At 36.2% G+C, this 288,358-nt stretch overlaps 2 protein-coding genes across 3 annotated transcripts; one reads left to right on the forward strand and one right to left on the reverse strand.

The window, feature by feature from the left end:
* Positions 1 to 1,077: 1,077 nt before the first annotated feature.
* Positions 1,078 to 242,545, reverse strand: LOC134741654 (hemicentin-2-like). 2 transcript variants are annotated; one of them, XM_063674513.1, is made up of 18 exons: positions 242,372 to 242,545; positions 219,980 to 220,067; positions 153,666 to 153,836; positions 92,231 to 92,393; positions 69,912 to 70,108; positions 53,563 to 53,673; positions 49,545 to 49,751; positions 35,297 to 35,451; positions 32,023 to 32,167; positions 29,563 to 29,693; positions 27,946 to 28,105; positions 19,351 to 19,502; positions 18,734 to 18,950; positions 15,583 to 15,798; positions 15,343 to 15,483; positions 8,998 to 9,102; positions 2,438 to 2,598; positions 1,078 to 1,577 (listed from the first exon to the last, which is right to left on the reverse strand). In XM_063674513.1, exons 3-18 carry the CDS (start codon positions 153,739 to 153,741, stop codon positions 1,458 to 1,460), a joined length of 2,457 nt encoding a protein of 818 aa, XP_063530583.1. In that variant the 5' UTR covers positions 153,742 to 153,836; positions 219,980 to 220,067; positions 242,372 to 242,545; the 3' UTR covers positions 1,078 to 1,457. The 2 variants fall into 2 exon arrangements, with proteins under 2 accessions (XP_063530583.1, XP_063530584.1); XM_063674514.1 differs by lacking the exon at positions 219,980 to 220,067.
* On the forward strand, positions 218,581 to 218,964 carry LOC134741771 (uncharacterized). Its single transcript, XM_063674666.1, has one exon. It carries the CDS (start codon positions 218,581 to 218,583, stop codon positions 218,962 to 218,964), a length of 384 nt encoding a protein of 127 aa, XP_063530736.1.
* Positions 242,546 to 288,358: the final 45,813 nt, after the last annotated feature.

Raw genomic sequence — 288,358 nt, forward strand, 5'->3', positions numbered from 1 at the left:
AAATCGACATAAACATAATAAATAAGATATTATTAACAAAATTTAATAATTTTAAATTACAAATTTAACTACACAAATAAACATTTAAAATATTTCATCTAAATATTAGCGGTAAAATTGTTTACCCAAACACGCGTAGGATTTTTTAAAATTGCTATGGAGGCAAAGTTGAAGATGTTGCTATACGTCACCCTTAAGGCGTTGAGGGAAGGGATGGGAAAATTCACACACCTCTGGTAGGCCTCCGTGGCTCAGTTGGCAGAAGCGATTGGACCGGTGTTCTAATGGTCGCAGGTTTTAGTCCTGCCGGAGGTGTACATTTTTCCATTTTTCCTTTAATTTAAAAATTTAAAGTTAAAAATGTTTCATTTTGTAATTCGGTTTAGTTGGATTTATTGTGCGTTGTTGATTTTCTTAATTAATGTGAGTTCCGACTAAAATACCGACGAAAAAAATTAAATTAATATTAATTGAAAGCGTAGGAGTTGGATTTTACAACGTAAGCAGAATTAACTGATGCCGCCAAGTCAAAGGCGAAATATATGGTTACTTATGGCAATTTTTTTTTTAAATGCCCATAGTATATATATCAGAAACAGTTTTTGTGGCATATTAAAAAAAAACTAAAAGTAACTATAATATTGTCAACACTGTGGGAATTATGCTCCATGCTTAAGGCAACAATGTGCCTATGTAAAACATATTATAATATCAATATGAAATACTGTAAACTTCGTTATGTGGCGAAAACGAAAGTCATACGGATATAAGGCGAAAAAATCTGATACATAAAAATATTAGTTAGTTATATTTTGTTTACTTTATTGTGTTATTGTGTTTATTGTGTTATACGTGTTAGTTGTATTTTGTTTTATTGTGTTACTTTTAGTTTTTCTAGAAATTAAATTGATTTCGTGGAGTTTTATTTATTTATTTCATTGCATGTTTAAGAAAAGCACGATACATACCTCGGCGTGAAAAGGGGTTGCCGGCCTCATAACTATACGGCCTCACTACGTTCGGCCGTCTATTCTATTCGGCCGGCAACCCCTTACTTCAAGGCCTCTATTTTGTTTTAAAATTATATTTTAAACTAAATGCAACAGCATCAGTATTAAGTTTATATCTACTACGGTTTTGATATTTTTTTAATTATTCACGCTTATTAGTGCGAGCCAAATGCATTGCAGACCAACATCAAGGTCGTATCACAACAATAACAAAACTAGTTAACATTTCAAACTTAGAATCGGCCTCGAGGATAGTCTTCAATGTAACTTCGATTCCTTATGCTTTGCCTAAACGAAACCTGCTTTAGAATAGGTTCAACATAGAATAGAGGTAGGTTTGCCTTTTTCCCCAAAATAATTATAAAACGCTTGTATAAATTCGTGTTCTTTTGTTTATCCATTCGAATTTTCTGAGCGCTCTCTGTCCACTTTGTCAAGTTATACCGACTAGACGCAGCTCTCCCGCGTGTTCGCCAGCAGAGGAGTCCTTGTGGTGACGACCTCTCTCCGTCTTGACAGAGTGCCGCTTGTTACGCTGCGGCGATCGTCTGCTAAGGTCCCAATACTCTGCGACAAAAAAAACACCTATTATGTTCATTTTAACTTACTTTACACTAGCGAATCATATACTTTGTTAACATGGGATTGTTTTTGTTTATCATGCTTTCTTAATAATAATTCTTAAAATTTCTCGTTGAACCATTTTCGAATCACTCCGATTTAACTTTTTGTCAAAAAAGGTGATTTAGTAAAATAAAATGTAATATTTAGGTAACTAATCCTTTCGGCTATAGACATGAAGCGACATTCAAAGGTAAAAAAAATGTTATTGATAATTATGTTACAGGTAGCTTGCAGCGCATCACGCTTTGCTGGCAATGCATTAGTTTAAAGAATTGACATACATTTGTAAAATCAAAATATTCAAATCGGCCGTGTGTGAAGTGGCAAAAATCCAGTGCATGAACCAAGCAGTGGTTCGCAATGTCGATTTCGGGTAAATTCAACAAATTCAATTCAATAAAAAAAATAGAAATTAAAGATGGCGGCTAGTTATTACAATTTCGACTACGGATTTATGTTGCAGGGCCTTTCAGATCCTGAGACACCAATTTTCATCATGATTACAGCAAAAATAAAGAAATTATAGATGGCAGCCATTTTTTACAACCTTCCAGCTGCTGATCCATCACCCCTTGACATGTACTGCTCGTATTAAAACTTAAAAATATAATGCCCTCAACAACACGTTTACCTAATTTCATTTAAATTAGAACAAATTTACTAAACGTATCGGGGAAAAAACTTCGAAATGCCGGGACGTGGCCCTATCCTAGCTAAACTTGCAGTTGAATGTAAGAACTTCGCTTCGCTTGCTCGTTCGACTACACTAAGTTATAAGGTTTTGGTTTGGTTTTCTTTCTTACCTGAACATCTGACGCGGGAGTGTTTGGCGTGTGTGGAGTGTTAGATCGCATGTCCTGGTGGATGCTGTGCGCGCTTCGAGAGGAGCCCACAGGTGGCGACATGACAGCTCCATAGGGCGGAGGCTCGGGTGGCCGTTCCAAATCACGGGCGCAATTGAAATCTGTATACATAAGATAACAATTAAAAAGTAATAAATACATCGTTGCCTTAAACATGGAGTATAATTAACAGGTATTCATTTAATATTTTCGCCGGAACTCATATTAAATAACACAATAAACAACGCACAATAAATCCAATAAATTAGAATTACAGAATGGAAAATGTTCAACTTTACCTCCAAAACGATTAAAAAAAACCTACGCGTGTTTGAGTAGACATTTTTAACGCTAATGTTTAAATGAAATATTTTAAATCTGTATTTGTAGTTAAATTTGCAATTCAATATCATTGGAATTTGTCAATAATGTTTTATTTATATTTTTTTTTTGTAAATTCTATACAAATAAAATTGCAAAATATATCGAATATCGTTTATTGTTTTTTTATTAGGCGTATTGGCAGAATGAGATTATGAACCAAAAAGCAAATAGTGGTTATAGATTTTTTTATGGCTGAATGCCGTGATGCTGTGTCACAAATATATGTCAAATGGAAATTAAAAACGAGCCACTTCCCGGCCTAGGCCTGCAACTTTGTATGAAATTTCATTACAGACCTCTCGCCTAGCCGCGCTTGAGACGCGATACTTCCCAGCCTAATATGAAGAACATAATATCAATATTTCATTGCATATTGTTTGAGAAAATACAGTCACTAGTATGTCATCTGATCCTTATGATATAATAAAATTATTATGTCATGTTTGACTCCTGCGCATTTTCAGACAGGAGCCTCACTAACGGGTCTACCCGAACCTGATTATGTAAATGAACCTGTTCACCGCCTTTCCTTTTGGAAGCAATGCCAGCAAATCCAACATAATTTCTTTAAACAATGGTCTAAACAGTATTTAACTTTGCTACAGAATCGTCCCAAATGGAAGGGTGAACAGCCAAACTTGACGGTAGGTTCATTGGTCTTGTTAAGGTCAGACAATATAGCACCCTTAAGGTGGCCAATGGGTCGAATAGTAGGCGTTTATCCAGGGAGAGACAATAAAGTCCGAGCCCTTGATGTAAAAACGTCAAACGGCTACATAATGTGTACCAGCGTTATGAAAGTATGCCCTCTTCCTATAGAGTAGCAATATGTATTAGATTTAAGTATTTTAGTTACTTTCTCATTTCCATTCGAAATGGTTTTTTTTGGGGGCGGGGCGCTTGGATTCTAATACAAGCAATTAGTTAAGTATTGTAATATTCACCTAAGTAAGACTTAAATTTAGATATAAATAAGATACCTATAAAAAAATAGATAGCTGTAAAAAAATTACAAATGTTTCTTAGTATAAAAATGTAATTACTACAAGCCTTTTGCGCTGGCCGCAGCTTATGTACCATACAAGGCACATAACAATACCTATATGTAGAAATGAAACATTTTGGTTGTATTGTATATGGCAACCCCGCAGCTGCTAACCCAGCTCGGGCCTCTTTCTCGTTTAACATGTAACCTATAAGTACATTGTATTTGAAAGTGCTAGAAATAAAGTATATTCAAACAGTGGTCTTAGTATTATATGTATAGGTAGATAAGTCGTTTATGTAATAGGTAATACCTATCGATGCGACCTATGACCTAGTAACAATTTGGTAAAAACGATAACTTAATAAAAATATTAAGCTCCTGCCCGCGACTTTTTCTGCGTGGGATGATGATTGGTAAAATCAATAATTAGTTAATTAGTTCCTCCTCAGGCCTCAAATTATTTCCATACCAAATTTCATCTAAATCTGTTTAGTGTTTTAAGCGTGAATAGGTTACATACAGAGAGTTACTTTGGAATTTACAATATTAGGGATAAATATACCATCATACACGACACACCATCAACGAATGCACAAAACTGTCTGAACCTTCGAAATGCGCTTTGAAAAACCACCGGACCACAAAACTGGAGATGAGCAGTGCCCAGCGACAAAAGTGTCCAAATAAGAAATTAAAATAATATAGACTATGAGAGGGCACCTAACTGAACACGCCTCACTTACTTATCTCTAGAAAAAAAAACGGCCAAGTGCGAGTCGGACTCGCTCACGAAGGGTTCCGTACCATTATGCAAAACGGCAAAAAATCACGTTTGTTGTATGGGAGCCCCACTTAAATATATATTTTATTCTGTTTTTAGTATTTGTTTTTATAGCGGCAACAGAAATACATCATCTGTCACTATCACGGTTCATGAGATACAGCCTGGTAACATTAAGTTTTAGACTAGAATACTTAGTACTCTTAGTAGTAACACATTTTAGGTCAACATTCACGTTAATAGGTAATGAGATAAAATTAGGAATTTATGAACTACATCACTACATCAGTATTGAATAACTCATCCTAGCTATAAAAGCAACCTCTTAACAAATATTGCGTTTTTGCTTAAAGATAAGTTAGGCCTAGTTCATATAGAATTGGTACGAACTTAAAAATTTATATTTTTTTAAGCAAACGATATAATAAAGTTATGAATGGTGAATTTTAAATAGTATTTAGCTTTCAAATATGTATAAATAAATAAATAAATAAATACCTAAATCTCTGTTATGTAAATAATTACGAGCTGTTTTCATAATGGACCCCATCATATTCTGCACAACACTTTTGTCGACATTCTTGGCGTGTTAATCCCATGTAGATCGCAACGAATTGATATCCTGGACAATTTGACTAGTCATGTTATATTTTTTTGCGAACTTGTCAAGTTTCACGAACATATTTTTCGGGTACATTTTCTCTACTATCGGCCATATAAAACTTCGAACCGAGTAGTTGATTAAAATCGAGTTTTACATACGTCTCGTCGTCCAACAACAAGCAACCTTCGAATTTTGTCAAAACTAGGTCGCACAATAGTCGAGCTCGTGTTTTAGCTTGTTGATTCTATTTAACGATCTTATTTTGAATGTTTAATTGCTCGATAGCAATTAATAGCCACCTCTGAGGCGAATCATCTTTACAGTACTACGACATTCTATGAATTATCGTGATAAATCGTAACCAGGCAGTCCTGGATTTTGTTTGACTGACCTTAGGACTTTTTTTCCAAAATCTTATTACTTACCTCCGATCAGTTTGTATCTTCCTGTTGGCGGATAGAGCCTCCTTGCAACGTTTTATCACCCTACAAACACTAGTTTTTAGCATCTTAAGCGACTTTGCTGTCTTCGTCCCGGACCGATAAGAATTTGTGAGGTATTATTTGTGCACGATCAATCTCTTTTTCTCAATTTCCATGGTCGAAAACTTTAAAATGCATAAAACCCATGCGAGCAAAATTAATATTTTCACCATGAATACTTTGAAGGTGTATGTAAGTTCAATCACCAGAACTGTAATTGTCAATTTTTTTCCCGCCATGAAAAAAAAAAAACAACTAATTATGTGCTAATTCTATATGAACTAGGCTTTACATTACTACTACAGAGGCCGTAAAGTAAGGGGTTGCCGGACAAATAGAATAGAACCGGATAGTTATGAGGCCGACAACCCCTTTTCACGCCGAGGTATGTATAGTGCTTTTCTCAAACATCCAATGAAATAATAATATAAACATGATGATGATTGTTTCATGTCGTAATGTGATAGGTTATTCAGTGCGTGGAGTATCGAGGAGGAACAAAAATTTGATTATTTTGCGCCACGACGCACGGTTTAGGAGATACAGCCCTATAAAGATTTTTTTTTGTTTTTTTTTTCAAATATAAATTAAGGGTCACCTAAAAGGGGAACGAAATAGTATATTGTTTGACTAGGGTATAAAACAATCCATCTTAGGCGAGGTGTGAATATAGCTACCCGAGCCGGAACGGCGAGAGTCGATAGGCACAGCGAGGTTAAAATGGGTTTTATTACCGAATTATACACTCTACTTTTCACTTTGAATAAAAAAACAACAGGTAGGTACTTATTTTATATTTTACGAAATATTAGAAGTACAATTGGTACAATTTTGAATATGTAGAGCTATGTTTTTCCCGGGTAGATTAATTGTATTCTGAGTCAATTGGGGAGGTGAAAGAGTTATTCCGGGCAGATTTATTGAATTCTGATTCGATTCGGGAGTAAATGTAGGCGAAATCAAAAATATGTATACATATTTTTCCTAGGGACTAAAATCCGATTTTGCCCCGGTTTGCAGGTCTAATATGAAGCACTTTTAGAGCATGAGAAGTGAAAATTTTATTATTTTTGCGCTACGACGCATGGTTTAGGAGATACTGTCCTATATTTTTTTTACTAAGACTCCGCTGTCCGTCTGTCTGTCTGTCTATCTGTCTATCTGTCTGTCTGTCCGTCTGTCCGTCTGTCTGTCACGAGGTTGTATCTCATGAATCGTGATAGCTAGACAGTTAAACTTTTCACAGATGATGTATTTATGTTGCCGCTATAACAACAAATACTGAAAACAGAATAAAATAAATATTTAAGTGGGGATTTATTGTCGTTTTTTTGCATAATGGTACGGAACCTTTCGTGCGCGATTCCGACCCGCACTTGGCCGGTTTTTATGTATACTTTTCTAAACCACGTTTGTACATTAGTATTTAAGTACTTAAGCGTACCTATTATGATTATTTTAATTTTTGGATATTTTTCAATGAAATATTTTTAATACAGTTGCTCAAAAAGTGCTACTTTAAGTAGCTGTTTAGCGTGCGGAAAGTTGGTTTTCGCGAACTAGTGCTTTTACTTTTTCAATTTTTTTCAATTTATACTTGTTTCAATTCATAACTACTTATAATTGATGACTGTTAATATTAGTTTACTTTAAACGTCGTAACAAAAACCTACTGTTAATGCAAGAATACGAAAAATATACATTTTTCATATTTTATTAATTATCTCTTCATCATTATAACACGTTTATTTTTTAATATTGATATTGAAAAACCGTTCTTAATAAGTTGCCTGAATGGAACGGAATAGCTATGGAGGGTAGAGGTAGGAATAGCTGCCGAAACGCCTGTCAAAGATTACTGCAAGTATGTTTTAAGATTCCAAAGGCAACATTCGATATTGTTTTTTTAATACAGTTGCTCAAAAAGTGCTACTTTTCGTGGCTGTTTAGCATGCGGAAAGTTGGTTTTCGCAAACTAGTGCTTTTTACTTTTCCAATTTTTTTTTTAATTTTTACTTTCATGACTACTTATTGATGAGTGTTAATATTAGTTTCCTTTAAACGTCGTAATCAACATAAAGACCTACTGTTAATGTAAGAATACGAAAAATATGCATATTTCATATTTTATTACTTACCTTTTCATCATTATAAGTATTATAGCACGTTTATTATTTAATGTTGAAAAACCGTTTTTAATAAGTTGTCTGAATGGAACGGAACGCCTGTCAAAGAAGAGGCGTATTTTCTTACTGCAAGAATGTTTTAAGTTTCCAAAGGCAACATTCGATATTGTTTTTATAAATATACGATACACAAATAATCGTAAATAACGATATTTAGGTAATAATAGTACAATGTTTTAATATTTACAATTGTTTCTGTCTTATAGAACATGCATTTGAAAAAAAAACTTTCATTGAAGTGGGTTCAATAATAATAACTAAATCTATTCTAGTCGAATAAAAGCTAGAAAAATAATGTAATATCAATGTCAATGATGTCAGTGTCACAGAATTAATAATATAAAAGTTTCGAATTCCATTCCTTACTTGTTGCTTTCTTATTTTTTCGCAACTGTATTAAAAAACGTCGTTCGATACACGTGCGGATATGTCATTCTTCATTCGTCCCTCGGTACTCGTGAAGTAATGACATACTTTCCGCACTAGCATCGAAATGTACTATTATTGCTTACTTGTTGTTTTTCTTATTTTTTCGCAACTGTATTAAAAAACTTCGTTTGATACACGTGCGGAAAGTATGTCATTACTTCACGAGTACCGAGATATCTTGCCACGAGCCGTAGGCAAGAAACGTACTATTATATTTATCTTTAAAGCTAAATAACCTAAACTAAAGTACCTACTTCCAAAGGTCCTTATAAAATGTAATTTGGCGATTACCTAGGAAATTATGTAAACCAGAAACATTAAAAAACATACCATGCATATTTTTTATATTTCCGGCATCGTAAGGATTAAAAAAAGGGAATATAACATTTTTGTTTGAAATACATTTAGGCTGTTCCATTGGTTCCACCACTGTTTGTTTTATAGAAGTTCGTTAGATATAGGGTGGGCCAGTGATAAATTCTCTTTTCGTTCTCGACCTCTTACTAAAAGAGAATTTATCACTGGCCCACTCTATATAACAAATATAATAATAATAATGCTTGACGTTTCTGCGCGCATGCTTGCAAATGCCGCCATATTACATATGTAATTTATTTCTATCAAAATATAAAAAACTAGGTTAGAAACGATTCCAATAATCACGTACCTTTCCCTAGGGGTATTACGTCCGGATTTTTGTCATCGGGCTGAATAGGCGTATGGTTGTTGCTCTGAATTGATCCAATGTAAGCCTTCACCGTTTGAATTGGAGCTGAAAAAAAAACAATTAATTATCTTTGCTTTCTCTTGGACTTTAATGGTCTGCTTATTGTACTAAAAAGATGGTCGTATTTAACTCGCGCCCTAAGGATTCGGTACCTTCACACGGTATCATTACACTATTTTTAATGTTTCGTTATTTACTTATTTCGGGTGCGGCAAAGTTCATATAAATTTGCAAATTCCATTATTGAAACTCCGAAAATGTATCTCATACAATTTCACATTCTAATGATCATTATACTCATTGGAAATTCGAATTTATTATATTCATAATGTCATTCTACATAAATATCTCTATTAATAAAATGTATGCATATATTATTATTATTTCTCGACATATTGTTTTTGACCCTCACAGAACCGAAATCCTGCGACCCTCACAGTGAGCGAGCGTAGCGAGCTAACAAGACCTTCCGGGGCAGATCCGACTCGGATAGGTTAGGTTAGAAGACTAAGGCACAGCTTTGCTCCCGCTTTAGTCCTCGAGGTTATTTTTTTTACAACCTAATAAAGAAATTCATACAAATAACATTATAGGCACAGATACTCGTACATTCTCAGTGATAACATTATGATTAAAAAAAAACGGAATAGGTATCGTTATGAATAATGTAGGTAGTGTACAAATAGCTATTAAAAATATATATAAGAAACAATTTTCGGAGAAATATGATTATGACTATACTTTCGACTTCAAACGGGCCCCGAACGGCTTATCCTTTGTCTATTGTTAAGTAAAACGGCGCGTGCCTACCTGTTTAAAAAAATAGTTGGTTCGCTTTAACCGGTTACTGAATTACGACTCTATGGTAATTAGAGTAAGATACAAAATTAACTAATGGAAAAATATAATGCCAGGCTGTGTGTGATCTCTACGGTTATTGAGTGCCGGCGAGTCGAACGCTAAAGAACCAGTTTAAAATGTGTCATCGATAGCGTAACAAAGGCGCGTTATAGAAGAGCACACCTACACTGGTTTTTTGAGCGTTGGACTAGCCTGCGCTCAGGTGCCAATTACAAGACTCTTTTTTGCAGGTAGTGGCACGTTCTTAACAAAAGACAAAGGATTAGCCGTTCGGGGCCCCTTTGAAATCGAAAGACTATACAAAGCGGTATTATTTGAAATATTCGAATAATAAATTGTATATGAGCCAATGTGGACCTTATTTTTCAGGACCCTTTCAGCACGAGAAAAAAAAATCTTAGGTCTTTAAATACATTTGCCTTTTATAATGCGTTTAAGCCATAAAGAAAGAAATAATATACAAAAAAATCCTCCCCCTTAAAAACCTAGTCAAACCAGCACGATCGTATCATTTCGTCAAGATCTCTACAAAATTAAGTAAGTAAATACACTTGATTGCACCACAAAAGAAAAATTCCAAAACAGTTTTAGTTTGTAGTGTAATAAAGGTAGCAACAGGCGGTCTTTCTAGGCGATCTCTTCCAGACAACCTTAGGTTAGCAGGATTTAAAGAACAGAAAACTAAAAAAAAACAGGTAGTGCACGAATAAATTACAGGAACAAGAAGACCACACATACATATACAATTAAATAAATACGTACCAATAGGTACAACCAATTAGTTAAATATATATCAGATACATATATATATATATATTGAAATATCTATGACCCGGGCATTGAGGTGTCACAGAACTGTTGTGAGCAAAGCCACACTTACTATTATAATTTAAATTTAAAAATGCTCAAAAATATGAATTATACCTACGGCTAGATGAGCATGTGAACAGGGTCGAGGTTCAGGCCACTTTGGAGTAGAGACTTCAATCCAGTATTTTAAAAGAGGACGCCCTGGACTGAAGTTTCCAGCAAACGCATGACAGGTTCCAAATGAAAATACAAGATACTTAAAAATATATACTGTATTCACACGATTAGCAAATGTACGAAATTTTTATACAGATTACACTATCCAATTTAAGATAAGCTTAGGGTTCTAGTGTATCTAATACCTGTTACTGGTGACAACCAGCGTTACCAACATAAAATAATAATTAATTTCTTACAGGAGTAGACATGAGCGAGGTTGGAAACCATTAACTAGGTAGATATCGCCTTCTTTACATTAGCATTAACCTACTTTATAAGGTTGGTTAAATATAATAATACTAAGAGGTCATCTCGCTCGGTCACCGGACATCTGGGAGTACGCTGCTACAACGCCTACAACGTCCCCGAATGGTATAAAATTTAAAGTTATAAATAGTACGTTTTAGTACAGGGAGTGGGACCGCTCCCATCAAACCCAACTACTAATGTATGGTACTTAAACGTAACTTGAAACACTATTCTTCCTAGATCTTGTAGTGTCTCCAGGATATGAGCCTAGAACTTGCCACCATGCTCAAGGCTTGTAACGGGATGTGTTACTCCCGCCAAGACTAGAAAGTCTAGAAAGTCCAGAAAGTCCAGAAAGTCCATGAAGTCCAGAAAGTCCAGAAAGTCCAAGAAACCCTGAGAACAAAATTCTCAGTCAAAAACTAATTTATTTCAATTGGGTTTTAATTTTATTTATTTGAAATTCACTTCTCAAGGCAAAATGCTTAACCAAAAGGTGTGTGTATGTGTCTAGTTGTACTTACGGGTTTATTTCCCCGGTTTCTATCGAAGCGCCGGGAACACGTGCTTCTCCCCCTCGGCTCCGATCGGCATTTTCGAGACGGGCAGCTGAAATCGTTTACGACAACGTAATTAGACACTTGTTAAACAAAACTGAATGTTCCCTCGTCCACATCGATAATGATTTCATAAGAATACATACCACATGTACGACGAGATCACAAATATGAATCCCCGATTGCTACAACGGGGGTGGGCGATTAAATCCCTTGTTTTACGATTCACGCTGTAACAAGAATACATTTTATCACTATACGCACTAATCACACAAAAAGAAAAATAACTGACTTTAGATTTCTTCAGACAAGACTACATACCTCCGCCATTTTGGAAGAACGCACCGACCTTCAAAGTCAAGATGCTTCCAATGCACCAATTGAACAGCAAATGGATGGGAAAATTTGGAAAAATGCAAGTGCATTCCGACTGACAGATTTCTGAGTGAACGACATCGAATGACGTATGCCCGCGGAACACACTCGTTCTTACCAAATGAATTTACTAACAAAACCAGAAACTTCAACAATTCCAAACATGGAAATAATTATATATTTAGAAAGCCCAAAAATATGGACAACATTTCCAAATAGAAATTTTACAAATGTAATGATTATGTTACTTTACCAACGAGAGTGGCTTCCATACTCCATCGACCGCCATCTTGAAATACAGATACAAACGTACATGTCACTTGGCATTGCTGCTGTCAAGTCGACAAACTCCAAATGTAGTTTGTTTATATGTTCCCAAATTTTGTGTTTTTGACCAAAACTACTAGTGAAAAGGAAATAGTTCAGTAACAAATATAAGTGCCGTCGGACAAACGGAGTGTCCGGGCTATAATTCTTTGCCAGAACGAGAAATGTGCGCAGGAGTCCAAATGTTGAGTTGTATGATTTAGCTTACCGTTAAGGTAAGTTTTATGTTCGAAATATAGCTAAACGCAAGTGAAAAAGGTTTTTAAATGAATAGTATGGGTCTTAGCCCAGAAGTATTTACCATATAACTAAGATAAATAGATATACATTACTAAGTTTTCGTCACATAAACATCCGACAAATTCTCCTACCAAATATCTACCGACTGAGCGATTAACTCCAATTAAAACACTTGGAGCAGACTGCAGTGTTACAATATATATATAGAAATACATACATACATACGTACATACATAATACATAAAAATATATAATATATACACAGCGGCACACTAAGGAAGAGACAAGTAATTGATTCTTCAGAAGGTTTTAAAGCTATGAAGAGTTTTAGCACACCTAATGTCTAACGGTAGACTGTTCCACAGGCGAACAGCTCAAAACGTAAGTAATGCAGGTGACTCATATTTAAACATTTAAACATAAAGTTTTTCACATGTTTTACACGAAACAAGTCAAATAAGGTGCGTGGTTATTGTTTGATGATGAAACCGATTGAGGTGAGTCTAGAATTAGCTCATAAAAATTTGGATTAATCCTAATACTAATACCTATGCTAATTTCAGCTGAACGGCGTCATTTTGACTGGCCATAGAACAACGCACTTTGGGACATATTTTTTATGAAATTTTTGAGAAAAACAATTATTATTATTATCCCATTTATATGCGCTAGCAACTGATATGTTTGAAGTTGGTGCCACGCCCGATAGTTACAATACCGGTCAATAAAACCCCTAAACAACTAAGTTTGGCTTGGCATCGTCTTGGCAAATATCAGTTACTAGCGCATATTAAAAGGCATTTCATCTTATCCTTAGTCAGGTAGGTACATATGATTCCTTTTTTTTTTCGTTTTTATAAGCATATATTGAATACGAAACGTATCGTATGTACGATAGAAGACCTATGTATGGAGTTACTCATATAAAGGAGAAGTAACGACTATTGCTTTATTAGAAGAGATGTACCTATTTATTAGGTATTTTTTGTTAGATTTGTTATTTCATTTTCTAGTTATTGAATCCAGAAATAAATACGGCAATATTTATTTTGTTACCACGATTGACAAATACATTCTCACACCTCGATGTGTGCCAAAACGTGCTATGTATTATTTAGCAAAATGTAAATTCATTGCAACACTTAGATTTCGTAGGTGTACACGTCGTCTAGTATGGATCGAGTGGATTGACAAGTCAATGTTATAAACTATTAATATACACTAGCGCGGCATAAAATGTATCATATTGCTGTTTTTATGCAGGCATTCATTAGAAAATTCGTGAAAAACTATAAATATTAAATGTTTTATTTGAAACACTCAAAAGCGAATCTTACCAACAATAAAACGTAGCTGGATCGCTTTTTCACCCTCGTTAGCGTCTAGTTTGAAAATTAAATAGAATCATTATTCATTACTCATTATCAACATACACTACTAAGTAATTATTTTAAAAATGTTGATTGAATTGATCTTTTCATACGCTCCTATATTGTAAATTTCATCGAAATTGCTAGAGCCGTTTTTGAGAAATTACCAAAAAAATATGCAAATGTATGTGAAATAATATGATAGATTATTTTCCGCTACTGTACATCAGTTTCCGCATAAAGTAATGGCAATATTTTGCCTAGTATTCCTCTGGCAACAAAATTATACATTTTTCCACACTCACTTTAACGTACGTCAGTCGTTCCCAAGCGGGATAGCTGAAAACTAAATAAAACTGTCGTAAGCATGTGACGAAACATCTGCAATTTCAGTAGAAATGCAGTGGGGCATAAATCACATTTTGTAATGCAGTGAAGGCAGAACAGGTGCTCAAAAATGCCAGCCACGCGACGAATCTGCACCTATTCCCGCTCATGCTCTAAACCGAAGTAATTTAGAATTGCTTGGTTTGATAATCATATTTTTTCATTTCTCATGCTCTGAAAGAGGCTCATTGTTGTTCTAAAAGGTGTGCAGAAAATGATACGTGTCAGCACTAGGGCATTTTACGTTCGAAGTACGATTTTTTTTAATTATTTACGATAAGCAATGAAATTTTGAGTTTAAATGGATTTGTTATACAATTTTCATTCTGATATTTGACTCCCCATTCCATAAATAACGATACTTTTGCCTAAATTGTTTATTGAAATTACCCTCAAGAAATACTGTAAAATTTATACTTAGTCATGTTTTTAAAAAAACACATGCATTTTACTTTCCTCGTATTCGAAATGAAAAGTAGAGTGTTTAACTTGGGTGAAAGGCATCATTTCAGTCTCGGACTACAAAATACCTCGGCAGAAATGAGTGCCTTTCATCCCTTGGTTAATAATCTACTAATTACAGTGGAGTCGGCTTTTATCGATTTTTGTCAGAACATTGGTCGTAGTCAAGATGGTTATCGTATATGGACAAACGCCAATCGAAAAGCAAAAGTATAATAAAGGTGACAGATGCAAGGTGATCATACAGCCGTGAACTATATACATGAGTTAGTGATAACAAGGTCCTACAGCATAATATTATATTTTTGCGGAATAAAACATTCCTACATTCATTTTTTGGCAGCAACGCAAAAGCTAACACATGAATATTTTTTTTTCTTTGTGTTCGCCTTTGTTACTTTGTGAAAAAATTAATATTCATTCCATACCTTCATACTGCATGGGTCGATGATGCCTCCTCCTCGCAAGCAGGGCTATGACGGCGACTACAACCAGAGTCCCCACTGTCCCCGCTACAATTCCTAAAGCCCAACCCGCTTCCATACTGCTGCTGTTTATGGTTTTTGCTTCTGTTGTAGACAAAAATAATCATCAATTTAAACGTTTTAATTATTTCAGTTTACTTTATAGGTTTTATTTCAACAATTTTTTTTTAAAGTAAACCTCACCAGTATGTAATGCTAGCCGAGATAATGTTAGCACCCTTAGCGTCATCGTTTCCGATCTCCCTCTAGCGTTACTTGCGTAGAAAACTAGTTTCACGGCTTTCCCAGAGCCCAGATTTCGCAGCTTCCACACCGGAGAAATAGCAGAAGCGTTCGTCAACAGCGTGCCGTGCTCCCATGCCTCGACGAAGTACAGTGTATGCAGACCACCATCGTAACCTGAATAAAAATAATTTGAGAATAATTTGAACCATATAAGGTATGACATTATAGTTTTTTTTAATAAGTATAACACTTTTTTAATATTGCAGTTTCTTATTATCCGATTAATTATCGTTTATCATTCATCGATATTGATTTGGCACTTGCACATGGCGTTGCTATTCTTCATACTCACTATGTACAGTAAGCTGCAGAGATAAGTGAGCTTCCCTGGTACAATATAACGTCGCGTGAGAATACGTTTTTGCCATACGCCACTTATATTGGTTTGCAGGAGAGCTAAAAGGAGCAAAAACTTTCCATATTTAGGAAATATTAAACTTATTTATCATTTAGGCACATATGTTTAATATTTATTATATAGTACTATACAAATATTTTTAATATAGTGGTAATTATGAAATAAAAGCATTTTTATTAGTGTCATATCCGTTTTGAATTAGTATAATTGTGTTAAACGTACAATTTAGACATGACACAGTTTTGGATATGTCACAATTTTTGCGATAATTTTCCGTTAAGATAGTGTAATTATCCTATAGTAAAATGCGGATATGGCACATTTTTGAAATATATATTTTTTTTAAACCGATTAGTGTCAATTATAGCATATTTTATGTTATTTTAGGAATTATTAAAAAACTATTTTGCTCATAAATGGATATGGCAGAAACGTGTTCTCAGACAACGACAAATGAAAAGTGTACCTAAATCTAAATAAGCTTTCAACTAAAACTGTCTTTTGGTTGTCCAACTTCATTAAATATGAGATACAATAAAATGTGCTGAAAGCAAATCAAAACTAAATACGTCTAATTTTATAATATAAATACTTATAATTATATTTCAATTAGATATCATTGGTTGAATTCAATCGAATAGCTTTAGTTATCAGACCGCAACGTGTCAGAGCAAGCTTAGTGTAGATATATAAATAAATATTTGGGGATAATCTTACATATATCGACATATCCCCAAACTAGGTGACGATATACAATTATACATTAGTACATTAATTTACCATAGAGAAATAAGGTATGCTTATTTTTGATAAATAAAGTTTCATTTGTAGAAATGAGTAATAGGCAAATTCGAATTGGATAAATTAATTCGAGTCGAGCTGACATGGGTAAGATCTTCATTCTTCAGAAGAGATGTGTTAGAATGATAACAAATTCTGATCAAATAGAGTCGTGCCGACCTCTTGTCAAGAAACTCCAAATACTAATTCTACCGTCAATGTACGAGTACATCCTTGAATCATGCAAATTTGTTAGGAAACATACAGAGTTCTTTACTCCGACAGCACCAAAAATCAAAAGAAACAATAGAAACTTAAATAAATTTTAATTACCCCTCTCAAAACTAAAAATAGTCTCATCGAGCCCTCACTATATGCTAATTAAAATTAATTTTTAATTATTAAGTATTTAGTAGGGAAACACATCCATAACATATTATATAGCAGCAAAAAAAACATCCATAGAATTCCTGTTTTAGACCAACAATGGACTGCCGACTTTTCTACTACCCTAGTTTGTTTATATAGGTAATTATGATAGACCTGAGAAAATTTTGATCAATTGGCCAATTTATTTGTAAAAAAAATTCGTGTTTTCTGGTTTTTTACAAATTACGTTGATCGACCTTAACGCCACCAGATAAGACCTCGTGATATTTTATTAACAAATGGTATTCATTGTACACTAGGCCTTAGAAAATCGCGCAACAGAGCGAAGCAATGCAATGTGTTTTGCATTACTAACTTTTCAATTGAGTTTCCCGCAATTCACATTTCAGTTAAATTGGATCGTTGTTGATTTGTTTGGCTTCCATTCCTCTGTTTGTACTCTTGTTAGCTCTTCACGACTAAACTATGTTACTGATTTTATGATGTGAAGGTATGAATAAAGAACAAGCCCTGAAGGTGGGCAAGGGCTATTTACACCCGACAGCGCGACGAAATGGAGCATGTGGTCGCGATATAGTATGTTTGCTGTTTCGGTGCTCTCTAGTTAGACACCAACGCTTTGACGGATTTTGATGATTCTTATGTCAATCGATTTGTCTTAATTGTCTGAATGTCACTAATGACATGACTTTAAAAATAAACATTATGGTGACAATATTACGTTATATTTTGAAAAATAAAAAAAATGCAAATCGACGAACTATGTCGAGTGGGGTATCCTTTTATAGGAATTTGAAAATAATTTTTAGATTTATGTGATAAATTTAATTTTTAATTACCATGTAGGATAAGTATATGTATTATTTCGCTGCCGGGTTCTCTTTCTTTTTTAAAGGCCCAATGAACGGAGTCACGGATACTGTACAGCACATATTTTTACCTTGTGACCTTTATAAATATTTTTCGCACTTTGTAGGGTTCAGACCGTTTCAGAGGGGGGGCTCTAATAATTAATTTACTGTAATGTTGGATTATCAAGTTTGATTTTGAAAGTGATATAAATAAAATATTTAAATATATACTGTTGATAATATTCACGGTTTTCCTTAAAAAGTGCGAAATTACGAAGTAATGAAAGTAAATTGGTTTACATCGCACACATCATTATTTGCCATTTCTAAATAAGGCTATGTTTTGATTTTCTCACTTATGCCATATCTTGAGACACGTGGAGAAACGCAATATCCAGGAGTCCGCTTCCGATTTTAATTTCTTGTTATGAAACTGGATAACACGTATCGTAATTTTGTCTGTATTTGCTAACTTTCGTACAAAATTCCAGTTGCTAGTCAAAACCCATCTAAGTCAAAAATTAAGCCATGGGTGTAATTATGAAATGATTTTTATGTCAGCACATCACGGTTTTTATGTATAACGATTTTTATGCCAGTAAACAAAACCATTTTTAAAATTACTATCATCTAGGCAAGTGTGATAAAAATTATCTTCTTAATAACTTACCCGCCATGCATCGCAGCTCAACTGAATCTTCCGTTACATTCAAGGAAGAACAATTGAAAGGTGGCTCGGGCCGCACTGCTGGCAGTAGCGTGTATCGACAGGGTTCTATCTGCTGACCAGCTAAGTTTGTAGCTCTGCATGATAAAGATCCGTAGTCCCCTTCCGCAGTAGGTGTATACGTAAGAATCGATTGGCCGTTCTTTGTCGTGAATTTTACCTGAAGTAGCAAATATTTAGAGTTTTTAAAGGATCTGCTTTAACTTGATTAAAACAAGCGGTAGAAGTAAGTAAATAACAAAGCTTTAGCAACGTGTACCTAAATTATGAATTTATGATAATTATTTATTTAACTTTTTTTATAAGTATATCGTACATGTATTTTTTTGTAAGTTGCTAAAGTTGCAATTATTACTACAGCCGCCTCGATTTATCATCAGCTAACAAGCTTTAACCGAATACAAAAATGTTGATTAGAGTGAATAAATAATTAAGATTTAAATATTATAAGTATAGTTTGTACGGCGGCGTCGGGGTAAAAAGAAATAAAACTACATAGGGTTACTTTAGGATAATTCTCAATGCTGGAGGCTAATACTGTAGCTATAACATTAACATACCGACTCCAGCTCCACAGTCCCCATGGAGTTGTTGAGCGTCCATTGGAAGTTGTTCGGTGCCGGGTAAGCGTCCACTTCGCAAGTCACCCTGGCCGCTTCATGCAGTGCTGCACCAACGATTGCCGGCGCTTTCTTCTTACACACGGGCTTATCTACAATAAATAAAAAATACGTGATTTTGTGTACCCTAGTAAAGTTAAATATGGCAATGTCATCATGGCGATATGCTTTTACCCGTCGAGGTAAATTTTAAATTTGAATTAAAAAAAATATGACATATTTATTTTATTCTTCTGTAAAAACAATATTTTCTCAATTAAATGGACAATTTATAAACAATGGAATAATAATATAACTACACGAATGTAATTAAAAATAATAATTTATTAAAAACAATAATTTTAGAACACTATAAAACTATTCTTAAATGCATGCTAGTTTGAAAGAAATACTCGTATATAATGTAAGGGAAGAAAAAACTACAACAAAATACTGCAAGTTATGTAAGATTTGGAATAATAAATACTTTTTTATTTTATTATGTGTCAAGTGTGTGTGTATTAGTGTACAAATTATGTTTCGACAATTTTTTATCTGATTTTGACTTGATCGAAAACGGTTCGGCAATTTTTTATAAGCCACTAGCTGCTGCACGCGACTTGTCCCCACTACTTATTTTGTTACACCTTTATGCTGATAAAATAATTCCGGGTTTGTAATTTTATCTCAACTACAATGGGGTGCTCAACCACATTGAAAATTTTAATGTCGTATGAAACCTAAAAAAGAAATGATTTTGCTGATTTTTAAATAAAAATAATTAAATAAGTAATTGTTTTCACACTGTTTGAACGTGTGATTTATAAATACTCGTAACGTGGTAGAAAAAAAAACTTTTTTATGTTTTTTTTTAAATTTTACTTTTAAAGTGAAAAAGATAAATGGGTGAAGATTTAAAAAATATATAAAACATACTTATATGTTTTTCTACTTTATAACTTACTAGCGACCCGCCCCGGCTTCGCACAAGTGCAATGCTAATGTATTATACATCAGCATCACTATCTATTAAAAAAACCGCATCAAAATCCGTTCCGTAGTTTTAAAGATCTAAGCATACATAGGGACAGACAGACAGCAGGAAGCGGCTTTGTTTTATACTATGTATAAATAAAAATATAAATAAAAAAGCCTTTTATTCCTTGCTTGCACTTAAGATTACAGCTTTCATGTTAGTTATTTAAGTATTACTATTTTCTAATGTTAGTATATTTTTTCTTATTTTTGTTCTAACTTCTATATACAATTTTTACTTTATAAAAATAATGCTTCATACTCTAAAAGTGTTTGTGTATATACATTAGTTATTGTTTTAATAATATGGTTCTGTTGCAAGAACCCCTGTTTGGGTATAGGCCTCCTCCAAAATTATATTTAGGCCCTTGAGAATGTCAACAAAAAAAGAGATATCAGCGTTTTAATAGCCATAATTAAGTTTTTCGAAGTTGAGATAGGTAACCATGACAATGTAACAGTGGTTATATTCCGACTCAGTCTAAAGACATAAATAGCAATGCACATTGCACTATTACATCTTAATAGCACACCACTAAAAACAAAAATCATAATACCTTAGGTGCTTAAATCTACCTACAGCTAGAGAAAGAATGATTTATTATTTCAGTAAAGTAATACATGAGTTTCCTTGGAGCTTACAGGTTTCTGCTTTAAATCTACTGAAAGCAGCACACTAAGTGTGCAAAACTTTGCATGCCATCAGTGTTTGCAGTTTTATCAGTCCGATCACTATAAGATTGTCCCCCAAAGTATGCAAGTGTCACGACATCAAATATAGCTTGTAATATCTTATGAATACAAATCACATTACAAATTGGTACACGTTACAACAGAGACTATACAGTAAATGTATTTGTCAATTTTACTACAAAGCAATTCCGTCGTATTGACAATCGGTGTGTCTCAAATGTAGGTATTGTTATTATTTGCAAGTCATGCGGTTAGAATACATGTGAATTCAATTTGCTTGCAATGGCGTGTGAAGCCGTGAACTGTCTGTATGACAGCACGTGAGGGATTTAGTGGAAAAATTAATTTAGAGATTCCTATCACCTCTTGTAAAGGTAATACTGAAAGGTAAGTTCATTGTTTTTGATACAAGTAGCAGGGATCGGAACCGGTTTTTTGCAAAAACTTCGAAATAACCATATACTTAGAATTATTCTATACTTCAAATGCAGGACTCAGTTGTGTTTTCAGGTAACGACTTCGTATTATTAGATTGCCCAATTAGAAATGAAATAGTTTACAAAGAACTACTTAATTAGTACAAGTACAAGTAACTATTTAATTAGGGTGACGAAAGAACTATTTTATTTTGTTCAATAACGCTTATATTAAGAGGCCGGTGTCGATTTTAGTCACAAAAATGTAAAATTGATAGATTTAGTCGGTGAAATTGTACACCTTTTGTTACCTAATTGAAATAAAAAGTACTGGTTTCTATTAGCACGTCTTTTTATCTTGCCTTTTGTCAGATCATTTTTTTGAAAACAGACTCACAGCCTCACTAAATTAGTAATGATTTTTTTTCTGATGGACTTTTAGGTAAACGCGCGTAAAGCACTGATTTTGTAGCTCTTATTTGTAAATTTCGTAGAGTTTGGACTGCTAAAAATGGTAAATTTGTATTACACATATTCTGTACTTGACCTTTATCAGATTACATTTTTGTTATTGACTTAGAATTCGGGGAAATGAAAGTTAAACGAATTCAATTTTCTCCAGAAATTACTTCAAAACAAGTGACAATTTCTCTGAATATCGACTTAATTTTAAAGTAATTTTGATACTTAAACAATCTACAACATTTGCTGAAACTATTCTTATACATCAATTTGTATAATTTACCACTAGAATTTTTTGATGATTTTTTAAAAACTGCCCCTTCTCTTCATATATTACCGGTGACGCACGCTCGCGACCTCATTATTAAAAGGCAAGATGAGAAGACGTGCTAATAGAAACCAATACTTGTTATTTAGATATTACGCAACAAAACGTGTATAATTTAAACGACTAAATCTATCAATTTTAAATTTTTGCTCCAAAATCGACACCGGCCTCTTGATAGTTTATTGAAAGCGTTTCAAATAAGGAGTGGTGCCTTGCGTTAAATAAGAGTTGGTTAGTTTGTTATATGTTACTTACTGACGTAATGTTCTTGTTAAATTCAAGAGTCTGTCCTTGAAAGCCTACTGAGTACTTAATATTTTTGATTTTGACAATTTTCCCTACTATTTAAAGATTTATGTTACGGCGAAAGTAAGAAAAGTTTTAGCAGACTAAATTTGCATCAAAATGAGTCTCATTTAGTCTACATAGACGTTACAAGTCATAAGACACATGCTGCCAAAGTTATGAAGTTGGTTTTTTCAATGCCAATTGTGTTGTAGATCTGGTATCCAGAACCGACTTTTAACATTTTGTTAGTCATGATACTCATGATACTAATAGGCCTCTAAAACACAACTTTCTGGGTAATGACATCATCAATTCAAATGCATATCTCCTTATTAAAAATAATATACAAAGTGCACCCAAACAGTTGATTGCGTATACACTTACATAATTATGTGATATTAAATGAAAGCTGATTAAATATTATATGACAATACAATAATCTGGTACCCAGTGTAGTCGGTAATAATTAAGCGTATGTTTAAGAATTAAATGTTCAGCCGTAACTTATTCCTGTATCATTAATCAACGTAAATTTTCAGTTTTGTTCCAGTTTTTACTTGGAACTCAATGCGGCACCTAAAGGTGCTGATTTAAAGTACTAAAATTTTACACTAAAAAAACTTCCTGAAACAACACATTTTTGTTAGATATAAATTGATGGTGCTTATTAAATTATTTGTTGGAGTGCTCTGAAATTACCTACTGAAGGTATTATAAACGTTGTAGAACAGAGGTGATAAAATATAATTTCCCTTGGGTCGTTAAATACTGTTTCTCACAGTTTCAGTGGACTTCGCCTTAAATATTTATCGTAATATTGTACTGTTGGGAGCTGCCTTTAATAAATATGGCTTAAAATTTGCGCTTTATTCATTGCTGTTGATATTGATAACGGGGTTGGAATGATTTTTTTTTGCCGTGAAATATTGCTATAAATATTTTAATATGCCTTTCAAAATATGCGCTTTCATGTTCATATTGATTTAATATTCATGCAAAATGTTAACGATAATATAAACTTGAAATTTTCGCACTCAATATTAAAATTCAATCAATAACTGAACAGGACCGGGATCAGTGGCGAACTGTCGTGTGGGAGGCCAAGACACACTTTGGGTCGCTGCGCCAGAGGAGTAAGTAAGTAATAACTGAACAGAAATGTTTGCACATTTTGTACTTTTCTTCAAGCCGTTCTGATACAAAAACAAACATTCCTAAATGAAATTATACCTGCCTAATTAATTGTGCCTTTTTATTTGATTCAATCAAAATCAAAAATATTTATTTATATAAATATTTATTTTTTACTTATTTGATTTATATGACGGAAATTTTAATTTAATTTAATTTATATTAATTTAATTTTAATAATTTTAATGTACCTATATATTGTTATTTTAATAGTGCTCGTGATTTAAATGTAATGTGGATCTTGTTATCTGCAATAAAGAATAGCATAAACAAAAAACAATATACTAATACGACTATGTAATATGTATCTACTTTAAGAACAAATTAAATTATTTTCTATGAAAAATATTTTTCCCCTCACTAGCTCGGAAAGCCGTCTTTTATCCTTTAAAACAAGCGGGGAAAAACGCATTTTATCCACTAGTGGGGAAAGTAATTTGACCCTGGATGGAGCGTGTTTAAGTAGCTTAACAGATAACAAAACGTAAAACTCTCATAATAATGGTTCGTTCGATATTAATTATCATTAAATAAATGGTTTGAGAATCTAATAAAAAATACCAGATTTAGCCTTATTTAATGATTTTAAGTCATAAACCTTAAAATTCCATAATAAACGTTTTTTTTTTAAATAATTATGTTAAATATAATTCTGAACGCACAAGTTAAGTCGATGCAATTTCAAAACGCATCATTGACATTTCATACGTCAGAAATGTCAACATTGTCAACAAAAATTTTACTTAATGACTTCTCACGTACAGAATTTCCAGAGTTTTTTGTTATAATATCGTAAAAAAATGAGTGATTCCAGTTGACGAAGATGATCTAACGCCTGTGGATGTTGCACTTTCCTCGCTATAGTGAGGGGAAAAGTTTTGTGTTACACACGGGTGCAAATGTATTTTACTTCTCGTGTGTTAAAACACTCGCGGGTAAAATACAACTTTGCACCCTTGTATAACAAATAACTATTAATTTGTGTTTTTTTTTTTCAAGTAGACACACTACTATTTATTTCAGTTTATGTATCTACTTGTGAATACTTCTGGTGTTTTATTAAAATTCTAACTTTTTCATCTGAAAGCATCAAGTATTTACTATTATTAAACATAAGTACTTACGTACTTCTGATTCCGTATATACATAATATATCAAGTGCATTATTCGTATGAAGCATAAACCAGACGTTTTCATGCACTTTCGGAGCTAGTTCGTGCACAAAACTTGTGAAATCGATCACAGGATTCGGCATCTGGAGCCAGAACTTCTCAATGGGGCGAAGTTAGCCTAGTTTAGTTCTGTGGCCAACTTTTCTGCAAACTTTTTTTAGGATCTAAGTGAGTTTAATTTTGTTTCAGTTGAAAGGCTGTTCATTAAACTAGTACTTAACTCGTACTTAGGCTCTTTAAACATTTTTTAAACAATTAAGGAGTCAATGTAGCCTGGGTCTTTAACGGAAACACACTATTAAACGGACGGACAAAGTGCGAAAATAATATATTAATATTTATTATAAATAACAATGTATTTAAAAAATAAAAGACATGAACGTAGAGAGAAAATGTTTGTTTTCGTTTCAATGCTACAGTGTTTAGGTTATCGTTGGATATTTAAAAAAATTGGGTATATTTTATTTTATAATTTTTTAATAAATAGGCAGCCACAATAACTACAGTAATGTCATTGTTGAGTAACATTGTCATTGTAGAAGACACGTATATGTGCTTGTTTAAGTTATTTTTTATTTAACTGGTTGACCTTGTGAGCCGACCACATTTTCTGGCAGTTTGTTACAAATCCTACCTACTCGGTTGCTAAGGAAGTGTCTGCAGGGGATACTGCGGCATGTCTGGCTTTCTAGTTTCAAGTGAGATGGGTGTTGTTATTGCACTTGAACTTATCTAACCGTAAATTAGAATGTGTATTCACACAATATTATTCCTTCATAAAAATTCATATGAAATTCTGTATGAAATAATCATACAATAATTTGTTTTTAGCAATTTTATTGTAGCTTTTATTACAAAAATATACAAAACTGCAATTTGGAACAGAAATAGTGATATAAAAGAGGTGGCGAGGGTTTGACTTGTTTCCACACCTATTTGATTCTAATTGTAAAAGATGACTACATGTCAAACTTTATGTTTTCTACCAGATATGACCATGTGAGACAGTATGTGATTTTTTTAATTTAAAATATTTTTTTACTAATCTTTTATGATTATTATGTGGAGTTAAAATGTTTATTAATTGTGCACGTAGTACCTGTTACGTAGCAAAAAAAATGAATGCTATAGTTATTGGACACTCCATATTTAATTGGCCACTCTTAACAATAAGATTTCTAAAAACTGTAATAGATGTCATATATTAAAGAAAAAGTGAACACAAATCAAAAATATTTAATAAAATAATTTTATTTGTTCCCACACTTGTTAATAAGACTTCTATCACAGGGCGGACACGCCATACATCAAAAATTATTTGCGTTTCTATGTGTGAATGTGAACGGCATGTCTGTAGTGTCTGTACACGCGTCATGCGTCATTGTGTAAGTTGCTTAAAAACAGTACTGAGCGTTCGCCAAAAGCTCGTCAATTTGTTGTCGCGGGGCGAGGTAATTCGAATCGGGGCGGGGCGGTGCGTGACCGTTCTGTATGATAATACTATCTGGGGGCACAGCAGTGCCCCCGCCAAGTCGAGCAAAACAAAGAGGCACGGCCGTACCATCCTTTTCTCGAAGCCATTCAGGCCATTTTTGACGTCCTGTAATTTTGAGCTGGCTAAAGCTAGAACCCTGAATTTTCAGTGACATAAAGGGCATAATATGGCTTAAATATATGCCCAAGAACATTCAATTTGAACTTGTAGTTTAAGAATTATTGCACGTCAAAGTTCCTTAGTTTTTAGAGTTTTGAATGATTCACGGTTAGTTTCACTAGACTTATATTGACCGGGATATAGACCATACAGAGATAATACAAAAGGTAATCACGGTCTATATCCCGGTCAATATAAGTCTAGTGTTCCTTAGTTTTGTCACTGACATCACTCACTCACTCACGATCATCATAATTCTTAGGTACTTTTCACAGACCCACGCACATACCAGATACGGTTTTAACTCCCCTGGCACTGACTAACATAACCGACTTGGTTTCACATTACATCTCAAAACTTTTTTGTATTAGAAGAATTGCGTTGCGAGACTTGCATCTTTTTACATAATAATGTTTTTGATGGGATTACTTGAAGGGTACACGGAAAGAACATGTCTGGCCACTTTTTACGGAAAATGAGATTTTCATCTCAAAATGTAGAGCTCTTTATGGACTATAGTTCTATCTTTGATACCACTGTATAATATATGTAACACGACTTTTTTTTAGTTAAAAAAGACCTAGTCACGGAAAATGTTACTAAAGTGACTAGACATGTTCTTTCCGTGAACCCTTCACTTATTCTGTGCTTCTATTGCCTTGTTTCTATCTGGTTTGTACCAAGTGGCCAATTACTATGGAGGGGCCAATAACTATAGCAGTCACCCTTAGCGCCACTTGCACTAACCCAGGCTTAACCAGTTAAACCGTTAACCCATTGTCAAATTGTACTGGTAACCATGGTAACTCCAGGTTTAACTGGTTAACCCCGAGATGGTGCAAGTGGTGCTAAGTGTAATATAGTTTCGGATGAATAATATAATTTGTACCTTTTACATCTTTACGTACCATAGTTTGCCTGAACTAAAATGCAGCCAAATTATCAAAATATGCGCGACATATTATACACAATAGAGAATACATTCGCAGCAGAATACGCAGAATATATGTGGCTTTCCATCACAGAAGGGTCTTTATGCTCCAAGTGCAATAAGGACTTTTTTATCTGAAATTCCAACAGAAATTCTGATAGAATGATTGCTTCTCTTGATGGAAAGCCACAATTATCCATATCTTGGTAACAACAATAAAAACGCATATTATTTTTCTTTTCGTTTAGCTTGTTTTAACCGTTTTATCGTAAATATCATCATAATAAAACAAGAGTAGATACTTGAAGATGTTGTGCTGTACATTTTCATTATACGTACCTTAAGAGGCAAATTGTGCAGTTGCCTTAAGATAATTTGCTACTTACATATGACCTGCAAGGTAACAGGCGCAGAGCGTCCGTCGCCTTCGACGTTGGATGCGGTGCACACATATTTGCCGGCGTTTTCTCTTGAGACCCCCTGTAGAGCGAGGTGGGCCTGACCAGCTATCACGCCTGCTCGCTGGTTATGCGTCATAATTTGACCCTAAAATTGAAATTGTGATTTTACTTTTTGACTTACAATAAACAACGGCTTCTCATTCTAAATTTGGTTACTTTTTAGGGTTACATAACCAAAATGAACACAGAAATCAGTTTGATTTGTTATGTTATGTCCCTTGTAGTTTCGTCATGTTCGTCTGTCCGTATGTCAGACCCATTTTTCTCAACACTGTAAGGTATATTGAAATTTGGGACAAAGGTGTATTGCTACTTAATTGCTACTTAATTCAGAGGATAAAATAAAATACACATGGGGGACTCCAATAGGTACGTATAACATAAGTAAATAATTCGGTAAAAATCAACGTATAATTTTTAAACCGGGCGTACAATTGAGAAAAAAATACTCCACAAACATTAATTTGAATATGATAATGTTGATAAATTATTGAGTTTTTTTTATTTTTCTTATTAAAAACACGTTTGGCTTTTGTACTTTGTAAAAGATGTACGGAATCCTCAATCACGCCGTGCGTGGTTCGACACGCACTTGTAAGATTTTTTTATGATGAAGGAAAGTTACCCAACTGTCCGGCTCCGATTTGATTAATTTTTATATATGTTATTATAGAGCAGTCTAAAATAACAGACACGTATTTTTAACTACCCAAACTCAACCTATTGGGAGAAATTGTCCTCCAAAGTATTGAAAAGTGACCAAACCCTCTAACTTCTGTAGAAAGTTATGTTCAAGCAAATTGCTAGATAATTACTGGTTTGATTATTATGTTGGAGAACATGATAAAGTAATGGACACGTGTTTCGTTATTTGGGCTCAAACTCATATTCTACAAAAAAAAACCAGTTCAGTTTCATACTTTTCATCGTTTAACGCACTTTCTTAGGTTATCTTAATAGTTTTTGGTTTTTATGCTTTTGTTCTATTCTCATATTTAGATAATATATTTAAAAAGTTTTTTCTCATAATACGTGTGTCGTATTCGAGAAACGTGTAAACAAATTTCTTAGAATTTTGTAAGGCTCCAAGCGCCTACTCGTTACTTCCCGTTTTTTATCCGGTTCTGGTTTTTCGATTTTATGATATAGATGATAAGAGCAATAATATATTGCTAAGACATATTTATTTTACTTTTGAGAATCGTTTTTGCGAACGACCTTAGTTAGGCTGGTAAAATTAAGTAAAATAAAATTTTTATAACAAAACTTCCGTGAGACACAGATATTAAGTATATTAATCCCGCGCCGAGTCATCGGGCGCAGAGGGCTACCGCATCATGGTCGCGTACTAGCTATTAGCTAATTCTTGCGGCCCACAGTCTGCGCCGGTCCGTCATCGTCAACGCAAGCTCTTGATGACACTCGTCGGTACGGAGTGAAACATGTCGAGCGTTTTTCGACTCAAAATACGTGAGTGACCCGTTATTAATATATTTAATAAGTAAAATAAAAAATTTAAATGCTAAAGTCATTTTTACTTACATTATGTTCCCACACAACTTTGTACGCTTGTGGATGTGCTCGTACGCTGCAGTCAAAGTATACATCGTCTCCCTCCTCTATGTCATTAGGGTTCAGTTTGGAGCCCAATTGTAGGGACACGATAGGTATATCTATTGACAGAAACATTGTAAATAATAGCGGTTATATAAATCAGTACAACATTTTTAATTTCTGATTTTGTAACATAACTATAAACATACTAACAGACTTCTTCTCAAATTACGTATGCTTTGACACTTCAATTTATAGATTATATTTATGTACTCAATATAGACGTCTGGTAACTAAATTGTGAACTTTCAAATAAAGAGAAAATTGGAAAATATATCGCCAGTACGCCAGTAGGCAGACGAGATTTTAACTTGTGGCTCTCGGTAACCGGTTAGTTTCGGTACGAAATAATATACATACAATTTTGCATGGAGATATTTACCTAAATACAAACATTGTAAGTTATTGTGATTTATGTGCTCGTTAAAATATTACTACATACAGCCTACGAGGAACACAAAAAATTCTCGTGTGCTCAATGTGAATACGCCATATTTTAAACAAAACTATTTCAAACCACTTACTTCGTCGCCAAATTGTCTAACCTTATAACAAATTGTATAGTACATAATAAACCGTATAATACTATGGTTTACATCACGCAACATTTAGGTTGCAAATTGGGAACGTAGTTTCTACGAGTATAAGTACGTATTCTAACGTGGCGTAAGGACGACGCCCTTTCATAACCAACGGACCAGTGTAGGCCGAGCACATGATTGACGCGACAGTATCTCGCCGCTAGATAAACTACCCGTCTTTTACTAACTGTATGAATTAAAGGGGGACGGGTAGTCTATGTCGCGGCGAGATACTCTCGCACCAATCATGTGCTAGCCGGGCAGGGACATATTCAGAATTTGTGAGTTTTCGATTATGATTTCATGTTTTCCCTAAGTAAGTACTTAGGAAACAATCCTCTTAACTGAGCTCACGACTAATTACCACAAAACAAGTCATGAAAGTATTACAGAACACTCGTACGTGAGTATTGTATTGCTTAACCTTTTTTTTAATAATAATAATGATTTTGTTTGTAATATAAATTTTGCATACATATTTTTGCCAACTTTTATGAATTATTACCAATTCATCATACTAGCGGTCCATAAAATGATCGGACTATACAATACAACATATTTAAAATGAAGAGTATCTTTGTAACGTCAACAAAAAAAAAAAAAACTACTAGACAATGTTGGCACTCTCAGTAATTTTGCACGTAAATCATTGTTTGTTCTAAATATAGTAACTCCTTGACCAAAACAAGTTTTCTCATTTTTGTATAATTTCTTAATCAGATATCGTAACATTCGCAGATTGTGATTTTATTTTTATCACATGCGACGTTAATGCTAAATACTTAAATAAGAATAAATACTTAAATAAATAAATATTATGGGACAATCTTACACAAATCGAACTAGTCTCACAGTAAGCTCAGTAAGGCTTGTGTTGTGGGTACTTAAGAGGAGTCTAACGCAATATTATATTTGCGAGAACTGCTGACTTCAACCAATGAGTGACGAATTGAATGTCAGGCATTGGCGGCAGTAAAGCGGCGGCGAACGTGTTTAAAGCTTCAAATTTTCAAATTTAAGAGATAATACATTAGAAACGCATTTAAAAATTCTTTAAGCAAGTATAGCACAGAAAGCGCTATTATTTAATTGTCATTGGTCTTTATCATAGTTTCACTTTTAATTTTTGCTTACTGTGCCTCGTCAAAATGGAAGTCCTCAGTTTTTCCCCTCCTAAGCTTGGTAGGCAACAATGAACCAGACTAAATTACGTAAGTCGTTTTTGATATGTTGTCACTTGTCAGCAATGTTGAAACGTATTTTTAATTCTCTCTCATTACTTATGTTCTGTCCCTCATGGGCGCACGCGTGCAGCAACTCTAACTTGCTTTTAGCTGATATACTTTAATAATTTAAATATACACGGTTGATACGATACGTGTGGTCATTATTATAGTTAAACATACATAATATATAATCGACCAAGCTAAGCGAAGCGAAGCGAAACATTAAATTTAGCAAATACCTGTCCTATCAGCTAGTGACACATTTGTGCATTTCGAAGATTTTTTGGTAAGATATAGTTCACAAATATTTTTTAAACTTGAGTATTATCGATCGAAGCCCAGTTTTTATATCTCTTTGGGAGATAGACCGCTTTATTATTACGGCACTACGTTATTCAATTCGCCAACCAAAGAACTAACATTCTAAAAGTGCGTTTTTATTTTGTAATGCCACGTTTTACTGTATAGTGTTTCTATTGTAAATTGAAAGGTCAGAGTTCGGGGCAAACTACAATACAAGTATATTAAACTTGCTTGTAGGGGCTATGTAGGTAAATATTGTAATAAAAGGTATGACTTACAATGCAAATTAAGCGACTTTGTTGTTTCAATTGTGACGTGTTCCAAGGTGGCGTGAGTAGCCCGGCAGGTCAGTACTCGACCGTCGTGCTCCATTCGCGGAGTCCAGCGCAGGAATGAAACTGTCTCGTTTCCGCTCTCAGAGTTCTGCAACAAAAAAATTAAGTCCTTATAGGGTTCCGTACTTAGTCAACTAGGAACGCAGCTTAGCTCAATGCTCATTAGTGCTTGAAAGCTTTATATGTCCCTGCAATTTAGCAGGGGCATATAAATTAATCAAGCCGACAAAAAGGTAAAATACAAACTAGAAAAAATCACGGCATACTCCTTATACTCAGTGGGTTTTTTTAGGGCTCCGTACCCAAAGGGTAAAAACGGGACCCTATTACTAAGACTCCGCTGTCCGTCTGTCCGTCCATCTGTCCGTCTGTCCGTCTGTCTGTCTGTCACCAGGCTGTATCTCGTGATCTGTGATAGCTAGACAGCTGAAATTTTCACAGATGATGTATTTCGGTTGCCGCTATAACAACAAATACTAAAAACAGAATAAAATAGAGATTTAAGTGGGGCTCCCATACAACAAACGTGATTTTTGACCGAAGTTAAACAACGTCGGGCGGGGTCAGTACATGGATGGGTGACCGTTTTTATAGTTAATGGTACGGAACCCTTCATGTGTGAGTCCGACTCGCACTTGGCCGGTTTTTTTTCCACTACAACCCTAAGGTGTGGGCCGTAGGATGTCATTGGATAGGTATTTCAAAGTGATTAGATATACAACCATGTTTTGATCAAGTATGATAAGAAATTATGATAAAACTTGTGAAAGTAAATCTCAATAAAATCTTTCTATGAAAACTAAAGCGAAAATGATCGGTTACCGTTTTTGAGTTTTTGCATTCTTTTTTTCTTGGTAAAAACACATACAAGTGCTGTGATGAGACTCCCTTTTGCTTTTTATGCACATAATATTAACTAACAGCCTCAGTTCAAAGCTGTCTATTGTTACTAACCTACGGAACGGAACGCTACTGAACATGGCCTGACATGCTCTTGGCAGGTTTTTTTTTCTTTAGGCCTCGATAAAATGTATCATCATTTATTTTCCTAGAAAATCGGACAAGTGCGAGTCGGACTCGCCCACCGAGGGTTCCGTACAAATTTGTAGGTACATATTATAAATAGTTGAGGAATTTATGATTAATTAAAATGGTAAAGTTTGTATAAAGTAACAGACCGTCGAGTCAGAAAATAAAGTTAGTTTCGCATTTAGGTATAATAGTAGTACGGATAATTATAATACTTCGAAAAATAAACCAACTTAGTTTAAATGAATAAAATCTTATCATTTAGAGTTTTGAATGATTCACGGTTAGTTTCACTAGACTTATATTGACCGGGATATAGACCGTGATTACCTTTTGTATTATTTGTGAGCTCCCGATATTTCGACGCAGTTACATGCATCATGTTCACGGGTGACTGAAGATAGCGGGTGGGTGTCAAAGTTGTGTCAGAGCGCTGTCTACACAACTTTGACACCCACCCGCTATCTTCAGTCACCCGTGAACATGATGCATGTAACTGCGTCGAAATATCGGGAGCTCACAAATAATACAAAAGGTAATCACGGTCTATATCCCGGTCAATATAAGTCTAGTGAAATCTTATCATAATAAAGATTATAACGTAATATCCTGTAATAGATCTTTTTTCCAGTTGTATCCTCATTGCTGAGGGTCGTGATTACCACAGACGCTTAACACCACTTTCTTTCAGGCACTCCTATCCAGCGCCATTTGCAGGCAAGCCTGGGCCTTGGGTCCTGCATATGCCTCTACTGTGTTTATCCACCGGATAGGCGCTCTTCCTCTACTTCTCTTCCGTTCTAAGTGACCGATCATTATCAACACCTCCAGACTAGATAGTCTGGAGGTGTTAGTATGGTACGCGAAGATTCGAGTCTAGTCACGTGTCCGAAGAATCGAAGTAGTGTAATAGATCACGATCTATAAAATAGCAACCCAAAAATTACAGTAACCCACATTCGATATAAAAACCGGCCAAGTGCGAGTCGGACTCGCGTTCCATGGGTTCCCGTAAAAACCCGTAGGGGTCGGATCAAAAACTAAGTAATTAAGTCCGACTCACGCTTGACTGCAATTTCTAATAGGTTTTCCTGTAATCTACCTATATAGGTAAAGATCTATTTTGTGTATTTTTTCAAAATTTTAGACCCAGTAGTTTCGGAGATAAAGAGGGGGAATGGTCATTTTTTGCCTATTTTCTTGAATAACTTCTAAATTGTTTATCCTAAAATTATAAAAAAAATATTTGAGGTTTTCACAATGAGCTCTTTCATCTGATATGTAACACGATATAGTTTGAAAAACTTTATTTTTTAATTTTCTCATTTACCCCCCAAAAGTGGCCCCCATGTTTAAAATTCATTTGTTTACGTTACATATCCGTCTTTGGGTCACAAACTTACATATGTATACCAAATTTCAACTTAATTGGTCCAGTAGTTTCGGAGAAAATAGGCTGTGACAAACGGACAGACAGGCAGACAGACGCACGAGTGATCCTATAAGGGTTCCGTTTTTTCCTTTTGAGGTACGGAACCCTAAAAAGTACAGAAAACTTCAAATAAAGTTCCATAGGTACCAGTTTTTAGGGTTCCGTAGTCAACTAGAAACCCTTATAGTTTCGCCATGTCCGTCTGTCCGTCCGTCCGCGGCTTTGCTCCGTGATCGTAAGTGCTACAAAGCTGCAATTTGGCATGGATACATAAATTATGCATGGCGACAGAACTGTAAAATAAGATATACCAAAAAAAATTGAGGATACCTCCCATACAAAATGCTTTTTTTTTTTGCTTTCACCCAACGGCGTGAGGTAAGGGGTCTTTCAAAACAAATGGGGTTCCCCAACAAGCATTTTTTGATAATGTGAATATTTTCGGAAATAATCGCCCGAAAAGAAACAAGATATGCCTGTCCCCCCCTAACTTTTGAACAAAAAAATCGTAAGACAAAAGCTTAATAAATAATTTGAAAGAAAACTATAATGAAAAATAATGGGTCTAGCGGTTTTAGAGTTTTTGCAAAAAGTCTTTTCTTCTTAGCAAAAATATGTAGAAGGCGCTGCGAAAATGAACATGATACTTACTGATAGCTCCCGTTTAGCATATTTTGACAGAATGGTAACTACGGAACCCTACACTAAACATGGCCCGACATGCTCTTGGCCGATTTTTATTCCTAAATAAATTACCTTCTGTGGCCCATCAGCATTCATTTGTTTCCCTTCGAGCCACCAGGTGATTATGGCAGGCGGTCTCGCCCCCACCGCTCGACAGGCCAGTTCAGCTTCTTGGCCCACAGATAACGGCTGTTCTCTGGCTAGGATTTCCACTAACAGTGGTCTCACTGTAAAAAAAGAAACTTAATTAAACAAGAACCACTGTCACTTAGTGGTGGAAAGTCTTCTCGCTTTAACCGAAGCGAAGAGAATCGATATAGGTCGAGTATAAAATGGGGGTTTAATTGTTTATGTTTATGATAGATGAATGGTATCTCAGTAGGTACTTACCTACTGAGATATTACAAATTTAAACGTATATTATGATATTTCAATTCTGTACTAAATAAATATTTAAAATACGCTGCGGTTTACAGTGCCTTTTCCAGTACGGTAGGTATACTGTATGGTACGTTCGCCTATTAGCCCAGTAAAGACACGGTTGCGCAATAGATTAAATTATAATACCCAGGTAGGTAATTATTAACGTCATTCTAATTTGTGCCAAAGGTTCTAATTTGTCCTTTGGCAGAATTAATCTTTGTGTCAAATATGTATTTAAGAAGTGGAGCTACCCAGATTTTTGATGCAGGTGGAGGGGGTGGAGGGTTTTCAGCGTCGGCGACGTCTGAGGTTAGTAATTGTTTAAGTTTAGGTTCTTAGTTAAGTTTGGTATCAGTTTCAACTAAATTAAAAACGTAGACGTAGATTTTATCCAAATGGGCTCAGCGGTTATTGATTAACCATACAAATGTCCACCTCCCTGTTTACACCCTATTTTATCATATGTTCTTCCCGGGACTCAAACTATCTGTGTACCAAATTTGATCTAAGTAGGTTCAGCAGGTTATTATTTTGACTAAAAATGATGGCGGAAAAATCGTTTCGGCTTAGCACTAACGAACGAAATGCGGAAGCTTCTTGTATAGTGGGTTTCTAAATAAAGAAAACCTACTGAATAAAAGCTTTCACACTAGGTATTATTGTCTTGTAGTTTCATGAGATCTACACGTCCATTAATATTGTTTAAAAAAGTTAATCTCAATAAAGCATTTTTTCCCCAATAAAATTAATCTTTAAAAATAAGTAAAACCGACTTCAAAAGGAATAAAATAAAATATTATCTCGTTTTATATGCGCTAGCAAACTGATACGTTTGAAGTCGATGCCAAGCCAAATCTTAAAAGCGTCAAGTTGCCGTCAAACCGAATGCCAACCCTGGTATAGTTTGATAAGAACAAAAGAACCAGTATTGTAACTATTTAGCTTGGCACCGACTTTAAACGTATCAGTTTGCTAGCGCATATAAAACGAGATAATATTTTATTTTATTCGTTTTGATGTCGGTTTTACTTCTTTTTATAGACTAATTTAATTTTTCCATTTTTAGTTTTTCTTCATCTGTCTGGCCAAACTGTCATGTCACTTAACCTTTCTGCACTTCGGGTAAGTTTCAAGTTTCAAGGTCTGGATCTGAAGCCATCAAGATTTTATTGGACCTCATGGAACCCATCATCAGAAACACCTTAACACAAATGATCCTTCAGAACTTACTTGTGCTTAGCAAATATAACGTACTGTTTCGGATGGAAGTGCTTGGTTTGTTGATGAAAATACTAAAACCGATATATGTATGCCTATAAGATTTGAGGAGTTCCTTGGATTCCTAATTGTTCCCTTCATCAAAACTGGGTTTTTACAAAAACGGGACCAACTAGGGACTATATATTCAACCAAAAAATTAATTTTTCAAATCGGTTCATAAATGACGGAGTTCTGAAGTAACATACATACAAAAAAATAAAACTACGGTCGAATTTATAACCTCCGTTTTTTTAAGTCGGTTAGTAAAAATAGTAAATGAACGCAGACACATTGTGGAAATAAAGCCAGCTTTTAATAATACCTACTCTCAAAGTAAAATTCTAACATTTTAGCTTAAAAGCTTATTCTGAGCATAATGGGTGGTGTTATGTATTATAATGGAAAATAATTTCCTATCTGCCAGCGACGAATGGTGTTGCTGAGAGGACAATGCGCGCAAATAAAAACTAATGGTCGCTCCGACCGCGAACTTACCAACACAAAAGAATTTTGTAACAGCCACGAGCTGTCATATCAGAGGTAAGCCCTGCCGCACACGGGGAAGTATGATCTATGTTAATCGCTCGGTTTTTCGTGGACTCAGTTTTGCAATAACAGTGAATGAGCGGTTGTCGGCAGGTTAAGCGGGTTTTATGAAACTTTCCCCCATTCCGCGGGAACGTGGAACTGGGTGAAACTATTTTTCGTGTACGTGAAATTGCGGAGGTTTTACGCAAAGATACTCAGTTTATTTGCCTTCGTAGTGCATTTAGCCGTTTGGATTGTACATACTTGCCACGAAGTGTTAGTGGAGTGATTATTATAATATTTTTAACCGACTTCACAAAAGGAGGTTATCAATTCGACCGTATTTTTATTTTTATTTTGTATGTATGTTACCTCATAACTCCGTTATTTCTGAACCGATTTGGATAATTATTTTTTGTTTGATGTATATTTAAGTAATCGAATTTACGCAATACACGGTCGTCGTGAACGCTGCTCGCACTATTAGTACTTGAGAAAGGAGACCTAGGCTCTCCGAAACATGTCGCGCGAGTGACTAAAACAAGTGAGTCTAAACCGTAAAATGATTTAATTATATTTAAGTAGTCCCTAGTGGATCCCGTTTTTAGTCAAAACCCAGTTTTGATGATGGGATCCATGAGGAATGCATTAATCTCCTCAAATCTTGTATATACATATACGATTTTAGTATTTTCATCAACAAACCAAGCATTTTTATCCAAAACAGTGCCATTTGATGAAGTGGATCTGCTCATGATGACCAGAACGTCGGGTCTCTTTAACAACGCATATTTCACTTTATGTAATAAAATATCATCACGTTTTATATGCGCTATTAGCAAGTTCTGCGTTTGAAGTCGGTGCTAAGCCAAATAGTGACAATGCTAACCAGCTTTCTTTCTCATCGAATCACACACCAGGGTTGGCATTCTAGTTGACGGCGTGTTGACACTTTTAATATTTGGCTTGGCACCAACTTCAAACGTATCAGTTGCTAGCGCATATAAAACGGGATGATATTTTATTTTATCCTTTTTTAAGTCGGTTTAACTTTTTTTAAAGGTTAATTTTCTTAAATAAGGTTTTTTTTTCAAGGATATTTATTGGTGAAAGAACTGTATATGACCAAAGTCCAAATTAAGCACACACACACATTCGGTGGAGCTCTTTTTTTAAATATGTTTTATTTCAGTTTCGGTTTAGTGATCTCTAATATTTTACTATAACTTATAATTTATTGGTAATTTATTTGTCATCTTAATTTCAAGAGAAATGAGGTACTTGAGCCGCACGGTTTATCACGTGGCAAAAGACCTGGAGCCCGATTCTGATTTGGCTTTTAGGAAACAACAAGTTTGCGGTGTTTGCGGTTGAGACCCTTGAATAAAATACCCTTCGATAAGAATTAAATACTCTACGAGTCCACAGGTGTCCGCAGATCTGGCTCATTCGGCTGCCGTAAGCGGATTCCAAGCCTTTTTTTTGTAAATTTTTTCACATTTTTCGATTCTGAAAATTAAAGCTATTGATTCTCATGAACATGTTTTTGTAAACCTCTTATTTTTTTACTTTGAAAAGGCGCATCACCAGCAATATAATGATTCACAGTTACCTTAGTTTATTCCTTCCATTTTGTTAGGTACTAACTACATCCAAACTCATAACTCACAAGAAGCACATATTAGATGACGTAGTGGCACGTCAGGTTTGTCACCGCTTATAATGTCTTGCGCGGTTAGTTAGACAAATGTCCTAATATCAGGGATATGACACACTGCTGTGTGCCTGCGCTGTGTACCTGTGTGGGAATGGTATTAATGGTTCCGTAGACCAAATTAAATGCTGTTGAATGCTCCACGTCGTTCTAAAAAAATACCGTAATGCCGCTTATACTAATGGAGGCAGGGAAATAGCGGCGTGTGTGTATGAGTATGTAGCTAACAGTAGTGGTTTAAATCAGTTTATTCTAAAAATGACTTTTTTATTTAGTTCTAATAAGTTCACTCTATTCGTTCAGTTTGTTTCCATCTGGCGTCAGCCCTAATTTCCAAACAGTTCTAATCAGCTCATTCTGTAATATCCAATAGGCGTGGAATCACATGAAGGGGCGACGACGCCACCGCCACAGCGACTACAACATCACAATTATGTATGAACAACATTGACAGCAACCTTTGAAGTTGAAGTTTGACCTGACCACTGCCCGCAGAATGCATCCAGTGTGGCAAATCCTTAACTTCCTAAAGATGACTGTGTTACACCGACTCAGCTGTCATGCACGAGAGGCAAAATAATAGATGTATAAAAAGGTACTTCAGTATTTCCATTCTAGCATAGGACACAATTTTTGAAAACGGCTTATATTTTAGGTAATTATATAAATTATACGCTTCCATTTACACAAAGGGGCTCGGATTATAATCTGATCCCATAAAACTAAGGTCTCTAATGTTTGTCTGGAAGAGATCCCTTTCTAGCGATTAGGCCGCCTGTTGTTTAACCTCTTCTTTTCATATTTGTATTATTATCTGTAATGAGGTGTGTAAATGAGGTATGGCACTACGAATTATTGCTGGATCTAAACACATATCGGTCACTCATCGCAATATGTTTATAGACCAAAAAATATCTACTATTACGGCATTGTTTTAATATCGAATATGTGTGTATATCTATGTCAATCAAAATAACTATAGAAAAGCTGAAGAAACCCGTAATTTTAATCTCAGAAATAAATGAAAATTTAAGGCCTAGTGTCCCCTCTGGGTTGGAAGGTCAGATGGCAGTCGCTTTTGTAAAAACTAGTGCCCACGTCAATTCTTGGGGTTGGTTGCCAAGCAGACCCCAGGCTCCCATGAGCCGTGGCAAAATACTGGGACAAAGCGAGAAAGATGATGATGGCATTCAATTTTTTCAAATTTTTTATTCAAATTTCAGGATCAATATTACAAACAAATACTCACGCGATTACAATTAAGAATATTGACCAGGTTCGATCCCCGGTTATGTATGAAAGTTTAAAAAAAAGTTTAAATGTCTCTAAAATCGACGCCATGGTTCCTAAGAACAGATTTCGCTATCTCTCATAGTTTCTGACTTCTCCCTACTGACCCATTTGGATTGATCAACCTGTATACCTATATAATTAAATAAATTTCCAACCTCACCTACGTTTAAGTTTTTAAGGTTTAAAGACATTTATTCTCATAAAGATAATACATCACTGACATGAGAACATATTTAGAAAATACAATATTTACATTTATTTTCGTTGTCGCAACATAACAAAAATAATATGCATATTTTACTAGGTATAACTGAATTATATAAGTTACATACATAACTACACATTCAACTCGTTTTGCAGTGTTATATTATAGGTGTGTTTTCAATGACATGTTTAGCAAGTTGCTTTATAGTACATATGGTGCTACTTTCTCATACTAGTGCGTAAAAGAGCACTTTTCGTGCATATGTTGAAAGTTTAAAGGGCCATATATGTACTGTAAAACGTTGTACGATACATGTGCGAATAGGTAATTCGCAACTCGTGTCGATTTTAAAACACTCCCTGCGGTCGTGTTTTAATTTATCGCCACTCGTTTCGAATTTCCTCTTTTCCGCACTTGTATCGTAAATAACTATTTTAAACGAGTTGAACGTGTCGAGATGTTTAATATATGTGGGTAGGTTGTTGTACATGCGCGCACCCTCAAAAGTGATCATGGATTTACCGTAGTTAGTACGAATCTTCGGCAAGATAAGAAAACTAGCGCGGCGGCTATGCCGATTACAGAGGTTGGGAACATTTTTTCTGTTTTTAAACGACAAGTTCGTGTGTATTTTTTTATTTAAAGTTTTACGTATAAAAATGCAACTGTTGTAGATTAATAGTTGTTTAATACTCATTAATTTTGTTTCAGCGTTTTTTTTTTGTAGGTGTTAGGTAGTGATAATTAAACAGCATTTTAATTAATTTATTCTGTAGAATTTGTAGTTCAGCTAATCTTATCTTTGCACCACTGCCCCAAATTTCAATAAGATATAGCAGGTGTGGTTTTACAAGAGCATTGTAGATAGTAACTTTTTGGTTTTTGGGTATATACTTAATAGTGTTATGAAGAGAACCTCGCAGGGTTACCAGTTTCTTTTTTATGTGATCTATATGAAAGTTCCAGGTTAGTTGTGTATCCATGTAAAGGCCGAGATATTTTTCATGAGTTTTTTGTTTTAAGGAGATGTCATTAATAAATGCAACAAACAATACACCAATAACAATAGTTAGAGGCGCGTGTGTAGGAATGGGTTTGTTTTTGGCATTAAAGATTAAATAGCAAGTTTTGGAAACATTTATAGTCAACAAATTACATTGCAGCCATCCGAAAAGGATATCTAGATCATGTTGAGCTCTAGCAATTATATCATGTATAGATGAACCAGAGTAGAACCCTTTCCCTGTACCTTTCCCTGCAGCCGTCTCAGTGCCGGCCATATGATCGATACGGATCGATACGATATCGGACGTGTGTCTTTGTGAATTTGGTGAGTAAAAAACTGTCGTCGGTGGTCTCAGCGACCTTGCCTAGGTGGTTATATACTATATCTCGCTGGTCTCTGAGACCTTGCCTAGGAGGTTACGTTTATTTTTATGGGCTTGTAGTTTTTAATATTTTAACGCATTTTATGTTTTTTCTTTGTAAAATTGTTATGCCTGCACTCCACTAATAGGGGATGGAGGGTAAAAGTTACAAATTTCTTATTTTTTATGATCTTTGTATAGAAATCATATAGGCTTCATACCAAATATTTTATCTCTCTAGGACATCGGGAAGTGCCCTGGGCACATTAGTTCTGTATAAGTATTTAGAACTGCACCCCCTTTATAGCGGAGTGCAGTTTTAGGATAGCAAGCCGGGGAGAGGGGAGGGGGGAGGGTTACGGTACAGCGTTTTATGTAAACCGTAGGCTCATCAGGATATCGAGAAGTGTCCTAGTTTTACTTGTAATATATTCAGAACTCTACCCCCTGTTTTAGAGGTGGGAGGGTGAAAGTTACAGATTTATTAGTTTTACTGTTCTATGTAGGTATCTAAAACATAGACTACATGGGAAAGTTCAGCTTTCTAGGACAGATATAATAAAGTATTGAATAAAATGTGTAAGTATTGTATTTATTGGCGGTGCATTGGCTGCCGCGAAAACTGGCTATTTGAATAGCTTGCAATTTTATAATAATAATACGTTTTTATATAAAAATTATAGCTGATTAGCTAGACTGATTATTGTTTTTTAAGATTTATTAATAAAAAAATATATCATGCAAATAATATTTTGTGATCCCTTGTTCCAAAGGATTTACAATGATTTTTTTGTTAAAAGTAAGAAAAATGTTATATGTTAAGTTCAAACTATATGTTATTGATTAATGTTGTATCGGTATTTGTTAATAAATGCCTTCAACCAATAGATATGTAAATATTATTTAATTGTCCCTCTAACATAATTCTTATAAATATTTTAGACCCATTTCAAATAGTGGTCTACCAGACCTTTCGTAGGTGGTTATGCTATAGAAATCGGACGTAGGTAGTTAAGGGTTAAATTTGTGGTGACATGTTCTAAAATAGTTTTTTTTTGGGATCCCTCTCTTGTACAGTATTTTTGATTTATTTTATTGAGAATCTTATGACCCGATCCCCTTGAGTTGATTATATTGTTTCGTTTTTTTTCCTTTGTTAATAGATCCATGTTAAAATCACCAAACACAATTGCTCTATTTCTGTGTTCCAATTGTGCCCCATATACTTCAAGAAAATTGGCAAACGTTTCCCATGTATGACCAATATAGCACCTATGTATATTGCTATATATCTAAACATCATCTGTGTAATATATATGTAGGTACCTAGAGTTAGACCAAGACAAGTCTGCAACGATTTTGATAGCATCCAGTGCATGTGTTATTTATACGTCATAATTTCATACAAGTTTGACGTTTAAAATAACACTTGCTTGCATTATCTTGGTCTAACTCTAAGTATGTATGTCATTGTATGTGAGTGTTATGGTTATATTTACAATCCATTAGTTGAGTGCACATCCGCTAGGGGTAGCACCAGTGGGCCTACCGCGAACCACGTTCGACATGTTGCCTCCCTGTCACACGTACGTACGAATTTACAAGTGCGACAGAGAGGCAACACGTCGAACGTGGTTCGCGGTAGGCCCTCAGTTGTGTCGTGACGTGAAATCACCAAGAATTACTTATCATCGGTTTACGAAACGCCCAATTTAATTGGCTGCAACTACAGATCACAGTACATTTTATTGTATAAAATTACTAGTACCTATTTTAAAGTATCATGGAGATTATTACTTACGCAATATTGTGTACTTACGTAAGTAATAATCTCCTGTCACACAATTATACCTAAGTACTTAAATTAAATTCTAACTAATAGTGATTTTCTCTCAATAAAACCTTAAATTACAACCTAAAACCTACTTATATACTTTATTTTCTAAAAGATCAATGTACGTTTAACGGATCTGGAGGGTTGACGCAGGAACGATTCTATGGTAGTAATTTTTGGTTGCGTTGGCCTTGCAATGTTCTTAGAAAATCCATTACCCGCCCAAAAGCCGCCTTGTAGTTAGCAACAGTTATTTCCTATTTATATAGCGTAAACCTCCTGTAGACCTGTGACACATAGAATGTTATGGTATTGGCTTTTTCACGGATGGTTTCTTTATTTATATAGAAACAAAAATAAAGACATAGTAGTTAAGTCTTGTTACGCAATGAGGACGGTCGCAAGTCATAATATTATTTATGGGCAAGTCATAACTCGTATGTCTAAATAGGCGGAGGCAAAGGCCGGCACGTATTACTAACCCCCGGGGTCGTAACATTTAGCCTCCTAACTCAAGGTCTCATTACAATGTCGAAGAAAATTGAATTTATTATAACTTTCAGTCTTTATTTATTTGGACTAGGTATAATTATATTTATTATTCTACCTATATATTAAAACTTCCCTAGCTCGAACGCAGATTAAATATTTGATGAAGAATTTACTTTCGTAGGCCTAAGTTTTCATAATAGTACCTACCTACCTACCTATGTTCTAATAGTATATAATTAAAAGTATGTAGGTACATATATACATGTCTAGGTAAAACATTTAGTTATCGTAAAATGTGCCTACTTTGCTATCCATTGGGTAATTGTGGTCCAACAGTTTTATATTAGGTAATTGTTACGACATGATAGTAGTGATCTTGTTGTTGTTGTCCTATGGCACCCCAGAGGTGCAAAGGGCATTCACAAGCTTGCGCCACGCCTTCCTATCTTCAGCGACCCCTCTGGCCTCGCTCCAGCTGAATCCGAACGCTCGTAGCTCACTCATGACGGACCGCTGCCAGGCCTATTGGAACTCTCCGCGCGAGCTCGGATTTATACCTACGAATCGCGTCCCCTTCACGGTACCAAGCCAGTTGGTTGCCACCGCGGGCTCGAATACGCCAGAGATCATACGAAAGAAATGTCTTCGCAACGAAAAAAAAGGTCAGCTTGCAGTGTGAGTAGATGCAGGAATACCAAAACAATAGTTATTTGTGCAACAAGAGAGGAAAGTTGGTTATTTTGCGAGTGTTTATTTTGAGTCTCGAGAAAGTGAAAGATTCTATAATTCAATCACGAGCGAAGCGAGTGATTCTAAGTTAAAAAACTTGAGCGTAGCGAGGGACTCAAAAACACGAGATGTAAAAATAACTTTGCTCTCGTGTTGCACACATAATTTTTCACCTCAGTAGTGAGAATATATTAAAGGTTAAAATGTATTTCGAATTACACAGATACAGAGAAAAAAAAATGTAATAAAAGTATAAAGTGAGGCAGTTGATGGCCTTCACTAAATTAAACAGCTACTTTGTTTCACTCCCTGGAGTGACGAAAGTAGGCTTGTTCGAGCTGCTGAGGTGAAAATAATATATTATCGTTTTTTACTCATCCGACAAATGAGGAAAAGTAAGTAGACATAGTCAATATGCGTACTTACACCTACTGTTATCTGGGGGCACGGTAGTGCCCCCGCCAAGTCGAGCAAAACAAAGAGGCACGGCCGTACCATCCTTTTCTCGAAGCCACTCAGGCCATTTTCAGCGTTCTGTAATTTTGTCATAAATAGTTTAAGCTAGAACCCTGAATTTTCAGTAACGTATAGAGCATAACATGATTTAGATATATTCTCAATAAAATGTAATTTTAACATGTAGTTAAAAAAATTTGCATGTCAAAGTTCCTTAGTTTTGTCACTGACACACTCACGCACGATCATCATAATTCGAAGGTACTTCTAGCAGACCCACAAGCTCCAACTTTGAAACGTTATTAGTTTTTAGCGTATTTACCCAATAAAAACTTAAAAATACTGCAATATCAGTCACATTTTAAAGATTTAATAACTGCACAAGTAAGTTTGTAATCCCATATAAATATATGCGATAACAATGTTACGTTTGCAGTTCCTACAATTAGTAGGTTAAGTATGAGGTACGTTACGTTGTACGATGTGCGTATGAATGAAGATGTGTATAAGTAATTATGATATGTGTATACATAGTATAAGTATGGTATGGGTATGAGTACACGAAAAGAAGGACTGCCTACAAAAAGAGATGAGATAATATCCTATCAAAAACATTACATGTAAAAAGATGCAAGTTTCGCAACGCAATTCTTCTACTACAAAAAAGTTTTGAGATGTAATGTGAAACCAAGTCGGTATTTTAGTCAGTGCTAGGGGGTGTTAAAATCGTATCAATATTAGATATTATCTTTATTTTTTAATACATACAATGACTTGGCAATCGCACACACTGCTGTACTCGTACCGTAATTACCGTACTCGTAAATATGTTTAATGCTCAAACTGCATGTGATTATTTTTATTATAATACGTCGGTGGCAAACAAGCATACGGCCCGCCTGAAGTTAAGCAGTCTCCATAGCCTATGTACGCCTGCAACTCCAGAGGATTTACATTCGCGTATACGTGCGCGTGTGTGTGTGTGTGTGTGCGTGTGCGTGATTAGCGCTAGTTATGTTCAATTAGAATTATTTTTAATAGTTGACGATGATTCTTATGTCATTATGCAGCCGTGCGAATACCAAGTCATTTTATGTATTTAAAAATAAAGATATCTAATATTGTTACGATTTTAACACCCCCTGGCACTGACTAAAATACCGACTTGGTTTCACATTACATCACAAAACTTTTTTGTAGTAGAAGAATTGCGTTGCGAGACTTGCATCTTTTTACATGTAATGTTTTTGATTGGATTATTTTTACGATAGTTACAAGCTACGTAGGTAATATTAAATTGTTTTAAAGATGTAGGTAATGTTTTTTTATGACACATTTATAGTTAGATATCTACCTAAGATACCCAAGTATTTGAAAGAAGCGTCGGCAACCCTAGCGTTGTGCCGGTGCGCGCGGTGCGGGGAGCGGCGCGCTGAAGGTCACTCCATTGTAATGTTGCGTAGGTATCAAAACGGTAGGTATTTGCGTTCTCTTTGAGACATAAATATCTGTTCGTTAGAACTATTATATAATCAGTGCCGCTGCCAAGAGTGTACAGGGCGCCCGTGGCCACGGCTTCCGTCCGCCGGTTTCCAACCGAAAGCGATGGTTGCGTTATTCGTTTTCGGCAAGGTACAGTTGTGTGCAATATAATAGCAGTCAATAAGAAGATATATAATTTTTAAGAAAAAAAAACCGACTTCAATGGGGGATGCCGCTGAAAGTTTACTTTGTTGATGGTGCACTCTTAGATTCCAGACAATGAAATGAAATATACAGCATATTTTGCGTAATTATCCTAATCCATCTTTTGACTAATTTTGCCTAATTGCCTAATTATTATAATATTGCCTAATAATGTAGAAAAGGAGGTAAAACCACCCACTTTTCTAGTAGCATTTCGTTTTTGTAAGGGTCGCAGTTCTAACCTAACCTAACCTAACCTAACCTACTTTTCTGATAGCATTTCGTTTCTGTAAGGGTCACAGTTCTAACCTAACCTAACCCACTTTTCTAGTAGCATTTCCGGGTCCGGGTCTGGGTCCGGATCCGAGTCAAGTTTGGGTCAGAGTTCGGTCCGGGTCCGGATCCGAGTTGGGGTCCATGTCCAGACCCGGGTCCGGTTCCGAACCCGGGTCCAAGTTTGGGTCTGGGTCCACAAGGAAGAGAACAAATCGCCAAACGTGAACTATGTGTCATTGAAGAGTTCCATTCTGATCATCATCAGCAGTTCCACTTAATCAAATGTCACTTTTTTAAATGTAAGTGCTTGATTTGTTGATGAAAATACTAAAATCGCTATATGTAAGCCTTTAACATTTGAGGAGTTCCCTCGATTCCTCATGGATCCCATCATCAGAACTGCGTTTTGACAAAAACGAGACCAATCTGTATGTATATACTTACAAACAAAAAAAGAATTTTCAAAATCGGTCCAGAAATGACGGAGTTATGGAGTAACAAACAGTAAAAACAAAAAAAAACAAAAAAAAAACACAACCGAATTGATAACCTCCTCCTTTTGAAATCTTGAAGTCGGTTAAAAATTACCTTTTCTCTTAAGACGATCATCGTCTCAGAGTGTACTAGTAGTCCATAATTCGGATTCTGTTATTGATTTTTGACCGACTACTTGGTTTGTCATGGGCGTGCGTCATCATTTAGAGCCTCAAGCAAACAAACAAAACCAAGTAGGTATTTGATCAAAAATCAACAACAAAGTGAATGATGGACACTAAGAACACTGCTACGAAGATCGTCTTATAGAAAGGTTTATTTTTTCTGGATGACATGGGTTTAGATGTAAAAAAATAATAGACAAGATACTAAATTAATATTATAGTACACAACTGTATTTCTTTCATAGGTTTCTACATGTTTATAAGAATTTCCGCGAGTCAGTAAAAAAGTCGTTTTTTTTTTTTTACTTCCAATATTATTTAAGTAGGGGAAGGTTACTATCAGTGGACCGGCGCTTTGAATGGACCATCTAAATATTTTAAAACCTATGCTAGACAGAGATAGACAAGGTCAAGGTACAAAGCACAGAACTGTGGTACAAAGTGTCCTTAGTGATCCAATGAGGGCTAACGCGTATGAATTCGCCGCTAGGGGCGCTAGTGTAGATGGTGGTCTTTTCCATAGTTCGAAATGTCAAATGTCACTTGTCACTTCAATGACTGACAGCTGTTCTTTAGTCTTTTGGACCACCATCAACAGAGGCGCCAACTGGTGAGCAAAAAACGATAGCCCTCATTAAGCGGCCCCACCGCTTCCAGTCGCGCCAGCGCTACTCGCGCCGCGCGTATCGGCGACGAGTGACGTGAGCAAGCGTGTTTCGAGCGTTGGCGATGTACGCGAAAGAGAAACGCAAATAAGTGTCATTATATTTGCATTTGTTTGAGTGTATTGACGTATGATGGTAAGATATCTTTAATCATTAAATTTATTATACCTATAGTTTCTGGCCAGTTATTTTTGTTATTTTTATTTTTTTGTTATTTGATACCTAGTTGCTATCAATGTACCACATGTATAGGTATGTCCTATCATCGGATTGGTCCAATCATGGCAACTTTTTTTTCAGTATGTGAGTGCTTTTTTTCAGTTGTGTATGAGTATTGTGCCCTGTGTGAGTATTTATCAATTTCAGTAAATAAATAATTATTCTTGTACCACTTTGTCATGGCAACAAGCGCTGGACTCACTGGTTGACGTAAAGGCAATGATCCATTCGGCATACAGCCAAGATTTAAATTAGTGTAAACAATATTTAATCATCTATTAAATCATTATTGATACTTAACTTTTTAATTATAAACAAAACAAATAAAGTAATAAACATCAGTTTTTTAAAGTAAAACTCATTTATAGCTTGATTTTAAATAAATGTTTGACTTATTTTGACTTAGTGACACTATTAAATTTTTTTTTCTGTAGGGAAATTTCTCCCGCTTGACAAAAGTGTAATGAAAAAGTTAATACCTTACAGGTAGACGAGACTACTATGTTTTACTCACAGTATAGCTGTATTTGCACGTTAACCCTCAACGGAGGCACCAGCAGTGTGTTATCCGCAGTGCAGGTATACACAGCTTCTAAGTAATCCCTGGTGAGCCGGGGGATCTTCAGTTCAAGTGTGCTGACCCCAGAACCATCTTCCAAGGGTTCCAAGGTGTGAATGGGCTTGTCATCTCGCCACCATCGTAGGCGCGGCATCGGTTTACCTGTGGAAAATTAAACTTTACTGTGTTATAATAACGCTGGCACTGAAACTACGAGTATGTTATAATTTTTAAAATAATTAACAAAAAAAAGGCAATAGACCATAAAGTAACTTAATCGAGTGTCACCAATTAACTTACTGTCGAACACACAATGATACTTAAAATACGTGAATAATCTATGAATGTAATATTGAAATTTGAGTTGTAAACCTGTATTTAAAATAAATACTGGTTTTGCCTCAAAACGATTAATAATGATAATGAAAATTTCTACAATTACTAGTTTATAGTCAGTTATTTAAAAAAACATCAAATAACCATTAAATTTAGATCTCTGGTTAAATTGCAATGACTTAAAACTTAGGCTTAGGTCATTGCAAATGAGCTGATTTGAATAATTCATCGTCAAGGAAATTTCAAGGAAATCGGTCGAATTAAAAAAACATGATGTAAAAGTAGCTGGCAACTTGATGGATGATTGAATAAAGCCCTCGATTTTTCCAGGATCCCATCATCAGATCCGGGCATGATGAAAATATGAACAATTGTTAAATAAATACACCTTTAAAATGAAAAAACCACGAACGCTGTAATTTAGGGTTCGTAACGTCGGGATGTATTATAATTCAATATACGCGATATAATCCGTTTTCATAGTTCTATTTCATGAGTAAGTATCGCGGTAACTAAAGACAATATTAATATATATATATATATATTTATATAATACAGACGACTGAATAGAACTTTCTATTACTACAATTAAATATATTTGAGAAAAGGCAGTAAAGTTACTATGTATACTTTACTTTCTGACACTTTTTCGAAAACAATATAATCACCCAATTATAATCCATATATACACACTACAATTAAGTGTAAAAACACGTTTTGTTTAATAAGAAAACCCATTTTCATGCACTTTTGTGTTATACATTTATCATGATAGTACAAAAATTAACGACCGAATATTAATATAATGCTGATGCAAAAGGTTCTTTAATTACACAAATTTGTTAAGTCGAAATTTCCCACTGTATCGTTGTTATTAATGCAGGTAAATATCTTGTCTAGCATCGAATCGGAGAAGGTGCACATGAAAAATTGGGTAATTTCTCACATTTCTCACGAGGACCCCTTTTGTAGCGTTATTTTTCACAACTGACCTGGTTTAAGGATGACATTTTCTTACATTTCAGAAATAAATGGATTAAGTCCGGAGTAGGTCTACTCCTAGGTACTATTTATGGCCTATGATTTGTGTTAACATTACATAATGATAATCGAATGAGCAAGCGAAGCAAAGTTCTTACATTTAACTTGGAACACACGGCTGGCTAGAGGCAGGTCCCAGCATTTCGATGTTTTTAAACTGAACTATCAGAGGATAGTTTATTACGCAATAACTTAAGTAAATTTGTTCTAATTTAAATTAAATTAGGAAAAGTGTAGCTGATTAAATTATGGGCAGGCTTGATCAAGGGGTTATTGAAGCTAAAAAAACCTAGAAGGCCCAAATAATTTATTTTTTAAAAGCTAATTGTGGGGCTTTGCTATACTGGTCCACTTCTTTGCAAGAAAGTAAGCGTGGCCATAATGTAGGTACATAGGTAGGGTAGGTATCCTGTTGTCGTCTGGTTTATTGTGGTGGGTGCACGGAAAACTGGGCGTTTAGGACGCATGTAAAATATTAGTAGGTATCAAGTATCGCTGGTCTGATTGAGTTGGAAATCAAGACCTGAGAGTCAGTACGGTAGTTTATGGCGAATGCGAGTTTTCAGTTCGGGGCAAACCACTTGTAATAAAACAGTAAAAACAAACACTTTATAGTATGTAGTGTATAGTGTGTGTAGTGTGTGTGGTGTATGTAGTTGTCTGTTTTTTGCGAATATAAATTACTTTTTTTTATCAAGGTTGCTCATAAGTTTTAATGAACGGTTTTAAAACCGTAGCCAAAAGCGAATACGTGAAAAGTCTTGAGCGCATTATAAATATTCAATGTATGTACGATTTAGGCTCTCCGGTCTTGTGCCTATTTAGGTATTAAGGTAACTGCAGGTATTAACGACCCCTTTAAGGCAATTTTCGAATCGACCATAGTTTTTAAGCATACAGGATGCCCTCAAATATACTTTTCCATTTTTATATGTTAATATTATTATGTTTATAAAAGGTAATTACTAAGTTACCTGTACCTAAATAAAGGATTATGATGTAAAAAATATTTTTTAAAGTTACTGAGTCGATTGTTGCTATTGCCGACCCATAATAATGGCTGTGAAGTTATTAACGATTTTTAAGCAGCTATTACCGATCGTGATAAGAAAAGGTATGTGCCCAGCAGTGAGACGTATATACCTAAGCTGATGTGGTGACAGTTTCCATAGTGGATTAATTTGAAAATTTCTACCATTTTTATAGGGAGATTGAAATTATCTATTTCCAATATGAATGATAATTTTCCAGAATTTTCTAGGAACTTTCACGCTTTGCTTAGTTTGGAGCGATTTATCTGGGTCAGTTTGAGTGTGTGTAGTTATAATAATAGCTTCCTGTCATGTCACAAAAGTAAGTATGATATGAAATTACCTATATATCTATGATCGGTAATAGCTTCTTATGGTTGCTGTTACCGATTTCTAGGATCGGTGATAAAATATGTAAGTACGAACATAAAATGCATTACCGACTCATAAAAAATATATTATTTTTATTTAATTGACCTGGTAACTACAAACCAGTTTGTAATTATGTAACATAAAAAAATATAAGCATATGTACGCAGTTTCAAGTAATAAAAAGTTTCACATGAATGTTGTACTACACAACATCGGTACTCCAAAAATATCATATTTGTGGGTAATTTTACAACGCTAAAATCTGAAAACTAGATCATAATGTGTATGTCGGTAATAGATTTTTGAAAAGACGAATTGTTTGAGTTTAAACGGGTTCATAAAAATACATGTGTTGGTATGTTATAATAATATAAACGAATGAAAAACTAAACATTACGTTGTGGCCGTTACCGACTTACGGGTCGCTGATAGCTGCTGCAACCAAAAGCGGTGAAGCTATCACCGTCCTATTTTAATTTAAAGTTTTATGGTTTTAAAAGTCTTTTTTTAGATAAATTGTGATGTAAAAATAAGAATTTACAATTGAATGAATACATTTATCTTGTTTTTTATAAGGTTTTAGTTTTATTTTAATTTAAGATTAGTTATTGTATTTTAAATGTAATTTGTATGTGATGCAATTGTTATTGTGGAAATTAAATATTATGAAATAAATAAATGGCATTTAGCAATAAAAAAGTAAAGTAGAGTAGTCAATTATTTTAATAAATGTCTTAAACAGAAAAGACGTTCTTAGTTGAAAGTATAAGCGCAAGTATGACAAACCCTGCGTCCACGCCACTCGAGTCGTGTTTTGCATATTTTATCTTTTTTTCGAACTACCACTCAAAATAACGTTAAACTACCCCATACCCAAGGAACAAATGCTTGTGAAAGTTTATCTACCTACCGCTGAAATGGTTCTGGCAATGAAAACATATCTAATTACTTAAATAGATCGGTAATACCTGCAGATTTTCGATGGGTCTTTGATAGCTGCGTTTATCTTACTTTCAATCGGCAAGTCAAAATTAACGTTGCCACGTTCTGAGAGTGGAATAACTACAATAATTACTGACTGAACTGACTGAACTTGAAACCGCGACAAAATCCATGACTTTTTTTTGCACGCATGTGGTTTCTACTGTCAACAATAAAGAATATACCAATTATTATGTTATTTCTAGTTTTACCTCCACTTACAACACAGGTGAGCTTGACACTGGTATCTTCTACGTATGGACCAGCTACGCCGCTCACTTCTTTATCTAGTTCGTCGAATATTTTCGGTTTTTCTGGTAATTCTGCGAACAAATACAACGGTTAAGAAATACTCGCGAAGAAACAATTACTTACATACTTTTACTTAGCTAAGTATTATTATAATTATAATAATAATACTTAGCTTTACTCCGTTGTATTTTTATTTTTAAATACCTATATTAACAATAACAATATATTATTATTCACAACGGCGGGACTTAATCGCGTAAAATGTGCTTTAAATTTACCTCCGACGTTTCGAGGACGGCGTTGTCCTAAAGTTGACATCAGTATCTTCTAGGCGCGCGAGTTTTTAGAACTACCCGTACTTGGTCTTGTTTATTGACTTGAACGTTTTGCGCACTAAAGGTGACTGTCCAATTGTAACTGCCGCTGCACTGCAGTTGCGACGTTACGCGGTGTCGTGTAACAGCACGACTGCGGCTGTTGCGGCGTGCAGTCGCGACAGCGTTCGTTGATGGCTTGTCAATGTCAAGTCATATAATGTCATACGTACAAATAAAATACTAATTTACTTTTGTATTTTTTACGTGAAGAAGCGAGTGACGATAATGCTACATGCTACATGAAAAAGAAGACCAGTTTGCCTTTCTACAATAGTCAGAGTCCGACGAAGGCAGCTACGCAATATTAATAAAAAATCTGATATTTAATGGTGATCCTTTATTCAGATAATATTGCCGATTAAATGAAAAGCAATTCAACATTGAATGAGACTTAATAATTGACGAAATACAATCAAATTACTCAAATAAAATTAATGCAGAGGAAAAATTATTCTTAACATTAAGGTAAGTTCACAATGTGAAATTTTCTTCCCCATCCTCTTGCCTAAATGCGTGACCACCGCACACAGCAATCCGACGGAAACGGGACTCATGGAGTTCGTGATATATACGGGGGGAGTGCGCACTTGATCCACCTGCATCACGTATAGGTACTCGGCCGTCAGAAACGTGCGGCTGGATTTAGAAGTCTGTAATAAACGTCCCCTCAAAACCATGCCAGGTAGGCTCTTTTAGCAGGCCTTTTATTGATTTCTGCAAAGTGATTCGTGGGTTCTGGAGATGACGATGCGACACGTAAGAATAAAATTATCCAATGGTGGGCAGGCAGTCGTTCGGTGTTAGCAAAATATTACAGATTTATCTTTCTAAGTATCAATATTAAGCCAATTTTAATTTCCTTAGGTACCAAACAGTGAAGTATGATGAATAAAATAATTTGTAATTTACACTTCATATTGTCCAGTTGCAGGTGTGAATGGGCGACGGCACTCTATGATATGACCGCACCATCCATATAAAACTCCTATACTATTCGCTTCTCTCGTGGTTCAATTTTGTATCGTTTCGTATGTTTGGATATCAATATGTTACCATGAGGTATTAAATAACATCTTTGCCCCTTGTAATAAAAATAAATGATTGCTTCTTTTATTTAGCTCAGGAATGGCTTTGCAATGACAAAATGAGAAATTGTCACCATAAACGACATTATATAATATGATATATTACAATACAATTACAGTTGCCAGGAATATTCGGCAACTATTCGGTATTTGGCCACTTTGCCGGATATTCGGTATTCTATTTGCCTCTCTATCGCTCGTGCCCTGTCGAGCTTATAGCTATCCTCGCAAAACTACGAAAAAATAAAAGAACAGTTTATTTAATGAATCTATAAATAATATCGTATTATTTGAATCCCTAAATCAATAATCTCAAAATACGCTAAATTTGTGAAAGCTGATTCCACAAATCTGCCTTAAGTTATATACCTTAGTTTTATTGGATGTATATAATGTACAAATTTCTAGAGAAGGCGGAGAATGTAAAGTTATAGCAAGAATAGTGCCTGGGCGTGGGCATAGATTTAATAATAAACTATACAATTATTTTCTGGATCAACAAGAGTAGAACCTAAATCAACTTCAACTGAATGCTACTAAACAAAGCCCTCAATGTCAACCTTACGTGCAGAACATGTTGAACATATAATGTATACACTTTTTTGGGAAACAGGTTTTTCGTAAATTAATAAAAAAGTAAAAAATAAGACATGTTTTATTTTTCACAACTCTTTATTAACTTTAGTTTTGTCCGCCATGATCGTGATATCAGCAGCTTGAGCCTTGAACTGCAACTTGTAGGTACCTGGAAATTAGAAATTATCTTTTCAGTTTCATGTTGTATTTTGAATATAACTATGTATTTTTGTATGTATATGATTTATTGCTTGCAAGTTACATATATGTATGTCTGTTTGTTGAATTTAACTTCAAATCAGTAAAACGGAGCTAGTAGCGGACAAGCTGTGTTAAACGGTTTGTCTTTAGATATTCTGGCCACATCATCACAGAAAATAAATAGGTAATAGTGACCCGACCACCAAAATGGACTTTTAAATATTCGTAGTAAAATAATATTAATTTTATACTTACATCGACGTGATCCTCACAGCAATATTGTGTGTAACACTTGAAGTATTCCATTCCACATTTACTTCACGACAACACCGTCTTTCACGTAGGTCTTCGCGGACTATAATTTTTGTAAATCATTCCCACAAGTGGAAACAAGGTTTTTGATATATTAAGCAATCAAAATCTACTGTTTAGGTATTAAAAATTATAAATCAAATCGTAAGAAACTAGCGGTTTAACTGATTTTTTTTATTATGACAATTGATGACAATGACATCTTTGACAATTACGTGAGTGACGGATTTATTTACTATGGTTCGATAACTTTTACTATACGATGACATTATTATATTCAGCCTCGCGAGAAGGTCAAAGGTTTGTTGAAATATCTTGAATCCTCGATTATTATATCGCAGCAAATGTCGGAAACTGTTTAAAAACCTAATATCTCGAAATGGTTTTCGAAATAGAACATTAAAAAAAAATTAACAATCCTAATTAGAGATTGGATTTTGCAAGTAGTGAGTGAGAAGTGCGACTGTGTGCACGTTTTCCCCCGCAAAAAATGGCAGAACGATTTGTACGGTAAGATATCGCTTGGGCTCCTCCCTTCCGACGTGTCGGAAGCCGGTGTTGCTCGAAGGGTTTGCCAGACTATAGTTAACTTCCGAATTTGACACTCTCTTTTTCGGACCTATCATTCTAGTTTCCTAACTGGCTCTGTGATACTCGTATGGCTCAATATAGATTAGCAAAAAAGTTTACAGTAGTACTACAGTCGCCATCAGATATGTCGGAGCGACCGAGGTGCTAAATATATCTGAACATGCACTCTAGCGCCTTGACAATAAAGGCGTGTTCAGATATCTGTGAGCTCCTTGGCCGCCCCGATATATCTGCGATATATGGCGACGTTACCATCGGGGTTGTTTATCCGTGGGTGTAATAACTCCTTAGAACGTAGTGGTTATATCCTCTTTGCTTAAAACTACTAATATCTGTGATCAAAGACAATTCAGTGCAGGTGACAGATTTGACGTGCGGTCTGCAGCCGCAGTTGCAATAATACACCAAATACGCAAAAATGGCCATGCTACGTGCAGTCGGTCTCGTCATTCATTTTACTATGGAAATTGACAATAACACCGACGTGTCGGAGCAGTAGTGCAGCTGCGGTCGGGAAAACGTTAAAATCACCATATTACGTGCAGTCGATATCGTCATTCATTTTACTATGGAAATTGACAATAACACCGACGCGTTTGGGCCGCCGCAGTAGTGTCGGAGCAGCAGTGCAGCTGCGGTTGGAAACGGACAGTCACCTTAAGGATGTCACCTGATCGACACACAACACTTACGATATTCGATTTTTCAACTTGCGATATTTGTTTTCGCTTACATTTACTAATTACTGAGTTCCATGTGGACGAGATCTTAAAACCTTCGTCTCGATTGAAATTTCTATGTTTTTTTTATTTCAACGGCTTCACGGATTTTTCTGCTATAAAACCCACGATCTATAGAAAGTATTCTAGGGTTGTGAAGCTCAATCCAGTGGTTTGGCCCTGACTCTAGTAAATGCTCAGCAACGGTAGACTTGTACATCTGACGATTCCTCGACAGCTTCGATATGCTCCTCAATTATTTCCGCTAATGGTACGTTTCGTTTCCCCGGTGTAGGAACTACCACAACTGCAATCGATCTTATAAATGCCAGATGACTGGAACGGGATATCGTCCTTCGGCGACCTTAGGTTTCCTGCAATTTTGGATAAAGGGGTGTATAACTTCGATTCCAGCCCCGGGCACTGGAGGCCTTGGTTGGTATTTTTTTCCTCTGTATATGATATTTATTTCGTTTATAGTTTAAATATTAGTGTGACTAATTGTAAAAAACACAAATTAAAAATAATTTCATAAGAAAGTACTTAAGTAATGAAATTTGTTATTAGAGTAACCAATTTATTCTTAGTTATTATAAAAGAAATACCAGACTCAGGTATTCGCAAATTCCTTTAAATCTTCGTGGTTAATTCTCGGGTATACACGGCTGCGCAATAACAGAACAAAGTATAACATTTTTTTTTATAAAAATGTGATGACGTCACAAGACAACTAACTTTTGCAAACATATTTTTTGGCGAATCTGAAATAAATTTTACCTGTAACTAAGATACACACTTTTTTAAAATTTTTTTAAGTGTGAGCCGGACTCCAACCGAGGTTTCTGTACAAATTTGACTTATATTTTTTTATACAAATGTTTCGCAGATTTGTACCTGTAAGGTCAACCGGGGTGAATGCGTTACTGTTTTTTTACTCTCTTTTAATCCCATATTATGAAAAAAATTGAAGAGTATTGAAATATTCTTTTGCTGTGTGCTTTCTACGTCTCTTTGCCAAGATAATTCGTAAAATTTTTCGTTACGCTGTAATTAAAATATACAGGGTGTTTTGCACATGGTTGGACAAATGAAAACAGCGAAGAGATGAGATCATATGCTACTTCCCCTATAAAACTGGCATGGCTTAGGATTTTTTTTTTGTATTTAAAAAATAATGCCAAAATTCATCACAAACCTAAGTAACATATCAAAATACGGATAAAACCATCAAATTGTTGTATTGGTCTTATCTTGACTGTTGTTTAGTTGTATTAAAGTTAACGTTTGGTGTACATTATTGTAAACAAAAAACGTACGACCCTTTAATGTTTGTGAAAGAGGTAAAAAAATAATCTAACATTCAACTTTGAATTGTATTAAAAAAAATCTGAAAGAGATCGAGAAGTTCTAATTCCAGGAAAACATCCCCAGTTTATGCCCTTTTCAACGATATGTTACATGCATACATTTTTATTCAATGACTAGATTTATTTGCTAATATTGTCTGTCCGAACATACGCAAAAACCCGAAATTACCTATTAAAGTAAATCAATTTTATTTTCCGTTGACCCAAAGCAGGCATATTTTTTTTTTCACTCTAGGCCAGATTTATATGCCAAAATTTTTCCTTTAATATAAAATTTGGAGTATCGCTCGCAGACGTATCTGCATGTTAAAAAATTGATTTCAGATTTATATGGCTAAGTAAGTATATGGCCCCACCTCTTCGATGTTTTCATTTGTCCAACCATGTCCCGAACACCATGTATAGATGTTTTTTATAAACTGAAATTTGGACGCCTTTGGCCCAGTTGGGCAAATTGCGTCTTTTTAAAATAATTTATAAACAATTACGATAAGACTTTTCAAACCTCATGAAACGTGTTTATACTCTAATACATATTTTAGAATATTATTAATCAACACAAGGGGCAAAAAAAGCAATTAAGTAAGAACATAAAGTAGAAATTAGAATAATTTGGTTACCCAAATTATTCTAATTTCTAATTTGTAGACGCATTTATCCAAACCTAATTTTCAGATGTAAACTTTTTAGGCGATTATAAAACTGATAAAAAATGTAATAGGTTTTATTTTAGTGCGGGCGAAAGTGTTTCTGGTAAAAAAAACTGGAAAATGCATTCCTTGTATTGCAAAGCTTGGCAAGCAAGAAGAATGTTCCGTTCCATAGAAAAGCTAGTATTAGAAAATTTTATATAGACATAGGCTGAATTTTAACTTCGCAAGCTTGTCTACTGACGAAAATGTCTTGAATAGCTGCTAAAACTACGTATCAAGTATACTGGTAAAACTACGTATTTAGTAAAAAGGTTGTTGACCACTGACATTGGGGCAAATGCGTTACATAGACGAGTTGAGATACAGCATTATTGACGTATTTTGCCAAGTTAAAATAATATCCTACAAGAATTTGAAATGGATTTTTTTCAAAAAAAAAGGAGTATTATTAATACAAATTGTGGTTCACATGTCTCAGTTAATTAATATTGAGCACATTTATTACTAAATATTACCAAATATCTAAATAAAAACAAGGATGTAAACGGATTTTGTTGACTTACCTCATACACAGTGTAGGTCTGTGGTGAAACTAATCCTCAAAATAGCCAACTATTTGTATACGATTACTTGTTACTCGTACTTGTTGTCCTCTGGTGTAGTAACTAATGTTGTTTAAAAAATAACTCGAATAGACGCAATAATCTCATAGTGGCAAATAACCCGGCTGACCTTACTTGTAGTATGAGAGTGTCAAAATATGAGTTTTTTTGCAGCATAAACGGCCGTATCTTTTTTTACGTTATCATAGAAGTTTCATTTTTTCGCAGCTTTAAGGGACTATAGACCAGAGCGAATGGTTTTAGTTTCCACACGTTCCCAAGATAAAGGGTCTTGACATACAGACAGACGGACGGATAACAACATGATCCTATAAGGAGTATAAGGGTTCCGTTAATTCCTTTTGAGGTACGGAACCATAAAAAGACAGACTACCAAAACACTGAAAATGCCTCTTAATGAACTATCTCTATAGGTACACGTAAACTCGTGGACTTTGGTGTCACGCACCGGGAGGCTTATTGTGATTGCTGTTTCACAATCGATGATTATTCCGTAAACCTTTATTTACTTTGACCAAATCAAACGTAATTTAAACGTATACACACACACACATAAAACATACTATAAACATGAATAAGGAATCCTTGTATATGTATAACTCAATTGTCACTAGCTCGTCTTATCAGTATCTCATAGATACTTACTTGATATTTTGTTTGCTTGTTGGCTTTGTTGTACACAAAATCGGAGAAGCTACTGTCACAAGGGAGAAAAATTATATAATATTTACGCCATCGCATGGGCGTATTCGTTCAAGAGAACGAATCGAAGGATTCTATTTTAGAATAGATTATAACTGCGACCAATTGGCAGAATTGAATTGGCGACAAAAAACAAACAGTTACGAGAAATTGAGGTTCGATTAGGTTAGAATTATCGCCCAACGGTGCATATACCGGGTGTTTCCTGTAACAAGAGCATTAAATTAAACTGTAGGCTTTACTCCTCAAACTGACCAACATTTGTTCAGCAACTTTTAAAAATAACTTGTGTTTTGATTTTTATTACACTTTAAAGTTTATTCTAAGACGCAATGTATTGCAAAATTTGTTATGTTTAAAGGGTGACTAGCAACGTCAAACACACAGATGGCAGCGTACATTGAAAATAATATTTAATTAGTATGAAAAAAGCATAATCTAAAAATTTTATATTTTTAAAAAATTGCTGAACAAATGTTCGTCAGTTTGAGGCGTACAGCCTCCAGTTTAATTTATTGCTCCTGTTACAGGAAACACTCGGTATTATCAGGTCTAGTATCTCTTTGTTGATTTTAATGTATATTGTATATATTATATATATATTTATTACAAACCCATGTTACAAACCAAGTAACTAGTCTTACCCACAGTTAAAGAATCCTTGTGAATTTATATAATAAATGTTCGGCACGCACGGCGCCCCTCCATAATTGAGTTACCCTACATTAAACTTTTTCTGCGGGCCGTATATTGGCTAAAATAAAAAGGCTTCTAGCCGTCCCCGACGCAAATTACTACGGTCCCGGGAAAAATCTTATCATCGTTATTGTGATTTTTTGAAATGTTGCACGATTTGAGACGGTAACAACGTTTATGTAAAGTTTGCACGCGGTTTTTGGATAAGGGTTCATATTTTTTCTTGTAGAAGGTATCAGTTTGAATTTTATTAAAATAATAATAACAATATGTAGGTAATTAAATATGTTTCTATCAACGAATAAAATAGATTAACTTTATTCCATTTTTATATTGACCCGTTTATCTCACAAGGATCATTAAATTATATGACATTAATTATGAGATATCTATATTGATATTGTTTTTCCTTGATAGGTATTATTTAACGTATATTAGTTAATTGTTCGATTAGTAATGCTGGTTTTTAAATTGTGTATGGCTTGAGTAGACTCATGCATTCTACCCTATCTCACGTATGGTAGTCAAACATGGTCACTCACAGGAGATATCATCAAACGAATTCAAGTATGTCAACGGTCAATGAAGAGAAGTGTCCTTAACATAAAGTTATCAAACAGAGTTAGAATCACAGAGATTAGAGAAAGAACAAAATTTATAGATGCGGCGATACATATACTGAAACAAAAATACAATTGGGCAGGGCACATAGCGAGGATGAAAAATAACAGATGGACAAAAACAGCAACAAATTGGAATTGGTAAGAGAAAAAAAGGTGAACCAAAAACAAGATGGGAAAAAGACCTAATAGAAACAATAGGAAAAAACTGGAAAGAAATGGCAACAGACAGACAAAAATGAAAAAAAATGTTGGACAAATACTTAAATATAATAGAAAAAGGCGATTCGGAAGAGGCCTAGGTCAAAAAGACCTTACGAACATGCATATGGAAGAAACATACAATAAATATTAATAATTGTTACATAAAATAACAACAGTTCGTATAATAAAGGCTTTAATAATAATAATAATGGCTTGACATTTGTATAATCAATTCAATGTTATTTACCTACTTGACGATCATAATATAAAACAATTGGCAATTATAATTTACATTTATGAAATAAATAAATCTAAGTCAATAGATTTTGATTTTCCAATAAGATAATAGTAGGTAATGGATATGTGTAACAAAACTGTTTACATTTACTTATTTTTTTATTATTTTCGGTACCGTGATTCAGTAGATCGGCCGTTACAACAATTAACAACAACCTGAACTCGTGTTCACGTCTAATTTAGTTCGATCCCTAGTTAATTTAATAATTCAGCCCATTATTTTAGTTTCGAAATCCATTTCCCGCAAACGTGAAATATCGCTCAAAATTTAATATGTTGCGTTTTTACCAAAACCTAGAGTACCGTGAAACAATTCATTATTTCAGAAAATTATAAATTTACCCGTTAAAAAATAGCTATTTATGCAACAAGTGCAGAAATCATCTTTACGCACGTGTATCGTACAATGTTTTACTATGCATTGTGCGAGTAAATAAAAAAACATATCATGGTAAATAAGTTTAATTATTAAGAGGAGTGTTTTAAATCGACACGAGTTGCAAATTACCTATTCGCACGTGTATCGTACAACGTTTTACAGTACATAGTTATGGCCCTTTAAACTTTCGACATATGCACGAAAAGTGCTCTTTTCCGCACTAGTGCGAGAAAGTAGCACCATATGTACTGCAAAAAAAAAATTGAAAACAAAAAGCACTAGTGCGGAAAAGCACTACTTTCCGCATGATATGGCTCCGTAGGAAACGCACATTTCGACATGCATTGCAAAATATATAAACGGATGTCAGCAATCGTATCGTAGTGTTCGACTTTCAAACCGAGGGTCGCGAAGGTACCAATGAATTCTTATTTCAAGTTTCTATTTTCTCATTTTATAAAATAAAAAAAACGAATGATTAAATAATATGGTTTTATTTAACCAGAAATATTGTAACTATATTTTCATAAAGTGTTGATCAATATATCACAATTAACAAAGTTGTTTGGAAAATTGGAAAAACGTGTGACTTTATTATCAAATCTGAAACCGCCATCTTATTGTACTAATGCATCTCTTATTTAAAGTTTTGCAAAAATATCCTGCTTCTGGGTGTCGGCCGCATATCGGCGTAGAAATTATTTTCATAAATTACGGCACGGTTGAATGTAGAGGCTTAACTTCATTAAAATTTTGATAGTCATAGCCCGGTGACCCTGTATCAGATTGAATAGAAATGACATTATGCATGGGCGGATAAATTACTAATTGATATACAGTGTGGAAAGAATGAATGGGCCCTGGAGGGAAAGTGCCTTAAAACCTTAAGTTAGCTCATTTTGCTCAAAGGAAACATTCTTTTATTTTTTTAAAGAAACAAAACTGCATTCAAAGATTTTTTTAAATTCGCTTGTTTCACCACGGAATCGAACGGACTAAAAATTAAAATAAAAACGATATTTTATTCTACTATTCGATACGGTTAATGTTAATGATAACATTTCTCCATACATTAGGCCTTACACTCGTCTGTCGTACAAAATATCCATAAAATCGAATATTTAGTATTCAAGAATATTTTTAAACAAAATTGAAAAAAAAAAACTTTGAGTGCGGTTTTGTTTATTTTCAAAAATAAAAGAATGTTCCCTTTAAGCAAAATTAGCTAACTTAATGTTTTGAGGTACTTTCCCTCCAGGGCCCATTCATTATTTTCCACACTGTATAATTAATCTAGTTAATCAGATTTATGATAAAATTGGACAGCAAATTTGCTCCATGATATATCCTCAAATTAAATTTTAGGTAAAGTAATATATTTAGTGATTATTTTAGTATATTTGCCAGCTATTTCTTTGTTTATTTTTTATTGCCATGTTATTGAAAAGGTTCCGTAATTAGAATCATATGACTTGCAAAAGCAAATATTTTTTACAAAAGTTTTAAGTAAGCATGTTTGCAAGCGAATGCATCACATAATAATACTTATGTGATGCATTCGCTTGCAAACTTGCTTACTTAAAACGTCATATTATGACGACGAACTGTTTGTGATTATCTTAGTCGACAGTCAGTCAGTCGACATTTTTTCCTCATTCCCACATTCTTACCAATTCGTTTATCACACTGATATCGCACGTGGCTCCGGTATGCGAGTAAGCGTGACAGCGCTATGTGCGTATATAGCGATCTGCTCGCACACAGGAGCGGCATTTTTGAATACATTTTTAAATACACAACCAATGTGAAGACCGTCTAGCGGTAGCACTGCTGGATTACCCGTTTTATACAGATTACTTGTTTTAAGCCCACCTTTTGTAAATGCTCTTAAACTAATTATGTCGCTATAATGAAAGTAAGTTTAATTTTTCGATTTGCTATTCTATCAGCTTTCTCAGTCGAATCGCTTTCTCGTAAATGGTAGTTTCTCTTTTTCCTTCTTGACCACCGATGAAAAAGAGGGGTGTTAAGTATATGTTTAACGCCCATGTCTGTCTGTCTGTCTCTCGGTCTGTGGCAAAGCGAGTTTCCGTGCGGAGCTTCTTAGCTATGTTTCATCGATCTAGCAGTTTGAAGGGTATCCAGCTTCGAAAATGATAAATGCCTTATTTTTGGCATAAGATGGATTTTTTGGCATACATGGTAAGGGTTTATTTAAACTTTTTATTGCATAGTTATTAGCTTTGTAAATAACATGTTTCTCTTTTTCCGTCTTACTCATATTTATAACAAACTACATAACAATGAAACCTACGACACTGCACTACACAAGTTTAACCATTCAAAGGATAACATGGTTTTATAGGGAACATTAAACTGAAAAGAGTTATTATGCCAATAAAGTTGAAATTGGCTAAAAGCCAAAATGCAGAATGTGGATACTGTCAAATGAATAGGGACATTTATTTCGGATCGCGGCCGAGTAGGCACCTTTTTACGTGCAGTGTTTCTGCTGACCAAATTAGGGATTGGACTGTACTTGTTATAAAGAGCTCTTACCAATTAATTTAAGAATTTGATGGCGTCAAATAAAAACGCAGCATAATCTAGTAGTTTGATATCTTTTCGTAGGTACCTACACAAAACAGCTATTCGGGAGAATCGTACGCGGAGCCAAAACCAACACGTAGATTCCCTTTCAAGAAATTAATGAAACTTAAGGGGTATTATTTTGATTTTGATATATGTGTTTGTTGAAAGATCAGGGTCAAAAACAGCGATCGTTACACAAAGTAGCAAATTTACATATACACGCCGCGAGCAGCATAAGCATACTCATACCTCAGTAGATTTAAGTATATAGACTTTTTTAGGGGACCAATAACAGAAATAGTTTTAGAATCTCAACAATTCTTATATGTTCTTATGGGTAGTTTCTTGGGAAAAATAATATTATGAGCAACATGTTGAGATGAGGCCATTTCGTGGCACTTTAATCTTATTCTATGTTTTCTTTTATTTTATGTAATGTCTCGTTTGTTTGTGCTTACGAATAAAATTTTATTTTATTCTATTATATTATTAGTCTGTCAAAAATATTAGACACCTTTTTTTTCTTTTGTGGAATAAACTAAAAACTTGCAAACATAATAAAGATTTTAAGACTTTCTATATTTTTCGCTACTAACTTATATCCATCTTTGTCTATAATTAGGGTTCTAAAATAGTTTCGTTGCTGCTGGCGGTGAATACCTAACTGTAGTAAGATTTTATGCACTTCAAATTTTACAGGTAGGGTCGCACCAAGCCAACTGCACAGATTTTTCAATAACAAAGATTCAAATTTCTATGAAACTACTAGTATGAGGTTTATATGAAGTTAACACTGCCACGCTTTGTTTTGTGAAAGTCAGTGCAGAGTTAGCTTACTTTGACAGACTACTTATATTATCACAACAAACCTGTTAGTTTATTAAAAAAACCGGCCAAGTGCGAGTCGGAGTCGCGCACGAAGGGTTCCGTACCATCACGGAAAAAACCGGCCAAGTGCGAGTTCGACTCGCGTTCCAAGGGTTCCGTACATTAATTTAAACAAGGTATTTTTTATGTGAAATGTAAGTGAAATGTCTTTAAAAAACCCGTAGAGGTCGGATAAAAAACTAAGTAATTAAGTCCGACTTTGACCGACACATTTGACTACACATTTCTAATAGGTTTTCCTGTGATCTATAGGTAAAGAACTATTTTGTGATTTTTTTCAAAATTTTAGACCCAGTAGTTTCGGAGATAAAGGGGGGAATGGTCATTTTTTGTATATTTTCTTGAATAACTTCTAAACTGTTCATCCTAAAATTATAAAATAAATATATTTGAGATTCCCACGATGAGCTCTTTCATTTCATATGTAATACGATATAGTTTGACAAATTTTATTTTTTAATTTTCTCATTTACCCCCCAAAAGTGGTCCCCATGATTAAATTTTATTTGTTTACGTTACATGTCTATCTTTGGGTCACAAACTTACATAAATATGTATACCAAATTTCAACTTAATTGGTCCAGTAGTTTCGGAGAAAATAGGCTGTGACAGACGGGCAGACAGACAGACAGGCAGACAGACAGACAGACGCACGAGTGATCCTATAAGGGTTCCGTTTTTTCCTTTTGAAGTACGGAACCCTAAAAACAACAAAAAAATCACGTTTGTTGTATGGGAGCCCCATTTAAATATTTATATTATTCTGTTTTTAGTATTTGTTGTTATAGCGGCAACAGAAATACATCATCTGTGAAAATTTCAACTGTCTAGCTATCACGGTTCATGAGATACAGCCTGGTGACAGATGGACAGACGGACAGACGGACAGACGGACAGCGGAGTCTTAGTAATAGGGTCCCGTTTTCACCCTTTGGGTACGGAACCCTAAAAACTACAAGCCGTCTACAGTCATCGACAAATAATTGATACGATCATGATACAATCATTAAATTATAAGTATTCATGGAAACTAGCTATAACAAGATTCAAATCATTTCAATATCCACAAATTGCTGACTACATTATTCAAGTGCCGTTCTGAGTGCAATGGAAGTTTGCATTCAGATGCGAATTCGAAATTGTTGCCTATAAATTTTATATGAAATGGGACTTGATGCCAGGTACGGTGCAATAATTTCTCTACGTTACAACTATTACTTAACGGAGGCTGATTCGAGTTAGAAGGTTAAAATTTAATTTTAAACTGCAAATTCCTACTGAAATACCTAAAATTTTGCCAACTTGATTAACAGAAACGTTTATTTATGTTCACGAAACCCCATCAGGAAATGGAATTATGTAAATGATAAACATACGGAAGACAAAGAAAATCAGTAGCTCTACTGATTTAGCGTTCTGACTGCGGCAGTAATGCGGCAACAAAATTCACTCATTTTATTAAAAATACTGACAGTGGCCGCGCCCGCGTCAACGCAATAGTTCTAATAGAGCTGCAGTTGCGATCCGAATACCAGCTTAACACTGATGCAGTCGTCATCACTACAAAAGCATCACTGTTGCAATGTTACTCGAAGAACCCTTGAGGCCTACTTGTTAGAGAATAAATTATTGAACTGCTACAGCGCAGCGTTGACGCAGATTGTGTCAGTATTAATTTATTTCATTAATTGCTTAGATTTAATCATGAGGGAAAAATATTGTCAGAACATTTAATTAGCGAACACAAGCAGTTTATGGTCTGTGGTCGGTATTATTTCTTCATATCCCTTGAAATATATATCATTCAATGTTAGTTGTGTGAATTTTGGGAGCGTAAAATTGTATTTACAGTGTGTAAATTCAATACGGGAATCTTTAAACTGTGGATAGCATTGGACCGTTTGGACCTAATAAGAAGTATATAGAGATAAATTTAGCATAGAAATACGATTAAAAGATTAACCATACAAAATAATTCGACTCGCGATTACACATTTACTAAAAAAAGCTCGTATCTTGTAATGTCATGTCATGTTATGTTATGTCTATTTTGCTAGTTTAGCATGCAAATATACACTTAACTAAATACCTATCTAACTTCTACTCAATATTATCTAACTTGAAAAACAGGTCATTTGTAGTGTAAAACATCTTAGTTTTTTAGGCCAGGAAATAAATGCCCAAAAAAGGTATAGAGGGAAATGCTTGGAACACAATTTTTGACTTCGTAGCTTTGATTGGACTAGTTAGGAAGTGAACATATCAAAAATCCCCGGCCATAACCCTGGTGCTGGGGGGGAGAGGGGGGTTTGAAGGTTCCATTTTTCGGTTTTTTGATTATATCTCGGAAACTATGCGTCTGAGCGACTTGGCCACTTATACAAAATGAAAGAGATTTAATTTGTTACAAGAATTCAGTCAAGTTTTTCGATATCTTGTATAGTTTTTGAGATATCCGCTCTTAAAGGTTTATTTAGGGCTCTCATTTTTATCTTGATTATCTACCGGGTTTGGGATCGTTTTCGTATAAACCGGGGGTGCTGAATTCATTTATGGTATCAACATTATATTTGTTTTCTTAAACTACTGTTATTAACTTATTAAAAATGACAAGAATAGATCATAATATTGTATACTTAAATAAAATTTGTAAATGCACTCCCAATTTTACCTAAGTATCAGATAACTCAATCAAAAACTTTTATTTTCAGTTTCAGAATAGTTTTAATAGTTCTTTTGTTCGTAAGTAAAATCTGTTCTTTTTTTTACTAAGCCCAAAGAGTAAATAGGTACCTATATTTTATGCTAAATACTCACAAATTAAAAACTTTTAAAGACAATCGTTTAAGATAATGTAAATACAAGTCACGCAATTAGTCGTCTTGGGTCCAGTGGACTCAGAAGTAACAAATTTTTACATATGGAAACGGTCGCTACCGGCCCTACCGGGTCTATCAGACCCATAGTCACTTCAGACGTCCGGCGTTCGTGAGTGTGACGCGCTGATGGACAGGCGAAATGACGAATTGACGCTACGAACTTTCACGTGAAGATACTGAGAACAGCATCGCCGTGCACTTATTGAACAAGTTAGAGTTCATAATGAAGGGCACTGGGTCTATTAAGACCTTCATTATGACCAATTAGCGACTTCTGGAGTGTATCGGGCCGATTTATCCCGACTGCTAATCTTCTGCTCCGATTGGAATACCTTTTTTGCCCTTTGTAGTAAGTAAACCGGCGTTCGTTCCCTCTCCATATTTTTTAGCTTTCATTTCTGCCCGGCAGCAAGAAAAAATATGAATTTTTGGACCGTCTGTTATTTCGTACTTTTGATAGGTAGGTCCTGTATTTTATGCCGCAGATAAACTTAGTTTCCTAATGGTTTTCAACTGATTGATCAATAAAAAAGAAAACTATGACTTACCGATGACATCTAATGAGATCTTATGGTTTCTTGTGGGCGAGACTTTGAAGTCGACCCGGCACCTGTACATGGCGCGGTCTGAGGCCTGCACATGGTGCAGCTTAAGTGCTGTAGGTGAGCTCGGCAGCCAAGCCGCTCGACTGCCAAGGGAATCGTCAGCCCAGTGTGCTGTGGGGCCTTTCACTCGTCCATCGAAACTATAAATAAAGAAGAATGATTAGGTATATTGATTTTATATATCTATTTGTTTAACGTGTGGGGTGGCTCTTGTTGTTCTGATGTGGCATTCATTTAAAGATCTGATCATATATTATTTTTTATTATAAAAAGGGAAGTAATTAAATGATCAGCCATTTTTAAAACTGATCTGAAAAAAAAATAGCCATTTAATCATTTGGGCAGCATACAAATATGTTGTCTGCAATAAATAAAAATCGAACTGCAACTCTTGTTCAGCAAATAATTCACAAACGGTCAACATTATAACTAATATCCATGTGCTTAATAAATAGTTGAGCTGCAAAATTATTATTTGGTCAGCAAGATTTAAAAATCGGTTGGCAGTTTAAATAAGATGGGTTGCGTTTGATTTGAAAAATCGGCAGGGTTGCAGGCGGAGCGGAATCGTGCGCATGCATTTCATTCGATGATTATTAGCAGTCACATTGCGGTGTTCTAACGTATTTGTTGGTGATATTTATCCGTTTTGGTACTTTGAGAGTATTATAGGTGTAAAATGGAAGATATTAGCTACTAGAAAATTGGGTTAAGTTAGGTTAGAACTGCGACCTTCACAGAAAACAACTGCTACTAGAAAAGTGGGTTAGGACTTAGGTTAGGTTAGAACTGCGACCTTTACAGAAACCAACTGCTACTAGAAAAGTAGGTTAAATTAGAACTAATTTTTGCGGATCAGTTAAATTGTAATCCAAAATGAAATAATCCGCTTACCCACTGAATGCTTAACAAAATTTGATTAATGGTGGATAGCTTACTGCCGATCAAATAATTAATTTGCCAACCAAATCAATTTAGAGCAGCTCATTATGACATTAATTGCGAACTGATTTTGAAATACTTGCTAACCTTAAGTTGCTGATCAAATACACATTTTGGCTGACCAAATATATAGTTTTGTTCATCAAAATAGGAATATTTTGCAGATCGATTAAATAACACCCTTATAAAAATAATTAATGTTTATTTAAGAAACATGCTCACCATTCAATAACCGGTTAAACCTGAAGTTACCATGGGTACCAGTACAATTTGACACTGGGTTAACGGTTTAACCGGTTAACCCCGAATTTTTGGGATGGTGCAAGTGGCGCTTAGAATCGTAAATTATGGATTAAAGTAAATTAGTATATTCCGCTTCGGCCCTTAAAACCTTTACCTTTTTTGGTTACCCCGACAATTCTGACCGTTGATCCAAGCATAGGTGCACGAGGATCTCAAAATGTTGTGTTGGTTGACTCTTTGTTATGAAGCTGTTCGATTCAACGACTAGCGGGGCCATTGTCTTCGGGTCAACATCCCTTATAGCGTTTCTTTCTTGAGCCAAGTCTAAGTGGTTGCTGGACTTGTCTTTTTTGGCTTTCACAATATTATCATTAACAGGTTCATCAGTCTGGCGCTGTGATCGATCTATCACCGCGATGTGAGTCTCATTGAATACAATAGTCAAGCCTTGAATTTATTTATTGTTATCATATACTACGGACAACAACAAAATTAGTTGTATAAATTATACTACCTACACCTATTTCTTGTTTATTATTCTAGTACATTCCTATTGATCACCATTCAAAGTAGTATTTTCGTTACACAATACCTTTAGAAATCAGGTAATATTGACGTTGATATCTCATAGATTACTTCATAAAAATTTCATGGCCTGTGAAATAAATTAGTGGTTTTCATTATCAAAATCAGTAAAGGATGACTCACGTTAGACCGGGCCGTGACCGGGCCGGAGCTTCCGGCGCTTACTTTTCTATGACATGACAGGTGATCATGCGAGGCACTGACCTTATTATTGAAATGATTTAATGTATCTTTGACATGTTCTTTAAGTACTCAGTCCATAAATTTATTATTATTGTTTATTTTATTTTATTATTATTATTATTTATAATCGAACCTAGATATAGAAATGTAATGACTTAGGCTAGTACTATAAAATTGCATTTTGTTTTAAATAAATTGAAATTGAAATTGAAATATATCATGTGATGCTTTCCATAGAAAACGAAGTGCCGGAAGCTCCGGCCCGGTCACGGCCCGGTCTAACGTGAGTCATCCTTAATGCTACCTGTTTCGTCAGATTTTTGGCAAGTATTCCAAATGTGGTATGTGTACGTGTACGTCGTAATTCTAAAAATATGTAAATAATTATCGCGTGTCCTATGTACTGTATAAATAACTGTATAAATATGGTGTTCCGGACCTTTGGTTGGCGTCCGCGGAGCCAAAACCAACACGTAGATGCCCTTTTGACACTTTAATGAAATGTAAGGGGTACACCGAGCGGATGCTGCCCTGACTATTGAGAGTTGATGAAATCTAAAATGGACTAGGTTATTGGGTGAAAGCGATGGACTATGTACTGAGCTATGGAATAAAAACCGGACGCCTGACGAATAAAACGATATGCAATTTTATTTCCGGCAGACGGTGACTCGCCCTCACAAGATAGGCCACCACAAAAAGCGACATCTTCGGCGACACCGGCTCTGGGGTATCGAGAGATGTGCGCCGCTTTCTACCCAGTGGCTGTTAACAGCTACTGTGCCAACTCGCGTCATATGCATCTTTCACTTCCACCCCTGGAGCTAATAGCTCTAACGACTCCACTCTGGCCGGCCGGCCAAGGAAAGCCAGAGACAGACACTCCTGTACCACCCACCCTCCTTCGGGTGACGGAACTCCCCAGGAACACTCTGGTACTAGGTCGCTACTCCCCAACCCAACAGCTCGCCAGCTGCCCTGCGTTGACTGATTGCACTGGTAAAACCAGCGGGCGATGGGGTCGTCTTGGTCTAGTCGACTCGGAAGGACTGAGCAGTACCACTGGCAGGGTCGCTATAATGTTGTGCGGCGTTAAGGGTAGTAATTGATACTCAGAAGCCTGGTTCAGTACTAACTGATTTATTGAGGATGTGCAGGGTTTAAATATATACTAGTCATCTAGTCATCTAGACATTTAATAATTGAATAAATAATTATTATATGTATAAGTTTTATAATTAGGACGTAACCTTTTCATAGGTAGCAACTCTACGTCATGCCTACACTACACGGCATAAAGTACTTATTATTATTATAAACGCGAAATTAACTTTTGTCTGTCTGTTTGTTACCTCTTCACCCTTATACCGCTGAACCGATTTATATGATATTTGGTACGGAGATAGCGAGAGCTGTCTATGCAATATACAAATATACTTAAAACATGTTTTCCCGTTGCATTTTATACGTCTGGTGTATACATTATTACCTAATTATACCAAATTTTTAGTAGCATTTCAATTTACATACCTAATAGGAATATCAAAGTACCTACTTCCTACTACTAATCTTAATAAAAAATAATCTAGTACCAAAAATTACACAATCTACGGCTACTGAAAATTCTACATAATATAGCGGAATAATATTGGGTATACTCGTACTTAGGTAAAATTGGGTCAATTTATATTTCACAATACGACACAATTACAGGCAATCTAAAGTAATTGTGGTTAACCTCTTAGTAGGGTGGCCGGACAGGCTTTAGGTTAATTTTCGCTCAAGTCACATACTGTAACATTTTCACTACTTGGCCAACAAATTATAAGAAAACGTTCAAAAATTTCACAATCCACAGTTGACTTTGAACTGCTCTAAATTGAAAATTACTGAATGGATTATTCCAAAATACATGCCAAGTGAATGTGAATATCATCTATATAATGTTAAAAATAATTAATGAGATATATCCAAAACTAAAAAAGTACATCAAGTTGAATAAAGTTGTTAGGCAGTAAGCATCCCGAATAAAATAAAATAAATAAAATAAAATAACCTTGAGTCACCCGTTGACCACGAACGCTGTAAAGAGTTCGAAACGTCGGGATGTATTATAAATTCAATATACGCGATATAATCCGTTTTCATAGTTTTATTTCATGAGTAACTATCGCGGTAACCGAAGACAATAAAATAAAATAAAATAAATAAAATAATAATTATCTCTCTTAAAACTCTCTCTCCTTAAATAACTTTATTGTTTTTAATTTTAATAATAATTTCATTAGGAACAAAATCTACTACTACCCCAATTTTTATGGAAAATGCTTTTATTGCAGAATCGCAGTCCTTTATATTTTTATAATTATATTTTTTTTTCGTATCCCACCCCACAAACATTTTACGGTTGCCTTCTATTTCTATAAATTTTATCGAATCGGAAGAACCCAATTTTATTATGTTTTTGCTCGTTTTTACCACACACATCGAACGTTTAATTATTAAATGAAAATCTGCGACTGCAAATACATACAATAATTGCAGCAATACGTCATGTACAACTAAAAGGTTTAGACTTGTCAAGACTTGAATAAAATTATTTTCGTGCTATAATGTCATAAATGTAAGCAAAGTAGGGTAGCAATTATTTCCTCTCAATACTTGTATAATACGGCATACTAAATATTATAGGGCATTCTTACACACATTGACTAAGTCCCACAGTTAATCTACCGCAAAATGTGCCTACTTTGTAATTCTACTATGTAATTGTGCTCCAACATTACAGTGTTTATATATGAAAACTATATCATAACCTAATTTAAGTGTTAAAACATGATAGTCTGTAGTTATGATCTACTTTAAATCAGCATGTATATTAACTTACCAACCACAACATATTATTATAATAATTTAAAGATATAAATTACATTTCGAATTTTGTAGCAAAGTTCTCTTTTACATTTTACGGTATTCTTTTGTGTCTCTGTGACGCTCAGTTACAATATGTAACTTGACGTATTTTTGTGTGTAGTAGAATTAAATATTATATCGTTATATATACTATGGAATTATGGTTTAAAAAACCACCTCTATAATTTTTACTGTTCTGTACACAAACACGAAAGTTGTTAAAATCACAGAACCTCTTCATCGCAATCCAACAAACAGTTACCAGTCTGAATGGCAAACGTAGCAATTACACACTCAACAAAATTAGCCCCCGCAATTCGTAGGTCGTTAACATCTACCTGCTTGAAATTATAATTTATCGTTAGCCATTTATTTTCCTGTGCGGGGACAGTCAGCGCCTTGCGAGAATTCTACACAATTAAAAGGCGGCAATTGTTTTTGCTTAAAAGCACGAAATTTGAATATAAATGGGCGCGAATAGGCATAATGAATTCATTTCGCTTGTTGTACGAACATCTACCAGTGAGCCAGATTTAGGCTATTTTTCCCACATCCCCTCTTTAACGAAAAACTTAAGTTCACATAAATATTTCATAGCATCCGCCGGTCCTAACATTGGCACACACTTACTAAACCCAGATCATCAATCAACTTCGAGATGCTTGGTGCAATAGAATGTATATAAATTCGTCATAATCGCTCATGAGCTAGGCGACAAAGAGGATAGCTAAAGGATTATGGTTTGGACCACATAATATACCTATTAGATTATAATAATAATAAGGGCCAAGATGGACCGCTTTGCCTGTAATAGACATACGTCGTTTTATTCGTTCGTTCTGTTTGATATAGGGAAAATATGAAGGTCGGACTGGGGATCATAGTGTTTCATAGATATTTTGTAAATGTGAATGATATGCTTGTCAGCTCCTTTTTATGTTTGGTTTTTCGATTCTACTAAATGGTATTCATAATAAAACAGTTGCATAACATTAGTTTTCTTTGAAACTGCTTTCATTTATCGTAATTTTCACATTAGTTTTCGCAAGCGACAAATAAAAAAAGTAAGTAAAGACAACACACAACAACAATGTTTTTCTATAAAGCGAGATACGTACAGTGAATAAATTACATAATTAATATAACATAGTAAGACATAATGTAACCGTTATGTGTATACGTAAGCTAACTTTTTTTTGTCCCTTTCTTGCACATATATTTAAAAAAACTTCTTTAGCCATTTGTGGCAAAGATAATTTTCACTTAACTTATTTATTTGTCAATCTTGTCCGCTTAGAAGTGAATTTATTTGTAAGTTACCTACACAAGGCTCAGTATTAGTTTTGGAGTATAAAGAACAAAGATTAGTGGTTGTCTAACGTATAATTAGCCAATGTTCGTTACATGGTCCGCTTCGTGTAGAAATAAAATATTATAACAAAGATATGTAACATAATTTTTTTCTTACATCTGGTCACGCTGAGTCGTAGTTTAAACAATGGCTGGGCATTTTTTCTGTAGTGATGCACTGGACTTTTTTCCAAAACAGGTAAATTTAATGTTTTTCCTACTCAGAATCACGAGCTCCTTCATTCCTACTAAAGGAAAAAAAGCGTCCCAAGTTTTATTTTTCCATTTCGTTACCATTTTTCAAACACCATTGTTAACCTGTTACTATTGGTGGGAACCCATACCTAACTGGCTTTTTGTTATTTACATATATAACTATTGTATAATTGACAGCTGTTGGTTCTCCGAAAAATAAATAAATAAATAAACACTGCACGGCCGAGTACGGCGGTAACGAAATGGAAAGTCCGTAAAATGTATGAAAATTTTTGGACATTGTTTCTTTCCTAGGATCATGGAATCAGCTCATGATTCTGGGCACAAATAACATTAAATTTACATATCCTAAAAAAAAGTCCAGTGCATCACTACAGAAAAGATGCCCGGCTACTAACATTATATTTTAATTGCATTTGGCATTAATGGCACATAGGATTAGGGAGAGGACCTCTGATGCTCGCGCGGGTTCGTACCTGGTGCAAAGGTTGGCCATCGCTATCCAACGTGGTAACGCGGCAAGTGTGATGGGCACCTTTGCACCCGGTACAGCTCGCGGAGGTCTTTTTGAATAAAATATTTTAGTTAGTTTTGTAGTTTATTGTTTAATTCCATTTTTTTTTATACACTGTAATGTCATGTATTTTCTGAAATAAAATAAATTTTATTGATGAAAAAAATGGCACAGCTATCTGGTCTGGGGCCTTATAAATATGACAATGATCGTAGCATAAAAATTTGAAAAATAAACTGTACCCAGCTGGAAAAGTAAAAATTAAGACGAAAGTGGACGACCTCATCATACAAACGTAGTCCCCACTGTTCCTCTCTGAGTATTAACACTGTTGAAAATATTTTGAGACAATTACACTGCCCTCTTAAAGCAATTGGCGGTATCTCAAAAAAATACACTTTTGAGTTAGTTATTTTATTTATTTTATTTTATTAAAGACAACAAAATGGTCCAAAGAGTGTTAGTTGATCCTAGCCTACGTTAGTACTTAATAATAAACACAGATTTTGTCCTTTGACACAATTTCCACATCAAAGGACAATCAAGCTTATTAGCTATCATGTTTAAGATGCTATTACTGCTCCCACGTACCCTACTTAAGAGCGAGGACGTTTTCTTACGCCAGATAGCGTCGAAGCTATCAGTCCGCGCCTCAGCAAACATAGTCGACGCGCTGCAGTATCGTGGAAGCCGTAGTAGCACCCTAAATGCGTTGTTATACTGTACACGCAGAGCATTGTAAGCCCGCTGCGTGTAATTGACCCACAGACTTGACGAGTACAGTGATGTGCAGTATGCCTTAAATAAGGTTATTTTGACAGAATTTGTACATCGTGCAAATCTGCGGGCCAGCATGTTCGCACGGACTGACAACGCTCTGCGCTCCCTCTCCATATCGGCATCGTCCCTCAGGTCGTCTGTCAGCAAATGTCCTAAGTATTTAAATTTAGTAACCCGCGTAAGTGGAACACCATTAAGTACAATGGGAGGAAAAAAGAAAGGACATTTGCTGCCAGCTTTAAAGACCATGTACTCGGTCTTTTTAACATTATATGAGAGACCGTGCGAGGCCGCATATGTCTCACAGACAGCAATTAGCCGGCGCAATGCAGTGATCGAGGGGGCCAACAGGACCATGTCGTCTGCGTAACTTAAATTATTGACGCAGACACCGTCCACAAAACATCCGACATACATGCTGCTGAGCTCCTCGATCAATGCATTGACATATAGGCTGAAGAGCAGAGGCGAGCTCAACCCCCCCTGCCTTACTCCGCACTCCAGTCTCTGGGGATTCGACAACTCACCCGCCCACCTAACCGTATTCTCCTGGTTCAGGTACCAGTATCTAAACAGTGAGATCAGCTCTGGTGGAAGCCCTATATCACCCATCTTACGCCAGAGAATGTCGTAGGAAATCGTGTCGAAAGCTTTCGACAGATCCATAAAACATGCATAGACAGCTGTTATACCATCGTGTAGCTTAAAACATTCTGCATAAGTTGCACGAAACCAATTTGTCGTATTTTAACTGTAACATGACTAAAAACCCCTAAGAATATTTTGCATATCTCAATTTTCTCATCATTTCCGAAGCCATTTAGCAGTAGTCTAATATTGCTAAGGTAAATAGCAGTATACTCATTTACTGCCAAACCGCTACAAAGAACTAATATATTAAGACGAGCCGTATCTTTAGTTACGGCCAAATCGCTAAGTATTATGTACGCAAGATATCTACCGTCCTTCGTGCAATTAGTACGAGTACCTAACATACCTAGTGACTTCTTGTCATTACGAGTTGTTGTTAACAAAGTGAGGAGAAATCTTGGCATAATTCTTTAAAATTACCATATTAATGTCAAAAAAAGTGGATTAAAGAGTGATGTGACTAGGTAATAGCTTAATAAAGCACTTAGGGTGAGAGAACGTCAGTTTTCATAATTTTCACTTCATTGAATGGATCACAAATACCTATACAACCGGATTGTTAGGTATTTAGTGTGTCGTATAATTTATAGGTTAGTTAATATGTACTTATTATTCGTTACGGGAAACGAGTACGAAATAAGTACTTTATTAAAAACAAATAGGTATTTGAATTGAATTTAAGATTAAAGGATCACTTTGGTTATTTACCTATAAGTTTTGGCTTATGTTCTATTAATATTAATTCATATTGTGTAAGATTGTTAGCTGTTTGTTTCCCAATAATAATAATAAAAAAGTATTAAATTTATTGCAGAGAAATGACAGAGACATTAAAAACATCATTCTGTGGTCTGTGGGTTGATAATTGCTCAGCAAAGAACAAAAACTGGGCTTTTTTTAGCTTTGATTTATTAATTTTATTAATTAGCTTTAATAAATATTAACTGATGACACAAGCATGGAAAAAATCACTATCAAACATTTTGATTGATTGATTTTTTTCACCACGGGGTAGAACTATCAATAAAACGCATGAAAAACTAAATTTACGACTTCGCAATACAAACTATCAAAGTGTCCGCTATTATATTTACTTACACTGATTTTTAATATGTATCTTGCGTGCGTGGCTACAAATCTACAAGACCTAGTGTAAATAAAGAAAAATTAGAAATTTTACTCAGTGGACTGGCACCAGACTTTGTATCGCCCGAGAGACCTATATTTTATTCAGATAACACATTACTGAGTTCACCGGTTACGATACAAGAACTAAATAATTGTGTTAAACGCTCAGACACAGCTCCTGGACCCGACAATGCTTCATACTCTATGATTTACAACTTACCGGAAGTTGGAAAGAAGACTCTGGTTGCATTATATAATCGATGTTTGGAATCCAGTTTTGTGCCCAGACAGTGGAGGTTAACTAACATTATCCCTGTACCGAAACCGGGAAATGGGAACCAAAGCTCAGCAGAGGTTCGACCGATCGCTTTGCTATCATGTTTTTGTAAAGTTTTTCATACAATTATTACTCGCCGACTCGAATGGTACATCGAAAAGAATCAATATTTTTCCGGGGAAACAATAGGTTTTAGAAAAGCAAGATCGTGTCTGGATAATTTAGTGAGGTTAGTAACTCGAATACAAATAGGTTTCACCACAGGAACCCCCACTGTTGGTTGCTTCATAGACATAAATAGTGCTTATAACAAAATTAACGTAGCTAGCCTTCTAGCTATCTTAGATAGTCTAGGAGTCGGAAGTAGCTTGTGTCACTACTTGTGGGAATTTTTGAGCCAAAGAACTCTGGAAATAGAAACAGGGGAGGAAACTCTTATACGCACCACGGGACTAGGCATAGCACAGGGTGACCCGTTATCGCCGACCCTGTTTAATGTTGCAACAAGCAAAATATGTCATAACATACAACAGGTATTCATTTCACAGTACGCTGATGACTTTGTCCTTTACAGTTCAAACAAAAACCTTCCATGTGCCATCGCGGACGTACAAAGTGCATTGCACGTATTTTCTAAGTTAATAGAGGATCTGGGTCTAGATATATCCTTTAGAAAGACAAAAGTATGTCTTTTTAGCAGGGGAAAAAGGAAAACGGAAGTAAAACTATGTTTGGACAATGCTAACATCATTCAACAGGTGGACAGCGTTAGATACTTAGGCATGTGGCTAGACAGAAGTTTAAAATGGGGTAGACATATTAACGAAATTAGAGACAAATTACTTACATATATCAATGTATTTAAAGTACTCGCTGGGGGTAACTGGGGTATTCATCCCACACATTTGAGACGTTTATACATAACGATTATTCGCAGTAGAATCGATTTTTGCAGTTTTTTGTATGATACTAGCATCAATAACCATTTAAACAAACTTAACACAGTGCAAAACCTAGCAATGCGTGTAATTGGGGGATTTATCAGAACAACTCCTATTCAAGCAATGGAGAGTGAGCTGTGTCTCCCTCCTTTACACATGCGTAGAAGATATTTAGCGGTTAAATTTTGGCTGAGATCTCAAGCGTTTGAAAATAACATAACCAGTGAAGTTGTTAAACAGTTAGATACTTTGTGTAATCATAGGTACTGGATTTCAAAGAAAACTCCTCTTTTGGTTAGTACACTTAGAGCCTACAGACAGTACCCAATTCAGTCGGCGAGTAAATTACCTACATATTCTTTGAGTAAATGGATTACTTCTTTTGATTTATCGCAAAACATTAGACTGAATGTTGAAGGGGTTAACGTTGCTAAAAAACAGTTATGCGCAGTCACTTTAAAAAACAAATGCAGTATGTTACTAAGTAAGGAGTATGCTACATGTTATAAGATTTTTACCGATGGTTCCAGGGAGGAAACCGGTTCTGGCGCGGCTTTCTTCGACCCGCAGATAGAAGTTAATGCTAAATTCAAAATAAACGCCGATATATCAATAATGCATACTGAACTAATTGCTATTTCAGAATCTTTAGCGTATATTTTATCGGTGGACTATAATAAATTTGTCATCTTATCTGACTCTAAAAGTGCCTTGTTACATTTGGCTCGGTTAACCTCGAGAACTCGAGGTCTACCGATAGCCTATCATATCTTGGAAACCATCGGTAAGATTCAAGCTGCAAATAACAAAGTTGTGATACAGTGGGTACCCTCACATATAGGCCTAACGGGTAACGAGGAAGCAGACCTCGCCGCTAAACTAGCCATTAGTGAAGGAAATGAATACGAATGTTTACCAGTGCACAATGAGATCCTGAGAGTAGCAAAAGAAAAGTGCCGTCTGCAGTGGAAGGAATATTATGATGAGCGGTCATTAACTAAAGGGATTTGGTATAAAACCATTCAGCACGATCTCCCTCGTTACCCGTGGTTTGTAAACATGGAAATAAAACGTAAGTACATTGTATCACTGCTTCGACTGCGTACTGGACACATACCTACCAACAAATTTAAATGTCTCATGAAGTTATCAGATTCACCTAATTGCCCAGACTGTAATATGGTGGAAGATGTGGTACACGTACTGACGGAATGTGTCCGGAGCGCTGCCCAGCGGCGCGGCTGTGTCAGTAGTAATAGTAGCAATGTAGGATGGTGTAACAGTGCCTTGGCCTCACCATCATCTAATGAGGCCAAGGAACTGCTTAATATTTATTTTTCCTCATTGTAGAATGTTACCTACATAACTAGATAGTCTAATTTATATATGTAGTTATAGACCAATGTAATTTTTGTATTACGGGGGTGGCTTAGCGCACTGCTAAAACTCCCAGGTTAAATAAAGAAAAAAAAAAAAAAAAATATGTATCTTGCGTGCAAGCAATCAATCAATCAATTTATTTGCAATAAAACATACTTAAATGCATAACTAAGTATTAGGTATATTAAAATCAAAAGTGCTCCCACCTCTAAAGAAAAAGAATAAGCCTGCAGGTATATCCGAAAATACAAAGCGCAATAAGTATAATAAAATCAATGCTAAATATAATCCCTTCCAATCGAATGAAATTTTGGTACGAATTACCTGTATTTAGCGCATAGTTTCATGTCAACAAAAACATAGAAAAATGATTAATTTTGTTTGAATTTAAGTTACAATTAGTATCTTTGACTAATAAATATATTATAATAATATATTAAAATGTATTTTGTATAGAATTCATATCCATTTTCAGCCAAAATATTTACACTTACTTTTGTATGGGTCTTTAATCTTTATATACCGACGCTAAGGGAAAGGGAAACACACTGACAACTGAGAAATAAAACCTAATAATACGTAGCGTCATAGCGGTATCTCAAATAAACCACAAATAAATAATATTTTTATGACAACAACCCCATATATAACAACTAAAGACAAATTATAACATAAATAATTCTTCGCAGTTAAAATTATCTTACTCTAAGGTGACGCGAAATCAATTTTCACGTTCTCTCTAATATCTCGAAATGTCTAAAAATGAGTTACCGCTAATTGCTTTAAGAGGGCAGTACCGCTATATACCGCTTTGTTTATTATTTTTTTCGAATTTTAAATTATTGTAATTATTATATTAGGTACATTATTATTTTTGGTCAAATTATTTTTATATGAATTATTTACTGATTTATATTACATTTAATTATAAATACACATTTTTAATTAATTCGGTTTCGAAAAAAAATAATATATATATATATATACATATTTAAAGTATTACTTATTTCTATTACATGTAGTCAATATTACTGATTTATATTACATTTACTTATAATTATACATTAATTATTAGTATTAGTATTACATAAAATATTTTCCATAATGTCAATATACAGAGAGGAAAGTGGGGACTACGTGTGTATGGAGAAGCGGCCGTCCCCTTTCATCTTAATAGCTCTTTGTAAAAAGTAAATTAGGTACCTACCCAAAAGGTGTAGAAATAAAAAGGACGGAAAATTACGGGGATTTTTTTTTTTATAAAGCTATTGTTTCAGCGAATTAAATAAATTGCGTGATAAAAAACAATTCAGAGCCTAAATAAAATGTAAGGTACCTACAATATGAAATTTATTGGACTTTTTTTTCTAGTGACAACGCAAATACTTCGCAAAATGAGAGTAAATAATCTTGGGCCTTGTCATGTGGAACCAGAGCGGACTGTTTTGGTTAAATAAATTACCTTTATGAAAATGGAAATAAAATTATTTGTTCCGTATTCATCATGTACTTACCTACTATATGGAACTGGTTTTTCGTGATTTATTTTTTGAATATATATATACATATACAGGGTGTCCTTAGCCATTGGACAAAGCCGAAATGTACATATGCATTAGGGTATTTAGAATCAGTATACCAAGTATCATAACAACCGGTGTAGCGGTTACGAAGAATTACTATTTTTTACTTTGGAGCAGCCTGTATGTGTTAATAGCTCCTGAGGTAATAAAAAGTATGAAGCCTTCTTCGACCTTATTGATTATCTTTTTTATTTATGACATTAATAAGATTCTGACTTCGAACAAGTTGTCACAAACACTGCCAATGATTGATACAGTATGTTTCTTTTTGCGGTCGATCATTGGAAATAATTTTTGTTGAAAATTTTATTTTTTATCTTTTGTTCTAATTAAAATAATACTAACTTATTCCTGAGAAGTAACCCTACGTGGGATTTCAGTGTTTGTCCAATGGCTAAGGTCAACCTGTATATCTATTATGTATCCTAAACAAAGGCTTTGCCCAATCGGTAAGCCTTTTAATTGTAGTTGCCTTTGATGTACTGGAGACGCATTTTTTTCTTACCTATGGTTATGTTTGTAAATTTTGTACATTAAAACTATTAAGTTTTAAATAAGCAGTTGTCAATACACTTGCAAAGCCCGTCCACCAACTTCTATAGTATTTTATACAATCGTGATATAATGGAGAGCTTTTCAGTCGAGTACCGTGTTTAGGCAACGAAGCTTGCTGAGTTGCCTAAGTCAGGTACGAGATTGAAAAACTTATTGATTATATCACTATTGTATACACTACTTTTTAGGGTTCCGTACCCATAGGGTAAAAACGGGACCCTATTACTAAGACTCCGTTGTCCGTCTGTCCGTCTGTCTGTCTGTCTGTCACCAGGCTGTATCTCATGAACCGTGATAGCTAGACAGTTGAAATTTTCACAGATGATGTATTTCTGTTGCCGCTATAACAACAAATACTAAAAAGTACGGAACCCTCGGTGCGCGAGTCCGACTCGCACTTGGCCGGTTTTTCTACGAGTCAACAAAAATAATACTTTAAACTACTTAGTAGAATCATAAAGGTAAAAGTATTCAGCTAAGATACGCGAGCAACTGCGCTCTCATACTCGTACGCGCTCGGCCGCCCGGAGGGTTGGTCAACGACACCTTCTCGTAACTCAATACTCAATATTTTATTGCAAATTCACAAAGTAATTGTACTCATGAGGCCCTAATAAAATTTTTAGACAATCTTGTTCTCGATTTTGGCTAGCTGTGATTGGTCAATTTCATTATAGTTGACTAAACTGTATCGAAATGAATATTATAGTTGAGTTGGGAGCCCATACATGAAAAGTACCCAATTGCAGTTTGCTATACGAAATCTTAATTCAACCATTACGGTCGACGAGTAACAAAAAAAAGTTTATACTTTTATACTCGAAAACAAAATCATAGACGGATCAAAGTTTGTTCCCGTCACTTAAAAAAAACACATTAATCATTTTATGGTTGACTATCCGTACGAAAGCAGAGAACGAAGTAACTTACATAATATGGAAAATGATATTATAATATTATTATTATATCATTTTTCATTTAAAGTAGACATTAAATTATAATAACCAAATAATACCTACCTAACCTCTCTCTCATCTCATCTTATTTCTGAATGGGAAAACTGCCAAAGTAAAGATGACAGTTAATTAATTTAATGAAAAATGATCTTCAACGTTGCTATGGCAGAAGCCTATTTACGTATAAAATAATATAAAACTTGTTAACTTGCAACATATTTCAACTCTAAGCCTACACAGATAAATCTAAAAATTTAGAAGCTTGCATCGATCGAATGGGATTGTGTTTACCCTGTGACTGCCGATAGAGATTTGTTCTAGCAAAACATATAGACCCGGAGCGCTCACTCAGTGCAGGTTATCGTATCTCTGTTTCACAAACATAAACGTATTAATAAGCTGTGACAAACAACATGTCGTTTCACAAACAAAATCCCGGGCACAAAAAGCCGTTTAATCTGATCAAACATTTTGCTCTCCCAGCATTTGTGCCCAAACTAATTTGGCACTCGCAGGGTCGGTCATGCATAACAAATGTGTGCCTGAGCGATTTATAAAATATTCACACATTGTCAGACAGCGATTTAGCTATGAATCTTGGCTGCTACACATAGTATACACGTGCGACAATGTAAATATTATGCAAATAACCGTAAATTTATAAAAATATTAATAATTTATATGCAAGTGAGCAATTCTATACTTTTACCTGTATGTGTGCTAAAAATTATGAATGGAAACGACTAATGTACACGTAGGTACATAGGTAATATTAAAATAACTTCACAATTTTCACGCATAGTTAATGAAAATGTCGTACATGTGCAACCATGACAACAACAAGAGGATAACGAAATTAAAAACTCAAATTGTCAAACAGAACTTACCTGTTTTACCCGCGCGATTGAACCCAAAAAATTTATAACAGGATTTTAAATAAAGTTTCCAATTTTCTGTAGAGCAAAAAAAGCAAAACCCAAATCGCAAAATGTCACAGACAATAGGTACGTGGGTAGCTTGTTTTTAGGTCGTTGTTCTGCACGCGAGCTTACTAAAACATAAAAAAAGCGAAAAAATATAAAAGGACTGTTGAACTGCGTGAATACGAACGGCAAATTTACGTCTACAAGTAAATATCAAGGCAACAAGAGCTTATGAAGACTCGTTTCGTGGTGATCGTTAAGAGAACGTATAGTAAATATTCGTATGTACGCTTATGAATAATTATGTTCGCGTAAGTTCAAGCATACTTAGCGTATTCTTTAAAAGAGTTCGTTATTTTTATTTTTACTGTGCACATTATTATAAAATTGGATGTTCGTCTGTTATCACAACGTTTAATTAGTACATCTTGTATATAATTGAAAGCTTATTAGTATTTTACGTTACATAATACATTTGTGTACCTACGTGTATCTAAATAAAAATATTGTCCTTTTTTTAATATATAAATTCGTATGTCCTGACTGACTTATCAACGCAGTGCCGAAGCTACAATAGCGAGAAAGTTTCTTTTTTTAGCCTGAAAGTTGCTGATAGGCATAAAACATGTACAAGAAATAAGAAACGATTTTGAAAAATTCAACCAAAGGTTAAATGGGTGATGAACGTTGTATGTGGTACTAGATTTATTTTAAGCTAGGAACTTGAAAATTTATCAAAAATGTATTTTATTAATAGACAAGAAAATCAATTTCAGTTTTTTTGAAAATACATTTAAACATTTCAATCAATTTCATCGTTTTTGAAATTTCATTTGAAGGAAAGTTTGTATTGGGATATTTGGAATCGAATATGATTTTGAGTGGGGGACTTGAAACTTTGTATCTTAGATAAGATAGATAAGGTAATAATTAATTTGATAAAACACGAGTTATACAGGGTGGGCCAGTGATAAGTGCATTTAAGAAAAAATTAATAATTAATCAATTTTTATGTTTTTAAATAAAAATTATAATTAGAATTTGGGATAAAGAAATAAATTTTACGTTTTAAAAATTAAATCATCAAAATGTCGTCCGTAGCGGTTGCGGCACTCTTCCAGTCTTGCTTGTAAATTTTGAAAGACTTTCGTTAGAAGTTGCGGAGATACTGATTGGATTTTTGACGAATATTCTCCTTTAATTCTGCTGTGGTTGTCGGATTATTGGAGTACATTGTACGCTTCAAGTAACCCCACAAAAAGAAGTCTGCCGACGTTAAGTCAGGGCTCCTGGGAGGCCAAGCAATGTCACCTCGCCTCGATATCAATTTTTGAAGAAACATTTCACGCAAAACTTCCAGGGTCACGTTACTTGTACGGCAGGTGGCCCCGTCTTGCTGAAACCATGTGTTGTTGTTGTAACCATACGATTCGTGAAGTTTCGGAGCCAAGACATCTCTTAAGAGCCAACAGGAGGTGAGCCCGGGTTCAATTTTGAGATTTCAAGTTGAATATCGCCGTCGCTCTGACGGGGGCGGTACCGCGTAGCGAGGGACTATTCCAGTGTGTGTGGTGCACGCACACAGACGCGAACGCATTTTGCGCTCCTCGCCGGCCTCCGCTGGCCGGCCCGCTCTACGCTATAGCTATGCATATAATACCAAATACCACGCCACACACCACCCAGTTCTTTTCTTACTTTATTCTTCGATTTGAACTACTAAGCGTTTGCTTATTCCCTGTTATTGTGGTTAACTCCTTGATTTTAAGTAACTGAATTCAATATCCTTCTACAACCTGCAATATTATTAATGCTTAACATTTCGAGGTACAGAAGGGTAAAAAAACATAACATAACATGGACATACAAGAAAACATTGTTGTATAAAAACATACAAGATAACGGCTGTTAAATTAATCCAATTAAATATTTTTAAATATAAACAAAAATATTAAATTATAGTCGTAAGTATTTTAAAAGTAAAACTCCCTTATACCTTGACTTTAAACAAAGTATTTTACTTATAACTTACTTGGTTCGTATGAATTAGTGACATACCGAATTAAAAAAGAAAGCTATAACTCCCGCGGGAACATTAACGCCTTTTCCCTTCAGTACACCTGCATAGAATAAGATCTTTTCGAGCAAGTGTGATTAAAAACAAATTTGCCGCTCTCCGGCTACGTGGAATAGAAAAAATTAGCCTCAGGTTAGATAAAATATCATAACAAAGAAACATGTGACATGTGATATTTCTTACTTTGATGTAATTATACAGTTTTATTAATTGTCCGTTTTTCATTTATGAGTCAGATTTTGATAAAAATGTTTGAAGAGCTAATTCTGGTCGGAATAAATATGAAACCCCAATTTGGGACAATAGTCTAGTCTACAAAACGTTCAAGGTGGTGAAAAATATAATGTAAGCTGTTCGCATAAAAAAACCGCAAATCGATGTACAGGTTACCCGTTTGGTACACGTATACTAGAGGTCAAAACAATTTTTGTGACCCGCAGTTCCTAAAAAAAATCCCTTAGGAGGGAGTGCTGAAACCTTTTTTTTATATATATATTTTTTTCAAACCTATCGTAATCTTCTCTTGTCTATCATACGAAAGGGCTTTTTGAAGCGATTCTGAAAATACCACATCATTACATTTTAGCCAGTTTTAGGGTTCCGTACCTCAAAAGGAAAAACGGAACCCTTATACTTTATAGGATCGTGCGTCTGTCTGTCTGTGTGTCCGTCTGTCACAGCCTATTTTCTCCGAAACTACTGGACCAATTAAGTTGAAATTTGGTATACATATGTAAGTTTGTGACCCAAAGACGGACATGTAACGTAAACAAATGAATTTTAAACATGGGGACCACTTTTAGGGGGTAAATGAGAAAATTAAAAATAAAGTATTTTAAACTATAATAACTATATCGTGTTATATATCAAATGAAAGAGCTCATTGTGAGAATCTCTAATACATTTTTTTATAATTTAGGATAAATAATTTAGAAGTTATTCAAGAAAATAGGCAAAAAATGATCATTCCCCCCTTTATCTCCGAAACTACTGGATCTAAAATTTATAACAAAAATACACAAAATAGATCTTTACCAAAAGATTACAGGAAAACCTATTGGAAATTGCAGTCAAGCGTGAGTCGGACTTAATTACTTAGTTTTTGATCCGACCCCTACGGGTTTTTTAAAGACATTTCACTCACGTTTCATATAAAAAATACATTGTTTAAATTTTGTAATGTACAGAACCCTTGGAACGCGAGTCCGACTCGCACTTGGCCGGTTTTTCTTAAATTGAAACAAAAAGAATTTTCAAAACATACCAAGTTTGGACTCCTCCAGTTACGATATGGCTGATTTTTTTTTGTACAATATACCACAAATGATACGTGATATTCTCATATCGAACCCCAAAAAAGCAATTTTAAAAATAATTTTATTTAGTTTTTTTTTTCAATACAAAGTGACACAATCTACTTCAATACCTATTTTACGAGACTTATGGAACTGTACTGCAGATACGGTACATATTAATCATACAATGATACGTAATATCCATATATCCAACGGGAAATACCTCTTTAACCCTTTAACTTGACCCCAAACTTGGTATGTTTTGAAAATTCTATTTGTTTTAATTTACAAAAAAAGGGATTTTTTTAGGAACTGCGGGTCAAAAATTTTGTTTTGACCTCTTAGTATGCGTGTGCCAAACGGCTAACCTGTACATCGATTTGCGGTTTTTCATTGAAATTGGGCTTGTACGGCTGCCACTAATAGAGATACTAATTCCTAAAAATACGTATGATACCTCATTGGATTCGGAATGATGTCTAGAAAAATGTATTCGAAGCGTTAATTTATTCCCACTTAAAAAAAGTTCAAAAGCTATTAACAAAAAACGGCCAAGTGCGAGTCGGACTCGCGCACGAAGGGTTTCGTACCATTACGCAAAAAACGGCAAAAAAATCACGTTTGTTATTTGGGAGCGACATTTAAATATTTATTTTATTTTAATGTTTCGTTCATATATTCAGATTTGTATATGAAAATGTGAAACTATTATTTCTAAAATAAATTATTCGTCCCTAATTTACACAAAATTTATACCAAATTTGATCTCATAGATCATGATCAACAGATAGGTAGAAATAGAGGCAAACTGGACCGCAGAAGCCGACTTTTCCCCTTCCTTTTTGGGGGGTAGCCAGGACTTAATCTCGTAGCTAGTGCGTCAGCTCAGCTTTGTATGAACCAAGGAATAATAAATAGTATTAAACGATATCCCCTGAGGCCAAAGTGCATACTCACTTTACTTACTTCGCCTACTAAGAGGCAAATCGCGACTGTTATGGTTTATCGATCTTATCACATCACTAGATTATCGACATTCAATATCGACTATTGCCCGTCACTTTTCTGTCTGTGTACGTATTTAGAAACTTGACCCCGCCCCTAAAATTAGTACGATAAGGACAACTGCAGCTTAGGCGAAAAATCCTGCGTAAAAATCTCAAAAATCGAGGTTTTGTACTCGACTGTTTCCTCCTCCAAAACTTAACCAATCGTAACCAAATTTGGAAATCTAAATGATTATGAAATTGTCTGTGTCGGACTGTTTTGATTTTTTGGCTAATTGATATCAGTTTTGAATACCACGCCTCTCATTGCGGCATAGTCAGTGAGGCCATTTTTGGCCATGTTTGAAGGGCTCTAGCGCCTTAAAAAACAAAAATATCAAAAAAAGCAAAACACACCGACACAGATATTGACAATATTAATCTGTGTTGAAAAAATCATTCCTCTAGCTTCAAAAACCACGGAGGAAACAGTCGAGTACGTTTGTATGGAGAAATGACCACTCCTGTTGGCTCTTAACACGAAAGTCTTGTTAAGTCTTTCAAAATTTACAAGCAAGACTGGAAGAGTGCCGCAACCGCTACGGACGACATCTTAATGATTTAATTTTTAAAACGTAAAATTTATTTCTTTATCCCAAATTATAATAATATTTTTTTATTTAAATAATAAAAATTGATTTTTTTTTTTTTTTTTTTTAAATGCATTTATCACTGGCCCACCCTGTATGTAAGATGTTAATATACAAATTCAGATTTGGGCGATTTTCCTTTATCTCTAAGGTCAATCACTCCGCCGTTTTTGTTGTCGCACCCACAATTAGCCCACCTGTGTGGGTGCATACGTCGCTCGTACATGGCTACTTGGCCAGATCAGTCCCACTTAAGCCTGGCGGTTTTGACACCAACGTCTGCAAATCTTCAGTTTGTACATAAGTTGGTAAGTGATCACGTTTCAGCAACGTAAGTTGTGTTGGCAGTACCGATACACGTTTCCATAAGTTTCCGTGTAAGGGCTAAACTTTAGGAAACTAAACTAAAGGAAAGCCTCCCTTCAGTGGCTTCTTAAGAGATTCGTAGCCCTGCCATGCGTTTTCGATCCATCTTTCGACCTCCTGTCTTTGGTTAAAAGAGACTATTTGGCCTAGTACGTCTACTCGTCGACATAGTGTATAAATGGTCTGCATTGGTCTACTCTCCTCCTTATTAATCTTTGTACCGTTGGTCATTGTCTGAGTTTCAGACCATTTTGAGGCTAACTAGGAGGCGTGAAAACAAAATTCATTACAATATTGAGATTAATTAATTTAATATAATTATTTAATTTCTGACAACAAACCCGAGTGTTTTTGGCAAAGTACACACAACTTGCGTCTTTGTTGCCATAAATGCTTCCTTTTTTGTGTTAGAAACAAGCCGATATAACAGAATAGATAAATTATTTGATACAAAAACAAAATCAACCTTTTGTCGTAGGATAAGCAGTCTAAGGCGAATCGAATCATTAATGGAACAGAACCAAAACGAGCATTTCAATCTAATTCTAAGATTGTGGCATCTAGGGCTAGCCAAGTGGTACCCGGCTGGCGTTAGCTATATTCTCCACGAATGTCTTGACAGTGACTCGGTGACTGATATTAGCTATATTTCGTGTGTCAGTTTTGACCCTTTCTTTGAGTCATTCCTGTAAGGTGCGTAATGATTTCTCCTCTCGTATAAAGTTCTACTAAACGAGAAATTTGTATCTCGTGCGTGTTAAAACTCACCTGTAAATAGGCACGTCGTCCTTATACCACACTACAAGCAGCAGCGCATCAGGCGGCTGGGGAGAACGGGTGTCGCACGGCAGCGTGGCTTCGCCGCCCGACACCCCTGTCACTTTGACGATGTCCAGAGATTCCGCCCGGACACTCGACAACGGCCGGAGACCTGTTGACAAAGGGCGACTATGAATTTTGAACGCTTTTTCCGGTGAAGGTTTTTTGAATTTTACTTTTGGCAGTATTTAATTTGAAAGTAGGTTTTACCTTGAATACACATATTATAACACCTATAAGCGTAGTAGTTTCAAGTTTATCTTTCCTTCAAATTTTCGTTAGTTCTTTAGTGGATTAATTTATTTAGAAATAATTATATGTTACACATTTTATACTACCTACGAGTATACTTATGAAATTACTCCTCCACTGTATAAAAGTATAAAAAATAAAGTTTAATAAATACTTTTCACAAAAACTATTTTGAACATGTTCGGTTGACTCATTAATGAGTTTTTCCAAGAAACTTTTCTTTTTAATAATTAATGTCATTACCGGGTCTAACGCGATTAGATTTCATTATTTCGCGAAATCTACTCGCGTTAGACCCGGTAATGGCATTAACTATTTGTACAAAACGCGAGAGTTTAAAGTGTTTTCTTTTTAATGCCGAGAAGATGGGTTTTTATATCGTACAGCTACGGAACACTCCATTAAGCGTGGTCCGACTCGCACTTGGCCGGTTTTTTTATCAATTCTGACTTTTTGTCGCTGACTGTCAATATTTTTTTATCTGTGAATACAATTAAATTGGTTCCCATTATTATGTAATATTTTTTATGGCATAGTTTATATAATTATATTATAACTAACCTTGTGCATTTTATGTAAAAGTCAAGTTTAACTCAGTTAAGTTACGCAGATTTTTATTACTTTGAATATTATTTGTGCATTAAGTCGATCCTTCGAATGAGGGCTACCGCGTTTAATTTCGCCGCTAGGGGCGCTAGTGTAGATGGAGGTATTTCAAAATGTCAAATGCATGGAGGTATTTTAAAATGTCAAATGTTAGGGGTTTAAAAAAAGTGCTAACTAAAATATATGCAAAATTAAACAGGTTGAAAAAATGGCACATTCAGACGTTAAAATACCTTTGTGTATATTTGAACGTATTGATTTTATAAAAATAAGCATTGAAGAATTTTGAGATCTGTTTTTCTGGACCTACATCAACAGTGGCGCCAACTGGTGAGCACAAAAATGATAGCCCTAATTGTTTTAGGCATAAAGCATTTATGCATAAAACTTGTTAATCGAAAATGAATTGATAGCTTTATTTTGCTTAAGTATTACAGTATTTATAGGCTCTATAATGCGAAAAGGGTTTCGGACAAACAAAAGTAGGTATGCAAAATAGAGCCTTTTTCGATAATAAGTCGCGGTCCAAGTGACAACATTAAGTTTTTGTGGAGGTCGCAGTCTAATCTAACCTAACCCGCTTTTCTGGCAGCATATATTGTTTCTGTTAAGGTTGCAGTTCTAAGTAGACCTAACCTAGTATCAAAGAGAATAGAGTGTATAGAGGGTTATTGACATAGTAAATTTTGTAGTCACACTAAATTTACTGCCATCTATCGACACAGGATTAAAACAAACAATGAAACTTTATGAAAAAAAATACCTATGTGGATAATTGTTCTTTTTTTTTAGAACGCCATATGACTTTGACCCATGTTCTTTTACTGATATGTGCTAAAATTATTAAATATCAAACGGTGAGCATGGAATATCGAAGCCTTTTTCCAATATCGATATTTTTTCGATATCGTAATTTCGAATATCGGTTTTCCGATAGTTTCGATATTTTCGATATTTTTCGATACTGGAAGGAAAAGGTAATAAACTGGAATAAAATAACATTATAATTCAAAATTGACATTTATTTATCAATCAAAGTAATAAAATACGTATGAGCAAAGATAGATATAACTCCGTAATAGATGGATACAGTCTAAGGAAAAAACGTGCCTCGAAAATCACGAAAATTTGATTCTCGATCAGATGGCGCCACTAGTTTTGGCCTACACTCGTATAGAGGGCGTTGACTGTTTCGTTTGTTATTTATAATTTTAACGCATACCAGTGAAAGAACATGGGTCAAAATCATATAAAAATAATTAATGCAAATAATAAAATCATTTATCCATATTTAAATACATTTTATCGTATTTTTATAAATATTTATTTTTAGTTTTAAAGTGTGTCGACAGATGGCAGTGAATTTACTGGGGTTACAAAATTTAATATGACAGTACCGCTCTAGTATAAGTTATAAGTTACTCTATGGTATGAGTGTAACAAACTGCAACACTATAAAATTAAAATTTGTCAGCGTGTGCGCGTCAGAAGTTATTCAAGGTCAAGGGTCATACAAATCGGTTTTTCGCGGATATCAAAATTAAAATTTCTATAGCTACGATGTTATTTACATGTAGGTAAGAGTTGTAGAGCATAAAATTTGCGACAAGTTAGGTACCAAACATTTCATGAGATGAGCCGATTTCAAGATATAGGGCACAGAAAGCGTAGTGATCAGACATACGTACTATGAGGCTTGCCTCATCATATACCTGACATTGATTGACTGATGATTGACCGTGTCCAGTCGTGAATATCGGTGAATAATACCTAATAATATCTTCCATAAAGTTATTTAATCATCTTTTATTATAAATGTATTATAAATTCAATATACGCGATATAATCCGTTTTCATAGTTTTAGTTCATCTTTTATTAATCATGTACAGCTTTTAAAAGTTGTCTGTCCTGTAGAAAATAAGTAACCGCTTGTGTCCATGTCAGTATACGTACGGCGTACTTACAGGTTATTATTAAAATCGATCGTACACAGAGTTCCTAATATGGCCATCTACGGTTCCCATTACCGGATCAGCTCGATGTCATTACATTCTCATCGGTCTTTCATAATGTATGCCAAATTTTAGGTCAATCTGAAACCGAGAAATATAGCCGAAAAATATATGAATAGTAGCCGAGAAATGGTTGGCAAATTTTGTAGCCAAGTTTCATAGTAGTTACATACGACTTGTGCTTGCCAATATCACGTTTTTAAAGGAAACAAAGTATTTGGTATCACAGTAGTACTCGTATAGTATATTGATATAATTATTATTGTACTTAAAGGGTAACTCTGTGGGATTATATGATATTGATTCAGAAGACACGATTAACAGTGTTTTTTTTTTTACTAAACCGTTCATTCCGGAAATATTTTACAGCCTTTCGTTGGAACTCGTTTGCTCAGCGAAGGCTCCTCAGAACACCGGGCGCGATCGTGACAAATTGCCCGATTAACAATTCGCGTCCCGCCGGAGGAGATGGCGCGAGTAACGATCCAATATATCAAAGGATTTTTCCGAACACCGACACTGTAGTTACTACGTGTTTATTAAGACGGTGCGAAATGACAGTTATGTGAGGGATTTTGAGGCGACTTCTTACGTGTTACACTGTGAAAGTTATTCAAACATAACAAAAGTTTATGGCCAAAACATTAATTTTTACTATTAAAACAATCTAACATAAAGGTAAAATGTGTCGCCGTCCGACACCGTACTGTAATGATTTTCAAACAAAGTGATAAAAAAAACCGGCCAAGTGTGAGCCGGACTCGCGCACGAAGGGTTCCATACAATTACACAAAAAACGGCAAAAAATTACGTTTGTTGTATGGGAGCCCCACTTAAATATTTATTTTATTCTATTTTTCGTATTTGTTGTTATAGCGGCAACAGAAATACATAATCTGTGAAATTTTCAGCTATCTAGCTATCACGGTTCATGAGATACAGCCTGGTGACAGACGGATAGACAGACAGATAGACAGCGGAGTCTTAATAATAGGGTCCCGTTTTTACCCTTTGGGTACGGAACCCTAAAAAACAGTGCAGTTAATCGCATATATATAAAAGATCGATTCCCCTTTGTACAAATGAACACCATATTTCAAATATTCTTGACATTTTGATCACTGTGTAAATAATAGATAATAAATAAAATAAAACATTTTATTTAAAGCCCTTATTATTTCTATTCAAAATAATGATATACAAATTTCTATCAATTTAATTAAATAATTTTACGTAAGCACCATTAGATCTCTTAATTCAACAAACAGGTTATTTGTTTAACAACCTGGGTCCCGTTTCACGAAAGCTTAATAAGGCCGTTCCCTGAGCCAGAAGGCACACTCCTTATATGATCATGTTTTTCTAAGAGGCGTTGATATTCGTAGACGTGGAAAAAATATATGTAGTTCTTGACTATATTATCTTTAATAACAAAGGTTCCGATACACGAAATATGACACTTCGCTCGATACAATTAATTCCCAAAATAACCTCTAACTCGGACTTTTAATCAAACTTTACTCGGTTATTTATTATGTGATACTATAAACAAAAAAAAAAGAAGAAAAAACATTCTTAACTTTCGAATTTCGATATTGTAGGGTAACGTTTTTAAAATAAATAAAAATCGACAAAATTCGATCAAAATTGACACTTGGCGCGCATGATCTTTCCCGTTCTTTCTTGCGAAATGTGACAGTGACAGCGGCAAACTGATGGAACGGCCTGAATAGGTAACTTGTTTTGCTTAGGTAGTGGAAGTTTGTTTATCAAATTATCAGTGACAGACTTCCACTAGTTTAACAAGTTACTTACAAGCTTCCATGAAACGAGCCTCAGAAATATACTTGTATAATTTATCATGAACACTACATAAAACAAATAAGTAGCTACCCAAAACTAAGAACAGCACCCAAAGTTCCCGAGACAAGCGGTCCCTCGTAATCAAATTCCTTACTTTAGTCCAATTAGCTCACACAATAAGAATGCCTCTGTCTCTTTCTATTACCAAACTAAAGCCAGGACGACGAGATAAGATAAAGAATTGGCACGAAAGAGAAAGCGATAAATAACGGGTAATTAGATAAGGACAAAGTTTATCTCATCTCATTCGGATTTTCTTTAATGAAGTCCCTGGATATAGGAGACTTGAAAGGAATCTAAATCGGTTGCGAGCGCCTACAACTTATTTTGCTACTAGTGACTTTTTTGACAAATAATTTATGTCAATGAGATTGGATTTAATACTGTAATCCTATAATATATAGACATAGACATTTATTCATAATATTTTAAATATTACATGTCAATCATTATACATTAAAATTTAATAAAATATAAGAATTAAATTTTTCAATTAACACATTATTAAATTCCATTATAAAATTAAACACATTATTAAATTCTATTATTAAATAACACACATTATTATATAACTAGGTACCTATTATAGGGACATGGTCGGCTACTTCTATAATTATGATTGGTTGAAGTTGATACACGGTTTCACCTGTGTGATTTTTATAGCAAGCATGTGTCGTGGGTCGTGGGTTTGGGATTTTAATAAACATTCCACAACATACTTAGGTACTTAATTCGGAAGTTAATGCAATATCACTTTGAACCGGAATAAATCGGTAGAAGTCGAAACGTTTTATGATTAACAACTTTGTGCAAAAAGTTTGTAAGTATAATTCCCGGTAACTATATTGTCTTTTTTTATGTTGGTAACAGTCGAATCTGGAAAACGAAAAAGTTTTTGTTATTACAATTTACTTGTCTGAAAATCCTCCATTTATTAGGAAGGAAATCAGCAGGGCAGTCGACAGTCATCCTAATCGCCGATAACGGTGACAATTATTTAGGGTTGCCAAGTAGCTAAAAAAATTGTTAATAATCGTCTGTCACTTCATAAATGAATTCTAAAACAATACATACATAATGCCACAAACAATTCAGGGTGTCTGACGGGAAGCGGTCACCGTAGCCAATGCGCGTTGCCGAATCTTTATAAATCTCTTCCTTACTTTAATAAAATCTGTAGGTACTTATGTATTGGCTTCCTTTATTGAGTTATAACATGAAAGTTTTATAATATTGTCTTCGGTAACCGCGATAGTTACCTATTCATGAAATAAACCTATGATAACGGATTATATCGCGTATATTGAATTTATAATACATCCCGACGATTCGAACCCTTTACAGCGTTCATGGTCAACGGGTGCTACGCTACGCCGGCTCTAACCCTACACCTCTGACCCGAGAAGATTTAATTCCCTCCTAAATCGTAGGAGAGTATCCCAATATGGAACCGGCAAGAAACTAGGCGGGTCACATCTTTTTAAAACATATTACACTCAGAATGTCCAACATCATCCAACACAAAGTTCTCACAGTCTGTGTCTCGCGTGTTCCTTTATTTAAGTTTTATGTTGTAACGTACATATATTATATTGGAATCCAAAATTGCAAACAAACTCATAAACTTACATACAAACTGTGTAACTACGTAATGTAGAGCATGTAGATATATGTATAAACGAAAATGTTGACAACCCTAGCTTTCTCGTAGCGCGTTCCGATGCTAATCGCATCGTTTGTCACGGGACGACGCGGATTACTCGCGTGCGTCGGAATAATATTGTCCCACTGCTGCTGCTGGTAGTGCTGGTGCACCCGCATCTGTTAAAAACGATCATTTCGTTATATTTATGTGAAAAAAAACACCGGGTGGGGCTGGGTCAGACACACGGCCGGCCGTTGCTTTTAAGATAAAGCGTTTAATCATTTACGGCCGGTCAGTGCTGCCTCTAAAAAAACACCTGGTCAAGTGCGAGTTCGTTTAACTTGTGCACCGAGGGTTCCGTACAAACTATCAATTATCTCATGTAAGTATCAGCAGAAAAGATTTTGACTTTTGACCAGAAGTATATACTTAGCATAATTGTATACAGCACCATCTATCGGCGTCTAATTTCAAGTCTAATAACAAAGGCGGTTAAATTGCCAATTAAATTAGAAAATGTATTTTGATAATGAAACAAAAAGTTATCAAGTTAGAGGGGCTCTTATACTTTTACTGTGATACTTATGATAATGTTAATGTTTTATAAAAAATCATAATTTTTCATTGGTAAACTTCGGAGATAAGGGGGGCGGGGTACTTTTTCACATTTTCCTTGAAAAAACAATAAAAATTGTTTTGGAATGTTCAATTTGAGCTCTTTCAAATGATACCCCACTTGAATGTAGACTTTAAAATTTTGCCCCCTTTTAATATTTTATTCGATAGTTAATAAAAATAAAATACAATAAAACTTTCACCATAGGGTTCCTTTTGTACCTTTTTGGTACAGAACCCTAGCAAACGAATTCCTTTGACACGGACCCTGGCAGTAGCGCGGGGACAGCCGAGCGCCGCGCGCCGGCGCTAGCTCAGCGACATTAGTGCGGGGCGAGAGGGCGATCACGATGAGTCCGCCATGCATGGCGGCTGGTAACCGTAATGTTTCAATGTAATTTAAAAAAACCGGCCAAGTGCGAGTCGGACTCTTGCACGAAGGGTTCCGTACTATTACGCAAAAACGGTAAAAAAATCACGTTTGTTGTATGGGAGCCCCACTTAACTATTTGTTTTATTCTGCTTTTAGTATTTGTTGTTATAGCGGCAATAGAAATACATCATCTGTGAAAATTTCAACTATCTAGCTATCACGGTTCATGAGTTAAAGATTTTTACCCTCTGGGTACGGAACCCTTAAAACGTTATAAGTACATTAAAACTGGTTTGATAAATTATTAGTTTGGGTATTAGGTTTTTGACGCCCATGGTGCCCATGGTACCTTTTGTGAAGCGAAAAACTAGTAACTTTTTAGACATAGTTTTGTGAACCATGGTTGCGGCGGGTAAAGGTGTATTTTTAGTTAGTAGTATTTGTAAGTGATCTAAGCTGGGTGCACAGAGTTAACTACAGGTTATTATAATTCATGGTTTAGGTACAAGAACTATAAAAATGTCAACGTTATTTTTAGTTGTGCAACCTATATTAATACCATGACATTCATGACAGTGGCATACTTACCATGCAGCTTGCGGCCCGCCTAATTTTAAGCACCCACCGCAGCCTTGAATGAATAAAAAAATAGTTGATTTGCCAAAAACTGTACAAGTTTCTCTTATGACTGCCACACTAGGCTATGCCTGTCTCGTGGAGTCTGATTGAAAACAATACTAATTTGAGTTACATCCTACGCTAAAGTTTTGTTTTCTAATATGTATTTAGTATTAAAAATATTTTTAATAATAATAACAGTCTTAATCTAAACTCGAACAATCACAATTTAGGAAGAGAAAAAAATTACATCAATTAATACTAATAACTATTGTAGACAGCAATTGTGTGAGGTGTGTTTGTGGTGTGTGTGTGTGTGTTATATGACTGAGCGAAATTGAGGATTAACTTTCCGGTATTAAAAGCCTACCAAGAAGTTAAACCATTGATTTTACCAATCATTTATCTTCATTAGTTGTTCTGTTTCATTATAACTTAGATTTTTTATCCAGGAACTGAATATTATTTTAGCTTTACTAGCAGTACAGTTTTTAATATCGCAATCTTTGTTTACTTTATTGTATATTATGTGGCAAAAGGAAATTTTGAAATCTTTTTGCAAAAGCAGTCTTTGTTCTGGAGACAGGTAGCTTAAAAACACGCTTACTACCTATAAGAAGTTCCATATCCTGACTTGACTAATTCACGGATGACAGACGGAAGAATGAATGAATGATCATTTTATTTCCATTAAACAAGCGTGTATACATAATTATATTTAGGTGTTCAATATTTCATTACAGGACGATTCTTAACCTTGTTACACACTACGATTATTCATGCAGTTCTTCATTTTCAAATAAATAATAAAGCACATAATACATTTTCAAATAAATTTTGATTACATTAATGAATAAATTAAATTAAATTACAATTTACAATTGATTATATATTCATCTACAGAATAGTAACAATTCTCAATTACACGGTTAAACAATGTTTTTTTAAAGAAAGGATATTAAATAATTTGTTAGCCATACAGTAGACGTTTTTTCTAGATAACGCTAGTTTAGTTATAGGTAAAAGCAATTTATATATTATCTATGCGTCCCTCTCTTGGAGTAGGTTGTGATATTTTCAAAAAGTGACAATTAATATGCTTCTTAACAAAAATACACATTTCAAAACGGACGGAAGAGGCAGTATATGTTTGGATGAGAACAAAGGTTTACAGAGTGCTAAAAAATCAGCTCCACATAGATTTCGGATACATTTATTTTGTAATTTAGATATAATATCTGCATCTACTGAGTTACCCTAAAGTATGAGCTCATATCGTAATATGGATGCCACATAACCATGGTACGCGGAAAGAGCTGCTTTTTCCGTGAATACATTTCGCACCCGATATAAATCGTATACAAATCGGTGAATCCGTATACGCAAGTCATCAATATGACTTTTCCGAATACAGAAACAGTATAGTAAGTTACAAGTACTTCTTCAATTATAGTACTATTATATCAATTATATGTTACCTTCAAATTCATAGTCTTACTTTTACATATTGAAAATTGAATAGGTAACTTTAGTTTTGTTTAAATTAATGCATGTATGTATGTATGTATAAACCCTTTATGATACAAAACACAAAACAAATATGGCACAGGATAGGCAGTACAAAGGCGAACTTATCCCTTTAAGGGATTTCTTCCAGTTAATGTTTAGGTGATTGTTTTCTAGCGAGTTTATTATGTCTCTCAATGCATCGTTTATATGGTTAAAGGCCATAATGTCTACATTTTATAAGCCCTGTAGTATCGTCGGCGAATAGGGTACATCATAAATCCCAGCAATTTACTTCAAAAACAAATTTGTAAAATAGATAATTTAATGGAAAATGTTCATTGGAAGATTATTTGTAACTTCAACCAAGGGTTCCGTACCCATAGCGTAAAAACGGGACCCTATTACTAAGACTCCACTGTCCGTCTGTCTGTCCGTCTGTCTATCACCAGGCTATATCTCAAGAACCGTGATCGATAGACGGTTGAAATTTACACAGATGATGTATTTCTGTTGCCGCTATAACAACAAATACTAAAAACAGAATAAAATAAATATTTAAGTGGGGCTCCCATACAATACACGTGATTTTTTTGCCATTTTTTGCGTAATGGTACGGAACCCTTCGTGCGCGAGTCCGACTCCCACTTGGCCTTTTTTTTTCTAAAAATAGATGAAAAATTGCATAATTATCTGGTTGTATATAGCCCAGTAGGTAACAATTCCGCCTTTCATTAATATTATGCATAAAGTTGATTTAATGAGTAAATATGAATAACAATAAACGTACCTAATAGTGGCCGTTGTACCAGATGAAATACGGCGTTTCGTGAACCAAAGATTTTCCTTTGGCAGAATGTGGTCATTAGGACCAAAGGATGGATTTAAGAAGTGGCCCCATCAAAATTTGCGATGTCATTTTTTAGGGAGGGGGGGGGGGGGTTCTCTCAACTTTATCGTGATATTTAGATCAAACAGTTGAGCTAATGCATCGTTTTTTGGTATCGTTTTCATATAAGTCGGGGATGCCAAATCCAAATGGTAAACATTTTGCAGCGTCTTGTATATAAAACCCAATAATAAACATCGATTCACCAAATTGTTGGCGTCCTCATAAAAAACACCGGAACAACCAATAAAACAGTAGTTTATCAGACGTTTCGTAAAATAATTCGTTAGGGTAGGAAAAGTAAAATTTTCCGGCTCGTGTACGTACAACTTTTACGAGCCAACATTGGAAACAACTGTTCCCTTGGGCCATGATGCGAGATGTAGATAGATAGACAATTGTCTCGAGATGAGAATAGAAACCGTGTGTACAGCACAAACGGTCATGGTGTGTAACTTTTATAAAATGTGCGAATTCAGATTATGATTGCGCTAGCTAGATCAGGATATATTTACAGTAGTGTGCAATATAATTGCAGTTTATTAATATTCATTTTCCTATTGAATGCTATTATTAAGAATAATTACAGTCAGCTGTACGTTTTTACCAAAGATTTGTTCAATCAACGGAAGGTGAAAAGACAAATGAAAGCAAGAAAATCCAGTTCAAATTATGGTATTGCATTGCTTTTATAGTCGTTTATGTGGCTGCTACATAATGAAAGGGTAATAACTCGAGTGTTGGTTTCACTCACTCACTTCGTTCGTTTCTTAAAAGAATCACACGAGTCTTTTAATGCCTAATTATTTACAGTTACATACACTGCTTTATTTATACACATGTTATAAACTTGTTATGATTTATTCACTAACCTCTTATTACAGCCGACATTGGGGCATAGTTGCTCTCTCTCTCTCTGGCGGAATTCGCTGATATGAGGTGATAATATATCTTTATCGCACATTTCACACAAATTTTTGCTAGAGTTACTTTAAAAACAACGAAACATTATTTTGTTACTTACAAACTAATTAAAAGATAAACTGCACGTCAAATGGCGGCAAAGAAAACTCTTTTTACGCATGTCACGCATCCGTAGTTTTTTTTATTCAGAGAAAAACTAGAGTTGGGGTCGATTGCCGTATCGTTCGATGCCAACTAACAAGCGAGACTTGTCAAGATTGTATGCAATTGACATTTTATTTCGAATAAAACGTCATCTCTACTGATATTAGAGTAGGGATCTTATCAAATTCCTTTTTTTTTTCAGACATGTCCGAAATTTGATTGTCATTACGAAATCGATTTTGATATAAATGAAGCTATTAAAACATATTCACAGATAAGATATTTACTGTAACAAAACAGTTTATCTTAATGTTGGCCATTATTTACGGATTTTAAAGGCATCATTGGGGGTTTATGATATGTGTGTAGATAAAAGAGTTAAATTAAGAATTAGCGCATTATTTAAACAAACAAAAAAAATGTGAATATAGTCCATATAGGACGCGAGTAGCTTCTTGCCTGAACTCCTATCGCGAAACCATCACAACATATTTATATGGAAAACTGTCCTCTGAAATTTTAAGATTCAAATAGGTTTGGATGAGTAAAATATGCGCTTGAATTAAATACTAATAAAAGCTACTGTAGTGACTGCCAACGTACGAAGGGTACACCTATATTGTATAGTTAGCATCAGAAGTAGCGGATCACACTATGCGTCACAAGTATTTACTATTTATCTACCATTCTCTATTAACTTAACGAAAATATTTTATTTATTTTTATTTTATTTATTTGGGGCATCAACAGCAATACAAAATTAATACAAATCATAGTAAACAGAAAACATAGCCAATAACAGATGTCCACAAAAGTACAATTAACATGCAATAACTAAGTGGAAACACAAAAAAAAGAAGGGAAAATAAATATACCTAGAATTAGATTGTGACATACATTTTTGAACGTAAATTGTAGAGATATATCTCAATTTGGAAAAGTATTCCAGGGTGGTAGATACTTTTGGTGGTGCGTTATGTCATTCGCTATTATTGATGCCGACTGTACATGTTTTGTTGATGTGCATCTCAAAAAGCGGAATTCAGATATTTAAAATCTGAAGTGCTCTAAAAGCCGGCTTTGCGACTTCAATGGATGTCAGGTATAAAGAAGAACCATTTTTTCCGTTGTACTTGCGTACTGTATAAAATAAGAATTATTTTGTGATTTTTTTTAATTATATTTACTTTTCAGTGACGATGGCGATTCCCGGCGATGGCGGGATGAACTAGACTCCTTTTTGAAGGAGTGGCCAGATCACATCACTAGACAGAGATCTGTGGAGAAATTGGGGGAGGTCTTTGCCCAGCAGTGGGACACGTAAGGCTCCAAATAATAATAATAATAATATTTACTTTTGCACGTAAGTAGGTATTAATCTGGTTACAAGATTGACATTTATCATCATCGCTAACGGCATGTTTCCCACTCCTAATAAAAGCTTACAAAAGGTCAAATCCCTTCCTGAATCACGATTCACTCCAGCTGTATAACGTTTAGTGGTTTAATCCTGTTCGCTCCTTTCAAGCCTCAGGTATATAATGCTGAACCTCTACTATTCAGTCCTTCAGTCAGCCGAGCGCAGTTTGCAAGTGAAAAATATCTAAGGCTTTACATTGCTACCAAGGCATGATTTTGCATTCATTCAACTACTCTAGGTTAATTAATATGCTTTAAAAAATGTTGTCAGAAGAATTAGTAAAGGTTTGTAATACAGTAACTTTGTCGCCTGAAAGTACGGGGTGGGGTTCCCTTGCGTCAAATGTTTTGTTTTCAGACGTGACTGTTATACCTATGTAAGTAGTACTATTTAAGTAATGTTTTGAAACCTTATATATGTATGTAATTTCCTCATAGGTGATGTGAAAAGCAGTATGTGTCACATTGTAGCAAAATTATTTTCACCTTGGGCGTTAACACAATCCCTCACTACGCTCAGGATTCAATTACGCCCACGCCGTAAATATGTCACTTTGCTCCCTTGTTACACAATCTAACTATTGGTGTATTCCTCATTCCTCTTGATTCCTGTGTTATGAAATCGAGTAAATACAATTCATCAAAAGAAATCAAGAATACGCAGAGGATTACACCACTTTTCTGCACTAAGAGCAGAAACGTATCACTTTCTGCGCACTTTTTAGAACAACAACTACCTACACTTCGAGCATGAGATATTAAATATGATTTTCATGTCTCTTGTTCTAAAAGGTGTGCAGAAAATGATACGTGTCTGAACTGGAGCATTTTACGTTCGAAGTACGATTTTGTTAATTTTCGTACAATAAGCAATTGAAAGTCGAGTTTAAATGGATTTGTTATACAATTTTCATTCTGATATTTGACTCTCCATTCCATAAATAACGATACTTTTGCCTAAATTGTTAATTGAAAATACCCTCAAGAAATACTATAAAAATGTATACATAGTCATGTTTAAGAAAACAGACGCATTCATTTTACTTTCCTCGTATTCGAAATGAAAAGTAGAGTATTTAACTCGGGTGAAAACTGCGTTCGAGCGCCTAAATACCTCGGCAGAAGTGAGTACCTTCCATCCCTTGGTTAACAATCTACTATTCCGTAAATATAATAATCATATCCGTCTTGCTGCAGTTATTTCACTGTGTAAAAGCTGCTTCAGAGATACTAAATTTACACCATGTTTTCACTTTTAACGACGCGTGTCTGTGTGTTAAATTGACTGCATGATGTGACAACCCCAAATCATCTGTTAGCGAAATTCTCGTAATTTTATCCAGTCAGTATATTCTGTCAAAGTAACACAGTTTAAATATCGTTATTTTTGGAGGTACGTAATAAACACGGTGCCAGGATAAGCAAAGTGAATTTGCCCCCAGCGGGTTTTGTCTTACAATTGAGGGATGGGAATAATGCATAACATTATACTTATTAAATATGCACCACATCAGCTGCTTATAGTTTAAAATAGCGGAAAATTATTTTATTTTTCCAGTCAATTTATTTGACATTTAAACGTACGTAATGTTAAATACAGTCGAGTCCGGTTAGTACGACTTCGCATACAGGGTGGGCACAGGGATTCCGACACACTTTAACCATGAATTCTAGTGCCTATTTGGATAAAAAAAAAGTAATATAACAATGCCATAGAAAGCCTAATTTACGAGATATTCAATTATTTAAGTAATTTCGAAGTTAAAAAAACTCAAGGCTAACACGCCCTTATGTGACGTAATCATACATACCAAGACACAAACAATCACACATGCAAAGCAGAAGTGTTAAAAATAGTAAACTTACCTGTCACCTGCTATAAACTAGACTATAAAGTGTCATATTGGTGTCGCATGTTGTCTTTTTCACTCTTTCAAACTAAAGATACGTTCACAAGTTAGTACTATCGTTAATTGATTTATTTTGTTCCAGAAATTAAGTAAATTAATTAGGCAATTTTGGACCCATGTTGATATAACATTTTTCTTTCGTAACACTGCCAGGAATCCACGGTTAAAGTCTGTCGGAATCCCTGTGCCCACCCTGTATAACAACCAACCGGTTATACCCAACAAACAATTAGGCGATACTTAGCACTTTTTTTGTAACTAAAAGACGTAAAACGACGCTATATTAACGGTTTTATAGGTCACAGTTGTAAAAAAGGTTTTACAACAGTTAGTTATCTCATAGAGGGGTATTGTAGCTATTTTGACGTAATAATATAGCCTAGGCAGTTTGTGTTATAGCCTTAAGCAAAATTTTACAACCTTAAGATCTTAATAAGCAGTAAGCACCTGCATTATGCACTTAAGGTTCTTGACAGACGATAACTAATTCTTTTATAACCCTTTTAGTCGTAAAAAGGTAGCGGCTTAAGTTATTTAATGGTGTTAACTAGTGATTTTTAACACCGTATGCCGCAAGTGTTAATTGACACGCTTGTATGATTTAGGGTAGAACAGCGGAGTTATATGTGTCTGTTGTAGAACCTCATGTTTAAACAGTACCCGTATGTTACCTTAGGTTCAGTAACACAGTTAAAGACCATATCTCTAATTGATTGCGACAAAAAATTAATATAACAACAGAAAATAAAACTAAAAAAATGTTTCGTTCTTAATTTACCGATTGTCCTTTATGGGCAAGGGTCTCGTACGATCAGTACGCATCCCTAAAATCAGTGCGATATGACTATCAGCTGCCATTAACTATCTTTAAACTTTTAAGTCGGTAAACAACTCTCTAATACCATTATTGTAAATATGTAAGTGGCAATAAAGAGCTGGTGTAGACTTCAATATATCTTCAGATGTTAGAAGAGTCCAAATTAAAGGCTAAAGCCGTAGCGCCATTTTTTAGTGTCTAAGTGCAGAATAGAAATTAAAAATTAGGCTGAAACCAATTACCTAAAATTCATATTTTTAATAAATCTAGTTCTTACACTATTAGACTATTACTAGAATCATGGATTAAGCTAAGCTAAATTGTTTTTTTTTCATAAAATAAATACGACGGAACACATATTATAGATAATTGACTTAGGTAAAAACGCATCGGATAACAGGCCCTTTAATTATTTGTTAATAATGTATATAGTAATTCACAGTGTAATTATTTTCGCAACCATGTATCCACGCATGTACAAGTTAAATAGTCCTAAATTAACTTATGCGCATCCGCCACTAGATATTTCATTCTATGTTGTTGTCTACATTTAAGATCCAACAGGCATGACGAATAACACAGAAAAAGAAACAGTTGTAACCTAAAGATTTAAAAGCAAAGGCAAATAATGTATAACTATCTCCTCGAGTGTCACAGATGTCGATAAGAAACCATGATGTACCGCCTAAAGCCGAAAGTATCGTTTTTCTAGAGCTACCCTACAACTTAAACAGTTTGTAGTCACCTATATGCAACCCATCTAGCTCCTAAAGAATTAATTACCACTATTGTAGCTCCACTATACTGCTCTTATGTCTCCGCTTGGCCTAGTAATCAGTGTATCGAAAACCCAGATTGTCAAACAACCTGCCAAAGGGAAATCGGCGAGCGATACATCTGCTTAGTTAAGGGGCAATGCACTGGACGAAGTGGGTACATTCAGATACCTAGGGAGTCTTTTGCGGAGTGACAATCGTCTAGAGTCCGAAGTTTCCTCTAGGGTTGCCAAAGCTGCGGCGGCCTTTGGTGGATTGAACCAACGAGTTTGGAAATCACACGATCTTAGTCTTCACACAAAACTCGCCGTTTACATGGTGTCTGTACAAAGGGGACATTAAACGTTTAGACACATTTCATCTACGATGTCTCCGGGCAATATTACGGGTGAGGTGGCAGGATCGTGTTCCAAACTCGGAGGTTTTACGTCGAACGGGCATACCAGGTATGGAGTGTCTGCTCATGAAAGGTCAATTGCGTTGGTGTGGGCACCTTGTGCGTATGGCACCATCGAGACTGCCTAAAGCAGTGTTTTACTCTGAGCTAGCCTCTGGTAAACGCAAGGCTGGCGGGCAGTACCTGCGCTACAAGGCGCTACTACTTAAACACGCTGCTACGTCGTATCTGCTGTGTGATTGGTTGACCAACAAAAACATTTTATTTTATGTTGTAGCAGAAACAATTGCTTCATAAGTCAGAAACGCGCATGTGACACCCTTCATATAGCAACATCCATACCCTACGAAAACAGCTTAGCGTTGCTTGTGTCTCCATAGGCTACGGTGGCCAAAATCGAGAAAATAACTGTCTTAAAATTGAATTTAGCAAGGAGCAGGTACTAGGGCCTCATGAGTTACGAGGAGGTGTCGTTGGCCAACTCGCCGGGGGCACCGGGCCCGGCGGCCGGGGCGCATACGAGTATGAAGCGTATCTTAGCTTAGCTGTATACTTTTGGTTTGTTTACCTATTTGATTCTACTAGTTGAAAGTATTATTTTTTTGTCTCGTAGAAAAAGTGTTGTATACAATAGTGATAGGTATAATCAAGCTTTTCAATCTCGTACCTTACTTAAGCAACTCAGCAAGCTTCGTTGCTTAAACACGGTACTCGACTAAAAAGCTCTCTATTATATCACGATTGTATAAAATACTATTAAGTTGTCACACACACAATTATCATAATTTAGGTCATTTTACTATACAGTCCAATAATACTGTCCAATAGTACTGTTCGCGCCCCTTTTCATTCCTTGTCATTCACATTCATCCATCTCGCTCACTCTTTCTTTCATAAATATATTCGACCTCATTTCCATATCACCCGCCTTTTTGCCAACCTTCTTAAATGCTATAAAGAAAAGCAGAATGGTTTGAATATTCTGTCATTGTCCAAGTTGTCAATCAAAATAAAGACACGCATTTTTTCTTCGCGATGATTTAAGTAATTTTAATAGAACGATAAACGTGAGTGTGAAGGTGAGAACTGTAAGAAGAAATCAGAAGCAAACGAACCACTAAATTACGATAATATAACCCGGCGGCCGCCGCAACCGGACAGAATTTTACTGAGCAGGTAAGGTCGGCCCCATAATTTCATAGAATCATTCATAGCCATAGCCCCTCTTTATCTTCGGGCTGCGCTCCCGCTGGTCCTTCGAAATCGCGTATACATTTCTGGTCTTCGAGCCGGATTCTCTTTTCCTCTTTTCCCTTTTCTCTCCTCATACATTCATTGCGAATCGTTCTCCTCCCGCACCGCCCTTATAAATATTGCCTAAATTATTATTTATTAATCGCTCCCGCAGTTTAGGTATTTATTTATAGCTCTTCACACAACTTGCCTGGATAAGGTATATGACGAGTGCTTAGGTCGAGCACGAATCAGATTCACAAACAAGCTATCTTCGACAAAAGGTACAAAATACAGTTATATGAGGACGACAATCACGAAGGACTCAATCCTCGGGAGTTCAGAATCTTCACTGATGAGTGCATATACATCATAAGCGCGGCGGCTGCCATCACTGCAAGGAAAGTAGTAGGATGCTCCATCCGCATACTCTCCGACAGTAAAGCAGTCTTGATGGCTCTAAAAAGCCATTATATTAATATATATATTATATTAAGTAGCCAAACTTACACACGAATGCCACGAACCACGAACGACTAATGGAGGTATGTCATAACAACAGGATCACCCTTCAATGGATTAAGCGACACAGTGGATTCCGGGGTAACGATGCTGCGGACGAGCTTGCTAGGCAAAGATCGAGTGCAGGAGCGATTGGCGCAGAACCGATTATCCCGATACCGTTTAGCAAGGTACGCTGAATGCTGCTGGCACGTACAGGGAAACTATACATAGAACATTGGTTAAACTAGACTGGATACAGACAGGCCAAACAAGCGATGCCTGGCATCAACAGAAAGATCACAAGGGCGCTCCTTCAACTAGGGAAGACCCGACTAAGCATGGTAACCAGTGTCATTTTTTTTTGACATTGTGTACGGTTTGAACTGTGCTTACTCATAGAGTACGTCTGAATGTCTGCCAAATTAAACCAGTTTGACAGCTCGAATGCGGCTGACCCATAACAGGTCATGGACTATATTTAACAAACATATTTTTATAACTAACAGGTGTCATAGACAGTCCCCAGTGCAGAGGATACATGGAGACAGAAGAAATAGGCTCGCACGTGGTGCTGGAATGCAGCAGAGTGGCCCCATACAGGGCAAAGCATCTCGGATCCCGGAAAATCGCCCGAACTACAATACAATACATATAAAACACCCATGAGTCAGGTACAAATATTTGTGTTCATCACACAAATAAATGTCCCTACCGGGATTCGAACCCAGGACCATCGGCTTCACAGGCAGGGTCCCATTAGGCTAGACCGGTCGTAAAATAAATCAATCTTGCATATTACATTGTTGTAGAAAATAGTTTACGTACAATATTCTCTTTCAAACAATTAAGTAAATCCTACACCGAATTTGTATTATCTATAGCGCGCTCAAGCACAAAGATAAAAGGTTCTTAACCAAAGCGGTACCCCGGGTGGATTACTTTCGTCGCAATCCATACGTAAAAAGGTATAACGGAAAATCGCCCTCCCAACGAATTGTCACTTTTTACCCCAGGACAGTGGTGCAATCACTCGGTTCGGCGAGCGGGTTAATTAATGAAATCTATTAACTTCCTCCTGAGGGACAGAATCGGTGGGTTTTTTACTTGAAAAAGTTTTTTTTTCGCTGAATTTGAATAGAGTTTACCCGCTAGCTGATAATGAATTGAAATTGTTTTATATTAAAGCGTAACAGTGGCTAATGCTGTAGGTACATAGGTGTCTTAATTTTAATGCAAAACTAGGATCAAAAATCAGATTCTAAAGGAAAACTTATGATCAATTTTAAGGTATGTTACTGTTGTTAAATCTAATTAATCATTTTATCCAGAATTATGTAAACCGATTCCTTTAATCAAAGATAGATAACTTCGTAATAGATGGATACAGTCTAAGTAAAAACGTGCCTCGAAAATCAATAAAATTCTCGATTCTCGATCAGATGGCGCCACTACCTTTGGGCTACTCTAGTATAGATGGCGTTGACGGTTTCGTTTGTTATTTCACAATTTTAACGCATATCAGTAAAAGAACATCAAAATCCTATAAAAATACATGCAGTAAAAAAATCATTTATACATATACTATAAATACATTTTTTGATATTTTTATTTTTAGTAATCGTGTGTCGATAGATGGCAGTGAATTTACTGTGGCTACAAAATTTACTATGACAGTACCGCTCTATCCTATTATATCCTCTTTGCTTTAATTTACCAACGCTGCACCGAAATTGCTACAAAATTTAGTCTGAACAATAATAGGTACAACAATTAAATATACGCGCCGTACGGGTGCTGAATCGCGAGTTCATATTTTACCCGATTGCGGGAAGGATTAAGATTTTAGCAGTCTATGTATTTATATACATATGTATGTATGTTGTTGTGTTATATGTATACTTACGCATATATGTATTTAGGAGTGTTTGTGTCGAGTGTTCCACCGTAGCGCCAAAACTACTCAGCTTGTTCTATTTTGGTGCGCGAGGTATTCGTTTTTATGACGCGGTCGACACAGGCCATATTTTACAGGTTTGTTTACGAAAATACCCGTAGTCGGATTAAAGTTTTTCGAGCCCTTCGCTTGTTCTTGAGTTTGGTTTGAACTTCGTCTCTAGCTCTTGCCACACTAACATATACGAATCATGTCATTATCGCTTAATATGTGCTAAATATAAGCCAGTTTAATCGTCCAATATTTTCCTGATCCCTTTGTTAACCTGTCATGTTTACATTAAAAATAAACCGGAGCCCTATCGTACGGGTGCAAGCACGGTCTAGGTATTTCACAGTACGTTGATGATGATGTGGGGCTGGGCTGATATAAATATTCATGGTGAGAGTAAGAGAAAACGCGGCGCAGCGGCATGTTAATGTCGCGGCTTAACACTGCGTTCCAGTCCAAGTCACAACAATTAGGCGAATAGGTAAATCTGTCACTAACATCAAATTTAGGTTGTGGCATAAATAGATGATGTATGAACAATTTACATAATTATGTGTATCGCACAGCGTCGCATTTGGTCATTTTTAGGGTTCTGTACCCAAAGGGTAAAACGGGACCCTATTACTAAGACTCCACTGTCCGTCTGTCCGTCTGTCTGTCACCAGGCTGTATCTCATGAACCGTGATAGCTACAGTTGAAATTTTCACAGATGATGTATTTTCTCACACTCGCACTTGTCCGGTTTTTTTTATTAAGTACTGAGACAGTAGGTATTGCATTATTTGCAAATTGATTCCTTTTTTTATGTCTGATTTTCATCAATCCAGAATGCAATGTGCTCGTTTCATTCTGAAATTTACCTAACAAACGGAAGTAGTACTTGACGATGCCATCGGGTTTGAAACAAGTTTTTGGCAACGAGACAATTCTAAAAACTCAAACACCTAATTAGGTTGCGTTGTTATATCAAAGAGTTCCTATGGCCACTTCCTGTCTCCATCATCAGATCAAATGTATGCATATTTCAGCTTTATGGGAAACCGGGAAGTGGGTCAAATTTAACTTGAAAGATTTAATTACAGACCGACAACGGGACAAGTGAAATTAAATAAAAGCTTGTAAAACCAGGGACTCTCTACCGAGTACCATGCTGTAGGTATACAAATTCTAAATAATGGACGAATTTTATCTCACGCTATAATCAGTAATATTTTGATAGAATACCTATTTTGGAAAAAATCTTAGGTGAGCCTTAGCCTGTATTCGGGGGTTATTCCATATGATACCGCTTCAGCACACACCCCCGCCTAGCGCCCTAGCTTATGGCATGGGTCAAACCGTAATAAGGGTGGGGTAATTCGGCGTGTATTCCGCTCGTGCGGCGCCGGCTGCTCCGTACTAGTCGATTTAGTAGTTACGCGAGCGCAAATCTTAATCTAAATATGCGTTTAATTTAAGTGGTACAGAACTAGTGCGACGGCAATGTATTTTGTCGAATCGCATGCGTTAAGTGACGATATATATTGCCTTTAGGCATTAAGCCCGCATTATGTACAAATTAGTCGTCCAATACAGTTTATATAAATAAATAAAATATAATTTAGAATAGAATAGAAATGAAGCGCTGGTGGCCTAGCAGTAAGAGCGTGCGACTTTCAATCCGGAGGTCGCGTGTTCAAACCCCGGCTCGTACCAATGAGTTTTTCGGAACTTATGTACGAAATATCATTTGATATTTACCATTCGCTTTTCGGTGAAGGAAAACATCGTGCGGAAACCGGACTGATCCTAACAAGGCCTAGTTCCCCCTCTGGGTTGGAAGGTCAGATGGCAGTCGCTTTCGTAAAAACTAGTGCCTACGTCAATTCTTAGGATTAGTTGTCAAGCGGACCCCAGGCTCCCAGGAGCCGTGGCAAAATGCCGGGATAACGCGAGGAAGAAGGAGAATAGAATAGAAATAGAATAGAAAGCTTTTATTCGTGGCGAAAAGAAGCAACACATAACTAACATATACCTAAGCCATGAAATGGTCCCGTCTCATCATGGTGCTAGCCTGAATGGGCTTGCGCTGGTCTTCCGTCGGGGCCATGAGCGTGTGAATATTTAAAATAAATAATAAAATAAATACCGGCCAAGAGCATATCGGGCCATGCTTAGTGTAGGGTTCCGTAGTTACCCTTCCGTTACAATAGGCTAAACTGGAGCTAGTAATATAGAAAATTGGTAACAAAGGGATGAAAATGATGCTTGGTGCCTTTCACCCGAGTTAAATAATCTATTTTCATATCGAATACGAGGAAACCAAAAAGACACAGGCAAATTTGCATTAATCAGTATACTTAATTAAAGTAATGGACGTATGCCATGATTTTTTACATTTTTGAAAGTTAAAAAAATAACTAAAATTTTGATACTTCAAGTCCTGTATTTTTCATCATTTCCGTATAAGTATTATTTTAATATCCACATTATTGTGATAAGCTCATTTGCTATCTATTTTACGAGATTTTGTTATAAAATTAAACATTATGTCATCATCCATAATATTAAAGTACGAAACTCGGCGAAATTGCCTCTTAATTTTAAATTTTTTACTGCTTTGTTCTAAAACTGCCAATAGTCAACGGTATTACTCGTTCAGCCAATTAAACTATTTTAGAGAAATTAAATATTAAATAATAATTTAATTAATAAAAGAAAATTATCTTACCTTTTACTTCATTTATTTATTTATTTAAACTTTATTGCACAAATTTACACAAAAAGAGTACAAATGGCGGACTTAACGCCTTGTGGCATTCTCTACCAGTCAACCATTGGGCCAAACAGAGACAGTTAGTTTGGTGCAGGATTGTAAAGAGTGAATATGGAAAAGATCCAAGTCAGACTGCTATGATACTATATTTACACAAATATCTATAAAGAAAATAATAATAATAATATACCTACATATATACAAATACATTTACATGAATAATACCAAATAGTTTTAAGAAGGGGAGACTTTTAGCGATAACTCGGGGCCACAACACACACAATTTGTTTCTTTTTAGATGCGTTTATTTCCGAAAATATTAACTTTATCAAAAACTGTTTGTTGGAGAACCCTATTAGTTTTAAAAGACCTATCCAACGATACCCCACACTGTAGGGTTGAAGCGAAAAAAATGACCCCCCCCCACATTACGTGTAGGAGAGGTACCCTAAAAATTTTATATTTTTAGGGTTCCGTACGAAAAGGGTAAAAATGGGACCCTATTACCCGCTGTCCGTCTGTCCGTCTGTCTGTCACCGGGCTGTATCTCATGGACCGTGATAGCTAGACAGTTGAAATGTTACAGATGACGTATATCTGTTGCCGCCTATAACAACAAATACTAAAAACACAATAAAATAAATATTTAAGTGGGGCTCCTACACAACCTTCGTGCGCAAGTCCGAATCGCACTTGGCCGGTTTTTTTATTTATGAGATTCGTCGAATTTACTACCTGATCTATTATTAAATAATAAGACTGAAAGGAGTAATACTCGTAACAGTGTGGTATCTTCTTTTTGCGTAACTATTTTTAGGTACCTATTTTTAAAATAGGAAATTGTAAATCGACAGCATATTGAACAACTCATTTAATGGCAATATAACAATCGATGTATTCGATAATCTAGCCAGCAGACGTGGGGCGGATTATTTTTTGGTCCAATTCGAGTTTTAATTATGCGATCTGATCCCGATACTCGTAAAATACTGACCTGTCAGTGTCAAAAGTGATGTGTTTGGTTGAATAAATGCCACTTTTGACACTGACAAATCGTATCGGAATTAGATCGCATAAGTAAAACTCGAATTGGTACGTATATCGTTAAGGGAATAAGAATCTACACGGTTCGGATTCAGACGGCACTAGTAGTTTCTGCTGCAGTATTGCGGCGCAACATTGCTGACGCTATATTACTCGTTCTGGTATGTATAAAACTTTTTCTGGTTTAGTTATACATGTTATTATAAAACATCTTGAATACTCGTAATTTTTCGCATTAGTAATCTTATACCTGTAAACGAGCAATTCTTGTATATATATATATTTCGAGGTTCTCGGAAACGAATCTAACGATCATTCATGTCACTACCGGGTCTATCGCGATTAAATTTAACTTTTTACCTTTTTTCCGACGTTCTAACAATTTCGATGAAATCTGCTATTGGGGGTTTTCGGTCGATCGAAAAATCGATCTAGCTTTTATCGATCTTAAAACGCGAAAACGGGAAAACGCGCATTCTTGAGTTTTTATATTTTTTCCGAGCAAAGCTCTGTCTCCCAGGTAGTATAAATTATACAAGATGTTTTATTATTAATTATTTTTATATTGATTACGTAAGAAAATATCACTATGATACTTAAAGGCCTTAAATAAAAATATTCGCAGCGAAAAACGGCGGGACTCAACGAATCTACATTCCCTCCAAATCGTTTCACTACGCCTTGCATGTTATCCAAACTCTTTCATTCCGGCAATTCGGTGTTAAAATAATAACCTTCGTTTTACTCTGCTAAAGTTCTTTTTTATTTCAGACGTAGGTAGTAGGTACAAGACCTTGGGAAAGTTAACAGTGGAATTGTTCCACCATATTCCGTGACAATGCAGCTTGCGTGCCTCACGTACAAAAGAGTAAGCGTGAGGATCCGCTCATTTCGCTCTGTTGATATCCACTTGAACGTGTCTGATAAAGAACGCCATTTGTGGTTCTTAATTTTAATATTCCGTGATAACACATCCATTGCGAGTTAACTTAAATTATTTGTTTGTATGTACAGAACCTGAAACTTGGGTTGCGTTGACAACCGCGCAGTTTCATCTGTGAAATTTGTATGCCTTCCTGTAGTCATAATAAAGCAAGTAATTAAATATATTTCTCATCACTAGATACAGCTCTTAAATGCTTCTTTATCCTTCAAAAACTGATGTGAAAGTTGCATTTTATCCACAAGAGTGGCGAAGTAATTTGATGCAAATTTTTTGTTGGTTTCCCATTTTGGTTAGTGGAAATAACTTTTAAGTGATGGTTTTGAATGAATAGAAGTTCAATAGCGTTCGTTTGGATTTGATTTGTAATGTTTTACAGTTAGTATTTTCCTAGCGTGGGGGTGGTGAAAATTTTTGGGTTTCACTCGGTAGCAAAGTTTGTTTAACCTTTGCGCTTTGAAACCCTCGCAACGCTAATAATTCAATTTATCGAACCACTCGCTAAGCTCGTGGCTCAATTTTGGAATCTTTCGCTTCCTCGGGTGCATATTAGCACAAGGAGCTAAACACCACCTTTGCTCCCTTATAAAACAAATAACTAAGTAGCCTACTTATAATTTAATTTATATTAATAACTAACAAAGAGTTAATAATGCTACTTGAGAACAGCCGGCCTAGCCAAGGTGACAATCGATATCGCTTCGACAACAAAACGCTTTGTGTCTCTTTATCACTCTTCCATATTAGTGCGACAGTGACAGTTGCGTTTCGATCGCTACGGAGCGTTAGCGATTGGCGTGTTGGCTACGGGGCCAGGTCTGTATAATATGCGTGGCTATGAGTTAAAGTAAAGGAACGTAACAATTTTGAAGCAGACGGTTGGTTAAGGTTCATATGAAGGTAATTAACCTTAATTAATAATGTTCGCTTGAAATTAAGACGTTGTTACCGATCACTAATTATAAGTATTTAACGGCTTCCTAACCTAGTCAGTAGTAACCCTGCCTACGAAGCAGGAGTTCCCGGGTTCGAATCCTGGTAAGAGCATTTATTTGCGTGTTTATCACAAATAATTGTTCCTGAGTTATGGATATTTTATTGCGTACAATTTTATTGTCATATAATATTTATTATTTCCTTTCTTTCTTAAATTATGTATTTTATAACATAAATGTAAAAGTAAAATATAAAAGCACTTACAAAACAATACAAAATACATATAAACGTATTATAAAAAACCTAACCTAGGCTGCCGCCGCTGCCGGTGGTCAGGGCCGCAGAGAGAGGAAAGCCGGACTATCCGCGCCATGTCCAAGATCACCGACTTCTGCATCTGACCCTTGATCCAACCACCTAGCGAGTCTCTCAAGGTGTTGGTCGAGACTTCGCTAAGAGACCGTTCGCTGAAACGACTATCGGAACAATGATCGTCGAATAAGTGATAAAATTACTCAAAAAAATTGCAATTCAAAATTACTGCAATTAAGTATATACCTATACAAACAAACATTTTATTTCCTAGAATTTGAATTGGATGGGTTATTTTATTTTGAGTAAAATGTATAACTTATTTATTTCCAAAAACAAAATCAAACTTTTCTGAAGATTAAATAGAAAACGTTTAAATAATTATATACCGTGTTCGGTTCACAGATATATCGTGACATCCCTACTTAGAGACGTGAACCTAGCGGGGCAAACACACAAGTAAGGTAAATATTTAATAAGTAAACATGTTCATATCGAGTCCTCCAGTAAGTCGGGGGAATATTGCAGGCTGCTAAAAAGGTAATATAGTTAATATAAAATAGTAAGTTACTTATGATTATGACCTGTATTTAAAAAGAGTTCGTCTTCAGTATCTTTTACCAAAAACAAAGCATAGACGGTCGAGTTAGACCAAAATAAGTCTACAACAATTTTGATAACACACGCAGTGCAAGTGTTATTTTAAACGTCAATCTTCTATGAAATTATGACGTATAAATAACACTTACACTGCGCGTGTAGTGCTATCAAAATCTTTGCCGACTTATCTTGGTCTAATTGTGACATAATTAATCGTACGCTGAAAGGTTTACTGTAGTTTATTAATTTATTAGTAGAATAAAAAATGTTTATATTTTATTATTATGTATTAAACACATAATTATAGTTCCGAATAAATTAATACATAACTGTGCAGCAGAATAAATAACTAGATAATTAAATTAAATTGACAACCGTGTATCATTTTATGCGATCATATTATTTCTTAAAATAAATTACTCTAATTATTTATTTTATATATCTTATGTAATCGTTATCGTATGTTATCTTTAATAAAAATATAATTATATAAAATACGCAGTAGGTACACAAGTTATTAATATGTACCGTCTTTCGGGGCCCTTTGGAACTTGTTTTTTAACCCTTAGGCATATGTCTTTGGCGAGGTGATGTGAAGGTAAAAATATCTTAATTCAACGCAGGTAATAATGATTCATTTTAGTCCTAAAAGCAATCAATCTTATAATCATATTCCCTAATATTATGGCAATTTCGCTGGTGAAATTTATTCAGGGGACTAAGGATATTAGCATTAGAATCGCACCGGCCTCTTTATAATTGACACTGCTGTTTATTTCACGGGATTCTTCTCTTAACGTTTGTCGGATGTCGCTATTGAATAATGGATCAGAATTGGCAAGTTGGCAAGCGGCCTCTACTTTAAAATTAAGGATATAAGTGAGTTGATGGTAAGAAGGTTTTACGACTACAAAAGGCTATAAATACCTACCGTTGATATAAATATAAAATAGGTATTTTATGAAAAAATACGCCCAAGAGTTTTCCCTTCATAAAATTAATCATGGCAATCATGGCAAATAAAAAGCGTTGGTTGCCGAGTGGATCCCAACAAACAAATTAGGCGAAACCTATTTTATAACCTTTAGACATAGAACTGCTGTGCAATAGCTGTAAAGTCAGCCTACAGGCTGAGGTGACATAAAAGTGTTTAAGAGGTTTAACTTTAGCTTTAAGATCCACAGTAGCTTTTTTGGCCGCTATTTTGCATGTTTCATTTCAACTATGGTTACTCATAGAGTACGTCTGAATGTCTCCCAAATTAAACCAGTTTGATAGTACTGGCTTCCCTCGAAAGTGACGGGTGACGTGAACTGACGGTTTAGCAGCTAGTGTTAAAAGCTCAAAGTGAATTTTATAACCTTAACATCTATATGAGTTATAAACAGCTGCAATTTGCACTTAAGTTTCTAAACAGACGATAAACAGTCTTTTATGAAATGAAATGAAATGGAATGCGCATATTGATGTGGTGTGTGGCAAATTATCTGGTGCCTGTTTCGCATTGAGCAGGTTATCGCGTATCTTGCCTTACCAGCAGCTAAGGGCTAGCTACTTCTCGCTGTTCCATTCGGTGATGTGCTATGGTCTAGAATTCTGGGGCACCGCAGCGGAATGGCAGCGTGTATTCATTTTACAAAAACGTGCAGTACGCATTATATCATATGTCCCACACGGAACCCCCGCTAGACAACTCTTCATACATAGTAACATAATGACACTCACATCACAATACCTATTTTACATAATTAAATATATTAGAATGAACATACACCTATTTCGAATAAAGACATTTAAAAGTTCACGTATCACGTAAGTTGGACTCGACATGTTGCCGACTTGCGAAATCCACCAAAACGATAACTAATGCAGGGCCGGGTATCTACAATAAACTACCTGATAGGATTAAAAATATTGAAAATGACCTGACATTCTATAATCAGTTAAAAAAATGGTTGACCACAAAAGCTTTTTATGACATGTCAGAATATAATAATAATGATTTAATCTTAATTTAATTTTATATTTTGTATTTTTATTAATTATTGGAAATTTGAAATTTGAAATGTGTTGATTATTTTTATATTGTATTATTTTACTTTAATTTAATTAATGATTATTTGAATGAATTATATATATTATGTAAATCCAATTATGACGTGTAATATGAAATATTATTATAAATAAATGAGTATGAGTATAGCTCCTTGTATCGCAAACGTCACTTAACTCCCTTGTATCACTTACAGTCGAATAGAGAAGTTATTAGTCGCTATTAGTTAGTTAGTTAGTTAGTTTTGCTGGGCATTTTCCGCAACTCGACATCCAATGTGCCTATTTTGCGTGAAACGAGGTAGCGCTACTCTAACCACCCCAGCTCCTCCACGAAGCCTAGCAAGGTCTTCAGGTTGCTAGTTGCTTCCTTTAGTGTGCATGGATTTCCTAGGTATTTGCTCCTATATACTTCTACCTGTTTACAGTCTAGGAGAATATGTTTTGTTGTTTCTTCTTCTGCCATGCACGCTCTGCACATGGGGCTGTCCGTTTTACCCATGATATGTAGGTGTTTGTTTAGTGTGTTATGTCCTGTTATTAATCCTACTATTTTACGTAGTTGGCTTCTTGGTGTTTTCAGTTTACAGTCTAGGAGAATATGTTTTGTTGTTTCTTCTTCTGCCATGCACGCTCTGCACATGGGGCTGTCCGTTTTACCCATGATATGTAGGTGTTTGTTTAGTGTGTTATGTCCTGTTATTAATCCTACTATTTTACGTAGTTGGCTTCTTGGTGTTTTCAGTAATATTTTGGTAAGTTTGTGGTTCAGTTCCGGTAGAATTTCTTTGGTTTGCCTGCATGTCTTCATTTCATTCCAGTACTTGTTGTGCAGTTGTCTGTGATGTTGTTCTAGCTGGTTGTGTATGTAGGATATTGGTAGAGGCATAATTGGCTCGGGTCCATATGCCGGTGTTTCTGAATAGTCTTATTATAGATCGCTATTAGTCGCTATTATAGATCATGTAAACGCAGACGAGCGTTATCCAGTACTAAGTTACATCTTACACTGTTATAAGAGACTAACTTACAAGCTAATTCTGTAGCGCCATGTTAAGATGACTGATAAATCAATGAAATAAATGTACCTAAATAAATATATATATCGTTACTTAATAATTACCTAATGTTAGTCTTACAATAATAAAATCGGACTTCTCGAATATTGTTTAATTTTTCGAAAATTAAATACGGTGGACCACAATTAAAAAAACTATTACATTTTGATAAATATACCACGGATCAGAGGCCCTTTAAAATTTTGTTAATAATACATAATAATATAATTCACAGTGTAATTAATTTCGCTGTCATTAATCTATAGACAACGCTGGTACCAATGCACTACAATATTGTAAATTAAACTTCACAGCCTTGTAACCAAGCTTCACCTGTGAAGTTTGATTACAATTATACGTAAATCAGGATTTGGATAGAAAGTATAATTATCTGCCATTAGACTTCACTTCAAACTGTCACAAGGTAAGTATACGAACAATAATACAAATGAAAACAATGCGCAATTATCTTCTTGAGTGTTACAATTACAAATCAAATGTTGACCAGAAAGGCTAATAATATACCATTTAAAGCTGGAAGCATCATCTATATAGAGTGTCCAAAGCCTCTATAAAAACTAGATTAAAAAAAACATCTATATAGACCTATACTACTACTCAATTAGTAAATAATCACTTATTACGCACCCCTTTAACTCCCAAGTTAACTTTTAACTTTAGCAGTACTATAGCGCTCTTCTACCTCTTATTTTAATCTCTAAACCTATTGTAGCGCCGTTCGTTTTGCAACCTTAGGTGATAAAAATATGTGCCCAATCCGGGGGTATTACGGGGTTATAGCCGGCTATAACTCCTATTTTAGTGCGTCAATATATTGTATTTTATTTTATTTTATTTATTAGGAAAACTTACAGCTGAATTTAAGTAACACGTTAGGTAATAACATAGAAGTAGTGAGCCAATTACAAGTTTCCACAGATAGAAACTGCGTAAAGTACATGGTGTGCGAAATTAAAACTAATAATACTTACTAACTTATAAATATACTTTACTTATCTTACTAGAGAGGGAAAATTGGTTTAAACAGTTAACAAGAAGACCAAAGAGAGAAAAAAGAACAGGATAGAGATACAATGTTGAGTTAACACTTTTTCCACTGTTAACACTTAACAGATCGATGAGATCATGATGTTTGCAAAGCTGATTGAAAGACTTACCAGCTCTTAGAAGGAAGGAGTTTTTCCTGTAATTAGTATGAACGGAGGGAATATGGAAGGTTTTTTTGGTGCGAGAGGATATGCGTGGGGGACTGTGAAATTCAAGTTGGCTAGTAGATCAGGACAGTCTACATGGTTCTGAGCAATTTTCATAATATATATTACGTCGGATATATTACGCCGGATGTAGAGAGGTAGCAAATGAAGTTTTGCACAATGCTGTTTATAACTTTGTTTTGGAATTTTGAATTTAGAACGAATAAACTTTTTTTGAACTCTTTCTATTTTAGATATAGGTGTCATAACAAGGGTTCCAAACCTGAGAGGCGTATTCGAGATGGCTTCTTACAAATGCGCAATAGACAATTTTAATTGATTTTAACTTATTAAAGTTCTTGCACGATCTTGTGATAAAACCAAGTGCCTTAAAAGCTTTATTGACTATTGAATCCACGTGCCGATCAAAAATCTCACTACACTTGGAAATAATCTCATTTTTTAACATATAGTTATAATTAAAGACATTGCGCTTTCGAGTAAAGGAGATGGCAAAACATTTGGACACATTTATATCTAGTTTATTGACAGCGCAATATTGATCTAGTCTAAGAAGATCTTCTTGAAGGTAAGTAGCGTCAAGAGCGTTATTGACTATCCGGAAGACTTTCATATCGTCGGCAAATAAAAGAATATTTGAGTGTATAAAGCATTGGGAAATATCATGTATAAAAATGGTAAATAATAGTGGTCCAAGAAGAGATCCTTGGGGCACTCCTGAAGGGATTTCCACCCACGATGATGAGAATCCGTCCAGAACAACCGCTTGAGACCTGTTCAATACATAGGAGGAGAACCATCGAAAGAGGTCTCCCCTTATACCTACTGATAGAAGTTTTTGTAATAGCAAATTATGGTCGATGCGATCGAACGCCTTGCTGTAATCAGTGTACACAGCATTGACTTGATCTCCATTATCTAAGCTACGTGACAGGTAATCATTAAATAAGATAAGGTTGGAATCCGTAGATCTTTGTTTAAGAAAACCATGCTGATAGGGACAGAATACATGTTTAAGACAGGCATACACCTGGTTGTAAACCACGCGCTCAAGTAATTTGGATACAAGACACAACTTAGATATCGGGCGGTAATTCCCAACATTACTCCTATTTCCTTTTTTATGAATGGGGGTAACAAATGCAGATTTCCATAATCGTGGCATGACTCCCTCTGAAAGTGATCTATTAAAAAGTATAGCTAGTGTTAGCGAGATGCTTTCAGAGCAATTGACAAGGAAAACAGCTGGAAGATGATCAGGCCCGGCAGATCTACTAAGGTCGAGACTTTTAAGAAGTTTCATAATTTGGTCAGGCTGGACTTCGATGGATGCAATATCAGCAATGACAGAAGTTGCAGGCTCATCTAGCGAGTAAGAACCAGGTGAAGCATTATTAGTTAAGAAAGTAGAGTGAAAGTAATCGCTAAATAAGTTGCTGATGCCAACACCAGTGTCCGAGGTAAAGCCAGAGTAAGACATTGAAGCAGGAAAAGAAGAACCCTTATTATTGTTTTTCAGAAAAGACCAGAAATAACGCGGATTAGTTTTTAGCGAGTCTTCAACTTGGCTTATGTATTTGGACTAGCACTCTTGTTCAAGTAACTTGACCCTATCTCTAAGTAATTCAAAGGTGTACTTGTATGAGAGGTTTTTGTATGTCTTGAACTTCTCCTTTATTGCCCGTATAAGCCCGCGACTAAACCAATGTGGATAGTTAGTTATATATAACCTCAGGAGTAATCAAACGTTAAGTATAAATTTGTTCAGCATCTAACTAATTTGCGTGACCTAATGTATGCATATTATTTTAAACTTTATGGCATCGTTTGCAGATGTTTCCGCTTGATATAAAATTAATTATATGTTTGCATGTTGGATTTTCAAGGACAATGCTTTATCATGTGAACCAATTTCAACAGTTTTTATTTCATTTGATGTAGGTACGAGTACTTATATAAAACACACGAAAAGGTGGTAAATTAAATTGAAAGTCAAGTCTGCAATGCCGTCAGAAAGTAATGCGGCGCTGCAATACTGCTGCAGTAATGTTGCCGACTGCATTATTTCAACTAACGTCAATTCGGAAATGTTTTTTTTTAACTAACCAATTAAATTATTTTATGAAAACATTTTGACTTGTTTATTTTTTTTAAGTAGTCACACTACTAATATTTAAATTATTATAAACTGAAATAAAAAAAATAAAAATAAAAAAAAATAAACGTTTATTCAAAGATCTTACTTACAACTAAATACCTATTTTCTTCTGCCAAACCACACAGTAGTTTGTTGGCAGACGAGGCTCCTTTGCGTTTGTGTTAGCTGTTGATATGCAACTTAACTTTATCTTAAACCTAAACTTACCTACTTAACCCTTTACTGCACGCGCAGCCTTATATTGTTGTTATGTTTTTAGCTATTAAAGTTTACTTTTAACCAAATACTTATTTTATTTTTGACATGAAGTAAGGGGTTAACTTTCCAATCTGAGCGTACAGTTTACAAATGTAATGTATTATAAGGGTTATGTATTGTAATGTATTTGGCCCTAGATATCATACACTAAAGAAAATGTGACCAAGTCCACCGGTGGCCGAGGCGGGAATCGAACCCGCGTCTTCAGCTTACGCGGCTAACGTCCTGACCACTATTTAGACCACCCAGCCACGGCGGTACCCGTCCCAAATTCCCTAGTTTATGCTATCTTTGAAAGGCTAGGCGCCTTTGACCAACTCTAAAGGCGAGCAGTGTGTACTTGCACCTCCTATACGAATCCTTTACTGAATCACGGTATAACGAGAGAGATGGTGTTTTTTGTTAATTTAAAAAGATATCAAGATATAGGTGTGATTATATTTTTCCTGTAATATTTATTTTAATGTGAATGTGACAGATAGACAGACAGATGCACAGAGGCGCACCATAAAAATACCGTTCGGATTCAGACTACACTAGTAATTACAGCTGCGTCACAATTCCGGACAGCAACATCTATTAAGACATTTGCGGCAGCCATGTAGTCAGCAGTAATGTCACGCTGAAATACTGCTGCAGTAATGGTGCCGACTGCATTACGTCAAATAACGTCAAAAACGGTCATTTTATTGATACATTTATATTAAATTTGACAGTTGCGGCAGTAATACAGCTGGTGAGGTCTGAATCCGAAAACGATACCTTTAGGGTTCCTTTTAATCTTATTGGTACGGAACCCTAAAAACTAATTTAAGATTATTTATAAAATAATGATTTCTTTTAAAAAACGAAAGGAACTGAGTAAGTCAAGAATGTACTCCTGATAAGACCGCCTGTGGAATTCAAAAACCTTTATTTGCATTGTAAAAATACAACAGTCCTCTTCCCAACATGCCTCTCAGGCCTTGACTGCAATGGCTCTTAAGTCGAGTGAAAAGGACTCAAAGGAACGCCGAATATCAGGTGCGAATGGAAAAATCACACAACTCAATCTACAAATGTAAATTTAAGGGATTTCGTAGGTACCGATGAAATCAGGCGTCGGATCAGATTTGTTGCCATCTAACTTATTTTTTATTCCTTTTGCGTACCTAAACATACACTTATTTAAAATTTCATTGTGTTGTAATAATATGTTGGGTTATGTTGTTTACGTTCATTTTAATCTAATGGAAGTTAATTTAACATTTCTACAAAATAATTTTCAACCTTTAAAACTTTTTGAACAGTCAGTGATTTGAATCTGTAAAAATTGTGTATGCTATTATATTTTAGGTACCTTGTGTGCATCTATGACTTCCATTAATAAATATCTATATATAGGGCGATCAATCCAAATGGGTCAGTATGGAGAACTCAGAAACTATGAGAGATAGCGTAATCTGTTTTTAGGAACCATGGCGTCATTTTAGATTTAATAATAATGACATTCAAACTTTTTTTTAAACTCATACATAACCAGGAATCGAACCTGGTCAATATTCTTTATGTAATCGCGTGTAGTATTTGTTTGTTTGATTGATCCTGAAAGTAATAGGGACCAAATTTTGCTATGAAATTTTGAATATTATTAAATCTAAAATCGAAGCCATGGTTCCTAAGAGCAGATATCGCTATCTCTCATAGTTTCTGACTCCTCCCTACTGACCCATTTGGATTGATCACCCTGTAGGTATAATATTTTCCTACGATACGCACAAAATACATGCTATTATTATTATACCTATATATTTTCTTAAAAAACTATTTATCAAATGATAAGAACATCAAACAAGTTAGGCAATTTTCTACGAAAGGGTCTTTATTTTAAACAAAAAATAAGTTTTAGGCAAAAATTTCATTTCTGGTGCAAGCTTTCATCGCTTACTGTACTTTTCTTTCCACAAGTAATTAATATTCATCGAGACAATTCTAAAAACCACAAACACAATTAGTTTCGTTGTTTTATCACAGAGTTCCTATGGCCACCTCTACTGTCTCCATCATCAGATCAGTTTGAAGGTACCATAATATTGCATTGTCACCCGACTTACATATGTATGCAAATTTTCATCTTCATTGGAAATCGGAAAGTGGGTCAAATTTAACTTGCAAGATTTGACCCGTACATACATACATACATATTATGTAAAAATATTTGCTTCGTGGAGCCTTTCTTATATAGGTACATATTTAACAGAATCACGTCATAAAAAGGCAAAACATCATTCCGAATGCAAAGAGGTACTTATTACACGTTGTTTTTTTAGGAACAGTATCTATATTTTTACCCTTTTGAACTTGTTGACTAGACTATTTCGTTTTTCAATCGTATTAACCAATTAAAAATATGTAAAAAAGCTAATATTTTCGTATTTCTAACCGACGGATGGAGATCCAATCGATAAAATGTTATGTTTATTCATTAATGTAATTTACCAGATAATTTATTCTATAAATTATGTTTGGTGAAATAAAATAACCTATTTGACCTAACATTTGAAACCTAATAGTTGGTTTAAAAAAATGTATTACTCGACCCAATTAAGAAGGCTCCGTTTTCATGCATATTATTAGCAATCAGTTACCTTCTTAACTCAGTCGGATAATATGATGGAAAAGCACGAGTGTTATAATAATTATACTGAAAAAAAAAGCACGCGTGTTTAATATCTAGGATTATGAGACAAAAATCGGTGGAATAAAAACGTCGTTTTGAGCAAGTGTGTGGGAAAAATTATTTAATATTTAATATTACTTATTTCAAGACTCAAAGCCTCATATAACCATAAATAAGTGGCACCTACTGAATCGACACAAAATACATACCTACGCGTCGTTTTAAAGTAAAAAACCGGCCAAGTGCGAGTCGGACTCGCGTTCTAAGGGTTCCGTACATTACACAATTTAAACAATGTATTTTTTATGTGAAATGTCTTTAAAAAACCCGTAGGGGTCGGATCAAAAACTAATTAAGTCCGACTCACGCTTGACTGCACATTTCTAACAGGTTTTCCGGTGATCTATAGGTAAAGATCTATTTTGTGTATTTTTTTCAAAATTTTTGACCCAGTAGTTTCGGATATAAGGGGGGGGGGGGGGGGAATGGTAATGTTTTGCCTAGTTTCTTGAATAACTTCTAAACTATTTATCTTAAAATTATAAAAAAATATAGTTGAGATTCTCACAATGAGCTCTTTCATTTGATATGTAACACGATATAGTTTGACAAACTTTATTTTTTAATTTTCTCATTTACCCCCCAAAAGTGGTCCCCGTGTTTAAAATTAATTTGTTTACGTTACATGTCCATCTTTGGGTCACAAACTTACATATGTGTACCAAATTTCAACTTAATTGGTCCAGTAGTTTCGGAGAAACTAGGCTGTGACAGACGGACAGACAGACAGACAGACGCACGAGTGATCCTATAAGGGTCCGTTTTTTCCTTTTGAGGTACGGAACCCTAAAAAGAGTAAAATCAATAGAACAATGATATTATAATAAGCCGTATTTCAAAAGTCACCATTTTAAACGATATACTGGTGTCCAAACATAAACGTTCTTTTTTGTATCTAAATAGTCACGAACATTTTGACGTTGAATTTATTTGTAAGTTTCCAATTTAAGCAAACCGAGGTAACTTTGGAGCCCGTCTTTATCCCTAAGCTCGATTTAGAGCTGTACTGAATACATTACCAGAGTTGTAAAGCTCTAGGTATAAGTAACATACCTTTTAACCTGTGTTGGCGAAAAGTTATGCCTGCTTTGCGATTCTCGAATGAATTTCTCCAGGAATCGTTACAGCTCCACAGACTGTTATCAACTTTAGGTAAGTTGTTAGTATTTCTTTCGGTGTCCGGTGGGCCTACTCCGAGGGCTTAACCAAAAATGTGATCGAAATAAACTAGTCAACTGTATCAATCCTTTAATATTTCATTATAATTATAAAAACAACGTTATTTTGTGATATTAACATGATTCCATAGTTACGATTATGCACTATATTCCTAGTTCTGGTTTCTTTTGCAGAACTTAGTGCTTGTATAAACAGTAAGAGAAAAAATGTGTCTGAGTAACATAACATTAAGTCAGTAACATACAAGCGTTTACCTTCTGAATTTAAAAGTGGATTTCATTTGACATTATGCATGATGTTTAATCTTAAGTAAGGCTGATCTAATGTTCTTTTACCTTCTGAAGATAACGGAGGAATAATTCATTTAATACCTTCCATGAAGTTTAATCTTACGTAAGGCTGATCTAATGTCAATAGAGATCCAAAGGAGCGATTAATAATATAAGTTATTACTTTTAATCTTACAAAAAAGCATGGGAATAACAGGTTCTCTCGTTTCGGACAACGACGAGGATGGCTAAATTCAATTTATTTTCCATTAGAGAATTAACCATTATGGTTGATCTGTAAGTTACATCAAACTCCACTCCGATAAATCGCATCACAGCAAAAAGGGAGGTCAAATAAATCGGCCACCTACTCGGTCGCTAAGAAACTCAATAGGTTACATTCCTATCACGTACATACCAAATATTTCCCGACTCCGTGGCCGGTTGTTAAACAGCTTTAACAGGTGATTTTTACCCATATATATCAAAGAGGATATAATAAGATAGAGCGGTACTGTCATAGTAAATTTTGTAACCACTGTAAATTCACTGCCATCTATCGACATACTTTAAAACTAAAAGTGAAGATTTATAAAAACACGTTAAAATGTATTTAAATATGGATAAAAGATTTTTTATTTGCATTAATTATTTTTATATGATTTTGACCCATGTTCTTTCACTGATATGCGATAAAATTATAAATAACAAACGAAACCGTCAACGCCCTCTATACGAGAGTAGGCCAAAACTAGTGGCGCCATCTGATCGAGAATCAAATTTTCGTGATTTTCGAGGAACGTTTTTTCCTTAGACGGAGTTATATCTATCTTTGATATTATTGTACTTATTCACTGAAATTCGGTTCCAGAAAAAACGTATCTAGATTTAAAAACATATTACCTATATAATATTTAGATGGTACAGTTCACTGCAATGGGCAGTCATATCGCTAAGAAGAGATTTTTTCTAGAAAACCTTAGTTTGAATAGCCGAACTAATGTAACAAAAAAAAGTGCCTTTCGAGCCAGGCATAATAGAGGGTTTCATACTTTTATATTATGATATAAAAAGCCATACCAGCAAGAGGGCGTATGTATTTTCCCGTCAATAACGTCATTTTAATAAGAAGAGAAAAGTTTTTGGAAAAACTCATTAATCGATCATCAACCGATAATGTTCACAATAATTTTCGTGGAAATTATTTATAGAGTTTTATTTTCTTGATTTGTATATTTATATGCAAGGTTCAAAAGTTATGATCGCACATTATTTTTAACTTTTGAAGCGATTATTAAAAAAAAAATATGTAATCACCATCAAAAACCTTTTAATAATAACCTTATGTTAGAAGAATGTGGACGACCGCCCCGAAACCGCCTTTCAATACAAACGTAGTCCCGATTTTCCTCTCTGGATGTTAACATTATTGAGAATATTTTGACACAATGTGATGTGTATCAACAGTTATGTCAATTATTTGGATTTTTTTTTAATTTTTAATTATTATAAGAGTTATGACCATTTACAAATTTGTATGGAATTTGTTTTTCGCTCCTAGTTAACTATTTTATAATCAAAAATCTAAAAAAGGCAAACGAAGGAGGGAGCTTTGGTCAATCAATATACATCAAATTGTGTAAACATACTTTATACAAGATGATAAAATGTCCGAGCTCAAAAAAATTAATAAGTATTGTAATAAGTATACAGACATGCATTCAAACACAATCTTAAACTATAATCTTCCTATGATCAAGTTTTGTGTTCGCAAGAACAAACTGAATAAAATTAATTGTGTATTCTCCTCTCTATCTTTGTAACACGAAGGTGTCGATTCTGCCAAATATTTATATACCAATACAAAGTAGGTACATGTGTACAGAGTAGGCATCTAAGGCATTGCGAATTTCGTCCACGTAATTTCAGTTTCGTATTTTGACGTTCTGGCTTGAGGCGAATGATGAATATGGAGAAGGCAAAAGAGGTGTGACGGAATCGCTGCGAGCTCGCGTCACATGCATGATCGTGTTCATAATTCACAAGTAACTTATTGTAACTTATCAAGAGGAGGAAGTTTCGTTGTTACGTCAAATGAGTGGGAGGCGAATTGGATGAGTAACTTATAAAAGGCTTAAAGGATAAGGATATTTAAGGAGGAGTATTATGGTGTTGAAAGTTTGTAAAGGTAAGAATACTGCTCTTTAAAGCGTGCTTTTGGGTCAATCATAATTTAATGTTTTAATCATTTACCTAACATTATGTATGATGTTCACCGAAAATAAAGGAAACTACTAAACTTTCAACTCAAAAACTTTGGAATAAAATTCTAGATTAAAATGGAACCCATTAGGTGAAGAAACTTGGTATTGATTTGATACAAATAAATAAATAAAAAACATTTATATTACTATACAATACAATAAAAACCCTCGCTATTGCACAACCTCAGAAAAAAATTACATGGAAACACACAATAATACATGAAGGCAGAGATAAACAACAGGAGGCTCTTCCAGACAACCTTTAGCTAGTGAAGAAATGAAACTTCATTTAACCAAAGATAGATATAACTCCGTATTAGATGGATAGTCTAAGGAAAAAACGTGCCTCGAAAATCAAGAAAATTTGATTCTCGTTTAGAGGGCGCTACTAGCTTTGGCCTACTGTCGTATAGATGGCGTTGACGGTTTGGTTTGTTATTTAAGAATTTTAACGCATATCAGTGAAAGAACATGGGTCAAAATCATAAAAATAATTAATACAAATAAAAAAATCATTTATCCATATTTAAATACATTTTATCGTATTTTTATAAATCTTCATTTTTAATTTTAAAGTGTGTCGACAGATGGCAGTGAATTTACTGGGGTTACAAAATTTACTATGACAGTACCGCTCTAGTATAAGTTACTCTATGATTTAACTATATAGTTGATGCAAAAAACTTAAACTAAATAGCATTAGAGAAAATACCTTTAAAATGTAAGACTACAACGATAAGACAATCTATACACATAGACACTACTTACATTTTATATATCAACCTATGCATAATATATATATATAGTATAATATACAACACTATAAATTTTTATATTGTATTAGATTAGAAAGAGAAAGCACGAACGTGACTCATAACCATCTAATTTAACAGGAGAGTGATTCCCTAATAATTTTTCAACCCATTAAAATTATTCATGTGGTCCCCAAAGTGTAGGAGGCAATTTCGACATTTTCACTGTTCGAGCGTGCTAGGACAAAACCAATTGGAAATCGTTTGTCCGTGATAAGTCAGCCTGACACTATTGAACATGTAATTGCCTTGTTTTGACGTACCTTCTGTGTTAACGTTCAATTCCCCGGATCAAATAATAGTATTTTATACAATCGTGATATAATAGAGAGCTTTTCAGTCGAGTACCGTGTTTAAGCAACGAAGCTTGCTCAGTTGCTTAAGTTAAGGTACGAGATTGAAAAGCTTGATTATATCACTATTGTATACAATACTTTTTCTACGAGACAAAAAAATAATACTTTCAACTAGTAGAATCATATAGGTAAACAAACCAAAAGTATACAGCTAAGATACGCGAGCTGCCGCAGCCCGCGATACCTTCATACAGTTCATACCGATGCCCCGGCCGCCGGGCCCGGCGCCCCCGGCGGGTTGGTCAACGACACCTTCTCGTAACTCATGAGGCCCTGGTACCTGCTCCTTGCTAAATTCAATTTTAAGATAGTTTTTTACAACGCTAAGTGGTTTTCGTAGGGTATGGATGTTGCTATATGAAGGGTGTCACATGCGCGTTTCTGACTTATGAAGCAATTGTTTCTACTACAACATAAAATAAAATGTTTTTGTTGGCCAACCAATCACAAAAAAGATGCATTGAATCGAGTCTCCTCGAAATGTATGAAGTTCTATTTTCAAATTTTTTTTTATTGACTAAACCGTATCGATAAAATTCTTATGCTTGAGTCGGAAGTGCCATAGACTATCCAACGTTGAAAAGAGTAAGGTTGTAGTGTTGCATGTGAAGCTGTAATACACAGATTATACTCGACAAGTAGAAAAACGTAGTTTTGTGTATGGTCTATCATTATTGCTTTTAGACCCATCATTATTTCGAGCGTAATAACATCTCTTGTTAGGCCCGAGAACTTGAATAAAGTGGCGTTTATTTATTATTATGTTTACAAATTTTATTGTACCTATTTTATTTTTAAGTTTAATATTTCAACAAGTGATGGATTTTAACTAATAAAAAATATTTTTCATTACGAAAACTACTTGGAGCGTAGGTAGAAACTGCGTCTTATGTTAGATAATACTAGTATTATATTATGACGAAAACAACTTACAACTTTTTTGATGATATATTGAAATAATAAAGTTAATAAAAGGGAAAAAAACGATGTTCATCGTTGCGGCTTATTCAAATAAAACATATTATACACTGGTACAATAAATAACGCTCTAAAGACAAATATCACGCACCTTTTTACCACCCGCCCAAGGCATGTGGCTTTTTTCATGCAAAATACAGATATAACAGCACACGCAACCCTTAGTGCCGGTTTATTTTGAAAAGAAAGAATGGAGGACAATTCTAATTATAAAACTCTTGTGAGAATAAAAAATAATAAAATTATTATTTTAAACAGGTTAGGTACTCACGTATTATTACGACCTCGACCAGTAAAGGCGTGTAGTCGGAGTCCCGTAAAGAAGATCCTCGAAAATTGGTTCGAAACATGTCGAGCGTTTATTCGACTAAATAATACGTAACCCGTTTAAAATAATTTTAATGGAGGACAGAACCACGCATCAAGAGCATCCATCTTGTAATGGTGGTAAATAAAAAAGACTGAATTCAAATGCGGTTTGGAACATGAAGGAAGATACCAGCTGTCCATTAGTTGTATGTGGGTGTTATTGACGGGTATCGTAACTATTCGACTTGGCACGGACATCAAACATATGAGTCGCTAGCGCATATAAAATGGTCAAAGTCAAAATATTCTTTATTCAAATAGGCCAAACAACAAGAACTTTTAAATTGTCAAGTTTTACAAATATTACCTTAATCTAAATATCAGAGCAATTTATTGATGCAGTTATTATTATTCTTAAAAACATTGAATTTATATAGATATGTCAAACTTAATTATAAGAATTTCACAAAAGGATCGTCAAACACCAAAGTTGTATAAAAAATGGGTAATATTTTATTTTATCCTTTTTGGACAACTCCGTTTTCTTTTTTACCCGACTGCGTCCGAAGGAGGGTAATGTTTTTCGAGCGAATGTAAGTATGTCTAAAAGGACTACGTCTACGTTCTCAAGACGTTTTCAAAGTAGACTAAATTTGCTACAATACGAGACTAGATTTAGAATTTTTTCGAACTTGAATTCGTAGGCTGATTATAAGTGCAGTGAGCATGCATTTCTGTCTTACGCGATGCCGCGTGACACGATTGTTGCTAAGGTCTAATAAAGCTGAGATCGTACCGTGCCTACTCCCCAACAGGGGGGGGGGGGGGGTTAAGGGTCCCTACTTGCCCTAGTTGCTAAGAGCAGGAAGAAATATATATCAAAATAAATAGTGGTATAAATAGTAGTAGTATAACAAGTCATTATACATACGTATTAAAAATTAAAGATATCTAATATTGATACGGTTTAATTTTTAATACCCCGTGACACTGACTCAAATAGTGAGATACTTGGTTTCGCATTATATCTCAAAACTTTTTTGTAGTAGAAGAATTGCGTTGCGAGACGCATCTTTTTACGTGTAATGTTTTTGATGGGATTAAACATTGACATTAACAAAGGCATTCTTGAGAGAGTGACATTCTAGATTAAACAAGACTACGACAATTTTGTATGTATAGGTATTTCGTAACTATGCTTTGTTCTCTCGTATTGTACTAAGTCTATCAAAGTGCCTGAAGCTTCAAAACCTCAGCTATGGTATTCTGTAGAGACAAGTAAAACAAGAGTATGTTGTGCATCTTAAATAGATTCCTGTTTATATTTTCAGAATAACTTAATAGTTTATTTCGAGTGATGGGAAACATTATTTTTTATAACGGTAAACAGGTAAGTACTACGTTGTATACAAGCAGTTTTTAACCGACTTCAATATTTCAAAAGGATCTCAATTCGGTTGTATGTTTTTTTTTTAATGTTTGTTACTCCATAACTCCGTCATTTCTGGACCGATTTTGAAAATTCTTTTTATTTATTGTAAGTATATACATACAGATTGGTCCCGTTTTTGTCAAAACGCAGTTCTGATGATGGGATCCATGAGGAATCGAGGGAACTCCTCAAATGTCAAAGGCATACATATAGTGAGTTTAGTATTTTCATCAACAAATCAAGCATTTCCATTTAAAAAAGTGACATTTGATGAAGTGGAATTGCTGATGATGATCAGAATGGAAGTCTTCAACGACACATAGTTCACGTTTGGCGATTTATTCTCTTCGTTATATATGGGCCCAGACCCAAACTTGGACCTGGACTTTTTTTTTGAACTGCGATCCTCACAGAACCGAACTGCTATCAGAAAAGTGGGTTAGGTTAGGTTAGAACTATGACCCTTACAGAAACGAAATGCTATCAGAACATTGGGTTAGGTTATGTTAGAACTGTGACCCTTACAGAAACGAAATACTACTAGAAAAGTGGGTGATTTTACCTCCTTTTAGTTAGGCAAAAGATGCTGTCTTTTTGATTTCATTGTCTGGAGTGCACCATCAACAATAAGTAACCTTTCAACGGCATCCCCCATTGAAGTCGGTTTTTTTTCTTAAAAAATATTTTTTTAATATATATATATTGTTAAGTATAACTTTATAATTCATAGCGTAAATTTCTTTTAAAAAAAAGTTATATATTTAGGTATCAACCACTTACATTAAAATTATAATAATTATAATTTGTACATGCTATCTATATACCCGATATAGTAGCCGAACCAAATCGTAGGAATTTGTGGACCAGAATGCATACCCAAATTAATATTGATTAATATAAAAAGATGGTAACGCAGTGGTAAATGCCTTATTTTCATAAATAACTGGGAGACAACCAAGGACCACACAGTTACTAGAGCTGTGATTAAGAATATTTACAGTAGTTATTAATTATTGAACAAAGCTATCGGGATCGATAGCCTAATTAAGCCTCTTTCTCTATCAAAATTAAATTAATGGCCAAGTATTCTAAAATACGCATTTTACAAAAAAGTGTCAAAAACTTATGTACAACGAAAAGTACAATGGCCCGGTTAGCTACATATGTAAACTTCTGTACAAAGTAGGTGGGCAATGTTACCTAGCCATTTTGCGCGTTTCCATACAAATCGAATACCGCTTTTCAAAAAGTGTGAGGGTTGTCACTTTTCATAAAATATGTTACATTACCTATACCTTTAAGGCCAAACTATAATTGTTAGTTAAATTTTTATACGTTAAAGACCTTACTAGAAAATTTATACAAAAAATGACGAGCCAAAGGAAATACAGTATGCGTTTATAAAGCTACTTTGGTCTACCAACATTAATGTTCTTTTTCCCCTCACTAGCTCGGAAAGTTGTCTTTTATCCTTTAAAACAAGCGGGGAAAAACGCATTTTATCCACTAGTGGGGAAAGTAATTTGACCTTGGATAGAGCGTGTTTAAGTAGCTTGACAGATAACAAAACGTAAAACGCTCATAATAATGATTCGTTTGATAGTGGTTTGATATTAATTATCATTAAACAAATGGTTTGAGAATCTAATAAAAAATACCAAATTTAGCTTTATTTAATGATTTTATGTCATAAACCTTAAAGTTCCATAAGAAACGTTTGTTTTTTAATAATGATGTTAAATATAATTCTGAACGCACACGTTGAGTCGATGCAATTTCAAAACGCTTCATTGACATTTCATACGTCAGAAATGTCAACATTGTCAACAAAATTTTTACTTAAAAACTTTTCACGTAAAAATATAGAATTTCCAGAGTTTTTTGTTATAATATCGTAAAAAAATTAGTGATTTCAGTGATGAAGATGATCTAACGCCTGTGGATGTTGCACTTTCCTCGCTATAGTGAGGTGAAAAGTTTTGTGTTACACTCGGGTGCAATTGTATTTTACTTCTCGTGTGTTGAAACACTTGCTACGCTCAGGATTCTATTTTAGACTATAGAATCCTTTCGCTTGCTCGTGTTTCAATTCCACACTCGCGGGTAAAATACAACTTTGCACCCTTGTATAACAAATAACTATTACTTACGCAGTTGGGTAAATATTCCAGAAGGGCTAAGATGGCTGGCTCTTTATCATTTGTCACCATGGTTGTCACGTTCTAACAAGTACGTAAGTGCGAAAGTGACGCATGATATGACAAGTGATAAAAACATGACCATGATACTGCTGCAGAAGTGACAACTCTAAGCCGTTTTTGGTGGTTTTTAGGGTTCCGTACCCAAAGGGTAAACACGAGACCCTATTAACAAAAACCTATGTAACTCCGTAAGATCAAAGAGGATATAATAAGATAGAGCGGTACTGTCATAGTAAATTTTGTAACCGCTGTAAATTCACTGCCATCTATCGAAAAACTTTAAAACTACAACATGATGGCGTTAACGGTTTTGTTTGTTATTTAACAATTTTAACACATATCAGTGAAACATGGGTCAAAATCATATTTAAAAAAAAAATATACACATTTTTTGATATTTTTATTTTTAGTGTTAATCGTGTGTCGATAGATGGCAGTAAATTTACTGTGACTACAAAATTTACTAGGAAAGTAACCCTCTATCCTATATATTCTCTTTGATATTACTAAGACTCCGATGTCCTTCCGTTTTTCACCAGGTTGCATCTCATGAATAGTGAGTGACTAGACAGTTGAAATTTTCAAAGATGATGTATTTCTGTTGCCTTTATAACAACAAGAACTAAAAACAGAACGAAATACATACAACAAACGTGATTTTTTTGCCGTTTTTTGCGTAATGATACGGAACCCTTCGTGCGCGAGTCCGATTCGCGCTTGGCCGGTTTTTTATATTTACATTGCCCACCGTCACAACTATTGTTATTTAAGGTATTTTAGTTTGAACTAGTTTTTGTAGAAATGCTCTACGTTTCATGTTTTTAGATACCTACCCGGAAATATACATCAAAGGGGTTTACATGTTTTTCTCCCTTCACTAGCTTTTTATCCACTGGTGGGGAAAGTAATTTAACCTTGGATAAGTAGCTTTTGTGTATTATATATTTATATTTAAGTCATAAACCTTAACATTCCATAAGAAACATTTGTTTTTAGGGTTCCGTACCCAAAGGGTAAACCGAGACCCTATTACTAAGACTCCTCTGTCCGTCTGTCCGTCTGTCTGTCACCAGTCTGTATCATATCTCATTAACCGTGATAGCTAGACAGTTGAAATTTTCACAGATGATGTTTTCTGTTGCCGCTATAACAACAAATACTAAAAAGTACGGAACCCTCAGTGGGCGAGTCCGACTCGCACTTGTCCGGTTTTTTTTTTACAATGATGTTGAATGTAATTCTGAACGCACAAGTTGAGTCGATGCAATTTCAAAACGCATCATCAGAAATTTAATGTCAACATTGTCAACAAACATTTTACTTTAAAACTTTTCTCACCGACTCCGATTCACGTAACAATATACAACTTGCAGTTTTCTGTTATAATCTTAAAAAAATGAGTGATTCCAGTGATGAAGATGATCTAACGCCTGTGGATGTTGCACTTTTCTCGCTATAGTGAGGTGAAAAGTTTTGTGTTACACACGTGTGCACCCTTACAACAAACAACAAACAATAATACAACTTTGCACCCTTGTATAACAAGAGAGCAAAGATTGATAATTCATCGAGTGTTTACTTTGAGGCCTGTGCAAGCGAAAGATTCTAATTTAGAATCTTGAGCGCAGTAAGGGACAGTGAAATAATATGGAAATAACGAACATCAATATTGACAGTTTAATCGACGACTTTAAAAAAATAAAAAATAAGATACGGTTCGAATTGCAACTACTACGAGGTATTTGTCAACTACTATAATAGAGATTGCCAAAAGTAGAATTATTTATTTTGCGTGATAATCTTTGTATTTTTTTTGTACAATAAAATACGTAAAATATTGTTTTTCTACTCGTCGAGTATAATCTGTGTATTACAACTTCACATGCAACACTACAACCTTACTCTTTTCAACGTTGGATAGTCTATGGCACTTCCGACTCAAGCATAAGAATTTTATCGATACGGTTTAGTCAATTATAACAATTTTGAAAATGGAACTTCATACATTTCGATAAAATATTTCTTGTTTAAGGAAACTCGATTCAATGCAAATTAGCCTACTTAAACACGCTGCTGCGTCGCATCTGCTTTGTGATTGGTTGGCCAACAAAAACATTTTATTTTATGTTGTAGTAGAAACAATTGCTTCATAAGTCAGAAACGCGCATGTGACACCCTTTATATAGCAACATCCATACCCTACGAAAACCGCTTAGCGTTGCTTCTTAGTCTCCATAGGCTACTACGGTGGCCAAAATCGAGAAAAAAACTGTCTTAAAATTTAATTTAGCGCGGAGCAGGTACCAGGGCCTCATGAGTTACGAGGAGGTGTCGTTGACCAACCCGCCAGGGGCGCTGGGCCCGGCGGCTGGGGCGCGTACGAGTATGAAGGTATCACGGGTCGCGGCAGCTCGCGTATCTTAGCTGTATACTTTTGGTTTTGGTTTGGTTTGGTGGTATGATTCTACTAGTTAAAAGTATTATTTTTTTGTCTCGTAGAAAAAGTATTGTATACAATAGTGATATAATCAAGCTTTTCAATCTCGTACCTTAACTTAAGCAACTGAGCAAGCTTCGTTGCTTAAACACGGTACTCGACTGAAAAGCTCTCTGTTATATCACGATTGTATAAAATACTATTTTATCAAACTTTAAACTTTTTTTTATTAATTAGCTATAACGAATTCATACTTGTAGTTATTTTGGAACGGTGCGTTCTGACGTTTTTCGGGGGTCTGTATATTATAAACCATCAATATACCGTTGAATGTCGTTTCTACTTTTTTGTCTCTTTCTTTTTGCTAACAACGTGAAAGGGACAGAGGGAATAGAATCCAAGTATTTCGAACTTGTATTTAGGCCCCGCACGGTTGACATTCGAATGTAAAGGTCACTTGAATGTAATTTTGTCTCACTCAGTGAGCAAAATACGATTTTCCTCACTGTTTTTAAGTAGCAAAGTGACCTTGTACGAGCTGCTGAGGTGAAAAATTCATTTCGTCATCACTTGCCGTTTTGCAAGGGGCGTTTCCTGAGTAGAGTGCGATTGTCAGACTTTCACTATCGTTCCTGACTTTTGTATTGCTATAATGCAATGAGTCCCTTATCTAGACATTTGATCCTCCAAACACACCTGGACGAACTGTTACCATTAATAAAAACTTGTCATCTAGTCAATTGTCCTGGATGACGTAATGTTGCACTATATTAATGAAAAGTAGAGGTAGTGCATTAAACTAGCATTACTATAGGTACATATACGGTTGTCTAAGTACGTGCTAGTGGATAGGTAGTTAACTTCATCGGCATGAAATGATTTCATAAACATTTATATCATACTGCGATACCCGCATTAAACCGTAAACTTGGTTATTTGTTCATTCTGGGATTTAGGAAGTTGATAAACTTTTATGGTTATTAGAGGAGAGTCCATAGTGGGAAAGCTAAACAATAAAGTAGCAAGCAAAATAGTAGTAGTAGTAAACATAGTAATGAATGAGGACAAAAAATCAAAGGTATGATGGAATATATTCGGAGAAAACTCAAACATCACCTATTTATTGTAATATAATTTTATTATCATTATATAGTAATATATGTACAGATTATTGAAAATGAAAGAACTTCTTACATATGTGCATTTGTAATAAAGAAATAGCAGATCATATATGGCCAGATTTTATGGTGTACTGCTTTTAATTTATTTGGACGGGTTACTTTACTATACTAGGCTTGCATTAGAAGTTTCATACCCATATCCAAGAATATGATTGTATGCAAGTCTACATCAATGATGATAGCACAAGTCATGCCTACTTTCTTCATTTATTTCACTAAGCAACCTGAAACTAAGTACTAGGAACTAAAATTCAACACTTCCTGCAAAAATCGGTTGGAGCAATCACGTTAATGCAAACAAGCCACGCTCTCGTCTGTTACGAGTATATATTTACCGGATATTTTGTAACGAGTTTTCTGCCGTTAACACTGATAAACATGGAGTATGCATTTTGATTTTAGATTATAATATAAAATGCAGTTATGACCTATAAAAGATATTCCACACTGTTAGTTCAAATACGACACTGTAAATAACTCCTGACTTTGTCTGAAAATCAGGCAGCCGATGTTGACTTTTAGCTTTCACGAAATAAAAGTACAAGCATCAAACTTTTACAAACTACCACCTACCTACCCCACCTACCCACCTTCCTTTTACACACACTAGGTAGTTCATTGAACTATGCAACAAAAGTGAATATTTTTGAAACTGTGCTCTCAGCTATGTAGCAAATATACTGACCGCCCTTTGTGCCTGAGTATGTACAAAGTCTTCTTAAATCTTAGCAAAGCATACTTTATGGGAAGCGGGTACCTAATAAAAGTTAAAGGTTGTTTTTCAATATCTTTAAGTATATATTTTTCCCCGCCCTAACCCATCATTCCCAGAGATGGCGGTGTTAATCAGTAGCAGGGAAAGCCTGAAAACTAGTTCTGGGAGTAAAAGAGTTAAGGACAGAGTCCTGATAATTACAGAATTAACTAAAATATGACTTTATTCTAATGATTGATTAGAATAATTATTAAGAGTAACACTATCATGTTACCAGCAAATAATTAGGTGAAACTACCATTTCTTCGATCAATAGTCATTTAACCAAAACTTATTACTGATCACATTGCCGCATGCCTGGGGCTCTTTCGCAATACCCTAAGCAATATCGACTGGGCGAAGTGAGGTTTAGGGTCAACTAGGGGTGCACTTTTCACATTTGTAAAATTGTGATTATTATGAACCACATTACAGTTAAATTTCATAATATTACATTTCATTTCACTTTTCTTATTTTTGGAGGTTATCAATTCGGTTGTATGTTTTTTTTTTTTTTTTTTTTTTATGTTTGTTACTCCATAACTCCGTCATTTCTGGACCGATTTTGAAAATTCTTTTTTTGATTGTAAGTTACAGATTGGTCCCGTTTTTGTCAAAACGCAGTTCTGATGATAGGATCCATGAGGAATCGAGGGAACTCCTCAAATGTTAAAGGCATACATATAGTGATTTTAGTATTTTCATCAACAAATCAAATTTAAAAAGTGACATTTGATGAAGTGGAACTGCTGATGATGATCAGAACGGAACTCTTTAATGACGCATAGTTCACGTTTGGCGATTTGTCCTCTTGGTTATGTTTGTTAAGCAAGTTAGGTTTCAAGAAACATTTTTGTCAAGCTCAAGTTCTGATGATGGGATCCATGAGGAATCGAGGGAACTCCTCAAATGTGAAAGGCATGCATATAGTGATTTTTGTATTTTTATCAACAAATCCAGCATTTCCATTTTAAAAAGTGACATTTGATGAAGTGGAACTGTTGATGATGATCAGAATGGAACTCTTTAATAACGCTTAGTTTACGTTTGGCGATTTGTCCTCTTCTTTATGTTTGTTAAGGGACTTAAGTTTTTAAGACATATTTTTGTATAGCTCGAGTTCTGATGATGAGACCCATGAGGAACCGAGGGAACTCCTCAAATGTGAAAGGCATACATATTGTGATTTTTGTATTTTCATCAACAAATCAAGCACTTACGTTTAAAAAAGTGACATTTGATGAAGTGGAACTGCTGATGATGATCAGAACGGAACTCTTTAATCACGCATAGTTCACGTTTGGCGATTTGTCCTCTTGGTTATGTTTGTTAAGCAAGTTAGGTTTCAAGAAACATTTTTGTCAAGCTCGAGTTCTGATGATGGGATCCATGACGAATCGAGGGAACTCCTCAAATGTGAAAGGCATGCATATAGTGTTTTTTGTATTTTTATCAACAAATCCAGCATTTCCATTTTAAAAAGTGACATTTGATGAAGTGGAACTGCTGATCATGATCAGAATGGAACTCTTTAATAACGCATAGTTTATGTTTGGCGATTTGTCCTCTTCTTTATGTTTGTTAAGGAACTTAAGTTTTTAAGACATATTTTTGTATAGCTCGAGTTCTGATGATGAGACCCATGAGGAACCGAGGGAACTCCTCAAATGTGAAAGGCATACATATTGTGATTTTTGTATTTTCATCAACAAATCCAGCATTTACATTTAAAAAAGTGACATTTGATGAAGTGGAACTGCTGATGATGATCAAAATGGAACTCTTCAATGACACATAGTTCATGTTTGGCGATTTGTTCTCTTCCTTATGGACCCAGACCCAAACTTGGACCCGGACTCGGACCCGGATCCGGGTCTGAACATGGACCCCAACTCGGATCCGGACCCGGACCGAACTCTGACTCAAACTTGGACCCGGACAGCCGGATACGGACCCGGACTCGGATCCGGACCCAGGCCCGGACCCGGAAATGCTACTAGAAAAGTGGTTTAGGTTAGGTTAGAACTGTGACCCTTACAGAAACGAAATGCTATCAGAAAAGTAGGTTAGGTTAGGTTAGAACTGCGACCCTTACAAAAACGAAATGCTACTAGAAAAGTGGGTGGTTTTACCTCCTTTTCTACATTATTAGGCAATATTATAATAATTAGGCAATTAGGCAAAATTAGGCAAGATATGGATTAGAATAATTAGGCAAAAGATGCTGTCTTTTTCATTTCGTTGTCTGGAATCTAAGAGTGCACCATCAACAATAAGTAAACTTTCAGCGGCATCCCCCATTGAAGTCGGTTGTTTTTTCTTAAAAATTATGTACTTTCATCTTAGTTACACGATGTTGTAAAGTCCATTATTGTCAAGGGTGCATTCCTAAACACCGGTATTCTAATTAACTCCATTTTGGAGACAATCGGCGCGATTCGAGAAACGAATTAGAGATTCACTAGATATGAAATAGTAAGGATATGTGACATTTCACGGCAAAAGGTACGCTTATGGCGGCTGGCGCTTACGTCGCATGGCGTCGCAAATTATTGCGAATTATCCAATATTGATTGGAGCGGCTTTAATAATAGCGTAAGCTCCAACCGCCTTTACCTTTAAGGTACCTTTACCCGTGGGACGTCACATATCTTGACCATTTCATATCTAGTGAATCTCTAATTCATTTCCCGAATCGCGCCGAATCAATGATTATTTGTGGTATTTTCTATAAAAAGGGACCTTATTGTCGATGGCGCTTACGCCATTATAAATGCTCCGATATAAATACAATGCCGCGCGACGCTGTGCGGCGTAAACGCCATCGACAATAAGGTCCCTTTTCATAGAAAATGCCCCATTTTTTATCTCATGAGGCCCCCTACGAGCGTCCACACTTACTTGCCTTAGGGTCTGTTTACATTTATTATTGATTAATGTTTAGTATTATTTTATACAATTGCTACTAAACGCAAGTGCTATCTCGGGTGATCGATATTGGAAATGTCATTGAAACGTCATACTCGTAGTTTTCAATTGTATGATGAATTTCCATATAATGCCCGTATTACAACAAAGCTATTAATTACGTTTTACAAGAAAATGTTTCTGGGGAAGCGAAGTTTAGCCTAAACAATAACAACTAATAAACTGTCCTTACTACCTCTTGTTTGTTTCATTACCTGCTTTTGCCCTTTTCATTATTAAGATAAATAATTCTAAATGCATCGTATGGTTATCTCTATGGGAGGCCTAGTTTAGCTCGCTCGTAAGGTTCGAGGCATTTTTTTCTGAACTGGTTCACCGCGAATGTCCTCGATAGTACTTGAATTCAGTAGGTTTCTTAATTAAAAGTATGAAGCCGACTTTATTAAATTGCCGTTATTGAGCAGAAATAGTAAATTTATGTTGCCTTTATCGTACCTAGTGGTGCTTCAGAGTTCAGAACGGCTTATTGAGCGCCAAGCCAAATAACCACCTTGTTCACTGATAATTAAAATATATACCTTGTGGAGACTGCCTCGCGGTTGCCTTCCCGATGATTTATTGATTGTAGTCACGCCTGGAGTAATTTAATAACATTTGGTTACGAACATTGTTTACCCACGTGTATCCTCATTATTTCTAATACTCCGGTCGCGGATTTATTAAAACCGCTCTGACGCGGTACATAATTTTAATTGGGTGTTGTGTTATCCAGCTTGTATTAATAGCAACGAGTTCATTTATTTAACACCGCTCTATAGGCATTTCATTTTTGCAAACGACCAAAAAAAAGTTTTTAGAATGCATTAAATGCACTATTTAGATTTTTTTCTCAAATTAATATTTATGAGTGGTATTTATTAATCTATGTTAAAAGGCGAGTGGTGTGGTTAATTTTGAGACCAGCGGTTGATGAGTAAAAGGTACCCTTGGAGGGTAAACTTAGACTAATTTATTCTATAGGTATGAATTAATACTTTATATACAGTGTGGTAACATTCTAAATCTACTCCGATCTTAACCAGATCATCGCGTGCGCTAACCTCTTCCAAGTTATAGTCAACGCGCTGATAACATTTTGCTCACCGGCATAGTACCCCTCTTAATCATCCGGTACGGTTGGCAACCACTTTCTTCGCTGAATGTTATGTATGTTGCTCATATTCTCATAATATTGACCCACCACTCTTACCACTAGTGGTGGTCGTAGATTCAACGAATTAGTTCATTCAACTGTTGATCACCCGTTCAACGAACAGGACGATTCGTGCGACTGATTTAACTAGTTGATGACACTAAATAAAACACAAAACAATATAAAACTCTTATCTAACGTGAACCAGTAAAGTCAATATTTGAGTAAACCCACTATTGGGTCAAGACGTTGACGATGAGCATTTCGTTGAATTTTCGAGCGAGTGCGATATAACGATTAGGTTGTTGCTAAGAGAAAACGCGATAGAGAGTTCGGTGTGCCCGCAATGTTGAATCAAAAAACTAGTCGAAGAAATCAACCAATCAACGTGTCAACGTGTGCACTACTTACTGGTTTATAAGGTCAACGAAGTGACAAATCAATGTTTTTTTAACTGGTTAACGGCTTCAACGTTATCGTTTGGATTTTTTGAAGTTATAACTACAGTACCTATATCTCTCATTTTTACCACCACACACCGCGCACTTCCACTTACAACCTTATTACTTATGACTTAGGTACCTAACGGTTAACTTAGGTTCATAAGGTACTAGAGCTGTTGTTGCCTACGACTTCGTCTGCGTGGATTTATTTGTCGAAACACACTTTCAAACCCTTTTTAACCCTATATTAGGGCCTATCAAAAGCACTAAAATAAGTTTTCGTACTTTGTAATATTTTCTTTTGCTACAAATTTTGTCCCTACTCAAATCGTTCCCTTTACAAACTTTCAACCCCGTTTTTACCCTATCAGGGGATGAATTTTCAAAAACACTAAAATTACTTTTTTCGTATTTTATGAAAATGTTATATTATATTACGAAGTTTCAAGTCCTGAACTTAATATAAAACTTGATCCCCATACAAGCTTTCATACCCTTTTTAACTCCCCCTAGGGTATAAATTTCAAAACACTGAAATTACTTTTCGCCTATATTATAATATTTATTACCTTTTCACGAAGTTTCAAGTTCCTAGCTTAATATAAAACTTTTTTTTGACGCAGGGCTGGGGTAAATACATTTTCACATCACCTATTCGAAAAAGGGCTTTTTCTTCCCTGCTAGGAGGGATCAAAGTGGTACTTTTCTGTTCTAGGACATGTTTTGTTTTTCTTTTTTGCATAGTATTTTTTAGGTCAAATAATATTTGGGAACATAATAATTTCCTTATAATTATGTGATGTGAAAAACAGTATGTGTCACATGGTAGCAAAGTTTATTCCACCTTGGGCGTTAACACTTGAATCCTTCACTACGCTCAGGATTCTATTTTAGAATCCCTCGCTACGCTCATGATTCAATTATAGAATCCTTAGCTTCGTTCAGGATTTAATGTACGCCCTCGCCTTAAATATGTCATTTTGCTCCCTTGTGACAATCTACTATTACGTATCTTACCCCCGGGCTGCGAAAGCCCGTCGGGGATGGGGTGGTATGTGGGACTCGCTCCTCTCGTAACTGCCTCTGCTAGGCAGAGGCAGGGGAGGAGAATACCCACTAGCTTCACCTGCGACGTTACCCTCTTTGCGGTTTTAGGGGAGCACCGTGAGATCACTAATATTCTACCATGATGCTCCCCCCAATCCCCAACCGGTTAAACCTGGAGTTACGATGGTTACCAGTACAATTTGGCACTGGGTTAACGGTTCAACCGCTTAACCTCGGGTTAGTTCCAAAAATGCTGAAATTAATTTTCTTTTCTTTTAATACCTGTTCACGAATTTTCAAGTTCCTAGCTTAAAAAAAACTTGATAGTAAATAAGTCTATATATATATATATGGTCGTAAAGATGATACAATCATGTTTATGTGATGTACAGTCTAATTTCACGAATTTTAGAATGAATACCTGTATAAAAATAGCCAAATGGTAGATTTTTTACAGCTAGTGTATAATTATTACATGCAATAAGTAATGCCACTTTTAGGTCTGATACCTACATAGTTAAACTTAATACTCCTACTTCCGACTGATTGAGTAGATACGAGTAAGTAAGTGTCACGAGGTAAAAGTAACGTGGAGAAAGGATTTGGTTATACGGAAAAATCTGATCTTAACTAGTGACGTCTGAAACGACTAAAACCTACACGCGAAATATTTTAGTTTAGTTTAGGCGTTCGTTCCTTAAATATTTAGTAATTTAAGCTCAAAACCTTATTTTAACCTCAATGTCCTCAAACGAATTCAGTGTGATATGGATAAAATATCATCAGGCTGTCGTCAAAATTAGTAATCTTGCCTGCTATTTGCAGGTTTTTTGTACTTTTTAGAGTTGAATGCATCATACCTACCTACAAGTATATCTTTGAAACTAGAATGCTCGCATACTTTTCTTTGTATTAATCTGCTGAATCGGGCTCCATGCCTTTGTCGTATCCGCCTGCTTAGCTCTTCTGGAAAAAATTTAAAAGTTTATTTGCACCTCGTTCCCTAGAGTTAGAATGTTTTTCTTCCTTGGTGCTCTAACTGAGCACTCACAGAAAAAAAATACTGTGCACAAACAACTACAGGATGCCCAAAAACGTTGATAAAGAATTATTAGGAATATTTTTCTTACCCTACACGTATTTTACAAAATTTCATTAAAATTTTAAACTGAAATCATTACTCAAAAATATTTTTCTTTAGCTTTGATGCAGAAACTTTTGTGCATCAAAATTATCCACGATATGCCGAAGTATTTTTTTGAAGTAAAAGTTCTTTAGGCGCGACTAGAGGGTAACTCAGATTTTTTTTCTGACGGAAGTAACGCTTAGTACCGACACACGCACAATAGGACACACGTTAAAATACCAACATAGCGATAAACGTCATCATCAAAGAAGTTTTACTTCAATCGCGCGTAAAGATTACACGCACACACTTTTTTTTACTTTTTTTGGGCTACCTGTATTTGTAACGTACCTAATTTTGAAACAAAAATGAAAACGAAAAAAGCGTAGTTAATGTTTAGGCTGCATTATAGTCACCTTACCCAGCAATTTTTGATGCGGGTCAAATAAGTAAGCTCGACTAAAAGTTGCCACACAGTAGTTATAAATAATTACTTCAATAACCTAATTGCCTCATCGCAAAAGGCGCGGTTCATTAATTCGCGCCGTGTGGCGTGCTGAGTGATTGATCTATGACATAATGTGGTAACACATTATAGGTACATACAGACTGGAATAGCGAAAAGACAGGTAAATAGGTACCGAAATGTACAAAGACTAACGAATTTTTATTCATATATTATGAGTTTCGTATTAAGTTTTCATTTACACGAAAGGGGGTATGTTAATATAAAATTAACGAGTTTCAATCTTAACGAAACTAAAGGTTAACCCACAAATCGGGTGTAGCAAAGGATAACCAGGACTTAATAAAAAATTCTTCGGTGTGAGGTCAAATTGGCACTTCTTTTTTATGATTGTATCTTACAGAATACGTCAAAATAAGCAAGTTTTTCTTGAAAAACTTGCCTAAAATTTAAAAATACCGAGATGTTGCACTCCAAAATTTGAAGATTTTGAAGGACTTTGAAAAAAAAGTTGTTGCGAAGTCATACTGACACTAGCTTTTTATGATTATATCATATAGAGTACGTTAAAATAAGCATGCACCAAAATCTCAAGGTCACGAAAATGTCAAGGTCACCAGAATCTTAAGGTATCCAAAATGTCAAGGTCACCTAAAACCGATCCATGTGGTCTTGTCTGTCCTACCCCTAGAGAGCAATTCCAAAAACGGAGGTGCGGAGGGAGAGCTGCAGTCCTCGTCCGCCGTAACCATGCTCTGTCACGCGAGGGCGGAAGGGCTGCCCTTCCGCAGCGCCGGAGCCACCCAGATCCCACAGCTTCACCTCCCCCCCTCACCCCCTCACCTCCCTCCTGGTTCCGCCCCCTTGGTTAATTTGCATTTTTCGTAGAATTTTTTTCTCGTCGAAAGTCTTTTCTCCTTGTTTACCCTTTGGTACACTTTGACCAATAGTATGACTGATTGTTTAACCAAACATCACCCATCACCAAAAAGCGGATGGTAAATATTTAATAGTAGTTCGCGGTACACGAGTAAACAGGTACTAAGAGATACTATTTTTTATAAAAATATTGTATTCAAATTCAAACCCACAGCCTCCGCATGCTTAAAATTGCTAATCTGATAAATACAACGTAAACACATTTCTATTAATATTCCAAAAGCATTATTTTCTTCTAGTTGCATTTGTGGATAGGTACCTATTGGTTAGATTAAATTTGTCTTAGGTGAAATATAAACGAATTTAAAAAATCAGAAGAGAGGTTTTTACTTATAGAGATAGATTAAGATTTATTTATTTCATAATACAGATTACATTATAAATTGCATGCATGTCAATTTACAAGAATTCATATTATGATCGTCAAAACAGATGTTTGATATGAAGAACATATTCAATAAAATATCAATTCAAAAATTAAATAATTACAGGATACAGGTAGGTATTTCAAAATAATTTCAAGATGTATCTCCTGTAGAGGATCGTCAAAATCTATACATCGTTCATAAATTCACTCACAGAATACAACGGTCTATCCAAAAAAAGATCTCTTTATCGGCGTTTGAATGTTTGTGTGTGAGACATGCTCTAGGTATAAGAAACAAGAGGATTTTTTCTTTATTAAAGAAGAAACATATTTTCGTCCGATGTCACAAGTCATGATTGCCAAAAAACACGGTTAACTCACGTAATTTTAGTCACTCGCGAGACATGTTTAGGAGAGCCTAGGTCTCCAATTTCAAGCACTAAGTGCATGTGAGTAGCGTTCACTTTGGCCGCGCCATAAGTTGTTGTATGTTAAGTTAATATGACTCACGACAGTTTGAATTCGAAGTCATGATTGGCTCAAAATAGTTATTTGTTATACATGGGTGCAAAGTTGTATTTCAAGACACGAGAAGTAAATTAGTTACAACAACAAACATTTGCACCCATGTGTAACACAAAACTTTTCACCTCACTATAGCGAGGAAAGTGCAACATCCACAGGCGTTAGATCATCTTCATCACTGGAATCACAATTTTTTTTTCCGATATCATAAGTATAACAGAAAACTCTGGAAGTTGTGTATTTTTACGTGAATCGGAGTCGGTGAAAAAAGTTTTAAAGTAAAATGTTTGTTGACAATGTTGACATTTCTGACGATGCGTTTTGAAATTGCATCGAGTCAACTTGTGCGAGTTGTGCGTTCAGAATTATATTCAACATCATTGTAAAAAAAACGAACGTTTCTTATGGAATTTTAAGGACTTAAAATCATTACATAAAGCTAAATTTGGTATTTTTTGTTAAATTCTCAAACCATTTATTTATGATAATTAACATCGAACGAACTATTACTATGAGCGTTTTACGTTTTGTTATCTGTCAAAAGCTACTTAAACACGCTCCATTCAAGTTCATATTACTTTCCCTACTAGTGGATAAAATGCATTTTTACCCGCTTGTTTTAAAGGATAAAAGACGGCTGTCCGAGCTTGTGAGGGGAATATGTATTAATCATTTGCTTTTGTGCTAAACTTAAAATACAAGACACGTCGTTTTCATACATGGATAGTTACGTAAAGAAATAATAAAAATAACCGTATGAATACCTATGATAAATTACATTTGAGTCATTTTGAATTCTATATTACTTTAATCAGACGTGGCATGGCGCTGCATGTCGCATCGCTATAGATAGATAGAGAGCGGTTGTTTTCCGACCACACCGCGCTTGGACATAGCTAAGTAGGGGAAAATCTTTGTGTAGGTAGTTTAATTTGTACCTATAGTTACCACGTACACAGTTTAATGCACTAGGTACCTATAAAATTCCGGCCGCCATTATATTAAATTTGATTATGCGAAACTGCTACATGTGGGAAGAATCCAACTAGCGGCGATAAAACGAGAAGCGATCAACTATCTGTAAGATAAACGCACTTTCTTGCAAGAGAAAATCATTCTCTCGCGCGAGAAACGTGCTTGGGGAGGACAAAATATATAGTAGTTGAGATGCATATGTCAATCGCTGATTATCGGCTGTTCAGACTACGCCAGTGAGATGGGTAATCACACGAATCTGATTCCATTTCGCGAGCACAAATCAATCACGCATGAGCTGCTCTCAAGATTGTATCAAAACAACTCGGAAATCGGAACAGATTGTTTAATCAGAATCGGTTTTCTGGTAAAATACTCCATTACTACCTTGTCTGCGACCTAAAGAAAGCCCGAGAGAGCAAAGTACGAAGTCAAACAAGAAAAACGCTACATCACATCAAAATCGATGTATCCATTCGGGTGCATACAGGGTGGCTAAAATATAAGCACGAACGTGCCCGTGAACGTGTTAGATACACGAACGAGATCGAATTGTCATTAATTTTGAAATTCGAATCATCCTTCGTCTTTATTTCTCTTCTTCTTTTTGTCTTACAAAGCCTTAACCGTTAAGACTTTTTGTTAGAGTATCAAAGTGTGTACAATTATAATTATAATACTAACCTGCGATATTGAAGCTGCAGATTAACAAAGTCCACAGGGAAAGAGCTCTCGCTGGGCTTGACCGAAACCACTCCATCCTCCAGCAAACAGTTTTTAAAATAATTAATCAGACACTTTCCAAAATCGGTGAGATTACATTTTCACTGGGATTGTTTGCGCGTCCTCGCCTCCCTGAAACAACGGAGTCAAATTGATAATTTGCTCGAATTCTTCCTGGGTAGCTACCCAAGTTTAGTAGCTACTAAACTTTGGAATAACAGAGGCTATTTACTTCCATAATTGACGACTTGAATGTAATTTTAAAACATAACATTGTTTATTTATTTGAAGTAGGTTTAAAGGGGAACCTTAGAAACAGCTGTTTAAACATGTTATCAACATTAAGGTTCACATTATTTATGTGTGTGTGTATGTGTGTTTGCGTAAGAATATTTCTAATATATTTGCGTGTCGTTAGTAGATACCAAAGATAGGTTAAAAAAAAACTGAACTACAAATAAACATAATATTTAATTTTAAATTAGTAAAATAATATTTCAAAACTTATCAAATAACTCAAATGCCTAATACGTTTAATTTATTAATAGTACGTTTTAACATAACATACAACCTATTAGGTACTTATTAATTAAGGAAACTGATGTACGAAGTGAGCACTCGAAGTTTATTACTCTTTATGTTTTCGGAATAAACAAATCTTCAGAAGATTCTTTTATACATGATGCAACAAAAAAAAAATATCTATTTAACATGCTCGCGAATTTAGTCCCAGCCCAAAGCAACATTCCCTTTCTGTTGTCTTTATTTCACTACTTGTTATTTATCTTACACTTTAAATTTCATAGATTAATCAACGTAGTTCAGTTATTTGTTTGGTAAATTTCCAAACTGTACTAAGTCAATTTGCTTGGCATGGCATTAATATTCAAGCTAAATAGGTATTAACTCGACAATGTTAAAGAGATTATACGAGGACCATTGAATGTCATATAATATTACGTTTTATTAATTTTTTTAGGTTTTAGCTAGTTTGAATTTTAGGTTACATTTTATTGTATTTTTTTTATTAATTATCTTTTTGGTTTTAATAAATTACTCATATTATGTCAGCTAACACTATCTTATAATTAATTATTATATTTGATAACATTTTTATCATAAATCAGTTTTGGAATTACTATGTAGGTATTATTAATTAGTGTAATCAAGATCTAATAACCTTATATTATATTATATTAATTATAACTTTATCGATAAAATGTCGTAGGCATACAATATAATATCTTATAAAATAGTTTTTTCGTTTTTTTGTTTATTTAGGCACTGTGAAGATAGTACCTTAATAGTAGCGGATGAAACAACGTGCCAAAAGTATCTACCGCCCTGGATCCCTTTTCCGCATAAATCACTACATAGTATAAAACAAAGTCGCTCCCTGCTGTCTGTCTGTCCCTATGTATGCTTAGCGCTTTAAAACTACGCAACGGATTTTGATGCGGTTTTTTTTTTTAAATAGATAGAGTGATTCAAGAGCAAGGTTTATAATATAAACCTTCCTCTTAAATCACTCTACATATTATTTATAATACATCAGCATTGCACCCGTGCGAAGGTGGGGCGGATCGCTAGTATATTATTTACTCGTATCTACAGTTCGCATTCCAAAGTATAGTTAGTTAAGCTGTTAGAGAATGGTAGATTATTTTGACGTGTAGTCTGATCTGCTATCTTTGATGCTGACTGTAGTAACCACCTTCTTAACTCATCTTCCAGGAGTAAAGCCAAATAAATAATTTATATCTAACCTTTTCTTACTTAAACTGGTATCATCATCATCATCATCATCATAACATCAACAAAAAAGGCGTATACTTCTGGATAAAGCTTTCCCGCAAGGGTCTTCGTAACGACCAGTCACTGCCTTGTTATCCCTAACTTTTAGTAACTGCAAACAGTGGATTTCGAGATAAACACAATAGTTATTTGTGCAACAAGAGAGGAAAGTTGGTTTTTCTTGCGAGTATTTATTTTGAGTCCCGAGAAAGCGAAAGATTCTAAGGTAGAATCTTGAGCGTAGCGAGGAACTCAAAAACACGAGATGTAAAATAACTTTGCTCTCGTGTTGCACACATAATTTTTCACCTCAGTAGTGAGAACATATTAAAGGTTAAAATGTATTTCGAATTACACAGAATAAACAGAAAAAAAAGTATTATAATATGTACGATACGATAAGATACGATACGATACGAGACGAGACCGGACCGGACCGGACCGGACCGGCCCGACCGGACCGGACCGGACCGGACCATACCGTACCGGACCGTACCGGACCGGACCGTACCGTACCGTACCGTACCATAAAAAAAATGTAATAAAAGTATGAAGTTCATGGCCTTCACTAAATTAAAAAGCTACATTGTTTCAATCCCTGGAGTGAGGAAAGTCGCACTTTCCTCACTCCAGGAAGTGACGAAAGTAGGCTTGTTCGAGCTGCTGAGGTGAAAAATAAATATTATAGGACATTCTTACACAGATTGACTAAGTCTCACGGTAAGCCCAAGGAGGCTTGTGTTATGGGTACTCAGACAACGATATATATAATATACAAATACTTAAATACATAGAAAACACCCATGACTCAGGAACAAATATCTGTGCTCATCATACAAATAAATGCCCTTACCGGGATTCGAACCCAGGACCATCGGCTTCACAGGCAGGGTCACTACGCACGAGGCCAGACCGGTCGTCTAAATAAAACGTCGTCGTCGTCGTAGTCGGTGGTATCTAAATACAACGCAAATTTGATCAGCTGTTTTCAAAAGCACTAACAAGACGGTATTTTTAAATTCTTACGTGCACTCGGGCCTTCAAGAGTTTGAGACACTCAGCCGACCTCTTATAACTTTCACCAAAGCATTATAGAAGATGTTAAAAATTCAACAAAATGCTGGACCCCACAACTGCGGCCCCCCAGGGTACACTTAGCGCGGAGCCAAAGTGATGTAATGAAAATACTTAATCAGGAAACAACAGCTTAAGGATATTTTGGCTAGTTTCCTAAATAATGAAAGTACTGTAAATAAACTGGGCGATATGCAATTTGCTTACAAAAGAAGCTTGTAATAATTAATTATCAAACGAACGAATTTAAAAAACAAGTTCACGCTGTCCCTCTCTCGCTATTATATCCCTCAAACTGTATAAATGTTACTTATTTTTTTAAATACCTTTCAGCTACTTTAAAATAAATATTTCCGGTCCCATAACATGTAGCGGTCTCTGAGACCTCAGGTAGGTAGTTGTGTGATAAAAATAGGACGTAGGTAGTTAAGGGTTTATTTTAAAACTATTAAGCGTTATACTCGACAAAAATTATGACGTGATGTTTATGTCCATAAATTATATGGATTTCAATTTCTGACTATCGAAATTCGCAAAAATAAGTTTATGGGAAGGGACCCCGTGGTTGATATACTTGATATACATCGAATTGTGTCAAAATATTTTCAATAATGTAAATTTCCAAAGAGAAAAATGAGGACTACGTTTGTATGGAAAGGCGGTTTCGGGGCGGTCGTCCACTTTCGTTTTAAGATAGGTAAGGATAGGTCTCAATAAAGTTACCTATTAAGTGATTTATTAATTGTCAATTTTACATTAAAAAACTAGATTCAAATATCTAAGTAAAAGTTAAAGTTAAGGAAAAAATCAATTTTTACATACCTCAGCACCCGAAGAATCGTGCAAACGCAGAAATGCATCGCAAGTTTTATGCGGCGAACTGAATTTCAAAGACAAATAATTGCATTGGAATTTCTAGAGGGAATACGGAATTTAATGCTTGCCTCGCAAAAATAACGAAGACGACAAATTTACGAACAATGGAAATTCGAATATAATGTTCTGCAAACTGAATTTTGCGCAAATGCTTTGTGAAGACCGCAGGACCGTGGAATAATTAGAAGTATGTATGTATAGTAAAACAAGATCGTGAAGTATCAAAATTAAATTGTTTTTGATTATGACGGGCACTACAGAAATAGGTATATTTAATTCTTCATTCAAAGACTTATTACAAAAAAAACGGATGTTGCTTCTATAAATGAATTTTATCTTAACAGCCACCTACATTAAAATACGTTGTAGCAAACCTTTTTCTCAGATAGCAAACACGGAGAGCTTTTCATTCTTTCCCTCTGGTTATCTCCAAGTAGAATCTCTTTATAGGTGAAAGCTATCTATGCATTTAATCCACTTTCTTTTTTTTATCTTAAGACACGAAAAAAGGGCAGGAACGTTTGGTTTTTATCCGATGAGAATGACCTTTGCGTCGGAATCCTACACCTATTTTTAGGTGTCGAGTGAAATTATTTTTGTTATTTCAAATGGAGGGATGTAAGTTAATATTCCTTTTGGTAATCCGTCTAACTGAGATAAGTAAGTGTAAGGCAAGAAGGGTTCCGTTTTAAGTCTTGGGGCACGGTAGTGCCCCCGCCAAGTCGAGCAAAACAAAGAGGCACGGCCGTACCATCCTTTTCTCGAAGCCACTGAGGCCATTTTCAACGTTCTGTAATTTTGTGATAGCTAAAGCTAGAACCCTGAATGTTCAGTGACGTATAGAGAATAACATGATTTAGATATATTATAATATAGATAAAATATTCTCAATAACATGTAATTAAGTTACTTAGTTTTGTTACTGACACACTCACTCACGATCATCATAATTCTAAGGTACTTCTAGCAAACCCACAAGCTCCAAATTTGAAACGTAATTAGTTTTTAGCGTATTAAGCCAATAAAAACTTAAAAATACTGCAATATCAGTCACGTTTTAAAGATTTAATAACTGGACCAGTAAGTTTGTAATCCTATATAAAAATATGTGTATAATTATGATATATGTGTATACATAGTATGAGTATGGTATGTGTGTACACGAAAAGAAGGACTGCCTACAAAAAGAGATGATATTCCATCAAAAACATTACATGTAAAAAGATGCAAGTCTCGCAACCCAGTTCTTCTACTACAATTTTTTTTTTTTGAGATGTAATGTGATACCAAGTCGGTTATTTTAGTCAGTGCCAGAGGGTGTTAAAACCGTATACTTACCTTTATTTTTTGAATACATGTAATGACACCATAAAATGATCATCCAAACCAGCTTAACATGACCTCAGTAAAAGTTGCACAGGTTTCGAAGTATTAATTAGTTATATTATAACCGATTTAGGTTTTCATTGATTTTGCTCTTTTTTATCACTGACCGTTGAGTGACGGTGCCAGTATTCACTTGGAAAGCCCTCAAAGTAAATTTAAAAGTTAAGATTGACGAGGTATGCAGGCTGTTTTTTTTTTCATTTAATTTCTACTACTAGATTTATGTAACAAACTGAACCACGTCCACGATTAAAGAATGGCTGACCCCATAGCCTGAGTCTTGCGTCACATACATAGGTATTGTAATTTTCAATAAACTTGACTTATTTCAATCATCATGTATGTATTTAAGTATAAATTGTATAATTACCAAATGAATAAATATTATCTTATCTTATCTCTTATAACGTGTTTCAATTGCCCCGTCGTAGGACGAAGATAAGATAATAGATGCTGATAAGCAATAATGTGTCAACCCACAAAAACTTGAAAATGAGATAATAATGCCTTAAAAACGGTTAACTCATTATTGTGGAATTTTCATTAATTCTGTTTTACCAGAAGCGCTATGAAGGTAAATATTCTAAGAACAAATTAAATTATTTTCTATGAAATTTTATTTATGATTTTTAGTTTTTTATATCACTTTAAGGTAAATATTGCTAAAAATTGTGTTTATAAGAAGTAATTTTACGAATTTAGTGCACAAATCTGTTAATTGTTGCAGTTTTCAAGAGGTAATACTAATGCTAATCGAAATAAGGTATTTATAAAGCGTAATCACACAAGTTTTTAAGCGTTTTATCTTTCAGATAAGTTTGCCGAAATAAATTAAACAAAATCGTACAATGCTGTAGTTATTCTTAGGAATTAATTTTAAATGTCAAGTTCAATCATTTGAATGTATGCACATTTGTAAAATAATGTTATTTTTATAATTATAATGATTTTAAATAACTTGTTACAGTTGAATCATTCTTACAAATCGAAAAATTATCATATCAATGCAATATTAAATACTAACTTAGTATAAGTTATACTCATACTAAGTTAGTATTTAACAACAACATGTTATGTGTCATAACATGTTGATTATAAGTTCAAAGGAAGATTTACATAATAAGTAAAACTGTGTTAACTATAATGACACAATCTTGAGAAAGTTTCACGCCATCATGCAATTCGCAATAAACAAAAAGGGGATTATTGCCACAAATTTAAATTTGTTTCGAAAATTATTATTATAAATCATTAGTATTTATTGTATTTAAACTGACAAATACAACAGTTTGAACAAAATCTTTAGTATTTAGAACAAACACTCAAAAACCACGAAAAAATCTTAAGACGCCATTTTCTCAAAAGAGTACTTATGTTGGTTAACACATTATTACTTATCAGCATCCAAATTATTTGCACATAGTTTCGACGTTTTATGCGTGTTACAATTTCAATTATTAATAAAATAATTAGTTCGTATTCCATGTATTCCATTACTAAAAGTATCTTGTGGCTGTATCTTGATAACTATTTAGACTATAATTTTAGAGCATTTTATTGCATATTATGTATTATTTTTAAAGCGCCCTTAGTTATTTTTGTCGAGCCACACGTCTTTAGTGGGAAAACTTATAAAAATAACTTATAAATTTACTTTTGATAAAACAGTAAATTTATTCAATAAGGTAAAATTTTATTATCTTTTCTTTCAAACCAATTGAATCTTTTACTAAGGTAGTTACTAAGCAGCAACACACAATATAACTAATCATCGAGAGTCCCTATTATCTTGCATTTAAGGTACCAACAATACGAGTATCTGCCCACGTAAGGCAAATAAATATTAATTTCAATATTTTGTGTTTAATGAATTCATATGCGTTTATATCAAAACAGCACGTTTATTTTATTATCCATATAATGAGATCATGGCGGAAGCATAATAACTAAAAATATTACCCAATTTCTGAATGAAATATCCATCTACGAGTATATAAAATGCGCGATTAACACGGCGCAACGTAATTGAGTTTCAGAAAACGCACATGTTTATGTGTAGAGCATCCTAAAAAAAGGTACAAGCCGTTACATCAAAATAGAAATGCCGGTTACTTACCGGTTCACCAGTAATTTATATTCCCCGCCAAGACGAGCAAAGCGAAGCGCAAGGGCACTACCTATCTTTTCTCGAAGCGCTTCGTCGTTGTTGAACTTTGGTTCAGATTAACCAGATAAACAAAATTCTCGGGATATGATGTCAATAGTGGACTTATTAAGCATAAAAAATTTCAATTGCATAGCTCTTATACTTTGGATTTTATTCATATCTAGAAAACCCCGTTTTCGTCACTCACTCACTCACTGATGATCATCAAAACCTTTACTGTAATACTTTCTGATGTCCTAGGAAGCTGAAATATGGTATGTAAGATAGTCTCAGGACACAAACTACAAAAAAAATGCCTCTAAGGGGGTGAAAAGGGGGGGGGGTGGAATTTTGTATAGGAAATCAATAACCGCTGAACCGATTCAGTTAAAATTTGGTATGTGGATAGTTTTTGTTATGGGAAAGGATATAGAATAGTTTTCAACCCCGAAATCACCCCGTAAGGGTGAAAAGGGGGTGGAAAAGGGCGTTAGGGGAAAGAGGGGGTTCAAATTTGTATGGAGAATCAGTAAAAAGCCGATTGTATAAAAGATGCACCAAAATACGTATTTCAGGATTTTTAATAGTTATTAACTCCCTAACACTTTAAATTAGGAGATGGAAGATTGTCATAAGCAAATTACAAAAAGAAGTAAAATCCCATCAAAAACATTTTCATGTAAAATGTTGCCAACACGAAACCATAAGGCTGTCAAAAAGTTATCAGATCTCTTGTAGAGCCAAGCTTCTAACTCTACAAACCCTAACCCCCCAAACCCTAACCCTAACTTCACAAACTTCACAAACTACCATTACCTTAGTGAAAATGTCGCTTAGCCGTGTCGTTACTACAAGAACTATTGTATAATAAAAAAATTATGAATAGTGAATAAATATTTCACCTTACGCCCATGTGACGGTAGTGAAACATCCAAGCCACATATTTTGACTATGGTGTAGAGTTTGCGAAGTTAGGGCTTGTAGAGATAGAAGGGCTCTACAAGAGATCTGATAACTTTTTGACAGTGCGAGCCTTATGGTTTCGTCTTGGCAACATTTTACATGAAAATGTTTTTGGTGGGATTTCACTTCTTTTTGTAAGTTGCTTATAACAATCTTCCATCTCGTAATTTAAAGGGTCTTTGTAACCTTTGTATAATATATGCGTGGCATCGTATGGAATAAGATAGCTTTAGAATGCGAGGCTAATTTGTATAATGTGACTGGTGACTGGTTCAATGGAATATTGCGAGCAACTTTTGATTATGTTTCATTATGAGTCGATGATACCCGAGGTTAAAAGTGAGATTAGTATTGTGGTTGGCTTATTGTCTAGCTTTTTTATTATATCTAAAATTCTACATACATTTAAAACTTGAAACTGATTTGAATTTAGCACAGTGATAAATTTAAAAATAAAATCTATTTTTATATACATTATTTTCATGTTGTATTATTTTGATACAATGAACCCTAACTAGGAGTCATTATTAAAACAGAAACAATTTATTCGAGAAATCTAAATTTTCAGCTTTCTGACTAAACCAAATATGACTGTTATATTTTCCAGTCTACTACCCAATCTCCGTTTGATTTTGTACGTACTGAATTTTTTTTGATTGTGCAGATTTAATCAGTTAGGTAATTATATAAAAAAAAATGTCAAACAGGAATTTTGATTATCGTTTAATTATTTTCCGTATTAAAGCCAAAAACAACCTTAATTAATAATAAAATTGAAATAAAACTATGAAAACGGATTATATCGCGTATATTGAATTTATAACGACGTTGACCACGAACGCTGTAAAGGGTTCGAAACGTCGGGATGTATTATAAATTCAATATACGCGGTATAATCCGTTTTCATAGTTTTATTTCATGAGTAACTATCGCGGTAACCGAAGACAATATTAATAAAATTGAACCTATAAAATTTGAACTACCTACAAAACTATATTAGGCTAGATCACCCAGGTTCGACCCCGTAGATTTAATTAAGCAGTAGATATGGGCCTTCGAATATTATAGAAAAACATAATTTAGTAGGTAATAGGCCAAAAATGTTATCCACCTTTTTTTAGGGTTATGTAATCAACTGGAACTGTGGTTTCGCCATGTCTGCAATTCTATTTTTCCATAGCTTAGTTGAGAGACCATTACATACACATTACACTGACATTAGTATTTAGTACTTAACTATAAAGGTGCAATTTAATATGTATCAAAACCGCAAACAAAGCAGTAAAAATTAAAAAAGAAAATATGTTTTTGTATTTTTACTTTTCGTTCCCAATTAACGAGTGTACGGGAATACCAATTTGGCTGCTTCGTCAGATAGTTCGGTTCACAATTTTGCAGGTAGATTCATAGTAGGTTGGACCAATCACCCTCAGATTTTTGACTGAAAGTACGGTCGAGTACACAAACATTTTTAGAAGTTAGCGTTCCAAATATACACTGTCAAATGTGCTTTGAGCAACTGGCCCTTGGGGCCACATAAACCGACTGTCAACGTCATTGTTATCCGGATAACTTCATTTTCCATTCTTTGTCACAACTTGCATCTTTTTCTGTAACGAAATCGGTCGTTGTCAAATGCGTTCTTGCAGTTCGGTTTAACAATTTGAATACATACATAATTTCTCGTATATTTACGCGACCTTATTTTCAATGTCTTTTTTATATTTGAAATATGTATTCGTAAATAATCGGTCCGCTCTAAAATAATCACTATAAATTTGGACCCTGAGTCACAAAAATCTTTAGGGCTATATTTTTAAATGATGAACAGCAAGAAGCTCTCCTCCTCTAGCCTACTTATAGTCACGTAACTTCATAGGACAATCCTATTTTCATTCATTTTAGCACTCTGGCCACGTAGCTGTTTCTAACACTGACTGTACTTTGTTATAGGTACATCATTGAACTGTTTAGACTGACATGGCTGTACAGCAGCTACGATTAATTACGGTGAGGTAAACACAGTACGGTGGTGTTCGTCAGCACGCGTCAGGCTGTCAATTAAGGTGCCCGGGTAACGTTCGTACCTAATGAAGGTACGAGACGCGAAAGTGGGGGGGGGGGGCGATCTTCAGCTTTTCCGGTTGCCATATTTGGATTGAGTTACTTCTTCTTTGTCTACGTCTGTATTATTTATTACTCTGGTCATTATTTTCGACAGTTTTATTTTATTTTCTTTATTGGAGAAACAACAGAAGTAAGTACAGTACAACAGTATTATAATGATAAAAGGTATGCAGTAGATTTGCACCTACCCTCTTTTTTATCAGTAAAATACACAAACATAAAGACCAAAACGTATATAGAAAAGTGATCTATGCTTTTTTTAAATTAGTAGTTAGCAATATAATAAAGAATAATTTGAGTTCATTTTTATACCAAGGCGTTGTTTCAATTCACATAGGTGTGATATCTAACATAAGCCAAATAAGGTTATGTACCTACCTAACAAAATACGCCGCCGAAAAGTCGTACGCAGCTAGAGCACTGGACATGCTCTGATTTTTTTCCTATCACTAAATGAACGTTTGTTATATAAAATCCAACATGAATGTGGTTTAGAGATTCATTACGTATGTAGACAACTACAATTCTAAGAACAAATTAAATTATTTTCTATGAAAATAAAATAAAATTATTTTCTATGAAAATAAAATAAAATTATTTTCTATGAAAATAATTTAATTTGTGTGTTTATTTCAGTTTACAATGATTATTCATGCATCTTCTGAGCCGGACGATTGCCTTTGATTGGTAAGCCAAGTGAATACGATAACACATCAGACTTTCTTGGCAGAATAACAGCAGCGACGCGGCGTCGCGTGACGCACCTGTGCAATGTGCTGCGGTTGACGCAACATCTGTTCGAGAGGTGAGGACGCGCCGCTCGCGTTTCTTGTACGTGCCCTCTAAACCACAGCGCCCTATTATCATACGGGATTATGTTCACTTAAGCCTTTCCATTTTCAAAATTACAACCTGACGTGTCACAGTTACGTGTAGCATGACATACGAATGTTTTAAGTCAAAGAGTAAACCAATTCATGATGTTGATGGAATACTTTTTTTTCACCATTGGAGAAATGGGCCCATGTTGTATTTCAGCGTATATAACATTAAACTTAAAACAAAGCAGTAAAGTCGATATTTAAGTTAATCAACTATCGGACAACGACGTTGTTGACGTTGAACGTTTCGTTGAAATTTTCAGCGAGGGCAATAGCACTATTATTTGTTGTTGCTAAGAGAAAACGAGACGGAAAGTGCGGTGCAAGCACGCGAAATGCAACTGAAGTGTAACCCTAGTGGCCGAGATGAACTAATTAACTAATCAGTTTCGAAATCAACTAGTTGAAGACGTTAAGTTAACGTTTCGTTTCGTTGAATCTAGAAGAAGACCCACCACTAATACTTGCCAAGTATCTATTTGTTTTAAAAAGTTCCCAATATTTCGGCACTTTTAAAAATACCTGTAGTGTATTGGCACATTACATCGTATGATTTACTGAGGTAAATATTATACAGAACATTACAGTACCTCTAAATAACCTCATAACGGAGCAACTTACGTTCCGCGAATTATGATATTGGTCTACCCACACGTCACAATCAGAATCAAAATCACGAAAAGAACTTAATCAAGACAAACATTACTGACAGTATTAAATCACGATTTTTGACATTGTGAATATCCCAATTTAATTTTAATTTTATTAGGTAATTTAAATTCAAAACAACTAATAACCTTGCAGGCTTGCAGGCGTAAACATCAACACTATTTAACTAGAATTGTTCGATATTTACAACAATTCCGTAATTTATCGTCTCAGCGAATTAGAAAATTTACAAAAATCATCGTTACATTACGCCTACTTATATTAGCGAGGAAAGTGCAACATGTAAAAAAAACAACTCATAAAAAATAAATTTTTAGTTGTAAACATTATAATAATCATCAGGTTAATTTATAATCATCAATATAACATTAAGTATGTAAAAATTTTGTTGACATTGCTGACATTTCTGACGATGCGTTTTGAAATTGTATCGACTCAGAGATTGGTTGAATGTCAACCAATCAGTGAGTGGAAGGTAAAAGTACCAACTATGTAGTACAAAATAGTCATTATTGGACTGTTGGTTTACCTAGGTGTCTCTTGCCACATTTTCGAGCAGTGGCGTAAAAATTATATTATCATAGTAACTGTAGTATATTCATAAATATGTATGGTGTGGGTTGGTGGGTAGGTTCCAGCTGTCTTTGTGTTTACTTCAGTAACTATCTGTCTACAGGGAGGAAAAATTTGCCTTTTTACAAGCTTTCATTTAACTTGCCCTGTTAGTATGTTATTTGGTTTGTTAGTGAGTGTAGGTCAAATCTTGGGAGCTAAATTTGACCCACTTCCCGATTTCCGATTGAGCTGAAAATTTGCATACATTTTACCTCTGACACCTAGAGACTTTTACATCTCTAAACAATTTTAGTACTTCTGTTGTCTGTATATTTTTTATTAGTTTTTTTTTGTGTATATGACGTTTATATTTATGTAATTGTTTTTTGTAATTTTGGGTTAATTTTATTGTTTGTAAAAATTGACATGTAAAAGTGTCCCTGTGGCCTATTTGCTGAATAAATGTTTGATGTCTCGATGAGTATTAGTTGACTGTGGTAAAAAAGTACAGTCAGCGATAAAAGCTTGTATGAATTTTTTAATTTGTGGCTAAAACTTATTATTTTACATCAAACCCAACGTTGTTCGCGTTGTAAAGAAACACCTGAAACAATAATTCAGAATACAAACACGGTGGAATACCGTAGCAGAGCTGCGGGTGACTGGCAATTTGTCTAACTTACCGATCCATCACTGGGCGAGCGATCGACGTGGCTGAGATATTTTTAGAGTCCCATTTTGGGCAAACATCTTCTTCGAGATCAAATTTAGTTATGAGAGATTGTAGGTTTCGGAATTATTACAAATGTGCAAGTTGCGACATTTTGGAACATTATATACACAAGACAAAGGAAATTTTCAAAATATTCAATGTGGTGGGACGAGTTCGACACCAATGTAGGTAGGTACTTCAGCGATTGGCTGAGTCAGCTCAACGTGGTATATGTAAATGTTACGAGTGTTTTTTTTTTTATCAGCCTGATTATGTGGCGCACTGCTGGGTTAATCTATATTTTTGTTAAGTAGTGCAGTTGTGTTAGAAATAAGTTTTTGGCAAAAATGAATTTTTTTTGGTACAAACTTTTATCTCTGACTGTTATGTACATTTTTTCCCACAGGCAACTAATACTCATCAAAACAATTCTAACAACTCCAAACACAATTCCTTTGCGTTGTTTTATCACAGAGTTCCAATGGCTACCCCTTGTCGCCATCATCAGATCAGCTCCATGTTATCATAATATTGCAATGTCATCCGATATATGTATGCAGAACTTCAGCTCAATCGGAAATCGGGAAGTGGGTCAAATTATTATTATTTGTATCTCCTTGGATATCACGGGCCTATTAATCCCGGTCTTTTAATAGGCTTGCGTGGGGATATAGATCCAACACGTAGAGGCCCCCCTGGAGAGCTTTAATGTCATGTAGAACGCCTGCTGGGACCCGTTCACAGGCGCAACAATAGACACCCATGAACCGGTCGCAGCAGGCATTGGGACTATTGTAGAAAAAAATAACAGTATACCGGTCTATAGATTGAAGTTTGGGTGGACAATTTATGAGACTGGGCTATTGTAAAGAAGTCCGGACACATGCCATAACAATGTTAAAACACATTATCGAGGCAGGCGGTGACTCGCCGCTGACTAGATGGGCCCCTGAAACTGCCGTCGTGAAGACGACCAAGAGCAACACCGGTGTGAGCGGCTCAGGGGTGTCGAAAGGTGTGCGCCGCTTTCTACCCAGTGGCTGTTAACAGTCACTGTACCAACTCGCGTCTTATGCATCTTTCACTTCCACCCCTGGAGCATAGTATAGCTCTTACGACTCCCCTCTGGACGGCCAATGAAGGCAAGCCAGAGCTGAGAGTCCTGCGGGTCCCCTTGGGGTCCACTCCGACCGACGAAGACACGCCGGAGACGGAGACCCTGACCGACTCTCTGGAGCACTCGGGTCCGTGGGGTCGTCACTTCCCAACAGCTCGCCACAAACTGCCCTGCGGGCATTATTATTATTAGTTTCCAAGATTTGACGCACACTAACTAACATACGAACAGGACAAGTTATATATATTTTTGACAAATATTTCATTTTTGGTACAAGATTTTGTCCCTGTCTGTACTTTTCTTTCCACAGGTAACTATACTCATCGAGACATTTCTAATAAAAACCCCAAACACAATTAGGTTGCGTTGTTTTATCACAGTTCCTATTTTAGCCACCTCCTGTCTCCATCATCAGGCCAGCTCGATGGTACCATAATAATATTATTAATATTGCATTGTCACACGACTTATATATTATGCATGCAAATTTTCAGCTATATTAGAAGTCGGGATGTGGGTCAAATTTAACTTGCAAGATTTGACCCGTACAGTCGAAGGCAAAAATATCGATCCAGACAAATGGCTCAAAAATATGTGAACACGATTTTATTGTCTAAGGCGTAAGAGCTTACACATATTTTTGAAACTTTGGTAATGTATATATTTATGCCCTTGACTGTACATACATAGATAGTGGGAAAAAGCAGATACCTCTATTTAACATTCTAACTGTCGCTGACTAGCAAGATGACTTGCGGTGACCGCGGGCCGTGTTGGACCATTTTCATCACGTATCAATTAGTAGGGGAGACCAAGGAGAATTGACACAAATTTTACTTTTTCGGTCATAACTCTATTGTAATAATTATAGATTTTTTAAATATGCGCTGGTAAGCGCACCTCAATTAAGAATTTTAGTTTTAAATTTCCCCTTTTCTGGTCATAATTTAAAAAAGAAAAATATGGTTCGGTAATCAATATATTTTTTTAATTAAACTAGTTGTCAGTGACCGAAGCATTATGAAATAGACGTATTATTCAATAAGGTTTCAATTGGTAACCAAAAGGCTAAAATAAAATTGAAAAATATGATTTCAACAATATGGTATGAACAGCCTCTGCCAAACTCAAACAAAAAATTAACGAGGTAAGTTGCAACAAGATATTTCAACATACCTCATCCTGGTATTTTTTAGATGTTTACATTTATTAGCAATTTTAGTTTACAAAACATGGACTTTACTTAAAAGCGTTGATAAGTCCAAATAATATATGATAAAAAGCACTGCCAGAATGCTTCAAACATGTATCGAAAATGCATGCCAAAACTGGTATAGAAATGGCTTGACTTTGAAAAAATGTGGAAAAACTTACTTTTAGCAATAATTTAGCTCAAACCGCTGTAAAATCTGAACTCCTCATTTATTTATTTAATCGTATGGCTGATAATAACCGGGTCGCATATATAATAATTAATTGCTTATTACTAAGTAGGTACTATAATTTAACATCTAGCTTCTTCACCCATCGGGCTGCGTTCACATCAGGACAGAGCAGGTCCAGGGTAACTCCGGTATATTTCCTCTTGGGGCAGTCATAGATTATGTGTTTAATAGACGGCACTGGAGCTCCGCAACTCCTCATCTGAGGCCTAAACCATGTAACTATGATGAAGTTGGTAATAATGGAAAAATGAAGCATTAAATTAAATTAAATTAAACAAATTAAATTATTTTCTATAAACATATTATTTAATTTATATTATTATTTATTATTTATATATTTATTATTTGTAGCTTAAGCATTTTTTTCTTTGGAGTCATACTTCTAGCTTCTATAGTTTGCGGGATATGGACGCTGCACGCTGTGTCAACTTATATTTGTGTTAACTTACCTCGGTCTCCTCTACCTGCTTGAGGATAAGCATGCTAACGATTTACTATCTATAACAGTACCTGTTTAAGTAATGATTTCCATATTTGTTCCTTTAGACAAAAGTGGATGACCGCCCCAAACCGCCTTTCCATACAAACGTAGACCCCATTTTCCTCTCTGGATATTAACATAATTGAAAATATTTTGACACAATTTGATGTATTACAACCACCGCTATGCCCCGTCGTTTGATTCACTTTGAATGATTCATTATTGAAAGAGGAGCATTTACAATTTGTAATTTGTTTCTAGTTCCTAACCTAACTCTTGTAATAATCAAAAAATCTACAAAAGTCAAACAAAGAGGAATAGCTATGGTCAATATACATCAAATTGTGAAAATAAACTGTCTTTAACGTTAATATATAGAAAGGAAAATGGGGACTACGTTTGAATGGAGAAGCGGTCGTCCCCTTTCCAACCTAATATGACCGTTATATTCTTGCGTAAAACTATTGATTTGTAAAAACATGGCCGTGAGGTAGAAGTAGACGGTGTGATATCAGACACGTTTCAGTATACATATTTTTCATTTTATTGTAGGGATGAAATTTAAACGTTTGTGTAAATCAACATAAAAAGATGCGTTTTTACAGTTAACGTTTATTTAAACAGCGTATTAATAAAGAATATAGCAATTTTATAAGGGCAGAGAAAGTGTTGAATATTTCTGATAACTATAGATAATTATAGTCTTGGTTGGCTATATGTTTATTTCCAAACAAAAACTAACAAAACGATAACTTATCTGCTCTATCTAAATACCTTTCCCAAATACACGCGCCCACCTAACAACCTGCCTTCTGAACCGCCGATCCGCGTCTTATCCGGTACAATAGCTAACGCTTGCGCAAGACAAATGGGATGTCAACCGCAGTACTGTACGTTGACGAGCGAAAATTGCTTTGATTTTCTAACAAATCCTCTCAAAGTACTGTTGCGTTGTTCAGAACATAAATAGGCATGTCTATGAGCGTGTGTATAGTTTATTGATTGCTAGGAATTCCTTTTTTCCAGGTTATTATAAGCATAATATTGTGTATTAGAATAATAAAGTAGGTATTGATTCACCTTTCTGCGTATTCGTATAATATTTAACATTCATGTCGTTGTATAAAATAAATGTCTACGATTTTCTTTTCCTCAAATTGACTGTATAGGTATATAATATTGGGATTGTTTATGAATTTTCTGAACCCAGAAAACATGTATTTTGTGATTCCATATTTTCTAACACGCAAAAGTTTACGATTAGCAATGATCGGGGTTTTGCTTGCCACTCGCAGTGAATGACTTCAATAACTGCTTATTGAATAACGAATATGTTACAAATATGTTACCTACATTTCAATAGCATTTTTTAGGGTTCCGTACCCAAAGGGTAAAAACGGGACCCTATTACTAAGACTCCGCTGTCCGTCTGTCCGTCTGTAAGTCTGTCCGTCTGTCCGTCTGTCTGTCACCAGGCTGTATCTCATGAATGCTATATCCCGTGATAGCTAGACAGTTGAAATTTTCATAGATGATGTATTTCTGTTGCCGCTATAACAACAAATACTAAAAAGTACGGAAGCCTCGGTGCGCGAGTCCGACTTGCACTTGGCCGGTTTTTTCGAGCTGTTTAAAAGTTATCGCGGGCTTTAAGGCGTATTCATATTTTTATTTCAATTTGATATACTTACTTACCGTGGCATCCACAACTCCGATCACTGAGTCGATTAGAAACAGTTACTTACTATTAACTCCATCTGTTTCATGTAGTTTCTCTCCCATATTTACGGTGCAGAGTTGACCCCACCTAAACGGTGTGTCGTTCTAACGGTGTTCGTTTTGGGACACAAAACTTTGGAAAGAATGAACCAGCACACAAAAAAAAACATTTGTTTGGGAATTTACTTAAATTAATATTTGTAAAAGGAATTTATTAATAATACATAATTGAACAATTTACATTGTTGTATCGACTTTGTATTTTTATTTATTATATAATAAATAATTAATACGTAAATAACTTGACGCGTAATATTTAAAATCCCTACTAATATTATAAACGCGAAAGTAATTCTAATTGTCTGTCTTTTACCTCCTCACGCCTAAACTGATGAACCGATTTAGATGAAAGTGGGTATGGAGATAATTAATATAAAGAAAATATAAGAAAGGATATAAAATAGTTTTTATCAGTCATCATCATCCCACGCAGATGAAGTCGCAGGGAGAAGCTAGTATTATAAATAAATGTCTATGTATTTATTTTTATTTTTCTTTATTGGAGAAACAACAGAAGTAAGTACTTACAATAATAGCAAATGTAGTTAATTATAACATGCTTATTTATTTTTGTATCACTTGTTTTTGCCTGAAACGATTCCATGTTGAGTATGTATCAACGAACTAACTTAAACGTTAATAGGCATGCGTATTTTTGCAACCTTCATTTTTTTAGAAGGGTGACCGAGCGTGCCATACAAAGGTGAACCAAGGAAAATGCAGAAATCAGGTCAAGAGAATCGATCGCGATTTTAAAGTTTAACGCTACATTGAACTTCACCAGCTTTTATATGTTCTTAATAAACTACTGTTCGGGTTTTTGAGATTTTTCTAAGCAATACTTATTATATTACTTAAAATATATAAGTTCTAGTGCTATGTAGTTGGTAGTAATTCCTTTATTTGCTTGTGTTTTACTTAATAGATAAACGTTAAATCTTGGTTTGTTAAGTGAAATACAAATACGAGCTGCAAAGTTTGAAAAACAAATAAAAAATGAATTTTATGGCTCCTCTACACGATGGGCCAGCGTATAGAGAGGGTAGTGGTGTCGGATGGCTTATGGCGCGTGGCGCGGCGGGATGGCGATGGGATGGCCACGGTCTCGGTTTTTCGTCCGCACATCAAAGGTAGTAGGCCAGCGATGGCAGTATGCATCTAAACGTGGCCCATTCCACAGTGCGTGCTCGATGAGAACGTTCGTGCTTTGTATCAATTTACTATTTTATTATTATTTATTTATATTTATTATTTATACTATATCGTGTAGTTGCATTTTTCAACCATCGCATGGCCATCTCGCTGGTCCAGCGCTGGGCCATCGTGTGGAGGAGCCATAAAGAGGACTGAAAAACCTAGTTCTATTCTAACCTCAGAAATCGCAAATCCTCTGAAAGAAATTCTTTCTTAGCTGACCGCACCCAAAGGATGACAATTGGGACCCTATTACTAACCTTGGCTATCCGTTCGCTTTCTGTGTGTGTCAATTGAAATGTTACATGTTGAATTTTGTAATAGTGTTTTAGTAGTGTGCCGTTGTAACATAAAATAATAATAGGTATGGTAAGATGGTTGACACTAGATCACCCCATTTTCTAATGCACGTACGTACGTACATTTCAACAATTTTTGTTTTATTTGAAAGAAAGACTTTTAGTGTAATCTCATAGACATTTCAAGTATAACAAACACCCGTAAATGGTTTTAAATTGCAAAATAGAAAATGTTTTTTGATAATTAAAAAAAAAAGTTTTTTAACATAGAGCTGTGATTATAAATTTTGCCTGTAAGTAATATTTATGATAAAGTTATTAATATGTAAAAATTTCAAAAAAAATCGTTGGTAAACTTTGGAGACGAGAGGGGGGGATGGTATTTTTTTTTTCAAATCGGGTCTATCGCGAATTTATTTTGTTACCTTTATTTACCGACGTTTCGACACAGGTTTCACTGGTCGTGGTCGCAGCTAACTAAGGGTTCCGTGCCATTACGCGAAAAACGGTAAAAAAATCACGTTTGTTGTATGGGAGCCTCACTTAAATATTTATTTTATTCTGTTTTTAGTATGTTGTTATAGCGACAACAGAAATATATCATATGTGAAAATTTCAACTGTCTAGCTATCACGGTTCATGAGATACAGCCTTGTGAGTTGCGACAGACGGACCGACAGACAGACAGACAGACAAACAGACAGAGAGACGGACGGACGGCGCGGCGGAGTCTTAGTAATAGGGTTCCGTTTTTAACCTTTGGGTACGGAACCCTGAACAAAGCATGTTGTTTGTAAAAACCTTTACATTTTACAGCCAGCCTAAAAAACACAGATCTTACTGGTTAGTCACACAAATAGTGACAAACATACCTTATAATAATCTGTGCCTCCAGTGTAAAAGAGTTAAACTCAAAAAGTGCAATTTTTCAGTATGGCCGAAAAACGTTTCAAACCGTGTTTTCTCTGGATTCTTTCTAAAAAAATTGGTTTTTGTTTTTAGCTTAGATAGTTTAGGTGATGAATTATAAATATTAATTTAAATTGACCTGACTTTTGTGAAAGTAACCGAAATATTGGCTTTCAAAAAAAACTTATATCCCTTTTCACATAAATAATGAAATGAATGTGTGAAAATGTTAAACTGCACTTTCTCTAGTGTTGCTAACATCTTTTTTAACCATTGTATTGTGTAAAGAAACCATTTCGGGAATTCAATATAGCAATTTTTTTGTATGACGGTAAAAAACCAAACCAAAAATAATAATATAAATGTAATTAAAGAGTGAATAGGTATCTTTAATTTTTCAACAACAGGGCAGTTGTACTTGTTGGTTTTTCTTCCCCATCTTTATTTTCCTTTTTAGGGTTCCGTACCCAAAGGGTAAAAACGGGACCCTATTACTTAGACTCCGCTGTCCGTCCGTCTGTCCGTCTGTCTGTCTGTCTGTCACCAGGCTGTATCTCATGAACCGTGATAGCTAGACAGTTATAATTTTCACAGATGATGTATTTCTGTTGCCGCTATAACAACAAATACTAAAAACAGAATAATATAAATATTTAAATGGGGCTCCCAAACAAGGAACGTGAACCCTTCGTGCGCTAGTCCGACTCGCACTTGACCGGTTTTTTGTTTTGTTTATCTATTATTTCATAATCAGTCTCATTCCATTTGTCTTTTCTTCTACAGGACTTTCTGCTTGATATTTGAATTCACTTACCTCTACTTATGAGCAAGAACTTTTCCTTTTTTTTCGTTAATTTTTCTCTGTGAATTCAGTTTTCTATATCACACTGAAGTTATAAAAGCTGGCATGCGTCATGATGACACGTTACGAGCGGGACTCTCGGGAGTCTCGGGAGCCGAGCGGCGTACGAATCCTATTGACTTCCACCGTTTTGCAAACCATCGAACAGTTTATTTAATTTTATGATAACACTACATTTCTCAATGTGAATGTAAAATATGAATGGAATAACATTGTAAAAGTAGGTACAAGTTACTTTATTTCACATTGACCAACTAAAGATTTAATATGAAAAGGAATCTATATGAACATTAACCATAATCATTAACTCAACTTAGCTAAACTAGATTGTGAAAAATGATTAAAGTAAATGAATTTATACCTCTTTACACATCATGACATCTTAAAAATTGTTTGTGATTAATAAAAAAACTTAAGTTTTACCGTCATTCACGAACTAGACCCGGTAGTTGAAATAGATCTAAGTGAATTTTGATTTCTTTACACCGAATGTTACTTGAAATGCTTGAAATTCACTAAGATTAAACTTTACTTTAACCATCGTTCGTAACACGATTCTTAAGTACCGATTTTTTAAACGAGATATGAAAATAAATCGTTTTGAACATAATAGAAAAACTTTAACCCTTTTACACATTCGATATCTTAGCAATTAGAAGTCGTAGGGCTGTAAGTATCAACACAAAAGATGTAGTTTTATGAAATAAACCTGTTACTGGCAAAATTTGTAATTTGGACAAACTCGACTTAAACCCTTTTACACTGGAGGCACAGTTATATTAGCATGGATCGTGTTTATTCAATTTACCAGAAATTTACCCGTTTATTTTATACAAAAGCTACGTAGCTGTATCTGGCAACTTTTAATACCGCCCGTGGCACGAAACTACTACGAAATTCTCAACACCTTATTAAACCATAAACCATGACTTAGTATCTACGTGAGTAATGTATGAAATGGAAGCACGAGCTAGCTTATATCATATTTAATACTCTCGCAACACCTGGAATGTATTATTAGTTAGCTTAAAACAGTCAAATAGTTTTTGGCCTCGTGGCCTGTACATGTACAAGTATGATATAAATTAACAACCTTTTTTTAACGCTGAATGAAAACATTTTTAATCTACAATATTTAGATAGCATTAAAATCAGTAGGTACATACAGCAAAAGCGTTTGCTTAGGATTAAACAACATGTAGATGGAGTAATACTCCTATTAAAAGGCAGGTTTCCTAATTAAAAGCTGATTAATTAAATATGAATTAAAATTGTTAACATTGTTTGTGCGGCTCTTGATTCTTAAAGTTTTTTGTCATTAATAGGAACAAAACAAACGTTTTCTAAAACACAGCATTCATAACATGCATCTTTAAATAAAAATATCTGGGTTAACATAATCTGTAGGCTTATTTAAAATAATCAAAGCTATAGAGAGATTAAGCATTAATACACTTTGAAAGTATTCAAGTGCATAGCAAAAACTTCTTCTCCAAGAAACAAGTCAAACCGGCAGCGAGGAGAAACAAAACGTAAAATTTGATTTAAGCATTAATTAACTTGCGTCTGAACACGACAGAAATGACTAAGCAAAAAGGAAAGGACAAACAAATTAATGTTCACTGAAGTTGATTGATCTGCTAATATTGTTTTACAAGTAGGCACCTATTGAAGAAAATTCGAATGGGTACGAGTACGACTGACTATTTCTTACCGCAACACTTCCCGCCAAAGAAGCATCGCCATCGCCGCTTTAAATACTTGGCGCACCAAAAATAAGCGGCAATAACGCTTGTTACCTACTTAGAACGGTATTCGGATTTTAGTTTGTGAAAGTTATGATATTTTTACGTGTTTCGAATTAACCTGTATGTATATACTTATCTACAGCTTTTACGATTCAAGGAACAGATGCCGTTTATGTTGTTTTTCATGGAGCATACCTACGTTTAAAAACGTAATAAACGCTTTGCAAGACTAATGTCTATTATCAAACTTACAATATAGAGGTAGTGTTATACATAATATCTGTGCCTCCAGTGTAAAAGGGTTTGTCGAGTTTGTCCAAATTACAAATTTTGCCAGTAACAGGTTTATTTCATAAAACTACATCTAATGGCTACCCTACGACTTCTAATGGCTGAGATATCGATTGTGTAGAAGGGTTAAAGTTTGCCAAAAATCTTAACTATTATGTTCAAAACGATTTATTTTCATATTATCTCGTTTAAAAAATTTGTACTTAAGAATCGTGTTACGAACGATGGTTAAAGTAAAGTTTAATCTTAGTGAATAAACTAAATTTCAAGGAACACTCGGTGTAAAGAAATCAAAATTCACTTAGATCTATTTCAGCTACCGGGTCTAGTTCGTGAATGACGGTAAAACTTAAGTTTTCTTATTATTCACAAATAATTTTTAGGATGTCATGATGTGTAAAGGGGTATAAATTCATTTACTTTGATCGTTTTTCACAATCTAGTTTAGCTAAATTATTATATTAAATCATATTTAATTCTTAGTTGAGAATATAAGAATATAAATCATATTTAATTCTTAGTTGGTTAATGTGACATAAAGTAAATTTGGCCCACTTTTACAATGTCATTTCATTCATATTTTACGTTCACATTGAGAAATGTAGACAGTGTTATTATAACGTTGGATGTCAAGAGGATTCGCGGGGTGCAGAAGAGGGGGTCGGCGGCGCGTACGCCGCTCGGCTCCCGAGACTCCCGAGAGTCCCGCTCGTGTCAACATGATGCATGCCAGCTTCAGTGTGCTATAGAAAACTGAATTCTCTGCGAGAAAAGTAAACGAAAAAAAGGAAAATTCTTATTCATTGTTTCAAAAGAAAGTCTTGTAGAAGAAAAGACAACTGGAATGAGACTGATTATAAAATAATTGTGAAATGAAACAAAAAAGGAAACCAAAAATTGGGAAGAAAAACCAACAAGTACAACTGCCCTGTTGTACTGAACCATTAGCAATTTCAGCAGAAAAATTAAAGAAACCTATTCAGTCTTTAATTACATTGATATTATTATTTTTGGTTTAGTTTTTTTACCATCGTACAAAAAAAATGCTATATTGAATTCCCGAAATGGTTTCTTTACACAATACAAAAGTTAAAAAGATTTTAGCAAGACTAGAGAAAGTGCAGTTTAACCTTTTCACACATTCATTGTTTTTGTGAAAAGGGATATAAGTTTTTTTTTTAAACCAATATATCTGTTACTTTCACAAAAGTCAAGGCAAAATTTAAATGAAAATTTATAATTCATCACCTAAACTATCTAAACTAAAAACAAAAACCAATTTTTTTTAGAAAGAATCCAGAGAAACGTTTTTCGGCCATACTGAAAAATTACACTTTTAGAGTTTAACCCTTTTACACTGGAGGCACAGATATAGGCTTATCACAAAACAAAAAAATCTAAAATGTCCAAATCTACTGACAACCTTATATTGCCTGAAAAAATAGTTATAATTGAATCGAATTAAAATAAATACATAATGATATTAATATGTTAATAGTAACCAGTATCATAACTTAGTATTTATATGCCCAATATAATGTTCATGACTTCATAACATTGTAATTTCAATGATAAATACATTATGCATTATTAATAGGTTAAATGTTAAACCCAATTACTATTCAGCTTCTAACAATTAACCCTGGCTATGAAATTAGCCTAGAGAGTTTTGTGGGTACATACCTATTATAGTGATAATAATATACCCTACCTCGTCAAATCGTTGACGACTACATAATTATACAGCAGTCCAGTTAGGTAAGTGCAACTTTAAGAAAGAGGTTGCTCGTCGAATCCAACTTGGATTTGACGTTTGGGAAGCTACGTAAATCGTCCAAAATACCGCAGTGTCTTAAGACGAAAGTCTTCAACCAGTGTGTGTTGCGAGTGATGACGTATGGCACAGAAACGTGGTCGCTCACAATGGGCCTCATGAGAAGGCTCAAGGTCACTCAAAGAGCAATGGAGCGAGCTATTGATCCATTCTAATGGTACATTTTGCCTATGTGTGTATATGTTCTATGTGATGAAGTGGTTATGGCAAATCCGAGTTTTAGACCTCGGAAACCCAGCGGATCATTGTCAAATTTTTGAAAAACCTAAATTTTCCGACTTTTTTTAGTTTCTGCCAATTTTTACCAACAAGGACTTATTTTACGCCAAATGTCACTATGAACACTTTAAAGAAGACTAAATTCTTAATAAAGTATGTTAAAGTGAGAAGGCAATCCACCGAATAGTTTGTAAGATACAGCTACAGATACAGTATTTCACGCCGGCCCACCGCCTACAGCTGTATAAAGCGCAGGTTCGCCCACACATGGAATACTGTTCTCATCTATGGGCAGGGGCACCCCAATACCAGCTTCTCCCTCTGGACCGCATCCAGCGAAGAGCGACTCGAATTGTCGACTGCCAGCGTATTTCGGAACGGCTTGACTCCTTGGCGCTGCGTAGAGATGTGGCCTCGCTCTGCATCTTCTATCGCGTGTATAACGGGGAGTGCTCCGAGGAATTGTTCGGATTAATCCCTGCCGCTTCTTTTCGCCATCGCCCTACGCGACAACATTACCATCCTCACCACTTAGATAGTTGGCAGTCCTCAACTGTGCGTTTCTCTAGAAACTTTCTGCCTCGCACAGCTAAACTGTGGAATGAACTGTCGCCTGCGGTATTTCCGGACCGATATGACCTTCAAACCTTCAAGAAAAGAGCGTACTCCCATTTGAAAGGCCGGCAACGCGCTTACAACCCCTCTGGTGTTGCGGGTGTCCATGGGCGGCGGTAATCGCTTACCATCAGGTGATCCGTCTGCTCGTTTGCCTCCTATTTCATAAAAAAAAAACTGCTCAAAAATTTCAAAAAAAAATTTTTATTACGTTTTTTTAAGTTTCGTCAATGTGGTCAACTATGGACCCATTTTTAAAATCGGTCATTTTTAAAGTTGGACCCAGAACGAGACCAATTTGGTCTATTAGGACCTGATAGTTCTTTAGATACAGCTGTTCCAAGTTGCTGAGGTGAATGAACCAATTAATATAAGGGTTTGTAAAATGAAATGCGACATAAGAAATAAGTATTATAATTTACAAAAAACCGGCCAAGTGTGAGTTGGACTCGCGCACGAAGGTTTCCACTTCAAGTCCGACTCGTTTATCGCCTTCTCACTTTAACATACTTTGTTAAGAATTTAGTCTTCTTTAAAGTGTTCATAGTGACATTTGCCGTAAAATAAGTTCTTGTGGGTAAAAATTGGCAGAAACTAAAAAAAGTCAGAAAATTTAGAGGTTTTTCAAAAATTTGACAATGATCCGCTGGGCTTCCGAGGTCAAAAACTCGGATTTGCCATAACCACTTCATCACATAGAACATAATAAAAAAATTGGCTAAGCCCGCAGTCATAACTGCGGGAGCAAGTGTCCCGTGCGTGATAGTAGGTAATCTATCTACTATCACCTATGGTTATGACTTCCCACTGCCGTTCACTCCTTTAATCACTACACCTAATAAAACAAAGGGGCTGGAATAAGTCGCCATATTTGAGGATAATAACTGTCGCTGTGGGTGGCTTTTTTGGGTTGTTTTTAAATTATTTAAAGCAATTTTAGCCGCCGAAAATAAGTTTAATTTGTTTTCTTTTATTGAATATTACCTACGTGAAACTAAACGCACGGCGGCCTTATTTTTTTGATTTCATTGAATATTTTGTGGCTACTTTTGTACACCATACATACCAAAAATCGAATCGGAGCACTCAACTATCCTGAGCCGAGCATATTTTCTGTTTTAAAGTTCAAATTTGTCATGGAACCGAATTTGTCAACCCCGACCCCACGTGGTCTTTGTGGTCCCTAACCCTAGTGTATATAAAAGCCCGGAGGCGCGGAGGGAGGGCAGCCTCCGCCTGCCGTGAGAAAGTGCAGGCACCGAGTGAGCCGAAGCGGCTGAGGCTGGTCGCCGAAGGCGACCAAAAAGGAGAAGCTGCGGAGGAGAGCGTTGGTGCCGCACTCGCTTACGCCAGGGCGGCGGGGCTGCGCTTCCCGCAGCGACGGAGCCACCACGAAGTCCACCTCATTCTCCCTCCCTCGCTGCATTACAATCTTTGGCACTGTTATAACACTTATAACCTTAAATTATACCTTAAATTACAATGTAATATACTTGTACGTCAAATTTGACAATAAACATGACAACTTCGTACGTGAAAAACTAAATACGTCAAAAACAGTAAGTAGGTTTAAAACCTCAAGTAATGATAACCTATGACAGTTATTGACATAGTCGCAATTGTTGTAGGTATTTGAAACTTAGACTGGACGCGAGTCAAAATGGAAAATCATTTTTTGTCACTTAGGCTAGTTTCTTACAAATACCCCTTTACCGAAATTTTTAATCATCATCATCCTCATCCTAGCCGATTTTTTTCGGCCACAGCGACTGCGTTTCACCACTGAGAGCGTCGCTGGTGCGCTCTCAGGTGACTGACATAGGCAATTTTTGCAGTGAATGTGCGACCACACTCGCTGCAGGTCAGCACCCCTCCGACATAATTGTAACGTATGGCCACAGGTGGTCTGGCCTTTAACTCGTCGCGCTTAGCGTCGAGTTCTGTGCGCCGCCTAGCTTCAAACTGACGCACCTGCGTCTGCACCATATACCTCCAACGTGGACGGTCACTGGCTAGGCTCTCCCATGTCGTTGGCTCTATATGAGCACTCTTCATATGCCGCTTTAACACATCTTTGAACCGCAAGAACTGGCCGCCTTGCTTGCGCTTTCCATCTTGCAGTTCGCAGTAGAAGATGCGTTTCGCGACTCGATCCTGGGACATGCGGGAGACGTGACCGCACCATCGAAGCTGTCGTCTCATTAGGTAGGCCTCCATTCCAGCGACATCGGCACGCCTAAGGATCTCCGTGTTCCTAACACGGTCGGACCAATGGACGCCCATAATTTCGCGGAGGCATCTCAGATGGAAGCTGTCCAAAGAGCGAATATGCTTACGATACAGGCACCACGTTTCTGAGGCATACAAGAGATTTGGCAGGACAATAGCCATGTATACAGCTACTTTAGTCGGAAGCTTTATATCGTGGACCGAAACACCTTGGAACGAAGTTTGCCAAACGCTGCTGCAGCGGCTCCTATTCTGCAGTTTATTTCGTTGTCAAGGTGACACTTAGCTGTAATCGTACTACCCAGGTATTTAAACTGCTTTACTTGCTTAAGTGAGTCCCGGCCGAGTTTAATGTCAACCTGCGGATTGGCAATTGTGTCAAGGACCAGAACTTCAGTCTTCTTGACACTTATTTTAAGGCCAAATCTTTGACATGACTCATCAAGACTCGACATAAGCTGCTGTAGAGCTCCTGGGTAATCGGTCACAAAACATAAATCGTCTGCATTCATCATCTCCGTTATGATTGCGTGAGACACTTTGGTGCGCGCCTTAAGCCGGGCTAAGTTGAATATGCCACCATCGGAGCGATAACGAATACGGATGCCGTCAGAAGAAGTTTGCAGTGCCTCCCGAACTACTACTGCGAAGTACAAGGCGAACAGAGTGGGCGCAAGCACACAACCCTGCTTCACGCCACAACTAACAGAGAAAAACTCTGATTGTTCGCCCTTGACACTTACGCAGCATTGCATGTTGTCATGCAATAGTCGGATCATCCTAATAAACTTTTCCGTGCATCCCAGTTTCGCCAAAACCACCCATAAAGCTTCGCGAGGCACACTGTCGAAAGCTTTTTCGAGGTCCACAAAGCATAGATACAATGGTTGACCTTGCTCTCTACATTTCTCTTGAAGTTGCCGTATAGAGAAAATAGCCTCGCAGGTGCCTCTATCTGTCCGGAAGCCAAATTGGGTCTCAGGTAGGATGCTTTCCGATAATGGCAACAACATTGATTAAAAACAAAGAAAAAATTATGAGTACAATAATAATAACATAAAAGAGCAAACCTAAACCCTAATCCGGTAAGTACCCGGCCCAAACGTCCCCATAATACCAGCGGCGTTCCCCTGCTGAACCGCCAAAGATATACGTTGGACCAGGTACGCACCAGACCTAGGATCACAACCCCTATCTCGCAAGCGCCTACCCAGATCTCTCACAAAACCCTTCGCCTCGGAACACCAAGGCCCAGCTGACTCAACAGCAAGAGGGACAAAATTATAAACCGGCTTTAAGTTTGAGTACTTGGCATGTTTTTGTCTCGCCGCATTCTCTGCAGCCCCCCCAGCCGCACGTGTAGTCTTTGCAAGATGTGACGCCGCAAATGTGCTCACACATGTAGCATCCCACAGCAGACTCCGCCCCTTAGCCCAAGGAACAAGGGTGGGACCGTCAGGCCGCTTCCCGTCCGTCCGACTAAGACCCTGGGGCACCAACACGCACGGCAGGTTAGCTGACACCATCGCCCTGCGAACGATATCGTTAATCGCATGATGACGAGGAAACCTACCAGCACACCGCACACAACTCAATCCATGGTGCCCGTTCGCCTCCACCATAACCCCACAGACGCACAAATGTGGCTCGCACACATTACACCCGAGCCTTAACGCAGCTCCAATCCTTAGGGAATCGTTATCTAACAATGTCCCCAAGTGCGACGACGGTAAGACGTGCAGCCAGGCCCCAGACTCGGGTGCAGCTACCGCTTTCAGCCGAGCCTGTTCTACCCCTGATGCAACTGCTCATATGTCTGACGGCATAAAACGTCATCCCACGACCTCTTGAGCCCCAAGGTCGTTTTGCAAAGTTTTGCACGGATATTTGTAATATGTATTGGGTTTCTATATCTGTTCATCACAGAGCCCTTATTCAGGTTTACTTAACTCGACAGTAATTTGACTAATCAGATACTGAACTGTCAGTCGTAGTCAAAATTAGAAATCATCAACACTATTAAATAAATATTAAATTAATTTATCTAGCTATCTACGACTTAGTAACTCTGTGCACATATAAATTCCACAAACAAATTAACTAAATGACTTAAGTACGAGGGGCGTTCAATAAATTCTCGATATTGATATCTTACAACCTTTTTGAGTATTTCTTTTGTTACTGGCCACTAAGTCATTCATAGACTTTAAAAAAGGTAAAATTCAAACCGATATGTTCTTGTTTTTCTGCAATTGCCGAACAAACGTGAGCACCATGAGCGATTTAACAATGTTAATAAAATTTTCTAATTTAATTTAATTAACATTGCTCTCTATTAATTTTTAACAAGCAGAAGCGTCTGCGATCGATGCTATTAAGCTTAGAATAAATTTAAAAGTGGAAAAATTACTGCCTTGGGTGAGACTTGAACTCACGGCCTCTGGATCCAATTTATTCTAAGCTTAATAGCATCGATCGCAGACGTTTCTGCTTGTTAAAAATTAATATAGAATGGGTAGCACATCGTAACTGGTGAATTTCCAATATGACTTGGAACTCCGGTGGCCGTTTAAGTGTAACACTCTTATGGTAGATGTCGCTAGGGTCCCCTAGACCCATATAGTGGGAACCTTTGCTGACTATGGATGAGGTCTTGGTGGCTCAGTTGGCAGAGCGCTGGAGTATCTATCCAGAGGCCGTGAGTTCAAGTCTCACCCAAGGCAGTAATTTTTTCCACTTTTAAATTTAACATTGCTCTCATCGAGCCGTAATAAAATTCTTGACCAAACAGGGTAAAATTCAAAAAACTATAAAATAAGAAATGGATTGTGTTTACCGTGAGTTTGCTCCTTCTTTATCTACTATTCAAAAGTGGTCAAGTGAATTTAAGCGTGGGAGAGAGAGTATTGAAGATGATCCTAGACCTGGCCGGCCTGTAGTAGCTACTTCACAAGAAAATATTATCAAAGTGGAAAAACTTATATTGGAAGACGGCCGTGTGAAGGTAAAATCAATAGCTCAAATAACCGGTCTTTCTGTTGGTACCATACATGATATTATCCATTACCATCTTAATATGTCAAAAGTAAGTGCGAGATGGGTTCCACGAATGCTGACACCGGTTCAAAAAGATATGCGAGTAGCTTGTTGTTCCGATTTTATTGACCTGTGCGGTGAAAATCCTGATGAGGTCCTGCAAAAGATAGTTACTGGAGATGAAACCTGGGTTCATCATTATGACCCAGAAAGTAAACAGGAGTCCATGCAGTGGCACGTTAAGGGTACAGCTCATCCCAAGAAGTTCAAGGTTATCCCTTCAGCTGGCAAGGTCATGGCCACAATATTTTGGGATTGTGAAGGAATATTACTGATCGATTACAAACAAAAGGGTGTAAATATCACAGGACAGTACTACGCTAATATTCTACGTCAATTAAGGGGTGCAATCAAAGAGAAGAGGGGAGGAAAGTTAACCAAAGGTGTTCTGCTTCTGCATGACAACGCCCCTGTGCATACTGCTCATATTGCCAAGGCGACTATTCTTGAATCTGGGTTTGAAACTATTACTCATCCACCGTATAGTCCGGACTTAGCCCCCAGTGACTTCTTTTTGTTCCCCAATCTTAAAAAGGATCTGCGTGGAAATCGATTTTCTGACGATGAAGCGTTGAAGGTGGCAGTGGAGGAGTATTTTGACACCAAAGATAAAAAATATTTTTATGAGGGATTAAAAAAATAATAGATCGATCTTTTAAGTGTATAGGGGGGAGTATATTGAAAAATAAAAATATCAAACTTATCGTATTTGTTTGTTTTCATTCAAATACCGAGAATTTATTGAACGCCCCTCGTATGTGAAAAATCCCGTTCCAAATTTAAACTTAATTCTATTCCAATAAGGTTGTTTATTTAAGGTATAGAGCAACCATTCTAAAGTACAGAATTACCAAGTACTGATTCCCTAACTAACCTAAGATCAGGCTGCAGTCAAAAAACTAGTAATGGTTACGTTATCCTGATAGTTTTCCCGCCGTCTTCATGCTCGTTTTAGTTGGTTATTGTCTGGTTAGCTGCCTGTTAGCTATAGTTTTTGCGAAAATCCCTAGGACAGAGGCGAATATTTTTGTATGAAAACTTGCAACTTTAAATGCATTTTTTATCGAAACTACTGCACAGCAGTCTAAAATGAAATCAAAATCAGTCCATCCACTCAATTTATTGCAAGCTTTCTAAATTCTTACAAATGAAATAAAAAATCTGGTTACCCCTCTTAACCCCCTAAACTTCCCCCTAAAATAAGAAATAAGCGATTTTGACTAATTTACAATATTAGTGGTGGTAATTGCTACAACTGTTTCAAATTTTAGGTATCTACGTCAAATGGTCTCTGAGAAAAACGCATTAAACTGATTTGCAAGACCGAAGTGATCCCATGAGTGTTCCGTTTGTCAAAACAAAGTTTTGCACGGAACACTAAAAACCAGAACTGCCCGATTTCATGCAAGGATTGAGTAGGATTTAACCGACTTCAAGATCAAGATTTCAAAGGAGGAGGTTCTCAATTCGGTTGTATGTTTTTTTTATGTTTGTTACTCCCTAACTCCGTCATTTCTGGACCGATTTTAAAAATTCTTTTTTTGATTGTAAGTATATACATACAGATTGGTCCCGTTTTTGTCAAAAAGCATTTCTGATGATGAGACCCACGAGGAACCGAGGGAACTCCTCAAATGTGAAAGGCCTACATATAGTGATTTTTGTATTTTCATCAACAAATCCAGCATTTCCATTTTAAAAAGTGACATTTGATGAAGTGGAACTGCTGGTGATGATCAGAATGGAACTCTTCAATGACACATAGTTCACGTTTGGCAATTTGTTCTCTTCCTTATGGACCCAGACCCAAACTTGGACCTGGACTCGGACCCGAACCCGGGTCTGAACATGGACTCCAACTCGGACCCGGACCCGGACCGAACTCTGACCCAAACTTGGACCCGGACAGCCGGAGACGGACCCGGACTCGGATCCGGACCCAGACCCGGACCCGAAAATGCTACTAGAAAAGTGGGTTAGGTGGGTGGGTTTTGAACTGCGATTCTCACAGAACAGAACTGCTATCAGAAAAGTAGGTTAGGTTAGGTTAGAGCTGTGACCCTTACAGGAAGGAAATGCGATCAGAAAAGTAGGTTAGGTTAGAACTGCGACCTTTACAAAAACGAAATGCTATTAGAAAAGTGGGTCGTTTTACCTCATTTTCTATATAATTAGGCAAAAGATGCTGTCTTTTTCATTTCATTGTCTGGAATCTAAGAGTGCACCATCAACAATAAGTGAACTTTTAGCGGCATCCCCCAATTGAAGTCGGTTTTTTTTTCTTAAAAAATATTGAGTACGATTTCAATGGGCTATATGCTCGGTGTTTCCCTGCGTGATCGAATCAGAAATGAGGAGATCCGCAGGAGAACTAAAATTGTCGACATAGCTCAGAGAATTGCCAGACAAGTGGCAGTGGGCGGGCCACATTGCTCGCCCACTGGCCGATGGGGCAGAAAGGTTCTCGAGTGGCGACCACGTACCGAAAGACGCAGCGTGGGAAGGCCCCATACTAGATGGATCGACGATCTGGTTACAGTCGCGGGAAACCGTTGGTTGTGGGCAGCGAATGACCGTTCGTTGTGGATATCCTTGAGGGAGGCCTTTGATATACGATTATATATAATAATTGAACGACGCCTATAACTTATCTAGAAATATTTAAAAAGGCAATATTTCTACTTAATTATAATATCATCTACATAGAACAAACAACAAAAATTATACTAAATTACATTACATTAAATCAAATATACAATTATACATCACAATAACAAATTACTCTTACTCTAAACTATACTATCCTAGAAACTAACACTAATAATAATAAGTTACACTTCAGCCGTCCCGAAAATCGTCCCGCGACCCCCCAGATGCAAAGGTGCCCATGACGCTCGCCGCGTTGCCACGTTGAACCGCCATGGACAATCTTTGCATCAGGAAGGACCCAGAGCGAGGATCCAAACCCCTCTCCCGCATGCGTCTCCCCACTTCCCTGAAACAGGCCTTGGCCTCCGTACACCAAACACAAAATAGATTTCAGATAAAAATACAAAAAACCTACATATTCTTTAACGGTTGAATTCATTTATGGCGTCTAAATGTACGCAGAGTTCGTGTACGTTCGGATTTTAACGGGGTCAGCCCAATCATGCTAATGAAAACAAGCCATGCGATCCCGGCAATGTTTAGCCCTCTGAATATTCAGCGGCTATTTTCTTTACGGCTATCGAGATTGTTGCCGCAGTCTAAAATTATTATCCACAACATCAGCTCCGCCGCCGGACTATACCGTTAAATCTAACGATGATTGGTTGCGTTTAAAAACGTGTACGGTTGAATTTTCAAAATTAAATACGTGCGGACGGAACATGGAGCAGTTTTTAAGAAAACGCTTTTAATGCGTTAAGCATTATAATGGGTCATAACTCCGACTCGTAAAACTCTTTCAGGTTGCATGCGCCGTTAAAAATACGTTGCCTTCATCAATGGTAAATAAAGCCCTTGGCGAAAATTAAATACCTACAGTAAATTTACGGTTTGCTGAAGGTGTTCCAAAACTTTTCAATGTTTTGAAATTAGCAACATATTCAGCATTGAATTTACATACTAGCATCAAAAAATAAAAAAAATAATAAAAATAAAAAATATTCCAGAAATTTAAAATATATTGAATAGAATAGAATAGAATAGTTTTTATTCGTCAACACACAGACAATAGACTTACATTAAAAGAACATAGTGAAAATGTTTTTTTTTTTTTTTTTTTACTTTTTGAGTTAAAAAAAAAACTCAAATTTTGAAACTTTCAAGTCCCGTGGTTTTTTATTATTTCCATATATTATTTTAATAAATAAAATAAATATATAAAGAAATAAATATAAGAGAACATTATTACACATATTGACTAAGTCCGACGGTAAGCCCAAGGAGGCTTGTGTTATGGGTACTCAGACAACGATATATATAATATATAAATACTTAAATACATATGAAACACCCATGACTCAGGAACATAATTATATCCGTGCTCCTCACACAAATAAATGCCCTTACCGGGATTCAAACCTAGGACCATCGGCTTCGCAGGCAGGGTCACTACCCACTAGGCCAGACCGGTCGTAATTTAATATCCACATTATTGTGGTAAATTGCTCATTTGCTACATATTTTACTTTATTTTGTTATGAAATTCAACATGTTTGTGTCATCATCCCTATTGCATTGCCTGAACAACGTGAATCTAATAAGGTCAAATATATTAATTAAAATATTTTTTAAGAAAACAAAACCGACTTCAGTGGGGGATGCCGGTGAAAGATGGTGCATTTGCAAATAAATACTTACTGACTTCCAGACACTGAAATGAGAAGACAGCATCTTTTATTTTATTTTTATTCAACATTACATGTCATGTGCATTACAAAAGATGTTAGTTACAGGTAGTTGGTACATGACACCCTGATAGGGCACAAAATGCTAACAGATAGATAGATACATTAGGTACTTACAATTCTAGCGAATATCAAAATAATTAATATAATTTAAAGCTAAGATAGTTCATGCAAAGCAAAGGTATGTCAAAACAATATTAATTAAATTAAGAAGTATACAATGCGATGTCATAATCTGTTATTATAATTATTTTTTAATATTTACATAATCATATTCATTCCTACTATATTTAACTTAACGGATTCCATTTCAACAAAGTGTCATCATTTAAAAATTCGTCAATTGAATAGTAAGACTTATCGGTGAGCAGCATTTTTAACTTATTTTTAAATATTTTGTCATTACTTTCCTGTTTCAATATCTTTCCTGTTTCAATGTCTTTTGGTTAATTATGTTGAAAAGGAGGTAAAACCACCCACTTTTCTAGTAGCATTTCGTTTCTGTGAGAATCGCAGTTCTAACCTAACCCACTTTTCTAGTAGCATTTCATTTCTGTAAGGGTCGCAGTTCTAACCTAACCTAACCTACTTTTCTAATAGCAGTTCGGTTCTGTGAGGATTGCAGTTCAAACCTAACCTAACCTACTTTTTTAGTAGCATTTCCGGGTCTGGGTTCGGGTCTTAGTTCGGGTCCAGGTTCAGGTCCAAGACCATGTCCAAATCCGAGTCCGGGTCCGTGTCCGGGTCCAAGTTTGGGTCCGAGTCCGTGTCCGGGTCCGGGGCTGGTTCCAGGTCCAAGTTTGGGTCTAGGTCCATAACGAAGGGGACAAATCGCCAAACGTGAACTATGTGTCGTTGAAGAGTCCAATTCTGATTATCATTAGCAGTTCCTTTTTATCAATTGTCACTTTTTGTCACGACGGTGACAGACAGAAAGAGGTGGCGGCAAATTGTCCAAGAGAAACTGTTCCCTAGAAGTGACCACGACCCTCAGTGATGAGGAAACCGATGCAAGGAGGAGGAGGAGGTCACTTTTTTTAAATGTAAATGCTGGATTTGTTGATGAAAATACAAAAATCACTATATGTATATTTAGTTATACAAAGGATACATTTTAAAGTTCATGCCTTTAGCATTTGAAGAGTTCCCTCTATTCCTCATTGATCCCATTATCAGAACTGCGATTTGACTAAAATAGAATAGAATAGAATAGAAAACGTTTATTGTATAAATCTACATAAAACGGGACCAATCTGTATGTATACAGTGTGGAAAGAATGAATGGGCCCTGGAGGGAAAGTGCCTTAAAACCTTAAGTTAGCTCATTTTGCTTAAAAGAAACATTATTTTATTTTTAAAAAGAAACATAACTGCATTTAAAGATTTCTTCCGTGCCATGGGACGCACGCAGAGGCACCCACCCGCCAGGGTGTAAGGACTATTTTGAGAGGTGATGGAATCTAAAATGAACTAGGTTATTGGGTGAAAGCGATGGACTAAATACTGAGCTTTGGGATAAAAAACCGGACGCCTGACTAATAAAACGGTAGGTATGCAATTTTATTTCCGGCAGACGGTGACTCGCCCTCACAAGATGAGCCCCCACAAAAAGCGACATCTAGGATGGCTCAAGGGCAACACCGGTGTGAGCGGCTCAGAGGTTTCGAGAGGTGTGCGCCGCTTTCTACCCAGCCACTGTGCCAACTCGCGTCTTATGCATATTTCACTTCCACCCCTGGAGCTTATAGCTCTAACTACTCCACTCTGGCCGGCCGGTCAAGGCAAGCCAGAGGCAGAGAATCCCGTCCCACCCACCCTCCTTCGGGTGACAGAACTCCCCAGGAACACTCGGGTACGTGAGGTCGCTACTCCCCAACAGCTCGCCACAAGCTGCCCTACGTTGACAGGTAAAACCAGCGGGCGATGGGGTCGTCACACACTATAATTTCTTATTGTTACAGTCTTTATCGTCAATCAAAATTTGAAAGTAATTCTAAGTTTGATTACTAGGTTCTAAATCACATAAAGGGAAGAACGTAATAACTTCAAATTGAAATTTTAGAAGGCAACCGTTTTCAACTTGACTTTTTTATCAAATCCATTATTATGCTTATTTTAGTGTTTATCTGATTGTCGATACTCTTTAAGAAATCTTCTTGTTTACATACATGCGTACGCTAATATTAGAATGTTCAAATTGTAGATGTACCGAAAATTGAATTAACTTCAGCTTCAGCTTCAGGTCTATATCCCGGTCAATATAAGTCTAGTGAAACTAACCGTGAATCATTCAAAAGTGTTACTTCAGCTTTTCTTGAAAATATAATCTATTCGACCCAATTAAAAATAAAATAGATGTAAATAGAAGAATTCATGGCCGATTACACCGCATGCGAGGTAAGACACGGTTCTGTACGATATGGTCTTGAAGGATAATTATCATATTATGGTGTGGTGTGGTCCTGTGTATAATGTTTAGTATGGTACGGTATGCTTTGGTATGGTTAGAATACCATACTATACAATATTCTATCATAGCATACCATACACATAAATAGTTACCCATACTCACCGCCCCAGTGAATGTTAATAAATATTATAATTTTTTTTTTTTTTTTTTTTTTTTTTTTTTTTTTTTTTTTTTTTTTTTAATATTATAATTATGTAAGTAGGTACCTACATTTTATGTACGCCTTGGGGAGTGGCTTTCGAAAGAGCACGTTGCTTGCGATAGAGAGAGACGGACATGATTAGACACGTTCGGTATGTCAGCCACTTACGAGCACATCAGAGACAGCAACTACTACTTTCTATACCGTCCATACACATGACGCAGAGTGAAGTGAGCCGACTGACGTCATTGCTTTTAGTTTCGACAAAGATAGATATAACTCCGTAAGTATAAGTTACTCTATTTTAAATTATGCGGAATAAATATTATTATATGTAAAAAAAAGAATTTAAAAAACCCGAAATGAAAAGCCATGACATGAATTTTATTGAAATAAGTCAAGTACCTAGTATCAAGTCTTCGACGCAATTACTTGTCGATGAAATGAGATTACTTGAAACGTTGTCTTTGAAATAATATTCGATTAAATGACTGTCAATTCAATGGTAAACCGATAAAATTATGTAAGGCATTTTTGGCATAAAATGGATTTTTTGGCATATAGCGAAGGTTTTTTTAAAATCTCTGATTTAATAATTATTGAAGTCAATTAATAATTACGTGCTGCCAAGATGGAATAACAAAACCAAGATTTTTAAGCCCGAGACATTTCTACGAATGAAAGATGATTGAGCATTTTGGACAAAACGCATTTTCATTACTTACAAAAAAATATACTTATTACATTTATAATTTTTTACATGTTGTCATTTGTAATACTTACACTTTTCCTATTCGGAAAGTTCAGCGCATTGTCATGTCATGATAATCAGAAGGCGCAAGTGTTGACCTCTATATTTATAACATGCAGCTATAGATACCCCTAAAAAGCTACACCCCTGTTTACCCCCGTTATATGAAGTCGTATCAGTCTTTTGCTAGGTATGTACCAATGTTGAAAAGGAAACTGCGTATTCAGCCAACGCGAATTAGAGTAACTTTTATTAATATAAAAAGTAGGCGGGCACGACGATGGCTTCAAATATTGCAGCTCGACGTGGGAATAATAAAAAAGTAAGGGAAATTGATGAGCGAAGCGTGGCTCCCTGTGGCGTTAAATCTTGGAATCCAATATTACACCTCAGTCCTAAATAAAAATCCGCAGAGGAAAGGTGCAAACAATGTTCATGTCTGAAAAGTACCTACCTGGGATGTTATTAACAAGTATAACGCAAAATTTTATGCGCTACGCCACTGCTGTACCAGCATAGTTGTTTTATTCGGTAGCGTACAGTAGCCACGGTTGTTGAGGTCTAGCTAAATATATACTAGTGTCTAGTGTACAGTCAAGATTAAGTAAACCTATACCTATTGTGAATCAGACAGGGAATAGGTAGCTGCTCCGTCCACCAACCAAATTATAGTTTTATAAACTAAAAAAAACTGATGAGAAAAGGGTGTGTTTTGTAGGACAGCTTAACAGCTACTACTTTGCAGGACTTCCTATTTATCGAGTTAAAAAAAGTCCATCTTACAGCTTCATCATTATTTACTACTATGCTAACCTTCAGGAAAACCGAACCAGTACGGATAAGATGGTCATATTTATCTACGTGACAGCGCGATAGTAACAGTGTCTGTCTCTTTCAATAGCGTGGTGTTAAAAATAAACTTAACTTAGCTAACTTAAAGCTTTCACTCACGTATTTTTAGTAACTCGCGCGATATGTTTCGGAGAGCCTAGATCTCCATTTTCAAGCACTAACAGTGCCTGAGTGAGTAGCGGTCACGACGGGCAGGTGTCACGTACCGCGATGAACCGGTTGAGGGAGATCTTTCGCTGTTGTTGTAGGCGGGCACGGTGCACCCGCGCACCCAACACTTGTGACCGCTACTCACTCAGGCACTGTTGTGCTTGAAAATGGAGACATAGGCTCTCCGAAACATGTCGCGCGAGTGACTAAAAATACGTGAGTGAAACCACTAAGTTTGCCAAGTTATATTACGTCTCACGATAGTTTAAATTAGATTGTGACACATCCATAATAAGCTTGCAGCATTTGCTTGCATTAAGCCAGCCATAATAAGCTTGCAGTTAAGCTAAAATCTACTTTAAAAAAAACCAACATTTCCATATGCTCTTTAATTCGTTTTATAAACCAGGTGAATTGTTTTTGTATAATGAATAATAAGATAGTCCTGTTAAATAAAATAATTGTAGAATATATTGAGCATTTTTTTTCGGATGACAAAGTGACTTGTCATAAGTACTTTGAATACACGAAACCATTTCCATAACGCTTATGCTAAAGGTCGTTCCTACGCAGATCCCGTGCCTTCCCCTAAAGGAATATGTTTGTCTCATTTCTGATATGAATTCCCCGACTCACTTAGAGCAAATGTGTTTATGATTAATGTATTTTCCTTTTCAAAGATACCTACTCAAAACGTCTTGTTAAGAATATTCTTGCAACATTGTAAATCTGATACAGCAATATTAGTAATATATGTATTACTATATGTGTATAGAAGTTTGACATTATACTCTTTCACCAGGAATGTCAAGTTTTACAAGCTGTGACACTGCAGTTGCGGACGGTTTGAAATAGTTTGAATGTTTGCGTTTAGACAAGTGATACAAGACCGCGGACAATAGCATCCCGATGTGTAATGAACACTCGTGACCGTCAGCTGCACGGCACAAAAAAAAAATTAGCTACCGCCTTCCGATTGGGACATTGTCAGAAAATAGTTTCAAAGATGACAATATATTATGAATTTAAAAAAACTTCAGTCGGCTGTATCGTAGTGGAAAGACCACCCGCTGGTCGCATGAACATTTAAAACATCGCCCTGAACGCCCCTTAGGTTCGTGTTCTTCTCTCACTCTCACTGAGCGTATGCGTGAGCGAGATGGATGTGCTTGCTCGGGACCGCGGATAGCATGAATTTGAATTTTAATTTGTTGTAGGTATGTTTTAAAAAAGTAGGGGAGAGTGGGTCACAGTGAATTACTTTTTTTTTAAGAGCTGTAGTTGCGCCATTTTAACTTAAAATCGTATATTTTTTTCTAAGCATAGAGTATCAATCTAACTCTTAAACCTTATTAAGAAAAAAGCTGCAAATAAAGTTAGAAATAAAATAAGATTAAATTTAAATAAAAGTGGAGAATGATACACTGTTACCCATGTGTGGGTAACAGTGGATCACCGTCCGATTAAACTAAACGATAAGAGTTGCTGTGTTGTTTAAGCATTTTTTTTATATTAGCCTATTTTGGTGTCCCACTGCTGAGCAAAGGCCTCCCCTCGTTTTCTCCACTCGACCCTGTCATCGCCATTTTCCCACCATTTGGGGTAGAATGCGTCCAAGTCGTCCCGCCATCTCCTTTTTGGTCTGCCTGAACCCCGGCCTGCACCGTCTATGGTGCTCCGTGGGTCCCACTCAGTAAACATTTTGGCCCACCTTTCCGGGTGCATGCGACAGACATGTCCCGCTCAGTCCCACTTAAGCTTAGCGGTCTTGACGCCTACATCTGCAACTCTAGTTCTGGAGCGTAGTTCCGTGTTTGATTCGATCAGTTCTACGAACACCTAATATCTCGCTCCATAGCTCGCTGGCAAACCTTGAGTTTCGATTTTAGGGCCTCAGTTAATGACCAAGTTTGACCGTAAGTTAGGATGGGCAGGATGCACATGTCAAGGAGTTTGCGCTTAAGACACAAGGGAAGGTCACCCTTCATTAGCGCTTTCATGGACCAGAAGCTCTTCCAGGCGTTCTCGATACGGCTATCGATTGCTATTCGATAAACGACTTAGCCATTTAAAGGCTTTTTTCTGGGAAGGAGTGGGCGGGTCCCTGACTTGAACAAATAACTTATTTCGACTACAGAAAACAAAATACTATAAAATCGTAACGTATGCTCGAAGCAGCTGGCAAGATTAAGTTTAGTTAAACGCATTCTTACCGCAGACAATAGGGTATTTGACTACTAGTCAAAATCAGTTTCTTTTTTAGAACTGTCAAAACGATTTTGCTATTATGGAATTTATTTATTTTTATTTATTGTATTTTAAAAATGACATTTACTTCTTTTGCGATATTTTATTTTTGTTTGACATTTAATGATGATTCTAAATTGCTTAGATTGACATAAATTTTTGACATGTTTTTGTTTATACGTACATACTTATATGACGATCCTTATTGGGAGAGAAAATTATTTTAATTTATTTTATATTATTATCCCATAATTTTAACATTGATGCAAATTTATAGTGTAATTTTTATCCTGAAATAAATAAATCTAAATCTATATGAAACACTAGCATGTGACGTCTACTCTTTATAGTTTTATACGGGTTTTAAAATAGAAATTGTGTCTAAAAATAACTGCTGTCTACATTTATCTATTAATTTTCTGGTGCTTTATTTCATACACGGTGTAAAATAATTTATTTACAGTCAAATACCCTATTTGCCAGTTCGCTACGACGCTTTAAAATTCTAAAACTAAGAAAATCGGCATATGATTGAATCGCAGTTGTGTCTTAGCGACACTACGTCCGTAGCAATACTATTACGTCTTATTCTGTGTCCTGTAGGTCCATGGTGGACTTTTATATTTTTCATTGGAATATAAAAATTGATATTCTCTTGTTGTTAAATCGGCCTAAAAAAATTGAATCACCAAAGACACGCTTAATATCGTTCACAATTTTGAATTTTTCAATATCGAGAATAATGTTTTGCTCTCGTTTCGTGCCAAAAAATAAATGAAAAGAATAATTAATTTCTCATAACAGGAATTCATAAAATGATAACAAACGTTGAAACCGTTTTTCTTCCAAACTTAAAATATATATCTTGATTATTTTCTTACGTATTTGCAATTTAGATTTTAGATAATTACTCTTGAGAAAGTACTTAGTTACTGGGGCATTTCACGTCAAGCGGGCAGCAAAAAAATTGTCAGGTTCTGGATTTTGTTCATAGTTGGATTAATTGGACCTATATGTGAATTAAAAAATTTGGCATCATTACTTTTTTAATATATTGCTTCGTTAAAAATTTATACGCATTTGAAAAAACTACAAAATTTGAGGAACGGATTTTTAAAAAATTATTATTGCAATTCTTTCAGTGGATTTAATTATAACTAAATAGTGATTATTTGAGAATATTAGTTGATTTCTTTGAAAATTTATAAAAAAAGTTTTTTTTATATTTTTTTCATATAACAAACCGGAAGTTAGTATTAAATATCTTTTTTTTTTCCAACTTCGCATTTTTTTATATTTTTTATTTTTACACAATAATGTAGCTTATGGTGTACTAATGTCCTATATTTTTTTTTATAATGGCATCTCGATTGGTTTTGAAGATTCATGAAGTAATTCGAAAGTACTGCGCGACGCTCCGTACTGAGAGGTAGTTCTATGTGGCAGTCTTTAATGGCCAATTACGGGTTTTTTTACTTTTGCGTAACGGAATTAAAGCAATAAACAATATTTCATCGGTTAAGATGTAGAAAAGCTAATGATGTATTATTCAATCGTGCCTTGTAGCGCTATCACTGATCAACCATATCTTGGAACTGAAAACAAAACGTTTATGTTTTAACAAAACGCTAGAGGTAACTTAATAACTATAGCTAGGTTTAGGCGGGGTATGTCACATGCTTAAGAGGTCACTTTCGAGTTAGGTCACGTTCTGAGGACGTCACTTTCTGTACGTCACATTCTGAGTTTGTCACATTCCGAGCTCGTCACATTCTGAGTACGTTACTTTCTGAGAACGGCACTTTCTGAGGACGTCACTTTCTGTGAACGCCACTTTCTGAAGCCCTCGCTTTCTGAGTACGTCACTTTTATAGCATAGTAAGATTAAAGCGTATACCTGCATGAACAATGGATACCAGCAATCATAACAGCTGTACGGCATACGGCCGTTTTTATGCCGTACAGCTAATATGATTGCTGGTATCCATTGTTAATGCAGGTATACGCTTAAATATTACTTTGCTATAAAAGTGACGTACTCAGAAAGTGACGAACTCAGAAAGCGAGGGCCTCAGAAAGTGGTGTTCTCAGAAAGTGACGTACTCAGAATGTGACGTACAGAAAGTGACGTCCTCAGAACGTGACCTAACTCGAAAGTGACCTCTTAAGCATGTGACATACCCCGCCTAAACCTAGCTATAGTTATTAAGTTACCTCTAGCGTTTTGTTAAAAGATAAACGTTTTGTTTTCAGTTCCAAGATATGGTTGATCAGTGATAGCGCTACAAGGCACGATTGAATAATACATCCTTAGCTTTTCTACATCTTAACCGATGAAATATTGTTTATTGCTTTAATTCCGTTACGCAAAAGTAAAAAAACCCGTAATTGGCCATTAAAGACTGCCACATAGAACTACCTCTCAGTACGGAGCGTCGCGCAGTACTTTCGAATTACTTCATAAATCTTTAAAACCAATCGAGATGCCATTATAAAATTTTTTATAGGACATTAGTACACCATAAGCTACATTATTGTGTAAAAATAAAAAAAATAAAAAAATGCGAAGTTGGAAAAAAAAAGATATTTAATACTAACTTCCGGTTTGTTATATGAAAAAAAGATAAAAAAAACTTTTTTTATAAATTTTCAAAGGAATCAACTAATATTCTCAAATAATCACTATTTAGTTATAATTAAATCCACTGAAAGAATTGCAATAATAATTTTTAAAAAATCCGTTCCTTAAATTTTGTAGTTTTTTCAAATGCGTATAAATTTTTAACGAAGCAATATATTAAAAAAGTAATGATGCCAAATTTTTTAATTCACATATAGGTCCAATTAATCCAACTATGAACAAAATCCAGAACCTGACAATTTTTTTGCTGCCCGCTTGACGTGAAATGCCCCTACTGTTAGAAGTATAAGAACAAATTAAATTATTGACTGGAGGCCTTGGTCATTTTTTCTTAGTATATGACATTTATTTCAGTATATACTTATGTACTATTTGGCAATTTTAAATTTCTCAAGCTGACTTAAGAGCGCACACAATGCTAAGTAGTTAAGTAGTGGAACACTAGCCACGTCTTGACGCTAGCCATCATAAGTATTTAATCGCTAAGTAAAAACGGATTTTGCTCTAACTTAAAACATATCAGCCATCAGACATTTACAGATATGTACTTATGTATAATCAAATCAACGAAAAGCTGTGTCTACCTACATTTTAGCAGTAAAATAACTGAGGTTTATTAGAATTGGTAATCCATACCATATAACTTAAAAGTCCTGATTGAATGACTGATTTAAATCAACCCTCAGCCCGTTTGCCCTAGAAAGCTAAGTTTTTACAGTAGGCTGTTTATATTTAGTATTCTCAGATCTTTCGTATTCCAAGATATCAAATTTTGCGCAGAGCAAAAATGAAAAAATCGCGATGGCGGCCATTTTTTTACCGGCTTCAAAAAAGGAGGTTCTCAGTTTTACCCGTATGTTTGTATGTATGTATGTATATTTGTATGTGTATATGTATGTATGTATCTATGTATGTTTATTTGTCCACGATTATTTATTTATTTAAACTTTATTGCACAGTAAAAGTTGTACAAAAGGCAAACTTAATGCCAGAAGGCAAATAGTGATAGGTGCGGGAAATATATACACTTAACTAGGTATAAGAGAAATTGAATACTAAATACAAATATTTATGCCAAATAACATAGTACTAATTCTAAACATAGGTACATATTGATATAATACACTTACTGATATAGATAAAACATATATATATATATATATATATATATATATATATATATTACGTTACGTAGCAAGTTACGGAGGCACCTTGCTACGTAACTTGCTTGATATATATATAATTTCTAGAAGGTGCAACTTGCTCTTAAACGAAGCTTTGGTCTGTGCTTGCCGTATCTCAAGAGGAAGGGGGTTCCAGGGACGAATCGCATGTATAGTAGAGGAATTACTCATAGAACCGGAGCGATAGAGAGGGACTGACAACGTTAGTTTACGGGAGGAACGGAGCTCGCGACCTGGCTGTGCGATAACAAATTGGAATTTTGATCGCAGGTACTCCGGTATTGCTGGGTCATTTAATATGCTGTAGAGCATACACAGCACTCTGAGGCATCTGCGTTCTCGTATGCAGAGCCAATTAAGTTTCTGTCGAAAGGCAGAGACATGGTTGTACTTGCGAAGGCCGAAGATAAAACTGACACAGTTGTTTAGGAGCCTATCCAATCTGTCCAAGAGTCCTTGTGAAAGGTTGGCACACGTCACTATTATAAACGATGACTGGAAGCACTAGACCCTGTACTCGTATGAGAAGAATCTTAGTACTAGCCGGTAGGAAATACTTGAACCTATACAAAGATCTCAGGGTATTTGTGACTCTTCGACACGCGTCAGACAACTGTGGCTCCCAAGTTAGGCCCCGATCAATGATCAACCCCAGGTTACTCACTTGCGATGAAAGTGGTATTATAGTACCCTCAAAAAGAATCGGTCTCAGGTGTGTATACAGTCAGAGTGTAGGACTCCCAAGAACGATTGCCTGGCACTTAGACAGGTTAACAGCGATCCCAAAATCATTAAACCAAGATGAAATGCTGGAAAGGTCTTACTCATACTCATACTCATACTCATTTAATCATTGCTTTGTGTGTACAAAAAGATCTTAAGATTATTATTATGTTGCAACACAACCCTGTAAGGGCACTGCAATAAAATTACAAACTAATCAGCTACTTAAATTATTAAATACTTATGTTTACATGTAATGGCCTGCCGTATACATATAAGGGTGGCACAGAGGACGACACGAGTAAATATTAAGCATTATCGCAGGAGTCCAGATATTCCTTTACAGAGTAGAATGCTTTGTCTACGAGGAATGCCTTTAAATTCTTCAGAAACTTATAATTATTTAGCTAATTTTTAACATGGTTAGGCAGCTTATTAAAAATTCTAATTGACATCGGGTAGGGACCATTTTTATGAATAACTAATTTTGAGGAGGTTTGTGTCAAATTATTTTTGAAGCGAGATTCGAATCGTCGTCTTAGCCTTGTCTATATCGTCGATTTTCACTTGAGTGTAAAATTGCAGATCGTCGGTGTACAAATGATATGAGTAGTTTATGAAGGGGGTAATTAAATTAACAAATATAGAAAAAAGTAGGGATGAGAGTATCCCACCTTGCGGAACACCCGAGATCACACCAATCGGAAAGTGTCCGACGACCACAAAGGTAGGACGCAAACCACTCAGCCGCTTATGACGAAATGTTAAGGTGGTCTAGAACAGCGATTTGACTATCAAATATAGCCATTTATTAGCGTTTGGCTGTACCGATTTTGGTGCGGTTTTCAGAAAATTGTTTGTTACATTCTGGAATCTGGAGAACCTTTTAGTATACATGGATGGTTGGATGGTTCGGACCTACCGGGTCCAAGTACATAGTTTTTTAAGTCGGTGCCAAACCAACAAAAACATAAATTGTTTGCTGCCAAACAGAAAAAAAAAATACGAGTAGTCACTCAAGAACTAAATTAAATGAGTAAACTATATCTTTTTTATGCAAGTAAGTGCAGCGTTCTTCGTTGTCCAAAATGTTGGTTATCTAAAATTTAGGATGATCGCATGACAAAATATACAAAAATTGTCCAACAATTTGCCCACGATTAAAGCAAAAATAAAAAAAAAAACAAGATGGCGGCCGTTTGTTTAAGTTTGCGTGGCCACGGATTTCAGATCCTCTGTTATCAATTTTGGCCATGATCAGACCATGGAATTCAAATATGAAGATATTAAAGGGCGAACTTTGTCCATTGTTGACACCCGTTTTGTATTAAAAGTCGTTTCGCACAGGTACGAATGTAATTGCACTCTTAGGCTGCAATTGAACTATCATAGAAATATGATCATAAGAAGCCATTTAAATGCGGTAAACCTATGATGGTGTAATAACAATATTATGACCAATTATGAAACATAATTATGTTATTACACCGTCATAGGAGGTTATTCATATTTAAATGAATACTTTATCTATATGATCATATTAGTCTGATAGTCTAAATGCGGCATTAGTACAAAATTATCGCATGGCTATATCAAAAGTTTATCATTCAAGTTTCCAACGTACAATGAATAATTTTTAAGAAAAAAAAACCGACTTCAATGGGGACCGCTGAAAGTTCACTTTTTTTTATACCACGTCGGTGGCAATCAAGCATACGGCCCGCCTGATGGTAAGCAGTTACCGTAGCCTATGGACGCCTGCAACACCGGAGATATTACACGCGCGTTGCTGACCCTTTAAAAACCTTTACACTTCTTTTTTGAAGAACCCCATACTGTAGCCCCTCGGGAAAACCTCGGCAGGGAGCTCATTCCACAGCCGAAGCGTACGCGGGAGGAAATTCCTCTTAAACCGCACAGTACTTATTGTTGATGGTGCACTCTTAGATTCCAGACAATGAAATGAAAAAGATAGCATCTTTTGCCTAATTATGTAGAAAAGGAGGTAAAACCACCCACTTTTCTAGTAGCATTTCGTTTTTGTAAGGGTCGCAGTTCTAACCTAACCTAACCTACTTTTCTGATAGTATTTCGTTTCTGTAAGGGTCACAGCTCTAACCTAACCTACTTTTCTGATAGCAGTTCTGTTCTGTGAGAATCGCAGTTCAAAACCCAACCACCCACCTAACCCACTTTTCTAGTAGCATTTCCGGGTCCGGGTCTGGGTCCGGATCAGAGTCCGGGTCCGTGTCCGGCTGTCCGGGTCCAAGTTTGGGTCAGAGTTCGGTCCGGATCCGGGTCCGAGTTGGGGTCCACGTCCAGACCCGGGTCCGGGACCGAGTCCGGGTCCAAGTTTAGGTCTGGGTCCATAAGAAAGAGAACAAATCGCCAAACGTGATCTATGTGTCATTGAAGAGTTCCATTCTGATCATTATCAGCAGTTTCCACTTCATCAAATGTCAAAAATATGTCTTAAAAACTTAAGTTGCTTAACAAATATAAAGAAGAGGACAAATCGCCAAACGTAAACTATGCGTCATTAAAGAGTTCCATTCTGATAATCATCAGGAGTTCCACTTCATCAAATGTCACTTTTTAAAATGGAAGTGCTGGATTTGATTATAAAAATACAAAAATCACTATATGTATGCCTTTCACATTTGAGGAGTTCCCTCGATTCCTCATGGATCCCATCATCAGAACTCGAGCTTGACAAAAATGTTTCTTAAAAACCTAACTTGCTTAACAAACATAACGAAGAGGACAAATCGCCAAACGTTAACTATGCGTCATTGAAGAGTTCCGTTCTGATCATCATCAGCAGTTGCACTTCCTCAAATGTCACTTTTTTAAATGTAAGTGCTTGATTTGTTGATGAAAATACTAAAATCACTATATGTATGCCTTTAACATTTGAGGAGTTCCCTCGATTCCTCATGGATCCCATCATCAGAACTGCTTTTTGACAAAAACGGGACCAATCTGTATGTATATACTTACAAACAAAAACAGAATTTTTCAAAATCGGTCCAGAAATGACGGAGTTATGGAGTAACAAACATTAAAAAAATAAAATAAAAAAAAAAACAAAAAAAAAACATACAACCGAATTGAGAAAAATTGAAGTCGGTTAAAAAGAGTTTATTACAGTAATAGAAATTACAATACTGTTATGTATGTTATGTCGGAAATTCTGCGGTAAGTTCTCGACACTGTTTTAAAATATTTATAAAACGTATAGTGCTGATAGTGCAGATGAAAAAGTTTGTTAGCATTAACAAACTTTTTCAACCGCCCGAATTAAGCTTTTAGGGTAAAAGGTAGTATTAAAGTTAAATATGATACGTATATAAAAGTATATTTCGATTTTCCTCTCTGAATGCAGTTTCTAAAATGCTGAATTTAATGAGTTGAGATAAGTTTTGATTGTTGTTGCGAAGGGTGACGTAAAGAAATCAGAAATCAGAAATATTTATTGTGTAAACTGTGTAAGTACAAGAAGTATAACTAGGCACATTTTTTGATGAGTATAAACAGTTTTACCCTTTTCGGGCATCCTTTCAGGCTTTTTGTTTGAAGTGTCAAAAAGCGCTTTTCCCTAAACACGTCATGTAGCGATTCATCTAAAAGCTCGAAGTATGGTATAACCTAAGATTCACCAACTCGTATTGGTAAAAGCCCGAATTTTATACTTTTACTGACGTTGACTCGGTAAATCTTAGGTTTTACTACAGCGACCGGTAAATGTTGAATAATATTGTTTTTGAGGAATTAGGCAAAAATCACCAATGCCTCCACCAGTGTCCAGAGCTGGTACCGAACCAGCGTCCTCTGCGCGACAGATGCCTAGATCGCTCGGCCATCCCGTCACGGTGGCATGTATCGAAATTTCCAAGTATATATGACAATTTCCTGAGCGCTTGTTGTTGTGTTGGCACCCCCTGGCCATCCCTAAGGTAGAATAGTATGGTTTGACCTCCTAACTGACATTTATTTTGGTTCAAATAAACCTCTTTCAATAAGAAACGAACACTTTAAAAATTTAGTTTCTAATTCTATGAAGGGCGATTTTCAGCCCACCGTGGTACATCTATCTAGATGTCATCTAGCCATCTGGCTAGATGACTCCCAGCCTCCTGAACAAGCCGGTTTCCGAAGAGGCTTTAGTACCGTAGACCACATCCATACGCTCCGTCAGGTAATACAGAAGACTGAGGAGTATAACCTGCCTCTCTGCTTAGCGTTTGTGGACTACGAAAAAGCCTTCGATTCGATCGAAACCTGGGCTGTACTGCAATCTCTCCAGAGGTGCAAAGTGGATTACCGCTATATCGAAGTGCTGAAGTGATTGTACGACTCCAGGACCGGAACTCGAAGCCTATTCCGTTGCAGCGGGGTCAGGCAAGGGGATGTTATTTCTCCTAATCTGTTTACCGCTACATTGGATGTTTTCAATATATTGGACATGGGAAGGCTTAGCCTCAAAATAAACGGCGAGTACATCACTCACCTTCAGTTTGCGGACGATATAGTAGTCTTGGCTGAGACCATGGAGGATTTAAGTATGATGCTCGATGACCTCAGCAAAGCTTCAGAGCGAGTTGGTCTGAGGATGAACATGGACAAGACGAAGATCATGTCAAATGCCCATGTAGAACCAACTCCGGTTACAATCGGAGATTTTACACTTGAAGTTGTAGATGATTATATATACCTAGGACAGACTGTCCAGTTAGGTAGGTTGAACTTCGAGAAAGAGGTTAATTGACGAATCCGACTCGGTTGGGCAGCGTTTGGGAAGCTACGGCACATCTTTTTGACCAATATTTCGCAGTGTCTCAAGACGAAAGTCTTAGACCAGTGTGTGTTGTCAGTGATGACATATGGAACTGAAACGTGACCGCTTACTGTGTGCCTTATAAGAAGGCACAAAGTTACCCAAAGGGCAATGGAGAGGGCTATGCTGGGAATTTCTCTGCGTGATCGCATCAGAAATAAGGCCATCCGCAACAGCACCAAAGTAACCGATGTAGCCCTCCGAATCGCTTAACTTAAGTGGCAGTGGGTGGGGCATATTGAACGTAGAACCGACGGCCATTTGGCGGAAAGGTTATCGAGTGGCGACCACGTACCGGAAGACGCAGCGTGAGTAGACCCCCCACAAGGTAGACTGATGATCTGGTAAAGGTCGCGGGAGTCCGCTGGATGCGGGTGGCGCAAGACCGGTCATAGTGACACTCTTTGGGGGAGGCCTATGTCCAGCAGTGGACGTCCTCTGGCTGATATGATGATGATGATGATGTAGTACATCTGCCTAGTAAAATGGTCATACTCTTATTATTAGTTGTGGTCAACATTAGATTAAGCTTCAGATTTCTCCCCATTTACTGCCGCAGTAACTGCCGCGTCAAAGGACAGCTAATTAGAAGTGAGACGTTACACTATCGTTTATTTAAGGGAGCTAGTTCTCAGAAATTTGCATCTATGTGACGCTCCAACTATCTACGTCGATTACGAAATCTGAGCCCAGATAAATGCAGATTGATCGCAGTTGTTGTCCGCACAATGTTCGATCGGTAGGATTTTTGGTAACGCTTTAAAAGCCGACTTAGCACCGACTTTAAACATATTAGTTGGCAACACATAATGCATACAAATTTGATCCTCTTTGAAGTTCTCCTTGGTTTAAAATAGTTTTTATGTTTCCATTTTTAGTTTTACGGTCTTGTTATGAATGACACAAAGAAGTAACCCTATGCAACTAAACTCGCATTCCCTTAATTTTCATATTTTTCCTCGTCTAATATTCGGGCCAGCCTGTCAATAAAAAGAGGAGTCTGATTCAGGTCTGGATCCGAATCTGGTTCCGCCTTTGTTCTAATACGTCTAGGTTTCGGATTTAAGCCTGGTTATTTTTTTACAAGCTTTTTATTAACTTGCAATGTATTGTACGGTCAAATCTTGCAAATTAAATTTGACCGACTTCCAATGAAGCTGAAAATTAGCATACATATGTAAGTCGGGTGACAATGCTATATTATGATACCATCGAGCTGATCTGATGATGGAGACAGGAGGTGGCCATAGGAACTCTGTGCTAAAACCAGGAAACCTAATGTGTTTGGGGTTTTTAGAATTGTCTCGATAAAAGGTATAGTTAAGTTTAGTTCTGCTTTAGTTTAGAGCTTAGGAACAGATCTGGAACAAGGTCCCGATCCGAGTCTAGCCTGAGGCAGGTTGGGGCGCGACTCCAGGTCAAAGTCCGGACTCGGATCCGGGTCTGGTCAGGGTCGGGTTCGTGTCAAGTTTCAGTTTCGCCGTCGTCTGAGGTTAACAACTGTTTAAGTTTAGGTTCTAAGTCTCGTTTGGTATCATTATCAAGTAAATCAAAGATGTAGACCATACCTTTCATCTAAATTGGTTCAGCGGTTATTGATTCCCCATACAAACTTCCACCCCCCTTTTCATACCAGGGATGATTTTTGGGATGAAAACTATCCTATGTCCTTTCCCAGGACTCAAACTATCTCTGTACAAAATTTCCACTCAATCGGTTCAGCGGTTTAAGGGTGAAGAGAAATTTAATAAAAGGTTGTTTTTTTTTATATTATATGTATTTTAACTTCGGAATGGTGTCATTGTGATACCATAAATGAATTAGGCATCCCCGATTTAGACGAAAACAATACCAAATTTGGCTTAGTAGCTTTAGTGATAGCAAATACGAGACGAGACGCAGGTCCTTATTTAAAGATTTTTGTGTTTGTGTACGTCTCAATTTAATTTAATTAATCATATATTATTATGTAATTCGCTTTAAATGTTTTAACCTTATATGTAAATATTTTCTGGATTAAATAATTTCATTTATTCATTAAAATAAACTACTTGAATACTTGAATGATGTAAATAAACGATACCATAGTATCAAGACAAAGTTGAGAGCCCCCCCCACCCTCTTAAAATTGACACCAAAAGCCTTGGTAGCTCCACTTCTTAAATCGATCTTTAGGTCCTAAGGACCGATCCTGCCAAAGGAAATCTTTAGTTCACGAAACGCCGTATTTCATTGGCTGTAACTACATAGCTAAAGATTGAATGGCTGACTGCAGATACAAACGCGTTTTTATTCAACATATCGCACTTACTGACGTAACGTTAAAACTGCCATGTGGACCTAATGGTACTACTTAATGTGTTTCCTAGAAAAACATTACGGTCTGATAGTTGATTAGGTACCTTTCCTTGTAAATAAAAAAAATCGTGTAAAATGTTTCATAACACAAACTTATGACTGGCCTTATTTGTGGTTATTAAAATGTACGTTGTTTTAAGTCTTCAAAAAGTCATACCCAGTTCAATAAATTGGTAAAATGTCCAATACCAGGCAACTTTAAACAAATTTGTAAAGCCTTAAATAACAATCATTACTCGTAATCTAATTTATCCCTGAATAAGATCACTCAGAATCAGAACATTATCAGTTTTACCCTCTCGTCCCTTTGCAGATTAAATTTTAGGAGTCAAAACGACGTGTAGTGTCGAGGGCCCGGAGCGCTGCTTGAATCTTCGAGAGTCGAGTCCTTAAGTGAAATTTCATTACTACATGTCACATACACGGCTTTTGGAGAGCCGGCATCTAATATTAATGTTGTAGACAAGATTTTGTTCATAATGTTTACAATCAGTCAGACCAATCTTTGTTTATATAAACAAGTTTGGGAACAAATCAAATTATTTTATTAAATATTTTTTTTTTTAAGTAGTCACACTACTATATATAAATTAAAAACTGTAATAGATGTCATATATTAAAGAAAAAGTGGCCGGATCCGGCCTTCACCACTGGAGGGCTACGTCACTTTAAATAATTGGTCGCTGCAAGGACAGCTGTGAGTAAAAGGTACCGTTGAATGGTAGACTTGTTCTGGTTAATTCCTTACTACCAAACTAGTTCTTATATACATATTATGTACTTCATGCACATTAGTCATTACATTATTAATCTATTGTAATGCAATTATAATCTTATCTCGATCAAATCGGAATCTGAAAGATTCCGATTCAGACTGCACCAGCGTTTTTGCTGCAGTATTACTGTACATTGTAAGTAATATGCTATATACTGAGCGTAAGCGTGAGTGAGATTGAAGTGCGTGCCCGGGAGCGTGGATATCATGTTTTTCCATTATAATTATTTTTACGTTTAAATAACTAAAAACGTAATCGATACGTTCCCTCAAACATGAAATTGCTGATTTTTAGAAGTAATTTTCATATTTTTAGCTTTTGTGCATAATTTGTTACAAATTTTTAGAGTTTATGTTCGTGATTTTTTTCCATCGAGCGAAAGTCAAAAAGTCAGGAATCGAATCGATACAGCCCCTCGAGAGAGGCCTCTAGATTGCTAATGAAATTTATGGCAGCCGTATTGTGATATTTGTGATCCGAAAACGCGCTACGACTTTTTAAAAACTCCGTTTTCTGAACCTACTGCACCTCAACTATCTCAGTTCAAATATTTGCGCACACACTGATACTACTAGTTTATATTACAATATAGTTAGAAACGTTTTCTAGTCTTTTGTTTTTGGGCAGTCACAAGGCGTAACTATAAAGGATTTGCCACACTGGATGCGTTATGCGGTCAGCCGAGCGATCAGGTCAAACCCGCATTATGTATGAACAACATTGACAGCAACCTTTGAAGTTGAAGTTTGACCTGACCGCTGCCCGCAGAACGCATCCAGTGTGGCAAATCCTTTGGAGTTCCTAGTTGATAACAGAACCCTAAAAATTATCGGAATCGGAACTTTGTTCAATGTTTATCAATCTCAATCACAACCACACCGCTACCAAATCAAAATAGTTTTCCAGGCAAAATCAATAAATAATCATACGATCTAAATCGTTTACTTGAACAGGTTATCCATGCGTATTTATTATATTCGGTAAGAAATGGGACCGCAAACAAAACGATATTCTGAAAGTAGTATTAACGAAATGTTACCAATTACCTTTGCATTTTTAGACCGTTGGTCACCTCTTAATTTATTATAATAAAATATGCCAAATCTGTTAAAAAAGCATTTTTCTTTCCAGCTCACTGGCCCGAAAATATTGTTAAGGTTGAATGTTGGGAGAAATTTTAATAAAGGGTCGGTACTTTGGCCAAGCGTCGCTTTTGATATGAAATAAAGTTTTGACACTGATTTTTTTGCATTTTAGTATTAGGTATTAAAAACATCTTGTAAATTGCGCCTCGCGATCTTAATTAACTAGATACATAATATTTTCGTTAGCTCTACCTCTCTATTCTACTGCTCTCTCGATAAAACTCGGAGTCTCCGGTGGCCGTTACAATTGTACCTAGTGCTCTTACCGTAGATTGATATCGCAAAGCGTGGATAAAGATATTGTGGAAATATTAGGGACCTAAGCCTAACTGGTTCAAACATTTCAAACTCCCGGGTATGGGGTAAGATACTAAAAATACTAGTTTACGTATGATAGCTTATATACAACTATAATACAAGGTAGGTACGTAACTTACGTAAGGTTAGGTTTCGTTAAAAATGTTATCCTATAAAACTTTCAGGTTCACATCACTTTTTTATTAGAAGCGTTTTAGTCACATCCCTCAATATATCAAAAACCACTTAGTGTAATAAGTGGTAGTCGGTCGGATATTAGAAGCTTTATTCCTGAATGTGCATTTGGCGAATCAGAATGATATTGGTAAAGTATTGGATACAGGTGCTCACTCAACCAACATTACAGTACAGAAAAGTTGAATGTTCAATAAATTATTCAATTTCTAGGACACAGTTTCGTATTTGCATTAAGTTTCCAATAAGAATTTCTTTAAAATAACTAGAAAATATTTAAATAATAGGTAGGTAGGTACAGACGTCATTTCTAAACTAAACGATAAAGTACAATTAAAGATATTACAATTAAAACATTACATTAAATGTCATCATAATTACATTACAATACTATTTTACAAACACAAATTAATAAAATATTTAAATAATATTAACATATGAATATAAATTGTTACTTAATTTCTGTTAGTGACAAAAGTGACATTTCTTCAACCAAAAGCGTTACTTTTGACACTGAAAGATCAGTTCCATAACTAATCCAGATGTAATTCACACCCTGTTATTTAAATCAGAATACGCCTGTAAGTCTAACCAACAATTTTCAGGTGGATCTATTTAATTACTCTATTACGCATCATGCCATTGAGTCCGCTAACCGACAAGTCGTCAAATAACTCCAAAAGGTCACGTCTTGTGTATGCAAATTTCAATTAAATTAAATATATTTACTTTTTTATAGCGGCAAGAGGTAAAAACACCCTGAGGGCCACTTGCGCCATCCAGGGTTAGCCACTAACTCGGGGCTAACCGGTTAAACCCGGAGTTACCAGTACAATTTAACCCTGTGTTAACAGTAACTCCGACGGCTAACCCTGGATTGGTGGTGCAAGTGGCCCTAAGAAAGTTAGGGTTCTAGAGATAAATAGAGCGCGCTGACATAGGGACGACGGACAGAGGAGGTATTTAAAATATAGGGTAGTAAACCGTTAGTCGCCTTTCGGGTACGGAACCGTAAAATATGGCGCTGTGTACTATTTAAACACAAAAATGACTTAATATTTATAGCTACCGAGTTTCCGTTTCTGAATACGGCCCTAGGACGGGATTGTTTGTCACGCACGAGATGAGCTCGCGTGCGATATAACTACTAACAGTCGAGAACGTTTGCGAACTTTGTTTATATCCCAACAAGTTCGCTCTTTAGAAACTTGTTGACTTTCAAGTCTTGTAATTAGGATAATTAGTTAAACTTCTTAATAGCGTGTAATTTGCCAGTTTTTTATTTTGGTATTGCAATAACATAGTGTAGATAGGTAGATACCTATAACAATATTCAACATAATATTTGTAGCGAGAAATTATCAGTTTACTTTATTACTTACATGCTAAATTTAGTTAAAGAAACTCTTATACCTTACTACGAGTATGATTATTCTTGTGAATCCGTTTTCTTTCGGAAGAACTCGCGCGAACGTGGAGTAATAAGAGTAGGTAATGTATACCTAGGTAATGTATATTAACCTGGCATGGCTAATAGTTTGATAATGTGAAAGAAAATAACAGTAGGTTACCGTGTAGTACATGTGAGATTCTCAAATACGTGGATTCAGTTATACCTACATTATTCAACCGAGAACAATAGATAAGTACCTACTATTAAAAACCAGTCTCAAATAACAGCGAAATTTAGTCAAATAACAACTTTTCGACCACTGCAATATCTTTCCTATTTTTTATCCATTAAAGTCTAAAACAGTACAAGCTTTTTATCAAATTAATTTCGGGAAATAATAGAGCATTTCTGTGCGGGGCCAGGTGCATAGTGAATGGGACGTTAAAAAGTTTATGATAAGGTCGCTTTTTATGTGTAAATTTAAAATAAGTATATCATTTTCGTGGAGGCCTATAGGTACTTATAGTTTCCAGTAGGTACAGAGTAGTTAAGATCGCGCGATAACTGTTTTAATATGAGCCGGAAAGACCGGGGTTTGGCCTAGACCACTTTCCGAGTACAAATAGACTTAACCGACTTAGTTAACTTATTTATTCTCCGACATTAATGTACATTTTCTGAGTGGTCGAGAGGGCTACTGTTGAAAATGGTGCAATTTGTTCACAATTTTGTAATGAAAGCGGTCGGAGTCTTATTAAAGCAATTAAGTGGAAACATGCGTAATTAACGCATTGGCGCAGCCTTTTAGGCATATAACATTTTACAAAATATTACTAACATTAAGGAAAGTCGAACCAATTTATTGTGGTCGTGTTAGTAGTAGGTATAATAGTAGAGGTACCTAGTAGAGGTACCAGAGGTGGCGGTGGTGTAGTGAGATAGTTCTGGTGGAAATCAATCATTACACCTAGTAATTCAATATCTTTAATCTCAAAAACACATGTCATAATTTAAAATAAAAATATAATTAAAAATACACAACACTAAATAAAAAAAAATTAAAACCTCATTAAAAATAATAATATATAGGTACAAATGTCAAAAAACCAATAAAAACAAAAATACAAATGTCAATAATATTATGAGAATCATGTTATATTAAATCTATCTATATAATATATGTATAAAATGCGTGTGTCCTAACTGACTGACTGATTCATGGGTTAAAAATTTGTATGGAGATCAAACATTTTTTTGAGCGCGGGACTTGAATCTTTGTAAAAGTAATTTCAGCGGTTTTAGAAATTTCCCTAAGGGAGTTAAAATGGGTTATTAAAAGAGTGCATCGGGAGCGAACATTATTTTTTAACCGACTTCAATTTCATAGAAGGAGGAGGTTCTGTATTCGGTTGTGGCTATGTTTTTTTTTTTTATGTATGTTCACCGATTATTCCGAGACCCGTGGTCCGATTTGAGTCATTATTTTTTTGTTCGAAAGGAGCTACTTCCAAGTTGGTCCCATATTAATCTGGTTCTGATCTGATGATGGGATCCCTGAGGAATTGAGGGAACTCCTCAATTTTTAAAGGCACATGTATGGTGATTTGGGTGTTTTCATAAGCAACTTGAGCATTTTCTCTCGAAAACGACCAATTTGATGAAGTGGACCTGATGATGATGATTGTTTTGAAGGTAGTGATGATGATTTTTTTAATTTAGGATGTTCAGCGATTACTCCGAGACCCGTTGTCCGACTTGCACAATTCTTTTTTTGTTTGAAAGGAACTACCTCCAAGGTGGTTCCACATTAATCTGGTGCTGTTCTGATGATGGGATCCATGAGGAATTGAGGGAACTCCTCAATTTTTAAAGGCACATGTATGGTGATTTGGTCGTTTTCTTAAGTAACTCAAGCATTTCCTCACCAAAACCACCAATTTGATGTAGTGCAACTGTAGCCTAACCACGAGTTTGGCACTAAATATTCTTCGTAACTTACTTTGTACACTAATACGCCAGTACGAGCGAGATGCATAAACAGTAAGTTACGCACACGATAGCGAATATATCAATGTCAAACTCGTGGTAAGGCTACTGATAACTTCCCTCGTATGTGTATTATGATTTTTGATGTAGGTAGTGTTGGAAACAACCAAAGAGACTGAGAGGTGAAGGTAGAGGGTATTAGTGTTTGGGGGGTTTGAGGTTGGGGGTTGAGGGGAGGTGAGTTGATGGGTCGGAGACTGAGGGGTTGGGAGTGGGATTGGGGGTTAGGGTTAGGAGTTAAGGGGTCTGGGGTTAGGGGTCGGGGAATGGCGGTTGAAGGGTTGGTGGTTTAGGGTTGAGGGGTTCAGTGATCAGGGGTTGATATGCTGTGAGGTTGAGTGATCGGGGGGTTTGAGGGATTGGGTCAGTGGCGGGGCGGAGAATGGATTTACTGACAGGAATGATTTCCCAGACGGACTCGAGGAAAATTCTGATTCTGGGATTTATAGACATAAAGCTGATTATTTTTGACTGGTATTGTTACTACTTGGAGTACTTGGCTTGGCACCGACTTCAAACATATCAGTTGGTAACGCATATACTTAAACACGGAACCCTAAAAAGGATAATATTTAATTTCATCCTTTTTGAAGTCGGTTTATCTTTTTTTTTATAAAAGTTTTTTTTAAAGTGGACTTAAAAATCTTCTAAGGGGGTTCTTATATCGAGAATATTTTTTTTAGTTATTAACAAAGATAGATATAACTCCGTAATAGATGGATACAGTCTAAGGAAAAAACGTGCCTCGAAAATCACGAAAATTTGATTCTCGATCAGATGGCGCCACTAGTTTTGGCCTACACTCGTATAGAGGGCGTTGACTGTTTCGTTTGTTATTTATAATTTTAACGCATACCAGTGAAAGAATATGGGTCAAAATCATATAAAAATAATTAATGCAAATAAAAAAATCATTTATCCATATTTAAATACATTTTATCGTATTTTTATAAATATTTATTTTTAGTTTTAAAGTGTGTCGACAGATGGCAGTGAATTTACTGGGGTTACAAAATTTACTATGACAGTACCGCTCTAGTATAAGTTACTCTATGGTTATTAATAATTCAGTCTTTATACGTCCCACTACTTTGTACAGACCTCTCATTCGCGAGAGGGCTAAAGTCTCCACGCCAGCCCAATGCGGATTGGGGACTTCACATACACCTTCGAATTTCTTCGCAGATATAGGTATGTAGGTTTCCTCACGATGTTTTCCTTCACCGAAAAGCTATTGGTAAATATCCAATGATATTTCGTACATAAAGTTACGAAAAACTCATTCATCGGACGTCATATCCACTCGGCCACCACCGCTGTATGTGTGTGTGTTTTTTCAGTTAAAAGCTTGAAACTTCGTAGGTTGTGAGGTTGTGTTGTGACAGACAAATATAATCAATTATTAACAAATGATTAACCGTCCGTACTGCTATCTTTTGCTGCATAATGTTCTATGCTCATGTAGAATATAATAACCACCAAAATACAAATGCACGCGTACGAAGTCGCGGGCAACAGCTAGTTTACTATAAAATTCTATTACCGTAAAGAATGCCTGATCGATCAAACACCCTTTTAACTTAAAAACAATAGCTTATAAGAAGCCGCCTCTTTTATTTTACGGCTCAGGCTGTTTTAAATTTTAATGCCAACTACCCCCATCATACGTGGAGGGAAACATACTTTATTTCACACGGTAGCAATATTTTATTTATCTTTATTATTTACAAAAGAAAAACAGGTAGGTACATATTACCGGGTATTAGATACATTCAGTTTTATTTTAAAATCCTTTAATTTTTAAGTACAATTAGGGATGGTGACACATGTTGAATTTTATAACAAAATCTAGTAAAATAGATAGCAAATCAGCAATGTATCACAATAATGTGGATAATAAAATAATATTATATGAAAATGATAGAAAAATACAGGATATAAAAGTTTCAAAATTTCAAGTTTTTTAACTTCCAAAAAGGAATAAAGTAAAGATACAATTCGATTCCTTGAATTTTTTCCAAAAAAAGATTGTATTGCAACTATACTAGTATGCATAAATGCAATATTTCACCGACAAAATCTCAGTTTTACTTATTTTCACATCGTTTTGTTAGGAGCGTTTCGCGAGTGAAATACGACTATCGGACTTTGACTATCATTTCTGACTTTTGTATTGCTTTAATGCCCATGGTCCCGTATAGACATTTGATCCCAAAAACAAACCTGATCGATTGATACCATTAATAAAAATTTGTCATCAAGCCTATTAATATTTTTGAAAAAATCGATTTCGACTGGCAAATCATATTACTTAATGTCAATGTAACTTTAGTCTAGTCATATTTAAAAAAAAAAAGATTTCGACTGGTAAATCATATTACTTTTTGGCAACCGGGTTTTTTAAACTAATTTGACCCCGCTGAATCCGAATTTGCCGGTTGCTCGATCGAAATCTTGACCGGTAGAGAGACCATTATTACCGACCCTAATGAATTCCTTGCATGGAGCGAGCGACCAAGGTGAGTGGATCGTGCCGATGGGATGCGTGGCTGGAGGGAGTCCAGTGCCTAGCGTGCGGGGGAGCTCACCCCTGAAAAAAAAAGATTGGTGGGAGTTAAAATGAATAAGGTCGATTGCGAAAAAGTTCCTCAGGCGGGTCTCCAAATGGAGGATGCCCGCCCGCTCTGCGGCTGCCCTTCGTATCCAGGGGTGGGCAACAACCGCCTCGCAGGCCGGCATGGTGCCGGTCTTAGTGAACACGACTCTGGCGCAACTCCGATGGATGGATGCAAACTGGAACGAGGATTTTGTTGATTTGGAGGCGAAGGACTGCGGCCTGTTGTCGCACTCCAACGTCTACGACCTTGAAATGAACGCCGGAATTTGCCCAGATTACAATCTAGGTATCTTAAGACTGAGGGGTGGTGGTTCGCTGTCGCGGGACTCCAAGGGGCGATTCAGTCGTGGAGCATCGGGCACCAAAAGACTCAAGGCGGGGACCAAAAGGGTCCATCCTAACGACGGGGACCGGGAAATTGAAAACGAGCCGCCAAAAATTAATTCGGCTCGCAGGGGGAGAAAGGCTGGTGGTGCGGGATCAGCGGCTCCCTGCCTAAAACTGAAGATGTCTGCTCGAGGAGGAAGAAAGGCCGTTGGGGCCTACGCTAGGCTGTCGGCGGGCCGCAACAAGCTGCGTAATAGCGTGGGTCAAGATTCCTAGGAGGAAGATGAGTCTATGGATGATGACGACCGCTGGAGTAAGGGTCGGACGTCCTCGGAGGACACTAAGCCAATCCCCGATATCAGGGAGAGCAGCTCTCATTGCGTTGATCGTGCTTCCATGGTCCCGGAAATCACTGAGGGGGAAATACTTGAGGAAGTCTGCACAGAAGCTAAAAACGTGCTAGAACAGGCCCGTAAGTCCGGGAATCTGAATCTGAATGAAGGGGGACGGCCGCCTAATAAAAAGCGAGCGTACTGGTGAACGGAGGAGGTCGCGGTCCTCCGTGTCGCCTGCAACAGTGCGCGCCGAGCGTACACCCGGTGCAGGCGGCGACGGAGACACACTGCGGAGGAAGAGGAGCTCCTGTGCATGGCCCTCAAAGAGGCCAAGGAGGCCCTCTCCACAGAGATAGCCAAAGCCAAAGAGTCGGCACACGAGGAGTTCCTGGCTACACTGGATCCATGCTATTTCTATGCTATGGCTATTTCCATGGGGGCGACCGTACAAAGTTTTCCGCACAAAGCTACGCCACGCTCCTGGTATGGACTCCCTGGAACCCGAACTCCTTAATAGAATAGTGACAGGCCTATTCCCACCGGCGCCGGGTTTCGTCCCGCCCCACATGGCGGGCCCCCTGGATGAGCCAATGGAGCCGGCTGCGGCGCGACCTGTTACGGATGGGGAAATAGGTCGCGCGATCTATCGACTGCGAGGCTGCAAAAAGGCTCCAGGCCCAGACGGCGTTCCCGGCCGTATCATGCCGGTGACGCTGACGCACCTCGGAGACCGTCTCAAAGACCCCTTTGACGACTGTCTTGGAACGGGGCGGTTTCCAAAGTGCTGGAAGCAGGGGAGACTTTGCCTTATCCGGAAGGACAGTCGTCCGGCAGACTCTCCTTCGGGATGGAGACCAATAGTGCTGCTGGATGAAACCGGGAAAATGCTTGAACGTATCATTGCTTCCCGGATCATCCAGCACCTGGACGAGACAGGGCCCAATGTGTCTGACCGCCAGTTCGGTTTCCGGGCTGGGCGGTCGACGATGGACGCTTTAGGCGCCTTACGGGCTTTCCATGAGTACGCGGAGGGGCGAAAGGAAGGAGTGGTGGCGGTGTCTCTCTACATCGCTAATGCGTTTGGCTCCCTCCCGTACTCGGTGATCGTTGAGGCACTCCGCTAACACGGAGTGCCTCACTATCTGAGGCGTGTGGTGGAGCACTACCTCACACAAAGGGTAGTGATCTACGAAGAACAAGGCGGGAGACGGCTTGAGCGAGCGATGACATGCGGAGTCCCCCAGGGATCTGTGTTAGGACCCCTCCTATGGAACATCGGGTTCGACTGGGCCATAAGAGGGGTCTTGCTCCCCCGGATGACAGTCATCTGCTATGCAGATGACACGATGGTGGCTGTCCGGGGGGCTGAACTGGAGGAAGCCCTGCGAAGAGCGGCAGTCGCGGCGGACCTAATGGTCACCCGCATAGGGTTACTGGGGCTAAAAGTGGCCCTCCAGAAGACGGACGCCATCATCTTCGGTGGCAGGGGTTGGCAGCCGCCCGCTGCAACCGTCATCCCTGTGGGCGGAGAATAGGTCCGTGTGAAGGCCCACATTAAGTATCTGGGCATACATCTGGACCGCAGGTAAAATTTCGGGGAGCACTTCCGCCAACTTGCTCCCCGAATTACGGCGGCAGCTTCAGGGAGGGCCGAATCTCGCGTGCCGCCGCTTATACGCGGGGGTGGCCCGGAGCATGGCCCTATATGGGGCGCCGATTTGGGCCGACAGGCTCAATGCAGAAAATAGGGCTCGACTCCGGGCCCCGCAAAGAGTGGTGGCCATTCGGGTGGTGCGGGGCTACCGCACGGTGGCGTGGGCGGCGGCATGCGCCTTAGCGGGCACAATGCCCTGGGAGCTGGACGCACAGGTGCTCGCAGAAGCGCACAGAGAGCGGGAAAGGCGCAGGGCCCTGAATGAGTTCCCCGCTCCCGAAGAGCTAAGAGAGGAGCGCCGCCAAGCGCAAATGAGGATGAGGGACCGATGGAAAAACGACCTGGAGGACTCCCTCTATGAAGTTCGCACTCCTCCCGTCGTTCGACCAATGGCTGGAGAGGGGGCATGGCAAGATCGGGTTTAGGCTGACGCAGGTAATGACCGGGCATGGATGCTTCGGTCATTACCTGCATAGAATCAGGAGGGAAGCCAGCACGGTCTGCCATGAGTGCGGTGACCCGGATGACACGCCTCTCTAAGCTAGGCCTTCAGAGTTTGGCCCTATGCGGAATTTGGCCTTCTGCTTTCAGAATCTACTTGTGAAAGTTGCAGGAAGCGTACCTTCAGTGTGCCTACATTGTTCTGTATTACATCACTTACCTCGTGGGTTGGAAGCCTTCGGTCTCGCTTGATGCATTAATGTGTTAAAAAACTAACCTGTCGCACTAGGCCTCCGCGCGTATGGGCGCTTCTCTCCCGAACACTACGGGCCTTCTAATCTGCCCTACGCAGAACTCGGCCATGGTTCGTACGTAATATGTACCTGTCGGAGGCTCCAGTCCTTCGGCCTTACGCGGAGCTTGGACTTCGACTTAAGCATTTAGACACTTGTACTATTACTCTGTGTTTTAGCTCTAATCTCTCGAAGCACGCCCTTCGGTCTCAAGTGTAAGGGAGCCTCTCCCAGTCTCTTCGGGTCTTCGGCCCTACGCGGAACTCGGTCTTCGTAATAGCTCTCCACACCACAATTTATGGTAACCATTGCGACTTTGTAATTTTTATCATATTTACTTTAAAAACTTCTAATTTATAATTTTAAAATTCTTAAAACAAAAATTTGTCTTCGTATCTCGGACTATAGATGTCCGACATGATATTGACCTGTCATGATTGTTTGGTTGAGTTAATTGTAATGCTTGTTTCACAATAGCGTAAGATGGAGCATTTCATTATTTTCTATGAAAGTTAGAAAACATAAATCACCAAAATTACGAAAATTAACTACTTATACCATTTACTTTCCTTAACAACTGTACTTAGCCAAAAGTCGAAGTTAACAAAAAACAGTAAAAACATCATTGTACTTTATCCAAATAAATCTTAATAATAATTTTAAAACAGACATCTCCGCGGGGGACAACTAGTAAATATGTACATACCGAGGTAAGTTGTTTTGCTTCCGGCATCGGCATAGGATAGGAAGCGAAAAGCGAGCTGCAACTGGGTTAATGCAGACTTTACTCGCAGCTGGAATAAAAACATTGATATTGGTTAGGTAAGTATATGGGGAGGTGACTCGACGAGTTTTGAGATGATCAAAATTTTAAAATGGAACGCACGTTTGCTGATGTTTTTATTACGAACTGTTTCCACGTTTTTAGAGTTCCTTGTCAGAAAAGTGACAAGCAACATTTGACATTTTGTTGCACACGATATCTACGACGGTTACGTGCTATTCGTATTTCCATTACCAATATCTCAAAAAACGTATGCTTTCGCGAAATGCTGAATATGCCGCCCTCTCCTACAACTAACACAAGTCACTTTTATAGTATGCCCTTTATATTATGACATGCTTATGCTCGAGGAAACAGTAATAGGATTTCGTTCGTCACCTTTGGGATGAAGAACCCTATACAAGATAACAACTATACACATAGAAAAGAACAAAGGCCATTAACCCTTTAGGTGTCAACCAAGTTGCCAGTAGGGCTATTTTTCGGTTTACTGATGTTTCGGCGAAAATTACTTGACAAACTTTCAGTTCCCAAACTATTTATCCCATATTTTTACTTGGGCGAAATTTAATTTCGCAAATTTTCATAATCCAACCTAACCTAACCCAACCTAGTACGTCATTTTCATTTCGCAAGTATGGGGTTGGGAAATGAAATGGTTGCGAAGTAAAAAAAATTGCTAAAATTTCATTTGGGAAATGAAACTGATGCCATAAGTTTGTTGGGAAGTGAAATTTGGCGAAAAATATTTTGTATTTTGGCTAAACGGCGGTATCCCCTATTTATCGTCAGTAGCAGAGATTGGTTTTATGCAACATTTTAAGTAATTGATTTTTTGCAATATTTCAATAATTATCATCATTTAAGTATATACAAGGTGTTCACGAGGAAACCGAAAGATTTTAACCACGCTTTTCTGAGGCCAAAAGAAGGAAAAAATTTACTGTGTAGGTGAAATTCGCATTAAAAAAAAAATGTTTTTTTTTCGATTTTTTAAATGTATTTGTACATAAAAAGTAAATATTATTGGTAAACTTATCACTTAAAACGGACTTTTACTTTTTTTCCCGTAAAACCTAGTTTTTACATAGTGTTACTTGTCACTTTCTGACATCTATCAATAAGGATACTTAGACTACGTCCCATAGTGGTGACAACATCGCTATCAAAAATGTGTTTTGCACTATGTAACAATAAAAACTTGTTTTTTTTTTATTGGTATTAATTCTGAAACTAGGCGAATTACAGAAAAGTTTATAGGACATTTTAGTCTTTAAATACGATCAGGAATACGCCGTTCAAATTATTCGGTTTCCTCATGTTACACCGTGTAGTTGTGTTACATATATAATAAACTAATTCTTTAAAACTTAATCTTGAGAAATTCGCTAATAGTAACTTAAAATTCTTCAATTTCTTAGTGATTAATATTAAGCGTGATATAAGAAACATTAGTGAATATAAATACAACAAGTGATTAGTTATTAACTATACATATTATACTTAATGTGTGTGTGAAATTTCGAGCACGTAGCTGTAGTACTTCAAAAGTTATAATTATAAGTAAGTGAAATTATGTCAAACCGCTGACTCTCGCCAATACATGCCCGTATTGAGCGGCGACTGAGTGTTCAAAGTCCCCGTAAGTAAAGGGTTAAAGATGTTAGAAGGTTTTTTTTCTGTATCCCGAGTGAGATATCTTAGATTAAATCATTATTTTTACTAAATATAGCAATGGATTGCAGATTTCCTTAAAATCTATAACCTAACGTGAGCGCTGCCATCGCCGCCGGATTCATTAAAACCGGATCATGTTCTGCCTACCTACAGCTAAAAAAAAATTGTGCAGTGTGGTTATTCCGCTGCTCGCAGCGCTTTCAAAGCACAGTTGAGTATTCGATCCAAATTAACCATTAAGTTTAGATCACAGTTATGCTGGCTTCTGTAAGGTGAACCCTCACGGACGGTCTCCATGATACGCGAAAATGGGCCTGATGAGAGTATAAATTGTTATGTTATTATGCTTCTCGTAAAAATTGGATTGGTCGTATGTCTGCAATCTGCATCAACATCAATTACTAGGTTTTACCCATAGAACATTAATATTTGTATGCATAACTCTAATAAGCGCACCTGTCTCCAAAACTTAATAATTATGTCTTGAACTGCAATATGTAGGTGTATGTATGTGTTAGTCGATAAGTTTCTAAACTGTGCATCGAGTTGCCCCGAGGCGTCGGAATATTCTTATTCCAAAGAATATCTGATCGATCCATAAGATTCGAATTGGTGCTTTATACTGGTATGTATTAGGTTTTGTATAATTTAGAATCAAGGGCACGAGTTTAAAATCTGATGCAGGATGCCGATTTTGATATATTATAACAATTTGTTAAAATTATCATCTTGTCGTGAAACGACTCACAGAGTGCATCTCTGGCTTGTACCAATAACTATGAGCGAGATGCGTAATGACACGACTCCCCAGTGCACTTCCAGTGAGTGATCGTCAAGGTCGTACCATAAAGGGTCATCCGTTAATTACATCACACGTTTAGGGGGGCGGGGGGGAGGGTTGGTCACGAAAATTGTACATGTTGTGACAATGGGGAGGAGGGAGTCACAAACTTTGTGACGTCACTTTAACTTAATTTTAGTGATTGTGTCACAAGGGAGCAAAATGACATATTTACGGCGAGGGCGTACAATTGAATCCTAAACGAAGCGAAGGATTCTATAATTAACATAGAATCCTGAGCGTAGTGAGGGATTCAAGTGTTAACGCCCAAGTTGAAAATAATTTTGCTACCATGTGACACATACTGCTTTTCACATCACCTATGAGGAAATTATATACATATATTAGGATTCAAAACATACAACAAGTTTGGCTGGTCAAAAGATTGGGCTATTGCTGAGAGGTCCGGACACCTGCCATAACCAATGTCTGTACACGTTATCGAGGCAGGCGGTGACTCGCCGCTGACTAGATGGGCCCCTGCCGTCGTCGTCGGCTGTTAGCAGCCACTGTGCCAACTCGCGTCTTATGCATCTTTCACTTCCACCCCTGGAGCATATAGCTCTAGCGACTCCTCTCTGGACAGCCAATGAAGGCAAGCCAGAGCTGAGAGTCCTGCGGGTCCCCTTGGGGTCCACTCCGACCGACAAAGACACGCCGGAGACGGAGACCCTGACCGACTCTCGGGAGCACTCGGGTCCGTGGGGTCGTTACTCCCCAACAGCTCGCCACAAGCTGCCCTGCGGGCTCACTTATATTTATTATTATAAAGTTATTGATTTAAACTAAGTATTTACAAATTTATACACAATACAGAACCGCATAATTATGCTTTGTGAAATATTTGTGCAAAACTTTTTAAATATAAACTTTTTAAATTGCATAGACAAGTATGGCTGCGTTTAAGGAGACCTAAAATGTCAAAATAAAAATTAAATTATTAAACTAATGTTTTTTTACGTTTCTTTGTAAATATTACGCTAATTAATGAATTTACTTAATTTAAATATGCTACTTACACTAATTACATTTATTGTTTACAATTACAACAAAATATTATTTAAGTTAGAAAAATTGTATGCACGTAATCGATTATAAATAAATTGTAATCGATTATATGCATACTAATTTATTATTATTATTTGTATCTCGTATAAACTCACGGGTATATACATCCCGGTCATTTGATAGGCGTGCGTGGGGATACAAATCCAACACGTAGAGGCCCTTTGGAGAAGTTTGCTGTTATGTAATACAACTGCTAGAACCCATTCACGGGTACAAATAGATACCCGTAAATCGGTCCCAACAGGCGTAGGGGCTATTATAAATACAGTGGAAAAGAGTGCCGGTTATGGTATTGAAGTTTGGCTGGTAAAAAGATTGGGCTATTGCTGAGAGGTCCGGAGTTCCGGACACCTGCCATAACAATGTCTGTACACGTTATCGAGGCAGGTGGTGACTTGCCGCCGACTAGATGGGCCCCTGAAACTGCCGTCGTGAAGACGACCAGGAGCAACACCGGTGTGAGCGGCTCAGGGGTGTCGAGAGGTGTGTGCCGCTTTCTACCCAGTGGCTGTTACCAGCCACTGTGCCAACTCGCGTCTTATGCATCTTTCACTTCCACCCCTGGAGCATATAGCTCTAGCGACTCCTCTCTGGACGGCCAATGAAGGCAAGCCAGAGCTGAGAGTCCTGCAGGTCCCCTTGGGGTCCACTCCGACCGATGAAGACACGCCGGAGACGGAGACCCTGACCGACTCTCGGGAGCACTCGGGTCCGTGGGGTCGTTACTCCCCAACAGCTCGCCACAAGCTGCCCTGCGGGCTTATTATTATTATTATTATTTGTAATGCAGGCAGGCAGTTTAAACAACTGATAATGCCTGTATCCAGAGTCATAAACCAAGTTCTCAGTGTTGAGTAGAATTTGCTTTGTGCTTATCTAATTTATTCTTAAACTCATTGACACTTTGGGCCGCTACTACATCCCCTGGGAGTTTGTTCCAAGCGTTGACCACTCTGTTGCTAGCATATGTCTTTGTGTCAATATTTCATACTGGCAACAAAATGTCCTTGAACAGAAAACTGCCACTTTGATCCCTCCTAGCAGGGAAGAAAAGTTCCCTTTTCGAATAGGTGATGTGAAAAAATTATTTTATTCGCTGTATACACTTAAATAAGTATTTGGAACAATGATCGTTTTTTAAACATTTAATTTTCTTTCCTAATCTGTTTTGGGTTATAAAATCACTAATATTTCTCTTGTCAAAAATATTTTAATAAAATATTAATAATAATTTATAATTTATAATTAATTCGATTTGCCGATTTCGTTGAAAAATGTGACGTCACCAAGTGTGTCAAAAAACCTCGAAATTCGTGTGACGTAATTAATGGATGAACCCTAACAAGATCAAAAGCTCAAGAAATTGTTAAATTAGAATCGGCCGTCTTCACAAGTTTTCATTAGAAAATCGATCTACAAAAGAGCTGAGGGCGTGCGCTTGATATTGTATCTACTTTTTTTACAAACCCCGTAAAGGTCCATAGATCTCAAGAGCATTGGAATTGGGTCAAAGGAAGGACTCTTGCCGCCAATACGTACACCCTCGAGAACTCTGATCACATTACTCACAATCAGGAACACAACAGTACCTTTCCTTGGATATTATGATATTTCGTTGTCATAATAATATGCACTCGAACATTAGTAGGCACTTGGCCATTGGGTCGTATCTAGGTCGTATCAGCAGGGAGCTTAGGGTTTGGCTTTCGCAAGTCCCGATACCCAGCTTCGTGTTTATTTGGAAACAGACACTGGATATATTCATGTATTAGGTACTTAATGCTACACACAGCCTTAGAGATGTATTCTCATCTACATTATTTTTTAAATCCGCCCATAATGTAAGGAAACAAAATGGCGCTGATCGTAAAAGCAGCAATTACTAGGTATACGAGTATAATTATATTATGATAAGTTTTCACTTTTGGTATAAGCGTAATTAAATTGAAAATTGCGACAGTTTCAGTTAATTAACTTTACTTCAGTATTCCAACACCTAGTCGCGAAGCGAGTTCATGGCAGCAAATTTGTAAATACGTATAACATTTCCATTGTGTACAAATTACGTTCAGTTTTCTGGAAATACACGTAACGATATTATTAATATGTTTTTGACACAGAATTTCATTCTTTATTTATTTAGTGACTTCGAATTGGTAATACAAAACACTTGATTGTGGCTCAATTTTATTAATGTCGTATCCCCCCATGCTACAATACATAATTAAAGTCCCAAAGTGTGGTTACTCCACATTAAATACCTAAATGTCATACCTGTCACTCTTATTTTCTTTGACAAGTGACAATTACTACTGTCATTACTACAATTACTACATTTGTTCATAAATACTGTCAGGTGATTGATAACCAAAGAGGAAAGTGTTCATTTCAAGCTTTTGTATAACATACGACCGTTCATTAATGAAACCTTGCGCTCTCAGTTGATTGAAACACGTGTTCTATATAAATTAAGCTATATGGATTTGGTCTATGATCATCGTCTTGTGGCAAAAACAAAGCGACTCATTCAGCGGGTACAAAATGCTTGTGCTCGTTTTTTGCTTAACCATTTTACCAAGAGCCCCTGCCCATGTGACTCCATTTCTAAATAAGCACAGTATACTCAAAATGCTGCTTGCAAAATCGCAAGCTACATCTGGCATATCTCTTATAAGGCGTAATAAAACACAAATCCCCATCATATCTCTTCGAGAAGTTATCATGGATGTCCACTCGCAGGTCACTTGGGGCGCGTAATTGCAGTGTACAGTTGGTGACACCTGGACATGCTTCGGCAGCTTTTCGTGGGAGCTTTAGGTACATGGCAAGCCGCTGCTGGAACAACATTCCTCCACCCCTCAGGAACCTACAAAGTATGGTACGTTTTAAAGCTAAGCTTAAACTATATACACTACGACACCAGCGGCAACAGGAGACTTTAAGACATGATACTAGCTTCATTTAATGTAATTTATTATTCCAATAATTGTGGGTTTTTACTTGTTTTCTTACTTTTTTACTTGTGAGCAAACCAACAATATTGTAATATAGGTACCTGATTTTTCTGTCCTATCCTCATGTTCACTGAATGCGTCTGTATACTGTTTTGTTGTCATCTCTTTATCTTTATGCCTTGCAATTCTTACTCCGACATTGTGCGTTATATTTATATCTATGTAATTCATCTTCTTCATGTAACAAACTTGTAATAATGAAAAGCCAAGGTTTATTTTTATTTTAGTCTTATGTAGGAACTTTCACTTCGGCAAAGTAAACACATTTTTAGGGTTCCGTAGCCAAATGGCAAAAAACGGAACCCTTATAGATTCGTCATGTCTGTCTGTCCGTCCGTCCGTATGTCACAGCCACTTTTCTCTGAAACTATAAAAAGTATACTGTTGAAACTTGGTAAGTAGATGTATTCTGTGAACCGCATTAAGATTTTCACACAAAAATAGAAAAAAAAAACAATAAATTTTGGGGGTTCCCCATACTTGGAACTGAAACTCAAAAATAGGTTTGATGAGAGTATGGATAGGTCTTCAAAAATAATATTGAGGTTTCTAATATCTTTTTTTTTCTAAACTGAATAGTTTGCGCGAGAGACACTTCCAAAGTGGTAAAATGTGTGTCCTCCTAAAATAAGAGAATGATAAAACTGAAAAAAATATATGACGTACAAATGCAAACTTCCACCGAAAATTGGTTTGAACGAGATCTAGTAAGTAGTTTTTTTTTAATACGTCATAAATAGTAAACCGCAATTTACCTTTCACTCACGTTTCACATAAAAAATACCCTCGGTGCGCGAGTCCGACTCGCACTTGGCCGGTTTTTTTGGTAGTTGTAAACATCATCATCCTTTGTTTTATTGTTAGATTGTATTTTTTTATTTTTGTCATGTAACCACGTTGATTTTCTTTTGTTTTGTACCGATACTAGTATTATATACTATTTATAAGTAAATAATAAATTAATCAGCACATGTACGACATGCATGGTCTTTTATGTCATCGTGACATCTCACCGGCAGATTAGATGGCGCTGATCGCCGCTCATTCGCCGCCGCCAAGTCGCGTTCAGTTTTATAATAGGGCCGTGTCGTACGTCGTACAGCTGCGTTCGTTCGTGGCCCTCAAATGGTCTCGGTCCGGAAGATCAGCGCTGACTTTTGGGTAAGCATTATGCTGAGGCGGGGGATCATTTCGTGGTAAACTATTTATTTATTTTTATGTTTATATTTCTTTGTTGTTTATATACTTTTGTATATATTATAGTTTATCACGAATAAATGCGATGATTTCTTCATTTGAAATTCATTAAACTTCTTTGATAATCATTATGATAGGATAACCATGTGAAGCCTAATAAAAAGGATAAATTAAAACATTAAAAAAATTACTTTTAATTACTTTAAAAGTGAAGCGTGAGACTTAATTTGAGGGGCTTAGTTTAGGTAAGATGCGTGTACAACATTAATTTTGTATAACCAATGTGAAGTCACCCTGTCATTGGCTGAACGAGTAAAGCCGCGTTGCCTAATGGCAGTTTTAGAACGAAAAAGTAAAAAAATAAAAAGTAAGAGGCAATCCCGCTGATTATAATACTTTAATTAACAAATTATTTTATAACTTCTGCAGATTCCTTGAATAATAAGTGTTTTTTTATAAATATTGCAAGTTAATGTTTTTGGCTATGGATTGTTATGACCAAACATGCAAACTTTGTATTGCAAAGTCTCCGATCGAAAGTAAGTTCTTAGGAAAAATCATTGAAATACTCGTACGTCTATTACTTTAATTTTAATTACTGTTTATGCAAATTTGCCTTGTCTTTTTGGATTCCTCGTATTCGACCTCGTACTCGCTTTGGCACTAAGCATAATTTTATCCCTTTGTTAACAATCTTCTATGCTAATCCTAACTAGCAAAAATGTCTTTGACACTGTCACATATAACAGCAAAAGCATTATAAAAGTTTTATAAGGGTTTTGGTTAAGAATGGACCCCTTAGAAAGGCAAGCGTACAGACGTTTTGGACTATAAGAACTTATATACTCATAAAGATATCCTAAAGATACATAAAATACCTCAATCGAATTTAAACTATCGTGAGACATATTAACTTAACTAACTTAGCGGTTTCACTCACGTGTTTTAACCGTTAAGTTAGTTAAGAAAACATACAAGACCTACTCGTAAAACACGTATTAAAAGGACATTGTCTTACAGATGCACTTTGTAAGACTAATTACTCTTAGAAAAAGATCTATTCTTTAAAGCGCATCTTACAAGGGCATTTGTTTTTTATAGTATCTTAGTTAAATTTAATACAGGTTAAGGGTTCTGCTCTTACTAAAGCATGTTAATGGCTGCAGTGCTGAAAAACAACATAATAATAAGTGTATTTGTTCTTGACTAAATTATATTAAAGAGTAGTAGCTTTTTGGAATATATCTGTAAGAACATTTGAACTCACAAAGGTCATAAGCTTGTTTAGTAAAGTATATAACCGACCGGTACTCGACATTAATAAAATAACCAGTAGAGGAAATAACAAGAGAAATGGGACAAGCTGGACCTAGCAATATATTTGGTGGTTCCGTACAAAATAAAAATAGTTCTAGTGATAGCAGTGATACTGATGTGAGTGATAGCGATGTCAGCGACCAGGAATCTGAACACGAACTATTTATGAATTTTGAAGATAAAGTTAAATAACATTACTGGCTAATTTGGTTAAACATGGTTCTTCTATTTTCTAAGGAACCCTATTGAAGAAGCAGGAGCGACTCCTAGTTACGGACGGTGGACTTAGATGGAGAAATAACGCAGGAGTTTCCAAATTTTAACTTTTAATGAGAAGAAACTACATGGTAGATAAATACTATAAATGTACGTATGCGTTGCTGGCTAGATGAAGAGTGGGGTGCGGGCCGCGCCCGCGCTTCTGTTGCTGTCGCTGTGTCAGTGTGTGTGTCTCATGCATGGCACACATACTCTAGGCGTTAACACCTATATAAAACGAAAAATGGCCACCTATTGTCATAGTCTAGTTTTTAGTGTGGGGGATAAACCTATCACTATTTAGCAGAGATCAACACAGTGAAACCAAGAAAGTGAATACTTGTAATTTATTCAGACTTTACATGAGGGCTGTTATTGACCGACTGACTTATCTAAAAGTAAACAAACAATTCTGGAACCGTTGCTATACAAATACAAATTTGACAGGGTTCCATCTACTGCCAGTACTATGGCTTCTTAAAATAGGCGCACATACAAATAAAACATTAACATAATATTTCAATACGCCCCTTTAATGTGCATATTCAAAATAAATTGGAACACAATAAAACATACAAACAAATCAAAGTGACATCAAAGAACAACTGTAAAAATAAATAAACAATTAACAAGCAATGCCTAAACAATATTTCAATATTTAGTAAGAGTGGAAATCTTTAAACGAGCTTATCAAGATTAATATAAGGGATATTTAGATTATTTAGTTCGATAGTGGACTTCTCTAAGAATGAATAAGCTGATAAATGTCCTGACGTAGAATACTGTGAGACTGAAAGCCTAAATCGCAAAAATGGCGAAACTTTGTATTATTTCACAACTTATTTTATTAATAAATATTATTTCCAAACACATCGCAGAAATGGCCCGAGATCGCAATGTTACTTATATTAACATTCATTCAAATAAATGTGCTCCGCATGTGGCTAAACATTACTAAATAAAACATAAAGCTTAATAACACAAAGTGGATAGGATACTTACATTTTTAAAGTACCTTACCACAACTTGCACAATAACAACTGCATTTCTTGACATTTTCGACGGCTTAATATACTCTTACACTGGTATCACAAACAGGCAAATAACAGGAATCCCTCTTAGTACGGCACTACTGAGGCTACACAAAAACCTTTTGCCCTTTACACTGTGCCAGTCTAAGATACTTGTAAGACTATTTGGTATGACAACAGCAATTGAAAGAGTACTGTAAGATTAAAATTGATCTTCATAAGAACGTAATAAGATAACAGTAAGAGCAATCGCTCTTATAAAATGCGGCCAAATCGACACTTACAGACGTTTGCAAGTGTTCACTAAGAGTATCGAAAATATGGTCTTAATTAGGATACTTCTAAGATCATATTTTGCTAGTGGGGATAGCTCCAGGTTAGCCTGTTGTGAAGGTAACTACGGAACTCTACACTGAGCATGGCCCGGACATGTTCTTGGCCGGTTTTTTATATCATAAAGCACTTTTTTATCAAACACGCGAAATCTGACCCTTAACAATATTCAGCAGGTCGAGTTTTGTGCTCAAAACGTAAAATTTACATAGATTTGCATATTTTTTTATAAAACCTCTTTTTTTAGGAGAATTGGCAAGGGGAAATTGGGGAACCTAAGAAATAATCTTGTGATTATATTGTATACTACAGTCTTAGGTAGGTATTTTATCATATCGCATGTCTACCTTAGTTAGCGACGCAATAATCTTATACATAATATATTTGGCAGTTGCAGGGTCTCACCAAATTCACTCGACCCTTACATTGCTAAAACCCAGTTTCAGGGCGGGTCTTAGGAGGCTAACGGTATTAACCCAGAAGAATTTGAAACCCTTAGTTACTCGATAAAGGTTATTACTTGAAGGGTACACGAAAAGAACATGTTTAGTCACTTTTTTTGGAAAATGAAATTTTCATTTCAAAATGTAGAGCTCTTAATGAACTATTAGTTATACCTTTTGCGACCACTGTATAATATATGTAACACAATATTTTTTTAGTTAAAAAAGACCTGGTCACGGGATTACCATACATTTTGACATGGTTCCAAATTTTAAAACCTCGATTACTCAAAATGTTACTAAAGTGACTAGACATGTTCTTTCCGTGTACCCTTCACTTGTTATACTTTGGAACTTTAATAAAAATAAATGAATAAAAATCGTTTATTTCAGACGTAAGTCCATCGGCGTTAGTATCATTGTTACTAAACTTAAAATTAGTGTTAATATTCTATAAAACTAAGTAATAAAATAAAGCTAAAAATAAAATAAAACAATATTAACTTAACCTATGAACCGTCACATAAGGACCTCGCGCATGCAGACAAAGCCAGTGTCTCATTAGGGAGCTGTCCCATGTTTCTGAAACAATACCCAGGACTCCATTAGGGCTGTCCCGTATCCTGTTCAGGGTTGAAGCACACCTCTTTCGTATGATGACATGGAATCCGTCTATTCCGGCATAGGCAAACATCCCCGAGGCGCTACAGAACCGAGGTAACCCCATTATAACCCTGTAAGCATTGTTATATTGCACGCGTAGAGCGTTGTAAGCCTTCTGCGTGTAGTTGACCCGTAGGCTCCAGGTGTAAAAAGATTGGCAATATGCTGTGAAGAGCGTCGCCTTGACTTGCTTCGTACACCGTGCAAACCTACGTGCCAACATGTTGCATCTGACTGACAACGCTCTACGCTCTCGTTCCATGTCCAAGTTATCACTCAGATCTTCCGAGACCCAGTGACCCAGATACTTAAATTTGACAACTTTATTTAGAGGAATCCCGCATAGTTTTAGGTGTAGTACGTCAGGATAAAATTTTGACCCAGCCTTAAACAATACTATTTTGCGCGATTTTGCGTTTTAAGGTTAAATTGAAAACGTAATAAATATAAGAGCCTCGGTAGAGAGTATCATTTCGTTCCATTTGGAGTTGAAACTCTAGGTCCATGGGGTCCCAGCGCGCATAAGTTGTTTGCAGAAATCGCGAAGCGTCTGTTTGACGTAACTGGTGACCGAAGAGCTGGCGGCTTTCTCGCACAACGTATCAGCATTGCGATACAGCGGGGAAAGGCCGCCAGCATCCTTGGTACAATGCCTCAAGGGCCTATTTTAGATTTAAGCTAGTTATTAATTTCGTTTACGTAGTACCACTGTATATATCTTGTATGTAAATATATTTTTTTAGGTTAAATGGTATGACGATGACATCTGTCACCGAACCAATGATGTAAAAAAATACAATATAAATGGGCTGTCATTTTTAGGGTTCCGTACCCAAAGGGTAAAAACGGGACCCTATTACTAAGACTCCTCTGTCCGTCTATCCGTCTGTCCGTCTGTTTGTATGTCACCAGGCTGTATCTCATCAACCGTGATAGCTAGACAGTTGAAATTTTCACAGATGATGTATTTCTGTTGCCGCTATAACAACAAATACTAAAAAGTACGGAACCCTCGGTGGGCGAGTCCGACTCGTACTTGTCCGGTTTTTCTTTTTCTGTTTATTTCACAGTCTGAAACAATGACCCAATTATTCATCTGAAAACCGAGTTTAAGCGTAGGGTTGTTAAGTGGCATATCTTCCTTATTTTTGCCCAGGGTCAATAATGGGACAGATCCTATGACCCTACCGGAAGCAATTGAAATTATTTTAACATGTTCCCCTCCCCACCTGGGTCTAGGATTTTAAATTATTTCATATAAAGCTTATGAAAAATGTTGACTACGCGACTACATTATCATTTGTGGCCGCGGTATTGTCGTATATGAACAGCTGGATGGCGACCCAGCTGTTCATATACGACAATACCACGTCCAACCTTCACATGCCTTCAACGAGCCGGTGATCAATGAACTCAAGCAAAGGTTTGAGATACTTCTTATATGTAGTGCGCATTGTTGCCAGAAGATGCGCCTCCCAACACAACGCAACGCACGCAAGGAAGCTCCCCACATCCCACCAACCGGCGACATACCGGTTGTGCAATTGTGCGTCTAATTAAAGCACCACAAACGCCCGATCACGAAAATCGGCCTAGACGACTTCTGCCCAATCCACGTGCCAGTCTGCCAGCAGATTCTGCCATCTTGAACATAGGTACGTCGCTTTGCTGCACGTCGAGGATTAGCAAGTAAGATCCTTTCTGATAACGGAGCATCGTTCGTTGGAGCTACCAGATAACTGTCCGCTGTTGCCGTTTGTACACATACCTACTCCACTTCACAAACAATAATGTTATAAATGCCGGTCATTCCAAATTGACCTTGACAAAACGTTTCTTTCAAATATAAAATAATATTTAAATTCTCTGAAACGAGTTTTATTAGGTTGTATAATGTGACTAAGTCGGCTGTTGCTAATCCATACTAAATAATACCTATACTAATATTCTAATTCAATGAGGGCTATCGGTTTTTTTGCTCACCAGTTGGCGCCTCTGTTGATGGTGGTCCAAAAGACTAAAGAACAGCTGTCAGTCATTGAAGTGACAAGTGACATTTGACATTTCGAAATATAGAAAAGACCACCATCTACACTAGCGCCCCTAGCGGCGAATTCATACGCGTTAGCCCTCATTCAATTATTTATTTCAAATAATTTTAATGCATATAGCGTTAGTAAGTACAACAAAACTTAAAATACTAATATATATACTAATGTACTAATCCATACTAATATTATAAATGCGAAAGTCTGTCTGTCTGTTTGTCTGTCTTTCTGTCTGTCTGTGTGTTGCCTCTTCACGCTTAAACCGCTGAATCGATTTAGATGAAATTTGGCATAGAGGTAGGTTGAGTCCCTGAGAAGGACATAGGATAGTTTTTATCCCGAAAATCATCCCTTAAGAAAGTAAAAAGCGGGGTGGAATTGAGATAATTAATGAAGTGCCTGCTAATTTGTGTGCATAATATGCTCAAATTTAGTTTGCTATGAGAATTTTTCCAGACTTACTTTAGCTGCTGTTTCTAAGTCCACACAGACGAAGTCGCGGGCAAAAGCTAGTAATATTATGAATGCGAAAGTGTGTCTGTCTTTCTGTCTGTCTGTGTGTTACCTCTTCACGCTTAAACCGCTGAACCGATTCAGTTGAAATTTTATATAGAGATAGTTTGAGCCCCGGGGTAGGTCATAGGATAGTTTTTTCCCGGAAATCATCCCTTAAGAGGGTGAAAGTCAGATCTAACTTCCACCCCGAAAGTGAGATAATTGATGCATCGCCTGACAATGATGTAACTATTATGCTCAAATTGAAACATTGCCTTTACATTTTATCAAGGTGTTAGAAGTTAGAATTGTTTCTCAAATAAGGATACAAGGAAGTTGGTATAGGGAATCAATAAAAACCAGATTTTTAGTATTGTATTTTTTGTAGTTTTCTCGAAACAGTAATGACTAATGATCAAACGTGGTTTAATACAAATATTTTTAACACGTCTCGGACCTTGTCACTGTCAAAAAACGACATACCTCACATACCTAATACCTACCCAGAGGCTTTTAAACTTACTATCTACTACTATTAATTGAACTAGTCTCAACGAATACATACCTAATTACTAAGTAAGTAGGATACCTACATGATTCTGCATCGTATTTTGTAACGCAACGTCTACCAAATATTAGTAGGAAATAAGAAAGTGTTAACAAATCGAATATTAATTCTTTCATATAGCCGTAGGCACTTATTACGTCATTCTCGAAGGATCGATAATACTTGCTAATGTTTTTATGTGTATTGTGTGTGGCGTACAAAGACTTACATTAAGGCTCTTTACAAAGCTATTGTGTGACGAAATGGGCAATTTATTCACTTACGCATTTCAATCATATTATCATATAGGTTAATGATTAACGCGACTTCAAAAACTAAACACTTTTTGATACTGTTACTGATCTTTTTTCTGAGGCAGGCAGTGTAAAATTAAACTATTTATTTTCTGATTAATTATATTCTTAGGACCACTTGCACCATCCCACTAACCCGGGGTTAACCTGTTAAACTGTTAACCCAGTATCAAATTGTACTGGTAACAATGGTAACTTCAGGTTTAACCCGTTAACCCCGGGTTAATGAACAGTGCAAGTGGCCCTTGGGGGTTTTCTAGTAGAAAGAAGCTAAGTTTTCTCACTAGCCTCATATTTACCTTTCTACTTACATAACGTACCTACTTAACACAAATTAATTCAGCTTCATGCAACCAAGCCTTCAGCCAGTCCGTAGCTAACCATAAAAACTTCCTACCAAATAGCCTCAGTTTAGTAGACCCATATTCGTCCAACAAGGGACTTTATCAACGGCTAGACACTAACTAAAATATTTTTCATTTCTCATGCTACTAAAGAGGGTCATTGTTGTTCTAAAAGGTGTGCCGAAAATTATACGTTTCGGCGCTAGAGCATTTAACGTTCCAAACACGTTTTTTTTTTTACGATAAGCAATTGAAATTTGGGTTTAAATTGATTTGTTTTTCTATTTTCAATCTGATATTTAACTCCCCATTCCATAAATAACGATACTTTTGCCTAAATTGTTAATTTAAGAGCCCATCAACGTGTTTACTTTTTAACCGCTCCCTGCTTAATAATAGGGATGATTTATTTATTGACACATGTAAAAATTCTATAACAAAATCTAGTAACATAGATAGAAAATGAGCAATTTATCACAATAATGTAGATATTAAAATAATATATGGAAATAATACAAAAATACAGGAATTGAAAGTTTCAAAGTTTAAGTAATTTTTCAACTTCCAAAAAGGAAAAAAGTAAGGGTACCATTCGTTTCCTTACATTTTATCCAAAAAAATATTGTACAGTAACTATATACATAAACGCAATATTTCACCGACAAAAACGCAATTTTCTTATTTTGTCCATACATTTAAAATGGGCTCTCAGAGAACTTGACGTCACGTTCACTTATCTTTTTGTTAGAAGCGTTTCGCGAGTGAAGCACGACTGTCGGGGTTTGACTATCATTTCTGACTTTTGTATTGCTTTAATGCAATGGGTCCCATATAGACATTTGATCCTAAAAATAACTCTGATCGATTGATACCATTAATAAAAATTTGTCATCTAGCCTATTGTGATTATTTAAATACGATAGATATTTTAAAAACCGGCCAAGTGCGAGCCGGACTCGCCCACCTAGGGTTCCGTACTTTTTAGTATTTGTTGTTATAGCGGCAACAGAAATACATCATCTTTGAAAATTTCAACTGCCTAGCTATCACGGTTCATGAGATACAGCCTGGTGACAGACAGACAGACGGACAGACGTACAGTGGAGTCTTAGTAATAGGGTCCCGTTTTTACCCTTTGGGTACGGAACCCTAAAAAGGGGGCCGCTACATACTGTATTTTGATTTACATCAAACTAGTTTTTATGTTGCTGGATTCGTCGATCTATGAACTCAAAATAAAAACTCCGTTTTAACTTCGGACGCATAGATTGACGAATCCAGCAATGTAAAAACTATTATAATGTATTCAATACAAAATACAGTAAGTAGCGGCCCCCTTTTTAAAATATATATCGTTAAATTTAAATAATCACTATTATATTTAGCAGTGGCGCTAGTGAGCACGTTGATGGGCTCTTAAAGTACCCTCAACGTTAACGTCAGTAAAGATGGATGGGGGGATTTCTATTGGTAAGGTTGGTCCTAGACAACCTACTTTTGCGTAAAGTTGACATTCGATGCTTCCGATTATGCAAACTACGTCACCAGATGTCACTAAATGTAAAATTGTCAGTTCTAATAAGACATTTCTAATGTTGTTACCTATCAACTGTTGTTTACTGTCAGACAAAAATAAATGTCTTAAACTGAGATATAAGCTTATTTTTTAGGGGTTCGTAGTCACCTAGAAACCCTTTCGCCATGTCCGGTCTGTCCGTCCACGGCTTTGCTTCGTTGTCGTTAGTGCACTAAGTGCTATATACCAGTACATTACCCACCGATACATTATCTACTCACAACACACCCGAGAGTGCCAAACACAATATGTCTCTAATTCCCGAGCATACATCTAAATACCTGCGCGCATACAAATAGATATATTATTTCTCCCAACCCTTCGGTTTGCGACATATTTACTACTCGTAAGTCTCCGATACGGGATGGATTTCGAATCCAACTGTTTCCTGTTTTGAATTACAACAAGTTTTTTAATCACCTGCAATATAGGTAATGTACGGGGTGAATATATATAGGTCATAAGGAACAACCTCGAAATCGCGAAAAAAAAATTGGCTGTCATACATTTTGGCTAGTCTGATTGATATTTTGACAAAAAAGTAATTGCTACCTCTGTGCAAATTGTATTTAAAATAGAAAACAATTATATTAGTACATAGTTTGACTCATAGGACTTGCATGATGGCGTTTGTCGCCGACATAAATCATTGGTTTCTTTTTAACTATTTATATTTAGTGTGCGAGACAGAAATGGTTTAAGTGTAGACAGACGGGATTACACTGGGTACCTTGGTAATTAGAATGAAACTAATATTTAATTTCATACATAAATCGACTTTCGGTATCTGTGAAATGGCCTAAGTAAGTAAATCAGTAATTAATTAAAGAGCTATATGGTAATGAATAAAGATTATAGCCTTGTTTGTGGATACAATTAATCTTGAAAAATATCGAAAACTCCGGGGTATGTCGATGTTTAATATATTATGTCTATCTGAATAGTTTTGTGAAACAGTACCTAAGAGTTACGGCTTGATTCTAATTTTATTATACGTCAAAAAGTAGTGGATACGATAAGTATCGGATCTAGATCTAAGTTTTGACGTATCTTAAAATTATAATCAGGCCGTAAGTCTTTTACGTTTGGTCCTACGCAAATTTTAGGGTTATCAAAATTATCAAATGCAATAAATACGTATGTTGTAAAAATATGAAATGCTACCTCCATGCTAACTTTCACTTACTTGCTAGCGAACAATAACGATGTGGTACTACAAACAGTTTTCAAAATTGAATGAAACCCTTCGACTTGAAAGGTCAAGCATTTGCATAAAATCTTTAACTACTATTATTGCGTTAGTCCCCCAGTAATTACGTCGTCGGTCCCAAAGGCTTGACGCTCTACATGGCTCCTAACACAAGTTTATATTATACCATAGTTCATATATATATATATATTGCTCCATGAATTAAAATAATTTTGACATGAGCAGCCATTTACAAAAGTGCCTATATTTTTAGTCATAAGGCACTTTTGTGCTATTCAATTAAAATTACTTATACACGTCGTTGTGAAAGAAAGTTAAATTAAACTGGCGAAGCAGCAGCAGTATGTTTTAACATGAGCAACTTCCCACAAATACACCTTAAATTGTTAATGATAATAGAGTTGAGTCTACTAATCGTCAGTTTTATCAGTTACTGATGAATAATAAATATATTGATCAAATCCTAGCACAAGTATAAGTACCTAAGTATGTAGGCAACCTATAATTATTTATACTTTTTAAGCCACCTTTAAAAAATACCTAACCCCTAATTCTACCTTTACAAAATAACGCTTAATTAACTTCCGAAACAAAAAAAGATCTAAATAAGTAACTGTAGACTAGTTAGAACTTTCAAGCTCAGAGGCTATTGAAATAATAAAAGAGGTCATTAAAAAACTGAAACTCATTACAGCTGCGTATACTAACGCTCACCCCCACATGCAAGCCTAGTCATTAATAACGTTCGTGCCAACTAATCCAGTCGCTTTTTGCGTACGGATATATCGTACAAAATATTTCTCGCGATTCAGGTCACCACTAGATGGTAACAACATTTTAAAGCAAAACTATTTAATATGGCGTGTGGTGTACATAACAACCTTATATTATTTTGATTTAGCGATTGAATCCAAACAATCTGTTTTCAGATTTATGCACAGAGATAGTGTGAGTATTGGAATATATAGGTAGATAGATTTATTCATATTTTTTAGTTGGATGTCAACTACCATCCAATTTTCTTCGGTATTTAATTGAAACAAGTTTACCCGCATCTCCTATAAAGTTAACATTCGGATGGCAATAGCCGCTGCGTTACTGTTGCTGCATTACGGGTGTGACGTTGACGCGGGTGCTGTCACCGTCAATTTCCTTGAGAGAATGAGTGACGTTCATCACCGCATTACTGCAGCGCGGCAGCTAGCGGACGCCCTTAAGACAAATTGTTCCTTGATTTTCGGTTTTGTGTAGTTAATTTTAATCAACGCTGACAGAAGTTTTTATTTTTTCCCAAAGATTAAAAGAAAACACTTCCGTTCGGAAAATAAGTGTCAATTTTTTTAATACTGTCTTCGGTTACCGCGATATTTAATACTCATGAAATAAAACTATGAAGCGGATTATATATTATCGCGTATATTGAATTTATAATACATCCCGATCACGACGTACAGCGTTCGTAGTCAACGGGTGACGGAGGTAAAGCTACAAAGTGCAAAATACCCACATACAAAAATAAGGAACCATCATAAACTATAAACTTTAAGGCTTACATGCGAAATCGGTTCATAAGGCTAGTTATACAATACAACTATTTTCAAGTAAAGATATAGTAGTAGTAGTAGTAGTAAAACTCTTTATTTTACAAAAATAAACATAAAACACCAGAAAAACGCATCATTTGTACAAAGGCAACCTTATCCCTTAAGGGATCTCTTCCAGTTAACCTTATATATATATATATTATACGCGATAAAGATACGCCTGCTCCAACCCTACACGGGTCTAGATGGTTTACATACTATGAAAATAATTCTAATACATAGGGTAAGACCACCAGTGAATGAACATTTAAGCAATTATCCAAGTTTGAAAAATCATTTCTCAGCATTCATTAATAATTTGAATAATTAATTGCAATTTAATCAATCCTTATTTAATAATTAAGAAAGTAATTTTTGCGATTTTTTATTACTTTCATAGTTTTTGAATTATAACATTATTTATCAAAAAGTACCCAAAAACCTAATGAATGAACATGAAAACTAGTGAATGAACACCTCAAAATCCAGTGAATGAACATAATTTCGATCTTTTTAATCAGTATTAAAAAGACATTTTTAACACAAAACCCGTTTCCAGCTCTATTCTAGTAGGTACAGCGAAAGCGTTCATATCTTTTTATCCCCTCTATTTGATATTAAATATATAAAAATGTAATAAAATCATGGTTATTCACCAATAACACAGAAATCTGTTACATATTAATAAGAAAAAGAGAATCAATATTTAAAACAAGAAACAACGTGCATATTTTGATAAAAAGGGCAGGCTCAGCAAATAATGTTTAAAATAATAGACTTTTCATTCCGTTGTTCATGGTTACATTGTTCATACATAGAATTAGTAGAAACCCAATGAATGAACAAGCCAAATTTTGTACTGTTCATACATAGGCATGAAAAATCTAGTATATGAACTATGAAAAATCTAGAAATTTTGTTTGTTCCAATACTGGCTGAATGAATCAGAATCGTTTTCACAAAATAATAATCACAAAAAACAAACTCAATACCATTTCATTTACATATAAATTTAGAAAAAAAATGAAATCTAGACGACACCAGTGAATAAACACACCGTTCATTTACTGGTAACAGAACATTTGATAAGCCAGTAATGGAACTCTAATAAATAAAGACTTAATCGCATAATATCCCGACAAAGTGTGCATTTATTGAAGGTTTAACTCTTAATCTATCCAAATAACTAAACTTTGTACAGGTAAACATTAAATAAGCACTTCATATTATGTTGCTCCAAACGTCCACTGTTCTTATCTGGGATCTGATTTTTCCATACAAAACTTCAAAACCAGAAACACGTAAACTTCCAACGCCAGTCACATTCAAACTGGTTGAAAATAAATTTATCACGGGTTGTCGTTGCATAGAAAATAAAGTTGTTTATAAGATAAAAAATACGACAAGTGGTAGAAATTGCTATATTTCTTATTTTAGACAAAAAACGTGAATTTGTTCATTCACTGGGGGTGTTCATTCACTGGTGGGTTTACCCTACTAAAATGTTAACCATTTAAGGAAAAATTCATGATTCAAGTATCATGGGGTCATTGCGCTAGTTTCCGTCCATGCTCTAGTTTTCGTCCACTTGACGGATTAACACATAATATACGTATTTCATGTTTAATTTGCTACTTGTGAAATATCGTTTTTGTAGATAGATGTATTATATTGTTTAGATAAAGGATTGCAATAAGTCCAAATTTGTGCAGCAATGTAGGTTTAAATATTCAAATTTCATGAAGTGGACGAAAACTAGCGCAATGCTTGCCTTCATTGCAAAAAGATAATATTTTAGGGTGCTAAATTTGAGTTACAATTTACAATATTATATAGGGTTACATTATCAGATTATCACTAATCCTCGACACTGTTAACTACATCTACAGATTTTAGGTACCTATTTCCAAATGGCAAATACTTACAAGCCATGTTCAATTTTTACTACGTTTTCCTAATACAGGTAGGTACTTTTACGAAGATTCAATTACTTATGACCACTACGTATTTGCAATCATTACATTCGTTTAGTAGAGGGTAGAATATCATGTGATCGTTATGTTGTTCTAAAGTCTGACGGGCCAATTCGAACGTACACTGATATCAGAATGATATCTAAATGAAGTCATTTAGTTATCGTGCGTCTTGCTCGCGCTAATACATGTACGGATAAATGCACGATAAAGAAATGCATTATAATATTATAAATACTTCAATCAGTTAATTGATCAATTTTCAACGTTGACTTATAATGTTTAATGTAATTATTTCGAATTAAAAATATTATATACTTCAAAGCTGTAGTATGCGCAAGTACCTATAAAAATTTTAGACTAAGCTAATATTAAGACTCACCTATACGTCAAACATCCATTTGTCACTTCACTATTAATCGTACACTACCTACAATTATTTTACCAGTATGAATAAAATGTTAAACTTTAAAACTTATCCTAAAGTTTACTACCACTCACTAAGCTTAAACAGTGTTGTTTTGGTTTATTACTATAGTCAACATTTCATAATATCTGTCCTTATTATGATGCATCGACAGGTGAAACTCGCGCGGAAATTCCTGCCTAAACCAGTACGAATCGGTTGAAACAGGTTGGAACTGGTCGGCGTGCGGCCAATTACTGAGGAAAGCACGCAAGTCCGCGTCAGAGGTGATGGTGCGCATGCTCCGAGACGATTGACACTCGTCAAGCTTATGTGAAATGCTATAGCGAAATTTGTAAGTTACTTTTGGAACGAAGTTTTGGAACGAAGTTCCTTATAGGACGGATTGCGGAATTTGCGGATTGGGGGCTAGGCGAAAAAACGTGTAAGATTTTGCCCTCACAGGCCATATTACTGCGATAGATGCAAATCGTCCCCTGCCTGCTATAAGGCTATATCTTATAATTTATGATTATTCAAGGCAAAAACATGACCATGACCATGAGCATGAGCATGAACATGAGCATGAGCATGAACATGAGCATGATGAGCATGAACATGGACATGGACATGAACATGAACATGAATATAAACATGGTAAAAACGAAACCCTATTACTAAGACTCCGCTGTCCATCCGTCTGTCTGTCCGTCTGTCACCAGACTGTATCTCATGAACCGTGATAGCTAGACTATTGAAATTTTCACAAATGATGTATTTCTGTTGCCGCTAAAACAACAAAATAAATACTAAAAACAATAATATTTAAGTGGGGCTCCCATATGACAAACGTGATTTTTTTGTCGATTTTTGCGTAATGGTACGGAACCCTTCGTACGCGAGTCCGACTCGCACTTGGCCGGTTTTTTACTTTTGTTTCAACAAAAATAAATTTGGTATCTTTGAAAGAAGTTCTTAGTCTTCCATTCGTAATTAGGTACGTAATAACGTAATTCCGTATAAGTAGGTAACTATTGAACATTAAATAATTACGTAATTTTTTATTTATTTATTTAGAGATCCAACAGCTGTGACATTACATTTACACAAACATGTCATTTTAGAATTTTTTATTCATATTTTAGGTTAACTGGAAGAGATCCTTCTTAGGGATAAGTTCGCCTTTGTCCTACTTTTATCTGATGTAACCTTGATTCCTTTCTTTTTCGTACAATAAAGTGTTTACTTACTTACTTACTTACAATAAAATAATATAATTAGGTAAGTGTGATATTATATTTGCCTACACTTACATAAAACATCGTTTTAAATTAGCGCATTACTATTTGTGACGTTCTCAATCAAAAGGTACCACATTGTCGCTTGCCATAAGGACGCTCTGAAAGGTTATTTGTATAAGATACAAGCAAATTTCGTCTTTCTGGTAAATAAGCGATAAAGTAGTACATTTTGATTGAGAACGTCACATTTGGTGATATTACTATGAAGAGTATCGTATGCATAATTGTTAGACCGCAGTTTGACTTCCGATCCTTATAGTAGGTCTCCCAGGCTTTAAGAAAACTGATGTCGCCAGGCTGAAAAGTGGTCCAGTTCGCCCCACCACCCCCCTGAAAAATCCCCTATAAAACGTTCATATAATTTTCAAAGTTCTAATGGTTTTTTTTTAATATAATTAATTCATACATATTTACGATTAAAATAAACTGCTATAACATAAACTGTGACATTTGACTGAGCTTTTCTAGACGGCTGAGGTTTAGCGAGGTCGTCAAGTAATAAGTTTGTGGAGCTGTTCATGCCAGATGGCCAGGTCGAATAAGTTGCCAATTCTAATGAGTCTAGTTGTTAAATATTGTAAAATATAGCTACACATGTTAAAGCACTTCGAAAACACACACAAACATGTCATTTTAGAATTTTTATTCATATTTTTAAGTTTAATTCTTATCTCAAAAGCCGAGGTTTGGTTCTGACCGCGGCCGGGGTCGGTTGTGTTCCTGGGGCCCTTTACAATGGCATTCGCAATTGCATCTTGTCACCAGATGTTGACCGGACCGTGATAGTTTTTACCGACGCGTGTATCTAGATGTCATGCAGTTTACGTTTCTCTAGAATATCTGCTTATCTCGAAAAACGTGGGTTGGTTGTATGTGAAAGTGAAACAGTGAGTGGCAATGTTAACAGTTCAATTTACCGGTGAGATTTTTCCATTTCACGTCTTTTAAATAACGGTCCGTTCTTAACAGTGTTTGTAGGTACACATTAGGTATTGTTGGGGTTAAGTTAGTGTAAAAACAAACAACTTATTAGGCTACAAATTGTACGCCTGAACCTTCCTCGGGAGTCGCCCTGTTGGTGGGTGAGGGCCGCATGAGGGTCCGCTCGGTGGTTTTTAGGGTTCCTTGCCCAAGGAGTGGAAGCGGGGCCCTGTCTGGACTCCACTGTCAGTCTTTCCGTCTGTCTGTCGCCGGCCTTTGTCTCGTGAACCGTGATGGCTGGACGGTTGAGGTTTTCACGGATGATGTGTTTCTGTTGCCGCTGCAACAACGGGTACTGGGGAGTGCGGAGCCCTCGGTGGGCGGGTCCGGCTCGCACTTGTCCGGTGTTTTGAGTTTATCTCGAACGTGCAGGCTGACCTGCGAGTGGTCAACGTTACGCTTCAAAATTCCTTTTGCATTGTCTACAACAACATGTGCAGTGACAAAAAAGGGTATCGCCACTTCACTACGCGGAATTAGAGGACTCTACCATTCAAATTTGATAGCTATGCAATTCAAGTAAGATGCTATTTGTGTTTTTTTTTGTGGTGCTATTTGTGTATGAATTGTTTAAATGAGTGTTGTTTAAGTGACAACGTGCCGTCCTCTTGTGCTCGAAGTATGGGCATTTTGGTAGACTTAGTTTTTTTATAATATAGGAGGCAAGCGAGCGGGGAGAATCGCATGATTGGGAATTGATGTCAAAACGGCAAAACAATAAACAAGAGGATAAAATGCTACCTAGGACATCCTAAGACGCCCAAAACCTCATCTCTTAGAAGCCGCATAAAATATAGCTACAGAGCTCCATCCCGGCATCCCTCTGAGTGGCTCAACATGGCAGACGACAAAGGCGAATTCATCAAAGCAGCAAGAGAAATATATCAACTGGACGAAACCGACAGTGAATCAGACGAAGAAGAACCAACACCTCGAATCGACGAGCAAACGGCATCTCAAGATGAAAACGACGAAAAGCATATCACCAACGCTCTCCCTCGACGACATAACCTACCCCACCTACCTTCCAATATTGGCTTAAGGCTGCATAGCCGGCTGATTATAACTATCCCTTTCCCATCCCAGAGCGTGTCACTCCCCATAAAATTACGTCCCCTGGTATGCCGGCTAGTCCGGAGCAGGCATGTTCCTGGCTGGGTGTGGCGTCTCTTGTCATGTCTTGTCTTGTCTTAATTCTTATCTCAAAAGCCGAGCTAGAACCACTAAACTTGTCTGTGGCCAACTAAGTTAATATGAAAAAAAAGTATTCTGACTTGTAGTAGGCTCGCGCCGCGGTTCGAGCGCTATGGCCTGTGGCTGGCTTGAATTAAATAATACGGGTTGTTATGGCGCGCGGTTTAAAAAAAATTGATCTTATCGCTACACTATACATAATTTCGGTAAGGCAACTAAGGCAAGCCCGGCTTTTGGGCTTGTATGAAAGTACCGCCACTGGCCGCCCACCGCTGCGCCGGCCGACTGCGAGTGCATGCCCCCCGCCCGCACCCCGCGAGCTGATTAGTATAAAAGCAAGCGCGCTCATATATCGTTGGCTAGAGAGTCTTATTCCAGCGTAGCAAAACCGTCTTGTGTGATGCGGAAGGGTCCTGGATTTTCCCCAGGCTACCATCCCCCCACACAGTCCTACCGCTCTAATTACCCTAGAGTAATAGAGCCCAAGTCACGTTAATATATATATATATATATATATAAATAGCCTTTATTTCTACTATTACATTTACATAATAATAATTTAATCAGTTTAACAGTTTATTTAGGTAATAGTAGTCGCCTCCGTGGCGTAGGCCTCCCCCAACCTTTTCCACAGTGCTCTGTCACGAGCCTTACTCATCCAATCGACACCCGTTATTTCAGTGAAGACATCCCTCCATCTCTTCCTCGGGTGTCGTTGACCTCTGTTCCCTTCGTACGGGTACCATTCCACCAAACGCTTCGTCCACCTGTTCTCCATACGGCATATGTGGCCTGCCCATTGCCATTTTAATTTCCTCGTTTTGGTGTTTAGCCTCTTTACATCTACAACTTTTGTTGTTTTTCTTATTTTGTGGTTGTTTACCCTGTCTGCTATCTTTAAGGGAAGGGTCCTGGATTTTCCCCAGGCTACCATCCCCTCACACAGTCCTACCGCTCTAATTACCCTAGAGTAATAGAGCCCAAGTCACGTTAATATATATCGTTGGCAGTTTCCCACCGGCGGGGACGTCCACCACGCGATCACATCATCACATTCAGTTCTTTATCAACCCGGTACCGCCGCGTACCGTACCTATAGCATCACTCCGACAGTCGTCTGGCCTAGCTGAGTTTCTTGCTGGAGTCTTCTCGGCTAGGCTAGGTTGCAGCGAACCAGTGATAAAACCCCCATTAGTGTGATTCCCTGTACACCCCCAGATCAGGTTGAGACCGCTCAACTCTGCAATGGAGCAAAAACTTTAGGAGTATTCCAGCGTAGCTAAACCGTCTTGTGTGATGCGGAAGGGTCCTGGAATTTCCCCGGGCCACCATCCCCCCACACAGTCCTTCTCGTCACAATATCTAGAGTCACCCCCCGCGTCGTATTTAGCCTAGGACATTTAGACTTAAGTAACCTAGTTCTCAATAAACCGGCTTAAAAGCCCGCTGATTTATATTACAGAATTAACTTGTGTTTCTTTGAACCACCCTGTACCCTCTCTCTCCTCTAACTAGAAAACCCTTGCTCCTATCTGGAACAAGGGAGTTGTATAAGGCCACGCCCGCCCCGGCGAACGTGATCACATATTATATGGTATTGTATGCGTTGAGCGAGGAAGCAGCCAGCTCTTCATTCATGGGTAAAAAAAAGAAAATTATAAACTAATATTTCATAAAAACCCTTTCAACAGTAATTAGAAACATAAAATTAAATTACTTTCTTATGAAAATATTTTAATTTGTGTTTTTACAAGTAGTCATTTTACCATTTAAACTATAAACGAAATAAATATCATATACAAAGGAAAAAATGACCAAGGCCTCCAGTGCCCGGGGCTGGAATCGAACCAGCGTCCTCCGTTCACGCGACAGATGCCTCAACCGCTCGGCCACCCGGGTTCGGTGCCATGGGTCGAAATTTCCAAGTATATGACAATGTCCGAGGGCTTGTAGCGCCCCCTGGCCATCCCTGAGGTAGAACAGTATAGTTCGACCTCCTAACCGAATCAAACTCAGGTGATTTCGGGCTAGCGAAGAGAGATGGCGCTGCCATTAATACTCTAAGAACAAATTAAATTACTTTCTTATGAAAATATTTGAATTTGTTAACCGCCCCCCGAAATCACCTGAGTTTGATTCGGTTAGGAGGTCGAACCATACTGTTCTACCCCAGGGATGGCCAGGGGGTACCACAAGCCCTCGGAAATTGTCATATACTTGGAAATTTCGACCCATGCCACCGAGCCCGGGTGACCGAACGGTTGAGGCATCTGTCGCGTAAACGGAGGACGCTGTTCGATTCCAGCCCCGGGCACTGGAGGCTTTGGTCATTTTTTCCTTTGTATATGATATTTATTTCGCTTAATTAGAAACCATGTTTTCGTAACACCTGTTAAGAAGTAGTAAAATTATGTGAATATCGTTTTTATAATTTGTATAATTATATTTTCTATATATCTTGTTACACAAACATTTGTCATCACTCGTAACTGTTTTTATTAAATATGATTGTATTAATATGAATAAATATGATTAGCCACGGTATTTTTTTTGTTATACGTAGTAATTAGAAATTGGTAATTGAGGAGATTTCCGACAAACCAATTAAAACCACGAAAGCTGTAATTGGGGCCAACCGTTTGTTATTTCTCTAGCATAAATATTAAATCAATAAAAGTTTGTGAAGGTTTTACATGTAATTGACACTGTATAAACTAGTTTTTAATTAGCTACATAATTATATTGTAGCAAAGGTATTATGTACTTATGTGATGAATATTTTAATGATATCAAGATTCAGAGTGAACCGTCAGTCAGCAGTTCGATGATTGTATTTGCGTTTTACAAATTTGTAATAATATTAGTAAGAAGGAGTAGATTAATTAATGTAACTTTAACTCATATATACAGTGATTGCTAATCGGACCTGCGCCACTTCACTTGGGTTGCGTACTATCACACCATTTTAACAATGTTTGTCTTTCCCATCACGGAACAATGGTGTTCCGTACCTTTGGGAGGCGTGCGCGGAGCCGAAGCTGTGTTGGCTTCGGCTCCGCGCCGGAGGCCCGTTTGACACATTAATGAAATGTAATGAGTACACCGAGCGGATGCTGCGCTTGCCCGTGTCATGGGACGCACGCTGAGGCGACGCCTGCCAGGGTGTTAGGACTATTGATGGAATCTAAAATGAACTAGGTTATTGGGTGAAAGCGATGGACTAAGTGATGCTGAGCTATAGGATAAAAAACCGGACGCCTGCCTAATAAAACGGTATGCAATTTTATTTCCGGCAGACGGTGACTCGCTCTCAAAAGATGGCCCCCACAAAAAGCGACATCTAGGATGGCTTAGGGCAACACCGGTGTGAGCGGCTGAGGGGTGACAAAAAGTGTGCGCCGCTTTCTAGTTCTACCCAGTGGCTGATAACAGCCATTGTGCCAACTCGCGTTTTATACATATTTCACTTTCACCCGTGAAGCTTATAGCTCTCTAACGACTTCACTCTGGTCGGCCGGTTAAGGCAAGTCAGAGGCAAATAATCCTGTCCACCCACCCTCGTTGCGGGTAACAATGTTTTATTATTATTTTTCACGTTTGACGGGTTGTTACTATTTAAATTGGCTACAACATCTCCAAAGACCTAATTAATAATTGTAAAGGAATCCCCCATTAGTCGATTCCTTATACTTATAGTTCTCAAGGATTTACAATTTAAAGTTTGTTCAATGAACAAGAGGCACTTCCACATCTGGGATATCTCATGTAGAAAGCGCAAAGCATATTGTTTGTTATTGCTATTTCTTGTGAAGGCAGCTTTAAAAAAACGTATAACTATCAGAAAATTTTCTTTTACTAAGTTAACTTACTGCTTAGTTTCTTAAATATTTTGTAAAATGTTATATCTACATTTGTAGTTTTTTTTTATTTTAAGTTGAACTTTTGCTTATTATTTCCTTTTTTTAATATTTTACACGTATATCGAGCTGCAAAAGAACATAGTTTTCTGCTATGTACAAATAAAAACTGTCCTAATATTGATTAGTTTTTTATTAATCATTGAAGTATAATATATGTAACAATCTAATTATATTTCGTAAATTTTGGTGTGTGAACTTTGAAGTTAAAGCTATTATACTCTACCATATGGTGATGTGCTATATTCAATATCCAGTGTATGAATGTTCATAAAGTAAGTAGGTATGCACTTTTGTAGTATAATGTTAAAACTTTATCGTACCATTCACCTATAACTGCTTGCAGCTTTCGGTATGTCTCATGGCTCCTCTACACGATGGGCCATCATAGTTGCCCTCTATAAGATGGGCCAGCGTGTAGAGGATAGTGGTGTCGGGTGGCTTTTATGGTGCGGCGGGATGGTGATGGGATGGCCGCGTAAATATATAATAAAATGATAAAAATAAAGGCTTTGACGGACTTGGAAATATTTCAAAACAGCTTTTGAATTCTAAAATCTACAAAAATTTGCTTCAAAAAAGGTGTTACTTTTGAGCTCTAATTAAATATAATAAATAAATAAATAACTAAACAAGCCCTTTATTCTAAGCACTGAATTTCCCTAGTTACATTACATATATTGTATAAAACAGATTTTATTTGAAATTAGTTTTAAGTTTTTTTTTAATATTCTTGTTTTGTGCGTTAGACCCCTTCTGGGTGAAGGCCTCCTCCATCGATTTCCACTTGTCTCTGTCTTTAGCCATTAAATATATAATAAGCTAACGTAAACTATCTTAAATTTATACTAGGTTAAAAGACTTACCTGAATTATCACTTTTACTACACTAAAATACGTAGATTTTTTTGCCCGCTTTAAGCATAAGTAAATAGAAGGCGCCGGGAACTGATTCGTACGCTGAGTGAAGACCTAATTTCGATTACCTGTTGACCGGCACTAACGTTATCAAATTAGGTAAAAGAGGTGGGGATGTGTCTCTAAGAATGACTACTAGATAATGTAATCAGGGCTTATCAGCGTGTAGATTTTTAATAATTCGACTTTTGGCAGCCTAGACAATGCATCTTGCCTTAGTGAATATAGTAAAACCGCTAGCACAACTGAAATGGTGGCTCAATCTGGGCTCACAGCACAGCCAAAGGTCAGGAAATACAAAATAAGTGAAATCAAAAAGTAACACAGGTTCAAAAGTAACACGTAACACACCTATTCATGTCCTTGTCCCTAAAGGCAATCGTGTAGGCACCTTAAATACAGAGCTGCCTTATTGGTCCATTGATGCCGAAATTAATCCACTGGCGCGGGGCATCTTTTAAATCGCTAAAAGCTTTAACACCCGTCCCTTTTTATCAGAACGATTGTACAAAACCACTCAACCCTTTTAAACCCCAATCCGAAGTGCGTCCGGTCGTTAGCAGACATTAATGTAATCCACCCAGTTACTCTGCCGTGAAAATAACAAGGAGCAAGGATTTTGGAGACTCAATCCGTTGTTTCAAACAAAAACATTACTCGCGCCGCTGAAAATGTATTAGAAACTTGTTGAGGCATGTTTACATCCATTAATTACATACATACGAGTACCTCGTACATGACCACGGTGCGTGAAGCATACTCAGAGCGGAATGTGGAAAGTAGCCTACTTTTGAAAAAACAGAGTATGCGTGTACGTGGTGGTATGTGGTACGTGTGCATGGGTATTCAAGCCAGAAGATAGCATTCAAAGAATGTGTGCTATATCGAGAGCATTAAAGTTTTTTTACGTTGTTAAAAGTTTTCCCAACACAAGGTTGCTTAAAATCTATAAAATTCTGTTTTTAACTCATCCTCAAGTTCATAATCATAAATAAAAATACTTAATAATTCAGCCTATATACGTTCCACTGCGCGAGAGGGTTTGGGCTATTAGTCCCCACGCTGGCCCCATGCGGGTTGAGGATTTCACATACACCTTTAAAAATTTTCGCGAATGTGGGGAAGCCTGCATACATTCGCGAAATTTTTTAAAGGTGTATGTGAAATCCCCAACCCGCATATTTTCCTTCACCGAAAAGTTACATACATACATAAAGCCCCATTTAGACGGTTCTAGAACTTGCTTGCAATATTCGATATACAGAACTTACTTGCAATGTTTTTATTATTTTCTCTTTTTACGTATCTTATTTCTTTCATCGTATTGTCCTGTATACTCGTAGGCTGTGTATGTGTGATTTATGGAATAAATGTCTTTCTTCTACTTTCTTCTTTGTCTTCTTCTTTTTCTACAGTCGAACCTGGGTAAGCGAGAATTCAAGGGACCCGAATATTATTCTCGCTCATAGAGGTTTCTCACTAATACGGTTTGTCACTTACAAAGGTTTGGGAGTAGTTACTCTCATTTATAGAGATTTATAAAAAACGGTGAACATGGTGCCAGAGCGTTAATAAATAGTAATAAGTATATACTTTTAGCCAAAAGTATATACCTATTACTATTTATTACTTATTTATTAACGCTCTAGCACCATGTATGCGTTTCTGAAAGGTTTTATAGGCATAAAAAGGTACTTATTTTATTTATTTAAAGAAATGAGTTATTTTTTCTGAGTGGATACTTAGGCTTACAATTCTGGATGTTTTCAATTTCATAAATTTTATCGAAAATTGAGGGATCAACAACGTCACACGTCACCATATTAAAAAAAACTATGGGTCTTCCTATTGCATTTAAAGCGTCTTTTCTTGAAATAGGCTTTCTTTCTACATCCATATCCGAGGTGTCTCACATTCATTCATTCATTGCATTTACAATTTTAAGTTTATCACTTTTCGCTTTAACATTTGGAGGGAACAACGTCAAACGTACAGTAGGTACGACTTCAATGATTGTTATCAACTGGAACCAAATGTTGATGATGAGTGCCATGAGCAGGTAGAAATAACTGCACAAGTGTGATGCAGATGTCTTGTAATTCCATCAAAACCAATGACGCCTTGGCTTTGTTTATTTACAAACAAAGACACAGTTTGGCTTTGATTCGACTTGCCAGTTTTAAGACTTCCGTATTAAGTACTGTAAAAACATATTGACATACCCATATTGTAAACAGTTTCGCTTACAGAGGTCTAAAAGTGAAAAATAAAAACTTTTATAAAAAAAGGTAAACCGACTTCAAAAAGGATGAAATAAAATATGATCCTTTTAAGGGTTCCGTGTTTAAGTATATGCATTACCAACTGATATGTTTGAAGTCGGTGCCAAGCCAAGTAGTAACTACCAGTCAAAAATAATGAGCTTTATGTATATAAATCCCATTACAACTGTACAAATATTATAAACGTGAAAGTAATGTTACCTTTTCATGGCTAAATAACTGAACCGCTTTAGCTGAAATTTGGCATGAAGGTTCCTTGAATTGTTTTTTATTTTGAAATGTAGTCCTCTGGATAAGCTCAGTCCCGATCCCACACTTGCGTGCTATGGACTGTTCAAGAATTAGTAAGAAATGCTCTTTAAAAAATACGACGATATAAACGCATTAGATTTACACTAATGTGCCGACAAGCATGGTACGAACTGCGCCAAGAAGGTTCAACCGTGTGTTCTGTTCTGAGGTGTGTTCTTAAATACCTACAGAAAGTTCGTTTATTGTCGTCGTGTAACGCTGCGTCTTACATAGGCGAACAGTCGCGAATGCGAAGCGAACCGACGCGGCGCGGCGCGGCCGGCCCAAGGCGTTCGCGTTCGCAAAGAGATCGCCCACGTAGGACACTTCTATAGGTATCAAAGGATTAATTAAGACGCCGTGCCGCGCCGCTTAGCGTTAGCGTGTTGTTCGCCTACGTAGTACGCTGCGTTAGGCAATCCAACCTACATACTTATATAGCCGCAGCCTTATCGAATTGCACCAAAATCACTATGAATATATATATGGTTCAAAATTTGGCTTGGCACCGACTTCAAACATATCAGTTGGTAACGCATATACTTAAACACGGAACCCTTAAAAGGATCATATTTTATTTCATCCTTTTTGAAGTCGGTTTACCTTTTTTTATAAAAGTTTTTATTTTTCCATTTTTAGTTTTGACATTGTTAAGAGCGTGACGCATGAATGAAAAACATAATCATGTATAACTCTAAATTCGTAAACTTTATTAAATAATCAGAATTTTCCTCGAGTCCGTCTGGGAAATCATTCCTGTCACTAAATCCATTCTCCGCCCCGCCACTGTCCCAATCCCTCAAACCCCCTGATCACTCAACCTCACAGCACATCAACCCCTGATCACTGAACCCCTCGACCCTAAACCACCAACCCTTAACCCCAGACCCCTTAACTCCTAACCCTAACCCCCAATCCCTTAACTACCAACCCCTCAGTCCCCGACCCATCAACTCACCTCCCCTCAACCCCTAAACCCCCCAAATACTAATACCCCGCTACCTTCACCTCTCACACCTACCCCTCACTTCTCAGTCTCTTTGGTTGTTTCCAACACTACCTACATCAAAAATCATAATACACATACGAGGGAAGTTCCACATTTCGTCCGTAGTCTTCATCATCAGTAGCCTTACCACGAGATTGACATTGATATATTCGCTATCGTGTGCGTAACTTACTGTTTATGAATCTCGCTCGTACTGGCATATTAGTGTACAAAGTTACGAAGACGCTAGCGAATATTTAGTGTCAAACTCGTGATTAGGCTACAGTTGCACTACATAAAATCGGTGGTTTTTGGGAGGAAATGCTTGAGTTACTTTAGAAAACACCGAAATCACCATACCCGTGCCTTCAAAAATTGAGGAGTTCCCTCAATTCCTCACGGATTCCATCATCAGATCAAAACAAAAAATGTTACGAAAACACCTTGGAGGTAACGTCTTTCAAACAGAAAAAGAATTACTCAAATCGGATCATGGGTGCCGGAGTATCACTATCATCATCACTATCATCAAAACAATCATCATCATCAGCTCCACTTCATCAAATTGGTGGTTTTCGAGAGAAAATGCTCAAGTTTCTTAAGAAAACACCCAAATCACTATACATGTGCCTTCAAAAATTGAGGAGTTCCCTCAATTCCTCAGGGATCCCATCATCAGATCAAAACCAGATTAATATGGGACCAACTTGGAAGTAGCTCCTTTCGAACAAAAAAATAATTACTCAAATCGGACCACGGGTCTCGGAGTAATCGCTGAACATCCTACATTAAAAAAATCATCATCACTATCATCAAAACAATCATCATCATCAAGTCCACTTCATATAATTGGTCGTTTTCGAGAGAAAATGCTCAAGTTGCTTATGAAAACACCCAAATCACCATACATGTGCCTTTAAAAATTGAGGAGTTCCCTTAATTCCTCAGGGATCCCATCATCAGATCAGAACCAGATTAATATGGGACCAACTTGGAAGTAGCTCATTTCGAACAAAAAAATAATTACTCAAATCGGACCACGGGTCTCGGAGTAATCGGTGAACATACATAAAAAAAAAATAGCCACAATCGAATACAGAACCTCCTCCTTCTATGAAATTGAAGTCGGTTAATTACTCTCGCTAAAAGAGGTTCTTACACTGTCGCTCATAAAGGTTTTCGGGGCTAAAAATTAAGGGACCTGACTTTTATTGTCGCTTATAGAGTTTGCTCTTTTATCCAGTTTTCATCCAGTATCACTGCGGCGGCAACAATAACGGTTGAATCGAGATGATAGTCTGCGCGCGCGCTCGTGACGATATTTGGTTGCTTCGGTAAAATGTTTTCGAACCGCGAAAAAATGATGGGAGGAAAGCTTTATAATAGGTGAAACGTGGGGCCGAAGCATCGTCTATTTAAGCTAAGAATACCATCTCGCACAACACTTATTCATACAAAAGGTAATGTAAATTTTTATCACTGACGCCTTATTGACAAAGGCAGAAAATGCAATTTTATTTTTTATTTTAGACGTCTTTGCATTTTGCCGGTTAAATGTATAAAGGAAAAAAGTTGGCAACTTACGTACTCACCTACTGATTACGTAGACATAATCTCATTGCAATAAGGTTTACGAAAGGTCACTGAACTGTGTCAACCATCAAGACCGACGACGTGTGACCGGATGGAACAAGGGTAGAGACGCACGTAGTTGGCCACAAAGTTAGAGGTTTTTCTACAACTCTGTGGTCCTTTTCTTTAAAAAAAGTTGTACTCGATGATATTAAAAGATAAAAAACGTGTGTTATCCTTTTTCACGCACTTGCTTTTGTTTCAATTTGGTCAATGATAACAAGCTAGGTCACTGTGTATTTTCTTGCTAACATTGTTAATTATTTCATATTATATAGTACAGCCCCAAAATTTATGCAGGCATAGAAATCTCCTGTTGTTCTATTTGTCCCAAAGCAGGTACTTATTGTGTGCGACGATTACCGCGTTAGTCAAAGACGCGTTTCTGAAAGGTTTTCTACTGCGTGAGTGCAGCACGTCTGAGAACGTGTAATGGAATCTGCCTAAATACAATAAATTCCATTACAGGTGCTCGTGAATCCTAAATGCGCTAAGCGTAAGCTGACGCTGTTTTATGAATATTTTATGATTAAAACCAGCCAAGAGCATGTCGGGCCATGCTCAGTGTAGGGTTCCGTTGTTACCAGTCCGACAAAATAGGCTTTTTGCAAAAACTTAAAAACGGCTCAACCAACCATGTTCGCCATAGTTTTCCTTAAAAATCTAAGCTCGTCTAAATCTAATCGTCTAAGCTTTGCTTAAATGATTGTTTTCATATTTTTCGGACCCAAAGTTTAAAAGTTATGTGTCGATAGATGGTAGTAAATTTACTGGGACTACAGTTAGGGTGCCTATCTCGTCGCATAATAATTGATTGTCCTAATGTAATGTTAGGCATAAAACTCTTTTCGCATAATTATTCTCCAGCTGAAACAGAAAGTATTTTCGAAAATATTTTGCATAGGTTGTGTACAATTAAGTTAGGTTAGGTTTGTTTTATAATTTTTCAGAAATGTGGAAAGTTTCAGCACAATAACAATTATGCGAAATGAGTTTTATGCGTAACATTACATTAGGACAATCAATTAATCAATATCCCCACTATACATATTTATTGGTAAGAGACTTCATCTATCATTATCTCTTTGATGCTGACCGTACTTTCATACTGGTACCTAAACTAAGTATTCTGTCTAACAACGCTTAACATCATTAATTATCACAAGAACAGGTACCCTCAACACGGGTACTCGAGTTGGTTTAAATCCTCGTTGATACATATATTCAAGTAATGTCGGACGCAGTTCGCTCATTAGTCGAGTCCTTAGCACAAGTCACATTCATCATGTCTTAACAACTAAGGGCAGGTACACACGAACAGCTTGATGAAATTATGGCGACGACTTAACATTTTAACCACCTAAGTACCCCGAAATATTGGTACTATTAAAAGTATTAAAACATATTAATACCGGGTCTAACGCGAATTTATTTTGTTACCATTATTTCCAACGTTTTGACGCAAGTTTCAATGGTAGTGGTCGCAAATAACTCAATATGTCCCAGCAAAATGTAAAACAGAGATTTGTGTAACTACTCGACGAAAAGTCTGAAAAAGCTGGGGTAGACAGCACAATTTCAACTATCCACCACACATATATTGGTTTAAATATGTTTTGATATGTGTTAAAAACGCTAGTTTTAAATGTAATATTGGTTGGATCATTAAATTTTCAAGAGGAATTAAACAGGCTACTATTACGGCGTAGCACTACAAAAAAGTTTTACTATCAGATCAGAAGTTTTGAACATAAACATTAGCTACTAGAGATAATACTACCATTGGACACTTTTAGGTGCTACTAGAGATAAAACTAATTTTAATAACTAAAGTAAACAAGACACTAAGCAGCCTTAAACAGTTATCTGTCGAAACTAGCAGCTTTGCAGTAGCTACAATTACGGGTCCGTATTGGGTTGCATACGAATGAGTCATATCTTTGATACGCAAAACCACTTGTGTCATAATCATCATTGCGCATAACAATCAAAAGTCATATTATATTGTGTCATACATTTTTAGTCATAATATTTGATGCCATACTCAGCAGTTGTCATACACTTTTTGTTCATATACATTTTAATTATAATGAATCAAATGTCATACAAACTAAAAGTATATTTATCGATACTTATAAATGTAATTACATATAACGTTTTGTACCATAATAATTTTGAACCATAATGATTTAAGGCATACGTTATTGATAGCCGTACCCACCTCCAAAACGTCTAAAAGAAAATGATAAGCAACACAAGAAACTCCTCTAAAAAACCCTTTCCCTAATCTCCGTCCAAACACTTAATTCGACGGAGCCCCGCTCACGCGGGGCTCCTATTTCTGCGTAGTTTGTCCTTCGAACAAGTAAAGATACCTAAAGAACCTAACCTACCTACTTTTTAAATAAATCTATATCTATGATTAGTTTCTTTTATAAAACCGTTACTTCTACTGGAGGGGGCTCCTGGCCTTCGATCTCCTCTTTTATACGGTCTTTGTGTGGTTATAATTATGACTAAAGTAATATTTGCTTCATGGGTTCCTTACAACCATACATATTTATTATTCATGCTTTGTAACATGAAAAAAACATATGATGACCACTAAATATAAGACTTAATTTTTTATGTCTATATTAATAGTATGCACTGCAATACTTCGAACGAAAAACAATTATGGATATCAAGCATATGACTTAAAATTGTATGCGAATTAAATTAATGGCTAAAAAATTATGACATCTCATTTATGACAAAAACCCAGTTATACTCAGGAATAATTCTGACTAAAGATTTTTATGACTTACAATTTTATGCATAAAGTGTTATGACAATTAAAAATATGACAAAAGTTAATATGCAACCATAGGGCGCCCTTACAATTACCTATAATAGTTATAACCACCTACAGCTGAATTTCCATAGTCAACCAGCTATTGAAAATGATTATTCAATATTAATCTGTAGTACCTATCAAGCACTCCATCTGTTTCTTAGCGATAATTCCTCAAACTATCCGTTTAAGACTGCGCTAAGGTCTCGACTTCACTTGGAGCAAGTGCAGCTGCATTTAAAATAATTAACATGGTCTGTTCGTAACTTTACTTATATAAGTGGACGATGCTAGCTGGCTTAGCAGGGTGTAAATATTTTCAAACAGGTACTTTGTGCAGAATTATTATATTAATATATATACTAAAGAATTACTTTTAGTCTAACAATGTGAACTGAAATACATATATATAGTAGGGATTCATAGCTCGTCGTAGTCGTCGAAACATAGCAGAAATGGTACCTAACAGGGACCCTATAAGCTTGTATAAAGCTAGTAAATAGTGAATAAAATAAATTTCCAACTTTGGGAATAAATAAAAAATATAAACGCTACAAGATATATATATATATATATTGTTATTTACAAGTCACGGAAATCAACCTTATTAAATAAAATGTCACGGAAACCAATTTTATGAACAATGTCACGGAAATCAACGTTATTAAATAAAATGCCACGGAAATCAATTTTATAAAAATGCCACGGAAATCAATTTTATGAAAAATGTCATGGAAATCAATCTTATTAATATAATAAAAAATGGCTAAAGCCTACTGGTACCAGTGGGGATCAGTCAGGAGTGAAGGCTGCGAGTAATAAATATTTAACAGTGGTTTAAAATTATATTTAAAAAAAAGAAGAAGTTGGGTAGATTGCCTAAAATTGATGACTTCGTTGAATTTAATTGGTAGGTAGGAAATAGGTTGGTCACTTCCCTTGAGAGAGAAGAGTGAGCTCCTTGGAGAAACAGGCCCAGGCCTATACCGGTTCCGGTCAGGCTGATGTCGGAGCCGCAACCAGGGATCTATGCCGGACACTGTGGCATGGCGTGCGCCGTGGTCCGTGTCCAGAAAAAGTAGCAACAAATTTGTTCTCCAAAAAACAAAAAACTGCGGACGAAGAGAAGGGCCACGCTATAATAAAGTGATGAAATGAAAACCAATAAAATAATAAAATAGAATATGGAACGGACTTACCCGCGACAAAAAGCGGTTCTCCTAATTTTTTAAGGCTATTAACGTTAAAAAAAACTTCCGTGCTCGTGGATAAACCCGGTACTTGTACAGAATTACTTTTATTTCGTACAAAGATCACTCACTTTTTCACCATCACATCCAATTCCTTCTCACATTGACAGTTTCGGGTGCGCCAAAGTTCATATAAAATTGCGACTTCGATTATTGGAAGTCCGAAAATGTTTGTTGTATAATTTTATATCATAATGATCATTACTTATAACTTGTCTTTGCGCATAACTATCGTAACACCAAATCATTCATGTTAATAATGTCAATCATAATAAATATCTGTAATACTAATGTTAATTTTCATACATGCAGTTCAGGGATAGATCAAATATCAACAAAGTCAGTCAAATGTATAAAACAATATCTTGTTCCCAAATTAACGCAATGTATTAATTTCTGTCTAGAAAATGGCATTTTTCCCGATTCTTTAAAAGTAGCTAGAGTGACACCTATTTTCAAGTCTGGAAATAAAATGGATCCTGGAAACTACCGACCTGTCTCTGTGCTTCCTGTTATCTCAAAAATTTTTGAAAAGATTATTTATAGCCGCCTAAATTGTCATCTAACACATATAAATTTTTTATTCAAAAGACAGTATGGTTTCCGGACGAAGTCTAGTACGCTATCTGCAACAATTGATCTAGTAACGAAAATAAAAGAGAATATTGATACAAAAAAAATATCACTAGGCATATTTATCGATCTAAAGAAAGCGTTCGATACAGTTAGCCATTCAATACTTTTGGAGAAACTCACAAATCTAGGTGTTACAAATACTGCATACAAAATGTTTGAGTCATATTTAAATAACAGGATCCAAGTTGTCAAAATTAACAACCATATTAGTTCTCCTCAACCAATCAAATGTGGCGTCCCACAAGGATCGATTGTCGGTCCACTTCTTTTTTTAATATATATTAATAGTATCTGTGAGTTGAAATTACATGGAGAAATCAGTTTGTATGCGGACGATACTTGTATATTTTATTTCGGATCATCGGTCGACGATATTGAAAAAAGGGCACAAGAAGATCTTAATACCCTCCATACCTGGTTTCAAAATAATCTACTTACCATAAACATACAAAAAACAAGCTACATACTTTTTAAGGCTAAAAATAAAAAAATAAATGAGGACCTACAGCTCGTTATCGATAATACACCAATAAAAAAATCAATGGAAGAGAAATACCTAGGACTTGTTTTAGATAGTGGTCTTACATGGACACCCCATATAAGAAAGATAAAATCAAAACTTTCATCACTGCGCGGTTGCCTATATAATATAATGAAATGCCTCCCTAAGCAAATTCGCCCTAACATATATAATTCGCTGGTTAAATCTCATTTGAACTACCTTATAGAAATATGGGGAAGTGCAAGCAAATCTTCTCTCAAACAATTACAAATAACACAAAATAAACTAATAAAAACACTTTTTAACTATGATCGCTTGACTTCTAGTTCCAAAATTTATTCGGAAACTAAGATAATGAATATAAATCAGCTTTACTATTATAACACGTGCATACTAATAAGGAAAATAATAGATAAAAATATTCACTCTGAAATAACATTTAAAACTAAATTTAAACAAGGAAACATGCCTTTACGTAATGCTAACGACCTCTGTATTAAATCGGCACGAACTAAAAGCGGTAAGAAGAATATAAGTTTCGAAGGGGCACAATTCTATAACAAACTGCCAAAATGTGTAAAAGAATGCAAAAGTTTTAATTTATACAAACATAAATTGCATCAATACGTAATTTCTAATATCTAAGTCCGGCCCTGGGAGTTTGCGAATCGACAACAAAGAATGTGCGATAAGCTCATGCAGTCAACTGCATTTTTTTTTAGGATTGTAAATTTAAACACTTAGTTTATAAGGTTGAAATTAGCACACCATAGCATTTGCACCAGTGATTAGCATATAAGTATTATAAGTTAACTTTTACGTTTTGCAAAATACCCACACACTTGTGTAGCATAAACATTGTTATAAGAATGATTGCCTTAGTTAATAGTTATATGTACAAATGTAATATTAGTTTTTTATTTTTATTTTATAGATATAATAGTGAGTACTTACATTTAATGTAAACTGCTCTTTTGATGCTCTTGTAATTCAAGATACACTTGTATTGTATGCAATTTTCTCATTAAGCGAAATGTAAATTTCTTTGGGAAATAAAGTTCTTTAAACCTACATTCTTTTAATATAACGATTTTAAATAATAAAATTTTATATCATATATATTTTTTAACATAACGATTTTAAGTAATAAAATTTTATATAATATTTATTTTAAACTTTACCTGGTTTTATTTATAAACTGTCAGGTATCTTGCATCCACACCACATGCAACTTGCTATCAAAAAAGAAATACAGTCCCAGAGTCGGGATAGGTACGACGACGAGCGAAGCGAGGAGGAGTGTTAGGTTTCCTGTGTTCCTCAGAGCGGAAAAAGGAGCCCCGCGAAGCGGGGCTTCGTCGACTCCTTGGCGGGCCGAAATAGCTTAATAGGCTAGGTACATGAAAAATAAAAAAGTTGCGGGGACATGACTAATAAAAATTAATAATAATAATTAAATGAAATGGGGTATGAAATAATAACTTTACATGTAATTGGCTTTATTTATTACTTTTAATTTTCTAAAAATCGCTGTGTACGTTCCAATACACCCATACTTTATATGTTATGCTTTTAAATACTTATACAATTTAAGTTTATAATTAATAAGTTTATTATAAAAACCATTATGAGTCGTGACGAATAGTTGGAAATGACATTATGTTGTTAAAAAAATCTGCCTACAGATAATTATGAGCAATGATTTTGGTAATACAAATTTATGTACAACAAATTTGTACGCAAAAAAATATGACAAATGATTATTATGATCAAAAAGCGTTATTATGAAAAGTAATATGACAAGTAATGTTATGTGAGCCAATATGGACCCGACAGTTTCCACACCTTCATCTTTTTTTCATTCTTTTGGCAGTTGTCAAAGCAAATCAAAGAATTCACTTGTAAAGAAAAAAGGTTTCCCCTAAAGCGTTACGCTGCAGACATCCTCTAACATACACAAAAAAAGGTGGTTGTTATGAAAGGTAACTCAACACAAATACCAAAAAAAAGAGCACCTCAAACAACTAAAAAAGTCAGACTGAAGTCCCTAGTATTACTTCATAGTCATGTTACAAATATGGGAAATGAACCCGCAAACAAGTGATCCTAAACCAAGGTGTCCTTTCTTCGTAACCAATAAAAAAAACTTTAAACACTAACAACAAATGATTGTTGTGAAGATGCAACCAGGCGCAAATAAAACAAACGGTACCTTATTACACTCGCGAAACGAATTATGTAAGCAACAAAAAAAAACTAAATTATCGCAACTTTCCCGAAAGCTACTTTAAGATGTCTTTGACGTGATAAAAACCAACGTGTGGTGAGCTCACGTCAGCCAGTTCATAAACTTGCGGCGAAATACGCCTGACTATGCGACACAGTGAAAATAATTGTTGAAAGGGTCGCGCGTTACGTTCATTTCTAGGAAGTTTCCACAATGGTAAGAATGACCTGAAAAAAGGTGAAATATACTTATTTATCCAGGTTTAAAAAATCAAAATTTAATGCAGTTTAATAAGTTCAGGCCAGAGAGCGATCGATCATGGATAATGGAAACTACTTTTGAAATACCAGCTAGAATTAGTGTACTAATTCCACTAATCGCCACTTGCACCATCCCACTAACCCGGAGTTAACCAGTTAAACCGTTAACCTAGTGTCAAATTGTACTGGTAACCATGGTAGCTCCATGTTTAACCGGTAAACCCCGGGTTAGTGAATGGTGCAAGTGGCCCAAAGAGTTGGATCGTGTAATGCCAAGTGAATTCTGCTGTTTTGCCATTTATCGTGTTTAAGTGGTTCCAGAGGGAACGTAAAAATATATTTCAAAATTATATAATAGGTTCCTATGCTATACATTCCAAACTAGACATAGAGATTTTTCTAGCACGAACGTCATGTTGTTAGTGCTTGACAAAATAAAAACATCGACAATCCTGTTAGCGATAAGTACCCTTTCAACGTTAATCATTTTCCATGTTTCCGCTATGCGCCCATTCCATCAGTGGAAGTTGAAAAATCTTTTTTAATTTATGCGGATTTTATTTCAAAAAGGCGAAGAAGTTTGACACCCGAAAAGGCGAAAATATGAGAAAAAATTGGTAGTATACTTCGAGAATAATGTAATAAAACCTGTGTGGGGGAGTGAAGTTACTCGCGTCCGTAGGATCTACCTTAACAACCCTACACGTGCTCCTTGGGTGGTGCTAAACGAGCGACAACGCCGAGCATCGGGCGGCGGTAAATAACCTGACCCCTTTGATCACATCAAAGTCGGCAGTCACTAGCCGAGAGGACAGAAATACCCTCTAAAAGTGTGAAACTCGCCAAGACGTGTGGCCTACGTGGTGAGTATCGGGCTAAATATCTCCAATGGAAAGTTCTCCTACAAAACGGCCCCCAGTCCCCAGCAGCCTTGCTAGCCCGGGCTACGACAGCGGCTCCGGTAACGGCAGGGCAGGGGGTGCGAAGAATCTCTGGAAGAGACCCGGCTGTCAATCTAAAATTCAATTGAACCTGGCAACGTACAACACAAGGACTGAGAACACAAGCTAGAATTGATCAACTCGAATCCGAACTCGAGCACATCAAATGGGACATTGTGGGCCTGTGCGAAGTGCGACGACAAGGAGAACAGGAAATGAGACTAAAGTGGTGATTTGCTATATTACCGAGGAGAAGAACATACCTCATATGGTGGAGTGGGATTCGTCATCAGCAAAAGACTCACATCAAATGTGATCGAGCTAACCAGCATATCACCACGAGTAGCTTACGTGATAGTGCGCGTTAACAAAAGATATTCTCTGAAGATTATTCAAGTCTATGCCCCAACTAGCTCACACAGCGATAAGGAGGTAGAGGCGTTCTATGAAGAAATCTCCTAAGCAATCATCACAGGTCAAAAATCCCATTTTCTTCTCATAATGGGAAACTTAAACGCAAAGATCGGCAAAAACAGCGGACACGAGACCTGTATAGGACCCTTTGATCGTAGTGGCAGGAATGCCCGTGGACAAATGCTAATTAACTACCTAGAAGCTAACAATCTGTATGCGATGAATTCATTCTTCAAGAAGAAACCACAACGAAAGTGGACCTGTGCGAGTCCAGATGGCAGAACGAAGAACGAAATAGACTTCATCATCACGAATAAAAAACAGATAGTTACAGACTGATGTCACGGTGATAAAAACGTTCCAAACAGGCAGTGATCACAGGCTACTACGCGCAAAAATTACTCTGAACACGAAACTGGAGAGAGCTAAACTTGTAAAGAAATCACTACGCAGCCTCCACATACCGGAGGGTATTGACGATGGCTTTGAAAGAACTTTGAGAGAATCTTTAAAAAGGTCGGCAATCGACCACTTTGAATCCGATCTGGAGACAAAATACTCCCGTTTTATCAACACCGTGAAAGATTCGGCTAACAGGCACTTTACAAGAACGGCAAAGTCTAGGATTCGGGTTTCTGCAGAGGTTGAAGCCATGATGAGGGAACGCAGATGTTTGGCTAACGAAGACTTCAATAGCAATGCCCACCGACAGCTTAACAAAAAGATAAATAAAACGCTTAAACGGGATATCCGCCGCAGAAACACCCAGCAAATTCAAGAAATAATAGAGAGCAACAAGGGCTTCAAAATAATTATGGCAAAGGACGAAAGGGAGAAACGGGATAAACACCCTGATGGATGCACAGGGCAAAGTTACTCATAATACCCAAGAAATTAAGAGACTCACCGAAGAGTACTATAAACATCTGTACGCATCTACAGTATCAGAGCCAACTTACGAAAACCCGGATGAGAAACGAGCCCCTTTAGGTCGACACTATACTGAAGACATACCTAAATTTAGTACTTACGAGGTTAAGCAGGCGCTCAAGCAAATGAAGAAGTACAAAGCGCCTGGAGAGGACGACATCTCTATTGAGTTGCTGAAGGCAGGTGGAAATGCTATTGCTAGGGAATTACGCCTTTTGTTCAATGAGGTTCTATTTACAGGAGAGATACCGAAAGACTGGACCAACGGCATAGTTGTACTTTTCCATAAAAAAGGTAACATAAACCTGTTGAAGAACTATCGACCGATTTCCCTGCTTAGTCAGGTCTACAAGACGTTTTCAAGGGCCTTAACAACCAGACTGACTCAGCGTCTAGATGAACGTTACAACCACCGGAACAGGCAGGATTTAGGAAGGGATTCGGGACGACTGATCATATATTTACATTACGACAAGTCATACAAAAAACAAAAGAATATAATAGACCCCTGTTCAACATTGGGCTGTCACACAATCCCTCAGGCGAAGCCACATCGATGAAAGATATATAGCGATCCTGAGAAACCTCTACAAAACAGCTACTATGACAGTCCAGCTCAAGGAGAAAACAGATCCTATCCCAATTAGAATAGGAGTGCGTCAAGGAGACGTAATCTCGCCAAAGCTTTTTACAAATGCTCTAGAAGACATTTTAAAACCTTAAATTGGGATGATAGAGGTATAAATGTCGACAGCGTACGCCTCAATCATCTACGCTACGCAGATGACATCGTCATCATGTCCAAAAACGCACATATGCTGGAAGAACTGTATGCCGCGTCGCTAAGTGCTGGTTTGAAAATGAATATGGATAAAACAAAAGTTATGGCAACAGTAGACTTATCCCAAAGCCCAATATCATTGGATACCCAGCCTTTAGAACAAGTGACAGAATACAATTATCTTGGACAGCAAATAAGGCTGGGGGCGGACTCGATGATGGCGGAGATCAGCCGGAGGATACAGATGGGCTGGGCTGCCTTTGGTAAACTGAAGAATGTGTTCCAGGCCAAAATACCACGATCACTGAAGACCAAGGTGTTTAACCAGTGTGTACTGCCCGCCATGACCTACGCTTGTGAAATGTGGACGCTAACGATGTGCGGAATGAAGAGGCTTAAAGTTGCGCAAAGAGCGATGGAACGCAGTATGCTCGGTATATCTCTCTGCGATAGAATCCGAAACGAGGAAATCCGGCGACGGACCAAAGTGGTAGACATCGGCCGACGGATTGCAACGCTGAAATGGGCCTGGGCCGGACACGTATGTCGCAGAGATGATAGAAGATGGAGCAAGCGTGTCCTAGCGTGGAGGCCTCGCTCTAAAAGACCAGATCACAGACCTCCAACAAGATGGGAGGACGATATTAAAAAGATTGCGGGCCCACTCTGGAGGAGAGAAGCAGCAAATCGGGCTGCTTGGAGGAGGTTTGGAGAGGCGTATGCCCAACAGTGGGCGCATACTCGCTGAGGAAGAAGAAGAAGAAGAAGAAGATGGTGTTATTGGCGATGGCAACATGAAAACCAATCTTGGTGTATGTGTGTCATGAAAATGAAAATGAAAATATTTTATAACATTAATAAAATGTTACATTACAAGTCGGGACTTCCTACTAAATTATGAACTATACAATAGGTATAGTATTAATAAATTGATAGTTTCGTTACTCTTGTTCATTTATTTCCAAACATAAGATATCGATAATATAAGATGTCAAGGAAGTCACTAGCGTTGCCTTGTTCGTGCTAGAGAAATTTCTATGTCTATTCCTAACAGTGGATAACGCATTATTCCAGACTAACTATAACCCTTGAAACAAGTATAACGCCGTTTTTTTCATTTTTTTTCTTTCGCGCGTCTCAAACTCACAATTTTTTTATTTTATTAGCCTGTTAGTGTGTCCCACTGCTGGGCAAAGGCCTCCCCTCTTTCCCGCCACTTGGCTCTATCCAAAGCACATTCCCGCTACTCCACACAGAATGTATCGAGGTCATCCCGCCATCTCCGTTTGGGTCTGCCTCTGCCCCGAGATCCATCCATCATTTAAACATAAAATATTTAATGAAATTAAATTTTGTTTTAGATTGGATTAATCATGTGGTTGGTGCAATTGGTGCAATTACGCTAAGTCGTAAGTGACTTAGCGTAATTCGTTAGGTTTGTGAAAAAGGTGTGAATTTTTCGACGGTGAATGTATTTTTTTTTCTTATTTAGTTTTATTATAATATAATATCATCGAGACCATCTATTCTTATAGCCGTGGCGCAGTATATGGTAAATAACAAGAAGTGTTATTTTAGGCTTACGGGTTAAGCATCAGTATCTACGTGAAAATTCAATTTCGCGACCCTCTTACTATGTTTTCAGTTTTCGTTTTCACGAAACACACCCTTACATGGGATCATATTTTAAGAAGTAATTTTGTTGTACATTAAAATAGCGTAGTGGGCGTGTTTAAGGGATACGTAAGGATTAGACTAGAAAAATCACTTAAACAAGGAAAAGGTTTGACCAACAGACTAACATAACATTATTACCCGTAAAATTTAATTAATAAAAAAATAATTAAATTAAATTTATTTAGTTAATTTACGCGGTCTTCTAATAATTAATATTAATTAATTAATTAATTTAATTTAATTATTAAATTTAATTTATTTAGTTAATTTTCGTGGTCTTCTCCGAGACCACGGGGACAACGCCGTCCTCGAAACGTCGGAGGTGAATTTAAAACTTATTTTACGCGATTAAGTCCCGTCGTTGTGAATAATAATGAGTCGTAAAATTTACTTGGCATAGAATTAACACAAATACAAATTCTTTATTTTTGAAATAGAAAAATAACAGTGTTACATTTATGCTAACTCTTACGCTAAACAATACCACAACAAACAATATATTATAGAAAATAATGGTGGGTATGGAATATAAGTCTAAATTACTTGTAATTATAAGCAAACTTTAAATTTTAGAAAAATGAATCCAATAAGACTTTAAGGTGACAGTCCATTTCCAACTGCAGCTGCACTATTACTAGTGCGATATTACTGCAGCGGCAACAGCGGCGGCGACTGCTGCTTAGGGAATGCTCCCAGGAATTCCCGGTAATGAAAGTACCTGGAAATCCCGGGAAATTTCAACTTTTCGGGTACCGGTTCTGGTAATGAAAATCCCGGTTCTTCGGTACTTTTCGGTACTGAAAAATTTGTAAAGTAAGGTGAGTTCGGCAAAGTTACGGACATCGGGTAAGATCGTATGATTCAAATTTCCGCCTATTGTGGGGTATTTTTTTAATGCTGGCAAGGTGATGCAATGCGCCATTTTGTTCCGCACCCCTCTTCAGTCCGCACTTGTTGCTCTGACAGACTAGACGCGTGTTTTGTGCCGTTAAGTAGAAAAGTTCAAAAAATGTGTTTTTATTTTCCATCCGGATATACCCTCCGCCAGTTTTTTTGGAATAACTGGTACGTTTAAGCGTTATTTGTTTCTTTTACAGATTGCATGTTATTTTTATTAAATTTGTGACAAATCTGTATATTTGGAATTCTGATACGATGCCTGTAGGCCAAGATCCGGTCTTACCCGAAGTGGTAAAAGATCGGATGCAAATCATCCGATCTTAAATTCTCAGGAATGCTCAAACTTTATACGTGTCACCACGATGCTTGATTAAATTTCTCTAACAGACGTATATAGTGGTGTTTTTTTTTCTCTCTCTGTGGTCGCTCCCTCATGACTGAGGATCGTGGTCATCAGTGGATGTGGATGCTCCACACCTGGTTCTTTTAATCTGCCTCCATCGGTGCCTGTCCATCGCGTCTCTGACGACCGAGCAAAAGCTGGTTGAGGATGGGACCCCTTTTACTTGATCGCTCCATCTAGTTGGAGACCGTCCCCGTGTTTTTTTTTACATAACCGCAAATTACAATCTAAGCGTCTAATATTGCACACTTAAGTTAAGTAGGTAACTGATCTCTTTATGAATAAATAATTATAAATATTTTTATTTATCTATCTGCTGTAATTATGAAGAGGTAGGTTTGTTTTTTTGTTGATTATTATTATTATTTTAATAATGTTAAAGAAATATAATGGTTTCTTGAAATATTATTGTTGTGTTGATTAATCAATTCTTACTTGGTTTAAAATGTGTGCTTATCAAAGCGAATTGGCCTGTTTGTAAGATCGAGAGATGTTTTCTCACACGAAATCATACTCGTAGTTATGTGAGATGGCGTTGGAAAGTTTATTAAGTACCTATAGACTGAAACAAGTGGCTCCTTACTAATATGTTCTATGACTACAATGAATTTTTTGACATGCCACTTACCTTATAATATAATGATAAATTATGAATTTGAAATATATAAATGAATACATGAAACGTATAAATAATTATAAATTCTAAATATAATATAGTTAGATGAATGTAACAAATAAACATATATGTAATGAATTGTAAATATAATTGTCATTAAGACTGTCTGCCTAAAAAACCTCAACTTTACCACGTGTATGTAGATTGTAGGTTTAATATGTATAAAACATAAACAGACCTGTAACGATTGTTATCAATAAAATTTCATTTTCATTTTCACTGATATTACTGCAATTGATTAAGTTTTGGTCGTATTAATTCCTCCACTTTCATATTATTTTACCCTTATGTCCTATTTTATCACCCTCTTTCAACCTACCGCGCTTAAGGTGTCAATGAACCTACGTGGTTCATTGACCCACATGGGTTCATTGACCCCACACCTAAAAGTTTGACAACCATAATTTCTTGAAAATTGAGCGCATGGTGTAAGATCGGACGGAAAAAATGCAAAAAAAAAATAATGGGTCGGATATGATAGCCCGAATTACTGCTAGGCCAATTCTTCTATATATGAATCGGTGAGTAAAACCGGTTATTTTGCAATGGTAAACTTAATGGTACCGGCAATAGGGCCGAACTTATAGGCCCGTCCGTTCTTACACCACCAGGTAAAAAAAGAATGCTGTCAATTTATTTTGTTTCCTATATTTAAACACTCATTACACGCTCACTATGACGTTTAGAAAGATAATAAAATTCAATTATATAGAGCATTTCATTATTATCAATTCTGTACTTAAATCATGTCCGTACCCTATCCTAAAGCTGAGAAAAAAAAAAACCAACATCATCTCAACCCACCTAAAATCGTCCGAAACTTAGCCGAACTCACCTTAAACCGCATTAAATTACTTTAAAATTTGGCGCATAATCTCCGTTGCACCCGTGTAGTACTCTCCGCAGTCTCGGCTCCCAAGGTTTGTCCCGCTCGGTATTTTCCGGCTACGATTTGGGCTTCGGCGCGATAACTACCTTGACAGTCAGGCTCAAGTAGTCAGATAAATACTTATTATAAACTGTTGTAGTTTAATGTTGTATATATATTTTGTGAATTATAACAAAGAAGTAAAGATTAGGGGACCAATCCGAACGTACTTTTTGATATTTAAATTATTTTACTTTTCTTATTATTCGCGTGTACATTATGTGAAAAAGAAAAAGACAAACTACACACATAAGATAACTGCGGTAAAGTTTTAAAAACGTTAGGTGGATCAACTAGTGGATTTTACGCGAGCATTTAAAAAAGGGTTTATTTAATTGTCCTTGACGTGCAGCCAGACTCACAACCAGGACCCAGTACAAGAGATGATTCTTTGCACACAGACGTTTTCCCAATGCCAACTTTAGAACGTGAAGCTTACGACTGTTAGATATACTTAATGAATTTGATTGTAAACCCAAAAATAACAAAAACAATTTGTCGCATGGTTGCACTCAACAGAGTTCCTTTTAAAAAGTTTACCATATCTCGATTTGACACCCCTGTTTGAAGGAGCTGATCAACCGCTGCCTAATAAATCTCGGGAAATTTCACAATTTGACACAAAAAGAGAACGCCTTCTTGAAAATCTACAAAATTTAATGAGTGAAGAAAGAAAATAATATATACTATTTCTCTTGATTAGTGAAAGGTTATGAACCTGTTTTTTGTTCTTATCAGTCGTTAATTTACTTTTCCATTTATTGATTATTAAAATTATAGTTTATGACATATTTTTTATAGATCTTGTGCGTAAAATTTCACATTTTACGAAAATTATTGAATAAAGTAAGAAAGGTTAGGTACATAATTTATGCTAGTGTCGATTTTCATCATTTTGTTCTTTTCTAGGTTGTGTTTGTACTGAATTACACAAAATTGATTTTTAATCTTCAGTTTCATATAAGTAATTCATCATTTAACAAAAAATACAACAGTAAATACTCAGCACCGAAAAGTACCGAAGAACCGGGAAATCCCGGTTCTTTCCCAGTACCGGAAATGTCAGTCCCGGTTCTGGGAACAGTACCGGTTTCGCATTCCCTACTGCTGCTGTTGCGCCGTTAGTTGCTTGTCAATGTCAAGTTATGAATAATGTCAGAGTCAGACGTATAAATAAAAATTAGTAGATTGTTAACCAAGGGCACCCATTTCTGTCGAGGTTGTTTGGCATTCGAACGCAGTGGAGCGCCAATAGTCTGAGATGGAAATGGTGCCTTTCACCCGAGTTAAACACTATACTATTCATATAGAATGCGAGGAAACCGAACAAGACAAGGCAATTTTACAAAATTATTAATTAAAGTACCTAATAGACCTACGGTCATGATTTTGTTACTTAGGACTTACTTGCAATCGGAGACTTTACATGTGTGAAGTGAAGATAAATAACCCCTAGCGAAAAACATTTAGATTGCAATATTTACGAAAGCACACATGTTTTAACAAACTGCAGTAATTTTAAAATGATTTGTTCAACTTAGTATCAAGATCAGCGGTGCCTCTTACTTTTTAATTTTCACCTTTTTCGTTCTAAAACTCCTAATAGTCAATGGCATCCTAGTATTCGGCCAACATGATAAAAGTATTTTAAAGAATTTAAATATTAAATAACAATATAATCAATAAAATAAGCAATTGTTATCTCATGTTTTATGTTATTTTCATGAATATAGTGCTAAATAACTTAAAAAACCCATTTAATATCGTACAAAGGTCTTCCCATGAGTCGCAGTTGATGTTAAACGCAACCATGTCGCGCTTTACGCAGTCCTTAAAGCGAAGTAATGGGCGTCCCACGTTGCGCTTGCCTACTGCTAGTTGGCTCAGCATGGTCTGTCTGGGCAAGCGTTCATTATCCATGCGTTCCACATGCCCCAGCCACCGTAGGCGTCTCTGTTTGAGCAGCGCGGTAATACTAGAAAGCTGAGCAATCTCCAACACACTCTCGTTTGTAACCCTGTCTTTCCATGTTATGTTTAGTATACTCCGAAGACAGCGCATGTGGAAGGTGTTAAGTCTTCGTTCCTGATTAGCGTACGACGTCCAGGATTCAGCTCCGTACGTATTATTAATAAAAAATCAGAAATTGAATTGTGATCGTTTATTCAGGGAATATTGCCGATTAAATATTATAATAATAATAATAATAAGCCCGCAGGGCAGCTTGTGGCGAGCTGTTGGGGAGTAACGACCCCACGGACCCGAGTGCTCCCGAGAGTCGGTCAGGGTCTCCGTCTCCGGCGTGTCTTCATCGGTCGGAGTGGACCCCAAGGGGACCTGCAGGATTCTCAGCTCTGGCTTGCTTTCATTGGCCGTCCAGAGAGGAGTCGCTAGAGCTATATGCTCCAGGGGTGGAAGTGTAAGATGCATAAGACGCGAGTTGGCACAGTGGCTGGTAACAGCCACTGGGTAGAAAGCGGCGCACACCTCTCGACACCCCTGAGCCGCTCACACCGGTGTTGCTCCTGGTCGTCTTCACGACGGCAGTTTCAGGGGCCTATCTAGTCGGCGGCGAGTCACCACCTGCCTCGATAACGTGTACAGACATTGTTATGGCAGGTGTCCGGAGTTCTTTACAATAGCCCAGTCTCATTGTCCACCCAAACTTCAATCCATAGACCGGTATACTGTTCACTTTTTCTGCAATAGTCCCAATGCCTGCTGCGACCGGTTCATGGGTGTCTATTGTTGCGCTTGTGAATGGGTTCCAGCAGGCGTTCTACATGACATTAAAGCTCTCCAAGGGTTCTCTACGTGTTGGATCTATATCCCCACGCAAGCCTATCAAAAGACCGGGATTTATAGGCCCGTGATATCCAAGGAGATACAAATAATAATAAATATTCTTTATTTGCTAAAATATGGTACAATGAGATGGTATAGATAACATATTTCTATATGTATTGTTTTTGTATGTATTGTTGTATGTATTAAGTATTATCTTTATCCAGTTAATTAACTTAATATTATGCCCATACAACAACGACACACCTTATTAGGCTTATTACGTGTAAAAATTTCCTTTGTAATATTTATCTCATTGAAAAATACGTGTGAGGGATAGCCAATTTCAATATATTATTATATTGATAAAATAATTAAGATCTAAATCAAGTTACAAAACTTCGTAGATAATCAGCTATAAATAGTCCTACAATAAATTTAAGAAACTAAATAAAAATGAACTAAAAGCCAAACATAGTGGCAACACCAGTTGTCTCGTCATATTAATCAAATTTAGGTTTTAAAATAAAATGATTAACAAAAATGGTTAAATATCACGCAACTTCATATTGATAAACCAAGGCATCTACGATTAAAATTAAATACTGAAATATCTATGACCCAGGTATTGAGGTGTCACAGAACTGTTGTGAGCAAGGCCTCACTGATTATTATTATGTACATTTACAAATGCTCAAAAATATGAATTATACCTACGGCTAGATGAGCATGTGAACAGGGTCGAGATTCAGGCCACTTTGGAGTAGAGACTTCAATCCAGTATTTTAAAAGAGGACGCCCTGGACTGAAGTTTCCAGCAAACGCATGACAGGTTCCAAATGAAAAGGCAAGTTACTTAAAAATATACACTGTATTCTTACGATTAGCAAATGCACGAAATTGTTATACAGATTGCACTATTAAATTTAAGAGAAGCTTATGGTACTATTGTCTGGTACTGGTGACAACCAGCGTTACCAATATAACATAGTAATTAATTTATTACAGGAGTAGACATGAGCGAGGTTGGAAACCATTAACTAGGTAGAAATATACATCGCCTTCTTTACATTAACATTAACCTACTTTATAAGGTTAGTTAGTTATAATAATACTAAGAGGTCACCTCGCTCGGTCACCGGGCATCTGGGAGTACGCTGCTACAACGTCCCCAAATGGTATAAAAATTAATAGTTATAAATAGTACGTTTTTATACAAGTAGTAGGACCGATCCCAGCAAACCCCACTACTAATTTCTATAGTACTTAACCGTAACTTGAAACACTATTCATCCTAGATCTTGTAGTGTCTCCAGGATATGAGCCGGGAACTTGCCACCATGCTCAAGGCTTGCAACCGGATGTGTAACCCCCGCCAAGACTAGAAACCCTGAGAACAAATTCTCAGTCAAACACTAATTTATTTCAACATGTTAGATTTTAATTTTATTTATTTAGGATTCACTTCTCAAGGCAAAATGCTTAATCAAAAGGTGTGTGTACGTGTCTAGTTGTACTTACGGGTTTATTTCCCCGGTTTCTAAAGAAGCGCCGGGAGCACGTGCTTCAACCCCTCGGCTCTGACCAGCATTTTCGAGACGGGTAGCTGAAATTGTTTAAGACAACGTAATTAGACACTTGTTAAACAAAACTGAATGTTCCCTCGTCCACATTGTAACAACAAAATTTCATTTTTTTTCCATATCGAATATTTATAGAAGGCTTCGTATTACGGGACTCGGCCTGTCATCTAGCGGCAGCTTGGCGTACTCGCGCAACGCGCCATCGACCCTTTGGGTCCGAGTTGATAGTTTAAAAAGGTATATTAATCCTGGTGCTTCCTGTTTTTTTTTTATATTGGTAGGTCGCACTTAAATGTAGTTGTTCGTTTAATATGTTGTATTAGTTTAATTTTAAGCAAAGGAGAAGGAAATCGAAAAGTAATAGTTTTGGCTGTCAAGTTATGTAGTGTTCGCATGAGCCCAATTCGGACTGTGGCAACCCCGCTGTCTATCTGTGATATCTGTCATTGAAGATGTCTGAAGGACAGGACATTTCTTGGGGAGATTTCAATTGATTTAAGCCGAGATCGGCTAAGCAAGATGAAATCGGGCATGATCGCCCTTTTTGAGTAAGTGTTTTAGTGGTTGTGTGATTTATTTTGCTAAAAGGAAGTGCTTTCCTAATGACTTGTTGTGTCTTTTCAGCCCCGGCTTAAAATGCCGTAATTAAAACTTCATAGTTGTATGGCGGGCTATCGCGTGGCCCGGTGTCGAAATAAGGCATTATGCATGCCCTCGCAGGCCTTTTGTTCACCAACAGGTGAGTTCTACATCTTTTTTAGAAACCTGGTTTGTCTCCAAGTAGGTTCCATGTAAATCGAAAGTCGCATAGGCTATTGTCGAATTGTGCTAGTGTTCCAAATTCAAATCTTAGGCAAATTCCGTCCTACGGTGCTAACGGGATTTTATTCCGGCCGTAAAATGTTGGCCTTTCCTTACGAGTTGTAAAATAATTACAGGGTTCACCGCGTAGCCGCCCGTTAGGCGCTCGCGCCCGCCGCATGCGTCTGGCTGGATACTCCGGTAATCACGATACCCAGCAAGCTGACGCTGACCGCTTCGTATCTCCACGTCAAGGCTCCGTGACGTGGCGGTTGTGGTAAATTGCCACCTTTGAGTTTAGATCAACCCTATTATTACCGTGTAAATCGGGACCGGTTCGACGGTCTCTGGCGCCCTACATATCTATTTAACGTTAAAATTTAGTTCCGTAGTTCGCCGTTTCTACCAAATTACTTAAAAGAGATCGCTAAACCCCTATTGGTTCCCTGAAGCTATAGTTTAAATAATAAGTACTTACCGTAGAGTCCTGTGCAAACGAAGCTAGCCAGTTATTTATTTGTGTAGCCATAAGTAAAGGTAAAATTTAAGTATAAATGTAATTAGTGGTAGAATATTATTAAAAGAGTGTCCGGGTTCCGGCAATTTCTGGTTACCTATTCTTTGGTAAATAAAGCTTTGTTACTCTCATTCAGTGTTTATATTTGTTCCTGGTAATATTTAGAAATAACTGTAACAACATCGATAATAATTTCATAAGAATACATACCACATGTACGACGAGATTACAAATATGAATCCCCACTTGCTACAACGGGGATGGGTGATTAAATCCCCTTGTTTTAGGCATCACACTGTAACAAGAATACATTTCATCACTATACGCACTAACCACACAAAAGGAAAGAGATCTAACTTTAGATTTCTTCAGACAAGGCTACATACCTCCGCCATTTTGGAAGGACACACCGACCTCCCAAATCAAGATGCTTCCAATGCACCAATTTACCAGCAAATGAATCATCGAAAATTGCAATCGCATTCAGACTGACAGATTTCTGAGTGAATGACAGCGAATGACGTATGCCCGCGGAACACACTCGTTCTTACCAAATGAATTTACTAACAACACCAGAAACTTCAACAATTCTAAACATGGAAATAATTATATATTTAGAGAGCCAAAAATATGGACAACATTTCCAAATAGAAATTTTACAAATGCAATGATTATGTTATTTTACCAACGAGAGTGGCTACCATACTTTTTTTTTTTTTAATTTATTGTTATATAAAGAGAACATACATTAATTTCGTTACAAAAATTTCGCCAAACTGTGTAACAGTTTGTTGGCGGTTCTAACTTTATCGACCGCGATCTTGAAATTTGAAATGCAGATACAAACGTACGTATGACCTCCAAATGCAGTTTGTTTATATTTTCCCAAATTTTGTGTTTTTGACCAAAACTAATAGTGGAAAGGAACTATTTCAATACCAAATATAAGTGCCATCGGACAAACGGAGTGTCCGGGCTATAATTATTTGCCAGAACGAGAAATGTGCGCAGGAGCATGAATATATGATGAATGATTTATCTTACCGTTAAGGTAAGTTTTATGTTCGAAGTATAGCTAAAAGCAAGTGAAAAAGGTTTAAAAGGAGGGTATGGGTCTTGCCCAAGAAGTATTTACCATATAACCGAGATAAATATATGTTAATTACTAAGTTTTCGTCAAATTAACATCTGACAATTTCTCCTACCAAATATATACAGACTGAGCGTTTAACTCCATTTAATACACTTGGAGCAGACTGCAAAGTGTTACAATACTTATCGGTATTCATACCTAAATGATCGGTAACGACGTTTTAATTTTATGGCAGCTTTGTTAAGTTAATTATAGGTATCTGTAAAGTCAAATTCAGCTTAAATTATTAATTAAAGTTAATAAGTAATAACCTTTAAATGAACCTTTAATAGACCGTCTGAATCGAAATTGTTACTTTCTCGACCACGCTGCCATGAAATTAAAACTTTGTTACCGATCACTATTTATAAAACTTTAAAAGCCTAAATTAATTTTTACCAGTTGACTTGTATTTTTATAAATACACAAGTCAAAATGACAGAAGAAGACAAACGACTAACTAGCTCATTGAGACTTGTAGCGCGTTTATGAAAATTATGAATAATGCCATTAGTAGTCTACGAGTAATTTATATACTGTGGAGTTTTGCATACTTCAAAATATCTGTTATGTCAATACACTCAGTGGTGCCCTCAATATTTTTTTATAATTTTTTGTCGAACTGTAAGTAATCAGGATAAATTGGAGCTCAAGACTTGACACCAAGGCAAGTTTTTACTTGGGTAAACCGGTAAACCGTTGGGGTTTAAATATGAATTTATATAGGTAAGAGAATTTATTTATATAAGTAATAAATAATAAATCCGTTTATTTCAAGACAACATACATTACAATGTAAAAAAAAGCATAATTAAAATTAAATAAATTAAATTAAATTAAAACAGAACAGCAATTTATAAAGAATATTTGGACGTTACTGACATTTATAAAATCATTAAATTGTATAAAATAATGTTGTTAAAAAAAATTCATTGTAAAATCATTGTCTTATAAAAATTAAAATATTATTAAGTTAAAAATAATAATTAAAAATGTCAGCAATTTCAAAACATACAATCAAATCAAAAATAAAGGACCACCCACTCATCTCATCGTAGATACGTCGTAAACAGTCTGGAAGAGCGCCTTCTACATACAATTACCGTTCATCGTCGTTGTCTATTTACTTATATGAATCAGATGTTACTGTCATAACAATGATTACTATTAAATTCATCACTGGAGCGCATATTTATTAGTTTACACACATCACAGGCTACCTACTGCTACAACCGAAGTCGTACAACGCGTGGTTAAGCGGATTCACCCCAGATTTACTAAGATTATCCTTCGCAATGGACTAATGCGGTTGGACGTCGCATCTTGTCTATTTAGTAAATCCGTTAAGTTTTATACATTTCGTAAATATGTGCGAAATTAAGGACTTTTTAACTTAACAGATTAATAGTAGTTTATGCAACTGATACATAATGAGAGGCCTTAAAACACAAGTGTGGTTTTATGAAACGAGAGTTAGCGAGTTTCATATTAGAATCACACGAGTAAGGCCTAATTATGTACAGTTACATACACTACTTTATCTACACACATATCATAAGTACTCTAAGATGGGTTCAGTAACCGTAGGGAAATGACCTGCATTGCTACTAGAACACACATACATGTAAAATATTAACTATAGACTAGATATTAAAATAATGCAAAAAAAAAAAAATTTGAACAAATACAAAAACAAACTACTCATATTTTCAATTAAAATGTAAATTACAAACAACTTTTCACAATTATGTTTTCATACCAGCAAAATACCAACAAACAAATGACATCAGTAATGGCGGCAATTCGATCCTCCGCCAAGACAAGTTTTTTTTTTATTATAGACAAACGAATGAAGTCCCTATTCTCATGTCACTCGAGATCAGCTGTCGTGCGGTTTATATTAAAAAACATACTGAATTGACGTTTCGTATCGATAACTGTTTTAATATCTATGGATACTAGAATAGAGACCGACTTGAGTTTCGACAGCTGTTTCAAATTTAAACTCATAACCATGGAGACTATATAAAGGAGCCAAATCTCTGTGTATGAAACGTGTCCATCAAAAAACAGTAATTAGGCGCCGCCACCATACACCGAAATACTACCAAAAACAACCTACGTAATTTGGTCGGGTTATTTGTTGCCTTATATGATTCATGTTATACTCATGTCCCAGAGCCTAACTAGCGCCACCGGAGAGATTAGGAACTATTATTTACAGCTGAAAGCTGGTCACTTTTGCAATAGTTCTGCCGTAAGAGATTGTCGTCCTTTCTATACCGTCCATACTCATAACCTACAGTACAGATTTTACCTACTACCACAGATAAGAAAGTTCTCATAGTAAAATTGGTTGTAATAATGCTGGTCATTTTCTACGGTTGCTGAACTCATTTTAGAGCACTAACGACATGTGCTTAGATAAAAATATTTCAAGGTAGACAATTTTGCTCAATGATTTAATTAATATATTTCGATGTTTATCGTACGGCATTATTGTTCCAGTTTTTCGACACTAAAATTTCAAAATGCTGTACCTCAGTGACATTTTGTCGTAAGTACACATACACTCGCAAGTGACTCTAGTCCGCCCTAATTCGTGGTCCGCCCTAATTCGTGGTCCGCCCATACTAAGCGGTTCGCTAAGTGTTTTATTCACAGCTGTAATTACTCGTACTCGTATATTATCCATTCTAAAAATGAATCGAAAAAAATTCCCATAAATTTCATTTGTGATAGTTACACGTTTTTATCGCTGGATGTACTTTCCTTTTAACAAGCAACTACATATTAGTCATCGAGACAATTTTAACAAACACACACACACACACACACTTTCTATGGCCACCTCCTGTGTCCATCAGCGATCTGTTCAATGGTACCTACCATAATATTGGATTGCCACCCAACTTACTTTAATGTGACTAGCGACCCGCCCCGGCTTCGCACGGGTGCAATGCTGATGTATTATACATATAAACCTTCCTCTTGAATCACTCTATCTATTAGAGTTTTGAATGATTCACGGTTAGTTTCACTAGACTTCAGGTAATCACGGTCTATATCCCGGCCAATATAAGTCCACTCTATCTATTAAAACAAACGCATCACAATCCGTTGCGTAGTTTTAAAGATCTAAGCATACATAGGGACAGACAGCAGGAAGCGACTTTGTTTTATATAAATACTATGTAGTGAAGTTTCAGCTGAATAGAATAATGGAAAGTGGGTCGTAGGTATTTAACCTTGCAATTTTTAATCTTGCAAGCGTAAGATTCGATTTGAACGCATGTTCCAATGTGTTGTAGGCATCTACATATATGTATATATTATATAAATATTGCAAATGAAATAAAACTATGAAAACGGATTATATCGCGTATATTGAATTTATAATACATCTCGACGTTAGCACTTATGGCGAGTTCGAACCGCTGACAATAGAGATGTAAAGCGTCAACGTAGCTTCGAAGATCCGTCATATGCTATGCTATCGGATCGGACATAAGGCATACGTCGTCAGCGTAAATAATCTCCATTATAGAGACTATTCTTTGCACCTGGACCTCACTTTGAACCTCGAGATGTCGAACACACTTCTCCCAGTCCTTACGTTAAGTTGGATTTCATTGTTGCATACCTGAGTGTGTCTCATGACTGCTGAGCACGCAAGAGCGTGGGTGCCAGAACGCATCCTTGTTTTACTCCGCTCGAAATCTAGATCTCCTCAGAAAGTTCGCTATCATGTTCGTATGTAAGTGTTATGGTGAAATGAGTGATACTAAAAGAGTTGAGTTTCTTGTTAAAAACATTTGTTGGGTCTTATTTTTGATTCTTTCTTAATTGTAATGTTCGTATCCATCGATCACAATCTTGGGAAAGTGCGCCACGGAACACGTTAACTACATTTCGTCAAGTCATTTTCATTAAAACAAACTTCTTGTACAGCCCTAACAATTAAGAACGAGAAATGTTTGAAATTTAATACCTAGGTAGTACCTACGTGTACCTAGTAGGTACACGTTTACGTTCGTATTTAGTGTACCAATAATAATTATTAAATTATAAGAAAACCCGAAAAGCGGGTATTTTTAATAACCTTAAATAATAGACATCCAAAATTAGATTTTTAAAATTAATGAAGGCTTTGAAAAGTAGCTACGGTCAAAACAGTGCATTATAAAAATGGTAGTTTGTTCTTTGGAATTTAATGTACCTACATAGTCTTAATCATTGCTCTATGTATTTCATACATACATGATCGATTTGAAACATGAAATACCTACGTGATTCAGTTATTTAGAAATAATTCCGCAATGAATAAAGTTTCTTTGGAAGACTGTAAATAATGACAATTGATTACATCAGTTCCCCCATTTTATTAGCCGAGAGCAGATTAGGCCTACAAAAACGGCATCCTGTTGTTTTTGCACCAACACAATAATGGTTGGATTTCCATTACCGTTCTCTGTTGGGCAAATCGCGATCCGTTTGCTAGGACCCTTTTTGTTGGAGCCCATTTTAGACATTGTGGCCCTTATATATTTTTTTCAAACGAGCCCTGATGAGTCGACGAAACGTGAGTTATCATCTGCTAGTTTAATCTAATAAAATAAATAAATAAAAATCATTTATTTCAGGTCTTACAAACCCATATTTTACCACATTACAAAAATTACAAAAACAAAAATAGAAAATAAAAATGAAAAATATAATATTGTCTTCGGTTACCGCGATAGTTACTCATGAAATAAAACTATGAAAACGGATTATATCGCGTATATTGAATTTATAATACATCCCGACGTTTCGAACTCTTTACAGCGTTCGTGGTCAACGGGTGACTGAGGAAAAAATTACAAAGTGCAAAAATACCCACATACTAAAATAATGAACAATAAGAAATAACAAACTTTAAGGCTGGTTGTACATGCAAAATCGGTTCATAAGGCTAGTTATACACTATAATTATTTTTCAAGTAAACCTATAGTATCACACCTATAAACGCGTGTTTTTATAAAATGCTATTAATTAAAGCGACCACAAATCCACTGACGAAAACGCTAATATTTCCCTAGCGAATAAACTTATCAGTCCGCAAAAGATTAACTAATCTTTCTTTGATCATGAAATAGAATCTCTCTATTAAACGAGCACCTCTGATTCCCACAATCGATCCGCGGCGTAACAAAGACGTCGGCGCCGCGCGATAATCTTCCAAGCGGCCATTTTGAGAATCACGAATACAAAATGGCGGTGCATGAAAGAGTTTCTGTGTGGCTTTATCTTGGCTCGGGCTTTTAGGATAGTGAGATAATTGCTTAAGTATTTGAATTTGCGGGAGATGTGACGGAAATTAAACGTTAAGAGCTAATAACGTCCTTTCTGAGATCACTTTGTTACCGAAGTTATATCTAATGAGCATGAATATGAGCAACTTTAACTTTATAGTTATTTGCTGACAACCAGACGCTATCAGCGGATTGTGAACAGCGTTCGCCCATAAAGATAGCGAAGAATAAATAATAAATCACCTGCACTAACTTAAAGCAAAACGCAATACATAATTACTTTACTTCGGAAGAGTGATAGGAGTATGTACCTATCTATGTCTCATGAAATATTACCATCACTGGAATAAATTATTCCACAATTTTATTATCTCTCATATCATCCCATGAAAAACTGCCCTTTTTATCGAGCCAATTATTCTATAGACTGCGTATAATTTCCAATGTAAATACTAGTGATATATTATTTTCAGCACATGTCCCTCAGCGGACGGGATAATGGTCACCCTCGCCATCAATTTCGTGGCGTGAGTCCCGACAATTTGTTGTTAGTGTTGTCACCGCGCAGCCAAGTGGGCGCGTTCGCATTGCTATTTAGTAACAAGTACTAGAGGTAATACAATATTTTTTGCACTTGAAACTACTCCATGGTTCTGTATGTTAGATTTTAATGAGCATTACCTAATAATAAAACGACGTTTCAAACGATTTAAAACTCTTGTTCATAACTGCTATCAAATTCAAAATATCAAGAGAGAGAGAGAGAGAGAGAGAGTCGATATAGTGTATGTTAGGTAAGTGGGTTAATTTTATTGTGATGACATAATTATACCTATCTTAAGAAATATTTATCAAGCTTTTTCCTTTTTAAATAACCTACAATGTTTTTTGAAGCGATGACAACACACCGTTAAAAAACTACACCGTGAAATAAATTTGAAACTTTGTGAGCCCTAACTTAAGCTTATATAATTGAAGACCTATGGCTACTGTCAATTAATCCCGCCCTATTATATGCTACATCTGCTGCTAACCTCAGTCGTGCGCAATGCTGCGTATCGTACACCGTGACTACTGATGTGCCGTCGGAAAGTTTTCACAATTGCGAAATGTCCATATTGAAAATAGTCGAAAACTTCTCAGGCAAATGGGGATCGAAATGTTCCGTTTCCAAAATAAAAGGAGGGTACTTAAGAATAATGTAAAACGGCTGGATTGGAACAGACAGAAAGAAGTTAATGGTGGACTGACGAGGTTGTGGTGGGATTGTGAAGTGTAGTTATAAGAAGGTATTACTGTTGATAGTGTTGATAAGTTAATGTTGGAGAAATAAATTATTATAGCAAAATAACTGGTGAGTTTCGTTTCATCTCAGATTTGTAGGATGGAATCCAAAATTAAACCCACTTTCACTTTTTTCGATTTATATTTTATTTTTAACTATTACAGCTCAATTCTAGTTACACCGACATTCGCCATCTTTTCTTTCCATCTCCCCTCTCACTCCCTCAGACGCTAACCGCTGCGTTCAGGTAAAATAATGTTACAACCAAAATGAAATACAAAATAGACTCCTACAATCGGCCGTCCTGTAATTCAGGCTGCCCACAGCCTGAGCCAAAAGCTTATTAAATTAAATATCTACTATATGTGTTAACAAACAGTTGTGACTTAAGTATAATGAGTATCAGAAACAGTCTCAGAAAAATCACATTTTTTTTTTTGTTTATAATCTACCACTACCGCTATGTTACTTGTACTTCTTTGAATAGACTTACAATTCTTATACCACAGAAAATCTAAGATAAACATTTAACAAAATCAGGCTTTTTTTTTTCCTTTTTTTTTTATTATATTTTATTTCTAAAAAAAACCGTACTTGCTACATTATGATTAAACTCCAAGAAAGATGCATGCAATGGTGCTTGATCACCTTATGAAGACGAAAAGAAAATAAAACAGAACAATACAGTTAATTACTATACAGTTATATATATATACACGCGATAAAAAATAATAATAATAATAATAATTAATAACTTTTCTTAACAACACTATGAAACTTTGGAAAACCACCCTGCACCTTGCCCAGATGAAAACTAGAGAGATAAGTATAAAGAAAGGAATTTACCAAGGCGACTCCTTGAGCCCCCTGTGGTTCTGCTTGGCCCTTAACCCAATCTCCTACATGCTGCGTAGACGTCAAGCCGGATATACCCTAAAACATGATACTCAGGAAACAAGCTTATCGCACTTAATTTATATGGATGATATAAAACTGTACTCTGAAACAGAAAAAGACATGAAATTACTGATTGACACAACGACAGAATTTAGTAAAGACATTAAAATGCATTTTTGATTCGACAAGTGTAAAACCATCCATATTGTAAAAGGAAAAATTCGACCTGGTGACTACGCAGTAGATAATACGAATACGATAACAGCAATGGACCAGAATGAGCTTTATAAATATTTAGGCTACCAGCAATCAAAAGGAATTGATCACATTAAAACTAAAAATACACTAAAAGTGGAATATAAAAGAAGAATTAATACCATATGCAAAAGTCAACTTACAGCAAAGAACCTGATAAAAGCCATCAACAGTTATGCAGTACCAATTTTGACTTACTCATTCGGGATTATTAAATGGACTAAAACTGACATTCGCCATCGCCAGCTACAAGAACGATTCTTACAAAGCGCAATAATCACCACCCCAAGTCAGCAATAGAAAGTATGACTCTGAAAAGAGAGAACGGAGGCCGAGGAATGATAGCTATACATGCACTTTGGACAAAACAGCTTCATTCTCTTAAGACATTCTTCTTAAACAAAGCCAATAGCAGCAGCATTCACAGCGCAGTTGTAAGTAACGACTTAAACCACACCCCTTTAAACCTTACAGATCAAACACTTCTCGCCATTGATAGTAACTCCGAAGCCTTGAAATTAGAGCAGTGGAAGAAAAAGGTACTACATGGCCGACATCCTCAGGATCTATCTCAATCACACATTGACCCGATAGCCTCAAACAAATGGTTAAAACTAGGATCACTGTTTCCTGAAACAGAAGGTTTTATTATAGCAATTCAAGACCAAGTCATCAATACTAGAAACTATCGGAAATATATAATTAAAGACCCTAGAATATCAGATGACAGATGCCGAAAATGCCACAACCAACCAGAAACTATCCAACATATCACCGGCGCATGCTCTAACCTTGCACAAACAGATTACACACATCGACATAACCAGATAGCAAACATCATACACCAATACCTAGCTGTTAAGCACAAACTTATACCTGAAAACAATACACCCTACTACAAATATAACCCTAGCCCTATATTGGAGAATAATAGCCACAAAATGTATTTTGACCGTGCCATACTTACTGATAGAACTATACACTACAACCGTCCAGACATTTCCTTGACAGATAAAATGAACAAAATAACTTACCTTATTGATATTGCCGTCCCCAACACTCATAATCTACAGAAAACAATAACCGAAAAAATACATAAATATACCGACCTTAAAGACGAAATCACTAGGATCTGGAACCAAGAAAAAGTCTACATTGTCCCCATAGTCTTGTCAACGACCGGCGTCATCCCCAAACATCTCCACCATAGTCTGAAGCTCATTGATCTGAAACAAAACACCTACATGCAGCTGCAGAAAGCTGCGATACTAAATACATGCAGAATCGTTAGAAAGTTTTTGCAACAAGATGAAGCTAGAACCGAATAAGCTGAATAACCTATCTTTAAAATGTATATCTTTGACTTTATGTCATCTACTTGGCTTAGGCCCGTAGCTGGCATTAACTACCAGCTTATGCTGAGATATAAAAAACCCCTGATAATAATAATAATAATAATTTGTTTCATTCTACATGACATTAAAGCTCTCCAAGGGGCCTCTACGTGTTGGATCTATATCCCCACGCAAGCCTATCAAAAGACCGGGATTTATAGGCCCGTGAAATCCAGAAGGAGATAATAATAATAATAAAAAAATAAAATAAAACTAATCCGTTTTCATAGTTTTATTTCATGAAAAATATAAAATAACATTGATAAAAATTCAAAATTAAAATTATACAATATTAACCCTACAAACATGCTTTTTAACCGACTTCAAAATTTAAAAAGGAGGAGGTTATCAATTCGGTTGTATGTTTTTTTTATTTATGTTTGTTACTCTATAACTCCGTCATTTTTGGACCGACTTTGAAAATTCTTTTTTTATTTGTTGTAAATATATACATACAGATTGGTCCCGTTTTTGCCAAAACGCAGTTCTGATGATGGGATCCATGAGGAATCGAGGGAACTCCTCAAATGTTAAAGGCATACATATAGTGATTTTAGTGTTTTCATCAACAATCAAGCACTTACATTGAAAAAAGTGACATTTGATGAAGTGGAACTGCTGATGATGATCAGAACGGAACTCTTCAATGACGCATAGTTCACGTTTGGCGATTTGTCCTCTTCTTTATGTTTCTTAAGCAACTTAAGTTTTTAAGACATATTTTTGTCAAGCTCGAGTTCTGATGATGAGACCCATGAGGAACCGAGGGATCTCCTCAAATGTGAAAGGCATACATGTTGTGATTTTTGTATTTTCATCAACAAATCCAGCATTTACAATTAAAAAAGTAACATTTGGTGAAGTGGAAATGCTGATGATTATCAGAATGGAACTCTTCAATGACACATAGTTCACGTTTGGCGATTTGTTCTCTTCCTTATGGACCCAGACCCAAACTTGGACCCGGACTCGGACCCGGACCCGGGTCTGGACATGGACCCCAACTCCGATGGAGAAGCAAAATTCGGCAAAAGATGGATTGGGATAATTAGGCAAAATATGCTGTCTTTTTCATTTCATTGTCTGGAATCTAGGTGCACCATCAACAATAAGTAAACTTTCAGCGGCATCCCACATTGAAGTCGGTTTTTTTTTCGTA

Source organism: Cydia strobilella, chromosome 5 (genome assembly GCF_947568885.1).
Source record: "Cydia strobilella chromosome 5, ilCydStro3.1, whole genome shotgun sequence".
NCBI lineage: Eukaryota > Metazoa > Arthropoda > Insecta > Lepidoptera > Tortricidae > Cydia > Cydia strobilella.

Excerpts from the sequence above, each read along its gene's own strand:
- LOC134741771 (XM_063674666.1), top strand. The coding sequence starts at position 218,581 with ATGGCCCTATATGGGGCGCCGATTTGGGCCGACAGGCTCAATGCAGAA.
- LOC134741654 (XM_063674514.1), bottom strand. The coding sequence starts at position 153,741 with ATGGAGTGGTTTCGGTCAAGCCCAGCGAGAGCTCTTTCCCTGTGGACT. Across the intron at positions 53,674-69,911 it reads GATCTCATTAGATGTCATCG|AATTACCAGAAAAACCGAAA; the intron begins GTAAGTCATAGT and ends ATTTGTTCGCAG. Across the intron at positions 1,578-2,437 it reads CTCCCGCGTCAGATGTTCAG|AGTATTGGGACCTTAGCAGA; the intron begins GTAAGAAAGAAA and ends TTTTTGTCGCAG.